Source organism: Lithobates pipiens, unplaced genomic scaffold (assembly GCF_037356315.1).
Source record: "Lithobates pipiens isolate NorthernLeopardFrog02 unplaced genomic scaffold, aLitPip1_a1.2 Scaffold_18, whole genome shotgun sequence".
In the NCBI taxonomy this organism is placed as follows: Eukaryota; Metazoa; Chordata; class Amphibia; order Anura; family Ranidae; genus Lithobates; species Lithobates pipiens.
Genome location: NW_027507758.1, coordinates 45,572,368 through 45,860,725, shown reverse-complemented (window position 1 = coordinate 45,860,725; position 288,358 = coordinate 45,572,368). Strand labels below are relative to the sequence as shown.

At 43.9% G+C, this 288,358-nt stretch overlaps 1 protein-coding gene across 1 annotated transcript; it reads left to right on the top strand.

Annotated features, from left to right (window-relative positions):
* The first annotated feature begins 54,349 nt into the window (after positions 1-54,349).
* EPAS1 (endothelial PAS domain protein 1) lies at positions 54,350-234,116 on the top strand. The gene is made up of 16 exons (XM_077485078.1): positions 54,350-54,447; positions 139,802-139,992; positions 175,172-175,323; positions 182,313-182,397; positions 187,771-187,889; positions 192,347-192,549; positions 207,727-207,833; positions 212,242-212,389; positions 213,152-213,357; positions 213,834-214,024; positions 214,184-214,297; positions 214,707-215,191; positions 215,686-215,809; positions 217,456-217,573; positions 220,920-221,093; positions 225,007-234,116. The coding sequence occupies exons 1-16, from the start codon at positions 54,350-54,352 to the stop codon at positions 225,156-225,158; spliced, it is 2,667 nt and encodes an 888-aa protein (XP_077341204.1). The 3' UTR covers positions 225,159-234,116.
* Positions 234,117-288,358: the final 54,242 nt, after the last annotated feature.

The following is a 288,358-nucleotide window of genomic DNA, read 5'->3' as shown; positions in this document are numbered from 1 at the left end:
AATTGAAAACCATTTATCATTTTCCTTCCACTTCACAATTATGTGCCACTTTGTGTTGGTCTATTACATAAAATCCCAATAAAATACATTTGCGTTTTTGGTTGTAACATGACAAAATGTGGAAAATTTTAAGCGGTATGAATTATTTTCCAAGGCACTGTACATTCAGACTTGGACACCTGTCTCTAACTGGCTTGGTGTGAGTGTACACATGAACAGTGACGACTGCTGTCAGTCTGTCAATATTATACACAGGCTGAGCAGCCACCGCTATTTGCATGCAACTGTCATTCCAGCCACATGAATCCACTAATTCTTGCCGCTGGAATCTGGTGGATGCAGCCAAACAGCCATGTGAAGGAGGCCTTAAAAACCCTACACTAGCAGTAAAATGGGTAGCGTTTGGCGGGCAATACTGCCTATGGAACATGACAGTGGGGATAATTTTTTTCCGCACAAAAAGCATTGATGCCATAGCATAGGTACCCCCCTCTGTTGCCTTTGCACCATAAGGGAGAGTGCTTGAGGGGGGTAAAACATATGGCACTCCTACATGTACAGGCCCATTACATAATCAGAATTTTGGACACACTATGTAGGACTTTCAAGGTATCAAAAGATCTCTTAATACTTATTTATGAAATTAAAAATCTTTATAAATTACATACAAATGTACTCCTTTAATAAATCAAAAAAACTTTGGTTAACAACCCCCCTGCTCATGTCTTCTTCAACATCATGATGCAATAGGGAGTTAACTTTCAATTATTATTTCACAGTACCATTACAAGGTACATTTCTATTACAGTGGTGGAAGACCAGCTAAGTAAAGAACTCTACATGTTTCGTTCAGAAGATGTCAACTTCTTCGGGAGTAAGGGTGGTCAGTCTATAGCCTAGTACGCAAGTACGCATGATCAGAAAATCATATGAAAAATACCACTTCCTGAGCGATCATAAAATAATCCGATTGTTAGTCTAGAGCATTTGAGAACCAATCCCGACTGTTCATGCAAAATCATCTGAAGGGACGAACACGAAAAATTTTCTCGTACAATACCAGAACATGTGATTTTCATTTATCCAGTACAGTATTCATCCGGAAAAAAAAATTTGAAAGACGACACATGCTAGGAAATTAAATAATACATTACAATACGCTACAGCACATTACACCACTTCTGAATTTTCGTAACTTTAGTAACCTCTTCATTTTCAATGTCTTGATGAAACTAGCATGCAAGAAAAAAAGGGGGGACCGGGGCTCCAGGTGCAGGGAGAGGCACAGCTACCACCATGCCACAACCTCTTTCTGCAGCCAGTGACCGCCAACACGAGAAAGAGTCAGCACCCCCCAGCATCCCTCAGCCACAGACTGGCTTTATATCCACCCCCTGTCCCATCCCATCCATTCCACTCCCTTCCACCTGATCATCAGTGTCACAAACAGTAAGGACAGCTCAGTCCCAGTGTGCCCATATGTGATTGGCAGCCCTCCGCCCTGCCCTTACCCCCACCTATGTGGGACTCCACTGCGGTGGGGGGGGGGGGGGGTTGGGAGTTCTGCATCCTGCGCTAGTGAACAGTTAAGCATCCTCTCAAGAGACCGACTTGCGATGTGTTGGGTGAGAGCACCAAAGAAGTTATCCTCACCCCTCAAGGAACTCTTGTAGAGCCTGACCTTCTCACCACAGATTTGGTGAAAGCCAACCTTAACTCACTCCCTGGCACATCTAGCTAGGCCATTCGAATTAAGGTGACCTGTAGGTATGACAACCTTCCTACCTATGCTCATTGGTGGAAGGTTCCTCTGCCAGGTTCTTATGCAAATGCAACAGTTTGGTTTTCCTTTGTACACTAACCTGCTTTTCCTCCGTGTGTATATACAAAGCATGCAATAGGTCACAGACTCATTACCTCCTTTGGAGGACCAAATGTTCTTTGATAGGGGGAGTGTGTAGCGGGTGCCTCACTCTGTCAACCCCGACCCCGCCAACCTGGCCGCAGCGATGTAGACAGGCTTTCCAGCCTGAAAGAGGGAGAGAACTGTCTGTCAGTCCCTGCATGGGCTTTTTACTCCTTCCCTTCTCCTCACTGACTCACACAGAGCTGTTCACTCTGCAGCCTCCCCTGTGCTCCTATTGGCAGGAAAGGAGCCAATTAAAGACAAAATTACAATAGACAATCAATGGGACTGTACTAAGCTTCAGGAAGCAGCTGCAAAGGACTCTGGAATATGAAGTCTCAGCACAGTGTGGCCTTACTGACTTTTAAAGAGGCTGGACAACAAATCCCAGCATGCTCTGCTGGCAGGAAAGTAGAGACTCCATTTTGATTCCTAGAGGAGAATTCAGTCAGCACCAGGCAGAGGAGGAGATCAGACCTGAGGATAGATGCTGTCTCGCAGGTGATTTCACTACACAATTCAGGCCTCTGCCACCAGTCTCGACACCCAGCCTGAGAGAGGGGGATCTCAGGTGCACATCCAGGTGCATCTGCACCGACGGTGAAGCGTTCCAGTGTGAGGTGACCAGTCAGGTCGCCAGGAGAGCCTGCCTATTCCAGGACGTTTGCTTGGGTCTTGACCGCAGGATCTGGGTGAGAGAGCTTTTGCCCATTTGCAGGAAACAGGGACACTGCACCACAGAAGGAGTTAATTTAACACTGTATACAGACATCATTGCTGGTAGTCATCTTGATGATACTTGTAATGCCACGGGGATAAAGGATATGGCCATCCATTTCTGGGGACACTGTATACAGACATCATTGTCCTTTCACCTTGCTGAGAAAGATCCTGCCTGCTTCACTTGATAATCTGAACCTGTTGTTTGGCCCTGCTATCCAGGAGTTTAGGGGCACCAACAAAAGTGGCTAGCTGAAGACACAAAGATGTATCTTTAGCTTCAAAAGGACTGAAGCTACTAGTGTCATACGGATCCACACACACATATTCAGGGCTCTGTATATGCAGTGGGTGTGTTTTACAGCTTACATAGGAGGTTAAGCCATTGCATGTAGATTTGAATAAAGTGTTTAAAGTTGGGCATGTGGTGTCAGGGGACAGGAGAGAGAGGCCTGACACAAAGGGAGTCATTCCTCTGCTTTCCTACTACCTGGACTCATAGAGCCAACATGTTGTGCTTTATTTTCCATTTAAGTGTGCCTCTGCTCTTGGGGACATTCTTGGGTTTGGAATCCCCTGAAAACAGCTTAGATATAGGATTGAGAGCTATGTTGCTCTTAAATCTCAGTTGTTGCTCGCTAATTGATTACTTGAATATATAGTTACTGTCTGTTATTCGTCCACAGAAATATTGCAGTAAAGACAATTTCTGTGTTTTATCATAACTTGTGTGTTTTTCATTGGTCATTGCACTTACACTATTGCCAGGTGTGTCAGAGGGGGCTGAGGCTGTTATTAGGGTTGAGAGGCAGAGTAACACACTGAACAAATAAAAGCATCTCCTACAGGGGCATTGCTACTCATGTTATACTTACCCGCTCTGTGCAGTGGTTTTGCACAGAGCAGCCCAGATCCTCCTCTTTTTGGGTCCCTATCTGGAGCTCCTTACGCCTCCCTCCTGTTGGGTGCCCCCACATCAAGCATCTTGCTATGGGGGCACCCGAGTTGAGCTGCAGCTCCGTGTGTCCATTCAGACACAGAGTCGTGGTTCATCCCTGCCCTCTCTCTCTCCTGATTGGCTAACAGAGTTTGATTGACACCAGTGGTGAGCCACTGGCTCTAGTGGACAATGCTGGATAGAGATAGGGCTCAAGTAAGTATTAGGGGGGCTGTTGCACACAGAAGGCTTTTTTTTTCTTAATGCATTAACCACTTGCTTACTGGGCACCTAAACCTCCTTCCTGCCCAGGCCAATTTTCAGCTTTTAGTGCTGTCACTCTTTGGCACTGATGGGCACCGATGAGGCGGTGTTGTAACATTTTCTGCGACCCATGCAGAAAGCAAACCCCGTCACTTCCGGTGCGGCTCCGTCACTGAAACAGCTGGCGGTGGGGCTTTACCGCGCATGCTGGAGTCAATAGCACTACACAAGCTGACGGCGGGGCTTTACTGCGCATGCGCGATGGCGGGAGCTGGTCGAGAAATATTATGCTCTCACGCTGCGAATCGCACATGCGCGAATCTTATGCACGTCCAGGGTCAAGAAAAATTATGGACTCAAGGGGGCAGGCGGAGGCGGAGAGTTGGTGGGAGGGGGAGATAGAGCAGAGCTTGGAGAGGGGGGCGGTACAGTACATTGTTCTAAATACGCCTCACTGTGCCCAGAAAACGCCTCACTGTGCCCAGAAAATGCCTCACTGCGCTCAAAAAATGCCGCCTGACTGTGCCCAGCAAACACCTCACTGTGCCCAGCAAACGCCACACTGTGCCCAGCAAACGCCGCCTCACTGTGCCCAGCAACACCTCACTGTGCCCAGCAAACGCCTCACTGTGCCCAGAAATCGCTGCCTCATTGTGCCCAGCAAATGCCTCACTGCGCCCAGAAAACGCCTCACTGCGCCCGGAAAACACCACCTCACCGTGCCCAGCAAACGTCTCACTGTGCCCAGCAAATGCCTCACTGCGCCCAGAAAACTCTGCCTCACTGTACCCAGAAAATGCCTCACTGTGCCCAGCAAACGCCGCCTCACTGTGTCCAGCAAACGCCTCACTGTGTCCAGAAATTGCCGCCTCCCTGCACCCAGAAAACGCCACCTCACTGTGCCCAGCAAACGCCTCACTGTGCCCATAAAATGCCTCACTTTGCCCAGAAAATGCTGCCTAACTGTGCCCAGCAAACGCCTCACTGCTCTCAGCAAATGCCACCTCACCGTGCCAAGCAAAAGTCTCACTGCGCCCAGCAAACCTCGCCTCACCGTGCCCAGCAAACGTCTCACTGTGCCCAGCAAACGCCTCACTGCGCCCAGAAAATGCCGCCTCACTGTGCCCAGAAAACGCCTCACTGTGCCCAGCAAACGCCGCCTCACTGTGCCTAGCAAACCTCGCCTCACTGTGCCCAGCAAACGCCTCAGTGTGCCCAGAAAACGCCGCCTCACTGTGCCCAGCAAACGCCCCACTGCGCCCAGCAAACTCCACCTCACTGTGCCCAGCAAATGCCGCCTCACTGTGTCCAGCAAACGCCTCACTGTGCCCAGCAAACTCCGCCTCACTGTGCCCAGAAAATGCCTCACTGTGCCCAGCAAACGCCACCTCACTGTGTCCAGCAATCACCTCACTGTGCCCAGCAAACGCCTCGCTGTGCCCAGCAAACGCCTCGCTGTGCCCAGCAAATGCCGCCTTACTGTGCCCGGAAAACGCCTCACTGTGCCCAGAAAATGCCGCCTCACTGTGCCCAGAAAATTCCTCACTGTGCCCAGAAAATGCCACCTCACTGTATCCAGCAAACGCCTCACTGTGCCCAGAAAACGCCGCCTCACTGTGCCCAGCAAACGCCGACTCACTGTGCCCAGCAAACGCTGCCTCTCTGTGCCCAGCAAACTACATCTCACTGTGTCCAGCAATCGCCTCACTGTGCCCAGCAAACGCCTCCTTGTGCCCAGCAAATGCCACCTCACTGTGCCCAGCAAATGCTGCCTCACTGTGCCCAGCAATCGCCTCACTGTGCCCAGCAAACGTCTCGCTGTGCCCAGCAAATGCCGCCTCACTGTGCCCAGCAAACGCCTCACTGTGCCCAGCAAACGCCGCCTCACTGTGCCCAGCAAACGCTTCCTCAATGTGCCCAGCAAACACCTCACTGTGCCCAGCAAACGCCGCCTCACTGTGCCCAGCAAACGCCACCTCACTGTGCCCAGCAAATGCTGCCTCTCTGTGCCCAGCAAACTACACCTCACTGTGTCCAGCAATCGCCTCACTGTGCCCAGCAAACGCCTCCTTGTGCCCATAAAATGCCTCACTTTGCCCAGAAAATGCTGCCTAACTGTGCCCAGCAAACGCCTCACTGCTCTCAGCAAATGCCACCTCACCGTGCCAAGCAAAAGTCTCACTGCGCCCAGCAAACCTCGCCTCACCGTGCCCAGCAAACGTCTCACTGTGCCCAGCAAACGCCTCACTGCGCCCAGAAAATGCCGCCTCACTGTGCCCAGAAAACGCCTCACTGTGCCCAGCAAACGCCGCCTCACTGTGCCTAGCAAACCTCGCCTCACTGTGCCCAGCAAACGCCTCAGTGTGCCCAGAAAACGCCGCCTCACTGTGCCCAGCAAACGCCCCACTGCGCCCAGCAAACGCCACCTCACTGTGCCCAGCAAATGCCGCCTCACTGTGTCCAGCAAACGCCTCACTGTGCCCAGCAAACTCCGCCTCACTGTGCCCAGAAAATGCCTCACTGTGCCCAGCAAACGCCGCCTCACTGTGCCCAGAAAATGCCTCACTGTGCCCAGCAAATGCCGCTTCACTGTGTCCAGCAAACGCCTCACTGTGCCCAGCAAACCCCGCCTCACTGTGCCCAGCAAATGCCTCACTGTGCCCAGAAAATGCCTCACTGTGCCCAGAAAACGTCTCACTGTGCCCAGAAAAAGCCGCCTCACTGTGCCCAGAAAATGCTGCCTCACTGTATCCAGCAAACGCCTCACTGTACCCAGCAAACGTCATACTGTGCCCAGCAAATGCCTCACTGTGCCCAGAAAACGCCGCCTCACTGTGCCCAGCAAACACCGCCTCACTGTGCCCAGCAAACACCCCCTCACTGTGTCCAGCAATCGCCTCACTGTGCCCAGCAAATGCCGCCTCACTGTGCCCAGCAAATGCCTCACTGTGCCCAGCAAACGCCACCTCACTGTGTCCAGCAATCACCTCACTGTGCCCAGCAAACGCCTCGCTGTGCCCAGCAAACGCCTCGCTGTGCCCAGCAAATGCCGCCTTACTGTGCCCGGAAAACGCCTCACTGTGCCCAGAAAATGCCGCCTCACTGTGCCCAGAAAATTCCTCACTGTGCCCAGAAAATGCCACCTCACTGTATCCAGCAAACGCCTCACTGTGCCCAGAAAACGCCGCCTCACTGTGCCCAGCAAACGCCGACTCACTGTGCCCAGCAAACGCTGCCTCTCTGTGCCCAGCAAACTACATCTCACTGTGTCCAGCAATCGCCTCACTGTGCCCAGCAAACGCCTCCTTGTGCCCAGCAAATGCCACCTCACTGTGCCCAGCAAATGCTGCCTCACTGTGCCCAGCAATCGCCTCACTGTGCCCAGCAAACGTCTCGCTGTGCCCAGCAAATGCCGCCTCACTGTGCCCAGCAAACGCCTCACTGTGCCCAGCAAACGCCGCCTCACTGTGCCCAGCAAACGCTTCCTCAATGTGCCCAGCAAACGGATCACTGTGCCCAGCAAACGCCGCCTCACTGTGCCCAGCAAACGCCACCTCACTGTGCCCAGCAAATGCTGCCTCTCTGTGCCCAGCAAACTACACCTCACTGTGTCCAGCAATCGCCTCACTGTGCCCAGCAAACGCCTCCTTGTGCCCAGCAAACGCTGCCTCTCTGTGCCCAGCAAACTACACCTCACTGTGTCCAGCAATCGCCTCACTGTGCCCAGCAATCGCCTCACTGTGCCCAGCAAACGCCTCCTTGTGCCCAGCAAATGCCGCCTCACTGTGCCCAGCAAACGCTGCCTCACTGTGTTCAGCAATCGCCTCACTGTGCCCAGCAAACGCCGCCTCACTGTGCCCAGCAAACGCCGCCTCACTGTGCCCAGCAAATGCCGCCTCACTATGTCCAGAAATCGGCGTCTCACTGCACCCAGAAAACGCTGCCTCACTGCGCCCATAAAGCGCCTCACTGCGCCCATAAAGCGCCTCACTGCGCCCAGAAAATGCTGCCTAACTGTGCCCAGCAAACGCCTCACTGTGCCCAGCAAGCGCCTCACTGTGCCCAGCAAACGCCGCCTCACTGTGCCCAGAAAATGCCTCACTGTGCCCAGCAAACCCCGCCTCACTGTGCCTAGAAAATGCCTCACTGTGCCCAGCAAACACCTCACTGTGCCCACCAAACGCTACCTCACTGTGCCCAGCTAACGCCTCACTGTGCCCAGAAAACACCTCACTGTGCCCAAAAAACGCCACCTCACTGTGCCCAGAAAATTCCTCACTGTGCCCAGCAAATGCTACCTTACTGTATCCAGCAAACGCCTCACTGTGCCCAGCAAACGTCATACTGTGCCCAGTAAACACCTCACTGTGCCCAGAAAATGCCGCCTTACTGTGCCCAGCAAACACCGCCTCACTGTGCCCAGCAAACGACGCCTCACTGTGTCCAGCAATTGCCTCACTGTGCCCAGCAAACGCCTCACTGTGCCCAGCAAACGCCGCCTCACTGTGCCCAGCAAACGCTGCCTCATTGTGAATGAAATACTTGTATAGCGCACAATGCGAACTGAATCGCCTCTAGGCGCTGTGGCGAGCTTTGATCATCTGCTAAAAGAGGAAGGTCTTGAGTTTTTTCCTAAAAGCCAGGTGATTTTCTTCCAGGCGGATGTTGATTGGTAGAGCATTCCATAGCCGAGGCCCTTGGACAGCGAATCTCCGATCACCCTTGGATTTATACCGGGCTTTGGGCACGAGGAGGAGGTTTTTGTTTGTGCCCGGAAAACGCCGCCTCACTGTGCCCAGAAAATTCCTCACTGTGCCCAGAAAATGCCGCCTCACTGTATTCAGCAAACGCCTCACTATGCCCAGCAAACGCCATACTGTGCCCAGCAAATGCCTCACTGTGCCCAGCAAACGCCGCCTCACTGTGCCCTGCAAATGTTGCCTCTCTGTGCCCAGCAAACTACGCCTCACTGTGTCCAGCAATCGCCTCACTGTGCCCAGCAAACACCTCACTGTGCCCAGCAAACGCCGCCTCACTGTGTCCAGCAATCGCCTCACTGTGCCCAGCAAACGCCTCGTTGTGCCCAGCAAATGCCGCCTCACTGTGCCCAGCAAATGCCACCTCACTGTGCCCAGAAATTTGCGCCTCACTGCACCCAGAAAACGCTGCCTCACTGTGCCCAGCAAACGCCTCACTGCGCCCAGAAAACACCTCACTGCGCCCAGAAAACGCTGCCTAACTGTGCCCAGCAAACGCCTCACTGCTCCCAGCAAACGCCTCCTCACCGTGCCCAGCAAACGTCTCACTGTGCCCAGAAAACGCCTCACTGCGCGCAGAAAACGCCACCTCACTGTGCCCAGAAAACGCCTCACTGTGCCCAGCAAACGCCGCCTCACTGTGCCCAGCAAACGCCGCCTCACTGTGTCCAGCAAACGCCTCACTGTGCCCAGCAAACGCCGCCTCACTGTGCCCAGCAAACGCCGCCTCACTGTGCCCATAAATTGCCTCCACTGTGCCATCAAACGCAGCCACTGTACCCATCAATTGCTGCCAGTGTGCCCATAAATTGCTGCCAGATTGTCAAGCCGTAGCTGTGCTCCCTGGGGATATGCTGATCACCCATCTGTGCTGCTGGAGGGAGCCCAGACGGCCATAAATGAGGGACCTGCATGTCATGGTAAGTGTGACCATCCCATATCCCACTCCATCTTCCCCGAGAACAGGGACCCCCTCCCATAGGACAGGGATCCCCTTCCCCCCCTCTGAGGACAGGGACCCCCCCAAGACAGAGACCCCCTTCTCCCCCCTGAGGACAGGAGAGAAGGGAGTCCGTGTCCCCAGAAGAGAAGGGGGATCCTGTCCCCAAGGGAGAAGGGGGTCCCTGTCCCCAGGGGGAGAAGGTTTCCCTGTCCTCAGGGGGGAGAAGGTCCCTCAGAGGGGGGGAGGGGGGTCCCTGTCCTGGGGGGGGTCCCTGTTCCCTGGGAAGATGGAGTGGGATATGGGATGGTCTCACTTACCATGACATGCAGGTCCCTCATTTATGGCCATCTGGGCTCCCTCCAGCAGCACAGATGGGTGATCAGCATATCCCCAGGGAGCACAGCTACGGCTTGACAATCTGGCAGCAATTTATGGGCACACTGGCAGCAATTGATGGGTACAGTGGCTGTGTTTGATGGCACAGTGGCGCCAATTTATGGGCACAGTGGTTGTGTTTGCTGGGCGCAGTGAGGCGTTTGCTGGGCACAGTGAGGCGTTTGCTGGGCACAGTGAGGCGACGTTTGCTGGGCACAGTGAGGCATTTTCTGGGCACAGTGAGGCGTTTGCTGGGCACAGTGAGGCGGCATTTTTTGGGCGCAGTGAGGCGTTTGCTGGGCGCAGTGAGGCATTTTCTGGGCACAGTGAGGCGTTTGCTGGGCACAGTGAGGCATTTTCTGGGCACAGTGAGGCGTTTGCTGGGCACAGTGAGGTGGCATTTTTTGGGCGCAGTGAGGTGTTTGCTGGGCGCAGTGAGGCATTTTCTGGGCACAGTGAGGCGTTTGCTGGGCACAGTGAGGCGGCATTTTTTGGGCGCAGTGAGGCGTTTGCTGGGCGCAGTGAGGAGTTTTCTGGGCACAGTGAGGCGGCATTTTTTGGGCGCAGTGAGGCGTTTTCTGGGTGCAGTGAGGCGTTTTCTGGGCACAGTGAGGCGTACCTCTTGGCAGAACAATGTACTGTACATGTACTCAGTGCTATGCACGGGGCCCTGTCCCCCTCTCCAAGCTCCGCTCTACCTCCCCCTCCCACCAGCTCTCTGCCTCCGCCCGCCCCCTCGAGTCCATAATTTTTCTTGACCCTGGACGTGCATAAGATTCGCGCATGCGCGATTCGCAGCATGAGAGCATAATATTTCTCGACCAGCTCCCGCCATCGCGCATGCGCAGTAAAGCCCCGCCGTCAGCTTGTGTAGTGCTATTAACTCCCATGCATGCGCTGTTAATAGCAGTGAAGTGGTGCATGCACGGTAAAGCCCCGCCGTCAGCTGTTTCAGTGACGAAGCCACACCAGAAGTGACGGGGTTTGCTTTCTGCATGGGTCGCAGAAAATTTTACAACAGCGGCAGTGGTGGGCACTGATCAGGAGGCACTGATGAGGCTGCACAGATAGGTGGCACCGATGGTCACCGATAGTTGGCACTGATGGGCACTGATAGGTGGCACTGATAGGTGACACTGATGGGCACTGATAGGTGCATCTTGGGAGATGAGAACAGACATGACAGTACATCTCAGGAGGTGAGGACAGATATGACAGTACATTTCAGGAGGAGAGGACAGACATGACAGTACATTTCAGGAGGAGAGGACAGACATGACAGTACATTTCAGGAGGTGAGGACAGACATGACGGTACATTTCAGGGGGAGAGGACAGACATGACGATACATCTCAGGAGGTGAGGACAGACAATACGGTACATCTCAGGAGATTAGGACAGACAAGACGGTACATCTCAGGAGATGAGGACAGACATGATGGTACATGTCAGGAGGTGAAGACAGACATGACGGTACATCTCAGGAGATGAGGACAGACATGATGGTACATGTCAGGAGGTGAAGACAGACATGACGGTACATGCCAGGAGGTGAGGACAGACATGACGGTACATCTCAGAAGATGAGGACAGACATGATGGTACATCTCAGGAGGTGAGGACAGACATGACGGTACATCTCAGAAGACGAGGACAGACATGACGGTACATCTCAGGTGGAGAGGACAGACATGACTGTACATCTCAGGAGAAGAGGACAGACATGACGGTACATCTCAGAAGGTGAGGACAGACATGACGGTACATCTCAGAAGGTGAGGACAGACATGACGGTACATCTCAGGAGGTGAGGACAGACATGACGGTACATCTCAGAAGACGAGGACAGACATGACAGTACATCTCAGGTGGAGAGGACAGACATGACTGTACATCTCAGGAGAAGAGGACAGACATGACGGGACATCTCAGGAGGAGAGGACAGACATGACGGGACATCTCAGGAGGAGAGGACAGACATGACAGTATATCTCGCTAGGTGAGGACAGACATGATGGGACATCTTAGGAGGAGAGGACAGACATGACGGTACATCTCGGGAGGAGAGGACAGTACATCTCAGGAGGTGAGGACAGACATGACGGTGCATCTCAGGAGGTGAGGACAGACATGACGGTACATCTCGGGAGGTGAGGACAGACATGACTGTACATCTCGGGAGGTGAGGACAGACATGACTGTACATCTCAGGAGGTGAGGACAGACATGGCGGTACATCTCAGAAGGAGAGGACAGACATGACGGTACATTTCAGGAGGTTAGGACAGACATGACGATACATCTCAGGAGGAGAGGACAGACATGAAGGTACATTTTGGGAGGAGAGGACAGACATGACAGTACATCTCAGGAGGTGAGGACAGACATGGCGGTACATCTCAGAAGGAGAGGACAGACATGACGGTACATTTCAGGAGGTTAGGACAGACATGACGATACATCTCAGGAGGAGAGGACAGACATGAAGGTACATTTTGGGAGGAGAGGACAGACATGACAGTACATCTCAGGAGGAGAGGACAGACATGACGGTAAATCTCAGGAGGTGATGACAGACATGATGGTACATCTTGGGAGGAGAGGACAGACATGACGGTACATCTCGGGAGGAGAGGACAGACATGACGGTACATCTCGGGAGGAGAGGACAGACATGACGGTACATCTCAGGAGGAGAGGACAGACATGATGGTACATCTCAGGAGGAGAGGACAGACATGACGGTACATCTCGCTAGGTGATGACAGACATGACGGTACATCTCGGGAGGAGAGGACAGTACATCTCAGGAGGTGAGGACAGATATGATGATACATCTCAGGAGGTGAGGACAGACCTGACTGTACATCTCAGGAGGTGAGGACAGACATGTCGGTACATCTCGCTAGGTGATGACAGACATGATGGTACATCTTGGGAGGAGAGGACAGACATGACGGTACATCTCGGGAGGAGAGGACAGTACATCTCAGGAGGTGAGGACAGATATGATGATACATCTCAGGAGGTGAGGACAGACCTGACTGTACATCTCAGGAGGTGAGGACAGACATGTCGGTACATCTCAGGAGGAGAGGACAGACATGGCGGTACATATCAGGAGGAGAGGACAGACATGACGGTACATTTCAGGAGGTGAGGACAGACATGACGATACATCTCAGGAGGAGAGGACAGACATGACGGTACATCTCAGGAGGAGAGGGCAGACATGAGGGTACATCTCAGGAGGAGAGGACAGACATGACGGTACATCTCAGGAGGAGAGGACAGACATGACGGTACATCTCAGGAGGAGAGGACAGACATGACGGTACATCTCAGGAGGAGAGGACAGATATGACTGTACATCTCAGGAGGAGAGGACAGACATGACGGTACATCTCAGGAGGAGAGGACAGACATGACTGTACATCTCAGGAGGAGAGGACAGACATGACGGTACATCTCAGGAGGAGAGGACAGACATGACTGTACATCTCAGGAGGAGAGGACAGACATGACGGTACATCTCAGGAGGAGAGGACAGACATGACGGTACATCTCAGGAGGAGAGGACAGACATGACGGTAAATCTCAGGAGGTGAGGACAGACACGACGGTACATCTCGGGAGGAGAGGACAGACATGACAGTACATCTTGGGAGGAGAGGACAGACATGACGGTACATCTTGGGAGGAGAGGACAGACATGACGGTACATCTCGGGAGGAGAGGACAGACATGACGGTACATCTCAGGCGGAGAGGACAGACATGACGGTACATCTCGCTAGGTGATGACAGACATGATGGTACATCTCAGGAGGAGAGGACATACATGACGGTACATCTCAGGAGGAGAGGACAGACATGACGGTACATCTCAGGAGCAGGCATGTACTGGCCATCGGGACTACTGGGAGTTTCCCGGTGGGCCGATGGCTCAGTGGGCCACTCTGATGTAAGGGGGCTGGTGATGGGACACTCTGATGTAAGGGGGGGGGGGCTGATGGGACATTCTGATGCAAGGGGGTGCTGATGGGACACTCTGATGTAAAGGGGCTGGTAATGGGACACTCTGATGTAAGGGGGGGGGGCTGATGGGACACTCTGATGTAATGGGGTGCTAATGGGACACTCTGATGTAATGGGGTGCTGATGGGACACTCTGATGTAAGGGGGCTGGTAATGGGACACTCTGATGTAAGGGGGCTGGTAATGGGACAGTCTGATGTAAGGGGGTGCTGATGGGACACTCTGATGTAAGGGGGCTGGTAATGGGAGACTCTGATGTAAGGGGGTGCTGATGGGACACTCTGATGTAAGGGGGCTGGTGATGGGACACTCTGATGTAAGGGGGTGCTGATGGGACACTCTGATGTAAGGGGGCTGGTGATGGGACACTCTGATGTAAGGGGGGTGGTAATGGGACAGTCTGATGTAAGGGGGCTGGTGATGGGACACTCTGATGTAAGGGGGCTGGTAATGGGACAGTCTGATGTAAGGAGGTGCTGATGGGACACTCTGATGTAAGGGGGCTGGTGATGGGACACTCTGATGTAAGGGGGCTGGTAATGGGACAGTCTGATGTAAGGAGGTGCTGATGGGACACTCTGATGTAAGGGGGCTGGTGATGGGACACTCTGATGTAAGGGGGCTGGTAATGGGACAGTCTGATGTAAGGGGGTGCTGATGGGACACTCTGATGTAAGGGGGCTGGTAATGGGAGACTCTGATGTAAGGGGGTGCTGATGGGACACTCTGATGTAAGAGGGTGCTGATGGGACACTCTGATGTAAGGGGGCTGGTGATGGGACACTCTGATTTTAGGTGGTGCTGATGGGACACTCTGTTGTAAGGGCGCTGGTGATGGAACACTGTAATGTAAGGGGGTGCTGATGGGACACTCAAAATGTAAGTGGGCCGGTCTGAATGAAGCCCAGGGCCAAATTTCTGTCCCAGTCCAGCCCTGCTCAGGAGGAAAGAACAACAATGACGATCTCGAAGTCTTACAGTCCATCAGCGTCCGCTATCAACTTGCTTGACCCCGTGGGCGTGCCGGAGGGGCGGTGACTGCAGGCGGGGGCGTGCACGCCCAGCGCCAATCGGCTGGTAGCTGGGCGAATCCTCTCGCGCAGTGACAGGGCGAGCAGCAGAGAGCCCGGGATGCCCCGCCCCCTCAGTGAAGCAGGGGGAGCTGGCAGAGCTGTGCATAGCGCTGAGCGGAGTGTCCGGAGCGGCTCAGGATCCGCCGCACATCGGTCCCAGCACAAGTCTGTTCCTCCCTGCCCCCTCCTGTGTGCTCCGCTCCCCCCTCCTCCTCCCTGGGCGGCTGTACAATCCTCAGCAGTGACCTGAGACTGTATAGCCGGCCGATCTCAGGACTTCTACCTGCTCAGGACTAGTTTGTCTTTTTATTTTTGTTGCATTTTTTTTGCTGTCTGTGTGATCAACCTGCTGCAGGACGACGAGATCGCCCAGGGAGCGGCTATTGTGACTATCTGATCGGTGACATGACTGCGGAGAAGAAAAGGTAAGATCGGCCGATTACCGGACTGTGCATGCAGTGTGTGATCGCACCGATATCTGTCTGCTTGGGTCACTTTAATTTTTGAAAATGTAACGGCAAAACCAGATCTTTCCTGGAATGGACAGGATTGGTGATCTTCGTGCGATTTTTTATCTTATGGCCGGTAATTACAGGCAAAGGAAGTCTGCAGACCCCATTATGAGCGATCTGTGCGATCTGCGACTTTATCTGGATCAGAAGTTGGCAGTGATATCCTGTGCAAGTGCTACAAAGTGTCCAGGAAATTGAAGACCGTGCAATTGTTACCTGTTGTTGTTGTTGTTGTTGTTATTGAGGTTGCAGAGGATTGTTACATATTACTGAAATTGCAGTATAAAGCTACCCATACGGTATACAATCTGATTGTATAGGCTTTGTTATGGTGGCCATATAAGCTTTGATAAACATGCAATATTCTTTTCTGATCGATCTCTTATGGTGGGAATAATAGATCAACAATAATAGTTCATTATATCAATACAATATCAATAATCGTTGATAACTCTGTCAAGCGATAGGCCACTTCAGTGAAGTCTGCAGACACAAACCTGTGCGATCTGTACAATCTCCGATATTGGGAATGATATCCCGTGCAATTGTTATATATGATTAGGATTATTGAGGTTGCTGCACATGATTATGATTGCAGACAGTGCTGTGTGCAATTGTTTATTATTATTATTATTATTATTATTAATAATAATAAAGTTGAAGAGAATTGTTATATATTATTGGGGTTGTTGCCCATACACTATACTATCTGATTGTTCAGTTAAATGTATGGTGACCATACACATTTCAATAAATGATCACTATTATATCTGATTGATCTCCTCCTCTGATGGGAATAAATGATCAACAATAATATCTATAATATATCAATTCTGATCTCAATAATAATTGACAACTCAGTCAAGCGAGGGGCCACTCAAAGGAAGTCTGCAGAGCGATCTGTACAATTTTTGACTTTTATTTGGATCAGATATTGGCATTGTTTGACTGCAAGTGTTACAATGTATCCAGGCAGTTGTTACTTATTATTAATAATAATAATAATGATATTATTATTATTATTGAGGTTGCTGCCCATACACTATACAACCTGGTTGTACAATCTTCTTCATAGTGGCCGTGCATGCTTCAATAAACAATCATTCTTTTCTAATCGATCGCTTCTGAAATTATTGATCAATAATATACCAGTTATTATATCCATAATAGTTGATAACTCAATCAAGCGATAGGCCACTCCAAAGGAAGTCTGCAGACACAATCATGAGCGATCTGTACAATCTTCGACTTTTATTTGGATCAGATCAGACGTTGGTAATGAGCTCCTGTGCAAAGTGTTACGAAGTATCCAGACAATTGTTCCATGTGATTAGGATTGCAGGCTGTGCTGTGTGATATTGTTACTATTAAGGCTGATGAAAATTATTACATAATACAGAGTTTCCCAACTCCAGTCCTCAAGGCGCCCCAGCAGGTCATGTTTTCAGGCTTCCCATTATTTTACATTGGAGATTTGATCAGTTTCACTGCCTTAGTAATTACCGCAGCTTTTTCACCGGAGGGAAATCCTGAAAACATGACCTGTTGGGGGCGCCTTGAGGACTAGAGTTGAGAAACGCTTGTATAGTGTATGGGCAGCAACCCCAATAATATCTGATTGTACCATCTTATTTATGGTTGGCCGTTCAATAAATGATCATTGTTCTTGTCCTATCAATCTCTTCTGATGGGACTGATTGACCAACAATAATATATTAGTTATGATATCTGTAATAGTTGACAACCCAATCAAGCGATGGGCCACTTAAACGAAATCTGCAGAAGCAAACGTGAGCGATCTGTACAATCTTTGACTTTAAATCTGGATTGGTTTAGAAATTGGCAATGATAGGCTGTGCAAATTTTACAACGTATCCAGGCAATTGTTACTTATTATTATTATTATTATTATTATTATTATTATTATGGTTGCTGCCCATACACTATAGTAAAAAAAAACAGATTGTACAATCTTCTATTTTATGGTAGCCGCACACGCTTTAATAAACGATCGTTAATCTTTTCTGATCTATTCAGATGAAAATAATCGATCAATAATGATATCAATAATCGTTAATAGCCCAGTCAAGCAATAGGTCACTCAAAGGATGTGTGCAAACACAAACATCAGTAATATGTACAATCTTCGACTTTATTTGGATCAGATCAGATGTTGGCAGTGATAGACAAGTGTGCAAGTGTTACAATGTATCCAGACAGTTGTGATATATTATTAGGATTGCTGGTTGTGCTGTGTGCAGTTGTTGTTTATTATTAATCATAATAATAATATTATTGAGGTTTCTGCCCATTCACTATACAGTGTGATTGTACAATCTTCTTTATGGTGACCATACACACTTCAGTAAACAATTCATTATTCTTTTCTGATCTGCTCTTCTGATGGGGAAAAATGTACCAACAATAATATATCAATAGTGGTTGATAACCCAATCAAGCGATATGCCACACAAAGGAAGCCTGCAGACGCAAACATGATCGATCTGTACAATCTTTGGACTTTATCTGGATCAGATCAGAAGCTGGCAGTGATAGACTGCAAGTGTTACAAAGTATCCAGGAGATTGTTATGCCCCATATACACAGTCAGAAATTCAGACGGAAAAAGTCAGTTCGGATTATGTTGTCGGAAAAAATCCGATCGTGTGTGGGCTCTATTGGACTTTTTTCCGTCTGAATTTCTGATGGAAAAAGTTTGAGAGCAGGATTTAAAATTTTCCAACAACAAAATCCGATCGGACCTTTTCCGATCGTGTGTAGAGAATTCCGACGCACAAAGTGCCACGCATGCTCAGAAAAAATTTGGGGACGAAAGCTATTGGCCTCTATGTAGTCCCGTTGTACGCGTATAACGTCACCTCGTTTGTGCGACGGTGTGTATGCAAGACAAGTTTCGGCCAAAATCCGTCTGAAAAAATAACATGCATTTTGTGGTCTGAATGTCCGACCGTGTGTATGGGGCATTACATATTATTAGATTGCAGGCTGTGCTGTGTTCAATCGTTTCCTATAATTATTAATAATAGTAAATATTTATTATTGAGCTTGCTGCCCATACACTAGTATACAATCTGGGCAATCTTCTTTATGCTGGCCACTTCAATAAACAATCATTATTCTTTTTCGATCTCTTCTGAATTTGATGGGAATAATTGACCAATAATAATATGTGATATCCTAATAGTTGACACCCAATCAAGCGATGGGCCACTTAAAGCAAGTCTGCAGAAGCAAACATGAGCGATCTGTACAATCTTTGACTTTAAATCTGGATTGGTTTAGAAATTGGCAATGATAGGCTGTGCAAATGTTAGTGTATCCAGGCAATTGTTATATATTATTATTATTTTATTGTCATTATTATACAGGATTTATATAGCACCAACAGTTTGCGCGGTGCTTTACAACATGAGGGCAGACAGTACACTTACAATACAAATCAATACAGGAGGGATCAGTGGACCCTGCTCATTAGAGCTTACAATCTATGGTTGCTGCCCATACGCTATAGTAAAAAAAACAGATTGTACAATCTTCTTTATGGTGGCTGCACTCACTTAAACGATCTTTAATCTTTTTTCCGGTCAGATGGAAATATTTGATCAATAATGATATCAATAATCGATAGCTCAGTCAATCGATGGGTTACTCAAAGGATGTGTGCAGAGACAAACATCAGTAATATGTACAATCTTCGACTTTATTTGGATCGGATCAGATGTTGGCAGTGATAGACAAGTGTGCAAGTGTTACAATGTATCCAGACAGTTGTTATATATTATTCGGATTGCTGGTTGTGCTGTGTGCAGTTATTATTATTTATTATTATTATTATTATTATTAAGGTTTCTGCCCATTCACTATACAGTGTGATTGTACAATCTTCTTCTTTATGGTGGCCATACACACTTCAATAAACAATCTATTATTCTTTTCCTATCAATCTTTTCTGATGGGAGTAAATGATCAACAATAATAGTTGGCAACACAATCAAGCGATATGCCACTCAAAGGAAGCCTGCAGACGCAAACATGATCGATCTGTACAATCTTGGACGTGATCTGGATTAGATGGACTTGGTAATGATATGAAGTTGGTAATGATATCCTATGAAAGTGTTACAAAGTATCCAGACATTTGTTACATATGGTTAGGATTGCAGGCTGTGCTGTGTGCAATTGTTAATAATAATTATTATGGTTGCAGACAATTGTTACATATTATTGAAATTGCAGTATAAAGCTGGTCATACAGTATACAATCTGATTGTACAATCTTCTTTTATGGTGGCTGTGCACGCTTCAATAAACAATCAATATTCTTCTCCTATCGATCTCTTCTTATGGGAATAATTGATCAACAATAATAAGATCAATAATAGTTGACAACCCAATCAAGCGATAGGCCACTCAAAGGAAGTCTGTGGACGCAAACATGAGCGGTCTGTACAATCTTCGACTTTATCTGGATCAGACATTGGCAATGATAGACTGTGTAAGTGTTGCGAAGTATCCAGCCTGCGGACAACCCTTACATGTTATTAGGCCGCCCGTAGATGAGACGAAAACCGAACGAAAATTCTTGGTCATTTGTTTAGCATCATTAGGGTGCCAGCTGCGGTACGTGATTTTCATTACGCAAACGCCAGCCTTAGATTGCAGACTGTGCTGTGAGCAATTTTTTTTTTTTTTTTTTTTTAAGCAGAAACCCTAGAGCAGTGATGGTGAACCTTGGCACCCCCTGTTGTTTTTCCCATGATGCTCCTGCACTCAGTGCACTGTAGGTGAGCATCATGGGAAATGTAGTTCCAAAACATCTGGGGTGCCAAGGTTCGCCATCACTGCTCTAGAGAATAAAATGGCGATCATTGCAATATTTTATGTCGCACTGTATTTGCGCAGCCATCTTTCAGGCGCACTTTTTTGGGAAAAAAAAAGATACTTTCATGAATTAAAAATCTAAACAGTAAAGTTAGCCCAATTTTTTTGTATAATATGAAAGATGATGCTACACTGAGTAAATAGATACCTAACATGTCATGCATTTAATTTGCGCACGCTTGTGGAATGGCAACAAATTACGGTACCTAAAAAATCTCGATAGGCGATGCTTTAAAAATAAACGTTTACAAGGTTAGAATTACAGAAGAGCTCTTTTGCTAGGATCATTTCTCTCGCTCTAATGATTGTGGCAATATCTCACATGTGTGATTTGAACACAGTTTACATTTGCGGGCGTGACTTACGTTTGGGGTTTCTTTGATGCGTGAGCTCACGAGGACGGGGGGTGCTTGAATTTTATTTTTTTCTAAAATGTATTTTATTTTTTATTTTTCATTGTCGCTTTAAAAAAAATAAAAATACTGATCACTTTTATTGCTGTCATAAGAAATGTAAACATCCATTGTGACAGCAATACGTGGTGACCGGTACTCTTTTATGGAGGGATCGGGGGTCTAAAAGAGACCAAATCCCTCCTTTGCACTTCAAAGTATTTAGATTGGCAAAAACGGTGATTCTGAATACTGTCCCCTTTTTTTTATATATTTCTTTTTTATTTATTTTTTTTGCTGAGTGTGTATTTCTGTCATTTTGGTGTTTTTCTTTTATGTTACTATTATTAAGCCCTGAGAATGCTGATGATGGTTTTTATGAAACATAATCCTAATAATATTTCTCTGATTGGGATACAATATCTCTCCTTGTATTTATTGTATCTCTGATACTGTATGTGAGTTGTTGGCAACTATTAAAAACAATTGATTCAGAGATAAATAAATGAGCACATTGTAGTTTTATGGCATCATAAGAGCATTTGATTTACACCTGCCTTGTTTCACTGATTGGGATTGGTCATTTGTTGGTTTGCTTTGCAAAATTTCCCCGGACTTCCTTAGCTCTCCCCCTCCTCCCCCTCCTGTGTCTTTTAGGAAGGTACAGAAAAAGATTTGCATGTTTAATATTTGCAGATGACTCCAATTCTCCCGCGTTGCTGGTCCTGGTGGTGTATTTCTGGAATAATGCATTGGAATGGGGTATCTAGGGTCGGCCTTTGGGTAGGTGACACCTTGTATGGATTGATAGTGTTGTCCCCCCCCAGTGAAAATGGATCTTGTTCAGGGTGGCAAGTTGGCAGCGGGGAAAAAAAACTGTATTTTCATGGCTTGCAGCAATATTCCAGGTTTATACATTGGACTCATTATGCACAGGAGAGTAGCCTGTGATTGTTACTACATTAGGAGGATGAAGGGTGCGCGGACCCCCTGGATAGATGGGATGAAGGGTGCGCGGACCACAGATAGCATATGAAGGGCGTGTGGACCCCCGAATAGAGGGTATGGAGGGTGCAAGGACCTATGGACCCCGGATAGAGAGGATGATGGGTGGATGGACCCTGGATAGAGGGAGTGAAGGGTGCGTGGATCCCAGTTCGAGGGGAATGGACACTACTCATGTGGTGTGGTGTAATGAATTTTAATGATTAAGGTAGACAAAAGGCATGATATAGGGGGAATAATCTTAAATCCTTTTGCATCATATGTGCACATATACAGTGTGTATAATATATATAATATGGAAGCCCGTTTTAAGTGCCTGCCTACTACCGGTCTACCTGCTGTATATCTACAGTGTGTGTGTGTGTGTAATAAAAAAAAAAAAAATGTGTGTGTGTGTGTATATGTAGAGGCGCCTCCTGAAGAGCACGCACTATGTGTTTTTTAAAGTTATGCCTGAACTGCACTTTGGTTTGGGTACAATTGTCTGAATTTAGACTTCAGCATCAATCTGACTGGACTGTGAGATGTTCAGCCTGGCCACAGGGGGCACTGTCTCTTCTGGCAGGCATGGAACTATGGTCTGGTTAGGTGCTTAAGTTACTCTCTCTCGGAGCCCGCACAGTGGGAGTGGTGCTCTCGCTGTGCTTTTTGGGAGAGGGTATTTAAGATGCAGACGTCACGTGGTTCGGGGTTCCGGTCCAGAATGATGTACTGACTTCATGGTCCTGGTCCTCCTGACCAGCCCCCAGGAAGGCTATGCCCTGGGGTGCAGATCTACCTGATTTTGATGTCTTGGGGCTGGCTAGCTCGAGGCAAGGAAACTAAAGGAGGATCCTGAGGTGGTTGGGTGCCGTCTTCGGTTTGGGAGAGACCCAGTGACTTCAAGCATTCCAGGGGAGGACTCTTCAGAAGAAGACCACGTACGGGTTGGCTTCTTAGTAAGAGCCTGGAAGGGCTGAAGTACCCAAGAGAATCCGGTCTCGTGGATATCGCCAAGCTGGCTGAAAGATCCAGGTATCACACGAGTGTTCTTCAAGTTTAGATTTCCTACGTGTTCTATAACACAGTCTGTGGCAGAGACGTATTCCTGTATGTTCTACAACAACGTCTGTGGCAGAGACTTGTTCCTGAGTAAGCACCTTGTTGGCTGCTAGGCCTTGTGAGAGAGGGACTGTCCAACTTGAGTCAACATCCAGTTGCGAATGGCTATTCTCTGGATACAGTCAAAGTGAGCAAGTTCTTCAACATTTTGACTTTGACACTAATGCCACGTACACACAACCGGACTTTTTGACAGCAAAGGTCCGACAGAACGAGTCCGTCAGACAATTTGATCATGTGTGGGCTGCATCAGACCTTTTGCTTGCCAAAAATCTGGCGGACTTTAGAAATAGAACATGTTTTAAATTTTCCCGCCGGACCGAGAAATCTGTTCGTGTGTGTGCTAGTCCGACGGACAAAAAACGATGCTAGGGCAGCTATTGGCTACTGGCTATGAACTTCCTTATTCTAGTCCGGTTGTACATCATCGCGTTCAAATCCGTCAGACTTTGGTGTGATTGTGTGTGGCCAAGTCCGTTCATTCGGAAAGTCCGTCGGAACTCTGCCAAAAGTCTGTTGGAAAGAAAGACCATCGGACCTAGTCCCTCAAAGTCCGGTCGTGTGTATGCGGCATTAGAGTGCCTGAACTTCCTTTCCAATCCTCTGATCCCAATTTAAGAGACTGTTCGTTTGTCTACATTTTGCAAATAAAACCCATTTCAAGTGGATCTATTGTCAGTCTCTCGAGTTACTGGGCCATTTACCACGGGACACCCCTAGACGTGAAGGTAGGAGAACAGAAGGTAACGGTAAGCCCAAATCTAACCAGCAGCTCCTTCGGGGGTAGTGAGATATATATATATATATATATATATATATATATATCTATCTATCTCTATTACACAATCTGTAAATGATACACAAAACCAGTAATAAATAACTACACTCCAGAAGTCTTGGCATACTTTCTATGGACTGTACTCAGGCTGTCACCCTTCTTCTAATTTGTGGTGACCACCAGTGCCAGCTGGTACTCAGTTTTCTTGATCGATCATTTGCCAATTCCCCTCGCCCGCCAGCCCCGCACTTACCCCATCCAGGTTGCGGCTTCCCCCTTGCGCCTCCTCCCGAGTCCCGATGGTCGCTTCTCCTCTCAGCCAATCGGGTCTCAGGACCCGCTTCCTGCTCTCCCTCTCCCTCTTCCTCTCCCTCATTCATATATCCATATCTATCATATTCCCATTGATTTCATGCAGTGAGGTTTGGGAAATGGCCATATGTTCTTATATTTAATTGTTTTTACTTGGTTGTGTATTGGGTTCTAGCTGCTGGTGACTAAAACAGGTGAGCAATTCAGAGAAAAAGCTGCCAGCTTGCGTTATTGACTGGTGATGGTGATATCTATCATGCCTTTAGAACCCATAGATGTTTCATAAGCAGAGCTGTTGCTGCAAGGATAGGTGTCTGTAAATGGAGCTCTTTTTGTCTATTACATTTGGATGCTATGACCACAGACCATTTGTTCCTGTCAGAAATGTGATTGTTATCTCTTTGGACGAGTTCTTTCTTGAAGAGGTTGAATCCCTTTTTGACAAAAGCTTTAAATAGCTTGTGTAAGACGGCGGCTCCAGAATATGTGGGAGATACTTGTGTCATGAGGGCGAGATGAGAGCTTTGGGGTAGAAAATAATAACACTGGTTATGGGTTGGGTGACGTGCTGGTTAAAGTGTTTTGTGAATAGGAAAGCTAAAAATTGCTTAGACCAGGGCTGGCCAATTCCTAGTAACCAGGTAGTCAATGTTCCCTTAAAATGACAGATGGCGTCTAACTTTTTAAGGGCTTCTTCTAGTTGTCCATGGAGCGCCTACAGATAAATTCTGCTGGCTCCTGGATTGGACTGACTGGCTCATGAATTCTGTATTAACATGTCCACCGCTGTCTTCAGGGGCTCGATCAGATGTGTGGCCAGGTGGTTGTAGAAGCAAGCGCAGTTATTCCACCCTCCAACTGTCTAAACAAGGGCAGGCAGACTGTTGGGGCTGTACAGATGCCATGGCAAAAACTGGCAGTACCTCCACCGAACACAATCCATTCAAATGCGCTGCAGTGCCCATGGTTGTGGAGTAGTGGGTTGGCACTTTAAAGGTTAACACAGGCAGTGAGGAGGAGACATTGCTTAATCCACCTCAGATCACTTTTCAAAGGGTAAATGGTTGGACCATAGGTGTATGCCTGAGCACACCCTAATCGCCCTGTGCAATGCAGATTTCTCCTGCTGTCTGGTGCTGATATTTCATCAAAGCCCCCAAAAATATGGTAAAAAAATAATATATAGACATGTGTTTGAGCCTTGGGGTGCACACCCTAATGCAATAGGCTGTGCACACCTATGGGCTGGACATGCATACCTGTCCTAATTCTCCTGTATATGGAAGATCTCCAATGGCACACATGTTCCTGCTTAGGGCTGTGGGCACTCACAGTCCCAGTATGGGGAATAAATTGTGGTCAGGAAAAGTCTTCTATCTTGGCCAATCATTTTGTTCTCCAAAAATGCTTGCATGTGACTTCTGCTGCCCCATAGATATTGGATCATCGAATCTGCTTTGGAAAGGTCAAATCAGAAGACTCATGGTTTATATATGGGCATTTTGATGGGTTTATTTTATGTCACATAGCAGATTGTATTGGTATTAATACTCAACGTCTACTTAACTGCAGACTTTAAAGAGCGTGGTTTAACCCAGGGGACCACTTTTAGTTTAGGGGTACTACTGCCTGGTAGAGGAAGCCGAGAATAACAGATTCAGGCTTTTATAATAAATTTTTATTTTAGAATAGTTCTGATTAGGCTCAGTTCAACTGGGGCGACCTGTCAGGCGACTTAGTCGCACCCCATTCAGTGCTATGGAACCGTTCTAATTAGAAAAAGGTTCTTGCACTACTTGTGGGCGACTTCAGAGCTACTTGCATTGACTTCTATTAAAGCGGGAGTCCGCCATTTTTTTTATTTTTTTTTTTTAAAGCCAGCAGCTACAAATACAGCAGCTGCTGACTTTTTTAAAATAAGGACACTTACCCGCCCAGCGCGCCCGCGATGTCGGCCCCCGAAGCCGATCTCTCGATCGTCACTCGGGTGCTGCCGCCGCCATCTTGGGTATGGGAATCAGGAAGTGGAGCCTTTAGGCTTCATTTCCCGGTTCCCTACTGCGCATGCGCGAATCGCGCTGCGCAATAAGGATGGACCCGCTGGGATCTGTGTGTTTCCCAGCAGGCAGCGGGGGACTTTCGGAAAGGGGCGTAGATCTACGCCCCTTTCCGCAGAGAGCTATCCCGGAAGTGGGTGCAGTTACCTGGATTATCCAGGTAACTGCACCCCCCTCCCCCCTGAAAGGTGCTGATCGTGGCGCCGGAGGGGGGGGGAGGATTCCAATGAGCGGAAGGTCCACTTTAGGGTGGACCTCCGCTTTAAAGAAGTCGTTTGTAAGCCATGATGAAGTCCTGTTGTGTGGTGCGCTTTCAAAGTCGGGCGACTTTTGAAGCCATGCTAGTGTGAAACGAGACTTAATTACTACTTTATACTGGTTATTAAAAAAAAAAAGTGTGTGTGTGTGTGTGTGTGTGTGTGTGTGTGTGTATGTGTGTGTATATAACGCAATGGTATGAATAGGTTCTAAAATGTGTAGGAAGTCGTCCATAAACCATAGCAGTCAGATTCTAGTTTTATAGTAACAGACCTGATTGAATGCCATGGGTTATGGCATTTTTTTTTTTTTTACATCCTCATTGCATTCTGCATTACGTTATTATAGCATTTATTACCCTTTATTAGTTATTTGTTAAAAAATAAATCCTGTTCCCTTAAAGCATGTTATACGGCACAGTGCTTGTGCTGTGTCTCATTTGCCCCTCTGTAACACTTGAAATACCTGGCTGTACCACCCCTCCCCCCTTGTAAACTGACCACAGTTTAGCATGGCTGCTGAGCCCAGACACCGTGGTCAGTTTACTTGCCTCCATCATCCGCAGCTCTCCTGTCTTCTCTCCCCCCTCCCTCCCTGCCTGTCAGCTCTGTGTCAAGTGCCTGCCCCCTTCCCTTCTGCTGCTTTAAATAACATTAAAAACATATAGAATCCTGTGTTTGCTAATACTGTCCGCTAATACTGTCCGCTCCTGTCTGTGATTTATAAAATAAAATACAGTATATACCGTATTTCAGAGCGCTGTTTGGCTCACACATGACCATCCAGCTCTCTTCTCCTATCCTCCTCCCGTATCGATTGACATCAGCAGGGGAATCGGGGACCCTCCCGCTGCAGCTGTCAGGAGAGATCTGGCCTGTCACACGAGTGCCAAATGGCGCTCTGAGACAGGAGCACACAGCATTAGCAAATACACAGCATCTATAAAGTTAAAGGAGTGGGTTAACAACCACTTTAAGCTGAGCTGTCTAAATCCATTCATCATGTGTATTCTTCTTGAATCTTGGTGTGCTTTTGTGTATTTCTTCCAGATCTGTGCAGTTATCCAGTGTAAAACATTACCTCTGTGCAGGAACTTCCTGTAATAAAGACCACTCATTGCTGCTCTCTCTTCTTGTGCAGGGTGACTGGTCTTGTCTCCGCCCCCTCCTGTCGTTTTTGGCCAGGCAGACTGTAGTGGGTGGGGCCTTCTGGGTCCCTCCCACAGCTCTGCTCTCTGCACAGGATATATACAGCACAATGATGATGTTACTGCTACTTTCACGCGGTGTTATCTGGGTTTGTAAAAGTATTTGGTGCTCACAAAGTGGATTTATATCCTTTGAAGTAGTCGAGGAAAATATTTAAGGCCCTGTTAGGCAACTTAGAATCGCCCACAATTCCAAATCATGGCAAAACGTGCAATGCCCGTTTGGGGAAACACCCAACCCAACACAATCATTCCTTGATGCGTTTCACTACTCCTGACTTGCTCACAGGGATAGGGGAAGTCTATGGGTGTGTGTGTGTGTGTGTGTGTGTGTGTGTGTGTTTCTATGCATGTTTCGGTGCCCTCATTCTTAATGACCCTTAAACGCAGTTTAATCCTAAAACGATTGTGGCGCAACAATCAGGTGGCAAAATGCGTGTTTAAAAATTGCGTTAAGCTTGTCACTTGGAAAGGGGCAGGCACTTGTTTTAGGTGACAAATGTACATTGAAGTAAATGAGCTTCCCTATGTGTGACACATCGAAACACGTATAAATCATGCTTTAGAAATCGCAAGCGAGAACGCTCGTTCCAGCAACACAATATCTGAATGGGGCCTAAGGCTCGATTCACATCTATGCATAACTGGTCGCTAAGAAGTAGGTCGGGAAACTGGCTGCCGCATCCTTAGCAACGGATGAGTCATCAGCTTTCAGCGGGCTTCCCTGCTGACAGCTGAAAAAAATTGCCGTCTAAAAAAAAAAAAAAAAAAAAATGGCATGGGGTCGCCCCCCAAATCTATAAAAGGCCCGTCATTCTGTCATGGATTTGGAGAGGACACCCCACGCCAATTTAAAAAAAAATTTAATAAAAAAAAAAGAGGTGTGGGGGTCCCCCCCAAAAATCCATACCAGACCCTTATCCGAGCATGCAGCCTGGCAGGTCAGGAAAGGGAGGGGGAGAGCCCCCCCCTGCTCCTGATCCATACCAGACTGCATGCCCTCAACATTGGAGGTGTAGGTTCTTTGGGTGATGTCACAGGGGGCGGGCTCTTGGGGTGATGTCATCGGATGGCCATGCCCCATGTCTACATAAGATGATGTCACCTGGAGAGCCCGCCCCTTTGTGACGTCACCCAAAGCACCTACACCCCCCATGTTGAGGCTCGCTCGTCCCCTGCCTTTTCTGACATGCCGGGCTGCTTGCTCTGATAGGGTCTAGTATGCATTTTGGGACCCTACGCCATTTTTTTTTTTTTTTTTTGGCAAATCCATACCATCACCATTTTTCTTTAGCCAGAATTTTTTATTTTTTTTATACATTCAGCTGTCAGCTGGGAAGCCCACTGAGGAAGCCGCAGCCACATTCCCGACCTGCTCCTTAGCAACCAGATATATACAGGGAATGTAAAAAAATAACAATAAAACAATCGCAAATCGCGTTAAAAATGCAGTACTTGCATTTGGGATGTGGGTCCATTGAAGTCTACTACATGCAAAATGCTGCATTTTGCAGGGAAAAAAGTCCATGACCCTTTCCAAAAGCGCAGAGGCACAAAAATGCATTGATGTGAACGTGTTCCATAGGAACCCATGTTAAAATAATTCCCTGCGTTAATGCAAAAAGCATAAAAAACGCATTATTGTGAATCAAGCCTAAAGAATATATTCTGAAATGCTTTTGTCTATGTAGATAATTTTAAATAATTAACAGAAATTTGGTTACTGATTTTCTGGGCTGTGCCTGCTGGGAGTTTATTCCAAGTGCGCATTGTTAATATATCTATTGAGAACTTTTTTCTTTCACCTAAACACCTGCAGCAAAATCACCGCACTTTACAACATTCCATTAAATCCATTTATTACACAATGCGGCCGCTCTCCATATTCTTTGCCCTCATCCACCAGTCCGGCTCCCATGATTGATGTCAGCTCTGCGGTAAAAGTTGTCAGTGAATAAGCTGAACTATTATAAGCATTCTGTTACCTGCAGCTCGGCAGAACCGGGACATTTTCATCTACATCTAAGTAATCCTGAAAGAATTTAGTGATAAATATCTTAAAAAACAAGCGTGGGGCGAACCCACTCACCCCACACCCACCGCCCCTGTAGTCATAATAAAGGAAGCCTGCCATTGGGAGTTTTTCCTTTGGGGTAGTTTCTTTCACAGAGACTTTAGTCTGTAGCAGGAAGACTTTACTAAATAGCCGAATAGCTTATTTCCTTCTATTGAGACATTCCAAACCTAGTAAAAGTGGCAAGGACTGCGTCCAGAGATGGCCGGATCCGTCTCTGAACGCCCCGGGATCACATTTATATGATGCCGCAGAAGGCTGCAATTGTGGAATAAAACCAGGAAAATGTAAATTTTCTAAGCCCCCGTTCACATCGGGGAGATTTGACATGTTAAATCACAGCCTATTGCCGGCAACGGCACCATCCAAATCGGTGTGACTCTGACTTTGCGGCGCCGCAACGATTTCCAAAAGTAGTTCCTGCGCTACTTTTGGTGCTTTCAGGGGAAATTTTAATAGATATCTGTGCATGAACCCACACAGATGTCTTTCAAATTGCCCGTGACCTCACAATGAAATGCGGGTTTGAAATCGTGTGAGTTCATCTGAACGTAGACTAACTTCAGCTTGTTCAATTGGGCTCCGTTCACACCTATGAATGTTGCTTTTGAGCTTTTATACAGTGCTTTTTGATGCACTTTATGATGTGTGTTTTTTTTTTTTTTATTTGGACAATTTGTTGTTTGGTAGATTAAATAATGTAAAAACACGCAAAAAAAAGCACTACATGTTTTTATGTAGCGTCTCCATTGAAGACTATTGAACCAAAAAAAGCTACTTTTTGTTTTTTAAAAATGTCCCTGATCCTTTTCCAAAAAGGTACAAAAAAAAAAAAAAAGTACAGGTGCTTTTTTGGCGGGTCAGTGCAATTTTATTTTTTTTGGCCCCATAGACTTTATTCTGAGTGCATTATGCATGCATCCAGAGCCAGTACAAGAGGGGGGCAGAAGGGGAAGATGCCCTGGGCGGTACAATTTATTGGGGGTGGGGGGGCGCAGTGAAGTGTCCTTCTATAACTAGTTTGCTGGGACCGCGGGTTTCCCCAGCAACCAGTGACTCTGCGTGCGTGTGCCCGCTCCCCGCTCCTCACCGCAGGTCTTGGAGTTGACAGAAGACCAGCTCGCACTCACAGGCCGCGAGTAGGAGCGTGACATCACGTGCGCGCTCCGCACTTCTCCCCCCTGCTACTCGCAGTTCCCGGGTCTTGGCTCTCCTTATCTCGCAGCTTCCGCCCCTTTGCTATTTCAGTTGTGCCCTCCTGTATTCAAGGTATGTGGGCCACATGTTCTCTAATGGGCATATTTTTATTGTGCACACTGCTAGGCATATTTTTTTTAAAGGTCACGCTGATGGGCACCTTTTTTTATGTTAAGGGGCATTCTGATGGACACATTTTATTTTTATGGGCATATTTTCTTAAGGGGCACACTGATGGACACATTTTGGTGTGCCCATCAGAGTGCCCCTTAACATAAAATGTGCCCATCAGCACGCACATTAAAAATATACCCATCAGCGTGCCCCTTAAAATGTGCCCATCAGAGTGTCCCTTAACATAAAAGGTGCCCATCAGCATGACCTTTTATGTTAAGGGGCACGCTGATGGGCATATTTTGTATTAAGGGGCACTCTCTGCAGATTTTACGTTAAAGGGGCACATTTTGTTGTGTCCATCAGAGTACCCCTTAATATAAAATGTGCCCATCAGGGTGCCCCTTAACATACAATTTTCCCATCAGAGTGTCCCTTAATATAATAATAAGTATATTCTTGTCTTGAAATGACATTGATTCTTTCTTTAAAAAGGGGGGGGGGGGGGGGTGCAGCTTGCCATCTTCGCCCTGGGCACCAAATGGCCTTGTCCCAGCACTACATGCATCAGATTGCATAGTGTATGGCCATCCTGCAATTTGCGTTACCTTACATTCCCGAGATGTGGAAGTGCTTGGAGAAACCAGCATGACCTGTCAGCCATTGACTGGCCTGCTGGTACTTTGAGCTAGATAATTAGCTGGAGAACCATTATGTACAGTATCTAAAGCTGCATACAGTCATTAGACCCGGCAACTGAACGATCCTTTTAGCGATAGCATTTAAGTTTGCATTGGGTGAACTTTCATGTTTGTGTCTATGAATGAGGGAGTGCTGTGGGAACCCTACTGATCAGCACTCCCCTAAGTAGGCTCTGCAAGGGAGCATCAGTTGTGTTTGCTGAGCTATATACCAACATGTGAACAAGTTCTCCCTGAAGAAAAGCCCTGGAAAGGGGTCTTTTCTGGGGACAACCCAATTGGGGATTTTCTTTTACTTTCACTATCAATGATAATGATAACCAGGATAAATAGAGAGGGTGAGTCTGCCTAATGGGGGCACAGACAGCCCTGCGTGGCTCTGAAACGTTGCTGTATATTTACCATGTGACCACGGAATAAAGCTTTGGACCCTTTTGAGGAATCCTTGGTGTGCTGATGAAATTTTTACACCCAACGCAGAACAAAAAAATGTACTTGTATTTTCCAAAATGCACTGCAGTTATGAGATGGGAATAAAAGCTATTTTAAAGCGGTAGTAAACCCGCTAATGTTTTTTTTTTTCACCTGCAAAGTAAAAGGCATAATGAGCTAGTATGCACCGCATACTAGCTCATTATGAAATACCTTAGAACGAGGCCCCGACATCTGGCCCGATCCACGTCGAGGGAGCCGACATGCTCCCTCTGCGTTTCTTCCGGGTCACTCACAGCGCCGGAGCCGCGATTTCATCCCGGCCGGTCGGCCACTGCCGGACTTTCAGCCGAGAATCCCCTTGTGCGCATGCGCCGCTGCAGTCAGCGGTGCATACCGAGGGGAATATCTCCTAAACTGTACAGGTTTAGGAGATTTTTTTTACCTACAGGTACGCCTTATTATAGGCTTTCCTGTAGGTAAAAGTAAAAACCACTTTAATTATGGGGATAATGAAGATATTACTATAGGAAAGTTGGACACATGCATTTTATAGCGTAATGCCCTTAAAGAGCTGTCATTCGGCGAAGCCGCGATGACATCACTCTCGCGCATGTGCACGGGAGCCGCCATTCGCAGCATATCGCCGCTGACAGCTGTCATAAAAATAGCGTCGCTTTACCGCCGACACCTGCACCGCACCGCCCTAGTGTGAAAGGGGCCTAAGCAGAGCTTTTCAGCTGCTTTTAACCGCAAAGAAGGGGTTAAAAACTCCTGTGTTGCAGCACTTCGGAAATGCTACCCATTCATTCAAATGGGCGGAGGTGTTTTGGGAGCGCTAAATGCAGCACTCCCAACCTGCCCCAAAGATGCTGCTTGCAGGACTTTTCGGAACGCTGTGCAAGAACACCGACCGAGTGTGAAAAGTCACACTTGAATGAATGAGAGGCGGTTTTCAGGTGCCTAGCAGAGATTATTTCCAGTGCTAAAGCACCTGAAAATCTACCCCTGTGTGAAAGGGGTCTTATACATTAAGCTTTGATAATAAATCCTGGAAGCTGATTGGTTTCTATGCGGAGCTACCCAAGATTTTCCACTCTCCAGTTTTAGTAAATCAACCCCCTTTGCTTCTTTCAAACAATATTGACCTGCTTTTGATTACACAAATGACGAAACGAATCAAAGAAACCTTATTAAATGCATTGAATAAAGGAAAATTCAGGTGGTGACTTCCTTTGACATGTTCTATGGGTTTGGCGATTTGAAGGCGGTTGCACGCGATTGAAATTCTGAAAATTGTCAGGTGCAGGGACAGTTTTATAGTGCCCTAATGAGCCACAAAGTTACCTTGTCAGTCAATCTCTCTGAAAATGTTCATATTGGGTGACACGTTTCTGTTCCATAGTTGGTAGGGTTGAATAAAGACACCAGTCCATCCAGTTCAACCAGTGTTAACTATGTGTACATGTCAACCCCCCCCCAGACATGGCTGGAAAAGACTTGTAGTTAAGGTGTTTGGAAAAGTTAGGAAAGCTGTCATTGAATGAAGGTGCCTGCAGAAATTCGAGTTAGCAATCGGCCATGCATGGACAATCCATTTGCTGAACATACAGATGTTTAGAGGAGGTAGGTGCATTTGAAACTTGGATTATTTCTGGGGAAAACAGTTGCCCGAGATATGTCATCCTAATTGATCACTATAGGAAATAGACTGAGATGTCGGAGTGGGGTAACAGAACTTTCTGTAATTTGGAAATCACAATGGGCACCTGTGCCTAGACTACGAATGTTCAAGTACTTGCATATCTTTAGCAAATGGTAAAACAGATTTCAAACAAGTCCTTAACTGACCTTTGTAGGTGTAGGTACTATGAAGAAATTAGGCTTCAAAGTTCCTCTTCTCTATTTTCTCTCACAGCAGAGACTTGGTAGCCTACTAGCTTTTTATTGCAAACTGTAAGGTCTCTAGGATTTACATATCCTTAGCAAATAGTGAACAAGCTTTCAAACAAGCTCTTAACTGAGCTTTGTAGCTGCAGACACTGTTAAAGCGGAGCTCCATCCGATTTTAACATAATATCTCAAGCTGATTTAATACATGTCATCGTTCAAAAACTGAAGGTTTTTTTGTTTCTTTTTCTACAGTACCTTTTTTTTTTTTTTTTTTCGTGATGTTGTCTATTTCCTGTCTATGGTGATCTCGGATATGGGCGGGGATAGTGCGGATATTTCGCAATATCCTCTATCTGCACTGTCTCCTGGGAGCTTGTGTCATAGTTCCCAGGAGTCAGTGGGGCGGCCTGTTGATAGATATCTTTTTTTGTTTCTTTTGTTACTTGCACAGCTCCGTTGCCATCACAACGGGGCGGGACTTCCGATGACGCCGCCCGTTGCGATGGCAGCCTGAGCTGTTGACGCCGCTCCTATTTTAATGTTACTGCGCATGCGCAAGAGTTCGGGGATACAGCGCGCAGTGCATGCTGGTCGATCAGAGGCACTGTATCCCGGAAGAGGACGCCTGTGGGCTTCACATGCCCACAGGCAAGATGAGACCCGGCTACAACAACAATTAAAACTTGATATTAGGATAGAAAACGGACATCTTTAACCCTGAAAACATGCAACAAGTGTTATAAGTTTTAAGGACATAATCATTGATGTACCAAAAAAAAAAAAAACTTTTAGGGCAGTGGAACCCCGCTTTAAATAATAAAGCTTCAAAGCCTTTTCCCTATTATCTCTGGCAGCAGAAACTTGGCAGCCTGCCAGCCTTTTAATGAGAACAGTAAGGCCCCTTTAACACACGCGCCCCCGCAAAGCTGAATCCGCTTGCTCAGTGTGGGGATCTCTCCTCTGATCCCCACTGAGCCGGCAGATGACTGGTCCCCGCTCTCATCTATGAGATAATCAAATATAAACGGACCGCCAGTTTGTTTCCATTTGTTGCCATCCTTTCTAATCCACCAGACATATGGGGAATAGGTCCCCCATCCGTCTGTTTTTGGTGGATCGGATGGCGGCGGGTGTCAGTGGACATGTGTCCACTGACATCCGCTGCTCCATAGAAGAGACTGGAGGGTCCAATCAGGTTTGCCTGAAAAACTGACCGGGAGACCTGAACGGATCTCCTGTGTGAAAGGGGCCTTAGGACTTGTTCCCAGGTTCTGTAGGGCCTCGTGGCCAGGTTCTGTAGGGCCTCGTGGCCAGGTTCTGTAGGGCCTCGTGGCCAGGTTCTGTAGGGCCTCGTGGCCAGGTTCTGTAGGGCCTCGTGGCCAGGTTCTGTAGGGCCTCGTGGCCAGGTTCTGTAGGGCCTCGTGGCCAGGTTCTGTAGGGCCTCGTGGCCAGGTTCTGTAGGGCCTCGTGGCCAGGTTCTGCAGGCCCTCGTGGCCAGGTTCTGCAGGCCCTCGTGGCCAGGTTCTGCAGGCCCTCGTGGCCAGGTTCTGTAGGGCCTCGTGCACCATTGCTCCAGGCCGTACAGAGCCAATGTATTCACTTTCAAAAAGCAGCCCTATTTGGTTATGTGCCAGGGGTTGCATAAAGCACCTGCACACACATGGATGTATGCTTCAAATGTGCATCTTAATTTAGAGCAGACACCCATGTGTGTACATGTCTGCAATTTTCCACACTACATTGCGTATCTCACCAGTGTTGTGGTGTAAATGGTGCACAGAGAAACAGTTGTTTTCTCTGTGCCCTTGCAGTGACTGGCTTTGATCTGGTGACAATCACTATACATAATGTATGTGAAGCCTTTAGAAACGGACTGTGTTTCTGTTGTGACTTTGGAAGATGAATTGCTGCACAGTGCCTGAAGCTATAAACATCAATTGGGGCATTTTTTTTATTTTTATTTTTTTAAAGCACTCTAAAGCTGGCCATACACCTATAGATTATCTGCAGATTTTCTATGGTTAGATGGAAAAAGTGCCACAGATTTCTCCATGTTCACTAAACTGTGTGGATGGAGTAATCTCCCACTTTTTCCATCTAACCATATAAAATATGCAGATAATCTATAGGTGTATGGCCAGCTTTAGGCTCCATTTACACCTGAGCATTGTGTAGCTTGAAGCCTGAAGCTCCAAATCGCTGGAGGGGAAAAAAATAATCAATTATTCTCTATGGAGATGGATCGCATCTCCACTCCAAAACGCCTGAAGCCAGAAGCTCCAAAACGTCTGAAGCTCAAACAAGTTCTGGATCTTTTTTTTTTTTTTTTTTTTTTTTTTAGACAGATTTGGGTGTTTTCTGCTTTAAAAAAAAAAAAAAATTGTGCAACTTTCTGCCTGAAAACGCTACGCTCAGGTGTGAATGGGGCCTTGCTGCTTGTTAGGAATATGTATAGCCAGGTGGTTCCCAGGTTACAAACAAGATAGGATCTGTAGGTCTGTTCTTAAGTTGGATTTGTATGTAAGTTGGAACAGGTACATTTTTTTTTTTTTACATGTATCTCCAGCCAAAAAAGTATAGCACAGGGAAGACTTAACCCTGTAACATTTGTTTTGCTGTCTGTGCCCCTGTTTGGAAGATTTCACCTCACTTTCTGTCCCTGTGAAAATTGAATTTTGAAAATTTGGGTTGTGAAAACAAGGATTGGTGATAAAGCTTCAGTGGAGACAACTTTCCCCCCCTAAAAACTCTTACAGGAGTGGATTTCTCTTCTAGGGGTAGATTTCGTCTCACTTCCTGTTGTCTCCCTCCGTTTGCAAGTAGGAGTAAGGTATTTGTAACTCGGGGACCAACTGAACCCTACTGTGTATAGGGCACAGGTGCAATTTCAGTGTATTTGCGCCTTAACTGTATTCTTCTAATTACGTTGGGTGCATTGCTTGTACACAGAATCTTATTCATACGTTTTCAGGTGCCCAATCCATCTGTGACTAAATCCACAATTTTTGCTTGGATTATTTTGGAACATAGTTGTAAAACGAAATCACAGTAATATGAAAATAGTTAATCCGCCCCCCCCCCCCCCCCCTACAGTGTCCACAGCTTATAAATCATCTTTTTACATTAAAATGCTGCCACTATATATCTTTCTGGATGATCTGCTTACATGATAAACTGCACAGTTTCTCCAGTGCTGAGAGTTCAGATGGGAGGAGATTTCCACTACAGTCTGTATACACGCCCACATATGTGATGTCAATATCATGTGACCTGGCTAGCTCTGAGAACAAGTAAATGTTCTCTGCAGCATAAGACACAACTGAGCATGTGCAGGTCGGCTACCCTGCCTGTGTTAGTGGGCTTCCCCAGATGGACAGTGCAGGAGGGGAAGGATCTGTCCATACAGGATAAAACAGCTTTTTTACACAATGCAGAGGATTAACCCCTTAAAGTGGTTGTATACTCCTTTTTTTTTTTTTTTTTACTTTTACCTACAGGAAAGCCTATAATAAGGCTTACCTGTAGGTAAAAAAAATATCTCCTAAACCTGTACGGTTTAGGAGATATTCCCCTCGGTATGCGCCGCATGCGCACAAGGGGATTCTCGGCTGAAAATCCGGCAGTGGCTAACCGGCCGAGATGAAATCTCCCGCGCGCATGCACGGGAGTGACGATATCGCGGCTCCGGCCACTCACAGCGCTGGAGCCGCGATACCCAGAAGAAACGCAGAGGGAGCATGTCAGCTCCCTTGGCGTGGATCGGGCCAGATGTCGGGGCCTCGTTCTAAGGTAAGTATTTCATAATGAGCTAGTATGCGGTGCATACTAGCTCATTATGCCTTTTGCTTTGCAGGCGGTAAAAAATAAAAATAAAAAAATTAGCGGGTTTACTACCACTTTAAGTTCCACAGTGAGTATAACAAGCATGCTATGCTGCATATACAGACTGACTTTACTGTTGTGGGTTTAGTAACACTGTAAACCCTAAAAATGTCTTCGTCCAACACGATCACACATTCAGCTGCAGATAAAAATGTCTTCTGGCTTGTAAGAAGTCAATTTCTAAGTTTTACACAATAGAGTAAAGCTTCAAGGCAAAGTGTCTCTCTTTGGCTTGTTTTTTATGCAGAAGACGCAATCTAATTATGTGCTGCTGTTATTTATGAGGCTAATGCTAAAGGAAAGATGCAGCTTTATTGTTTTTCAATGTGTGAAAATTGTAGAAAAAAAATTGAAGAAAATGCTGAGAATGGATTACACATTATTTTCTTACACTTTTGGCTATAATGCATTTATAATAGTTTTTGGAAGCAAATCAGACAGCTGCACTTTTGTCACTGTGGTTGTCATTGTCTTTCGCATGCTAATTGGATAATCACACCTAATTACTTATGAAAGTCTACTCATTGTTTTATTAGCTCAGAAGGATTGGCTATTGACCTGCTTCTACCAATAGGAGGTCATAATATTATGATGTGTCTTCTCTAGAGAATAAGGAGAGTTTAATTGTGCAACTAATTATTATTGTTATATGCCAAGAATAGACCTAATTTATATATGCTTTATGAATGCAACTTTAATTAGAACTACCTGTATTACCCATAGGAACAAATTGCGTTAAATCGGAGTTTCGCCGAAAAAAAAAAAAAAAATAATTAAGTCAGCAGCTACAAAAAGTGTAGCTGCTGACTTCTAATAATCAGACACTTACCTGTCCCACGGTCCAGCGATGTGGGTGTACGAAGCCTCGCTCCTCTCTACCTTCTGTCCATCATGCCAGCATTCTTACTGTGAGTGGGCGCCTGGCTGTGAATGGCCGGTCAATCTTCTGGGACCGTTGACATGTCCCAGATGATTGCAGGGAGGGGGGAGAAATTTACTTCCTATCCGGTGCCGTGAAACCCTGGGAGGAAGTGGGAGCTGGATGCCTCTAAAAAGAGGGTATCCACCCCCCCCCCCCCCCAAAAAAGTGTCAGGTTCTTGTATTTGCCTCTTTTTTTAATCTGAAAAGTTTCTGTGCTGTTGTTGCAACCCCTGGCAAACCATGACATTTTTTATTTTTTTTTTGCAACGAGGTATAGAGCATAAAGAAGAACAGTTGGTTGCTTTGAACAAAAGAAATGTCCTTGTTTTGAGACATATAGTTTTTTTAAAAAAAGGCAATTTTTGCTAACACTGGGTTGTCAGATCAATAGGCAGGCAATGGTTCTGCACATTTTCAGTAGCTAAAAGGCAAAGCCTTGTCCCGTTCACTGCCCTCACCCTCATAGTTTTTTTTTTTTTTTTTTTTTTTGTTGATTGTTATTTTGATACTACATGCCTTAGACCCCTTTCACACTGGGGCGTTTTTCAGGCGTTTTTCAGGCGCTTTAGCGTTAAAAAAAGCGCCTGTAAAGCGCTTGAAAGAAGCCTCATCTGCAGTCCCAATGTGAAAGCCCAAGTGCTTTGAGAACCCTTTCACAATGTCTGTCAGTGCCCGAAAAATGCTCGTAAAGCGCCGCTTAAACTAGCAGCGCTTTACCAGCGTTTTTCAAGCGTTATCGGGGAGCTTTTAACCCCTGCTAGTGGCCAAATAAAGGGTTAAAAGCGCCCACAAAACGCTGCTGCCAATACCGTTTTTCAGGCGTTTTTCTGGCGTTTTACAGGCGCTTCCCATTGATTTCAATGGGAAGGGGCGCTTTATGAGCGTTGTATTCACCGCTCCAAAAGCGCTGCAAAGAAGCTGCTTGCAGTACTTTTTTTGACGCCCTGCCAGCGCAGCGCCTTGGTGTGAAAGCACTCGGGCTTTTACACTGGGATTGCAGTTGCAGCTTCTTTCAGGCGCTTTTTTAACGCTGAAGCGCCTGAAAAAATGCCCCAGTATGAAAGGGATCTTGGTGTGAAAGCACTCGGCTTTTACATTGGGATTGCAGTTGCGGCTTCTTTTAGGCGTATTTTTTAACGCTAAAGCGCAAGAAAAACGCCTGAAAAACGCCCCAGTGTGAAAGGGGTCTTAGATCAGTGGTCATCAACCCTGTCCTCGGGGCCCACTAACAGGCTAGTTTTTATGTATTACCTAGGGGAGATGCAGACTAGAATACTACAATCACTGAGCAGCTAATGATATCACCTGTGATGTATTTCAGTTATCTTGCAAACCTGGCCTGTTTGTCTGCCCTGAGGACAGGGTTGATGACCACTCCCTTAGATGAAGGCTCTAGAACAGTCATCCTCAACCTGGGTTCCGTGGAAACCTAGGATTACTTGAGAGGTTGCCAGAGGTTCCTTGAGCTCTGTCTAATAGACTTCCCCATCTGATGGTGCCTTCATAGATCCAGTCCATCACCACTTGGCAGACCCAGTAGCATGACACCAACGATCTTTAAAACTGACTACCACTGTAAGGGGGGAATTCTTCCCACTGACCACCAATGTAAGGGCCATCTTCCTAATCTTAGCAGTTAATCCCTGAGACATGACCGCTATTTCAAGTGTTCCTCTGGGGTAAAATGTTTGAGAAAGGGGGCTCTAGAACAAAGCACCCATCATCTTCTGCCCTGAAAATGAGCAGACTAGAACATGAGTTAGTATTTTATTCTTACTTGAGACATCCCCTTCGTATTTGTCTGATTACAACACCCACACAAGTACTTTTTGCATTCCAGATTATTAATTATGGGCTAGTTACTAGGTCACAGTAGCTGTAATGTTATTAGTCTCAACAGACACCGCCTCTGTGCCACTCATTGCCTGTTTCCTCCAGTTTTCCCATTAGGACAAACAGTACATATAATTATTATTACAGGATTATTAATTTTTTTCTAGAAAGAGTGTGTCCCCCATGTGACGTGTCCGCCCTAAGTGACTGATGGTTACGCAGATAAAAACAAGTGTACCTATAATCCGGCAGCCATCTCTAAAACAAATGTAATCTCTAGCCTGGCTTTTCACTAGGAGCTTACAATATCTTTGCAAAAAGAGGCACTTGTAGGCTTATTCACTACAATAACGCATGGATCAATGCATTGTAAGGCTCATGCATCAATGTGTTCTCAATAAGCATTGGAGTTACCTCTCCAAATGGCATTAGACCTGCCCTGAAATATGAGTATGAACACATAGGGATTTATTGCAAATTTCTTGTTGCCTGTGATTAGTTCATATGGGTAACAATACATTCTCTTGAATTTACACGAGGCCCAAAAATCTAACTTCTGCTTTTTGGTTTGCGGAGTCCGGCTCTGTGACTGGCCAGAGCCACGATGGCATCACTCTCACGCGTGCGCGTTGGACCCGCCGGTCACAGCACAGGGCTCCGAAGAAATGGGGTGGCCGTTCCTTCAGAGCGCATGCACTAGTGATTGTCACTAGCTGCATGTAATGTGAATATCTCCTAAACGGTGCACGTTTAGGCTTGCCTATAGGTAAGGTCGTGTATGGAAGTTCACTTCCTCTTTAACATTTATTATTGAAAGTGAAATTAAAAGAAAATTCCAAAATGAGGTTGTCCCCAGAAAAGTAATAGAGGGGGATATCTTTGAATGGAGACACTACTTCTTGTGACCTGGAAGTCCCCAAGAAATTCCTTTTACTTTGCATGGGACACAGATGGCAAAAAAAAATACTGTATTTATTGGCGTATAACACGCACAGGTGTATAACACGCACATTCATTTTAAGAGCGAAGCTTCAGGAAAAAAACTAAAATTTTAAATAAGGCAGATAAAATTTAAGTATTGGCGTATAACACGCATACACTATTTGCACCTGATTTTCATGGTATTCCACCAGTATTTGCCTAAGAGATACCACTGCTGAAGAAACTTCAGTATTCTCTGGGAGGGTCAGATGGTTGGTCTACCCTTTGATCTGTGGTTCCATACCGCTCTGTGTTCTGTAATGAAGTAGTGGCCGGTGGGGTAGAAAAAAAGCGTACAGTGGGGGATCAGCCATTCAAAATACCTAGATGTGTGTCCAAAGCAGAATAAAGTCAATAGCGGTACCCCTCCCCCCCTCCCAATCACTTTCTTATAGCAGGTTTCCAAAGGGTTCCTTTCTTATTTCCAATAAATATAATACTATAGCTAAAATACGGACGAGCCTATTATCTAAAAAGATTGAAATCTTTGGAACATCTATAAAAACTGGCCAAGATAGCGGTTGGAAACGCAGTAGGGGACAAGCCATATAACACACCCAGATGTTAGCCCAAAGCAGAAGGAAGTCTACAGTGGCAATTCTTTCCTGACAGGTTTCCTTTAGGGGGTTCCTTAAGTGGATCCTTGCATGTTTCCAATAAATACAACACTATAGGCAAACCATTAACTCAGAGTCTGTTATTCCAAAACATCTACATCTTTGGAAATTCTGCAAAAAATGGCCAAGACAGCAATTTGCTATTTAATTTGATTGTTCTACAGTATCACATCTTTGAATAAACCTTCATAAACACATCAATGATTTGCCAAAGTTTTTTGAAAACGTTTCAGAGACCTATGTTGCGTAACATCTTTCATGATCGTTCCTCACTGCGGCATAAGTATTTGGAAAAGTTGCCTAGAGTCAGAACCTTTGGATACTGTTGTGCACACTGCAGATAATTATTTTAATGGCAACACCCATGTTATGTTTTGTATTTTCATTTTAAAGCGATAGAACTGTTTCATAAATTATTATTTTGTATAAAATTGGGCATGTTGACCTGTGTTTTTTTTTTTATATCCTGTTAGCAATTGCCTGTTACAGAATATTTGCAAATTTGCCAGAAGAAGAAATGCATGTTGTAATGCTATGTACACAAAAAAGTGACTATGTACACCCTGGGATGAGATTTGTAAGAAAAATAAATCCATGAGAAGGAATTTTGGTGCCACTAACCTATTAAGCACTACCACAGTGGTATGTAAATGTTTTCTGTTGGTTGGGACCAGACACCTGGTGGAGATTTCAGAGGTCTGATGTCATTTTATAAAATCATTAATTAGCATTTCAATCAGTGTTTTCCTCTGGGAATTGGGGACTCATTGGTTGCAGATAATAGTCACTGTGAGTGGTGGAACCAGTTTGTCTGGAGAAGCAGCTAGCTCCAAGTTGAAGGAGGGTGCCTTGGAATATGTCATTATCAAACAGTTTTTTGATGTAACTTCATGCTGTGAACTTGTTACGGCTTTACGTTTTTTGGGATACTTTTGGATTTGTTAAATACTTGAAATGTTTATTAAACTTAGAAGATGATGAGGAGGTTTCTTATCTTGTGAGGTTAATAAACCTAAACACAATTAGCAAAAAGCCAATTATATCTGAAAATGGTCCTGTCACTCTGCGGAAGTTAAGATATCTAACATTATAGGCCAATCTGCTGTATGCTTAGAGGTGCCATTTTCAACCCTCTTAATATGGAGGAACCCTTGAAATAATTAATACATACTGTACAGGAGAGCCCCCTGATAAATTATTACATCTCTAACCCATGGCAAGTTTGAGTGGTCCAGTAAGTAGTAAATATAATAATGCATAAGAAAATAACACAGACAGTAAAAACTGTAGTGTCCCTTAAGTTGGTGGTCAGTGGAAAAGTGTTTTATTTCGTGTGATGTTCCATACATTGGTGACCAATTGGAAAAATACCCCTTTATAGTAATGGTCAATGAGAGAAGGACACATTTACATTGTTGTTAAGTGGGTCAGCGATAGCAATGGACCAGACTTTCTCAACCTTTCCAACACAGAAGAACCATTGAAATAACTTTCTGGTCTCAGAGAACCCCTGTTAAAAATGACTATATCTCTGACTCATGATACATTAGTGTGAAGGTCAGTGGGAAGAATGCTCTTTAGATTTGTGGTTGTTGGGAATAATTATCCTCTTTAAAAATGGCTAAAAAGATCAATGGTGTCAGTGGAAACTTATCTGAAAGGCAGAAATTGCTCATTACTCAAGGAACCCCTAGAAACTTCTGGAGGAACCCTCGTTGAGAAACCCTGCACTGGACCAATAGAAATGAGGCTTAATTTTGATGAATATATATATAGTGGAGTGCCATCTTTCTGATATGTAATGAAGGCATAGTGCAGGTTGTTGGCAGTTTATAGTTTTGTTAGCCTTTTATCAAGTCGTAACACAGGTCTCTAGTTGCATGATTCTAATAACAACCACTGCTCAAGCCCTGAGGAAGGGGAAGGCCTTTCCCCCGAAATGCTTTTTTCTGTATTTGTTGCTCTTAGGCAGTGGTCTCCAAACTGTAGCTTGGGGAATGGATGTGGCCCTTTGCCTTTATCTGGCCCTTGAGGCACATTTTTTCCTACTGACTCCAACAATAGGCTCACAGTTCTTGCCATTGGCACCAACAATGGAGCACTATTCCTCCCATTAATACCAACAATAGGGCACCCTTCCGCCCACTGGCACCAATGATGGGGCACCCTTCCATATACTGACACCAATGATGGGGCGTTATTCCTCCCACTAAAGATGGAACATTGTTTACTCCAACTGACACCAGGACATTTTCTACTCTCACTGGCCATAGTCTGGACCCCTAAAGTACAGGACAGTAAAGTAGACCCCTGCTCTTAGCCAATAAACCATATGGAAAAATACCTCTCATATGAACTAGGTGCTCTTCAATACTCACTCCAAACTTTTACAGTATTGACCACTGAGAAAACTACCCCTTTACGGACAGTATAAAAAACTAATGGATATCAGTTGTCGGTGAGAGTTGGAAATCATTTGTCGCAGACAGAACCCCTAGCAACCTCTGGAGGAACCCCAGGGTTCTACACAAACCTTGTTGAGAAACACTGGCTTAGAATGCCAGCCCTTGTTTAATGTTTTTAGCCAGTTCAAGCCTGGAAGAGACTGAGAGGTGGATTGAAACAGCCTGTAAAAATTCATAAAGGGTGTTGTAGATGCTCATTAGCAATTTGTCTCACAATAAAATGCCGCAACATGTGTGAGCTGGTAAGGTGTACATGAATCCATTGCAGAATTAACTCAAAAATGTGACACCATTTATACATGCAACACACTTTACTCCAACATGGAGAGGTCTCATTTACCTCCTGTTTCCTTATAGACACAGCAGTATTTCTTTATGAATTTGTCCCAATAGCTTTAGGCAGTAAAAATGTCGTAAATAAGAACTACTTAAATTTGCCGCACACGTCAGTACAAACAATAAAATGTCACAAGGGGTTCCGTGAATTAAGAAGAAGGCTTCCAACTATACACACAGGGCCAGGAATGTGTCACAAATTCTTTATTATATCGCCTTCAGTGTTGTTTAATGATATTACAGAAGAAGGTGGAACTGTGTATTGGGAAAACGTAGCTACCCTCCATGTAAAAACACGGGGTGACCTTTTTATCTGTCGCAGCTTTCACATGTATCTCTGAAGATGAAATTCATCTCTATTAAAGTGAATGATGCAAGGAGAATTTAATGGTTTGCTAGGACAGAACAGCAAATAAATTATTGAAAATTAAAGTGGTTGTAAACCTCTGAAATAAAAAATGAACAAAGCATATCCTTTTATAGTGTGTACTGCCGCCAAACCTAGTTTGGTTCCTATCTGCTCTATTTTAAATCTGTTATCTGCATGAGTCACTTATGACAGTTTCTGCAGACACCAGAGAATGCAAAGAGATTGCGCCCTCCGCACACAGAATGTGGTTGACAGCCTCAGCTGTGCATGTTTCCCTATGAGACTGTGTAGATCTGCATTGCATCTCCATCAAGATGGTTTTACTGATATGCTGTGAATAGCAGAAGAGGCCTGTGTTAATTTATCTCCTGATATTTAAAGGAGAAGTACAGCCAAAGCTTGTTTGGCTGTACTACTCCTGTGGATCATAGGAGTATAGTTCGTTCTGCACTCCTGTAACCCCTTTTCAGCAGACAGCAGGCTGAAGTCCGCTGTCAACTGATGTCACAGAGGCAGTCCAGGCTTGGGAAACATTGCAGCCATGTGGTCGAGATCCACCCACATGCTTGGACCGGCACCCAGCTCAGCCTCTTAGAGAGCCACTGAGATCCTGAGCCGGGTGCTCTCGCCCCCTTCAAAACCCAGCAGGGGGGCAGAGCAAAGAGCCAGTGACTGATAGTTAGCAGCTCTCTGTTCACAGAGCTCTGTGAACCAAGCGATCAATGGTGTTAGATCGCTCGGTTCTCAGTCTTCAAGCCCGTGGGGGACAGATGCAGCAGTGGACCAATGCTACATGCACCTAATTAGGTATTGTTAAAAAGGTATTCCCATACTTCTCTTTTAACTCTGTTTACAGCAGAAATATAGCTAAATGAGTTGAAGGGTCCCTTCTGCATTCTCATACATATGCATGGATATTCATATAGGGAAATTGATAAGTGAGTAGACCGTGCTGGGTTTTCACATAAAAAAATAAAAATAAAAAAAAAGTGTTCTGCATGTCATGGAAGGACCGTGTATTTGTATTATGCAAGTAGAAAAAAAATGGAATTAAAGTCCTGTTAACTATTTGACTGGGTGACTGCTGTTACCTAACATTTTTCACCTTTCTGCTGTAGAGTTTTCTTGATGTACAAGGCTGGGTAAAACTACAAAAAAAAAAAAAAAAAAAAAATGTAATGTTAAAAGGACACAAAAATATCAGTTTAGATTGAAAAAAAAAACAATAAATGTTAAAATTATCAATTACATTTTATAAAAATGTAACTTAAATAAAATTGACCAAAAGCTTATAGTTTTCTTTTAGGTGGATGATACATATTTAAGGACAATGTTTTGTACCACTTCTTCTTTTTTTTTTTTTTTTTTTTAACCGGATAAAGTATAAAAAAAGCATTCAATGCAATCAGTACTGTTGATTCCAAAAATATGACATGCCAATAAATAATATATTCTGCATAATATTTTACATCTAAGTAACTTTTTATAACGGCTTCAAAGTTGCATTTGGTTGACCCATTTAAAATGTTTTTTGCCGTGTCAAGGTAAAGGTCAGTAGGGCGTGCATTGCTGAATGCGCAATTCATGCTGTCATTTGTTCAGCGCACAGATCTGCTTGGCAAAGCAATTGTGAGATATTCGGTTCTGGGTGACAGAGTATTTGAGGATTCTCATATAATGAGCACTCGATTGAGCACTGATGCCTGTTTATAGGGCCTCGTTCACACGGGCATAATTATAATTACACTAATGGGCTTTTGAAAATTATACTTCCTGTCATACATTATTTTTTACAGATGCAAATTTTAGGAAGGAAAAAAAAAACGTATTGAATGATATGTAAATGAAGGCACTTTACAAATTTGATCATTGTCCATGCTCAGATAACTTGGGCACAAAAAAGGTCAATCATATATGAGATCAGAAGACCTCAGACTTTGCAGGACTGTGATACAAGGAGAAAAGCTTGCACTCGGAATCTAATTGGAATACAAGAAAATTAGAAAACAAGCCATAAAAAAAAAGTAATTTATAAAAAAACAACAAACAAAACCTAATATGTTTTTAAATAATACCTTTAAATAATATGATTTATAATAACCCAAATATAATAAAATCACAAATGATAAATTAATATTATTATTAATAGTAACACTGCTATTAATACAGTGTAATAATAATATAATGAATAATTAAATAATAAAATTCCAGAAATGTAATCTGCACACCCTAACAATGTCTTGAGTTAAGTGATTTCTTGCATCATTATTACTACTACTTAAAGGCACTGAGCGGTTTGTGAAATGTATAGGTCTTAATGTTAAAAAAAAAAAAAAAAAAATTAGGGGTGCAACGGATCAGAAAACTATCGGATCGTTTTTCGGATCAGCAAATAATAATAGAATTTGCAAAAACCTGTGAAAATTCCACCACCATATAGTCCCCGCTATAATATCCACGTCATCTCCCCCACTGTAATATTGTCTGAGCATGGTTGGGTATGGCTGGGTGTTACTGAGTATTGCAGAGTATTGGCTGGGTATGGCAAGGTATTGGCAGAGTATGGAGGGATGGCTGAGCATGTGACTGCAATTGTCAAAGAGCAGCGCTGTGAGCACTACAGATCCAGCCCACAGCGCTGCTGCCATCCGATGGCTCCCTTCCACTGTACTGATCAGTACATCGAGGGGAGAGAGGAACCGGCGTCATGACATGATGCCGGTTTGTTTACAAGTGATCGATCCATCATTTGACAGAGCGATCACGTGGTAAACGGCCGCCGCGTGTACCAAGATGGCCACCACTCCGGAGCTAGGCCGAAGCTGCGGCCTTTCATAAGGCCGAGGCAGCGGAGTGCTCCGCGGATCGCGTGGCGTGCTGATCCGAACAGGTTGACCCATTTGGATCACGGATCGATGACGATCCGTTGCAACACTAATAAATATATATATCTCTATCTCTATATATCTATCTATCTCAGAACTCCATCCAAAAATAACAAGATAAAAAGGAATAGCTCATTTAAAAGATAAAATAACAAAACCAGCTTTTGCTGAAATATTCACATGTAAACCAGAGATTTCTCCTGCAGTACTTTTTTTTTTTTTTTTTCTGCCAGTAGATGTCCAGAATCTTCTGGCCAACTTAATTTAACCTACTTCCTCTGAACCCAAGTTATCCTAGACCTGACTGTGAGTGGACAGTGAAAGGAGAAGCAGCACAGTGATGAGCTGATCTTTCTTTCTGTCAGATGTCTCCTATCAGCATACTATTTATCAGAATTTGAACTAATCGACTCCTTGTACTACTTCTTTCATTCACACTCCAGCTTTGTTGTACAGGGGCTACAAGAGCATAATACCAGGTCAAATGCAGGTAGTTGGTGTGTGTGTGTGTGTGTGTGTGTGTGTGTGTGTGTGTGTGTGTGTGTGTGTGTGTGTGTGTGTGTGTGTGTGTGTGTATGTGTATATATAATTTGATTATGTAGCTGCATTAATTTTTATCTTTTATATCTATCTAGAGCTCAGCTCTTAAGTGTATGCCACCTGTATGTTCTAGAATGTAATAATAAAGGGGAACTCTATCTTCTTAATCCAATTATTTTGCCAGTTTATTGGTGGAATAAAATATAAGCTGGTATTTGAAATGTTTGCCTTGAGGAAGCTTATCCAGTTTTCAGTGAATAATAGAGGTATATAATGGTGTTTTTTAGGGGCTTGATCATTCTGACATAAGTGATCAGAGGCCTTTATATAATCAGCATTACCTCATCTACTCCACCATGCCCTGGGATGCCCAGCAGGCACTTAATTCCCATTTTCATATATTAAGTCTCTCTATCCTTTTAACTATTACCACTATCTGTAGTTCTTAAATCCCACTAAGCATATTAGACCTGGCATCACCTTGCAGATGGCTTGGAAAGGAAAAAATGAAAATTACTTTGTTGGGGCTCGTAAGAACGTGTCCAGCATTGCCTGAAAGTATAAAGAGACTTCTTCATATAGATTCAGCTGATTTTAAAAGTTCACATGACAAAAAAAAGGAGGAAAATATTAATCCTATAGTCAATGGTCACTAGATCCCAGGGTTTTTTTTTTTTTTTTTTTTTTTTTTTATTTTGACGTAACTCAGCCTAGCTGGAAAACCTTTAAGCACTTGCCTACCGAGCACTTAAACCCCCTTTTCGCCCCTTCGTGGGCACGAAGGGGGTCAAAGCGTAATATCTGGTATGGACACTTTGACACAGTTACATTGGTCCATTTTGGCTGGAATGTTCAATGTGAACCTTCAAAAGTTGCAGGAAAGTCCTACCTAAATGTTTTACATGATTTAGGAAAAATGTGTTGCTAGCGAAAGAAGTGGGTGTCCCACATCTCCAATCTAGAAACCCAGAACGCCAACCCCTCTAAGTGGGACTTTTATGGGCAACCACATCTTTTCAAGTTGTGATTGCTCTTAAAAGTCCCATTTAGAGGGGTTAGCATTCTGAATGTTTTACATGCGACAGTGGTGCAACAGTGGAGACCCAACTTTGCAGAGTGACAAGTCATATTCAAGTTGCACCCATCCAAAGTTGCACTCCAAAGTCGCACTACTTTGGAGCTGTACAAGTGTAAATGGTGCAGTGCAAGTAGCAATGATAATCTGCAAAGTGCACTTCATACAGTAGTATCCATTAAGACTTAAAGTGGAAGTAAACTCCTCTATCGTTTTCAGCCAAGGAAACAGCCATCTTTGCCTCTGTTTAATCTTCAACTGCTATGGTGCTGCACATGTGATTCGTTATGACACCAGCCATTGGATGGTTTGATAGTTTGGCTGAGAGCACAGCCAATGTGCAGTTAGCATTCCCGGCATGCCTTCTTTTTTTTTTTTTTTTTTGACTGTTTTGATCAATGGGTTTACTTCCACTTTAATAACTGTAATAGACAGCAATAGGATGTAGCCAAAGATGGATTCTGATTGGTTGCTTTATATTACCGCACATTGTGGTTTGTCATTTTCAGTTATCTTGTAAGTGGTTTATATAAATATTATTTCGTGGTCAACCTATTCCATTCATTTGTTTTATGACTTAGGGACAGTTTTATTCTTTATTTACTTTAATTATCAGCCTTTATTTGTTGAGCATCATTTTGCATTTTGCAAACTGGGTGACCTGTGATCATGTCATTAACAAGAACCGCGGTGACTTTTGAAGCGCCGGTTAATGGCTCTGGGAAGCTAATTGACGCAAAACTGCCTTGATTCATGACGGGGAGCTGCTTAGTGTTTAATTTACATTTGCAGAAAAGTGGAGGCAGCGTGTTTCCCAGGACACATATTTAATTAAATCTGTTTGATTTTAAAATGATCCTTTAATGGAGTCGTCAGATTGATAGAGCGCAGGTGCCCCTGGCCTTTGACACTCGCCTGTGACATAACCCAGCTGGTAGGGAAGCTGCGATTATTTATTGCTATAGGACATTAGTTATAATCATACATGCAATAGGAAAAAAAAAGTCACTAAGCATATCCAGGCACCAGGGCGAAGCTCTCATGATTGCGTGTATCATTCGCTGTCCTTTCCAGTTTGCTTTACTTCTGCACTTATAGACTCATAGGGGGAGATTTACTAAAACTGGCACACACGGAATCTGGTGCAGCTGTCGATTAGTAACCAATCGGCTTCCAGGTTTTATTGAAAAAGTTTAGTTAGAAGCTGATTGGTCACTATGTACAGCTTGTAGGTGTGTGGGGGTGCAGCATGGTGCGGCGGTAATAACTTACACAGCCAGTTGCAATAGAAAACTTATATTGAAGTAAGGCAGCAACAGTTCACAATAACCTGGTGGGACAGCTACCCAGCCACGCACATTCACAGTTCCAGGAGGGTGAAGAAATAGGTTCCAGCCGAACTGACAGCGTCTGTCGAGAGGGGACAGAATTCGGCTTGGCCATCTCATGCCCAATCAGGAAGGTATTCGGAGAGATGCGACCCTACGCTTTCTCTCCCTATCAGGAACCTTTCCCTACCGCTAGTACCATCCCAAACAGACGGGGTATCTTTCCCTACTCTACCCACTCGCATAGAGTGTGCCAAACCCAGGGGCCAGGCTCTTATATAGACTCTGCCACGCCCAATATGGCCTCCAGAGTCATATGGGCGGCCGGCATACAATCTGATCACTACCCCAGTGACTCAGGAGACTATAGAGGAACCCTGTTCCTCATGACTTTTCTCCCTACATTGCCGCTACTGTTGAGTGCCACCTGAGACAGGAGCCTGAACCTACTACCAACCACCAGAGTCTGTGTGCTCCAGTTTTAGTAAATCCCCCCCTTACTGTTTGTAGGAAATGTTTATCTTTATGAAAGAAATATCTTTTTGTGTGGCTTAATTGGGAATTGGGGAAAAAGTAGAAAACCTGTTGGTGTTTTTTAATGGCAGAGGTACCCGTTGGAATGTGTATTATGGAGTGAATGATAAGCAAATAAAATTACTGTATTTATTGGCGTATAACACTCACTTTTTCACCATGAAACTCGGGTGAAAATAGCGTGTGCGTGTTATACACCAATACTTACATTTTAGCTACCTCGTAGGGGACAGGGAGGGGGGCGGGACAAGCCATCAGATTACATACAGTGAGAATCTCCTGTTTACTTGGCCTCCTCTGTAATAGGAAGTCCCTTCTCCTGTGCTGCCATTGTACCACTGTTCTGTCTATCATAGGACATTCTCACTGTATGAAATCTGTTGGCATTCATCCCACCCCCACCCTGCCCCCTCTAGGCTGCAAATGGGCATCGATCAGGCTGCATTGAAGGCAATGGTGAGGCTGCTGCATTTATGGCAATGGTGAGGCTGCTGTATTTATGGCAATGGTGAGGCTGCTGCATTGATGGCAATGGTGAGGCTGCTGCATTTATGGCAATGGTGAGGCTGCTGCATTTATGGCAATGGTGAGGCTGCTGCATTTATGGCAATGGTGAGGCTGCTGCATTGATGGCAATGGTGAGGCTGCTGCATTTATGGCAATGGTGAAGCTGCAGATGGACATTTATCAGGCTGCATTGATGGCACTTGTGAGGTTGCTGCATTGATGACAATGATGAGGCGACAGATGGGCACTGATCCTTATTTTGCTTCAAAGTTCCTTATTTAAAAGTTTATTTTTTTTCTGAAACGTCCCTCTTAAAATATATGTGAGTGTTATACCGATAAATACAGTAATTTACTTGTTTGTAAAGTAGGATGACTGATTTGTCCATAGACACACCATAATAATGAAATACTTTAACTTAATGCTAGTAAAATGTGACGACTTTGATTCATTCCTAGACACGTCATAATACACATTCCAGTGGGCGCCTCTGCCGTTCCCGAACCACTGATGGGTTTTCTGCTTTCTCTTTAACAACAAGTTATCCCCTGAAGCCACTTCTGAGGATCTAGGACTGAGACCCCCAAGGCATTGAGATTTGACCAGCTCTTTCCTGCCTAGAGACAGGTATTCTCCGCTTGTGCCCACCAACCAAGGTTGAATGTTCTACCAGGTTGGGTTACTGCAACCTTGCCAAATGGAGTAACAATGTGCCTTTTTCATATCTGAAGCCTCTTTGCTTATTTTTTCCAGTGGGCACCCTAGGCTTTTTTTTTTTTTCGGGCCCCCACTTTTCTCTTTTGATTTCACCCTGCAGACCACCACCACAGAAATGCCTCTGGAGAGTTGTTTGCACCACCAAGGGTGGTGATTGTTGAAACGGGAGCAACAGTGGAGGTGTTGCCCATATCAGTTTATCATGTTTCATTATTAAAGTGGTTGTAAAAGTCGTGTTTTTTTTTTTTTTTATTACTTTTACCTATAATAAGGCTTACCTGTAGGTAAAAAAAATCTCCTAAACCTGTACGGTTTAGGAGATATTGCCCTTTGCAATAAGCCGCTGACTGCAGTGGCGCATGCACACAGGGGATTCTCGGCTGAAAGCCCGGCAGACGCTGCACCCTGCCGGAAAGAAATCTCCTGCGCGCATGCTGTGAGTGGCCGGAGCCGCGATACCCGGAAGACACGCCAAGGGAACATGTCAGCTCCCTCGGCGTGTATAGGGTGAGATGTCAGGGCCTCGTACTAAGGTAAGTATTTCATAATGAGCTAGTATGCGGTGCATACTAGCTCATTATGCCTTTTTACGTTGCAGGTCTGAAAAAACAAAAAACGTCAGCGGGTTTACTCTGGATTGGGTACCAAAGCAATTATCTGATTATATAAATGATCTAAATACCCCTGCAGTACAGCAGACATCCTACTCTGCCTTCCCTGAATTTATCTGGCATCTTAATCCCTCCTGCAACCTCTGGGAGGATTCTAAGCAAGTACTGAGTTTATTATGACAGTTGCTATCTGCACACCATTGGGGAATAAGTTAGAGTGCTCCAGGGCTTGTTCACACTTATTTAATTATTACTACATTTCTAATGCTTAACAAATGCTCCTATAGCTTTAGTATGGGCGTTAGGCTCGCTTTAATGAGCTTTAGTATGGGCTTTAGACAGACTTTTCACAAGCATTAATGGGGAGTTAAAAATGCTCCCCAAACGCCCTATGGGCAGTTTTGAAACATTTGACAAGCGTTAAAACTGCTCCACAAAGGCTTATTCCATTACAGTAAATTAACTAATATTAACGCCCCGCAACTGCCTGCCAGAGCTTTTGGGAGGCATTACTATAGACTTGCATGGACATGAGGCTTTAATTTTGAAGCGACACAACGCTAACGCTTAGTGTGAACAGCACTATGTGCTGTCTATTGTATCTTATGCATAGGCATTTGATACGCATTTCAAAGGCCTGCTTTTAATGCCAGTGTGAACTTAGCCTTGTGGTTTTAAAGAGGACCTAAGCTGTAGAAGCTGTGCCAAAAAAAACAGAAGGCAAAACACTAGTCACTATTGCCTGTAGTTGTTCTGTAGGGTCCTTTTCAGATGCTATTTTCCCCATAAGTGGCTTACTATGTCTTGTTTCACATTGTGTTTCTGTGTGGAGGCAGCCATCTTGGTAGAGGAGCAAGACTTTGCTTTCTCGTGTCAGAAATTTTCCCACGATGACTGGTGAGGTAATGATCAAGAAGCAGGAGAAGTGAAAAAAGGCACAGATCTCTAGAATGAGTGGTGCAAAAGCAGCGCTATCTTTGTACTGCAGGTCCTCAGGTACAGTTTGCTCTCCAGGAAGAACAGTGAACAGCATAGCAGTGACCTCACAAAATCTCACTCCTACCTTGTGAGACTAGCAATCAAAGGCAGCACTATCTTAAAGAGGAACTGCAGTCTTCTCACATCTGTAATAAAAACATGTTTGCCATTCTGAAGCTTCCCTCCAACCACTTTGTATATTATTTTACATATACTGTGATTCTGTACTTGCCAAATATGCTGAAGAAATCTCACTCCACTGAGTCTGGCTGCATCCATTTTAACTGTGGGCAGCCGAGGCTGCTGCCTGTTTACTTCCTGGATTTACACAGACACACACATACAGTATCTCACAAAAGTGAGTACACCCCTCACATTTTTGTAAATCTGTTATTATTATATCTTTTCATGTGACAACTCTGAAGAAATGACACTTTCCTACAATGTAAAGTAGTGAGTGTACAGCTTGTATAACAGTGTAAATTTGCTGTCCCCTAAAAATAACTTAACACACAACCATTAATGTCTAAACCGCTGGCAACAAAAGTGAGTACACCCCTAAGTGAAAATGTCGGAATTGGGCCTGTTTAGCCATTTTCCCTCCCCGGTGTCATGTTACAAGGTCTCAGATGTGAACGGGGAAAAGTTGTGTTAAATTTGGTGGTATCGATGGCAAAGAACTCTCTGAGGATCTGAAAAAAAAGAATGGTTGCTCTACATAAAGATGGACTAGCCAGTGATGGCACCCCAGATGTTTTGGAACTACATTTCCCATGATGCTCATGCCCTCTGCAGTGTAGTTGAGCATCATGGGAAATGTAGTTCCAAAACATCTGGAGTGCCAAGGTTCGCCATCACTCCTGCTTATACAGATACCCTGTGCAAATCCAACTGTGCTAGAACCCACCTCCTCAAGAGTGGGCCATACCACGATACCCTTAACTGTGTCAGAGCACAGTACAGAGCAATCGCACTGGTCAAACGAACTGGACTTTGAGGGTCAAACATGCTTGGTCATGTAAGGATCGCCTAGTGGGAGTTACTCCCTTACAACGATCTTACACTGCAGATGTACAGCCTGAAGGCTACAGAGGACACGTCAGGAAATGCTTGGCTATTTTTCTGAAGGAATTCTAGACCAAAGTCAGTTTTGTTTAGGTACTGCTGGTCGGAACTGAAATTTCAAGATGTTACAATAGTAAGCATGCACTTTTTGATTTTAAATGTAACATTGGTTGTAATTTTCTGTTTCTAAAGAAATTATGACAACATTATGCACTTGAGTAAAGCGTGAATTTTGTGGTCACATGAATGGCCAGGGGGTGGTAAGAACATGCAGTTTATCTTAATTTTCACTGCCCACGGACCACCTTCCTACAGACGGATGTTTACATTGCTGTGACTGTGTTGCAATTTTAACTCGACATGTTGAGTTTGACAGGCGACACCACCCCTCAAACTGTCAAACTCATCTACTGAAGTCAATGGCCTGTGCCACAAAAACATGCCAAACGTGGCTATGCTGGTTGTAGAGGCAGTATCTCCTCCTGAATGCCTGTGATCGGCTTTAAACACTATGAAACTATTTTTCAGAGGGGCGAATGAGCCCTTTTTTTTGACATATTAATTTGTAACTCTTTAGCAAATGAATCTAATTAACTGATTTGAAATATAAAGGTAACATTTGATTATTACATTTGGAAACATTCACTAACATTTAGAGCAATGGTCTCCAAACGTATGGCCTGGGGCCTGGATGTGACCCTTCGCTTGCTTTTACCTGGCCCTTGGGGCATTATTCCCCCCACTGACCACAACAGTGGGGCATAGTTCCTGCCAATGACACCGGCAATGGTGCTCTATTCCTCTCACTGACACCAGTGATGGGACATTATTACTTCCACTGACACCCATGATGTCGAACTATTCCTCCCATTGTTGCCAATGATGGTGCACGATTTCTCACATCGACTCCAATAATGGGGCACTATTCCTTCCACTGACAACAATGGGGCATTAATTCTTGCCCTGATACCAGCAATGAAGCACTATTCCTTCCACTGACACCAACAATGGGACACTATTCCTACCCTTAAATACCAATGATCAGGCATTGTTTACTCTTATGGGCCACAGTCTGGCCCTTGTAAAGCACTAAGGACAGTAAACTGGCCCTTTGCTTAGAAAGTTTGGAGACTCCTGATTTAGAACATAGCCAACAGTATGTGATCTGTTGTATTTGCTAAACCAGGGGTCTCCAAGTTTTCTAATCGAAGGGCCAGTTTATTGTCCTTTAGAATTATACCCCAGCATTGGTGTCAGTGCATGGAATAGTCCCCAGTTGTTGGTGTCAGTTGGAGGAATAGTGCCCCACTGTTGGTGTCGGTGGAAGGAATAGTACCCCATTGTTGGTGCCAGTGAAAGGAATAGTGCCCCATTCTTGGTGTCAGTGGAAGGAATTGCGCCACATTGTTGGTGTCAGTGGAAGGAATAGTGCTTCATTGCTGGTGTCAGGGCAAGAAATAATGCCCCATTGTTGTCAGTGGAAGGAATAGTGCCCCATTGTTGGTATCAGTGCAAGACATGGTGCCCCATTTTTGGTCAGTGGCAGGAATAGTGTTACGTTGTTGACAGTGGAAGGAATAGTGCCCCATTGTTGGTGTCAGTGGAAGGAATTGTGCCACATTGTTGGTATCAGTGGAAGGACTAGCTCTTCATTGTTGGTGTCAATGCACCAACATGCGCAAAGCAAGCTGCACTCTCCTACTAGCCCGACAGTAAGGGGAGGAGGAGGGGGCCGGACTTCTGACAGTGTATCTGTCAAAAACAGGTACTCGCTCCCCCTCTCTGGTGCCACATTTGAGATCTTTCAGGGGGGAGGGGGGAGCGGGTATCTGTTTTTGACAGGTACCCTGTATCCGCTTGTATCAGGCCTCGCCGTGGCGAGGTACATCAGAAGTCTGGCCCCCTCCTCCTCCCCTTACTGTCGGGCCAGTAGGAGAACGCAGCGTGCTTTGCGCATGTTGGTGCATTGAGACCAACAATGAATCCCTATTCCTTCCACTGAGACAGGTAACTTTTGGGTAGAACTCCGCTTTAACTGGGGAGAAAAAAACAAACGAGAATGCTAATCAGTGTTTTTCTTAAAAAGCTAATTTTTTATGATAGTTGATATATTTTTTGACTTCTTGGAAATAGAGAGGAAATTCTCTAACGTGCTAAATTAACACTTGTGCTTTTTTTTTTTTAATCTTCGTAGACTCCCATAAACTTTATTACTGCTTATGGTTTTATGGTATAATAGACGAGAGCGCGTTTCTTTTTTCTCTGACTTATTATTTCATTTTTTTTTTTTGCTGCACTGTCCAGCCACCGTCGTCTAATTCTTGGCTTGGGCTGTAAGAGTTTTAGGGATTCTTGGGTATATAAAGCTGATCATGTGATTTTTATTTCATTGTGCTGGCTCATTACATGACATGACACAGCAAAATGTGCAATTCTGCTTTCTATAGAGTCCGATCAGACGGCTTGTCTGACAAGAAGCAAAGTTGCTTTAGTTGAATTTTTCTGTCTGAACTTCTGTCAAAGAGGTGCCCCAGTCTTGACCCTTCCTGCATCGGTGAATGTGTAAAGTCAGCATTTTGAATCACTGAATGTTTTGGGAGTCCCCTGTGTAGCGTCTAGAAACAGTCGAGTGTTTTAATTGCGTGTGTAACTTTCGGGATTAAATCGGAGCGAGTTAATGCATTGTGTCAAATGCAGCGCATCAGGGTTTCTCTGTAGCAGCATGTTAGTGAATGCAGAGGCTATTAGAGATCTTAATGTAAAGAGTGCCGACCTCATCAAAATTCCCCATGTGAAGCAAAGAGCAATGTGCAAAGTCAGATAACACGTAGCAGCCAATCCTAATTCAGTTTTTGTTAAACTGCTTTATTAAACTAAAAAAGGATTGGTTGGCACAGTGTGCTGTACTCATTTATTGAGTATGATTGATTGATTGATTTACTCGTTCACAACCCATGCAGTCCAGTGCGTTGTTTTATTTTCTGCATCAAAATTGCATGGAAAGTAGATTATATGGTATTTAATGACCTAGTTCACACCAGTGCTTGCAATTCCAGTGCGTTCCAGAAAAAAAGTAGAACATGCTCAATTTTTCCTGCACTGGACTGTATTGGAACGCTGTAAAAAGCATCAAATACGCACTGGAATGTACCGGAATGCACCTAAAGGCACTAGAACACACGTCCTTATTTAAGGTTAAGAAAGAGGGAGAATAAATGCACTGGACTGCATCAAAAACACACCAAAAATGCATTAAAAACACGTCAAAACGCGCATGCAGAAAAGCATCTGGAACTCATACAGACTGCATTTCTATGGGGTGAACTGGCCTTAAAAGAGTTGAGGATTTTCAATAAATTGTGTAAATCTTCACATGAATTATCCAATCGTTCAAAAAGCAAATTCCTGTGTATTTATTTGATCTGCACATGATTGTGCATTTAAAGTGAACAAGAAATTTCTTTCCATATTGTTCCCTAGGTCTTGTTCTACCTTCCATGGGTCACAATTGTATTTCTTTTGGGCCTAGCTATTAAATTGAAGGTGCACATCTCTCCTGGCAAAAATAGAAACATTAAAGTGGAACTAAACCTTCCTGTCCTTTTCAGCCAAGGAAGCTGCCATCTTGGTCTCTGATCTGCAGCTGCCATGTGCCCTGCACATGTGATCAGTTATGGCACCATCCATCTGTGGATTCTTGCTGCTGGAATGACCAGGTTGTAAGATCAGCAGCGGACGCTTGCAGGCAGGTGTAGCCTACTTTCTCCACTGCTGATGGCACTATCCTGCAGCGACACTGCAGTTGGGGAGAAATTTAGGAGGAACATGGTTCCTCTATAGTTTCCTCTATAGTTATTCCATTAAGTGCTGCCCACCTCATGTGACTCTGGTGGCCATCTTAGGTCAGGCAGAGCCGTTTTAAAGCCCTGCCTTGCAGGTTTGGTGCATATTTGCGAGTTGGTAGAGTAGGGAAAGAAATAGCAACAGGGAAATGTTCCTGACAAGGATGGAAAGTGTAGGGCTTGCAATTTCTCTGGAAACCTACCTGTTCGGGCACAAGATGGCCAGGCTGCATTCTTTCCCTCTCTACAAACACCGGTAGTTTGACTGCATTCTGCTCTCTATACACTGTTCAAACTGTGAGTCCTCCCAGTTGGGCTTCCCACCAGGTTATTTGTGAACTGTTTTTGCATTATTTTAATACAATTATTTCAAATAGTTCTTTCTTTGCACTGGGACTAAGTGGGTTGTTCTCATAGCACCCCGCTGAACTGGTGTGCTGAGAGCATCCACTGCTGTTCACGTGTAGCTGCGCACCGCTTGGTTAGCTTTGGTTAGGGACAGATGTCCAATCCGGGATGCAGCTGACTGTGTCACTAGTGTACTGCAACTGTGTGCGCTGAACGCAGCGGGGTTTAATTCCTGCCGTGGCATGTGCACACCCCCATGGCCACTGCCACTTCGGCTAAAGGTGGTAGCAGTTGGGGGGGGGGGGGGTGCTAACAGTATGCCTCAACTGCCACTAGTGTGAATGGGCCCTACAAAACTTAGAAATGTATCTAATGCTCAGATATGATGGTGGTAGAGGCCTGGCAGTGGAGGCGCTGAGGCCTATACATCTTCACTGACCACCAACGCCACTCGCTTTGAGATTGGCCTGTTTTCCTATAGTAGAACTCTTAACCTGGCCATAGATGGGTATTTTCTTTTTTTTTTTTTTTTTTTCAGCCTAAACACAAATGAAGTGGATGGAGGCCTCCAATAGGATTGCTTGTCCTTTAAGCCAATCAGATCAGGACCCGCTTCCTAATTGGCCAGGAGGAGGATCAGTGTAACAAGCCCATCCTTTTTTGAAGCCTATTAGAGCCTCTGACTCTAATAACGTGCTTCAAAAAAGAAAACCCCACCGGGGGGTGGCATCCGTGTGCCCCTAATGGATGGGTCGCCACTGCTCACATGGAGAGCTGGGATTTTTAAGGTGCCAGTAACTGAAATGTGCTACTGCATATTCTTAATTGTGAAAGAACACTTATGCAGCATACACATGATCGGAATTATGGTCAGAAAAAGCTCTGATGGTTTTCCTCCGGAATTCCTATCAAGCTTGTGTTGACACACGATCACACCAAATTCCGACCATCAAGAACGCGGTGACGTACAACACTACAACGTGCCGCAAAAATTAAGTTCAATGCTTCCGAGCTTGCGTCAAATTGTTTCCGAGCATGCGTCGGAATTTTGCACATTGGAATTGCCACAGACGATCGGAATTTCCGATAGAAAGTATTTCCATCTGAAAAATTCAGAACATGCTCTCAAATTTTTGCTGGAGGGAATTCGGCCAGCAAAATTCCGATGGAGCATACACACGGTCACATTTTCTGCTAAAAAGCTCTCATCGTTTTTTTGCTGGCCGAATTTCCGATTGTGTGTACGCGGCATAAGGCTACTTAAACTCTAAAGCACCATACACACTATCAGATTTTCTGCTGATTTTTTTCCTTCAGATTTACCAAAACCATATAATATGAGGCCAAACCTTAGGAGTTTCAGTGTGTATGCAATCAGGCCAGGCCCTTACATGGTTTTGGTAAATCTGAAGGCATTTTTTTCACACAACACTGTGCTGCGTTGTGGTGTGCGCTGGGCATTTAGATTTGTGTTGTCTGAGTTGTGGTGTGAACACAAGGCACATAGAAAACAATTGTGCCTGCTCACACCTGTTTTCCATAGGCTTAAAATAATAATATTAAAAATTGTTTTTTTACAGACACAGCCTGACTGGAATACTCCCAGGACATTGCCAAGCGAGGCCTAGTCATCACTGCTCACCTCGACCATAATAGGAGTCGGCTATCAAATGCTGAGTTCCGAGCTACTGCATCGGGGGAGAGTAAAGCATGTGAGGGGTTTTAATCAGAGAAAGAGCTCACTCCTGTGATGATGGAGGTGAGCAGTGATGACTAGGCCTCACTTGACAACATCCTGGGAGTACAGTCAGGCTTCATAAGGTATGTAAATGGCCTACATCAGTGATGGCGAACCTTGGCACCCCAGATGTTTTGGAACTACATTTCTACATTTGGAACTACATGATGCTCATTCTCTCTGCAGTGTAGTTGAGCATCGTGGGAAATGTAGTTCCAAAACATCTGGGGTGCCAAGGTTCGCCATCACTGGTCTACATCTATAGCAAGGGCTTAATTCAAATTTAGTCAGAGCTGCACAGTTTTTTTATCTACAGATGCCTCTTATCTACATAGGCAGTTTTGGGTAAAGGTGAACTATCCCTTTAAGGAGATTTAGCCATCACTTCCCGTCCTGGTTTTACAAAATAAAGAAGAAATCTGTTCTAAGGGAGGGAAAATCTTTTCTCTAAGGCTGGGTTCAAGCTATCTACCTGTTTGAATGGGGCCTAAAATGTTGGATTTGCCTTTACTTTTTCTAGGAAAAATGGAGAGGATGAAGCTGCCAAGCTGGGACATAGCAAAAAAAAAAAAAAAAATATATATATATATATATATATATATATATATATATATATATATATATATATATATATATATATATATATATATATATATATATATATATATATATATATATATATAATTTTAATACTTCCGCTATTAGCTATTCATAGCTAAAAAAAACTGTTCTCGCCTTCAGTACTTAAAACCAGCGTGCTGTGCCACGTGAACCATAGTGCCAGTCTCTCCTCTTCACAGAGGCCTAAGGCCTACTGGCTCCTTCTCATTGTTTGCAGTTCTGTTCCATCAAGAAAAAACTTGCTCTGAAATATCTACCGGAGCAGGAAACTTAGAAAAAAAAGACATTGCCCCACCGAAGCCTATAAAGTTTAAAAAACAGCATCTTGACAACAAGAGCGGGCACGCTTGTTTTGGCTACATTCACTCAGGTCTGTGGAATTTTCACATTCACCTCGGTCCCAGATAAGACCGGCTTGTTTACCGATGTACGGCCTTAGAATTTACACTGGAAACCTTCTGGTTACAGTTTGGGGGGTGTTTGTTATAAGACTTTACAGGGCCGTGCATGGAAACAAGATGGGTTTTCTATGTCTCTGTGTGAGAACTCAGTCTTGGTTAGAGTATGTAGTTGCTGGTCACGGTACAGGAAGTGATGTCATCTGAATGGTGGGATTTTAGGTAAACGTACTTCAGGTCTCTTGTAGGCCTCTTATACTCCGACTTAATGATTTACTGATGTTTATACGTAGGATGTTGCTGGCAGAAAGATTGAGAGTAAACCCTCGTGTTTTTTCACCTTAATGCATCCTATTCATTAACCACTTGACCACTGGGCACTTAAACCCCCTTCCTAACCAGACCAATTTTTAGCTTTTGGTGCTCTCACACTTTGAATGACAATTACTCAGTCATGCAAAACTGTACCCATATGAAATTTTTGTCCTTTTTTTTTTCCACACAAATGAAGCTTTGGGGTTTTTATTTTTTGCGCTATAAATCAAAAAAGACATTTTTTTTTTAACCAAATTTTCTTTCTGTTAAAATTTGACAAGAGTATTGGCAGAGTATGGGTACTGAGAAGCGCTGTGGGCTGGATCTGTAGTGCCCACAGCGCTGCAAACGATCTCTCCCCTCTCCTCTCAGACTGTACTGATCGGTACAGAGAGGGGAGGGAGGAACCGGCGTCATGACATGACGCCGGTTTGGTTTGTTTACATGTGATGCTCCGTCATTTGATGGAGAGATCACATGGCAAATGGCCGATATCAGCAGCCATTTACTGTGATCCGTGATGCAGAGCTTAGTAAATGAGGTAAAACTTCACTTTAGAATGACATGTTGGGATGATGGAAGTCAGTGGAGCTTCCCCTCATTTACTAAGCTCTGAAGCAACTGCCCTTGCAGAGAGCACAGTGTGTTTGCCTTTAGTAAATCAACCCCAATGTGTTTGATATTTTTTTTTTTTACGGTTCCGAACACATTGCGGAATCATGGATCACCCGTGTCCAGATCCATAAAAAAATTTAAAAAAAAGTTACAATGCTAGAAATGCAGGTCTTTTATTTATTTATTTTTGCTATAGGCAGCTGTATGCTACATAGGTGTTTCATCATAGCTCCCAACTGTCCCTGATTTTGAGGGACTGTCCCTGATTTGGAGCAATGTCCCTCATTTGTCCTTTATTTTGGTCTGATCTATATCGTTGTAAATAAAATGCACTTTTTATCTTTCAAAAAGTGTTTCCCAGTGCTAAAATTTCATCCGATTTTCTAAATCGCTCCATTTGTTTTTTGTTTTTTTTGGTTAATTCTCCTTTAGGAGGGTGTGGCAGGGGGACGTGTCCTAAGCCTACATACGTTTGTTAGTAGATGTCCCTCATTCCCATCTCAAAATGTTGGGAGGTCTGGTTTTATAGGTATGGAGATATGCCCATACATTATGTTGTATGGCCTATTGCCCTCGTGTGCACAGTCTCAAAGCTGCTTCAGCCTTCCAAATCTTTTGCTAGCACTTGTTGATCACAGAGAGAGGCCCGGAGTAGAACCCCAAGGCAATAAATGGAGGGCTGGGCATTTTCAGGTGCATTATATAGGGCTGTTCAAAATATGATATGAGGGCTGGGTGGAGCTTTGGGGGACATGATTAGGGGATGGAAAAGGTGATGGTCTCCAGTGGGTAGGAAGAAGAATGTGAAACAACTGCCCACCCTCTCACACTGCATTTGGTGGGCCGGTTGTGGCACTAGGTGGGCAGCAAGGTCCTTTTTAGGTGATATGGGCACAAAAAAGGTATGGTGTAAGGACCCGTCTGAGGTATGGCTCCCAGTCGGTGTATGTGTACCTGCATGTCGTCTCTGAATTGGTGGTTTTGCAGCTGGAGGCCTTAGAAGTGACTATCAGGTACGGTTTTGTTTTTTTGCTATTGGGACCATGGGTTTCTTTCTTTAATAAACTGTATGTTTATGTTTTGATGTTAATTATTGGATTATTTTTTTTTTTGGTTAATAAAATGACTGCCATGGCCAATTTAACTCCAATTCTGCATAGTGTAGTCATTAGCTGGAAGGGTAGGATTATTGGTATAGCGCGGAACAAGCCATATTTAACCTCCCTAGCGGTGATCCCGAGTCTGGCTCGGGTTGGGATTTTAGTTCCACGAGCGGTAACGCCGTGCCAGACTCAGGATCGCATCGCTGGATACAGGGAGGACACGGAGAAGTTACTTGCCTTGTCCCCTGGATCCAGCGATGTCCTCCGCGCTGTGTGATCGAGCTGTCCTTCGCTCGATTCACACAGTGCCCGAATTCCCTCAAACTCCGTTCCCTGCGACGTTACGGCGCACGGGAGCGGAGATCAGTGCCAAATTCAAAAAAGTAAAAACACACACAGTACTGTAATCTTACAAATTACAGTACTGTAAAAAAAATTCCCCCCTTTGTCCCTAGTGGTCTGTGCAGTGCCCTGCATGCACTTTTATATTATAAATACTGTTTTTTCTGCCTGGAATTTGGAGATTGTCCATAGCAACCAAAAAGTGTCCCTTTTTCAGTGTTTTTGGATTTGATTACATTATTGAATAATTTTTATTATTATTTCTTATATTATAAACTTTATCATACCCGGGATGTCTGCTAGACTCTGGTTTGAACAGATTTAAGAGAGTTATTCCTAAGAATTACAGGACTACAATATAAAATGCCAAATTTCCATGCAAAATAATTGTACCGCTTTCAGCACCTAAAACCAGAATGAATCATACCACCAGGGAGGTTAATATCATAGTCATACTCTCATGTAAGCTGAAGCCCATGTGAACAAGGCCCACGTCCTGGCTTTATAGCATGTCTTCAAACCAGGCTGGATAAGTAACAATGACCCTGTAATCGATTCTATACATTTTAAGGTCCAAATCACACTTTTCTCCTATGGTGTGTTGCAGTAACGTGCGTGACTAATGTGTGACGCAATGTGCATTAACGTACGTGTCTTAATACAATTCACAGAAACGGTAAACTATAATTTGCCCTATAGGCCTCATGTACACTGAGTGTTAAAAATGCTGCTTTTAGGAGCATCTGGAGTTTTTTTTTGGGGGGGGGGGGGTTTAGACTCTAAATGCCCCTGCATGTTGACCTATATATCCATGCACACATAGGTGTTTAGAGGCAGAAAAAAATGCTTGACGTGTATAAACACATGTTAACGCTAGGCATGTTTTATTACTTGAGTGTTAATTTCAGTGGCCAGAATAAATTATTATTCTGGCCAATGGACTGAATTAACGCTTAAGTTGGATCTTCATTGTATCTTAGCACCACAAACCAAAAACACAATTGAATTCATTTTTAATATGCAAAGCAAACTTGCCCATCCATCCATGTCTCCATGTTTTATTTTGTTGAGAAATCAACTTCTTTTTTTAGCTGTGGCCATCTTGAGTGAGGGAAAATGATTCATGTAGCATTTACTTTCTGGAACCCATCTGCCTTTAGCTCAAGCATGCAGGCAGGAGGGTGTGGTTAGCTGGGAAAACCCCTCCTGAAGACATCCTGGGATGTATGACATCATTTGCCTAGGCAGGAAACCCAGGAAGTAACTGAAGAAATGTAAAAAAAAGTTTAATATGATATACTTTCCTATCTATTTACAAATGCTAGCAGCAGGAGGATCAACAATAATCAATGTTGATTGGGAGAGTGAAGTTCCATGTTAAGCATTTCATGTGCCTAAATGCTTTAACATGTTTTAAAGAGAAGTATGTTTTTTTTTTTTTTTTTTCCCCCCCCCCAATCATACTTATCTAAGTGGATGCAGCATCAGTCCCCTGACGGCTCTAATGCTGAGAACCGAGCGATCTAACACTGCCGATCACTCGGCTCTCAAGGCTCCCTGGGCAGAGAGCTAGTGTCTGTCTGTCACCGGCTCTCTGCTCTCTCCTCCCCACACTCACTAGAGCGCTAGGCTGCAGAGGGGGCGAGAGCAGCTGGCTCAGGCTCTTAGTGGCTCACTGAGCCACGTACCAGTCCAGGCATGTGGGCGGATCCCGTCTTCATTGTCACAATGATGCCTGAGCCTGGACAGGCTCTGATGTCAGCCGACAGTGGACTTCAGTCCACTATCTACTGAAAATGGGTCACATGAGTGCATCCACGGGAGAAGTACAGCCAAATGGACTCTGGCTGTACTTCTCCTTTTTAAGTGTTTTTTTCTGCCAAGCTTATAGTTGCCATAAGAAGCCATGTAAGGCATCCTGATGGTAGGATCACCAGTTTATGCACAGAGCATACCTGTGCAGTGTTTACATGACTTATAGTCTCCACCAGACCCAGGGTGACAACGGAGGGGAGCAATTGAGAAAGAGGGACAGAGTGTTGTCCCCCTATTACTGGAAGTGTCTAAACAAGGACCTTCATGGTAGGATCACCAGGTGATGCACAGGTGCCCCAGGACAACGTCAGATTAATGACGAAGCACGTAGGGAGGAGCAATGTGCTGACATCGCCATGCCGTTTTTATGTCCCGTTTGCATGGGCGTTTTTGTACTATTGCTTGCCAGCCGGCATTCACACATTTCACACATGTAAGCGTATTTTTATCCAAATAAAATAGCACCTGGTTTTACCAATGGCGGTTCCATTCTATTTTTTTTTTTTTTTAACACTTGCATCGAGCTGTCTCTGGTGGCTAGCCGCTGACCGTTGGACATATCCAAAGTATCCGGTAACGACCGTTTAGTCGGCCATTGGAGGCACAGGGAGGATTAAAGGCCCTGGCTGGGTATTGGCCACAACCTCGAACAGCTTGTGCAGCTGGTGAGCTTGCACTTTATTTGGTGGCGGATTCACATTGTTGTTCAAAAGCCAGAGAGGATTTCACCTGATTGTGTTGCTACAATCGCCTATCTCTTTATTGAAGACTCTAGAATGTGTTTTTTTGTTCCTATAATTTTTTTCTCGCATACCATTGAACTTTTTACAGAATTAGTCCAACATTGGAGGACTTCATATACGTCACACGATTTATTGTTTTTTTTTGGATTTATCATCGGTCAATTTTTTTTCAGTCATTCATTTACCGGTATATTTGTTTATCACATTTCGTTTCACATTTCGTTTGAGAGCCCAGCTCCTTTTTTACTTGTGTGTATTTCACTTTGAGTTGCAGCTTGGGCTATTGAGTTTGTACACAGCGCAGTTTTTCTACAGGACATGCCTGTACAGTGTTGACATGGCCTTGAAGCCCCCAGATAACTCCAATAGTCAGGAAAATTGAATTTTTAGGAGATCAGCCTCATATTTATCTCCTAATGAGCTTAAGCCACGAACACACGATCGGATTTTCGGCAGACAAAGCGCCAGACTTTTGTCCGAAGCAACGCTGTATCATGGCCTAGGCCGCCCAGGCCAGCACTTTGCAGGGTGGCAGCACGGAAAGAGTCCCCGCCTGGTTTGCTCTACACTGTTAGTGTAGTGCCAGTCTTATGGGGTGGACTGGGCTGCGCCGTTTCTAATTTTGACTGTCCTATCATCCTGGACAACAAACCTTCCTCACTGTGCTATATTGGCATGGTTATATCTTCTTAGTCCTCTCCATAAAATTTTCATACAGCTGTGCTTAAAGAAGAACTATAGGCAACACCTTTTTTTTTTTTTTTTTTTTGCTAGAATAAGGGAGGGTTATAGCCCCTGTTAGTTTATTTTTTACCATCCCTGTCCCAATGCAGAGACTTCCCTTCACTTCCTGCCCCATAGCCAAACAGGAACTGAGAGGAAATCTATGCAAATTAAGGGAATCCATTCCCCCCAGGCCTCAGAACTAGTGTCTCAACTCGAAAATTTCAGGGCGGGTCTTAAACTGCAATGGGTGTGGCCTTGACAGGAAGGGGTGGGTCATATTTAAATTAGGGGTGCACGAGTTTAGTCACGCCTGGGGCAGCACAAAACCTAAACACACTACTGGTCCGAAGGACCTGTGCCAGGAACTTGTCTTGCATACAAACGGTACACAATTGTCGGGCCAACAAACAGGAATGTAGTGACGTACTAGGTGGAATTTCAGCTCTTGAGCGCCACCCTTTGGGTATCTTCTGCTAATTTCATGTTTGGTGAGCATTGATCCTGAGCATGTGTGTTTGTACTTTTGTGTGACGGACTTGTATACACACGAGATGAAAATCTAACAGACCGTTGCCTGACGAAAATTTACTAGCCTGCCATCCAACATTTGTTGGCGGAAAGTTGGACAACAGTTGTTTGATGGAGCGTACTAATGGTCGGATTTTAGGCAAACGGTCTGTCATCACACAATTCCCAGGCGAAGATCCGATCGTGTGTACGAGGCTTAACTATAAATGGATCGGGTTGCATTTGCTCCAGGGCTCTGGGGATTTTTGCCATTAGACACCTTCCCCAAGTAACTGTTTTTGTTGCTCCTTTAACTTGTTTGCTTCGGGAAGGAACTGGTGTGACTTGTTTGTTTAGCACACAGTAGCAGCGTGAAGATATTAAAGCAGCAGGTTGTGCAACCCTGACATCTGTCATTAGTATAGGAAGGTTAATTAGGGTGTGTGACACTGACTCTATAGAGTGTTACCAGTTATTTCATGGACATAGTTGGGTGACAGATGATGGATGCTGTTCTGCCGAAAGTACAAGGCAGGCCACTGGAGGCTACTGTATAAATCCTCTGTCTTATGTCCTCATTACCTAATCGAGGATTCACAGGCTGAAAAAAAACAACAATTTTTTATAAATGAATGAATACATTTTTGATATGATTACAGATAACAGATGATAGTAGGAAAAAAAAAAAACTTCAGTACAGCCGACCATAGATGGTTTGAATTTCGGCCAGTTCAGCAGGGACTGGCCAAGATTGGAACCATGTATGGGTAGGCTGAATGTACCTAAGTTGATCGATTTGATCAACTTGGGTACAACCAGCCTGTGGGATTTTTCAATGCTCTGTGAAACCCTAGGACCCGTCCAGAGATTACTAGGAGTAGGCACCTACAAAGTACTAGAACCAGCAACCGTCTGCCAGATCTAGTTACATATGAAATGAAAGGTGGTGGGTTCTCGAATTTCCAGAAAGTAAAACCAGAGAAGCAGAATGAGAACCCATGGTATGGTTCCAAGTGCCCATCGGAAAAATAAGAGGAGTGGCAGGAGATGAGAGCCCTCATAGTGTAAGGCTTATCTATGATATAGTTGTATGTTCAGAAAAAAGTTAATCAGTGGAACCTTGGTTAACGAGTAACGTGGTTAAGAGTGTTCTGAAAGATGAGCAACTTTTTTAAATTCTGACTCAGTTTGTGAGTATTGTCTCGCAACACGAGCAGAATTCACGATAATGGGGTGTGCAGTACAGCATTTGGCCAGAGGTGCGGACACTCAGACCGGTTCGGAGCCGTTCAGAAATACTCAAAATCACTCAGAAATACTCAATTCCCGAGAGTTCAGCCGAGCTGTCCTGGAGTATTTCCGAGGCTCTCCGGCACCCCCCCCCCATCTCTGGTCACATGCGGCATTGCATGCAATAGAAGCACTTTAAAAGATTAAAAGAATGTACCCCCAAAATCTTTTCAGCTTTAATGATGGTGTCCCTGACCCAGGGCTGCTGCAGGGTAATCCATTTTATCAAAATTTCTTTGACTGGCCTGAAGCACGAGGACAGAGGGGGAGAGGTGTATCTGCTCCTGGCTGTGTCCACGGTTATTGAAGATGTCACATGCTGATATTACGTGGTCTCCACAGTTACTCCCCTCTTGGCTTGTGCTCTATGTACCCTACAAATCCCATAGTCCATCTTGGGAGTCAGCAAGAGAGGGTGGCTAGGTTCCCACATACAGTGGGACCAAGGCAAGGGTGGTTACGTTCCTACATACAGTGGAACCAAAAGAGGGTGGCTACGTTTTTACATACAGTCGGACCAAGAGAGGTTAACTACGTTCCAACGTACAGTGGGATCAAGGCAGGGTGGCTAAGTTCCTATATACTGTGGGACCAAGAAAGGGTGGCTACGTTCCTACATCTAGTGGGACCAAGGCAGAGTGGCTATGTTCCTAGATACAGTGGGAACGAGAGAGGGTGGCTATGTTCCTACATACAGTGGAGTGAAGAAAGGGTGGGAACGTTCCAACATGCAATGCAACTAAGGCAGGGTGGCTACATTCCTACACACAATGGGACCAAAGCAGGGTGGCTATGTTCCTACACGCAGTGGGACCCAAGGCAGGGCGGCTACGTTCCTACACACAGTGGGACCAAGGCAGAGAGACTACGTTCCTACATACAATGGGACCCAAGGCAGGGTGGCTATGTTCCTACACACAGTGGGACCAAAGCAGGGTGGCTATGTTCCTACACACAGCGGGACCATGGAGAATGAATGTAGCCACCCTCTAATAGGAAGTCGGATCACAGCAGCAAAAGGAGATTTGGGGGAGGCCGAATACAATAGAAGGGACATTCTTGAGTCATTGGAAAATTATTTTTATTTTTTAAAACCAAAGTTTTAAGTGCCACCTTTTAAAATTATTTTGAATTTATGTGTGTGTAAGATTGGCCGTGGTAGATTGTAAGCTGCTATTGGATGGAGGGGCTTATTTAAAGAATTTTATACAGTCCTTCTAATGTTGGCATAAAAAAAAAGCCTTTCGTAAATCCTACGTTTTTACTTTTTCAGTTTATTATAAGCATCGCACTTTATTTTGTGTACGGCCAATAAACCGGTTTTCTTCTACTGCTTTGGAAAATATTCTGCGATGGAATGCATCGGCAGATCGCAGTGGATAAAACATGCACAGATTTGAAAGCGAAGTCAGGAAACCAACCTTTTGTTTTCCATGTTTGACTTAACGAGGCCCTGTTTTTCGAAGGCTTGTACTTTGAATTGTCCACATAGGCACGTGCTGGAGAGCTGCTGATCCCCTGTAATTGCAATTGGGTCACTAGCAGGAAAAAAAATACTTCTTCCAATTGTTTGGAGACCTCTCTAGTGCTTTTATTAGAAGATATACATGAGCGTGAAACAATTTCCTGCTAGCTAGTGACCCTGTAAGCAAAGGTTTGCTGAGCTGCACAGATTTGGGAAAACTTTTAACGACAAAGTTGCAGCTTATTGTACAGTCATAACAAAGTGCAACTCTCTATACAGTATTAATTGCCAACGTTTTGTCTGACGGTCGGAGGTTGCAACAAAAGGACTTGCAAATTAATGAGGTCCATACTGAAAGTAAGTAAAGTGGTCATAACTTCATAACTTTTATTGTTTATTTTTATTTTTTTATTGGGTTATTCAAATTTAACAATGGTAGAGTAACTCTTCCTCTTTAGTAACTCTTCTTCCTCTTCCTTTTAATTGCAGGTAAATAGTGGATTCCAAGCAGACGCAATATGGCATCATTGAGTTCTTGATGAAGGAGGGATGCAGGCCCTCAACATCCACAGAAAGCTACAGAACGTTAAGGGAGATGATGATATATTAAGTTACCAAGACATTGACAATACAAAGCTAATAGAGGTAACCAGAGAATCCCCAGTATCCTACTATGACGGAGTATATCGGCCACAAAGAGGAGACATATTAATTAAAACATCATATTTTTTTTTTTTATAAAACAGTTAAAATCTTAGAGAAGTATTTGGTGATAGCCCAACAGGGGAAAGGAGTACATAAAATAGATGCATAATGAAATAAACATAAAAAGATAAGATGAACATGGTCCATACAGTGGTGATATGAAATGTCTGTGGGGTCAACATTTCGCCATTAAATTGCAAAACGACAGCACAGACCACATCATATCATACTACTGTATGGACCATGTTCATTTAATCTGTATATGTTTATTTTATTATACATCTATTTTATGTACTCATTTCCCATGTTGGGGTATCATTAAAATCTTCTCTTTTAACATTTTAGCCGTTTTCTAGATAAAATACAATGTTTTTATGTAATATGTCTCCTCTTTGTGGCCATTATAGTCCGTCATTGTAGGATACTGGGGGTTCTTTAATTATCTATCTCTGTTAGCTTTGTATGTATCATTTGGATGAGACCCAAGTCTATTTTCAAAGACATTGCCAATGCTAAGACATTGCTCTAGTCATTGGTGTCATCTCAGTAAACATTCTGCTGGTCATTAGGGGAGGGCTTCGCCAGGCTAGGAGTCAGGGAGTGGTCCTTCTTCTTCGGGAGTTGGACCAGAGACACACCCTAAGTGCACTTTTTGTTCACGTATTGGTGGTTAGTTTTTGCGCACCCACTAAGGGCTTAAAAAAAACAAAAACTTTGTGTAGCCTTCTGTGGGTGTCGGACAGCCTGCACCCCTCCTTTATCAAGAAATCAATGACGGCACATTGGCTCTGCTTGGAATCCATTATTTACCTGCAATGAAAAAGAAGCAGAGGAGTTACTATAGTGGAAGAGTTATTCTACCAATATGTGAAATTTGAACGACCTATGTGAGTGAATAAAAAAATCTATGCCCTGTTTAAAAAAATAAATAAAAATTTATACCTACTTTTGCAATATTTTTATACAGCCCTTGTGCCAATCAAAATAGAATTTTAGGCAGATTTAGACATCGCCTCTTCTCTTCTGAGAAGTGTTGATTTCCGGCCCATCAGCTCAGCCAGAGGCATATCCAGAACTGCTGGTGTATAGTGATCTTTGGACTAGAAGCCATTAAAAAAAATAGATGTCAAAGTGCCATATACAGTTTTATTATAATGCTGGTAATATGGACAAGCATTTTTTTAATTTTAATTTGTAAATGTTAAAAATGTTTTCTAGAAACTATCACCTGAATATGCATGAGTTGCGCTGTAAACTTTAAATCCACAACAATCCCTAGGAAAATAAGGAAAAGGAATCGTGTAAATATTCGCATCCCCACCATTTCTGTTAAAATGACCATTCTAATGGTGCTACATATGCAACACAGCTCCTTCTAGTGGCTGAAGGGATAGTTACAGTCTGTTTAGATGTAGGGAAGGACGTAGGGGAAGCCGGCAGTAAGGAGAAGCCACACAAATACCTTTTTATTTTTTTTAATTCTGTGTCCCAGTGATCATCAGAGCCATTGAGACACCAGAAAGAATACATTTTTTTCACATAGAAAAATTTGAAATATGGTGACGAGGAAATTTAGCTGTACCCAAAAATAATATAAATATATATATATAATTTAATCCTTTTTTTTTTTTTTGTGGGATAGAGCTTTCTTTTGTTGGTATTTAACCACTTACAGACCGGAAGATTTTTCCCCTTAATGACCAGACCATTTTTTGTGATACGGCACTGTGTCGCTTTAAATGCCAATTGCGTGGTCGTGCGACATTATACCCAAACAAAATTGACATCCTGCGATTTTTAGCAGGACTGACATTGCAGCGGTCAGATTGGACACTTTTGACACTTTTTTGGGACCATTGACATTTATACAGCTATCAGTGCTATAAAAATGTGAAGTTGTCCTGTCCCCTTAGCAAAAAAAACACCCCTAAAGCATGATGCTTCCACCTCCATGTTTAATGGTGGGGATGGTGTTCTTGGGTCATAGGCAGCATTCCTCCTCTTCCAAACATGGTGAGTTGCCTTGATGCCAAACACTTTCACCCAGTTCTCATCTGAATCATTCAGACGTTCATTAGCAAACTTCAGACGGGCCTGTACATGTGCTTTCTTGAGCAGAGGGACCTTGCGGGCACTGCAGAATTTCCGTCCTTCACGGTGTAGTGTGTTACCAATGGTTTTCTTCGTGACTATGGTCCCAGCTGCCTTAAGATCATTGACCAGATTCTTCCCGGTAGTTCTGGGCTGATTCCTCACCTTTCTCATGATCGTGGAAACTCCACGAGGTGAGATCTTGCATGGAGCCCCAGATCGAGGGAGATTGACAGTTATTTTGTGTTTTCTTCTATTTGGGAATAATCACATTAACTTTTGTCACCATCTCACCAAGCTGCTTGGTGATGGCCTTGTAGCCCATTCCAGACTCGTGTAGGTCTAAAATCTTGTCCCTGACATCCTAGGAGAGCTCTTTGGTCTTGGCCATGGTGGCGAGATTGGAAACTGATTGATCGCTTCTGTGGACTGGTGTCTTTTATACAGGTAACAAGCTGAGATTATGAACACTCCTTTTAGGATAGTGCTCCTAATCTCAGCTTGTTACCTGTATAGAAGACACCTGGGAGCCAGAAATCATGCTGATACTTATTTCACTCATTAAAATGCAAATCAATGTATTACTTTTTTGTAATGTGTTTTTCTGGATATTTTTGTTAATCTGTCTCTCACTGTTAAAATAAACCTACCATTAAAATTATAGATGGATCATTTCTTTGTCAGTGGGCAAACACACAACATCATTCGGGGATCGAATACTTTTTTCCCATACTGTATCATGTATTTTATCTGGATATTTGGTTGATATTCTGTCTCTATCATTTAACATACACCTATGATAAAAATTCTAGATCCTTCATTTCTTTGCAAGTGGGCAAACTTATAAAATCTGCAGGGGATCAAATAAATATTTTCCCCACTGTACTTAAATGCATTATTTTTAAACCAGAGGTTATTGTCACTTTAACCAGCAAGGCAGCCAGGTGCACAAGATGAATTCCTAGATGAGCATTAATGTCTCCCTCAGGTCCGTTTTAAATATTCAGTGCCGATGCTTCATTGAAGTGTACCTTTAAATAGAGCCGGCAGTGTACTTAGCGGGGTATTGATGTGGACTGTAGTAGCCCGTGGCTGGTTATACAGAGTACATTGTGTGCAGGTGTCTTGGATTGAAATTACATTGTGAGTGACAGGTAAGAGGCAGGTGTGTGTGTCTGAGCCATTAACCTGTACCTACTTACTGGATCACACTGGTCCCAGCTGGATCCCAGCTTCATCCTCATCAGCCGTTGGAGTGCAGTGGTTGGGTGGAAATGTCAGGGATTAACAGATTAACTTTGTTTGTGGTACTTATGATAACAAAGAACTCTTAGACTTGACTTCCTTACATATTTACGGACGTCCGAGGAAACTTTTTTTCGGGGGGGGGGGGGGGGCGCGTGCGCATCATTTTAAGGTCACCCGTGCTCTGCCCCTTTTCGGCAATGTCATTCTCACATTATAACGGTTACAGACTGCAGACCTGTTACAGGAGACGATCAGAGACTGCAGACCTGTTACAGGAGACAATCGGAGACTGCAGACATGGTACAGGAGACGGTCAGAGACTGCAGACATGGTACAGGAGACGGTCAGAGACTGCAGACATGGTACAGGAGACGGTCAGAGACTGCAGACATGGTACAGGAGACGGTCAGTGACTGCAGACATGGTACAGGAGACGGTTAGTGACTGCAGACATGGTACAGGAGACGGTCAGAGACTGCAGACATGGTACAGGAGACGGTCAGAGACTGCAGACATGGTACAGGAGACAGTCAGAGACTGTGGACATGGTACAGGAGATGGTCAGAGACTGTGGACATGGTACAGGAGATGGTCAGAGACTGTGGACATGGTACAGGAGACAGTCAGAGACTGTGGACATGGTACAGGAGACGGTCAGAGACTGCAGACATGGTACAGGAGACGGTCAGAGACTGTGGACATGGTACAGGAGACGGTCAGAGACTGTGGACATGGTACAGGAGATGGTCACAAGTTTTTGTGTTATCATTCATTATCTCTGAAAAATGGCCAAGAAATCATAAATTCTGTCAGGGTATGTAAACTTATGAGCACAACTGTATGTGTTTACAACTACTTTATTGCAACTCTGCAACAAAAATTCCTAATAAATATTCTACTCCTTCGATCTTCTTCTGTCTGTTGCAGAGCTATGCTATCTGAAGTCTCTTTACGTTCTGACACTTCTGGGACTGCCGGATTCCCGGTCCCCCCCCCCCCCCCCCAGGTTCTGTGGTTCTATCTCCAACCTTTATGTCACTGCTGTGTCCTGTAGTGATGTAGAGGCCGGCGGATGGAATCAAAGGTAAGTATATCTCATTGTTTGCAGAGATGTGTTATTTTTGCAATAAAAGTCACTTTAACTGCATTTTTTGTGTGTGTGTGTCTAAGTCCCGTCTTCGTTTTCATTGCCTTATTACACTTGTAAAACAAAGTGTTTCTGAATAGAGGACAGATTACTCAGCTCTCCAATGAGCAATTTATATAAACTTTCATTTTTCCCTTTCCTTATTGATTTTATGTATCTACAGTAGTATGTGTTTGACTTGCTATTTTTATCAGGCGGGAGGTAAACAAAGTAACGCGGCTGCAGAATATTCAGAAGAATGACATGCAAATACAGTCCACGCTTGGTCAATCATTAAAAGAGAAGTGCGGGAATGGAGAATAACAAATATTTATACTTGTCTAGATGTCTGCTGCATCGATCCACCGCAGACTTTACACCGAGAACTGAGTTCTCAGGTTCACTCTGAGCACAGAGTCGCCGCTCTCTGCTCTGCCCCTCCAGCGCTCACTGGAGCGCCAGGCTGTGCGCTTGGCTTAGGCTCTCATCGACATGCTAAGAGGCTGAGCCATCTGCCGGTCAGGCATCTGGGCGGATCCTGACATTATTGTCTAGCTCCCTGCAGAGCTTGCACTTGCTTTGCGATGTCAGCAGACTTGTCAGCCTAGTAAAAAACAGCAACATATTATTATTATAGGTTATTTTAGTTTATGCACTGTATACCATTGCGCAGGATCACTGTCTATTTATAGACTTGTCAGCCTGCTGTCGACTGAATATGGATTACCAGAGTGCAGAATTAATGCCGCGTACACACGAGCAGAATGTCCGACAGAAAAAGTCGGATGGAAGCTTTTCATTGTATATTCCGATCGTGTGTGGGCCCCATCTGGCCTTTTTTTTTTTTTTTTTTTTTTTTTTTTTTTTTAAATTCTGATGGACCTAGAAATAGAACATGTTTTAAATATTTCCGACTGACAATTCCTATCGAGAAAACCACTCGTCTGTATGCTGTTCCAATGGACCAAAAACGACGCATGCTGCGAAGCATGTATGAGACGGAAGCTATTGGTAACTGGCTATTGAACTTCCTTTTTCTAGTCCTGTCATACGTGTTGTACGTCACCACGTTCTTGGCGATCGGACTTTGGTGTGATCGTGTGTACACACGACAGTTTCAGCAGAACTCCGTTGGAATAACCTTCAGAGTCTATTCCGACGGGAAAACCGGTCGTGTGTATGTGGCATAAGTGTACTCTTGTGACCCACAAGTATAGCCAGAAGAGCTTTGCCCATATTTATCCTATGAAGTAAAATGGCAAGCTACTGCTATCAGTAAAAGGCGAAAGTATAAAGCAAGCTAAAAAAGATTGAATAATGCTGTTTGAGCACTATGGGGTTGATTTACTAAAATTGGAGAGTGCCAAATTTGGTACAGCTTTGCATCGTAGCCAATCAGCTTCTAACTTCAGCTTGTTCTATTAACCTGTTGTAGACTGCCCCACATATATGTACTGCAGGGCGGCGGCTTCTACAGGCAAAACTACATAACTGTACGTGATCGCCTCTTCTGGGTTTGCGGTGAGCAGGCGATGTGATTGAACACATCAGAAGCCAATCAGCTGGTCCAGCAGACCTGATGTCTGCCAGGACCCGCTGAACATTCACGAAAGAGGCAGAACAGCCGTCTGCCTATGTAAACAAGGCAGATCGCCGTTCTGCTAGTAGGGAAGACAGAGATCCGTGTTCCTGCTTAGCAGAAACAAAGGATCTCTGTCTTCTCACAGCCAAAGCGCACCCTAGCCTAGGGGCACGTTTAACCCTTTGAGTGGCCCTAATAACTCCTTCCCTGCCAGTGTCATTAGTACAGTGACCGTGCATTTTTTTTGTATTGGTGTCACTGGTCGCCATAAAAGTGTCACTTAGTGTCAGATTTGTCCGCCGCAATGTCGCAATCCCACTAAAAATCCATGATCGCTGCCATTACTAATTAAAGATTAAAAAAAATATATAATTCCATAAATCTATCCCGCAGTTTGTAGACACGATAACGCTTATTGGGATTTTTTTTAACCAGAAACATATAGCAGAATACATATTGGCCTAAATTGATGCAGAATTTATTTATTTTTTTTTTTTTTTTAAACATTCTTTTTATTCAATATGTTTTATATCAAAAAGTAAAAAATAGTTGTTGTTTTTTACAAAATTGTCGGTGTCTTGTTTATAGTGCAAAAAATAAAAACTGCAGGGGTGATCAAATAGCACCAAAAGAAAGCTCTATTTGTGGGGAAAAAAGGACATAAATTTTACTTGGGTACAGCGCCGCATGACCGCGCAATTATCAGTTAAAATAACGCACCGTATCGTAAAAAATGGCCTGGTCATGGGGGGGGGGGAGTAAATCTTCCGGAGCTGAAATGCCTAAGCGTTGACAAAAAAAAAACTGGAAGCTGATTGGTTTCTATGCAGAGCTGCACCACATTTTACCGCATAAGAAAGATGCCTTTAACTGTAAGTACATATAGAAAACAGCTGTTTTCTATGTGTCCTGTGCACACCACAATGCTGGTGTCATGTGCAGTGTGTTGTGTTCAAATACTACATGTATACAAGTTAACACAACACAATAACTGTAAATGCAAGTAAATTCACATCAATTTGATGCAAAGCAAAAAAAAAAACCCTTTTTATTATTTTGTCCCTTACGAGGACCTATAGCAATTTAACGCGTTTAAAAATGTGTCAAAGTACGTTAAAATGCGAATCAATGCAATTAAAGATGACCGCCAATGGAAGACGATAGACATCCATTTTTCAGGTATTTTAGTGCACATTTATGTATGAACAGGTGCCTGAAGGAAGATGTTTATTTCCCTGTGTTGGACTCGGGTAAATGTCATTTGTTTTCATCAGAATTGCGATTTGTATTGTGAATGCAAAATACCCGGAAAGCAACTCAGCAGCCAATCAAAAGCAGCTCAGAAGTAGGTCAAACCAACTCAAAAGCAACCTGAATTTACTAACTTGGTGGTCTGAAGCCCATGTTGAACACAAAAAAGCTCTGCAATTTTTAATTTTTTTGTCTTGTTGGAGTCTTTTACACCAGACATAATATACACTCACCGGCCACTTTATTAGGTACACCTTGCTAGTACCGGGTTGGACCCCCTTCAGAACGGCCTTCATTCTTCATGGCATAGATTCAGCAAGGAGATGAGAAACATTCCTCAGAAATTTTGCTCCATAGTGACATGATGGCATCACAAAGTTGCTGCAGATTTGTCAGATCCATAATGTCAATCTACCATTCCACCACATCCCAAAGGTGCTCTGTGGTGAGTGTGGAGGCCATTGGAGGACAGGGACCTCATTGTCCAGTGGTGAATGAATGAGTGACTTGTATAGCGCTACCTATGCAAACCAAATCGCCTCAGGGCACTTACTGCCGGTGTCCGTCTGGGTGCAGCACGGTGGTAGTGAGATGATTGGAGCTTTGTGACATGGTGCCTTATCCTGCTGGAAGGAGCCATCAGAAGATGGGGACACTGTAGTCATAAAGGGATGGAGATGGTCAGCAACAATACTCAGGTAGGCCGTGGCATTTAAACAATGCTCAATTGGTACTAAGAGGCCCAAAGAGTGCCAAGAAAATATCTCCCCACAACATTACACCACCAGCAGCCTGAACCATTGATACAAGGCAGGATATGGATCCATGCTTTCATGTTATTTACACCAAATTCTGACCCGACCATCTGAATATCGCAGCTGAAATCAAGACTCATCAGACCAGGCAATGTTTTTCCAATCTTCTGTTCAATTTTGGTGATCCTGTGCGAATTGTAGTCTGTTTCCTGTTCTTAGCTGACAGGAGTGGCACCGGTATGGTCTTCTGCTGCTGTAGCCCATCTACTTCAAGGTTCGATGTGTTGTGCATTCAGAGATGGTATTCTGCATACCTTGGTTGTAACGAGTGTTTATTTGAGTTACTGTTGCCTTTCTATCATCTCCAACCAGTCTGCCCATTCCCCTCTGACATCAGCAAGGCATTTTCCTCCACACAACTTCCGCTCACTGGATATTTTCTCTTTTTTGTAAACCCGAGAGATGGCTGTGTGTGAAAATCCCAGTAGATCAGCAGTTTTTGAAATGCTCAGACCAGTTCGGATTGAACGTCAGCAAGTCACATTCACCACGTCTAGATGCCTAAATGTGTTGAGTTGCTGCCATGTGATTGGCTGATTAGCAAATTGTGTTACCAAGCGATTGAACAGGTATACCTAAAGTGGTCGGCGAGTGTACATTAGGGTGTGTTGATATTTGTGAATTCCCCAAATGTTTATGAACATTTCCCAAACATTTTATGCATTTTTTTTTTTTTTTTGAAGAATAATCAGTTTTTTAAGGGCATATAAAAATTCCCGTGTTCCTAAGGCCTCATGCACACGGACGTTTTTACAGCCGCTTTTTTGAGCATTTGTTGCAGCTTAAAAATGCCTGTCCATGTTAGTCTATGGCTTCATGCCCACCTAGGCGTTTTTGAGCTGCAAATGGTATGGGCGTTTTTAAGCTGTAAAAAAAACCCAGGACCAGTGCGTTCCGTGGCGCGGAGCTACAGCTGTAAAAACGCTAAACGCGTAATATGATTTCTTTGTTTTCTGTGGCATTGTGCGAAATTTGGGAGTGCTATAGCAAAGAGATGTTTCTTTAAAAAACACTACTTAACGCTAAAAAACATGCAAAAACGCCAATGTAAAATGCCGTAAAATTGCGTTTTTAACGCCGATTTTTCCAGGCGTTGGAGCTAGCTTTAAAACGTCCGTGTGGATGAGCACTAATATGTCTTTTTGGAGAGTTTCCTGAGTACTTCTCAAGTATTTTATTATTGGTGAATTCTATAAGCAGATTTTCTTCCCTAAGCACAATGCTCTATTGTAAACAAACCCAGGTGAATATTGGAAAAAAGCACAAGGTTCTCTTGTCTAAGCTTTTTGCCTGCGTTTGAGGATAGGAAACAAAAGCAATAATAAAAATATAAAATGTGTCTATTTTAAGGCCCCTTTCACGCTGGGGTGGGAGTGGCGTCGGTGGTAAAGCGGCTCTATTTTTAGCACCACTTTACCGTCGTTTTAGCATCAGTATTCGGCCGCTAGTGGGGCAGTTTTAACCCCCGCTTGCAGCCGAAAAAGGGTTAAAACCGCTCGCAAAGTGCCGCTGCAGCGCCGCTTTGCCCGCGGTATAGCCATGCTGCCCCATTGATTTCAATGAGTAGGAGTGGTTTAGGAGCGGTGAATACACCGCTCCTTCACCGCTCCAAAGATGCGGCTAGCAGGACTTTTTTCACTGTCCTTCTAGCGCACCGCTTAAGTGTGAAAGCCCTCCGACTTTCACACTGGAGTGAAAGGGGCCTGTTTTTTCAGGTGCTATACAGGCGCGATTTTTAGTGCTGTAGCGCCTGAAAATCGCCTCAGTGTGAAAGGGGCCTTAGAGTCTAGTGTTTATATACAATGGCAGAAAAAACACTGCCAGCGCCTCCAGGGGCAGAAGCATTTTGGCAGAAAAAACGCTTGACGTGTGTACACCCCTCTAAAGTCATGTTAATGTTAGGCACGTTTAACACTTGAGCGTTATTTCATTTCAATGGCCAGAATAAATTATTATTAATCTTATTTTATTAGCGCACAAACGTTTGTGTCTAAACGTGTATATGAGCGTCAAGCATTTTTTCTGTGGCTGTCAGGAGGAGAAGCATCTAGGAGAGCGAGGAAAACATCCAGTGTGTATGAGGCCTAAGAAGCTTCTTCTTCTTTCTTCATTTTTTTAATTTTTTTTTATTTATGACTCTGAACACAGCTCTATATTTAGGTAATATTTCCATACATATTGTGACCTTTTTTAGATTTGTATCTTAACAACTTTCTAACCGCTGCACGCCAATATACATCGTCGGCACAATGGCAGCGGTGGGCAAATGGGCGTACAGGTACGTTCCCTTTAAGTGCCGGGGATAGCAGGCACGTGTGCCTGCCGTGTACAGCACGATAATGCCCGCGGGACCAGTGGACTCGGAGTCCGCCGGTCTCCCGGCGATCGTGTCACGGAGCCTCAGAACGGGGGAAGTGCCTATGTAAACAAGGCATTTCCCCATTCTGGCTTGTGTCATGTTAGAGATCACAGCTCCCTGTCATCGGGAGCAGTGATCGCTGTCATGTGACTTGGAGCCCATCCCCTCCACAGTTAGAATCACTCCCTAAGACACACCTAACCCCTTCATCGTCCCCTAGTGGTTAACCCCTTCACTGCCGGTGTCATTTACACAGTAATCAGTGCACTTTTATACCACTGATTGCTGTATAAATGACAATGGTCCCAAAATAGTGTCAAAAGTGTCCGATGTGTCTGCCATAATGTCACAGTCCCGATAAAAATCGCAGATCGCCGCCATTACTAATAAACAAATAAATAAAAATAAAAATGCCATAAAACTATCCCCTATTTTGTAGAGGCTATAACTTTTGTGCAAACCAATCAATATACCTTTATTGCGATTTCTACCAAAAATATGTAGAAGAATACATATCGGTCTAAACTGAGGAAAAATATATTTTTTTATATATTTTTGGGGGATATTTATAGCAAAAAGTAAAAAATAATGCGGTTTTTATTTTTCAAAATTGTTGCTCTTTTTTTGTTTATAGCACAAAAAATAAAAACACGCAGAGGTGATCAAATACCACCAAACGAAAGCTCTATTTGTGGGGAAAAAAGGACATCAATTTTGTTTGGGTGCAGTGTTGCACGACCGTGCAATTGTCAGTTAAAGTGATGCAGTGCCGAATAGGAACGGGGTAAAATCTTCAGGCGCTGAAGCAGTTAAAACAGCATTTAGGGGCATAAAAAATGCGTCAAACCTGCATTCAGTGAAAAGCGTACTGGCATAATTTACGTATATGCATGCATAAACACACACATTTGTTGAGGTCAGTCAAGTTCCTCCACCCCAAATTCACCCATCCATGTCTTTATGGACCTTGCTTTGTGCACTGGTGCATAGTCATGTTGGAACAGAAAGGGGCCATCCCCAAACTGTTCCCACAAAGTTGGGAGCATGAAATTGTCCAAAACGCATGAATTGCTCCCTTCACTGGAACTAAGGGGCCAAGCCCAACCCCTAAAAAAGCAACCCCACACCATAATCCCCCCTTTACCAAATGATTTGGACCAGTGTACAAAGCAAGGTCCATAAAGAATTGGATGAATGAGTTTGGGGTGGAGAAACTTGACTGGCCTGCACATAGTCCTAACCTCAACCTGACAGAACACCTTTGAGATGAATTAGAGCGGAGACTGCGAGCCAGGCCTTCTTGTCCACATCAGTGCCCGACCTCACAAATGCACTTCTGGAAGAATGGTCAAACATTCCCATAGACGCACTCCTAAACCTTGTGGACGGCCTTCCCAGAAGAGTTGAAGCTGTTATAGCTGCAAAAGGTGTGCCAACTCAATATTGAACCCTATGGACTAAGACTGGGGTGCCATTAAGGTTCATGTGTGCATAAAGGCAGGCGTCCCAATACTTTTGAAAATAGTATATGTCCTGTATAATAATAATAATAATGACAGTGTACATACATTTAATAGAGTAACTGGTCCTTTTTAAAAGCAAAGTCAGATTTTGGACATAATGTGTGTGTAAAGGCAGGCGTCACAATACTTTTGACAATATAGTGTAAGTATACTTGAAGACTGTCAAACTGTAGACCTAATAAAGGAAATGAGGGTCAGAATGTGTGGACAGGATACGTTTTTGGCTGGGGATATGCTGCAGCAAAATACATGTTACATGAAGCTAGTAGAGATGAATGCTATTGCCCTAATCAGTGTTCCTACGACAAACTGCTGAAGTCCACACACCGTATACCAAAGGGCTACAGTTTGGGCACCATGGCCAATTGTATCTGTAAAAAAACTTTCTGATAAAAATTGCTTAAAAAATTGAACCAAAAAGCTCTATTGGTTTCAAAAAATGATATAAAATGTATTTGGGTGCAGGGTTTCATAACTGAGTAGTTGTCAGTCAAACTATTACCAAGAACTGTTAATGCCCTATAGGTTACAATGTGGTAGCTTAGAGAACTCTTATAGTCCCCCATTAAAATGGCGTACACACACTGTGACCTCCCTTGCCCTCATTAGTCAGTTCCTCCTGCCCACCAGCTATCTTGGCACTAGGAAGTATTGTTTCTGTTTTTCGATGGTGTTTACAGATTCATTTCCACCCAGCTTTTTGTATTCTCAACTTTTTAGAAACATGAAGAGAGTTGATGAAACGTCGGGGGGTCGGTTTCCTAGAATTGGAGATTCTATACAGGATGGTTCAGGGTTTTCCTAGTTCAGGCATTCAGCTGGTGACATAAAAAAGATGCCAATCTTATCTGCCTCTCGCATGAGCTGCGTGTTTACTGTACAGGGACAATATTTATGATGGGCAGTGCCACACATCTTACGGCATTTGGAGCAGAAGTAGGAAATGTAATGACTAAACTCGTATTCCAAATAACCTTTTGTTAGGACTGGCTTCCCCTCTGCCAAGATGGGATTGGTCCATTTAATGTCAACAGTTCGTCCAAACCGGATTGTACCCTAATTACAGCCCAGATGTTTACAGATGTTAAAAGGTGGTGCCAACCAATGGAGGATGCGAGGGACATTTCCTCTTCTAGACAGACATCCAGCCTTGCAGTCCCCGAGGCCCGAACGCTGTAGAAGACTTAAAAGACCGGGCACTGATTTGCTTTGCCTTTGTGTTTTAAATAATCTTTAAAGCTTTCTTGCGACCTCTTTACCCTTTACCCTTTCCCTAATACTAATCCTTTCCACCCTTATTCAGGCAATCTCTTGTAAAAATAATTAATACATTTTTCTTATGGTACAGACCTCTCACTTCTAGGTTTCTCACCTAGGCTAAAATCATAAATGATGTACCTCCAAAGCACCCGCAGCCTTCATATCACGCATACCCATTTCAACATACTTGCCCAGCTAATCCAGTTAGTAATCTGCACCAGGGGCATTGCTAGGTCTACAAAAGATCCAGGGCTAGAGCCCATAGCAGCGTAGAAAATAGTCATACGCTTGGGTGGGCATACACATGTATATACAGTAATATACGTGTGTGTGTGTATATATATGTCCAGAGAGCACCCCCCCCCACTTACATGAGGATCCCCAGAGAGCACCTCCTTACATGAGGGTCCCCAGAAAGCACCTCTTTACATGAGGGTCCCCAGAAAGCACCTCTTTACATGAGGGTCCTTAGAGAGCCTCCTCTTTACATCAGGGTCCCCAGAGAGCCTCCTCCTTACATCAGGGTCCCCAGAGAGCCTCCTCCTTACATCAGGATCCCCAGAGAGTCTCCTTCTTGCATCAAGGTCCCCAGAGAGCCAACCCTCTCCTTGGGGTCCCCTGCAGAGACTCGGGGGCTATAGCCCCAAAAGCTACCCCCTTGCAACGCCACTGATCTGCACTGCCATCTATTTTATTTTCTGGCATCCTTCTTCAAGAACCAGCAAAAGACAGCTGGCTCCCCACATTGGCGGAAGATGGTGGACATGAAAGCTGATTTACAGTGGCAGATTACGACAAAATACTGTTTAATTCAATGGGGGGTTGGGGCGGGTATGTTATTGCCACAGTTTTTACATAGGGGTTGGCACTTAGGTCGTAGTGTCCATACTGGGCAGCCCAGGGGAACTTTCATCCCCCAGGCTGCACAGCTTCATTACTTGTGGTGCTGGTAGCCACCCGTCCTAAATCAAACCTAGGCACTGCACTGCCCTGCTTTCAGCTGCTTAGCAGCTGATAACGCTGTGTGGCTCTGCCACCAGCATCCTTTCAACCAAATATTGGGGGTAGCGTGGCAAAAATGCCCTCCTCATCTGCCTCCTGGCATGGCCCTCGCTAGAGTCCACCACTTGTGGCTCCTGGACCTGCCTATTGGTCCTTTTTAAGCTGGGGTGTGGCTACAGGGACCAATAAAACATGGGAATCAGGAGATGGCAGGGTTAAGCTGTTGAGATTTGCCCATAGATCCAACAACTTATATCTCTGGATCTGCTGTTGGTGTTGCAAAGTATTGTTCGCTTGAAGGCAATCTCTAATTATGTATGTTTTTCATTCTAAAGCCGCGTACACACGGGCGGACTGTCTGGCCAACTTAGTCCGTCAGACAATCCGACGGACAGTCCATCATACTTTCGAATGAACGGACTTGACCACACACAGATAGCCAAACAGTCCGAAAGCTTGCACGATGACGTGTACAGCACGTACGACGGGACTAGAAATAGGAAGTCCAATGCACAGCAATGCAACCTTTCGCCGTGTAAATCCTTTCTGAGCATGCGCCATACTTAGTCCGTCGAACTAGCCTACTGACGAGCGGATTGTCCGCTGAAACCAAAGTATGACGGACAGTATTACGGAAATTCCGAAATACTTAGTCCACCATACTGCACGCTGAAAAAGTCCGCTGAAGCCCACACACGAGCGGACTGTCCGCTGAAATGTGTTTCGGCGGACTAAGTTGGCCAGACAGTCCGCCCGTGTGTACGCGGCCTTAGTTGCCCAGAATTTTCACATTTATTTAAATGATGTCTTATGAAGTAGAAACCATTAAAATGTACTTCTTTAAAATGTAAAAGCTGACGTCTTCAGATAATAAAGTTTTTTTTATAGGTAAAAGAATGGCATTTCATACCAAGAGCGGGCATGAAGTCTGGGCTGACATAATTCTGGTTTTAGTAAAAAAAAAAAAAAAAAAAAAAAAAACGTTAAAGTGCGTCTAAACCCACAAAGACCTTGGGTTTGGAGGCTGAATTTGTTTCCTGTTTTGGTTTTTATTTTTATTTTTATTTTTTCCACCTGTTGATCCAGCCAGTAACACTTCCTGTATTAAGGTGGCCCCTCTGACAATGGAGGAGCAATGGAGACACCCTTGGACAGCAGCATTGTCTGGAGAGGGTGGTGTTAGATGGGCAAGTAGATTTAGATGGACTTTCAGCTTCAAATTGAAACTGAACTCCAGCTAACACTTTATAGGCAGTTCCAGCAACCGTCTCATTGTTGATTCCGGCTTTGTGTACTTGACCCAAGAAGTAGAGCACAGAGATGCACAACAAAATATCACAGATTGTAGATTATGTTCTTGGCATTTGAAATGTTCCAAAAATGTAGATTCCTCTTGGATAGTGATCTATTTTAAATTATTTATTTGTATTTTTTGTCTCATCGTTGCAGCTGAAAATAAGATTTAGAATTGGGTCCATATCACGAGGTTCCCTACCCCTTATTGTGTTCCTGGTGACATCTTACAGTGATAGGAACCGCTCATCAGAGACTCCCTCACCAGGACGAGGGTCATTTTTAGCAATCACAATGTTGCCACCAGGGACAAGATTGCTAGTCTGACTGAAGGCCCGTACAGACGATCAGAAAATGGTATGAAAAATACCGCTTTCCAATCGCTCGTACGATAATCTGATCGTTGGTACACAGCTTTCGAGAGCCAATCACGACAGTTTATGGGGAATTATCCAATAGGACAAGCATGAATATTTTCCTCTTTGATACCAGATGATACGATTTTCGTTTAATCAGTACAGTATTTGTCTGAAAATACAATACAATTACATGACATCACTTCCAAATTTTTATTCTGTCTTACGAGAGTTTCCGTAACTATAGTAACTCCCTTCATTTTGGATATGGAGACTAGCATGCAAAAAAACTAAATGGATGATCCTCTTATCATGTGTACCAGACATTAGGTCTGAGAGTGGGCAGCTTACAATGGGTAAGATTTCATGTTGGGGGAGCCAACTTGGCAGCACAGTGGTGTAGTGGTTAGCACTCTCACCTAGCAGCAATAAGGTTGCTGGGTAAAATCCCAACCATGACGCCATCTGCCTGGAGTTTGCATGTTCTCCCTGTGCCTGCGTGGGTTTCCTCCGGGTACTCCGGTTTCCTCCCACACTCCAAAGACATGCTGGTAGGTTAATCAGATCCTGTCTATAAATTGGCCCTAGTATTTTTGTGTATGTGTTTTGTAAGCGTGTCGGGATCCAACGTGGTAAGACCGCGCTATATCAAGATGTAACTCAACTCAGACTTGAGAACCCAATTCAGTAGATCTTCCACCTTGAAATTCAAGTCCTGCCCAACGACTACAGCTATTATGGGGGAATCTCATGCTAGCTGTACATTTTGGGATTTCTCTCGTTCACCCCTTCAGGGGAAGGGAGAATTATAGTGCTGCTGGTATAAAGTGCAGGTACTCAGAAGTACTTATTCCTGCAGTGGTCTACCAAACCTTTCTACTACAGCTGCATATTGGACCATTCTGACAGGGAAGGTTTTAACACTTTCTGATAGTGCTAAAACTTGACCAGCCATTTCAACTTCCTGCACATTTCTATTGGCCAGTGACAGTGCTTTTCATAGTGGTGGGCCAGTAGGAATATGTGAGGACCAGGCTTAGTAGCAAGCTCTGTCCCTATCAGGAAGTGTCAGAGCTTTACCTGTCAGTATTGGCCCAGCATTGGGCCATGACAAGAAGGTTTGGGAGGCCCAATAACAGAGTACCTTTTTAAAGCTCAAAACCCCCCCACATTGCTAGCGTTAATTGCTCGTTAAGGTAGGGGTAGCCGAAAGGGCTGTAATGTTTACCTTTCTTGCTTCCCTGACCACCAGGTCTCTTCTGTTCCCTTTTTTTTTTTTCTTACCATCCCCTCTCTCTTCTCTCCTTTTTTTTTCTCTTCTCCTCCTCTTTTCTCTTCTCCTCTTTTCGCTTCTTGCTCCGGGTAGTGGACAGGCTCTTCACATCCTCCTGTACAATGCAAGACTACTGGTCCTGCATTGCACTAGATGCAATTGCTGGATGGAATACCTTAGGTAGAAGGCTTCCAGGGTACGGGTGACACAGATGATAGCAGTCTGCCAAAGCAAGAAGTAGGGTATTACACCTTACTCCTGTACCCCTTAAGCCCCATACGCACTATCAGTTTTTCTGCTGAGTTTTTTTCCTTCAGATTTACCAAAAACATGAAGTGCAAGGGCCTGCCTGATTGCATACACATTGAACCTCCTAAGGTTTGACCTCATATTATATGGTTTTGGTAAATCTGAAGGAAAAATTCATCAGAAAAACTGATAGTGTGTATGGGGCTTTAGACTTATTGAGAATTTAAGCCATGCATTGTGGGAGTGGCGATGGAGTGGCGGTTTATACTACTGGAGTCCTTTTTTTTTTTTTTCCTGCCTGGGATATGACTTGATGGGTTTACTTCCTCTTTGATTCCCTGCAAAGGTAAAGCATAATGGACTACTATGCATCGCATAGTAGTCCATTATGTGTCACTTACCTGACACAGGAGCCAGCGAAGTCACCGATGTCCCCTGTAGTCCGGAGCCTCCATCTTCTTGGTGAGTCTCGCTGCTCCGGTGCTGGCATTCGGCGGAGCCATGATAACGTCACTCCCGTGCATGCGCACAGGAGCCGCCACTCACGGCATATCGTCGTTAACTGTAGCGGTGCTTGTCTTTTGGTAAATATCTCCTAAACCGTGTAGGTTTAGGAGATATTTCTTGAACCTATGGGTAAGCCTTAATCTAGGCTTACCTGTAGGTCAAAGTGGTTTGTAAGGGTTTACAACCACTTTAAGGAGCCAGATGTTCCTCCGTTAACAGCAAGAGAAAAGGCTAAAGAGAGCTGCTATCTTAAGACACGTTGGCTGCCCATCTCTTGCATCCAACCATGCTATTACAATATCCATGCTTTGGGATTTGCATTTTTTATACCCTAAGGCCCCAGTAGTATTGATAGTCTTGATGGTCCTATTGCTAGTGAACTTTTTTTTTATATTTTTAAAATGCCCCTGATGGTTACCAGCACTTTCAGGTCTCCAAGTGATGGGAACTGAACTTTGGCACGTGTATGGGCACTCCTAATGTAAATCAGGTTGTAGGTGACAGTAAACAGCAGCCCTTTCCATTGTGTTCTGTCATAATAAGAGGTTAGCATAATGAGCCTGGCTTATTTGATGTCAGATGGAGGCTATCAAAAAACAGCAAATGCAGAAGTGAAATAAATAGACTTGATCTGGAATTATCTGTTGGCCATCAGGTACACAGCGTTCTAGAGGAAAGAATACAAACAACAAAAACATGTGCTGTGTTCTCCTCGGCAGCAGTGAGAAAGTTCTGTAATGAATTTGGCCTCGGTGACCGCACAGTGCTTGCTAGATGCAGTTCACACAGACTGCTTGCCAGGCCTGCCCAGAACACTGTCTCCGCTCACTTCCTGTGGTCTTGGATAATATTTCCTTGCTGCTTGAATGATTGTGTACTTAGCCTGGTCACTACCCAGTTCTGACTGAAGGAGGAAAAAAGAATGGCTTGGCTACAGACTGGTTTAATGCAGAATTTTTTATTTTTTTTGTCGCACGCAGTGGGCCTAATGCACGTAGGATGCTTTAGAGGAAAGATCCTGTTATCTAGTGACGACTTTATTAGCAGGTGGCTGGCACTGGATGGAGCAAGGAGCATCTGTTTCTTCAGGAAAGAAAAGTATTTCACAACGTAAAATTGCTAAAGGGCGTAAGGATAGGTTAAAAAAAAAAAAAAAAGTTAAATTTAATTTAAGGTTCCTTTTACAAAGGTGTTCTGACGGTCTGGTTTTGACCTGTGGGCCTTTGAGCTCAAGTCTTGTCAGTTTGCCTAGTCTGAGATGATAGAAACATAGAAGAGTGATGGCAGAAAAAAGCCAAGTGGTCCATCAATTCTGCCCTATTTTTAAAAAAAATGTGTATATGTAATCTTTCATTTTATTTCTATTTATAAGCACTTATGCTGTGTGCACACAAGCGTTTTTTTTCCCGTCAGAATAAACTCTGAAGGTTTCTCTGAAGGAATTCCGCTCAAGCTGTCTTGCATACACACGGTCACACCAAAGTCTGACCATCAAGAACGCGGCGACGTACAATGCGTAGGACGGGACTAGAAAAAGGAAGTTCAATACCCAGTAGCTTCTGTCTTCTACTTGCTTCAGAGCATGCGTCGTTGATGGTTCTTCGGAACAGCATACAGACGAGCGGTTTTCCCGATAGGAATTGGTTCCATCAGAAAAATTTAGAACATGTTCTCTTTCCAGGTCTGTCAGAATTTTCGACGTAAAAAGTCCAATGGGGCATACATACGATCAGAATATACAATGAAAAGCTCCCGTCTGACTTTTTCTGTGTACGGGGCATTACTATTGATTGACTCGATAGCTATGCTGGAAGTTTGTTTTGGTGAAATAATACTTTCTAAGATTTATTTGGAACGCTCTTCCTGGTAGTTTGAGGTCATGTACCCATGTTCTTGATCTTGGCTTTATATTGAATATACTGCCCTCCTGAACCTCTTTCACTCCCTTAATCATGTCTCCCCTTACTCTTCTTTCCTCAAGACTGGACATATTATGTTCCTGAAGTCTCTCCTGATATGTTTTATCCTTCAGACCTCCTTCAATTTTTGTCTGCCATCCCTGAACTCATTTTTACTTATTATATTTTTGTAAATGAGGTCTCCAGAACTGAACTTAATATTCTAAATGAAGTCTCACTAAAGATCTATATGGAGGAAATCGGGCCCTCCTTCCACTTGCTGCTGATCTCTCCAGTGATATAAATATCTATATAGGGTAATCAGGAGGTCCGTCTTCTTGCTGGTGATCTCTCTAGTGATATGTAAACATCTATATAGAGAAATCAGGACCTGCTTCCTCCTTTTGGGGATCCCTCTAATCAGGGGAGTTGCTAGGTGGCAAAAAGACCAGGGGCCTCAGCCCGAAGTCCAAGGCCGGCACCTGGTCTGGGGCACAGCGTTTTTTGGCTGTTCGGTGGGGTTGTGTGGTGGGGTAGGGGGAGGTAAACTCACTTGCTGCCTGGCCTACCGGTGCTCATCAATGCTGACCTGGCTGACACAATGACCTACCTGCCTGACTCACTGGCATACATACACTGACTTACCTACGTGACATACACACACTGACCTACCTGACGCACACTGACCTACCTGACGCACACTGACCTACGTGACGCATACTGACCTACCTGACCAGGAGACTTCATGTGTCCTGCAACATAGCCGTGGTGTGCGGTGCGAGCCCATCATCGCGGCGATCTCATGCGGTGGCCGCGTTGTAATTCCCGCCTTCTGGAGCCTGCAGTTCCTATGATGGACGCCACATGTCCCGCGGTCCCACCATTGGATCAGTGGGACGTCCATCAGCGCTGCAGGCTCCAGAAGGCAGGACCAGCTATGTGACTCGGTGGCGCTTGGGATAAGAACGGTTCCGGCTCGGCGGCGCTATGGGTTATTAATAGAACAGTGCCCACTCGAGAGGCGTGACTTTTTGGGGAACCACTCCGGGCTTCAGCCACAGTGAGCCCCCCCCCCCCCCCCGCCGACACCACTGCTTCTAGTGATAACTACAGATCCATGAAGTAAATAGGGCCTTCTTCTCCTTGCAGAGGATCACTTTAGTATGAAATACAGATTTTTAAAGCATTTAGGACCCCCTTCTCCCTGCTGGGTATCCCTCTAGTGATAACTACAGATCCATTAAGCAATCGGGACCCCCTTCTCACTAGTGATAACTACAGCTCTATGTCAAAGAATCAGAACCTCAGAATCAGCAAACTGTCGCCTGTACCGGCCCAATCATCCACTTTAAACTATCAGATGTAGGTAAAAGATTACAAAGAACCATTTTTTCGCCCTCTGGCTCCTATTGTGTAATATTTCCCTGACAACGTGATATGAAATGTCACAAGCATACATTATTTATCCTAAAGAACAGTTTTTCTATTGGACAGATTTACATTGAATTTGTTAGGGCTATTGTAATTTTTTTTTCTCTTTCAGGGAAAAGTTAAAATTGGTAAATATAATTATTTTAATGGTTCTATCTTATGAATGTATCAGTCTTGGTCTAGTGGAAGTGTATCTCAGACGTGATGGGGAACAATGCTAAGTAACATACCTGAAACGTGAAAAATTGTTGTCGGGTTACATTTCCGTCGTATTCATGAGCAACATTGTGTCAGGTATTATCGTAGAAGAAAAAATTGCGCTACTAATAAGAACGAGCTGCCAGCACCAGGAATAAGACTAATTGCATATAAAACATAAAATAAAAGGGGGAAGAGGCAGTGCTAAGAAATGAATAAATGTCTAAAAAAATATGCAAACTTGAAGTGCAAAACCCAATATAAAAAGGTAGATCGAAAAATGAGTGCATATACACAGGGAATCATTTAGATAATGATTCTAAACGTGTGTCGCAAAGTGAGAGAACATATTCACATTAGTGCAACAACAAGGTGGACTTATAATAACCTATAGCAGGTGCAAGGTTTACATATGTTCACCCCTAATGCCCCGTACACACGATTGGACATTCCGACAACAAAATCCATGGGATTTTTTTCCCGACGGATGTTGGCTCAAACTTGTCTTGCATACACACGGTCACACAATGTTGTCGGAAATTCCGAATGTCAAGAACGCGGTGACGTACGACGAGCCGAGAAAATTAAAGTTCAATAGCCAGTGCGGCTCTTCTGCTTGATTCCGAGCATGCGTAGAACTTTGTGCGCCGGAATTGCGTACACACAATTGGAATTTCCGACAACGGATTTTGTTGTCAGAAAATTTGAGATCCAGATCTCAGATTTTGTGTGTCGGAAATTCTGATGGAAAATGTCCGATGGAGCCCACTACACGGTCAGAATTTCCGACCAAAAAGCTCCCATCAAACATTTTCTGTCGGAACATCCGACCGTGTGTACGCGGCATAACAGGTGGAAAACCTTTAATAGTTAGGGAGGGTACCCCTTAGCGTATAAACTTAAAAGTCAGTAAAATGACATAAAGTCCATCGTAATATGGATGACGTGATGCATCCCTCTGATGAGTTCTAAAAATGGCGTCGATCACACTGTCGGCGTTGCCAACCATCAGTATTTTTACTGGCAGTCAGTAAAAAACAGGCAATTTTCTCCTGCCAGTAAATGCTAGTAAAAGGTTGCCAGTAAAATATATGGCTGTGACACTCAGCTTGGTCCGGAGCCGGCTGAGACCATCCGAGTGCCAGTGTGATCGGGCGGCTCTGGCAAAGGCGGTACCTGAGCATGTTGTGTGATGTCATAGTGCAATAGAGCCAAGCAGAGAGGACAGAGCCTCGTGTGTGAGTCTGCGGTATAGGAGCAAGGCAGGCTGGGACAGGGACCATCGGTGCTGTTTAGACTGGAGGGACCACTTGGTTTGGAGAGAGATCTGTGATTCAGGAGGGGGACGTGTCGGTGAGGTCTCATCATCATCTGTGCTGCTGCACACCGCTGTCAGTGTCACTGTGAGAGTCAGTTTTATGTGTGTGCGCCGCCCATTCTAATCTCTTGCCCTCCTGAGTCCTGTCCCTGAGCTACTTACTTACTATATCAAAAATAAAATAAGAAATATATTTTTTACCTTATTATCCACCTTAAATCATATTGCTGATTGCATATTGTAATTGTTTGTAGCCTGAATACTCTAATTTGCACTTAAAACTATCATTTTGTAACTTTTGGAAATGCCAGTAAAAATGTGGTTGTGCAAGTAAATTTTGGGTGGTGTCAGTAAATTTCAATCTGGTAGATTGGCAGCACTGCACACGTTGTGTAAGAGCTTCTAAACCATATGGGGTGATATTCTTCGCACACGGCAATAAGGGGGGGGGGGATTTATCATTCTTACCCCAAGATGTGGGCACACGCCAGCGGCGGTGGGTCAAATGAGCATGAATAACAGTCAGGATCACAAACATGAACGTCACACAACTGGTCTGGTATGAGCACACACCCACATCGATCGAAGCAGGCGACAATCCAAGATACCGGATTTTGACTGCAATATTTCTGGTACATGTGAGAAGTACTACATCAGGAAGCAGTGTGGATCATAAAAAGAAAGAAGGAAGGCCTCTCTCATTGTTGAGAATTCCCATAAAGTCCCTTAGAGTTTCATTAAGAAGAATATGGGTACCTAGTTTTGATAGGCGGCGCCTCCTCTCCCCCCTCCCTCCCTGCAATCATCTGGGACAGGTCACAGGTCCCATAAGATTGCCTCGACCATTGAGGACAGTGTGACTCGTGCATGCGCAGTGCGCACCCAGCTGTAAAGCCGCAAGTGGTCACAGCTGTGTGCCCATGCTAGTGATGCCGGCGCAGACGAGATGGAAGAGAACCAATGCTTCGGTCGGCCGCATCGCTGGACCACGAGGACAGGTGAGTGTGTGTTAAAAATCGGCAGCTACACTTTTTATAGCTGCTGACGTTTAATAAACTGAAAAAACTAGTGGAACGCCGCTTTAAGTCGCATCAGTATGAAATATCAGATTTCAATATTTCATTATTTTCCACCTGCAACCAACAGGGGATGAATGCAGGTTTTCTGCAGTGATTCACTACTATGCTGTGAATAGCCTGCATAACCTCATGTAATTGAAACACACACAGCTAAAAGTGTCAGAAGAGGGACCCCCCCCCCCCCCTTCTTCTGGCTCATACAGAATGTTTTAGGACTAGTTGTGGATTTCTAGTTGTATAGATAGAGGCAGACCAAAAGCAATAGGGGTAGTGCTGGGCTTTTTTTTTTTTTGAAAAGCCCAGCATGTTCAGCCATGATCAATGAACCCTTATCTGTGGATTACTATGTTCCTGCTTATCTACTAAAAAATGTGAACAAGCTGCAAAGTGAGAAGTGAACTTTTAATAAATGACATGATAATTTTATCTAGAGTACAGCTCTAAAGTGGTTGTAAAGGTACTTTTTTAAATATATTTTTTAATGCGTGTTTTCACCCACGTTTTTATCTTTCCACCATCCGGTTCATTGCAGCATGTTTTTCAGCCTGAGTTACCTTTTTTCTAATGACAGCAAAGGTCTGACGGAACGAATCCGTCTGACAATTCGATCGTGTGTGGGCTCCATCGGACCTTTGCTGTCCAAAAATCTGACGGACTTTAGAAATAGAACATGTTTCAAATGTTTCTGCCGGTCCCAGTTCCTATGGAGAAATCCGCTCGTCTGTATGCTAGTCCAATGGATGAAAACCGACGCTAGGGCAGCTATTGGCTACTGGCTATGAACTTCCTTATTCTAGTCCGGTCGTACTTCATCACAGTCTAATCCGTCGGACTTTGGTGTTATTGTGTGTAGACAAGTCCGTTCATTCGGAAAGTCTGCCGAAAGTCTGTCGGGAAGACCGTCGGACCTAGTCTACCGGAAAGTCCAGTCGTGTGTACGCGGCATAAGAGCTAATCGTTCTTCTTTCGGTTTACCACGCTGCGGCGAGGTACGTCCTTTCCAGCGGCGCATTGGCTCCTGGGAGATGAGTGTCGTCAATCTCAGGAGTCACTGGGCCCCGGGCAACTGGTAGCATGGTGTTATTTACAAACGGGTAATGACGCGATGCAAAGCGGAAAGCAGCACCTTTGCCAGGAAGAAGATGCTAGTAGGCTTCACAGGCCCACAATTAAGATGGGAGCACGCTCGCAAAGGAAGATAAAGGTTAGTTTACCCCCCCAAAACAACAAACAAATGGAACGGTGGCATTGCATATATTACCATTTTAATATTGATTTAAAGTGGAGTTCCACCCATTTAAAAGTCAACAACTACAAAAAGTGTAGCTATTGACTTTTAATAATCGGACACTCACCTGTCCCACGGTCCAGAGATGCGGTCGCACAAAGCCCCACTCCTACTCCCTTCCTCTCCGCTGCACCGGCATTCTAATTGTGAGCCGCACTGTGCACTGTGAATGGCTGGGCAATCTTCTGCGACCTGTGACGTGTCCCAGAAGATTGCAGGGAGGGAGGAAGGGGGAGAGGTGACCTTCCTTCCAGCATCACGGAGCCAGGGGAGGGTGTGGGAGCTGGGTGCCCATAAAAACTGGGTATCCGCTCCCCCCCACCAAAAAAAGACATGCCAAATGTGGCATGTCGGGGTCACCTGCACTTCAAGCGGAAGTTCCATTTTTGGGTGGCCTTCCGCTTTAAAGAGGCACTGCAGTCTGCTCACATAATTTGTAATAAAACATTTTTTTGCCATTCTGAAGCTTCCCTCCAACCTCTTTGCATATTATTTTATATATACTGTGATTCTGTACTTGCCAAATATGCTGCAGAAATCTCCCTTCACTGAGTCTGGCTGCATCCATTTTAACTGTGGGCAGCTGAAGCTGCTGCCTGTTCACGTCCTGGATTTACACAGACACACACCTCCTGCTCTGCAGCTCTCATTGGCCCTCTCATGACTCCCCCCTCCCTTCCTGGCAAACTTTCATGAGAGTGAGAGAAAGCTGTGCATGATGTCATAAGCCTAGGCTTTTTACCAGGCAAGAAACAGGAAGTGGGCTGTATAAGGTATTTCCTGGCAGAAAATGTTTTACTATCCAAAGTTAAAACAACAAGGGCAGAAGATTTAATGGATGGAAAGATGAAAAAATGACTGAAGTTCCACTTTAAGTAATAACACCACGGGTTTAAAAAAAATTAAAAATAAAATGAGGCTGGAACTCCGCTTTAAATATCAAACCTGGTATAACCTGCTCTGTGAGGCGGAGTCAGTAGAGGAATCACTGCTTGCAGGCAGCAATGCACCATGGGATATGTAGTCCATAGATTGAGGAGAAGCTGTAAAGCATGCAGGGAATCCAGGAAGTTGTAGAAAGAGACGGCCAGCAGACAGGCAGCACTCACAACACAAAAGGAGATTTTTCAAGTAAGCTTATATTGGATTGTCAATGAGAAATATTGTTTATTACTTATTACCATGCTGATACTATAAAATGAAAGTGTAGGCTGTGACCAGAGAATATATGCAATATTGGGTGTAAAAACCACGCAAGAACAAGATATTAGTGGGCTGAGTGACCAGCACACACATTCTCGCCACTGGAAATCATTTTTTTTTTCTAATATAAACATGCATGGTGACATTGCCCAATCATCTATGTCAGAGATATGCAATTAGCGAACCTCCAGCTGTTGCAAAACTACAAGTCCCATGAGGCATTGCAAGACTTTAAGAGCCACAACCATGACACCCAGAGGCAGATCCCTGTCCATGCCTGCCAACCATTACCAAGGGAATCTGATGCCAAAAAAAATTAAAAATAAATTGAATCCCGGTAGTCCGCGTTCATAACTTGAGTGATTTTTAGCACTTGCACTTGCACTTGCACAAATCGGAATGTTCAGGTGAATTGAAAGTTTACAGGTTACTAAAAATGTTGGGTGCACCAGACTCGCCAAACAAATCACTGGTCTCCGATATCAGGTTACAAGATGTCAGACTTGCTATAATTGCTCCCATTACTTGCTCTCGCTTTTCCTACTTTATGCTTGTAAAAGTCATAAAACATTTCAGTAATATCAGCAAACAGATCAGACCAAGCGATTAGCGAGCTTCTCGCTGTTAACACTGCCTTGAGGATAAAAGAAAAGTACTTTACTGGAGTTTACGATGATGAAACCTAATCTGTGGCTCAAAAGTAAAGCAACTCGTCTGTTGAGCATGGAGTAGGCTAAATAAAGTTTAAAGCGGACCTTCAGTCGTTTTTTCTTCTTTCCATCTATTAAAGAGGAAGTAAACCCCTTTAAACCACTTTGACCTACAGGTAAGCCTAGATTAAGGCTTACCTGTAGGTCCAAGCAATATCTCCTAAACCTATATGGTTTAGGAGATATTTGCCCGAAAATGGGCACCGCTGTCTACGGCGCATGCGCCGTAGACAGCGGCGCGCAGGCGCACTAAATGCGGCAAATCCAAGAATGGATTTGCCTAATTTGTCGACTCCCGTGCGCATGCGCGGGAGTGACGTCATCGCGGCTTCGCCGAATGGCAGAGGCGGAGCTGCGAAACGCGACTCCCGTGCGCATGCGCGGGAGTGACGTCATCGCGGCTTCGCCGCTGTCATTGGTCGGAGCTGCGAGACGCCACCAGCAAGATGGATGCGGCGGACTACAGGGATCAGCGGCGACTTCGCTGGCTCCTGTGTCAGGTAAGTGACACATAATGAGCTACTATGCGATGCATAGTAGTCCATTATGCTTTACCTTTGCAGGGAAAAAAAAGAGGAAGTAAACCCATCAGGGTTTACTTCCTCTTTAAATCTTCTGCCCTTGTTGTTTTAACTTTGGATAGTAAAACATTTTTTTTTCTGCCAGTAAATACCTTATACAGCCCACTTCATGTTTCTTGTCTGGTAACCTGCCTAGGCTTCTGATATGCACATCTCTCTCTCTCACTCTGGTGAGAGTTTGCCTGGAAGGGGGGGGGGTGAGTCATAAGAGGGCCAATGAGGGCTGCAGAGCTGGAGGTGTGTCTGTGTAAATCCAGGAAGTGAACAGGCAGAAGCTTCAGCTGCCTACAGTTAAAATGGATGCAGCCAGACTCAGTGGAGGGAGATTTCTACTGCAAATTTGGCAAGTACAGAATCGCAGTATATATAAAATAGTATTTTTAAACCTTATACTGCTAGCATTAGTAAATAGATGGGAAAGTATATCATGTTTAATTGTTTTCACTGTTTTTAGTTTTTTTTACCTCTTTTGGTCTAATGAGAACTTCCAGGGCCAAAGATAGCTGACACATTTCAACATGTGGTGGGTTGTGAGGCATAGTGGGTGCAAAGATGGTAAAAGTCATTGGTTGCCAGACACTTCTTGGATTTAAAAGGTTTTATTTCTTTTGACAGTCCTTTTTATATATTTTTGGGGAGGGGAAAGGGGTTAGGGCTAGGACACCCTTAGTTGCAAACTCAATTGCAATAGGAGAACAGCCGTACAAGAAAAAGGCCCCAGCAAGGCGCCACTTCTGCATGTGCAGGATTGCACTCTTATATGGTAACAGTCCTTTAACAGTTCCTAACAACGTATCAGTTCTTTCAGCTCCACTGCAACTACTCCCTTGTAGTTCTTCAATACCGAGCTCCAGGTCTCTCACTAGACCCTCTGATTCACTGACTTTGAATCCCTTGTGCTCCAGCAAGGTTTGCGGTGGTATCCCCCTAAACGTCTCACCCTTTCCTCTGCTGGGTCCATAGCTTGGCACTCCAGCTCGGTCCCTGGCTTGACACACAAGGCTGCTCTGCAAGGGTCTCCTCCACTGGTTGGGTCCCTGACTTGATCACCTCCTGAATTTTCCCACGTCTCCACCATGCCCTTTGGTGAGAATATGATTCCAGTACTTTCTTCTGTTACTGTGGTCCCTGGTAAAGGCGATTGGTCCCTTAGTGGCGACAGCTTCCCTTCTACCTCTGACCACCGACCGGTTCTCCGGCCAGCAGAATCGTCACTTTTGGTTGGACTGCAAGCCGCAGTCCCAACCCTGCGTGTTGTCCTCTTGCTTCTGGATAGACCCTCACACAGCCTGGCAGTCAGATTCCCCCAGGATAGGCCCAATCTCCAGCCTAGCATCCCAGGGCAGACAACACGTCCACCCAGACGGCAGTCCGAGTAGCACAGATCATCTGACCTCACCTGAATACATAGGCTATCCCAGAAGGCCAAGGGATTAGAGCAAACCCCTTGGCTGGGACACCCACATACCCATAACTGGACCTTGGGTTGCCCTTCTTAAAGGGCAACGTACAGGTACGTGATTCTGCATGTACGTGCCCTATTGCCGTCGTATATCGGCGTGAGGTGGTCGGGAAGCGGTTAACTTTGGATAGTAAAACATTTTTTTTCTGCCAGTTAACCCCTTGCCGCCGAGCGTACCCGGCTTTCGGGGGTTATAACGGGATGATGTCAGCAGGTGATAGGTCAGGGTTACAGGAGAGATCCCTTCCAGGCTGCTACTGTGTATGCCCATAGCCCAGAGTGGTGACACGTCCAGATCCATGAGATTTATAGATTGGACTCAGCACCACAAAGGCCAGTGTGCATAAAGCATCAGTTTTTCTTTTTTCTTTATTTTAGTTTTGGATAGAGGGGAATGGGATTAGAAACCCTGTCTGTTTTCATTGCAATCTGTGCCATCGTTAAGGAGATTCACCCTCTCTCTGTTTGTCCTGTTTACCAATATCATTAAAAGTGAAAGTAAAAGAAAATCCCAAATTTTGGGTTGTCCCCATTAAAGTAATGGGGGGGGGGGGGTCTTCTAATGGGAACACTAGTTCTGGTGACCTGGGGTCCCCAAGGAATTCCCTTAATTTGTAGAGATTTCTTTGGCTATGGGACAGGAAGTGAACGAAAGTCTCTGCAATGTGACACAGATGGTCTAAAAAAAAAAAAAAAAAAAAAAGACAGGGATAACCTTCCCTTGCTCTCCAAAATTGAAAAAAAAAAAAATTTGCCCATAGTTCTACCTATAATTAGGCTTGCCTGTAGCCACTGGATATCTCCTAAACCTGCATGGTTTAGGAGATATCCCTGTATTTGCATGCACTGACGTCATGCGGCACATGCGCACTCAAGCCAACTGAAGCAATGGCAGTATGTGCCGTTGCTTCAGTTGTGCTGTGCCGTTCGCGGCAGCTCCTGCGCACACGTGGGAGTGACATCATCGTGGCTGCGGCCAGTCACAGCGCCGGAGCCGTGATACCCGGAAGCAAGCCCCGGGCGACATGTCGGCGGCCTGAGGGGGAGATGAGAATGGCTGCGGGGGATTCCTTCTCAGGTAAGTAATTCATAATGAGCTAGTATGCATACTAGCTCATTATGCCGTTATCATGCAGGGTGTTTTTATTTATTTTTTTGCAGGAGGGTTTACTTCCTCTTAAAGGAATGGGACCCAACATACAATCTTGCACACCCCTGATTTATGGCACTTTGCACTCTCTGCCATATCATCCATTTCTCAGTAAACTGTTGTTATATAAGGAACATTTATTGTTGTGAGTCAGACTTATTGAGGAACTGTTCTTCAAATATATAGTTTGGGCAGACTATAAAGTATGTGGATTCTCAGCCCCCATTCTGCTTATTGGACATTAAAAACCTATTAATGTCGTTTAGTTTTCCTGTCATGATTCATAATTTCTTTTTTTTATTCCCAATGTTCTAAAATATGAAAGAAAGCAGATTCTCTTGTGAAGGGTTTTAACTCCTAAAAACATATTTTACACATAAGTGAACTTGTGCCATGCTTTGTATAAATAGGTGGAACAGTACCTAATGGACAGTCTATCAAGCAGAAAATCTCAATTTGGCGTTCCTAGAGAGTGTCGTTTTTAGTCAGTAATAATGTGACTATGACTCTGCCGGACTCCCAAAAGAGACTGAACCTCAATAGGGGAATAAAATTATGTTCAAATTACAGTTCATTCTGCAGACAAAAAAACCAAACCCAATCCTCAAGAAGGTAAATGGAAATCAGCGCAAACAGCTTCAGTCCCCCCACAAACTTAAGATTGGCCAACATTGAGAACCCTTATGGGTTCACCCATTCATTTATTTGGTCCCAATTAGGACTATTAAGACCAGTGGGTAGGGTATCCATCGCACTGGACAATTGTGTGTTTGTATATGTGTGTGTGTGTGTGTACAGTGCCTTGCGAAAGTATTCGGCCCCCTTGAACTTTTCAACCTTTTGCCACATTTTAGGCTTCAAACATAAAGATATACAATTGTAATTTTTTGTGAAGAATCACCAACAAGTGGGACACAATTGTGAAGTGGAACGAAATCTATTGGATAATTTAAACTTTTTTAGCAAATAAAAAACTGAAAAGTGGTGCGTACAAAATTATTCGGCCCCTTTACTTTCAGTGCAGCAAACTCACTCCAGAAGTTCAGCGAGGATCTCTGAATGATCCAATGTTGTCCTAAACGACTGATGGTGATGAATAGAATCCACCTGCGTGTAATCAAGTCTCTGTATAAATGCACCTGCTCTGTGATAGTCTCAGGGTTCTGTTGAAAGCGCAGAGAGCGTCATGAAGACCAAGGAACACACCAGGCAGGTCCGTAATACTGTTGAGGAGAAGTTTAAAGCCAGATTTGGATACAAAAAGATTTCCCAAGCTTTAAACATCCCAAGGAGCACTGTGCAAGCGATCATTTTGAAATGGAAGAAGTATCAGACCACTGCAAATCTACCAAGACCTGGCCGTCCCTCTAAACTTTCAGCTCAGACAAGGAGAAGACTGATCAGAGATGCAGCCAAGAGGCCCATGATCACTCTGGATGAACTGCAGAGAACTACAGCTGAGGTGGGAGAGTCTGTCCATAGGACAACAATCAGTCGTACACTGCACAAATCTGGCCTTTATGGAAGAGTGGCAAGAAGAAAGCCATTTCTCAAAGATATCCATAAAAAGTCTCGTGTAAAGTTTGCCACAAGCCACCTGGGAGACACACCAATCATGTGGAAGAAGGTGCTCTGGTCAGATGAAACCAAAATCGAACTTTTTGCCCACAATGCAAAACGATATGTTTGGCGTAAAAGCAACACAGCTCATCACCCTCAACACACCATCCCCACTGTCAAACATGGTGGTGGCAGCATCATGGTTTGGGCCTGCTTTTCTTCTGCAGGGACAGGAAAGATGGTTAAAATTGAGGGGAAGATGGATGCAGCCAAATACAAGACCATTCTGGATGAAAACCTGTTGGAGTCTGCAAAAGACCTGAAACTGGGACAGAGATTTATCTTCCAACAAGACAATGATCCCAAACATACAGCAAAATCTACAAAGGAATGGTTCACAAATAAACATATCCAGGTGTTAGAATGGCCAAGTCAAAGTCCAGACCTGAATCCAATCGAGAATCTGTGGAAAGAGCTGAAAACTGCTGTTCACAAACACTCTCCATCCAACCTCACTGAGCTCGAGCTGTTTTGCAAGGAAGAATGGGCAAGGATTTCAGTCTCTCGATGTGCAAAATTGATAGAGACATACCCCAAGCGACTTGCAGCTGTAATCGCAGTAAAAGGTGGCTCTACAAAGTATTAACGCAAGGGGGCCGAATAATTTTGCACGCCCCACTTTTCATTTTTTTATTAGTTAAAAAAGTTTCAAAAATCCAATAGATTTCGTTCCACTTCACAATTGTGTCCCACTTGTTGGTGATTCTTCACAAAAAATAAAAATTTTATATCTTTATGTTTGAAGCCTGAAATGTGGCAAAAGGTTGAAAAGTTCAAGGGGGCCGAATACTTTCGCAAGGCACTGTGTATATGTGTATAATATATATATATATATATATATATATATCAGTGTATTTTCAGCTCTGTAGATAGTAGCTTCTCCTCTGGACCTGGACCAGCCCACACACTTCGTAAAGGAATACATCAGACAAAAAGTAAGTAAAAGTAAAATGTTAAATAAAAGAAAGGTTAAAACAAGTGAATATAATATACCTTTCTATCTACACTATATTGTCAAAAGTATTGTGGCACCTGCCTTTACACGCACATGATCTTTTAATGGCATCCCAAGTCTTAGTCTGTAGGGTTCATTTATTGAGTTGGCCCACCCTTTGGACAAGAAGGCTTGGCTTGCAGTCTCCGCTCTAATTCATCGAAAAGGTGTTCTATCGGGTTGAGGTCAGGACTCTGGAGGCCAGTCAAGTTCCTCCACCCCAAACTCGCTCATTTGTGTCTTTATGGACCTTGCTGTGTGCACTGATGCGTAGTCATGTTGGAACAAGAATGGGCCATCCCCAAACTGTTCCCACAAAGTTGGGAGCATGAAATTGTCCAAAATGTCTTGTATGTCTATAAAGTGTGGCAAAAGCTGGAGTTCAGCTTTAAACATGAGGGAACTTAATTTGAGAGAAATCCTAACGTGTATAGTAACTTTACCTCCACCAAATGATTTGGACCATTGCACAAAGCAAGGCCTAGAAAGACATGGAGGAGGGAGATTGGGGTGGCGGAACATGACTTGCCTGCATCTCGACTCGATAGAACACTTTTGTGATGAATTGGAGTGGAGACTATGAGCCAGGCCTTTTTGTCCAACTTCAGTGCCTAACCTCACAAATGCGCTTCTGGAAGAATGGTCAAACATTCCCATAGACACACGCCTAAACCTTGTGGAGCTGTTATAACTGCAAAGGGTGGGCCAGCCAAGTTCTTCCACCCCAAACTTGCTCATCCATGCCCTTATGGACCTTGCTTTGGTCCAGATCATTTGGTGGAGGAGGGATTATAGTGTGGGGTTGTTTTTCAGGGGCTGGGCTTGACCCCTTAGTTCCAGTGAGGGGAACTCTTAAGGCATCAGCATACAAAGACATATTAGACAGTTTCATACTCCCAACTTTGTGGGAACAGTTAAGGGATGGCCCCTTCCTGTTCCAATGTGACTGTGCAATTGTGCCCAAAACAGGGTCCATAAAGACATGGATGAGCGAGTTTGGGGTGGAGGAACTTGACTGGCCTGCACCGAGTCATGACCTCATACCGATATAACGCCTTTGGGATGAATTAGAGCAGAGACTGCAAGCTAGGCCTTCTCATTCAACATCCGTGCCTGACCTCACAAGAGTTGAAGCTGTTATAGCTGCAACGGGTGGGCCAACTCAATAATGAACCTTATGGACTAAGAATGGGATGCCATTAAAGTTCACGTAAGGGCAGGTGTCCCAATACTTTTGACAATATCGTGTGTTTACTAATGCTAGCAACAAAAGGTTATGAAATATTTCATGTTGATAGAGTTGTTAGTTCTACTTTTAGGTCTATTTGAATAAGACTTGACACTTCCCAAGCTTGCTCCCATATTTGTCGTATTATATTGACTGTAGAGGTTTGTAGATTGGCCACTAGTCAGGTTAGATTACAGTGGCCCTATCACTACTACCTTTTAGTGGCTGTGTATTGAAGAGCTGCTGCTTCCCTTTGCTGCAAGTGTTCAATAGTTTGAATGAATTGAATACTTGTTCCTCCCACCAGCTACTGTGTTTCCTTCCACCAACTGATATATCTTTTGGTGGTATACAAGTCGGGGGGGGGGGGGGGGCGAAACCATGGCCCGGGAGGGGGTTCGGTCTCCCAGAAAAGTAAAATAGTTGCATCGACTGGGGAGCGGTGAAGAGGTGGCTTTTTAATAATGAGCTGCAGTTTCTCTATAACTGCACCAAGACCTTAATTCGGAAATTACACGGGGAGAGGAGTCACCTTCGAGTGGAATAAAACCTTTTCAGTTGTGTAGTGTCGTGTCCATTGCAGGAACCTTTGCATGCATGTAGTTAATAAACCGGTCCAACCCCCTTGTGCCACAAGATTCGATGTGAAAGCATTTCGTAATGGAATGCAAAACAGTAATTGAAGGCAAAATAAACCTGTGCATGTGGGTTACCTTACATAAAAAGAAAACAACCTAACTTGTCATCGCTTGTCTGTGGTTGTTGTAGGTGTTGCAGAAAACATGAAGTTCCGTTGTAATTTTAAAGTACATGTCAACCCTAACCATAAACTTCTCTTATTTTCTCCCTTTTGCGCTGCTAAATATACCATTGAAAGTGCTTTGTTATACCCATTCGATAATGTGCAGAGAGTACCTGTTTATTTAGCCAGAATTTGTGTGAGCTGATAACTTCCCGTGTTCTCTACCTGGCCACAAGTAGTGGTTATGGAGGTGAGGAGGTGGGGTTATGGAGGCGAGGAAGGGGTGAGATGAGGAAGAGGCATTATGTTGATGAGGAGAGGTTATGGAGATTAGGAGGTGGGGTTATGGAAATGAGGAAGCGGGTAGATAAGGAGGAGGAGTTATATTGATGAGGGGTTATGGAGATGAGGAGGTGGGGTTATGGATATGAGGAACCGGGAAATGAGGAGGAGGAGGGGTTATGGATCTGAAGAATTGGGGTTATGAAGAAGAGGAATAGAGGAGATGAGGAATTGGGGTTATGAAGATGAGGATTAGGGAATATGGAGAGGAGGAGGGGTTATGGAGATGAGGGGTTATGTTGAAGATGGGGGTTGTGGAGACGAGGAGGTGTTTTGGAGATGAGGATTAGTGGTTGTGGGGATGAGGAAGAGGGGGTGAGGGGGAGTTAAAGTGGTTATGGAGATGAGATGAGGAGTTATAAGGGTTATGGAAATGAGGAGGAGTTATAGGGGTTATAGAGCTGAGGAGGAGTTATAGGGTTATGGAAATGAGGTGTAGGGGCTATAGAGATGGGAAAGAGAAGGTGTGTTGATGAGGAGGGGTTATGGGGGTTTATGGAGAGGAGGAAGGAGGGAGATGAGGAGGAGGAGGGGTGATGGAGATGAGGATGAGGCATTATGTTGATGAGGAGGGGTTATGAGATGTGTAAAGGTCTGTGTTCTTTGTAACGTGTGTAAAGCCTCGTAATACACGCTTAGATTTTCGGACGATCTAACATCCAACAACATTTTGTGGCATGCTAGTCTCATGTCAGAAGTGAAGAGGTTACTCGCATTACAAAAATTTTCGTACAACATCAGAAGTGACGTAATGTGTTGAATCATTTTGCATGCATGCTTTCGTTTCTGAGCATGCGTAGTCTTGCTCTTCCGATTTTTTTTATTTTTTATTTTTTCGTACGAAAACCGTAGTATTGAAATGAAATTCGGACGTTGCGTTCACATACGACAAAAATTTTATAGTCTGCACATCCAGACGAAAAAGTGAAACCGGCTGTTGAAAAGCACCGTACTAACGATCCAAAAATCGACAGCTCGTTGTAACAAATTTTTTCCATCGTGTGCAGGTCTTTAGTCTCATTATTCAGGCACCGTTGTCTATTGAGGCCAAAATGTTTTTTTTTTTTGTTTTTTTTTGTTTTTTTACCACTTTAATCTAGCCATACACAACCCAGAATTTCGACCAGTTTAGGAAGAATCTATAATTTGGGATGTGGGTGACGAAACAAAATTTTAAAATTTGAGTTGGGTGGAAAATTTTAGGCCGGAAAGGGACTGCATCCTATCAATTGCAGTCCCTGTTCAGGTATTCATGCAGTTGCGGGTGCCGTGGTTATCAGACTACAATATCCCGTATTATGGATTCCTACCACTAATGCTCTTTAGCATGGATGGGGGAATGGAGGGGTTTCTTTTGTTAAGCTGTGTGTTCCTTTCCTAAGAGAAACATAACTAGAAAGCATGTGAAACAAAAAGTAACGACTGTACTCAATGCTGTCATATAATGTAATCACAGTAATTGACTATAGTGGACCTTTAAAGAGCATATTGTTCTTCTCTTTGTGTAGAAATCAGGCTTGACCTGGTTTTCCTGTTTTATTGTCCCCTGCCAGAAACCTCTCGCTCATCTCAGTTGGTGGTAGTTAGAAAAACTTGGGCTATTTATGTGTGCATACCTCACTGTGTTCTATTTAATTTCAACATATTTTTGAGTTAATACGTCATAATCTTCAAATATTTTTTATTTTGTTGCCTAAAGGCAAAGCAGTTCTTGGAAATTGAGCTGCCATAGGCACATGTCAATGATGACGGTGCTGGCAAGCTTCACCAGCCTTGTTATCTGATTGGTATTTGGAAAATATACAGTGCCTTGCAAAAGTATTCACCCCCTTGGCTTTATACCTGTTTTGTTACATTGCAGCCTTTAGTTCAATGTTTTCTTAATCTGAATTATATGTGATGGATCAGAACACAATAGTGTAAATTGGTGAAGTAAAATTAGAAAAATATATAGAAAAAACAATTTTTCAGAAATAAAAAACTGATAATTGGCATGTACGTATGTGTTCACCCCCTTTGTTATGAAGCCCATAAAAAGCTCTGGTGCAACCAATTACCTTCAGAAGTCACATAATTAGTGAAATGATGTCCACCTGTGTGCAATCTACGTGTCACATAATCTTTCATTACATATACACACCTTTTTGAAAGGCCCCAGAGGCTGCAACACCTAAGCAAGAGGCACCACTAACCAAACACTGCCATGAAGACCAAGGAACTCTCCAAACAAGTAAGGGACAATGTTGTTGAGAAGTACAAGTCAGGGTTAGGGTATAAAAAAAATCCCTAGGAGCACCATCAAATCTATCATAACCAAATGGAAAGAACATGGCACAACAGCAAAGCTGCCAAGAGACTGCCGCACACCAAAACTCACAGACCGGGCAAGGAGGGCATTAATCAGAGAGGCAGCACAGAGACCTAAGGTAACCCTGGAGGAGCTGCAGAGTTCCACAGCAGAGACTGGAGTATCTGTACATAGGACGGCAATAAGCCGTACGCTCCATAGAGTTGAGCTTTATGGCAGAGTGGTCAGAAGAAAGCCATTAATTTCAGCAAAAAATAAAATGTCACTTTTGAGTTTGCGAAAAGGAATGTGGGAGACTCCCAAAATGTATGCATGAAAGAAAAGGCTATGTCTGGCACAAACCCGTCACATCCCATCACATCACATCACATCACCCAAAGAACACCAGTTCAGCAGTCAGGGCGGGGAAAGTGGTCAGAGTTGAGGGAAAGATGGATGGTGCTAAATATAGGAATATTCTTGAGCAAAACCTGTACCACTCTGTGTGTGATTTGAGGCTAGGACGGAGGTTCACCTTCCAGCATAGCAATGACCCCAAACACACTTCTAAAGCAACACTTGAGTGGTTTAAAGGGAAACATGTAAGTGTGCTAGAATGGCCTAGTCAAAGGCCAGACCTCAATCCAATAGAAAATCTGTGGTCAGACTTAAAGATTGCTGTTCGCAAGTGCAAACCATCCAACTTGAAGGAATGGGCAAAAATCCCAGTGGTAAGATGAAGCACTTGGAGCTGTGATGATCACACATGGTGTCTCTACAAAGTATTGACTTTAGGGGGGTGAATAGTTATGCACAGGGCTGGACTTACCATTGGGCTTGACTGGGCTCAAGCCCATGGGCCCCGCCCAATAGGGGGCCCGCGGGCCCCACAGAGATACATAGCTGAGTGTACTCGGCTCGGCTCCGCTCACAGTCACGCCCAGTCCCACCCTATGATGGACATAACACAGGGACTGGGCGTGACTGTGAGCCGGGCCGAGGACCCGAGAGCCATTTTTAAATTTCAAGACTGCAATAACAAGGCTGCAAATGACACTGGGGCAGGGCTGCAAATGACAAGGCTACACTGACAAGGCTACAATGACACTGGACAAGGCTGCAGATGGATGGGCAAGGCTGCAGATGGACACTGATAAGGCTGCATCGATGGGCATTTAAATGTAATTTTTTTCCTTACACTTCCCTCCTAAACTTGGGGTGCGTGTTATACGCCAATAAGGTAGGGCCTGAAAGTGATTCAAGCCCAGGGGCCCCCACCACCCTAAGTCCTGCCCTGGTTATGCACATTGACCTTTTCTGTTATTTTGTCCTATTTGTTGTTTGTTTCACAATAAAAAATCATCTTCAAAGTTATGGGCATGTTCTGTAAATTTAAATAATGCAAATCATCGAACAATCCATGTTAATTCCAGGCTGTGAGGCAACAAAACACGAAAAATGCCAAGGAGGGTGAATAATTTTTCAAGGCACTGTATATGGGCAAAACTCTTTATAAAAAGTTTTGGATAGCGTGAGAAAGGGTTGAAACCTCTGTCCAGGTTTAGATGCGGTCTGTGCCTCCTCTTGGACGGGTCGCCCTCTCTATTTTTGCTGGTGAGCAAGAACGCTGTTGCCAGAACAAGATGTGCTTGTTAAAGTAAAAAATCCATATAAAGACTTTTAAAGTGGAACTTCAGTCAACCTCTCATGGTGACTCCACCTTCTCCCGTCGGGTACCACCATTATGGTGTACTTGCTAATGTTGCCATGGGCTCTGCCCAGCCTTCGAGTCCTGGCAGATATGCGAACATGCAGGGGATTTTCCATGCACGTGGAATGATAGGGAAAAATTCACGTTTTCCTGCTAGCAGTCTTTGCATGTGGGGAAAACCCTAAACGTGCACAGATGGTGGGGAAACAAGCACATGCACAGATGTGTCACAGGACTCGCTCGGGACCTGAACCCTGCAGTACATCTGTGTACATGGGGAGGTTACATAGGTTGAAAAAAGACACAAGTCCATCCAGTTTAACCAATATGGCCGGATCGGCGCTCCCTTAAATTAGCTAAGTACATCTTTCCTTTAAAGGGTAGTTAGTAGAGGGCTTAGAATGGAGGTAGGAACAGGTTTAAGCTTAGCTAGCTTTTGACCAGGCTTTTACTTTAAAGTATAACTAAAAGCAAATATTTAATTTAATTTTTTTGGATAGCGTAGAGATGAATTAGAACACCTGTCAATTTTTATTGCTTTCTGTGCCTCCGTTATGGAGATTCACCCTCTATTTGTCCTGTTCACCATTATCATTAAACGTAAAAGAAAATCCCATATTTTGTGTTGTCCCTGGAAAAATAATAGAGGGGAAATCTTCAAAAAGGGATGCTAGTTCTGGTGACCTGGGGGGCCCCAAGAAACTCCCTTAATTTGCAGAGATTTCCTCTCACTTCCTGCTTGGCTGTGGGACAGGAAGTGAAGGAAAATCTTCGCAATGGGACACAGATGGCAGAAAAAATCTAATGGGGGTTATGCCCTTTCCTTGTCCTATCCAGGAGGGGGGAAAAAACTTTTTTTTGCCTATAGTTCTACTTTAAGGATACTTACTTAGATTTTGTTTTCTATTTAAACCAGTTTATCACTTTAATTGTGTCATTCACAAAGCATTAAAATTATTTTTTTATTCCATAAAAAGACAGATGTGTGTTTGCACATTGTGTCTTTTTCCAGGAGAACTATATCACCACTTCAGTCCGGTGCTGTTCACACCTCTGGGGTGTGAGATGATTGCCGAGGATTTTTGTGTGAAGTGATAGAGGGGTGAAGCCAATTAGATTGAAGAAAACAGTGAGATGAATTAGAGTGGTGACACTATCTGTAGGAGTTATTCATTTCAGGACCCTTTTGAAATAAGTTTGAATATGATATTTTTAAGCACTGTCAAATGAAATACATCCATACTGGACCACCAGTGAGTACTGGGGGATTGAAAGCAACTCTCCTAAACAAAGGTGGGATTGCTTTGACCTGCCTATAATTTGGGGGTCAGTAAATTCAGGGAGTCTCTTTCTCGTTGGTAGAAAGTCCACATTGCAGCTATTTGGAGGTGGAAATAATCCCAAAATGAAGTGTCCTTTATTAAGCATTTGGGATTCTTAACAAAAGTTACACTTTATGTTCAAAGGGCCTTTTGGTACATATGATGTAAGTTTTGCCTATTTTTTTTTTTCCAAAAAATTTTTATTCAAGTTTTACCAAGTATCTACAAACATTGGTTACACGGTATATAAACAATTCTTGTATGTAGTACAGAAATATAATTGACCGTTAGACTTACAATGCATATGAAAAACTGATTAAACATAGTGTAGAGATAGAGAAGTAAATGAAATAAGACAAAATAAAATAGAATAAAATAAAATAAAATAAAATAGATGCTGTAGCAATTTAATATAGGCCAATTAAAAGAACAAATGGCTATAAGTTTTGCCTATTTTATTGGGTTTTAATAAATTTTAAGTGCAGCAATCTTGGTTTGTAATTTTTTTAATCCAATGTGCTGCTCACTGCACCTGCTCGGAAAAAAAGTGATTATATATCTCTATATCTCTATCTATAGAATATATATAATATACATATCTCTCTATAGAATAAATATATATATATATATTGTAGACATGTCACTGGAGAAGTGATCGAGGGGGTGTACATCTCACCTAGGTTGCGACATAGTGTGAGATGGTAAATCCAGGATGGATCAGTTTCTCAGCAGCGATATGCTGTTGAGTGGTTAAGTAATTTTGCCGGGCCTGGGTTTATATGGAATGGCAGGTAGGTTTGGTAGAGGGACCTGTCATTCCACATCCCCCGATCCAGTTCTGGGTTTGGGATCAGGTGAGCTTTGATCCTAATTAGCCTGGGAAGGTAAAGGCTCTGCAAGGCCTGCAGGTGATTGCTCCCAGCCAGGGAATGAACAGCCTGTATGTTGAAGGAAGCTGCAAGCACAGACACTGCTGGAGCTAAAACCCACCCTGCGATATCCAGACGAAAAGACGCTGTCTTTATAAATGTCAGATAGGTGAGAAGAACCTGTTAGTAAGCGCCCAGCCGGGCTAGGTCTTTTGTTTATTTTGTTGTACTTAGAAAGCACGGTGTTGCTGTATGTTTTGTTTGCTGGACTGTTTGTACCACGAATAAACGCCAAGATCTGCTTCATATATTCCAAGTCTGCTGTGAACTGTGTCCAAACACACCCTACCCCGGGAAGATCCCTTACAATTGGTGTTCGAATGCGGGCAACAGACGGTTGCTAGGGGCAACGGTGTGGACAGACTTGGCTACAGCTGCTTATGTCCTGGGTGAAAGCTGCATCTAAACTCCAAGAACAGTCCAGCAACATGGAGGAGATGCTGAAGCAGTTTATGCAAGTGAGTTTGCAACAACAGCAGGCTCAGACAGAGGCCAATAAACGACATGAACAGTCCATGGCTGCACAACAGCAGATGATGGCTGCACAACAACAACTTCTCGAGCACCTGATAGCAAATCGAGAGGCGCCTGTGGTTGCTAATCCACCCACAGTGGAGGGAGCCGCTCCAGAAAATTTTTTTGGGAGAAGGACTGTGCAGAAAGCGCTGCAAAAGATGACTGCTGAGGACAATGTTGAGGCCTTTCTAACAATATTTGAGCGCGTGGCTGAGCGAGAGAAGTTACCAGCCGCTGAATGGGCAGAGGTAATTGCGCCCTATTTAACAGGTGAACCTCAAAAGGCCTACTATGACCTCAGTGAGCAAGAGGTCAAGGACTATACTCGGCTAAAAGCGGAGATACTTGCCCGACTAGGAGTTACTACTGCGGTCCGTGCCCGGAGGGTACGCAACTGGAGCTACAGTCTGGACCAATCAGCGAGGTCCCAGATGTATGACCTAATCCATTTGGCAAGAAAGTGGTTGGAGCCAGACACTTCTACTCCTGCACAAATCCTAGAGAAGATCGTGATGGATCGCTACCTCCGAGCACTTCCTACTGACCTGCAACGCTGGGTGGGACAAGGTGATCCTAAGGATGCAAACGAACTTGTCAACCTTGTGGAGAGGTTCCAGGCGACTGAGGACTACCTCCGTGATGTTCCTGCAGCATCTTCACCTCCCCGGAGCGCCAGACCTGTGCCGTCAGCTGGTAAGAGACTTCCATCTATTGGGGGAGTGTGGAGGGCTGCTGATGGAGGGATAAGGGCTCAAGTGGTGTCTCAGGGACAAAAGACTGGTGATGGTCCCGGGTGGCTAAGGGGCTCTAAAAAGGACTCCTTGCCAAGGAGACCAGCCCCTATCCAGTGTTGGAGATGCCATGAGGCGGGACACGTGTCTGCCCATTGCCCTCTTACCTCTGAACCCATGGAATGTGACGCTAGCCGGCGCCAGTCGCTATTTGCGGAACCATCTTGTGCTGCAGTTCCTGGACTAGAGACTGAACCGCAAATCTGCAACATCACAATCAATGACTTTCCTGTTAAAGCGTTAATGGACTCAGGAAGCCTCGTAACCTTGGTGCATGCTAGCCTGGTGGCTGGGGACTTAGAGCCTAACAAGCATATGAGTGTTGTGTGCATACATGGTGATACAAAAGTGTACCCTATAGTGCGGGCTAAAGTCGGGACTAAACAAGGCACCGTACAATATGAAGTGGGTGTGGTTAAAAACCTCATGCATGATGTAATATTGGGCCGCGATTTTCCGTTATTCTGGGCTCTCTGGGAAAAAAGAGAAATCCCCAAAAGGAGTGAGGATACCTCTAAGAAGGTTGCCTTGTCCGCTGTGAATGATAAAAGTATGCAGGATGAAAATGATTGTTTTCCTTTGCAGGTCCTGGTTGGGGAGGAGGATCCTCCCACTGAGCAAAATATACTAGACTTAGAGGTGTCTAGGGATAATTTTGGGGCTGCACAATTACAGGACCCCACTCTCAAAAATGCGAGAGAGCAGGTTACTGTTATGAATGGGGTACCTCAGGAACCAGATGCTGAAAAAAGATTTCCACATTTTTCGGTGACTAATGATCTTTTCTATAGAGTCAATAAGATTAAGGATGAGATTGTGGAACAGCTTCTGGTACCTAAGCCGTACCGGCGTCAGGTGCTTGACATGGCTCATAACCATGTTCTTGGGGGACACTTGGGGACTGACAAAACGAGAGAGAGGGTTCTCCAGAGATTTTTTTGGCCGGCCATATATGATGACATTAAAAAATACTGTGAGTCGTGCCCCACATGTCAGGTTAATGCCCCAGTGTCTCATTTTCGCAGTCCTTTGGTTTCGCTCCCTATTATAGAGGTGCCTTTTGAGCGTATTGCCATGGATTTAGTGGGTCCCATTGTAAAGTCAGCTAGAGGACACCAGTATATTTTGGTAGTCATGGATTATGCGACCCGCTATCCTGAGGCTGTACCCTTAAGAAACACTGCATCTAAAACAATTGCACGTGAGTTGTTTTATATGTTCTCTAGGACTGGGATCCCCAAAGAAATCCTAACTGACCAAGGTACGCCATTTATGTCGAAAGTAATGAAGGAGTTATGCAAACTATTTAAAATCTCACACATCCGTACCTCTGTATACCACCCCCAGACGGACGGATTGGTGGAGAGATTTAATAAAACTTTGAAACATATGTTGAAGAAAGTGGTGGAAAAAGATGGTCGTGACTGGGATCATTTATTACCCTACCTCATGTTTGCTATTAGGGAAGTGCCCCAAGCGTCCACCGGGTTCTCACCATTCGAGTTGGTCTATGGTCGTCACCCTAGGGGTCTACTGGACATCGCAAAAGAGACATGGGAGAATGAGTCCACCCCATACAAGAGTGTTATTGAACATGTAGCACAAATGCAGGACCGTATAGCCACTGTAATGCCCCTCGTAAGGGAACACCTCCAGAGGGCTCAAGAGGCCCAAAGTAGGATTTACAACCGGTCCGCAAGAATCAGGACATTCAACCCAGGCGATAGGGTCCTTATACTAGTCCCCACTGTTGAGAGTAAATTCTTGGCGAAGTGGCAAGGTCCTTATGAAATTGTTGAAAAGATCAGTGAGGTGAACTACAAGGTGCACCAACCAGGTAGAAGGAAGCCTTTCCAAGTTTATCACATAAACTTGATCAAGCCCTGGAAAGACAGGGAATCCTTGGTGGCGACAAATACTGTTAATAATTTGTCACAACCAATCCCTCCAGTCAAGGTAGGTGATACTCTATCAGTGTCACAGAAACAGGAGGCTCAGGAATTTCTACAGAAAAACAAAAACAAGTTCTCTGACCTCCCAGGGCGTACACACCTCATCCATCATCACATTGAAACTGAGCCTAGAAGCAGAGTAAACCTTAAGCCCTATAGGATACCGGAGGCACGTAGGGAAGCCGTATCTGCCGAGGTAAAACGTATGCTTGCTCTGGGGGTAATTGAGGTGTCCCAGAGTGAATGGTCCAGCCCAATTGTGCTAATCCCAAAGCCCAATGGAACTTGGAGGTTCTGTAACGATTTCAGAAAGTTGAATGAGATCTCCAAGTTCGATGCGTATCCTATGCCCAGGGTAGATGAGTTAATTGAGAAGTTGGGTAACGCCAGGTACATAACCACCCTCGATCTCACAAAGGGCTACTGGCAGATTCCACTGTCTGCTGAGGCTAAAGAGAAAACGGCATTCTCTACCCCTGATGGACTATTCCAGTATGTAGTGATGCCATTCGGGTTACATGGAGCGCCTGCAACCTTCCAGAGGTTGATGGACTTAATTCTGCGACCACATCGTGATTACTCAGCTGCCTACCTCGATGATGTGGTCATTTTTAGCCCTGATTGGGAAAGTCACCTCTGTAAGGTACAGGCCGTGTTGGATGCCATAAGTGATGCGGGGTTGACCATAAATGCCGAGAAGTGTGCTCTAGCCCTAGAAGAGGCCAAATATCTAGGCTACATTATTGGGAGAGGGTTGATTAAGCCACAGCTAAATAAAATTGAGGCAATACAGAATTGGCCTAGACCCCTGACAAGGAAACAGGTTAGAGCTTTCCTGGGTATTACGGGGTATTACCGTAGATTTGTGCCGAACTTTGCCTCAGTTGCTGCTCCACTAACTGACTTGACAAAGGGCGGAAAGACAGCAATGGTCACGTGGACCCCAGAGGCCGAGAAGGCTTTCCAAAGCCTTAAGTCTGCCTTGTGCCAACCACCTGTGTTAATCACCCCCGATTTCAGGCGAGAATTTCTGGTCCAGACAGATGCCTCTAACACAGGCTTAGGTGCAGTACTCTCACAAGTAGTGAATGGTGAGGAGCATCCAGTGACGTACTTGAGTAGGAAACTAACCCCGGCCGAGAAAAATTATGCCATTGTGGAGCGAGAATGTTTGGCAGTAAAGTGGGCTCTAGAAGCTTTAAAGTATTACTTGCTAGGCAGGAAATTCAAGTTGGTGACAGACCATGCCCCCCTAACATGGATGAAGTTAAACAAGGAGAGAAATGCAAGAGTGACTAGATGGTTTCTGTCCCTACAAAACTTTAATTTCACTGTGGAACACAGGCCAGGGAAACTACAGGCAAATGCTGATGCATTGTCGAGGGTAAGTTGTCTGTGGGGACAAAAGGCTCAGCCCTCCGGTCTGAAAAAGAGGGGGGGGATATGTAGACATGTCACTGGAGAAGTGATCGAGGGGGTGTACATCTCACCTAGGTTGCGACATAGTGTGAGATGGTAAATCCAGGATGGATCAGTTTCTCAGCAGCGATATGCTGTTGAGTGGTTAAGTAATTTTGCCGGGCCTGGGTTTATATGGAATGGCAGGTAGGTTTGGTAGAGGGACCTGTCATTCCACATCCCCCGATCCAGTTCTGGGTTTGGGATCAGGTGAGCTTTGATCCTAATTAGCCTGGGAAGGTAAAGGCTCTGCAAGGCCTGCAGGTGATTGCTCCCAGCCAGGGAATGAACAGCCTGTATGTTGAAGGAAGCTGCAAGCACAGACACTGCTGGAGCTAAAACCCACCCTGCGATATCCAGACGAAAAGACGCTGTCTTTATAAATGTCAGATAGGTGAGAAGAACCTGTTAGTAAGCGCCCAGCCGGGCTAGGTCTTTTGTTTATTTTGTTGTACTTAGAAAGCACGGTGTTGCTGTATGTTTTGTTTGCTGGACTGTTTGTACCACGAATAAACGCCAAGATCTGCTTCATATATTCCAAGTCTGCTGTGAACTGTGTCCAAACACACCCTACCCCGGGAAGATCCCTTACAATATATATATATATATATATATATATATATATATAAAAAATCTATTACATACATACATACATACATACATACATACATACATACATACATACATACATTTCTTGCTCAGTGTTGGGACTGTTATATTTGCTCAGTTTAATAGAGCATATAACCCTTCCTCAATCTACCTTAAAACATTTTGGCAAGAATTCTACTTGAAATGATAGAGTTTGGTTGATCTAGATCAGTGGTTCTCAACCTGTAGATCACAACCACCTCGGGGGTCGAATGCCAATTTTGCCAGTGGTTGCCGAATCTTGATCCGATCCGTCTGATCCACAGACCTGACTCCCAAAAGTGACATCAGCGGCCCGGCGAGACGTCACTTCCGGGAGAGGAGACACTGCAGCGGACTAACTACTTGTAAGGTAAGTAGGCTTTTATGATTTGCATATAAACAGCTTATTGATCATACTCGCTCTGTCTGGAAACTTGGTCGGCTAGTAAAATGTTTTTACTGAGCTAAGTGGCTGCTTGTGATCAGCTGCCAATCAGTACTGTCCAGATAGAGGGTCAGGGGTCTTGCAGCCTCATAGGTCAGTCAGAAAACTTCTCCTACATGTTTTGACCAGTGCTTGGCTGGACACTGATAGAAGTCACAAGACTGCTATATACTGCTGATGAGAAAAGGTATTTAGCAGTTTATATTTACTAAAATAATTGCATCTCCATGTTCTGTGTACTGTGGAAGACCGGATATAGCGAATGCAGGGTGCTGGGTTTAGTAACACTTTGATCACTACGCTTTAGTTGTGTTAAATTTGTAAGAAAGAAAATACACCCTGCATATCGGTTATTTATATTTCGATTCATAACAGTAGCAAAATTATAGCAAAGGAGGAGCAACAAAAATAATTTTACTGTTAGGGGTCCCTACAAATTTTATCAAAGGGTCACGGCACTAGTGAGGTTGAGAATCACTGATCTAGATGGATGTGCCTTGTGTTTTTTTTTTTTTTTTATTAAACCTAACGGTAACTGTGTATCTATGTATGTGGCTGACGTTGCTTGCCATGTAACTTCTCACACAACTTTTTGTTCCATTGATACAATTACAATGTTATACGGGTACCACTTTGTTTGGTCCCTTTGGTGTACATTACACTTCCCTTGGCCTAGTTTTTTCCAGGGCAGGTTTTCCATTGCAGCTCCAGCTTATGTGTCGAGGTAAATGATTGAGCCGCGGGAGATAATGTGATCCCTGGGAGTACAGTAGCTGGGTTTATGGAGTAGGAGTGCTTTCTGTTCTGGCTGCAGGATGACATCTTCAGTAAACTGTTGCTGGAATGCATTTGCATTTTTCACAGGGAGTTTGATAAGGCCTTGGAAGCGCTTCAAGAACCAGCGAAGAAGTTACTAGATCTGCTGAATAGCAGCTGTTGCATTTCTATGCAGTAAAATAAGGTTATGGTATTCCATATGTCCTCCAAACCCTTAAAGCAGTATTAAACCTAATAGCAAACATTTATTATTATTGCAGCTTACCAATTCTTAAATGTGATGACTGCATTGGTTTTTATTTTATTTTTTAGGCCTTTTTTCCTCTACTTTCATCTGGTGATAACGCCAGCAAGTCTGTTGTTCTTCACAAGCTCAAGCTCTCTAGCAGAATGTATCAGTTTTACATGGATGAGACAAACCGCTTAACACTAGCGAGGGGATCAAAATGATTAGCTTTAATTTATTTATGTAAAACCTTTATCCGAAAAAAAAAAAAAAAGTTTGCTGTGACTGATTAGAAAGTTGGAGTTTAGCTAAAATTTGTTAGTGTAATTAAATCTGCTAATACATTTAAACCACTCCAGGCTGACAGTGCTGCTGCCTGCTGTACATTGTGAGTTTTGTCTCGCTCATATAGAAGGTGTGTTATCGGCTAGAGGGAAAAAAAGCCTAAGAAAACTGATGCAGCCCTCATATCTTGAAAGAGTTGTAAAGTCTCAAGGTTTTTCACCTTTAAGTGATTGTAAAGGTTCGTGTTTTTATTTTTTTTAAAACCACAAACATGTTATACTTCCCTGCCCTGTACAAGGGTTTTGCTGCCCCAATCCTTCTTTTCTGGCGCTCTGTCAAGCTGGCACTTACCGAACCGATGAGTCCGCTTGGGCAGAGGGTGGTCTCCCGTACGTGTCCGACTTACAACCCTTGATAGAGCAGACAGGTGGCTGAGAGTGCGGAGTGGTAAGAGAGCCTGTGATATGGCTCCAGGAGCAGGAACTTGCAGGAAGCTTCCGGCAGCAGGTGTGTAGATAGGACACAGGCAAGCTGGGTACAGAACAGGAGCAGAGCAGGCAAGTCCGGGTGCAGGCAGGGTACGGCAACAGGCGGGCAGCAGAGGCACAGAAGGAGCAGGCAGAAGAGAGGTCAAACAGGCCGAGGTCAGATGCAGGCAGAGGTCAGCGGTGTCAAAGGAAAGCCGGGTTGTCAGGAGATAGGCAACAGGAACACAGGATACGAACAACGGGACAGGAACCGAGAAGCTGTTGATCAGGCAGCACCTGGGAGATGTCAGTGGCAGACCTAAATAGGCCGTTTGGCGCCAAGCACCGCGCACTCGCGCGCGCCGACGCGCGCGGGCGCGCGCCCCCGAACGCCGGCAGACACACCAGCGGTACCCGAAGTGCCCACCACAGCGCGCTGACGCGCACCAGCGCCAGCAGGGGCACGTGAGGGCACACACCGACGCGCACCAGCGCCCACAGGGGCGCGCAACACCGCACGCACAGGAACACGCACCCCAGCACGCACCGCAGGACATCGGCGCGCACCAACACGGGCAGCACCGCGACCAACCAGGTAACGACCCTGACACGCTCCTGGTTCCTCTTCATCAGGTGCCCCCACAGAGAGCCACTTTCCATGGAGGCACTTGTGCTGGCGCGCTCCTGAGTCCTGCTGCAGCATCCATTTGCACAGACAGCAGGACTCGGCCCCGCCCCCTGTGTCACTGGATTTGATTGACAGCAGCAGGAGCCATGCTGCTAACAATCTATCCATTGAGGACCAGATACAGTGAGAGTCTGAGCCGGCCGCTCCTGTCCTCTCCACAGTCCAGCACTCCTGTGAGCGCAGCGAGGGGCAGACAGACGTTGACTGACAGTCACCATCTCTCTGCTCAGGGAGCTCTGAGAACTGAGCGATCAGCAGTGTTTGATCACCCGGTTTTTAGCCTTACAGCCGACAGGGGACCGATGCTCCATCCACCTATTTAAGTTTGATTCTAAAATAAAATAAATTCCCATACTTCACTTTTAAGTGAAACTGCTATTGTGCTTTGCAGGCTTTAAGCACAGGTTTACTATACACACACTAATTACTTTGTCCATCCAGGGTCTATGGGGGTTATTTAGGAAAGTTAAATCCACTTTGCACTGCAAGTGCACTTGGAAGTGCAGTCGCTCTAAATCTAAGGGGTAGATCTGAAATGAGGGGAAGCTCTGCTGATTTTATCATCCAATCATGTGCAAGCTAAAATACTGTTTTTTATTTTCCTTGCATGTCCCTCTTGGATCTACAGCAACTGCACTTCCAAGTGCACTTTCAGTGCAAAGTGGATTTACCTTTGGTAAATAACCCCCTATATTTTATGTCTATGGTTTTTAATTGGTGTAGGATTGGAAATGTACAGGATGTACTAGAAAATCCGATTTCGGGTGACAAAAAAAAAAAAAACTTGATTTGTTGCTTTAACGACACATTGGGGGTTATTTACGAAAGCCAAATTCACTTTGCACTACAAGTGCAAAGTGCACTTTAAATTGCACTGAAAGTGCACTTGGAAGTGCAGTTACTGTAAATCTGAGGGGTAGATCTGAAATGAGGGGAAGTTCTGCTGATGTATTATCCAATCATGTGCAAGCTAAAATGCTGTTTTTTATTTTCCTTGCATGTCCCCTTAGGATCTACAGCGACTTTACTTCCAAGTGCAATTTCAAGTGCACTTTGCACTTGTAGTGCAAAGTGAATTTGCCTTTAGGAAATAACCCCCCATACAGTACTTTGATTATCTATATCTTTAGCTTTTAGATGTTGCGATAAGTAAGTCTGTTTGTGTACCTACGTGATACTTTTATAAGTCCAGAAGTCTTTTACTTTTGTTATAATTTTTTTATATTTTACTAGTCCTATTTACTATATGGCAGTATTGGTTTCTTCCACGTGTTATTTGAGTTTGGTTTTATGTTTTTACTCATTTTGTTAGGGTGTACTATATACCTATGGTATGATGTCATTATAGTGCTAAAGTGAGATTTTATAACACGTCTTTTGTTTTTATAGTACGGTGTGTAGTTGTTCAGCTCTTCTTTAGCAACTTTGGAAGTGCGGTTTCTGCAGAGCTTAGTAAATGGGGGTGTGGGGAGAGCTCTGCTGACTTTCATCATCCAATCATGTGCAAGTAAAAATGTTTTCTTCATTTTATTTTCCTTGCACGTGATTAGGTATTCTTTGCAGAGTGAAGCTTTACCTCCTTTATTATGCTCTGGAGCAACTGCTCTGAAGTGCACAGCCTATTTGCCTTTAGTAAAGCAACCCCTATATCTACTTGTGGTGTTTGCATTCTTTTTTTTACTTGTATTATACTGTTGGATGGAAGAAGTGTCTTTATAGGTTATGTAATTTAAAAAAAAAATACTGGATTATCTTCTCCCAAGTAATGGGTGTGCTGTTTTATGTTGTACTGGAGTTGGTCCTGTCTATATTTTGGTAATTTGCATTCAGGTCCAGCTTTTGGCAAAACAATAGTATGTTCTAGTGGTAAATTTACATGATGTCATCCAGGATAGTAGGACATTTATAAACTGTAAGAACATGAACCTAATCCCACCATAGACATAAGAAGTTTTTTTAAAAAAAAAAGACAGTACAAGGAGCAGTTGTGCTGCCAAAAGTCCAGGAACAGCTGGCAACTGATCAACGCCTTGTAAAGCTGAATTTTGGACAATTATTTAAAAAAAATTGAATTAGGGTTCACCCTCTTATATTTATGAATTATAGCTTAGTCTAAGGGGATGTAATGCAGAGAACTGCTCACCTTCTCACTCCCACAGGCTTCTTACCAACCAATTTCAAGAGAGATGACCAGTCCCATGTCTTTGGTCCCCTTCACCAATATCATCATGTCCACATGCAAAGCAGGACCAGAGGTGGCCTCTGGTCCTGTATTACATGTGATGACTAGACATATGCAATTTGTTTTTTTTTTTACAAATTGAAATTTGGATGAAATTTTCATAATTCGGAGCTTCAGATGTGTCTGAATTTCCAAAATCACAGTAGTTACGAATTTTAACGAATCGGAAATGATAAAACGAAATAACACATTGAAAATAATTGCGCATTCCCAGGATTCGAAAATGTATTTGAATTCCAAAAATTTTAAAATCTATTGGAAAAAAAAATAGAAAAAATCTAATTCAAATTTGAACATGAATTTATATTTGAAATGGAAACATATTGAAATAAATATAGTATGGTATAAAGGTGAAGTACGATGATAAGGATAGAATAGAATAGAAAAAATAGAATAGAATATACAAATGTCGCCGTCTTATGAAATTCAAATCAATTTGAAAATAACAAATTTACTAACCAATTATGAATATACAAAACAAATTCTGAAAACAAATCATTCTAACATAGCAAATATGACGAAACAAAATTATTAACTTGACAAACGAATCAAACAAACCAGATTTTTCCATCTTGCACATCTCTGGTGATGACATCAAGGGCCTGCCCATATTTCAAGGCTGGAATGGGAAGAATCACCAGTTGGTGCAGGAACAAGAAATAAATATTTTTGAAAACTGTCGACAGTTCAGCTTTAAAGTTGTTGCAAACCCTGTACTACCACTTTTACCTACAAGTAAACCCATAATGAGACTTGCCTGTAGGTACCGTGAATATCTCCTAAACTTGCACCGTTCAGGAGATATTCACCGTATCTGCATGTGCCAACGTCTTAGGCACATGCGCACTGACGAAACGGTTCGCTCGTGCCATTTCTTCAGTAGCTGTGCTGTGAGTGGCGGCTCCCATGTGCATGCACGGGAGTGATGACATCGCAGCTCTGGCCAATCAAATTGCTGGAGCCCCCGAACCCGGAAATAACTCCGGGAGACATGTCGCCTGTCACAGCGGTGTACGGGGATCGCTGAAACAGCGTTGATCTAAGGTAAGTATTTCATAATGAGCTAGTATGAGATGCTCATTATTCCTTTTGTCTTTGCAGGGTTTTTTTTTTGGGGGGGGGGGGGTTCTGAGAGTTTACAACCACTTTAAGAGACCCTGTTGCCAGACCTTTCGTTTTACTGACAATTTTCTTATAAGATTTTATGGTAACTTTTGTGTAATTCCTAGGATTAAAGGGGAAAGGAAATCTGCGCTACAGTGTATAGCAAAAAGAATATTGTTGATGCAGCAATTCTAGTACATACCAAAAGTGATATACGTGTAGAAAAAGAGAAAAAGAGAGAACTGCGCAATCCCTAATATTTAAATTAGGATATGAGCCACCCCAAAAAGATGTGCTTCTTATGGCTTTAAAAATTCAAAAACCAAATCTAATAACTAAATGTGACATGAAATAATACCTACAACTTGTAAAGTAAACATATATAGTGACCCTCGTTTACCATAAACCCTGAAATAAGTAATGCTGGGTCTGTGGTACCAAGAATTCAAAAAAGAAAACATGTGAAGTTGAGTCCAAAAAGACTATACATTGTGAAAAAGTGAAACAATATAAATGTGACAAATATTATAAAGTCCTTTTTATGAGTCCAACTGAAAACGCCACGTGTTGAATGAAGATGATCCAATCCAAAAACCCTTAAGGATTAACGTGAACCGAAACCAGGTATACCTCCACCAAACAGATAGCCCTAGCCCCTTACCAGATGCCCCAGTAAGGAGCGCTTTCTCACAAGTCAGGTCAGAAGATAGGTCAATCTTGAACCATCCCAATGGAACTTTCTATCGTAAACCAGGTTAAGGGATACGTCAGCCTTGAACCATCCAAACCAGGGGAAAACACTTTATGGAGCAGGACTCATATGTATTTCATTGGAGAATCAAAAAGGTCCGCCTTTAAAATAAAAATATAAAAATAAAAAGAAATACACTTACAAACGTAAGGAAACACAGGGCATATCATCAAAATGGGCAGGCGTCGGCCGATCGCGAACTCCAAACGATATCCCTTCCGGTACCAGTTCAATTGGGGCAAAAGAGCGTGTCACACCACCCAAAATTCCTAGGATTGTCTGTCCCAGGATTATACATGTAATGGCATATCTAGTAGTAGTTGGGTACATTTAGACTTGTTCTGCAAAGTTGAAGACATCTCGTAGTTTCTCCAATTCACGTCTTCAGTATTATTGAGTGTCAGGAACAGGCAGAAGTCATTATCTAAGGACAGAATGGGAGGTGTGAAATTGCCAAAATTGGACAGTTCCACAATTTTCATACCTCCCATCCTGTCCTATGATAATAACATCTGCCTTTCCATGGTAATTGGATCAAGGCGTTGGTGCTACCTTGTAGGCAGGGTCAAGTGGAAGGTGGCATAACGCTTCATTCCTGGGTACCACTAAGTTGCCTCTTGTCTTAGCTTCTGTGACAGAGTGAGTCCCCACACTGAGTGAGCATATAATATGTACAGTTCAATGTCACGTGTACATTACAATGCCAAACACTTCCAGATTCCAGGTTCTAGATCAGAATAGGCCAAAAACTAGGAAGACACCAGTCCAGTAAATTTTCAATGCTTTACTTAAGAATTGGTATGGCAGGCATGCCCCCCTCAGTGCTGGCAGTGGTTGGCAGTACCTTCCACAGGGCAGACATACAACTAGGGTTCCAGGACCTCTTCAGGTATTCCCCAGCTGGGGAATACCTCACACTTCCAGAATTACATGGCTGCAAATAGGGCTCCAATCAGTGCCATGGGGGCCAACTCTCGCAACTACTCCTTTCCTGTTTTGTCTCCGCCCGGACTCTAAACCACTCTGCATAGAAAAGATAACCTTATATGAGGACACCACCTGGTGGACAAACTACGGGGTTCATCTACTAAAGGCAGATAGACTGTGCACTTTGCAAAGTGCAGTTGCACGCTGCAAGTGCATTTGTTCTAGATCTTAGAAAATAAGGTGAAGCGTCACTTTAAGAATAGCCAATCAAATTCATGTAAATGTTTTTTTTAAATGCATTTTTGCTTGCACGTGATTGCATGATGGAAGTCAGCAGAGCTTCACTTAATTTACTAAGTTCTGGAGCAGTTGCACTTGCAGAGTGCACAGTATTTTCCTTTAGTAACTCAATCAAGACGTGGGTTGGACAAGGTATGAAATGTCTTTAGCGTAGCAGAACAGGTCCAGTTGAATGTGTCTTAATACTACTACTACTACATAATTCCCAGAGTTGGGATTTATTTGTTTGTAAAATTGAAAAAAGACCGTTCTTGCTTCAAATCATCTGGATTCATTGAGCTGAACCCCATAGGCTGGCTTAGCTGGACATATATTCAAGCTGTGATTATGACCAGGGGCATTGCTAGGAGGTGGCTATTGGGGCTATAGCCCCGAATCTCTGGCCCATAGCCCCGAGTCTCTTGCTGCAAGGTCCCTTTCTAGCCAGCGGGTTGCGGCTGCTGCAGTGGGTGGGCTGGCTGCATGAGAGAGGCGGAGGAGAAGAGAGAAGTGAGTGGGTGGAGGAGCAGAGATGATATCTCTCTCCACCCACTCCATGTCGGTGGTCTTTGCGGCCTCTTCAATTTGGGAGTGAGGCGCGGCGAGCAGCAGAGAGATGACATCATCTCTCGCTGCCCACCACATATCAGCGCTCTTCCGCCCTCACAGCACAGTGGAGTGGAGGTCACGTGCTTCCTGTCATCGTGGAGCTCCACTTTGCATCCAAACCCCCTTGCCTCAATGTTGGAGGTGCGGTGGGAAGCAGCGAGATGACATCATCTCTCACTGCCCGCCCCGCATCACCGCTCTCCTGCTCTTACTAAATGGACCAGTGCTGTCAGCCTGCCACCAATGCAGCATCAATTCACATTTGGTGGCACTGACTGGCATGGCACTTGACAATCCACATCAGTTGGCAAGTGACAACCCACATCTGGTGGCAAGTGACAATCTGCAAAAGGTGGCAGTTGACGCGGCAAGTGACAGTCTGCAAATGGTGGCAGCAGACATGGCAAGTGACAGTCCACATCTAGGGGCAGGTGACGATGGCAAGTGACACGCTGCATCTGGTGACAGATGAGGGTGGCAAGTGACACGCTGCATCTGGTGACAGGAGATGTGGCAAGTGACACGCCCAGGGCTCTCACTGATTCTGCAGTATGGTGAGTTGAACCATTTCGTTTTATATTACAATGTAGCAATAAAAATAATACACTTCAATCACCCTGACACCGTATCAACCGTGCCATGATGATTGAAGTGCCAACACCAACCATCGCCCGTGAAAATTTGCTTACCACTGGTCTCTCCAGCCCGTGGGCATGCAAAAAGGTTGGCGACTGTTGCTATGGGCTCTAGCCCCAGATCTTTTGCAGACCTAGCAACGCCCCTGATTATGACCCTGAAAAGTGACCCGACAACTGTTTAGGAGCCCTTCTGTGACTGTTTTGGAACATTTCCTGCACAATACAAGAAAAGTCTCTAATACAAACATTCCTCAGAGATTTACTCAAAGTGTTTAAACCATTTACTTGGGTCTTGTGATTAAGCTCTCTTGGAAATATTAGCCTTGAAGCTAGTCCCTGTAATAGGAGGCACATGAGGCACATTGGTGTTTTATTTTCTGCCTGCCTGAAATTAAATTGGCTTGATTTTCTAAAGGCAAATAGGCTGTGCACTCGGCAGTTGCTCCACAGCTTAGTAAATGAGATAAAGCTTCGCTTTATCAAAGAATACCCAATCACATTCACAGAAATAATATAAAAAAACATTTTTGCTTGCACATGATTGGATGATGGAAGTCAACAGAGCTTCCTCTCGTTTATTATTAGAATTAGATCATTAAAATTATTTATTTTCAGTTATTAAATTTGAATTTATTATAATGAATTTTTGCTGGCCTGGGCACCCCCCCCCCCCCCCCCACACACACACACACACACACACACACACACACACACACACACACACACACACACCGCGGTTTACTTATTTTTTCTGATTAGTTTGATCTGACATGAGTATCAGAAATACGCTTGGCTGTACCTCCTATGTAGGAACAGAGGGTACGAGTGGCACTGAGCTGTGTAGTAAGTCCGCACACAATATTTATTTATTCCACATTTTTTTGGTAGAACAAGAGGTCATGTTTTTTTAGAACAAGGGGTCACCGTGCAACAAAGTTTGGAAGGGAGATGCAAGACGAATCAAATTATACGCCGTCCATCTGGCTCAGAGGTCATTTCACCGAACACGTTCTACCCATGGTTGTCTGTTGTCAAACACATAGTGACAAAGTCTAGTCCTGTCCCTGCAGCCAGTCCCTGAAAATAGTGTCTAAATACAAGAGTTGTGTATTATTCTTCTTTGTATGTTTGCATGCTTTGTGTACTTCCTCCACACTTGTGAGACTTTCCCTCTGTGGAGGAGCTTCCTGTAATAAAGACCACTCACTGCTGCTCTCTCTCCTTGTGCAGGGAGACTGGTCTGGTTTCCGCCCCCTCCTGTAGTTTTCTGCAGACAGCCTGTAGTGGGTGGGGCTTGCTTGGCCCCTCCCACAGCTCTGCTTTCTGCTCAGGTTAAGTACAGCCCAGTGATGATCTCATTGCTACTTTTACAAAGTAATGTCTAAGTTTGCAAAGATATTTGGTGTATATAAAGTGAATTTATATCCTTTGTGGCTATTGAGGAGTATGTTTAAATGAATTTTTATTTTTTGCGTGGAGTTCAGCTTTTAAAGTGGTTGTAAACCTCAGACATGAAATGTGAACAAAACACATCCCTCTATAGAGTGTGTACTTGTCTCAGTCCAGAGCATTAAGGCCTCATTCACACTCGTGCGACTTTTCATGCAACTTTGGACACACAAGTTGCACGACAAGTCACAGCCCATGTATTTCAAGGGAAGCCATTCAAATCTATGCGACTTAAAGTTGCTGTGACTTCAAAAGGTTCCTGCGCTACTCTGATGCGACTTAAAGAGGAAGTCTTCCTCTTTAATTGTACCTATAGTAAGGCTTACCTGTAGGTACAGTAAATATCTCCTAAACTTGCACCGTTTAGGAGATATTTACTATATACGCTGACGCTGGCGTCATTCGTACATGCGCACTGAAGGAACAGCCCGTTTGTGCTGTTTCTTTAGGGCCCATGCCGTGATCGGCGGAACACACACATGCATGCGCGGGAGTGACGCGATTGCGGCCCGGGAACCCAAAAACTCCAGGAAACATGTCGGCCGTGTAAGCGGTGTGCCGGTGCCGATCCAGGGCATTGTTTTAAAGTAGAGTTCCACCAAATTTTAATTTAAAAAATAATAATAATTTTTTTTTAATTTGAACACTTACCTGTCCAGGGCGCTCGCGATGTCCTCACCCGAAGGCGATCTGTCCCTCGGCTCTCGGGTGGAGGCACCGCCATCTTCAGTAAGGGAATCGGGAAGTGAAGCCTTGCGGCCTCACAGCCTGGTTCCCTAAAGCACATGTACAAGTTGCACAATCTCACTGGTCCCTGCTGTCTTCTGGGACCTGTGTGTCTCCCAGAAGACAGCGGGGGGGAGGAGGGGCCGGACATGGTGTAGGTATTCACGGATACTGCGGCAATCAATGCACGGAAGTGGGAGCAAATACCTGGATTAGATGGGTATCTGTTCCCCTCTCCCCCCTGAAAGGTGTCAAATGTGGCACCGGAGGGGGAGGATTCCCAAAAGCGGAAGTTCCATTTTTGGGTGGAACTCTGCTTTAAAGTGGTGTTTTTCAAACCGCTGTAGACCATAGCAGCCAATCGGAAACCATGTCCTCAGTAGCTGTGTTGCAATTTACAGTCCTAATCGTGTAGAAGGCTCCTCTGTTTTGGACCCCTTCAGACCCACGTGACAATGTAATGCACCAGGGCTTGAGAGGGGTACAGGGCAGGATGCTGTGATGTTGTTTTCAGGAAGTGATGTACACCATCAGATATCCCCTCCCACCAACCATGATCTGCCTGCATTGCAGAGGAAATGACAGAGACCCTGTGATGAGGTCACAGTGTCTAAAATTAGGTGTGTATTAAAAACAGATTTTAGCATGTGGATAAGGGATGGAAATATAGTAACCGGGGAGGGCAAAATATGGGTCCACCCAATAGCCGTTATACTGCTACAGGGCGGCACCTGTGCGCCGGATCACATATGTGTGTGTTTATTTATATATATATATATATATATATATATATATATATATATATATATAGTGTGATCTGGCTCTTCTGTGTTGGGCCCAAGCATGCGCGGCACCAGTGGTTCACATCCACTGTGATCACACATAGCAGGAGCCCAGCAGCGGGAACCATGGGCTCAATGTCCGCCAGCACCCACCGCTGATTCAGTAGAGGCAGAACGCTTCTGCCTATGTAAACAAGGCAGATCGCCGTTCTGTCAGTACAGAAGGCATGGCTCCTCCGTCTCTGCAAAGCAGGAACACAAATCCATGCCTTCTCCTAGTAAAAGCACCTCCCTCCACAGTTTAGTAAAACACTGGCTAGGCACACAGTTAACTCTTTGATTGCTCCTGATAACCCTTTCCCAGCCAGTGTCATTAGTACAGTGACTGCATATTTTTTTAGCACCACTGCATTGGTGTCACTGGTTCCCACAAAGTGTCAGTTTGTGTCCAAATTAGCTGCCGCAATATCACAGTCCTGATATAAGTTGCTGATCGCCGCCATTACTAGTAATAAAAAATCAAATAAAATAAAAATATCCGATAGTTTGTAGACAGTATAACTATTGCACAAACCAATCAATATATGAATACATATTGGCCCAAGAAATTAGATTTTTTTTTTGTTTGTTTTTGTTGGATATTTTTTATAGCATACAGTATAAAATGCTTTATTTTTTTTTTTTTTCATTGTTGGTCTTTTTTTGTTCATAGCGGAAAAAAAAAGGGGTGATCAAATGCCACCAAAAGAAAGCTCTATTTGTTGGAAAAAAAAGTACATCAATTTTATTCATGTAAAGTGTTGCACGATTGCGCAATTGTCAGTTAAAGTAATGCAATGCCGTATCGCAAAAAATAGCCCAGTCATTAAGGGGGTAAATCTTTCGGAGGTCAAGTGGAAAGACTTCAGCTTTAATTATCAATCGGAAAACTTTTTTTTTTTTGGTTTTCTAATATTGGAAGGTAAAGACAAACACGAGCAGAGGATTCTTCAGACAATAGACGGAATGTACCAATCTCTTGTATCTTCTTCAAAACAACATCTGGAATGTGAAGAGAACATTTTCACAACACGCAGAGCATTGCTGAAATGTGCGGAGCTTCTAGAGCCCGGAGTACTGACTGCCCTGTGCTGTCTAAGAACAGGAACCATGGGGAGCCAATAGGAAGCAATGGAGCCCCAAAATGAGTGATGGGCCACTCCCCCTGCTTATAATTTATATAGCATTACCAGTTATTTCCTCTATAGAATTCTATAATTACCAGTATGTAGTCCTCCCCCCAGATTGCAGTCCACTGGGACACTGAAGAATGTGTGCAGGCAGCTAGAGGTATCTGTTATCTGAATCAACATCCAGCTCATCATTGTTTGCTGTGCTAAAGAGAAAAACCGAAATAGGCCGCCTTTTCTTTTGACGTTATATAATATATAATATATATATATACTGTGTATGCATGTATTAGTGGTGCACTGCAATAATAATTTCAGTACCAAAAATTCAGGATACACTTGGCTGAAACCAAAATTGACGGTTTAAATAAAAAAAAAACGCTGGATTCGTTTGTGATTATCGCTAGCAGCTACTATAGCCGCTAGCGATAATCACTGTCTTCTCCAACCCGCCCCCCAGCCGGGGGAAGACAATTTAGCACTTTTTGTGTTAATGGGGGGAATCGTGGTTGCAGGAAAGAAATTTGCACCGTGTATGGTCGGCCTAACTGCCACTGACAGAGCTCCCAACTGTCCCTGATTTCGAGGGACTGTCCCTGATTTGGAACAAAGTCCCTCTGTCCCTCTTTCCTCCTCATTTGCCCCTCATTTTGGTCTGATCCATACAGTTATATATAAAATGCACTTTTTATCTATCACAAAGTGTTTCCCAGTGCTAAACCTTTCATCCATATAAAGGAATAATAGTGTTAAAAAGAGCACTTGTGGCTTTAACAAATTTTTTTTGTATAAGTTACCTTTAAGGGGGTGTGGCGGGGGGGTGTCCTATGCCCACATACGGTTGCTAATAGGTGTCCCTCTGTCCCATCTCAAAAAGTTGGGGGGGGGGGGGGAGGGAATGGCCACTGACATCTCCAGTGACACGAATACAGTTATCAATGCTAATACTATACACTGTCACTGTACTAATGACACTGGCTGGGAAGGGGTTAACATCTAGGAGCAATCAATAGGTTAATTGTATGCCTAACAATGTGTAATCTGTGCTGATTTTTACTACAGATTGGTTTATTTTTCCTGCTTTAGAGGGAAAAGAAAGCGAGTGTTCCCTCTGTACAGAACCCTGTGTTGATTATCTGCACAGGGCTCTGGGCTGTGATTGGACACAGCTGATCAGCAGGTCCTGGCCATGAATCATTGGCTGGGAACTGCTGATAATCTCCCGCTGTGTGCAATCACAGGGGAGTAGGCGGATGGGAGTGCCAGAGAAACCTGGAAATGGGCAGCGACATACGGGTACATGGCTGTGCCTGTAGGAGCCGCCCTATCGCAGTATATGTACTGCAGTCGGTCGGCAAGCGGTTAAGCTGGAGCGCCGGCAGTACCATCTGTCAACTTTGCCGATTGAGTCCAATAGGGCCGATTGCAGCATGGCATTGCAGGGTTAAATCAGATTTATAACGTGTCTTCTGAAAAATTATCCAAATGCGGATTGATCTTCAGAGGGGATCACACTTTACCGTGAGTGTGAAAGAGCACTTACCTGATTCTCCCGACCCCCCCCCCCCCCCTTCAGACTCCTCCGTGCTGCCAGACCAGTTTCCACAGCTTCTTCTACCCTTTGCCGTGGCGGTTGGGCGCCCTGTGATGTCATCAAGATCAGTACATCGGCCCCTGTAGTGGGAGCAGTACTGTAGTGTGCCTCTTCCACCACTTGGACCTTTTACCTTCAGTTGGGGCCCCCCAGGTCATCACTATAGGTGAGGATAGGGCCCGTGCTGAACTTTCATAGGGTTCCTGTATAAGATTTTTAACAATGGAGATACAATTAGGGGAAATGCAGAGTAAGAAGACATTGGTTGAATCTCAGGACCGGCCAGCGGTATCTCTGGGGCATGTTCCCATGACATGTGCTGTTATTTTTGGCCTTGGTATTGCTCCCTTGGTAGTACAATATTGTACTGCGGACCAGCCGTGCTGATGCCTTCATAAGAACGCAGATCAATGAGTCGCAGGCTTTTCCTGTTGTGCATCCCTTAAGAAACATCGGCTTCCTCCTGCAGAATAAAGTAAACATGTTTATATTTGGAGCAGGGAGCTTTAATTAAAAAAACTCTTGTGCTGCGGAGAAGAATTCTGTCATCTGTCAAGCAAGATCACAGTGTTATGGAGCAGATTGCATTTAATTTTAATTATTTCAATTTAATTTAATTATTTTTCATATTAATATTAGTGTGAGTGTGTGCGTGTATGATTATTTATATATAAATATATATATATTTTTTTTTTATTAGTATACATTCTTTTTTATTTATTCTTTATTATTATTTTTATTATTTACTTGAATTGACTGTTTGCAAAGTCAGTCGCTTTTTTCCTTTTTATTTAAGGCCGTATTAAACCCAGAAGCAAAATGTTTTATATTGCAGTTTACCAATTTTTCAATGTGATGGCTGCTTTTGTTTACATCTTAGGCTTTCTTTCTTCTGTTTTCATCCTGATAGATGATGGTTATGTTCATTCTCCATGGTCCCATTGTAGGTAGAAGCATAACCGCCCTCTCTTGCTTGAAATGTACTGCAGTAGAACCTTGGATTACGAGCATAATCCATTCCAGGAGAATGCTTGTAATACAAAACACTTGCATATCAAAGCGAGTTTCCCCATAAAAGTCAATGGAAACAAAGATAATTTGTTCCGCATTCTGCATGCAATACCACATGTGGCCAGAGGTGGGGGGGCACCGGAGAGCCTCAGAAATACTCAGAGACAGCTCGGCTGAACTCGGAAACCCTCGGAAAGGCTCAGAAACACTAGAGAGCGGAGTTTTTTCGAGTGATTCTGAGTATTTCCAAACAGCTCCGAACCATTCCGAGTGTCACCGGCGCCCCCGCACCTCTGGCCGAATGCGGTACTGCACACAACATTGGCTTGAATTCTGACAACACTCGCAAACCAAGTCAAGATTTAAAAAAAAGTTGCTCATCTTTCAAAATGCTCGTTAACTGCGTTACTCGTTAACAAAGGTTCCACTGTATAGGGATTTGTAGATTGCATAGAGCAGTATGCATGGCCGCATCTAACATGCACTGCTTGTTCCAAACACTCTGATACCAAGTATTCCTGGGAGACAGCCACTCCCCTCAGCACAAAGCAGGTGATTTACAGCCTCAGCTGTGCATGTTTCCCTATGAGACTGTGTAGAGGGGGGTGGGTCCATTCCTTCCACTCGGGTCTCAGATTACACCCAGCTTTTTGCACTCTGTTGTGCAGTGTGTGATCCATGCCTTTTGGAGCTCAGAAATTTAAAGAGGAACTGCAATCTGCTCACATAATTTGTAATAAAAACAGCTTTGCCATTCTGAAGCTTCCCTCCAACCACTTTTCATATTTATTTTTATATATAGTGTGGTTCTGTACTTGCTAAATATGCTGCAGAAATCTCCTTCCACTGAGTCTGGCTGCAATCATTTTTACTGTAGGCAGCAGAAGCTGCTGCCTGTTCTCTTCCTGGATTTACACAGAGGCACGCCTCCAGCTCTGCAGCTCTCATTGGCCCTCTTATGACTCACCCCCCCCCCCCCCGCCCCCCTCTCTCTTCCTCGCAAAGTCTCAGAGTGAGAGAGGGAGCTGTGCATAATGTCATAAGCCTAGGCTTTTTACCAAACAGGAAGTGGGCTGTATAAGGTATTTACTGGCAGAAAAAAAAATGTTTTACTATCCAACGCTAAAACAATAAGGGCATAAGATTTAATACATGGAAAAATTAAAAGACGACTAAAGTTCTGCTTTAAACTGTGTGCTTTGGGAGGCTTTAAAGAAGAGTGGGCTTCAGATAAACGGGTACAAATTATGTAGAAGGATTTGTGTTGGCGGCATTTATGCGTACAGCCAGTGATAGGAGGTTAACCTACCCTTTTAAAGTGGTTGTAGACCTCTGAAATGGAAAAAAGGAACATAGCCTATTCTTCTATAGTGTATACATGCCTCAATCCAAATAACCTAGTCTGATTTCTGTCTCCTGCTATCTACATCAGTCACGGACATTACCAAAGCCTGGGTTCCCTCCTTTCTAATGCTTTGCCAGGCTCTAACTGCAGCTGTATTCAGTTGTTCTTTGTGGGTCTTTCAGCCTTTGGTTTTGCCTTCAGCAAGTGAAAAGCATGTTCAATTTGGTTAAGATCAGGTGATTGACTCGGCCATTGCAGAATACTCCACTACTTTTCCTTCAAAAACTTCTGGGTTGCTTTTGCAGTGTGTTTTGGATCGTTGTCCATCTGTACTGTGAAGTGCCGTTCAATCAACTTTACTGCATTTGCCTGACAGTATATCTCTAAACAATGCAGAATTCAAGCAGCAGCTTGTGTCTTCTGTCACATCATCAATAAACACCAATGACCCAGTGCCACTGGAAGCCATGCATGCCCATGCCATCACACGTCCTCCACCATGTGAACACAGATGACTTTGTGTGCTTTGGATCAAAAGTTGTTCCAAGCCTTATCCACACTTTTTTTTTCCTGTCATTCTTGTACAGGTTATCTCAACACTACAGAATTCCAAAGACAGACCCCCTCCCCCACCGGACCCACAGCACACAGAAGGTGATTGATGGCCTCAACTGTGCATGTTTTCCTATGAGACTCAGAGGGTGGTGTGTACATTTCCCCCACTCAGGTCTCAGATTACACTTACAGCTCCTTGCTGTGTAGTGTGTGACATCAGATCCCCACCCCCTGCCTTCTGAAGCTCCGGAAAGCTGTGTAAATTCTGCTCTTTGAATGGATGTAGAGAAGATATGGATGTAGATAGACAGGTACAACTTATATAGGGAGATTTGTTGCATTTCTGCGTTTATCACCTGAAGCCAGTCACTTCACTGGGCATATGGAAGGATTGCAACCACTTTAATCCTTCATACTTACATACTTTTGCTAATAGGTGTCCCTAATTCCCAACTTTTTTAGATGGGAATGAGGGACGCCTATCGGCAAAAGTATGCAGGCATAGGACACACCCCTTGCCACGCCCCCTTAAAGGAAAATTGTACAAAAAAAACAAGATTGGTTAAACCCACAAGTGCTTTTTTTTACCACTACAATTCCTTCATAATAGCTTTTAGAATTTACAAATGCAGCAATTTACAAATCAGATGAAAGGTTTGGCACTGGGAAACACTTTTTTTGATAGATAAAACGTGCATTTTATATACATCTATATAGATCAGACCGGAATGAGGGACCTTGCTCCAAATCAGGGTCAGTCCTTCTAAATCAGGGACAGTTAGGGGGCTATGCTTTAATCCTAGTAAGCCATATGCCTTTAACTAGCAGGTCATACCATGGCATATATTGGGAGATTTTTGTACCATTGGCTCCATGTAGCCCACTGGGAAGTCTGTATGTGTCCCTGTCCACATGCCATTCGGTAATGGTTGGGCTCCTCTCTAGGTGCACAGTGGGCACACACCAGACACTTTTTATTTCTATCTGATGAGCAATGGAGATACTTTTTCTTTCCTAAAGTGGCCTCCTCGGGATGATGGAAATCATTGCATACTTATTCCAGATGCATTAGGAGAATTCCATAAATCAGAGCCGGCATTGAGAAGTGAGGAGTGCTTTCACCCAGAGTACCGGGGGGTTTAATCTGCTCCAACAAAACACACAAACTGAAGGCACGCTTACATAATCGGCAAAGGGGAGGACGTGCGCCTCGGCTCATAGAGTCCAAGTCAGATAAACACAAAGTAGTGACACATTGTAGAAGGGGCTGTCAACACAATACAATGGGAGAAATAACGTGTATACTGGGAGATATATATTCAATGTTTTCAGTGCCATTCTTCAATACTTAGGGCTCGTTTATGCCATAAGATGTGTCCCAGCAAGCACAGTTTGTTCATTTATTTGTGCAGCCCATTAATTCTTGAGCTCTGGAAGATTTTGCCCCTCTTCATGACTATTTTTTGCTATTGGGCACTGCGCTACTTTAACTAGCGATTGCGCAGTCATGCAACGCTGTACCCAAACAATATTTCTATTGTTTTTTTTTACACAAATAGAGCATTCTTTTGGTGGTATTCGATTGCCACTTTTTTTTTTTTTGTGTTCTAAACAAACATTTGGGCAAAAAAAAAAAAAAGAAGTTTTTACTTTCTGCTATAAAACATCCAATACATTTTTAAACAAAAAATCGAATTTCTTCTAAAATTTTAGCCAGGATGTATTCTGCTACATATCTTTGGTAAATAAAAAATCCCAATAAGTGTATATTGATTGGTTTGCATGAAAGCTATAGCACCTACAAACTAGGGTATTGTATATATTGGAATATTTATTTTGTTTACTAGAAATGGTGAGGATCACGGTCTTATAATGAGACTGTGATAGTGCGGCAGACAATCTGAAACTAACTGATGTTGGGGCGGGGGGGAGGGGACTGACTAACTGCTACTGACATCATCAATGACACTAATACAATGATCAATGCTAATACCTTACACTGTCACTGTACTAATGACACTGGCTGGGGAGGGCTTAAAGAGATCGTAAACCCTCATTTTTCAATTTGTATCTATAGGTAAGCCTATAATAAGGCTTACCTATAGGTACAGTTAATATCTTGCACCGTTTAGTAGATATTTACTTTGTACTGATGTTATTGGCACATGTGCTGTGACGAAATGGCCCTCCGTGCTGTTTCTTCACTAGCGAGTGCCGTGACTGACGACGCTCGTGTGAGTGACGCCACGCGACTCCAGCCAGTTGCAGAGCCAGAGTCCGCAGCCCTGGAAGGAAGAGGGGCAAACATGGATGCAGCCTCCAGCTCAGGCTCGGGTAAGTATAAGGGTAGATGAGGCTTGGGGGGGGGGGAAACTGCACTCTGAAGGTCTTTACCTTAATTCAGAGAATGTATTGCATTAAAAAAAAAAAAAACCTTCAGCCTTTAGAACCGCTTTAATGTATTTGTAATCTACTGGATCAAGAGTTAGAGGATATAGAATATAGAAGAACTGCATATAGAAGAATAAATGAATGAGTATGAATCAGTCTGCTTGGTTCTTCACTTATAATTCAGTATTTGTTATTGCTCCAGCCCTCAGATCTGCCCTTGTTCTGTTCTACCCCCCCCCCCCCCGCAACCCCCCCCAATAAATGAAATTCTCATTGCCGTGCATAGGAATTCAGCTTGCTGATTGTTTTTAATGTATATCTGTATTGTTGTCCTATGGAGAAGTGACATCCCATTATGATATTGTCTATTCTAATTTGCATTTAATATGTTCTTTTGTAGGAGCAGTTCAGAGAGGAGAAAGGAAAAGTCTCGAGATGCCGCAAGGTGTCGGAGAAGTAAGGAGACGGAGGTCTTCTATGAGTTGGCACACCAACTTCCTTTGCCCCAGAACATCAGCACTCATCTGGACAAGGCTTCCATCATGCGTCTGACCATCAGTTTCCTCCGCACACAGAAAGTTTTATCTGCAGGTAAGACCATACCTGTATATACCTCGTAACTTTCTGGGATAGGAAAGGACACGTTTTTTTGCCTGGAAAGTATGTTGGCCTTGTGGTGCGTAGGGAAGCGCACCCTCGTCTAGTTCTAGTTCATTTTTGCACAGTTAAGGCTGCATTCACACCTGAGCGTAGCGGTTTCAAGCAGAAAATCGCGCAATTTTGCGCCATTTTTTGCGCCGTTTTTTACCGCGATTCGCTTCGTTTTTTACTGTGATTTGCAGCAATTTTGTGCAGGGCAAAAGGTCACCAATGTTAAAAGAAGAAAAACGCCCAAATCTGCTCAATTCGAGCGACAAAAAAGGGTCCGGAACTTGTTTGAGCTTCAGGCGTTCGGCTTCAGGCGACATGGAGTGGAGATGTGAACCATCTCCATTGAGAATAATAAATTTTTTCCCCTCCAGCGTTTCGTAGCTTCAGGCTTCAAGCTACAAAACGCTCAGGTGTGAACGGGGTCTAAGTGTTCTCAATATCACAGGCTTTTGTATCTACATAAAGTATTTTGGCAGAGGACAAACGCCCTAGTTATGTGGACCGTTGTACACTACAAACTCTATCCAAAATGAAAAAAAAAAAAAGTTTTGCATTTAGTTATAATTAAAGTATGCCCTTTGAAGGGAAACAATAAGATATTATGGTTACCTTTCCCCAGATTCCATAGTGTATTGGTCGACGTCATCATCCTGCTGAAATCTTGTGAAAAGACAATGCAGCACATGTCAGGATTGGCGTCTTTGGGGAAAATTGTGGCTACTTTAGGTAGACAGAACTGCTGTAAGGTTTTTATTACTTTCCATGTCCCCATTATAGATACACACGCTCTTGTTTTGTCCTGGTGACCACTATGACTAGTGCGGGAGAGACCAAAATGTTGACTTGCCCCAGAACACGATTAGAAGGGAACTCATCCGATAGGGACACTTATTCTGGTGACAACAGTTGAAGAGGGCATTTCTCTCACTTTGGAGAGATTTCCTCTTACTTCCTGTTGTGTCTACAGAAAAGGAAGTGAAGGGAAATTTCCCCAATGGAGCACTGGTGGAAAGAAAACTGACATGGTTTTTCACCCTACATCCTTATTTTAACAGCAAATCTTACAAAATAGGTGTATTTAGTATATGTCAAGTACATGTACAATAAAATGGCATTTAAACTCACCTGTTTGATCAGCAGCATGAATGCCAATTAATGGTGATGAAATTGATGGGATCACATTTCTTGTAATCAGTATTGGAATACTAGCTGTTATCTCTACTGTTTTTACAGTAGAAGTTTTTATCTATAGCCATGGAGGCCACCTATTCAAAGTAACTTCATTACCACCTCATTGATGCTGGTGTACCTTCCCTTGCACACGTAGAGCAGGTTAAGAGCCGTCTTCCTTTCCGGTTATCCTCCGAGCACCATGTAAGTCTTTAGCATCCTGTCTGCAACAGCTGAAGGATAATCTGATTATGTTTAGTTGTTGTCATTTACATCTTTGCTGAGATTTGTAAGGTCACCTCATTTTAGAAAGACATTCCCATCCTCCACTGATCCTTATCATATGGTTGTGTCAAGAACTGGGCTACCTTAATGCATACAGTCATTCTGAAATGTGAGAATTGGAAAATGAATGGGGAAGTTTGGTTGCTGTGAAAAAAAAAATCTAATTTATAGCAGGGCTAGAATAATCCCTGGATCCAGGTAATCAATGTTTCTTAATGTTTAGAGGTGGTACCGAACTTCTGAGGTTTTCTCAAAATTATGTAAATAGAGCTGGCTCCTAAAAAAAAAAATCGTGCTGACTTTTGGCTTGGACAGACTGGCTTCTGAATTCCATAATAACTTCCCAATATTTCATTACGATCATTACTTTGATGGGTCTAACTATATGAAAGGTAATTTCAATTTCATATAAACTGCTATGGGATATTGTATTTGAAACATTGTAAATACCCCTCATTATGGAATAACAGGGTGACTTTAGAAGTGTGACAGATCTGAGCATATGGGGTTAAAGATAAACTGTGGTCTTCTTATTTAATGCAAATAATCCTCTTCAAGGAAGAAAGCGCTTCTGGGTAAGGCTACTTTTAATAAATCATGAAGGGTATAGTGCTGGCCCAACAATACCAGATGTGGGTCAGGTACTGATATTAGACCAGAGTACCTGGGTCGCAATCGGCATTCAGATTTATCCTATAGGTGTTTGTTAGGGCTGAGGTCAGGGCTTTGTGAAGGTCAATCAAGTTCCTCCACATCAAATTCAATAAACCATGGCATTTTCTTTATAGGGCAAAGTTATGCTGGAACAGAAAGGGCCCTTTCCCAAGGCATTCCACAAGATTTTGGAGTGTATGGGAAAAATTTGGCCCATTCAGCCAAAAGAACATTTCTGAGGTCAGACATTCATGTTGGATAAGAAGACCTGGTTCACAATCGGCATTGGGATTCAACCAATAGTTCCTAAACGAAACTATTAAACTGATCAAACCATATTTTTGTGGAGCTGGTTTTGTGCACTGTGGCACAGTTATTCTGCAATAGAAAGGGCCTTGCCTAAAGCTTTTCACAATATTTTGGAGGGCATCTGTGTGTATTTGTGCTCATGCAGCCAAAAAGCATTTGTGAGATCAGATACTGATGTTGGATGAGAATACCTGGTTGAAAATTTGAGTTTCAATTTAACTCAGAGGTGTTCTGTAGGGTTAACGTCAGGGCTCTGTGCAGGTCCCTCAAGTTCCTCTACACCAAACTCACATTAAACGTATCAACCCATGTCTTTCCAAAGCTGATTGACAATCAGAGCTCTAATTTAACCAAAAGGTGTTCTGTAGGGTTGAGGTCAGGGCTCTGTGCATGATGCTCAAATTCCAATACCGAACTCATCAACCCTTGTCAACCCATGACCAAATTCATCAACCCATGACTTTACAGAACTGGCTTTGTACACAGAAACATGCTAGAGCTAGAGTAAAAAAAGGGCCTTTGCCAAACGGTTGCAATAAGGTTGGAAGTACACAATTGTCTAAAACGTATGTGTATGCTGTAGCAATAACAGCATTGCCAGTCACTAAAAACCCAATAATTTGGACAGATTTTCCACAAAGCTTTTGGCCTTATAGTGTATGTCTGCAACAACCTGTATTTTATGTGGCATTGTGAAACCACAGAGCTTTCTTTGGTAAAACCAAATCTCACTTTGGGAAGTCATTGAACGGTCTGTTGTATTGGTGTTCTTCACAGCTGCCTCTTCAGAGTTTTTTTTTATCTGAAAGTGAAAGATCCATTTAATTCAGGATTTCCCAACAAAGGTTCCGTAGAACCCTTGGGTTACTCCAGAGGTTGCTAGGGGTTCCATGAGCAATGGGCAATTTATGCCTCAGGTAAATTTGGCTATTTGTAAGAGGGGAAGTTATCCCAATGACCACAATTGTAAGGACCATTCTTCCAATGACCATCACACTAATCTATCATGAGTTGTAGATATAATCATATTTAGCAAGGGGTTCCCGGACACTGGAAAGTCATATTTCAAGGGTTCCACTATGTTGAAAAAGTCTAGAAAGGTTGCATTAGATCATGACACAGTTTTTTGTTATCTTACTACAGTTGTTATTCTGCATGGGAGAATTCAGTGTGCAAAATCCAGCACAAATTACCTGTAGCAACTTCTTTCATTGCTAAAAAGAGAGAGTTGTTAAGCCCTGTACATAGCCTTGAAACCAGATTAACTGCCCTAAAGCACATACTTTTCATAGTCTGTTCTATTCAAGAATTGTGCATGCCTCAGCAGATACCTTGAATTGTGCCTTCGAATAAACAATAAATTCTTAGAAATCTTTCTTTATTCTTAGATATTCTGCTGTTGTTATTTGTTGTGCTAGATTACCAGTGCTTCAATGTAAATTAAAGGAACCTCACAATTTATTTTTGTAACCTTCATTTTCTGTGGCATTGTGAGAGTGAGGGGCCTAAAAAGGGCCTCTACAGCAGCCTTTCTCAACCTTTGTTGAACCCTTGAAATAACTTCAAGCTCAGGGAGCCTCTGCCAATAATTACTATATCTACAGCTAATAGTACAGTAGTGTGATGATCACTGGTGATCCCAATATTGGCATTCTAATGAATAGAAGAACCTCGCTTTACAGGTACCTAAGAATGTCATTGTCAGTGGTTACCCATCTCAGAGGCAGAAGTTGCTCATTGCTCAAGGAACCCCTGGCAGTTTATGGAGCAACCCTAGGGTTCCACAGAACCCGAAAGACCGACCTAAGGTAACAACAGTGGTCATCAAGGCTCTGGTACCTCACAGCTGAAATACAGGGGTTGTGGATTAACAGCTGTAGAGGCACGGCTTAAGCCCGACTTGGAGAGAAGTCATGTAGTTGGGGTCCTAAAGATCCAAATATACTACATAATACACAGGACAGTACACGGGTACTTACAAGCACTACTGCCTTTTAGTGCAATGCTTAGGCACTTTAATATTGTGGTTCTAAAAGACTATTTTTTTTTTTACTTTAATTCAGTCTCTGCATTAAGGTAAAACATGCCCCCGTACTTGTCCTACACACCTCTATCCCTAAAACGTACCCTACTCCTGTCACCGCAACTTATTTTGTACATGAGTGCCAAGTATCTATTAAAAAGTAATTGGCAGGCTGGCCCAATTGTTTTACGGCAGCCGTATGTTGTGATCTAGGTGAGAAAAGTGGTGGAACCCCCAAGAGTAGATGGTTAGCCGGTATTGTGTGCTAGCACAGCAGTAAAGCCCAACTCTAGCTGCATTGTATGGTTTTGGACAGTGAGGAAGGGATATAACCCCTGTTAAGTTGTAACTACATTCTATGACCCAAATGGTGAGATCTCCCCACCCCACTTCATACAGGAATGCAGACTTCTACAGAACACTTCATTTTCAGTTTTTGGGTTGAACATCTGTAAATGTATTTGTTTCTGGCTCTTCCTGTCCCAGTGACAACTACTCATTTTTCCACTTTCCCAGCTGACACAGAGACGGGAAATGAGGGAAAATCTCTCTAGCGATACATTACATTTATACATTTACTCTTTCCAAGTCTTCCAAAACTAAAAACCAAAAGATTTTGGATAAAGGTGGCTTTTGTTATCAATGATAAAGGTATTGTTATGTACAGATTTTTATTATTATGAATATGCAGACCTGTTAAAATCCAATCCTTTTTTTTATTACATGAATTATTTAATATAATAATTAATATATAAAAAAAAAAACTAGCTAGTACATAGTAAGTAAATACATTTTAGATTAAAATATCTTAAATTATTTTAATGATTTTAATATATAAAATTAATTGTTGGGAGTACCTGGGCAAGCCACAGCCTACTATTTAAGTGTCGTATGATATTAATTTAGGTAATGGTGTGTTCTTCAATTTTTTATGCTCATACGTTATATTGCGTGCACTATATTTTTTGTCCTTTTTGTGATGTTTTTTTTTTTCTCACAAAGGTCAGATAAAACGAGGTTTGTTTTTCTGATTACGAATCCCTCTATTAACATGTCCCGAGCATATGAAATAATCGGAAGCGAGACAGGCTTTGCTGACGTGAATCTGGTTAGTCGAGCACTCAGGCTGCATGTGAACCTTATGAAATGAATGTTTTCTCAAAGTATTATCATGATTGGGCCTTTGTGGCTAAGCATCTGTCCCAGACTTTTCCAAGTCGCAGATTTGCAGAAGATTAATTGCATTTGGTTAGTAAATATAATGGATTCAAATTATAAGCACACAATTTAGATCAGAGATAGCCAGTAGCTATTTATCTCTGATGCTTCCCAGAGCCTTGCTGTCAGATAAGACCAAAATATGGTTCAAATCAAAGACAGCTAAACATTTGGGTCTCTCTGAGGGAGGCATAGGGCGGCCACTCTCCCAGGTCCTGGAAGTCGGAAGCACATGTGCCCTGGGCGGAGGGGCCAGATTGCAGCAGAAGTCAAGGTTATTGCAGGATAGTTTTTGGTTGAGAGATGTATGGAGCTGCTACAAAAGAAAGCATTTTTCTAAATTGGTTTTGCCCAAGGCTAGGAGTCTTAATTTGTGGTGTTGCATGGGAGGGACCTACAGGGTCATGTAATAATTTAGCTACGTTGCTGAAGCCATGATAAGGTCAAGATATTAAAGGATCTAAAAGACTTTTAAAGGGAATTTAAAGCTCAACTCAAAGTCCTAAATTGTAAAAAAAAAAATTCCCAGCAAGTGTAAAAAAATTAAAATAATGAAAGTGGTTGTAAATCCTTACAGTCCACTTTTTGCTATAGGTAAGCCTATAATAAGGCTTACCTGTAGCTACCCCGGATATCTCCTAAACTGTCATTGTGGCTCCGGCCAATCACAGCGAGGGAGCCACGATACCCGGAAGTAACTCCGGGGAGAACTGTCGCTGGCTGTTGCTGTGTATGAGCACTGCCGCAGGGTCTGCGATCTCAGGTGAGTATTACATAATAAGCTAGTATGCTATGCATATTAGTTCATTATGCCTTTTGTTATGCAGGCCTTTTTTATTTATTTTTTTATTTTTTTTCAAGTGGGTTTACAACCACTCCTCCTGGGTAGTGTAGGTTGCTAGGTGAATTTAGTTTAGTTTCTCTGTTATCAGTGGAGTGGGGGTTGATTGTTTTAGCCTGCTCAGTGTTTCACAAGCTGCTAGTCTGATTACTTCCCCCTGCATTCTAAATAATTCTGGAATCGGGGGTGGGAGGGGGGTGTCAGAGTAGAGAGGCAGCTTGAATAAGACCCAGCCTATTCCCGGGGAGGAAGGTCCATTAGGTGGATGGCGCGGCCATAAAGAGGCTGAATCATAGAGCAGAATGTGTGTTGGATCATGGTCAGCCCTGCCAGAGGAGTCTCCTGTCTGAGGAAACACTGCTTGGTGGTCATAGTCTAAGCTGGGGGGCCTATTTTCTAAAGTCTGAGATTTCTCTGTTACGGACTGGAGGATAGAGATAAAGCCCTGTGGTTCTCTGTTCTCGTGAGTCTGTGCCTCCCTCTCTAAAGAGTGCCTGGTGGATATCAGAATGAGGCAACTGATGATCCTGTGGCATTGTGAGAACTGACCTATTCCTGTGCCCTAGGGACTGTGTGCCATTCTCAGTTCTACAAAGAAGCAAGCCTTAGCAAGTAGTAAACTTTGTGGAGGGCCTCTGTCAGTATAGTTAGAAGAGAAGTGTCCTCAGCAATTTCATTTCTTTCGGGGTATCCCAGGTGTTTCCCCATACCCATCCAAGTTCTACTCTGCAATAAAAATAGAAAATACACCGCTAGACTGTTGGAGGGGGAATTTGGGGGATCTGGTCCTTCATAAGTGTGCAACATAAACAATATTTACCTTCAGTGTTTCCCCATGAATACACCACGTTCCAGTTGAATGACATCCAGAATAGCTTAATTAATTCATTACCACACCATAGCCAAAAAACTGTTACAGCGCAGCTCTGTTGTTCTGGAAAGGCACCCATGGATGTCCTCCCAGAACATGCCTCTCTGAGGTGCGCATTGTGGGTGTGTTCTGTGATCACTGTGTCCTTTGTCAATCACAGTGGCTCTGTACCAAGTGATCAGCTGTGTTCAGTCACTGCTGATCATATGTAAACAAACTTGCCAGTTATCGCCATTCCTTTCCTCATTTACACTGATTGCCCTGATTATCAATGCAGCCCCAATAGTGCCAATCAGTGCCCATCAGCGCAGCTCATCAGTGCAGCCTCGTCGGTGCCCATTAGTGAAGAAGAAAAATAACTTATTTGAAAAACGTTATAACGGAAAAAGAAAAACTTTTTTTTTTTCCTGAATGTTGTCTTTTTTTGTTTGGCAAAAAATAAAAAACCCAAAATACCTCCAAAAGAAAGCTCTATCTGTGTGAAAAGAAAATTATAAAAAATGTCATATGGGTACAGCGTTGCATGGCTGTGCACTTGTCATTCAAAACTGCGACATCACTGAAAACTGGACTGGGCAGGAAGGGGATGAAGGTGCCCGGTATTGAAATGGTTAACCCACTTCCTATTAGACCATCACAGACACACCCCAAGTATGTGCAACACCAAGCTGCTCACAATTCAGGTGCTGCATGTGCGTTTGTACAGTAACACCACTCTTGTGCTCCAGTGCTGGTGCCCTTTATAATGGATCACTCACCAGGAAATGTTGACCTCTTAATATTAAGAGAATGAAAATGCACTTCGGAATACAAGCTCCTCTCTCCCCTTCTAGTTAGATCACTCCTCTCCGGTCTCTACACATGGGGATTAATCTCATCTCAGAGTGAGAATTATGTCCCCAGCACACCAAGAATCTCCAGAAGAGGTACAAAACGTTATTAAGTGATCACACCGTAGTTACAAAAGTGAAATTTCGAAGCCTCGCTGGACGCCTTCATCGGGCATGTGTTCATCACATGCTTGATGAAGGGGTCATGGGAGACTCCGAAACTTTGTTTTTGTAACTATGTACTATGATGTGATCCCTTAACAAAGCACCTGTTCTGGAGATTCTTGATGTGCTGGTTTTATACTTCTCGCTCTGAATGTGTTTGGTTACCAGCCAGTGGTTACTGCACCAGCCACTTTCAAGAGTGTGTGTGCATTGGGAATTTTTGTACTTACTTTCACCTCCGGGTATCTTCGCTTTTATATCAGGCAGTGGCAAAGACTCCCAAATTTGATGATTCCAATGCCTCTATACCACTCTGTTAGTCCTATGAAAAACGGAAACTGGGAGAAGACTTCATCACTTACTAACAGAATGCGATCTACCTGAAACCCGGGCTGACTAGCCGGAAACTAACTGTGGGGGGGGGGGGGGGGGGCAGTTACTCCACAATGCTTTCAAAGTAGGCATGCATCTCACAGTGAGCGGAAATGACGTCACAACCAGTAGCCTTTCTCCAATGCGTTTCGTCACAACCAGACATCTTCAGGAAGCGGTCAACATGTACATATATGTATTTTCTTGAGCAGACGTTTATTTCAATTTGTGGACTTATAGCGAAATTGTCACACTATATGAATTTAATATTTTTAGCACATGCACAGTGTGGCATGCTTTGCATTTAATGCTTTTTTTTTTTACATTCTTTAAGACTTTTTGCACAGGTATATTTATGATCATATTTTTTAAGTTTCATTTATTGCACTTAAGAATGTTTCAGAGTACATGCTGTTTTTTAAGTAATTTATACCACATATTATTTGACACTTTTTGTTAGTATTTTTTTTTTCGTATTTTTTGCATTTTTTTTTTTTTGGGGGGAAAATAATTTTTATTGCAGGTTTTGAAGTTAACAGTACATAATAGAGCCTATTGGGCATACCCAGGCTCAATTGCATAGCAAAAACCAGAAACAAAAGCACATTAAAATCACAATAACACAACCTAGCTAAAATCAAGGCCTTCTAAACTATCGAAAAATGGGTTTGCTCTAACCACCCACGCAGGCTGAAATAATAGGATTTTTATTGGCCACACTCCCTCTCAAACATCTATTTTTTGCTTTCTGAGTCCCATGGGGGAGATTTCCCTTTACTTCCTCTTCTCAAAAAAAATAAAATAAAACTCGTGCTGCCTACACTTGGCCCATTGTGTGCTGTGGTGGACATGCATGCGGACCGGCGGTGGGGCTGGCTCTCATGGCCTGAAGTAGCGATTTTTTCATCATAAACACTAACAGAATCTTCTGCCAAAATGTAGACGCTCACTCAAAGCTTTCCTCTGCCAATATTTTTCACTTCGACCTACAACATCTTTCATTCCTTGCCATTTTAATTAGTATAGTTTCCTCCACTACTTCAGATTATTTGTCAAACATAACAGATAAAAATCATTGAACCTCTTGACTTGTTTACTGTACTCTAAGGAACAAAAAAGGAGACTTCATAGCATTGTCTTTTCCTTTTCCACAGACAATATTGGAGAGATCAGGACCCATAAAGTGGGGAAAATAATTATTTGGCCCCCTGCATATTTTGCAGGTTTGCCCAATAACAAATGAAGGGTCTATAATTTTTATCATAGGTGTATTTTAAATCAAAGAGACAGAATTTCAACCAGAAATACACAAAAAACAAATGATACAAATTATGTAAATTGAGTTGCAGTTCAGTGAGTAAAATAAGTATTTGATCCCCAAGCAAATAACGAAGGAAGAAAAATACTTACTATGACCCTAAGAACACCACCCCTATAGTCAAGCATGGAGGTGGAAACATTATGCTTTGGGGCTGTTTCTCTTCTAAAGCTGCTTTCACACTGGGGCAGGGGGGCCTTGATGGTAAAACGGCGCTACCATTATTTTAGCGGCGCTATTCGGCCGCAAGTGGGGCGCTTTTAACCCCCCGCTAGCAGACGAATAAAGGGTTAAGTGTGCCAGTGTAGCGACCGAAAGATGCTGCTTGCACCCCACCCCAGTGTGAAAGCACTCGGGCTTTCACACTGGGGATGCAGGGTAGGCATTTTTTTTTTTTTTTTTTTTTTAAGCCCAAAAGCACCTGAAAAATGCCCCAATGTGAAAGAGGGGTCTCAAGATACAGACCGATTTTTCTGCATTGAGGGGACAATGAATGGGGCCATGTATTGTAAAATCTTGGATGAGAACTTTCTTCCTTCAGCTAGAACACTCAAGATGGGTTATGGATGGGGCTTCCAGCATGACAATGATCCTAAAAATAACGCCAGGACAACAAAAGAGTGGCTCGAGAAGAAGCACATTAAGGTCGTGAAGTGGCCTAGCCAATCTCCAAACCTTAATCCCATAGAAAATTTATGGTGGGAGCTGAAACTTTGAGTTGCCAAGAGATAGCCAAGAAACCATAAGGACTTAGAGAAGATCTGTAAAGAAGAGTGGACCAAAATCCCTCCTGAGATATGTGAAAATCTGGTCACCAACTACAAGAAATGTCTGACTTCTGTGCTTGCCAACAAGGGTTTCTACAAGTACTAATGCCCCTTGCACACGACCGGAAATTCCACCAGCAAAAGTCGATGAGAGCTTTTGTTCGGAAAATGCGATCGTGTGTACACTCCATCAGACTTTTGCTGGCAGAATTTCGGCCAGCAAAAGATTGAGAGCAGGTTCTCAATGTTTCGGTTGGAAAAAGTTCAGATCATCTGTACAAATTACTATGCATGCTCGTAAACAATTTGACGCATGCTTGGAAGCATTGAACTTCATTTTCTCGGCTCGTCGTAGTGTTGTACGTCACCGCGTTCTTGATGGTTGAAATTTCAGAGAACTTTTGTGTGACCGTGTATATGCAAGACAGCTTGAGCAGAATCCCGTTGGAATTCCGTTGGAAAAACCATCAGAGCTTTTTCCGACCAAAATTCAGATTAGTCATGTTTTGCTTGGGGATCAAATACTTATTTTACGCACTGAACTGCAACTCAATTTATATAATTTGTATCATGTATTTTTTCTGTATTTTTGGTTGATATTCAGTCTCTATCATTTAAAATACACCTGTGATAAAAATGATAGACACTTCGTTTTTTGGAAGAGGGCAAACTTACAAAATCTGCAGGGGATCAAATAATTATATCCCCCCCACTGTATGTGAGGGCCAGCTGCAACCGACCAGATTTGTTCATGTGTAGGGCTGCAACTAACGATTATTTCCATAATCGATTAGTTGGCAGATTATTGTTTAGATTAATGGATTATATGGTTAATAACTTTAAAAAAAAGTGTGGTGTATAAATTTAGTTAATTTGTAAAGTTAAAAAAAAAAAAAGACTTTATTCTTAAATATCTCTATGCAGTGGTAAATATAATCAACCAATAACAGACAGAAGAGATATACTTTATATACTATTAAAGAATTAATCTGGTAAATCTCATCAGACTCAGAGATCTTTTTTTTTATTTTTTATTTAAAAACAAAACAATATCTTGTCTCTTCTTCAAAAAAAAATGTAATTTTAAGAACGTTCGTTCGATTTTCTAATCGTTAGTGGGGTCAAATCGACTTTCATTTTTAACCACAGTGACGGGAAAATTTGGAAATTGGTCAAAGGAATTTTCAGACAGTGTATGTGGTTTTCGTTCAGAAATTACATTAATTTTAAAAACAAGAGAAGGCAGGGGAAAATAAGTGTGTATTTAAGGTGAGGTTCCACTTGAAGTGCTCTGAGTCCCTGTTTGGAAGATCTTCCTCCACTTCCAATCCATTTGACAGGTGTCAGAACAGGAAGTAAGGTGAAATCCTCCATACCTCCCAACTGCCCCTGATTTCGAGGGACTGTCCCTGATTTGGAGCAGTGTCCCTCTGTCCCTCATTCCTCCTCATTTGTCCCTCATTTTGGTCTGATCTATAAAGATGTATATAATATGCACTTTTTATCTTTCAAAAAGTTTCCCAGCGCTAAACCTTTCATCCGATTTCTAAATTGCTGCATTTGTACACTTTTTAACCAGTTGAGGCCTGGGCCATAGCTGAATGACGGCTACAGCGCAGACTTCAATTTCCGGGAGGCCGTCATAGGACATCCTCCCGTGTGCACACGCCCCGCACGAGCTGTGATCACCGAGTCATGGAGACTTGGCTGATCACCGATCCTCGTAAGGGGAGATCCCGGCCCCTTACCATGTGATCAGCTGTCAGCCAATGACAGCTGATCACATGATGTAAACAAAAGCTTGGTGATCGAAAATAAAAAGTCGATCACTGGCTTATGTTAAAGGGACATCGGTCCGGAACAGGAAGGAGGTAAAGATGCCTCTTCTGTGCCATTCAGTACCCCCTGCCAGTGCCACCTGTCATTGTCACCTGCCAGTGCCCATGAGTGCCACCTATCAATGCCCACGAGTGCCGCCTATCAATGTCCACTAGTGGTGCCAATCAGTGCCACCTAGCAGTGCTGCCTGTCAGTGTAAGCAATCAGTGCCCATCACTACCACCCATCAATGCCATTACTGCCACCTATCGGTGCCCATCACTGCTGCCTCATCAGCGTCAATGAAGGAGAAAAATGACCTGTTTACACAATTTTTCTCAAGTCGTCTTCCAGGACGGCACCCTGAGAGATGACTGGTCCACCTGACAGGAAACACAATCAATCAAAGAGGTTAAAAGCCCCCGCCCCTCCCCGTGCTCCTCAGTTTTTGATTGTGTTTCCCCACAGCGAAACCGTTTGTTATTTTTTCCTAGACCCGAAGCCTGGGGCTGGTGGTCTCCCCCTGGGAGCCGGGCCAAATACCTGGGAAGCCTCTGGGTCCGGCAGGATGTTCTCATCCTTCCTGGGGGGTTCCCCTATATTTTCCTCAGGGGGGGCAGCAGAAACTGGAAGAGCCCCCCTGAGCGCTGAAGGACCCTGGGTACAGTGGTGTACCCAGAACTTCAGGGGCCAATTTTCCTCTCCTCTCCTTACCTGTGCGGTGGTCGTGCAGAAAAGGAGCCTGGTGTCCCTTTTGGGCTCAAGGTATCTCTCTGAAGACTCCAGGTCCAGCAATCCAGAGGGTCCTGGGTGCAGCTGGAGGCAGTATCTCCCCTTTGCAGCAGAGGTGCTCAGCATTCTGGGGAGGTTTGGCACCATCTTCCTGGAGCTTGGTGGAGGAATGACATCACTTCCTCCACAGAACAGGAAGTGAGCTCAGAGTTCGGGTCATTTCCTGTCTACAGCAAAATGGTGGCAATACCAGCATGGAGGTAACCACAGCCTCAGCCTCACAGCTGATTTGCCAAATCAGAGACATAAATCCAGTAGGAGCAGGCGCCCACTTCTCCCACAGACCGGCTGCCTTCGCCTGTGTTAGCTGTCCGAAGAAGCTCACTGGCGCCAGCAGCATGAAACGTGAGGAGAGACCCGCAGGGTCCATGGCCATGGAGGAGACCACAGGGGGTGAATCTGACCAGCCGCCGGAGGTTTAGATGGGGGAGGGTACCCCAACTCTTCTCCTCTGGGTGGTACAGTGCTGTATTGTAATGCCTGTATGTTTTTGTTTCAGGGGACGATGCCACTGCCCTTGGGGTTGCCAGCCGTCCCGTGAAATCTTCCACCCGCTCTAAGCGTTGTGGAAACTGTAATGCTAGATTACCCCCAGATCATCCTAAACCCTTCTGCTTTAAATGTATACAGAAGCTGACAGGGAAGGAAACCTCTCAGATAATGGAGAAGTTTCTCACAGTACAAACTGAGATGCTGTCCACTCTGAAAGCCTTTCAGTCCTCCCTTAAGTCTAGAGATTCAGAGGCTCACACCAGCAAGGACGCCTCCTCCCAGGAGGGCTCCGCTTCCTCTAGGGGGTCTAGACGGTGGGCAGACAACCCAAGGTATCTCCGGTCTCAGGATTCAGAGGAGGAGGATGAGTCCGAATCCCATGGGCAGGGATTCTCGGACGAGGGTGTGTTGGACAGCCAGGAGGAGGATGAGGGGGAGGACTCCAGGTCTAGCAGGCATATCTTTTCAGCCGATGACATGGAGGGATTACTGAGGGCGGTTTACGCTTCTGAAGGGATTCAGGAGCCCACGGCACAGGTCTCTGCCCAAGACAAAATGTATAGGGGCTTAATTAAACCACAGACCAGGGTTCTTCCGGTACATCCTGCACTCAAAGATATTATCTTAAGGGAGTGGAAGGATCCGGAGAAGAGGCTCCTAAAGTACAAAACATGGAAGCGTAGATGCCCCTTTACTGAGGAGGATGAGGAGAAGTTTTTCAAGACTCCTAGGCTAGACGCCTCCCTGGCACAAGTTTCTAAACAATCCGATCTTTCCTTTGAAGACACTGGGAGCATCAAGGATCAGATGGATCGGAGGGCAGAAACTATTTTGTGCAGGGCCTGGGAGGCCAACGCGGCGGCTATAAGCCCCGCGTTGGCCTCAGCCTGCATCGCTAGAAATGCGGACATGTGGATCTCTAAGCTGATAGACCACATCTCCCAGACTTCCAAGTCTAAGGAGGTCTTAGATTCATTGGAGGTCGTAGGCAGCGCTGTTGCATACCTAGCGGATGCAGCCGTGGAGACGGTGCGCACAACCGCCAAGTCCGGTGCCTTACTAAACTCGGCTCGGCGAGCCCTATGGGTTAAAACTTGGGACGGGGATGGCTCATCTAAGACCCGTCTATGTGGCCTCCCTTTTGAGGGTTCCCTCCTTTTTGGTGCTGGCCTAGACCAAGCCCTTGCTAGGTCGACCGAAAAGGGGAAGAAATTCCCTACTAAACCGAGGAGGGATAGGAAGAGGTTTTTTCGTGGCCCCCAGGCAAAGAACCGCTTCTCGGAGAAAAAGGTCTCCCCTAATAGACGTTGGGGGGCTGGGAAGGACAAGCAGAAGTCAGGCATTCTCTTTTCCAGCCAGAAGTCAGACGACAAGACCTCCAAATGACATTCCAGTGGGGGGAAGACTTTCCCACTTTGTCCCTCAGTGGGAAAGGGTCACTCAGAGCCCCCATATTCTACAGATCATAAAAGAGGGTTACAGATTAGAATTTCTTTCCCCTCCTCCCACCAAATTTCTCTTGACCCACCTTCCCAGGGATCCCGGCAAGGCAGCAGGAGTCCTACAGAATATAGAAGAACTGGCCAGGCAGGAGGTCATAGTGCCTGTTCCAGAGGGCCAGCAGGGTCAGGGGTTCTACTCCCACATATTTGGGGTACCAAAGCCCTCAGGAAGATATCGCCTCATCATAAATCTAAGGCACCTCAATGTCTTCCTGCGGTACAAGAAGTTCCGCATGGATAGTGTTTATTCTCTCAGGAGTCACCTTCTCAGGGACGTGTTCATGGTAACCTTGGATTTAAAGGACGCCTACCTTCACGTCCGTATATTTCAGAACCATCAGGTCTTCCTAAGATTTGCAATTGCCTCTCCAGAGGGAGTTCAGCATTGGCAGTTTGCGGCTCTCCCCTTCGGGCTGGCATCCAGTCCAAGGGTTTTTACAAAGATCCTGGCAGAAGTAGTGGCCTTCCTGCATCTCCAGGAAGTAGCGCTGATTCCCTATTTGGACTACATTCTGATTTACAATCAGAATTGGGGTTGAGCTCCTTTTGGATCTAGCCAGGGTAGTGGAGACCTTAGAATCCCTGGGATGGATCATCAGCAAGGAAAAATCCTCACTGATTCCGGCCCAGACGAAAATGTATCTGGGATTCCTGGTGAATTCCGCGCAACAGAAGTTAGTTCTACCCCAGAGCAAGGTAGAGGGTATAATTTCTGCGGTCCTTTCTCTGTTAGAGGCAAAGACATCTCCATACAGAGGGATTATGAGGGTGCTGGGCCTGATGACGGCAGCTATCCCAGCAGTTCCTTGGGCACAGCTGCACTCCAGGACCCTCCAGCACTTCCTCCTTTCCTCTTGGGACAGGAAGAGAGTTTCTCTAGAAGTAGAGGTGGCCATTCCGATCAAGGTAAAGGATTCTCTTCACTGGTGGCTTCGCCCTCAGAGGCTTCAGGGGGGTCTCCTTTGGAGTCAGCTTCAGCCGCTCAGGATAACAACAGACGCAAGTTCCTGGGGGTGGGGGGCCCACCTGGAGGATCTAACAGCCCAGGGTTCCTGGGACATGAGTCAGAGAAGGACATCCTCAAATTTTCGAGAACTTTTGGCCATCGGAGAGGCATTAAAGGCTTTCGAAAGGAGGATCAAGGACCAGGAAGTTCAGGTCCTATCAGACAACGCCACGGCAGTGGCATTTGTCAATCATCAGGGGGGCACCAGATCTCCAACTCTACTAGCTCTATCTTTAGAGATCATGGGCTGGGCAGAGCATCGGATTATCTCCATTTCCGCAGTCCACATAAAGGGGTCCCTCAATGTAGAGGCAGACTATCTCAGTCGTCAGCCGATTCTTCAGGGAGAATGGGAGTTGAATTCAGAGGTATTCTCCCTGGTATGTCGGCAGTTCGGCGATCCAGAGATAGATCTGTTCGCCCGCAGAAAGAACAGAAGGGTAAAGAGATTCTTTTCCCTTGCCCGAGAGGGGGGCTCAGAGGGGATAGACGCCTTGGCCCAGGTTTGGGACTTCCGGTTGGCCTATGCCTTCCCCCCCCCTGGGGCTAATTCCGAGGGTTCTTCAAAAGCTGTTTCTCTCGGAAGGCGCCCTGATTCTGATAGCCCCTTGGTGGCCCAAGAGAGCTTGGTTTCCGACCCTGCAGGGTTGGTCCATAGCCCCGCCTCTACACCTTCCTGTTCGGCGCGACCTTCTCCTTCAGGGTCCAGTTTGCCATCCAGACCCCAGCTTCTTCAGGCTGACGGCCTGGCTCTTGAAAGGCAGAACCTGCGGGAGAAGGGCCTGTCGGACAGAGTAGTGAATACTCTCCTCCTTAGTAGAAAGCCGGTCACAAGGCGTATTTACGCTAAGACCTGGGGGATTTTTTCTCGCTGGTGTCAGGTGAGAGGGACTTCACAGCAAGAGATCCCGGCCATTCTGGAGTTTCTCCAGGATGGAGCAGAGCAGGGGTTGGCAACCAAGACACTTAAGGCACAGGTCGCAGCCTTATCCTGTTTTTTGGAGAGACGCTTGGCACTAGACCCTCTGATCAAGAGGTTCCTTTTGGTCAGAGAGAGGTTGTCCCCTGTCCAGGTGTCTAGGTTCCCACCATGGGATCTTACCTTGGTCTTAGAGGGCTTAACAAAGCCCCCCTTTAAACCAATAGACCAGATCCCCCTCAGGATTCTCACCTTTAAGTTGGCCTTTCTGCTTGCTATTACATCAGCCAGGAGAGTAGGCGATATTCAGGCCTTTTCAGTCAAGGAACCATACTTTCGTTTATTTGAGGACAGGGTTATACTTAGGCAGGACCCCCTGTACCTCCCTAAGGTAGCATCCAGGTTCCATAGGACTCAAGAAGTAGTGCTACCTTCCTTTTGTAATAATCCCCAAAATGAGAGGGAAATTTCTTTTCACTGTCTGGACGTCAGACGTTGTTTATTATCCTACTTAGAAAAAGTTAAGGAGTTTCGAAGGTCCAGCCATCTTTTAGTTCATTTTTCTGGCCAAAAGAAGGGCCAACAAGCCTCCAAAGCATCCATAGCTAGATGGATTAAGCATGCCATTGCTTTAGCCTATGAGCAGTCAGGTAATGCAGTTCCTAGGGACCTGAAAGCTCATTCCACGCGATCTCTGGCAACCTCTTGGGCAGAAAGGGCTGGAGCTTCAGTGGAGCAGATATGTAGAGCCGCTACATGGACAAGCCAGAACACCTTCCTGAGGCATTACAGGGTGGAGTTGCTGTCCCCTCAGGATCTGGCATTTGGCAGGAAGGTCCTGCAAGCGGTTGTCCCGCCCTAAGGTAGGCCTGAGCTACTTGCTCCTCTCCCAGGGTGCCGTCCTGGAAGACGACTTGAGAAAATGACCAGTTACACTTACCGGTAACTGTGTTTCTGGGAAGTCTTCCAGGATGGCAAGCCTACTTCCCACCCGTTCTCTTTAGGTACAATTTAAGGTATAGAGTGTGGTGGTGTGGTTTTCTTCACTCTCGTGCACTGGTGTGTGTCAATACTTTGTCACAACTGAGGAGCACGGGGAGGGGCGGGGGCTTTTAACCTCTTTGATTGATTGTGTTTCCTGTCAGGTGGACCAGTCATCTCTCAGGGTGCCGTCCTGGAAGACTTCCCAGAAACACAGTTACCGGTAAGTGTAACTGGTCATTTTTAACAAAAAATAAAAACCGCAGAGGTGTTCAAGTACCACCAAAAGAAAGCTCTATTTGTGGGAAAAAATTATAAAAATTTCATTTGGGTACAATGTTGTATGATCGCGCAATTGTCATTCAAAGTGCGTCAGCGCTGAAAGCTGATAAATTGGTCTGGACAAGAGGGGGGTTTAAATGCCCAGTAAGCAAGTGGTTAAAGCCAATATAAAGGAATAGTAGTGGTTAAAAAAAGCACTTGTGGGTTTAATTAATCTTTTTTTGGGTTAATTCTCCTTTAAGGGGGTGTGGAAGAGGGTGTGTCCTATGCCTACATACCTTTGCTAGTAGGTGTCCCTCATTCCCATCTCAAAATGTTGGGAGGTATGGAAATCTCCCCAAGGGAGACACAGGCAGCAAGAAAAACAATTGTATAGAGCGAGGGAGGGTTAGAACCTCTGTCAGGTTGCTATTGATCTCTTGACCTGTGCGTTGTATATCACCCGACACTTGAACAGGCACTTTGCACGGAGTTGGTGGAGAGGAGTTGAGTATTGTGCACCTTGTAGAGTGGGGGACACAAGGGAGGATCTGCCCCGGGCATTACACAGAGAGTAAACATGACAGCTTCTATAGTTGTCGGAATTATGATGGGTTTTTCTATATCCTAACTCAGCGGGTTCAACGATCCATAACACAAAGTCATAAAGGAGAAGCTATGTATGTGAAAAGTCATGGCTCCAGCGATATGCAGGGCAGACAGCTCCTATGCATGTTGTAAAGCACTAAACTGGTCACGGTAGCAGAAGGATTGAGCAATAATGCATTTTCTTCCTCATTATGCACTGCTGACCCTGTGATATCACTGCAGCTCGCCAGCAGAAGTTAAGTAAACAGCGAGTCTTTTCCCATGAAGACTTTTAAAGGGAAACAACATTTTTAGTGGCTCCTTTTAGAAACTCCTTTAAAAAACAAAAAACAAAAACATAATATCCCTAGATGCCCCACCCTCTACCTATACATTTTATTTTACATACTGTATGTAATTCTTTATCACAAGCACACACCTCCCAACTGTCCCTGATTTGGAGCAATGTCCTTCATTCCTCCTCATTCCTCCTCATTCGTCCCTCATTTTGGTCTGTTCTATATAGCTGTATATAAAATGCACTTTTTGTCTATCTATATATCTACACACCGCTCCTAAAGCACCCCCTGCCCGTTGAAATCAATGGGCAGCGGCACTTTGCGAGTGCTATTAACCCCTTCGTCAGCTGCTAGTAGGAGTTAAAAGCGGTTGTATACCCGCTGATGGTTTTTTTTGTTTGTTTTGTTTTTACTCACCTGCAAAGGAAAAGGCATAATGAGCTAGTATGCACCGCAACGAGGCCCCGACATCTGGCCTGATCCACGCCGAGGGAGCTGAAATGTTCCCTTGGCGTTTTTTCAGGGTATCGCGGCTCCGGCGCTGTGAGTGGCCGGAGCGGCGATATCGTCACTCCCGCACATGCGCGCAGTAGATTTCGTCCCCGCAGGGTCTGGCGTCTGCCGGACTTTCAGCCGAGAATCCCCTGTGCGCACGTTCACCCGCTGCAGTCAGCGGCCCATTGCAAAGGGAATATCTCCTAAACCGCCTTATTATAGGCTTTCCTGTAGGTAAAAGTCCAAAAAATGACTATACCACCACTTTAAAAGCTCCCTGCTAGTGGCCGAAAAGCGCCACTAAAACGACAGTAAAGCGCCCCTAAAAAAGCGGTGCTTTACCTACAACCTCCCCCCCCCACAGCAGTGTGAAAGTACCCTAAGGAAGGGTAATAACAACCTCTTTCAGATTTTTTTTTTTTTTTACCATCTGTGTCCCATTGGGGAAATTTTACCTTCACTTCCTGTCCCATAACCGAAACAGGAAGTGAGAGGAAATCTCTGCAAATTAAGGGAATTCCTTGGGGCCCCCGAGGTCACCAGAACTAGATTTCCCCTCTATTACTTTTCTGGGGACAACCCAAAATTTGTGACTTTCTTTTAATTTCACTTTCAATGATAATGATAAACAAGACAAATCGAGAGGAGGGATCTCCATAATGGGGGTACACAGACAGCAATAAAAAAATGTGGTGTTCTAATCCCTCCCCCACTCTATCCAAAATTAAAAACCGTTTTTGCCTTTAGTTCTCCTTTAAAGGGACACAGGACTTATTTTCATAGCATTGGGTTATACTGCCACCTACAGGACGATTTGGTCCCTTGTGTCCTGTGTCCCTTAATAAACAACAAAAAAAGGATTTTACAGTATGTACAAACATCCTGTTTTTTTTTTGTTTTTTTTTATGAATTTAGGCATTTTTATACTCTATATTTTCAATTTTACTTGATTGTCACATTAGTTGGACAGGACATGAAGCACCAAGCAAACGTTACAATCTGATTGTAGAACTTCCAATGTAGTACAAGGGCCTGCCCTATTGTATGAAGATTAAATGGTTTAAGTAGGTCCTTAAAATATATTGTTTTTTTGTAAATTCAAAGTTGACTGTACAGAGATTGCATTGTTATATTGTAACCGGTGTGTGTTGAGCCTTAATGAGCCTTAATGCCCAGGCAGACTGAAAAAGAGGAAAAAAAATCTAATGATTTATTCAGTGTTTTTTTTTATTGCAGCTAAATTTACATTGATATCAGCCACTTGTGATCCCCCTGTACAGCAGAGCTCAAAGTAGGAGAAGGAAAAGTAGCAGCACAAGGACCCCATTAGTTGTTCTGCAGTGATCTTAGGCTAACAATGAGCATGCTGATATGAGGAGAGAGCAGAGTGGTGGAGGGATGAGCTCATCGGTTTACTGCTTCTCCTTTCACTGGCCAGTCACAGGCTGGGGGAGGGACTGAATCTGTACGTTTTAGTTAACTGAAGCAGAGAAAACTCAGCTCTAATGACCTTCCAGACAGAGCTGTGCTCTATTTGCTCCTATCTGCACAGCAGTAGCTGTTGGACCAAAATACCCTTTGAGGGGACAGAAGGTTGCAGTAAAAAGTAAAATATCGAACATAACAGAAAATTGAGAAAAGATGATTTCAATGAAAAAAATGGAAATTCCCTGTTTGTACTTCCCTCCTCAGCAGCCAAATGTTATGGGACAGGTAACTGTAATTACAGGGCATGTGTACAGTGCCATCTGCAGGTGATATCTGGTATTTCCCCACAAACTAGAAGATACAGTAGATCTTTATGGGTAACCATTGAATCCTGGTCAAGCGCCAGGCCACCATCTATCGTAAGCAACAGTGAGAGCTGGGGACCCTTTGCTGTAATACATTGAGGTTTTTTAATCCAGAAAAAGGATTTATTCTGTGGCATAACAGGCAAAAATATACATATAGCTTTTTGAGTAATTACACAGAGCTTCATGTATACAAGGAATTAAAGGGAAAGATCTGAATTGTGTTAACTGACCAGCCAGAGTCTCACTTTTTACTGCATGCAAGGAAGAATCGTTTAGGGACTAACCACACGTGTCTGGATGCACTAAAATGCAATGTAATGGTTGCCCATAATGCCCATATTTATGGTTGCCCATAATAAAAATTTGAGTTTGTTCCCATCTTAGCATGTTTTAAAAAAAAAAAGCAACATGTCCATTTTGTCCAAACTTTAGTCATTGGGAGGCCCATAGAAGTCAATGGCAATGCAATGTGTGTTTCTTTTTTACTCAAGATGGTAGGATCTTCAGGACAACCCAGAAATCTAGGGCAAGGGGTCTCCAAACTTTCTAAACAAAGGCTAAGTTTATTATTCTTCAGACTTTAGAGGGGCCGGATTATTGCCGGTAGGAATAGAAAATGTCATGGTGTCAGTAACAATGCCCCATCATTGGTGTCCTTGAGAGGTATAGTGCCCCTTTATTGGTGTCAGTTGGAGGATCAGTGTCCCATCATTGGTGTCAGTGGGAGGAATAGTGCCCATCATTGGTATCAGGGAGAGGAATAGTACCTCATCATTGGTGTCAGTGGGAGTAATAGTGTCCCATCTTTGGTATCAGTGGGATGAATAGTGCCCCATCATTAGTGTCCATGAGAGGAGTAGTGCCCCATTATTGGTGTCAATGAGGAGTAGTGCTCCATTATTGGTGTCAGTGGAAAGAATAGTTTGCCATTATTGGTGTCAGTGAGAGGACTAGTACCCCATTATTGGTATCAGTGAGAGGACTAGTACCCCATTATTGGTGTCAGTGGGAGGAAAAGTTCACCATCGCTGGTATCAGTGGGAGGAATAGTGAGTGCCCCATTGTTGGTGTCAATGGGAGGAATAGTGCGCCAGCATTGGTGTCAGTGGAAGGAATAGTGTCTCATAATTGGTGTTGGTGAGAGGAATCGTGCCCCATCATTGGTGTCAGTGGCAGGAATTATGCCCCATTCTTTGTCAGTGGGGGGGTTTGCGCCCAAGCAAGCAAATGGTGGCAGTTTGGAGACCATTGGTCTTAGGGGGAGAATATGTGGACACTGCGTTCTTTCCTCCCCTGCCTCTCTTCAGGAGAGCCCACCAACCAGTACCTCGTTAGTTGGCTTTGGCCGAACATGAGGACAAGGGTCCACCAGGCCCTTTGGCTAGGTGGACCTGGGTGTGCCTTACCCCCATCAGGAATCTTTTGCCCGGGGGGGGGGGTCAGGAAAGGATCCTTTTTCTTCGGGAGGGGACTATATGGCACAGCCCAAGTGCGCTTATTTGTGTTCACATGCATTTTTTTTTCCCTCTCTTTTTAGTGTTTAGTTTTTGCGCACCGCACAGCAGGCTTGGAGAAAAACAAATAGAACTCAATGGCATTTCGTATCATGCATTTAGATGCATTGGCAACCGGTATTAAAAGAAAACCTTGATCAATGGCTGCTAACTCTATCCACTCTGAACACCAATTTTAGAACCCAATAAAAACACACTTGCCTAACACTACAAGAAAATGCTTTTACCCACACCCATAGATTTGAATAGGCCTTATAAATTGACCAGAAAATGCCTTTTTTATTATATAAACGAGTTAGAGATTGCTATGTGATAGTCATTTATGGGTATTTTTTTACATAATTATGCATGCAAGGACACATGACAGGCTCATATAATAGATATCTGTAATCATCAAAGCATCAGAGGATGTAGGTCATGGCACGGTGGAATTAGAGTTCATTTCAGGCCTCAAATCCAATATAAAATAGCATCACAAGATTGATGAATGGAAAGTGAGGATTCCACTTGAGTTTCTTATTCTCAGTCTTCACGCCCTCTACAGAGAGAACAGAATAGTACAGGAATGGCTACAGAATATTGGGTGGCTTTAGGGATGGTTCTGATTGTATGTAAAAAATTAAATAAAATAAAAAACTATCTAGACTCAACCAGCCTATGTATGTTAGCACAACAATAGCTATATTTCGTTTTTTTTTAAATCATTTTTATTAAGTTTTAGACCGCAAAAGGCAGACTTCTTTAAAAAGCTTCATTAAAAAAAAGTTTTGCCCAAAAAGTAGAAAACCGGTTCCATATTTCACTGTATTGCCCTGGTACTGATACCCCTCTAGTCATGGCCTGTTTATACCTATGCAAGATAATAGGACATTGGTTCTCCTGACCACATTTGCTTATTCTATCTTATACATTGTATAACACAATAGAAAATGTATTGGATAGAAATAGTTTTGCCAAGATTTATAAAATGGGTACATTACAAGATACAAAGTACATGGAAAGCAATATGCTACGAAGTTGACTGATTACAGTAATGAAGCTGAAAGTCATGATCCTACATGGAATTTTGGAGACGGCCATCTCAGCCACTGAGCCTAGACAGTGGGGTAGGGACCAGACAGGAGGAGAGGGGATGAGGGAGTCCATTCAGGTAAGTCCTGTAGTTCTAACAGCAGTATCATGACACCAAGAATTCGGGTCAAAGGAAGGATTAAAGATAAAAAGAGAATTTGATTTAGGTGCCTCATGTTGGTATCTATGGTGTAGGTATAGAACGATAATCCCTCTCCTGTCATGATATGATTTGAGGTAATTGACCCACTCTCTGACATGTCATCCATGCATCATGGAGTCACCGATTCCTAGTGTCTGATCAGTGCCTTACCTGCAGAAAGGAAGAGTTGAAGAAGACCTTTCTTTACTAGTTTAAGGGAGCCTGGGGTTATGGAGAGGTATCTCTGGAGTCTCCGGCCATGTCATACAATATAACTCGGTTACATAGACTGAAAATGTCCTGTGATTTAGATTTTTGACCCACTCCCTGACAATCGAAACTGTCATTGATCTCCAGTGTTTGGGCAACAGTGGCCTCTCTACCTGCAGAGAGGAGATACCATAGTCCTTTCTTCACTACTTTAAGGGAACCTCGAAATGTGCAGGGTGAGTAGAGCCATGTCTGGAGTCTCTGGCCATGTCATACCTGTAATTTGGTTAGATAGACTGGAAATGTATCCTATGATTTAGTTAATTGACCTAGTTACTGACATGTGGAATAGTCACGGGTCTACAGTGTCTATGGAACAGTGTCCTAGCTAAACAGAAGATGAATCATAGAAGACCTATCTCCCCAACTTTAAGGGATTCTAGAGAGTAGCGTTATCTCTGGAGTCTCCGACCATGTCATACCCATAATTCAGTTATGTATACTAAAAATACCCCGTGATTTAGATTGTTGACACACTCCCTGACATGTGGAATCATTATTGATCTCCAGGGTCTGGGGAACAATGCCCTCTGTTCCTGCAGAGAGGAGAAATCTAGAGGAACCTTGAGATGAGAGTAGAGTTGTCTCTGAAGTCTCTGGCAATGTCATACCTGTAATTGGGTTACATAGACTGGAAATATCCTATGATTTAATTAATTGACCCACCCCCTGACATGTGAAATAGTCATTGATCTCCAGTGTCTGGGGAACAGTGCCCTACCTGCAAAGAGGAGAACTCATAGAAGACCTTTTTTCACTATTATAAGGGGTTCTGGAGAGTAGAGCTATCTCTGGAGTTTACGGCCATGTAATACCTGTAGTTCATTTACACAGACCAAAAATATCATTCAAGTAGAGATGGATATACCTACAAGTTCACCAGCTACTGTATATTTATGTGTCTAAAGAAAATTTAAGTAAATTAGCTATTCGGAAGTTATGCCTGACCTTTGGGTACATGTGCGTAGTGTGGTTCCTTATCTAATGAGTACCAACATTTGGCAACCTAGATCAAAGAACAAACTGAACAGAGTTTAGCTAGAGCAGCCTTTCTCAATCTCTTTACCCCAAAGGCTCCCTTGATACAATTTTCAGGTCCCAGGGAAACCCTACTAAAATTTAATAATTGGGGTCAGAGGATTAAAAATCCCTTCCATTGGTGGTCATTGGGAAGAATGCTCCCCTACAGTGGTGATCAAAATGCCTCCCTTAAAGACAGCTGAAAAGGATCAGTGGTGCCATTCTGCTGGCACTGCCAAGTGGCATTGGACCAAGTGGCAGATGCCATCAGGTGAGAGGTCAGTCAGCCACAGCTCAAGGAACCCTAAAAACCCATGGAGAAACCCTGGTTGAGTAGGGCTGATCTAGAGGTTAACCCTGTTGTCAGATGTTTTTTGTTCCCCGACAGTAGTGCTGCTTTTCCTGTAACGGAGTTTATCTCAGCAGTTACTATGAAATGACATTAGAACCAGCTATTAAAAGGAGATTCTAACAAATGTTGTATGAACCAATGAGCTATTAAAAGAGTGAAAGTCGCATCAAAAAAAATAACCATTATATCTAGCAATAAATATACTTGCCTCGAAATATATTGTAGTTCCCCTTTTAACAGTAGCGAGCACACATATTTGGAAAGTTGGCAAAGCGGCGTGGAGTGTACATCCTGACACTGAAGATTAATGAAAGCTTGTTTGTTGGATTTATTTTTAGCTTAAAAGACATTTATTTAAGTCTAAGTGTTGCGTAGAATAGAGATACTTAAACTGCTCCCGTATACTGTTAGAATTCTAATTTGGGAATTTGCATTCCATGTTTTTTATTTTTATTTCTAGAAGGCCTTATATATCAAACTTCCTGACATAAACTGCTGTTGCTAGGAAAGATACACAGTAGATGGAGATGTATTTGTTTTAGCGCAGTTGGATTAAATCCACCGTTAAATCTTTCCTGCTCTCCAAGACCTCTGTAAGGAATGTTCTCCCAACATCGGCATAGATGGACGAATGTTTTTAGAGGGGATGGCCTGGGGGGGTCATTATATCGGTATTGTGTGTAATGGCTAGTTTTTATGTAGTAGTGATTTGTATTCTATACAATTTTTATCAGTATTTTAATAACAAGATAGAATAATAGAGAAACATAGAAAACAACCAGTAATAATATCACTAGGAAGCTTGGCATGCCACCTAGTAAGGTATGAACAGATATGATTTTGTTTGTACATAATGTTAAACTTCAAAAGTAACAGATAAAAGAATACGATAGATAAAGACAGAGAGACAAAAGAATAAAGTAGATATATAGAGGGAGAAACAAATAGAATAGATAAGATAGAGAGAAAGAAAATAATAAAATAGGACAGATAAAAGAGGGATAAAAGATTAAAATAGATAAGTAGGTAGGTAGGTGGGTAGATAGCGAGAGATCATAAGAAATGGAGAGAGAAAGATAATAGAATAAACTAGATAAAAATAGAATATAGATGGATAAAGAGAGAGAGAGATAACATAATAAAGTAGATTGTATAGATAGATACAGTGGATATAAAAAGTCTACACACTCCTGTTAAAATGTCAGGTTTCTGTGATGTTAAAAACATGAGACAACGATAAATAGTTTTAGAACTTTTTCCACCTTTTAATGTGGCCTTAAATAATCATAAATAAAAATAAATAATATGGTTGCATAAGTGTGCACACCCTTAAACTAATACTTTTGTTGAAGCGCCTTTCGATTTTTATTACAGCACTCAGTTTTTCGGGTATGAGTCTATCAATATTTGCCCACTCTTCTTTGCAAAAACACTCCAAATCTGTTAGTTTGCAAGTGCATCTTCTGTACACAGCCCTCTTCAGATCACACCGCAGATTTTTAATGGGATTCAGGTCTGGGCTTTGGCTGGGCCATTCCAAAACTTTAAGCTTCTTCTGGTGAAGCCATTCCTTTGTTGATTCGGATGTATGCTTTGGGTCGTTGTCATGCTGAAAGATGAAGTTCCTCTTCATGTTCAGCTTTCTATCAGAAGCCTGAAGGTTTTGTGCCGATATTGGCTGGTATTTGGAACTGTTCATAATTCCCTCTAGCTTGAATAAGGCCCCTGTTCCAACAGAAGAAAAACAGCCCCAAAGCATGATGCTGCCACCATCATGCTTCACGGTGGGTATGGTGTTCTTTTGATGATGTGCAGTTTTGTTTTTGCTACAAACATATCTTTTGGAATTTATGGCCAAAAAGTTCAACCTCGATTTTTTTCTTTTTTTTTTTCTTTTTTTTTTTCAGACCATAACAGATTTTGCCACATGCTTTTGGGAGACCTTAGATGTGTTTTTGCAAAATTTAGTCGGGCTTGGATGTTTTTCTTTGTAAGAAAAGGCTTCCATCTTGCCACTCTACCCCATAGCCCAGACATATGAAGAATACAGGAGATTGTTGTCACATGTACCACACAGCCAGTACCTGCCAGATATTCCTGCAGCTGTTTTAATGTTGCTGTAGGCCTCTTGACAGCCTCCCTGACCAGTTCTCTTCTCGTCTTTTTATCAATTTTGGAGGGATGTTCAGTTCTTGGTAATGTCACTGTTGTACCCTAATTTCTCCACTTGATGATGACAGTCTTCACTGTGCTCCATGATATATCTAATGCCTTGGAAATTCTTTTGTACCCTTCTGCTGACTGATCCCTTTTAACAATGAGATCCTTGTGATGCTTTGAAAGCTCTCTGCGGACCATGGCTTTTGCTGTAGGATGCGACTAAGAAAATGTCAGGAAAGACCTACTATAACAGCTGAACTTTATTTGGGGTTGATCAGAGGCACTTTAAATTATGGCAGGTGCATACTGACTCCTATTTAACATAAGTTTAAATGGGATTGCTTAATTCTGAACACAGCTTCATCCCCAGTATAAGAGGGTGTGCATACTTATGCAACCACATTATTTTATTTTTTTATTTTTAGTTCCTCCTCCTAAAAGATTTCAGTTTGTTTTTCAACTGAGTTGTACAGTTTATAGGTCACATTAAAGGTGGAAAAAGTTCAGAAATTATTTTTCTTTGTCTTATTTTTTTACATCACAGAAACCTGACATTTTAACAGGGGTGTGTAGACTTTTTATATCCACTGTAGATGAGGAGAGATGAATAGATAAGGATTGATAGATAAGAAAAAAATAGATAAGGATAGATGGATAGATAAGGAGAGATTTTTAGATTGTAAGCTCTAACGAGCAGGGCCCTCTGATTCCTCTTGTACCAAATTGTAATGTAACTGTAATGTCTGCCCTCATGTTGTAAAGCGCTGAGTAAACTGTTGGCGCTATATAAAACCTGTATAATAATAATAATAATAATAATAGATGGGTGGATAAGGAGAGATACATATATAGAGAGATAAGAAGAGAGAGATGGATGGATGGATAAGGAGGGAGGGATGGATGGATAAGGAGAGATGGATGGATGGATAAGGAGAGAGAGGGATGTATAGATGGAAAGGAGATAGATGGATAAAGAGAGATGAGATTAAAATAGGTAGGTAGGCAGGTAAGTAGATATCTATAGAAAGAGCGATGAAAGAATAAAGTACATAGGATAGATAAAGAGAGAGAGAGATAAAAGATTTAGGGTCCTTTCACACGGGGCGGATCCGTTCTGATCCGCCCCGTGGATATCCGTTTGCTCAGCGGGGATCACTCCGCCGATCCCCGCTGAGCAGGGAGATGACAGCTCCTTCTCTGCACACTGCGCAGGGACGGACCTGTCACAGCGCCGCTCTCCCCTATGGGAGATCGGATGACGACGGACCGCAGTGCCCGTCGTCATCCGATCCGATCCGCAGACGGATGGAAAAATAGCTTTTTCCTCCGTTACACTTTTTCGGATCGGAGCGGGTCGGATGTCAGCGGACATGTCACCGCTGACATCCGACGCTCCATAGAGCTCTATGGAGCACCCGTTCAGGTCCGCCTGAAAAACTGACAGGCGGGCCTGAACGGGACGTCAGTGTGAAAGAGGCCTAAAGTAGGTAGGCAGGTGAGTAGTTAGGTAGAAGATAGATATAGAGAGAGATAATAGAATAAAGTACTGACAGATAAGTTTTCATAATAACTCGCCCAGTAAAAGTGTACATTTGTTTTGTGCAATAGGGGCAAAAAATGTTATTAGGCCACTTCCCAAGCTGGATGAATGTTTTTATCTAATTTAAAAATGCTGCATTTTGCCCTCACTCTGGTTGAAGGAGCACAGAGACACCTTTGGACAACAGCATTATTAATCTGGTGGAAAGGGAATGTTAGATGGACTAGCAGATTTGAATACACCAACTAACTGAAGCCAAACTCCAGCTAACACTTTATAATCATTTACACGAAACTGTTTTTTTTTTTTTTTTTTTTTCCTTTTAGGACGTTTTTTCATAGATAAATAAAAGCTGATCATTGTAAGCAGCCCTGTCCGTGTTAAAAGGTTCGATTCATTCCTCTAACCAGGGTTTCCAGCTGCCAGTACATTTACTGACAATTTATAAAAATCTGTGATTTTATTTTTTTATTTTTACAACGGTCAGTAAATATCATGGGATGATCATTTCATGCTGTGTTGACCTTTTAAGTGTAAATCAAGCAAATTATTTTGTTATGGGTATTGTCAGTGTTTCCATATCATGTTTATACTGTGCAAATATTCACTGTTTGTTAGTTTTCTATAGGAGTTCTGTAATTTCTCAGGTTGTCAGTAAAAAAATGTGTTCCGCCAATAAACTTCCCATGTTTTATCAGTAAAAAATGTTGCTGAAGGCTGGCAACCCTGCCTCTAAGTGCTAAATCTTCAGGAAAGCGTGTTTATTTGAAAAATGACAGAGTTACTGGACTGATGGCCAGATGAAAAAAAAAAAAAACCTGAAACAGAAAACGAATGCAGCCCCCACATGTAAGAATTAATAAGTTGCAGTATTATAAGCTTTTGAGTTTAATACCGATTTAAAAACACCACATTTGGCCACTAGATAGCATTAAGTACCAAATGATTTTCCTACAATACGTAGCACCATCTAGTGGTCCAATGCAGTATTTTTTGTTTTAAAAGGAAGAACATTTGACCAGCACAGGAAATGGCTTAAAGCGGTGTTCCGTTAAAAAAACAAAAAGTCAGCAGCTACAAATACTGCAGCTGCTGACTTTTAATAATCGGACACTTGCCTATCCAGGGTCCAGAGGCGAGTAAAAAAAAAAAAAAAATGTCTCCAATTTTTTTAGGGTGGAACTCCATTTTAACAACATTTGTTTTTTAGACCAATTTACACAGAACGAATGTACATGTACTTCACTGGGTGAATTTCTATGCATTATATATTTCTATGCATTATATATATATATATATATATATATATATATATATATATATATATATATATATATATATATATATATATATATATATATTCACTTGTAAGTTACCATCCTCTGTGTTATCCTGGGCTGTCCATACTGTTTGTTCAATACAGCACAACCCTGCTCTTTGTGTTATGGGAAGCAGGATGCAGAAGTTGAGGTTGTGGGTCACAGCAATGACCCCAGCTGGCTAACATTGTCATCTTCTTCTGGAAACTGTACATGTCCTTGAAGTTTGGTAACAGCAATTAATGAAAAGCACAGCGGGAGGGGAAAGGTCACATTCATAAGCAGCTCTGGGTAAGTAGTGGATTTGGTAGGAGGCAGAGTCCAGCCACGGGCTGCAAACATTCACATGGAGCTGAAATCTGTCCTCTGCCCACGTCTCGTCTTCTACAGCAGAATTGAGCAATATCACATGGGGGAGATTTAATAGAACTTGAGCACTCGGAATCTGGTGCAGCTGCGCATAGTAACCAATCAGCTTCTAACTTCAGCTTGTTCAATTAAGCTTTGACAATAAAACCTGGAAGCTGATTGGTTACTATGCACAGCTGCACCAGATTCTGTGTGCACTAGGTTGAGTAAGGCTGGATTCACACCTATGCATTTTTAGTGCTTTTTGCATTTTGCAGATTTGCACTACAGAACAAGATCCATAGGAAACCATGTTACATTGACTGTAGTGCAAATCTGCAAAATGCAAAAAGCACCAAAAATGCATAGGTGTGAATCAAGCCTTAATCTCCCCTTTAGTATAGCAAATAGTTGTTTATACATTTGGTCTGATAAGTATGATTAGACCCTACTGTTCTTCATTTAGAGGGACTGTTCCTCTTTTAGAAGCTCTGGCCCCTATTTCTCCTTTTTTACTCAGCTGTAAAGATATGCAATAGGGCCCTTTCATACTGCTCTGTAGAAAATCGCGGTAGAATGGCATATGCGTTTTTACGGTTATTTTGCATTTCCTGTGCGTTTTTGGGTTGGCTGCACCTGTGAAAAATGAACATGTGACTTAAAAATGGACCGCAATTTTACGGCGATTTCCGTTTATTTCAACAGGAAGCTGCGTTTTTGCTGCGGTTTTCAAAACGGCACCAAAGGCGCAGCATGCAGGACTTTTCAAAATGCACTGCACCTGTAAGGCAGTGGTGTAAAGAGTCCCATAGGATTTAAGGCCTGGTTCACACCTATGCTTTCTTAGTGCTTTTTGCATTTTGCAGATTTTCACTACAGAACGTGACCCATAGGAAACCATGTTAGACCCTTTTCACACTGAGGCATTTTTCAAGCGCTAAAGGGCTACAAATAGCGCCTGAAAAATGCCTCCCCTGCCACCCCAATGTGAAAGCCAGAATGCTGGCAGGACATATGAAAACAAGTCCACCGCTCCTCCACCAACCCTGCCCATTGAAATTAATGGGCACCACTGTAGAAGCTCCCTCAAAGCAGTGGCAGTGGAGCTACACAGACACATTTAACCCTTTCTTCGGCTGTTTGCGGGGGTTAAAAGCTCCCCACTAGAGGCTGAATAGCGCCGCTAAAACAACGCTAAAGCGCGGCTAAAACTAGTGGCGATTTACCGCTAACGCCGCCCGTGGCTCAATGTGAAAGGGCTCTTAACTGGACTGTAGTGCAAATCTGCAAAATACGAAAAGCACAAAAATGCATAGGTGTGAACCAAGCCTTAAAGGAAACTTTTTCTTTCTTTTTTTTTTTTTGTTTTTTGCATTTTTCTTGCAAGGAAAAACGTATAAATGTAAAAGTGCCCGGAGGCTCGGTTCACACCTATGCAGTTTGATTTGATTTTGATCCATTTCTACAGTGCTTTTTTCTGTGCATTTTGCGTTTTTGCACACGCGATTGTGCTGCAATTTGAATTTTTTTATGTTTTTGCCAGTTTGTTGTTGGGCAGATTAAAAAAACGCAAATCGCGGCAAAATCAATGTAAAATAAAGGTAAAATTGTGGCAAAAAATGCAATATGTGCTTTTCTGCAGCCTCTCCATTGAAGTCTATTGAACTAAAAAATAAAAATGAAAAAGCACCGTTTTGCATTTAAAAAAGTCCCTGGCCCTTTTCAAAAATGCAGCGGCTGAAAAAAGAGATGTGAACGTGTCTCATAGGAAACCGTGTTACATGAACTGTAGTGCGTTTCTGCAAAAAGCACCAAAAAACGCAGAGGTGTGAAGCAGGTCTAAGTTTACAACTTAACTCTCAAAAACGAAAGTTTTCGTCCATTCTCCGGATTATTACTTTGGTTATTTTAATTCTAATATAAGAGCTCTTTCAGACAGGCATTAACACCTCTCCTGCATGCTGAACCTGTGTTCAATGCATCTGCATTCTTCTCAGAGTTGTATGCAGGTATAAAGAAGTGGCTGCAGGCTCAGCGTCTGCACGGACACAGCCGCATTTCAAAATCTGACCTGCATGCAGATGGACAGATCTAAACGCAGATACTGTGCCTGTAGGTGTGTCCTTAACGCCACTGCACCTGAATCTACCTCTGTGGGCAACTAAGAGATAGATGGGGAAAACGGGCTCAGCATGCAGGAGGACAATACCCTTCAGAATGAGCCCTTAAAGAGGAAGTAAATTCAGTTTTTTTTTCGTTCCCTGCAAAGGCATAATTTGCTAGTATGCATTGCATACTAGCACATTATGTGACACATGCCTGCAAACAAAGCCCGCGTCGTCCTGGCTGCAGGCTGGATCCATCTTCGCCCTTCTTCCTTCCAGGGCCCCGGACTCCAGCTGTGTGAGGTGCGTGACGTCACTCCTGTGCATGCATGACGTCACTCACGGTACTGACTTCTGAAGAAATGGCACCGGTGGCCGTTCCTTCAGAGCGAATGCGCCGATTAAATCATCAGTGCAGTATACAGTAAAAATCTAAACATCGCACGTTTAAGAGATATTTACAGTACCTATAGGTATGCCTTATTCCAGGCTTACCTCTAGGTACAAATAATACAGGAAGGTTTACGATCACTTTAAGGAAAAGCAGTGAAATTGCCCCAGTGATTTTAAAGTAAAGTACAGGCACGTGAGAATGAAGAAACTACAAGTCCCATCACACACAGACAGAATGTAGTTCCAATGAACTGGGAGGGCACTGATGAGCACCCTCGTAGTTCATTGACACTCCCACAAGCATTCAAACTGGCAGCCCGTATGGAGGTACGGGCAAGAAAGCTGGAGGCAGTGTCTGCAGGAGCATTCACAATTTATTGATCACGGGTGCAGTGCTCTGCAGGCTCCTCTGGGGGAAAAAAAAGTGCATTTTTAACTGCCAAAATACCTGCATTTATATTTTTTTTCAAAAAGGTTAACTTGGCTAAACTCCAGGTATGGTCTGTATTGCATAGTTACAATGGTCCACCCTGACACAATGCAAGTATACTATACATACCTATGCGGTTACTGGGGAAGCTGGCAGACACTGTAGTAGTAGGAGCTACTACAGTGAGAGCCGCAGTCTTCTTGGTTCTGCTCAGGTTCTGTGCGAGTAGTTCCCATTCTGCATACTGAACACGGGGGCACTCACTGCCGCCATTCATACGACTACAAGCCATTCTCCGATTGGATGAGGTGGGGGGGGGTGTGATGTCACAATGGCTGTACATGGATATATAGGCCTTCACTTGCATAAATATGTGCATGTGTGAAAAGGTACAACCCTGACTAGACGCATCCAGGGGTGTATGGCCATATGCATGTACACATTAGTATGGGTGTATATCTGTATGCAGCCATTAGTTTCTATAGGTGGCAGCATGCAGCACTTGTGGCTCCCGAGAAGGGTATTATGCCTGAATTTTATGTTATGCAGCCCTAGGTGCCCAGGTGCATGAGGCCTGATTAGTATGTTTAACAGAGCAAAAAGAAGCAAATAAGTTCATAGTTATGTTTTAAATACAGTTTAAGGGTGCACCCCTTCATTAATGTTTCTTTTCTATCTTGCAGTTTGTCCAGAAGGGGACCTAGACATAGACTCCGAAAAACAGATTGACAGTTTGTATCTTAAAGCTCTGGAGGGCTTCGTAATAGTTATCACTCAGGATGGTGACATGATCTTCATCTCTGAGAACATCAACAAGCACATGGGTTTAACACAGGTAAGCAGCCAACTGACATTTATGGAGGTTTTAGAGTTCTTAAAGTGGAACTTCACCAAAACGGCGAAGTTCCACTCTTCCTCCAACTCCCCCTCTCCTCCTTTACATTTGACACATTATTTTAAATTTTTTTTGGTGGGGGGGTGGGGGAGCAGGTACCTGATTTCGACAGGTACCCACTCCTCCACTTCTGGTCCGATCACTGCGCCGATCTCAACAGATGTTCGCCTTCCCCCGCAGCCTTCTGGGACACATTACAGGTCCCAGAAAACTGCAGGACCAATCACAGAATGAATGCACAGTTGGGAGTCGGCTGTGAGGCCAGAAGGCTTCACTGCTGGTTTCCCGTAGTGGAGATGCCTACACTCAAGGCCGATTGAAGACCCGGCTCAGGTGAGGACATGGCTGTATCCAGGGGGCAAGTATTAAAAGTCAGCAGCTACAGTATTTGTAAGGGAGGCTGGAACTCCTCTTCAAGATTACATTGTATTTTACCTCTGCAATTGTACAATACACATTAATTTTATACAGTATAATGTCATCTGTTACATCAGTTGTTTTAGATTCCTTTTCCTAAAATGTGTACACTAAACTGCAGTCTTACAGATATGCAGATCTGGACTTTTGTCCAAATGTCAAAAGTAGATCATAGGTCAATGACATTGAACTAATATACTTTATTTTGGGTTCAGCCCATGAACGTATGCAAGGTGTGCCTAATCACTCTGTGTGGTGCCAATTCCCCCTACTGCCCAGGCTTCCCCCATTTTGCGAACCCCCCCCCCCCCACTACCATCACAGTGCTGCTGGCTTCCACCCTCTCCCCTCCTCCCGGATGCTGCGGGGCATGTTTCAGGATGGGGGGCGGGGGAAGGGGCTAATAAATATGTTATTTACTGGCCCCTTCCTTTTCTGAATGAACACAGAGAACACACTGTGTTCATTTATTACTGAAGCATAGCAAACCGTGTTTACTATGCTTCAGTTTGTGAATGAACAGGAAGTCGCTCAGCAAAGAGCGCTTCCCATTCAATCACTGTCCAGTGCAGCTGAATCTGCAGGGAAAGGCATGTGTGTTTGAGTTGAGCTTTGTGGTGCACACCCTAAAGCAATAGGCTGTGCACCCCTATGTTTCAGCCTAACATGGGTTCAAACCAAACCCAAGCTCATCATTACCCTTGACCAGGGATAAGCTCAGGAGGGTTCGGACCCAAGTCCTGAGCTATCCCACTAAGAGGCTCTCAAAGCAGACAGCCAATCATAGGGAGTAGAGGCATGCCCTGTCCTGAAGCCGCTTGTACATGGGTTGTGTATACGTGCAATTGCGGGGTGGGCAATGCCTCTACCGCCTATGATTGACTGTCCGGTTTGACAGCTTCCTGGTGGGATAGCTCAGTTGGGTTCTGTCTGAACATGCCTTCCCTGGTCAAGAGTAAGGTTGAGCTTGGGTTTGGTCTGAACCAAGAAGGAAGCTTATTAGGTCAATGATCAGTGTCATTGACCTTAAATGGGCATGTGGCCACATTAGGTCAGTGTGGTTTGGAGCGTCCCTGCCCCTTTGTGTACATGTAGGTGCGAGGTAGGGAATGCTTGGGCCACACCTAATTTGCCCGGCGCTAAAAGCTTCCTTCTGGGTTCGGCCAAACGTGACTTCAGACCGAACCCAAGCTCTTCTCTAGTCATGAGCGAAGTCCTCATCTCCATTTGTATCCTCTTTCCCCTGGCCACTTACTAATGCAATGAGCCATGGCACATGACTTTTACATCAAGATGTGCCATTGATGCGATGGACAACCTGGCTTAACCTTCTCTATAAGATGTAAAATGGTGGCAGCTAGAAGTGGGAATAGCTGGATTTTTTAGGGCAGATTTGAACAGAGGGTTTTTTTTTTTTTTGTGTACCAATGAGTTATTTACAAGCTAGATATTTAAAGTAGAAGTATGACCAATTCTTGTTTGGCCCTACTTCTATGAAACTTAAAATATGTTGGTATTGCGCTGCCCCTATATTAAATAACCCTCCGAGGGTGATAAGTATAATGCCTAGTTACATAAATCAATAGTGTAATGTAACTAGGCATTATACTTATCACCCTCGGAGGGTTATTTAATATAGGGGCAGCGCAATACCAACATATCTTAAGTTTCATATTAAGTGGATACGGTGTGATCCATTCCGGTAGTGGCAGCAGCCCTTGACATTTGATAGATCACCAGTGGTAGCGCAGGAATAAAACACTATCATTTTATACATCTCCTATGGATTACAGGAATGCAATTAGTTCTGCACTACTGTGACCCGTTTTCAGCTGACAGAAGGCTAGAGTCTGCCATCAGCTGACATCAATCAGCCAGTCCAGGTGCTGGAGTGATCTCGACTTTACCGTTGGGGTCCACCCAGATGCCTGGACCAGCAGTGGGCTCACCCTCACAGCGAGCCGCTTGGAGAGTAAGCCAGCCCCTCCCGCCACTGCTCAAGTGGGTGCTGGAAGAGCAGAGAGCTGATGACTGACAGTCCCGACTCTGCTCAGAGTGGAGGGGAGAACTGCGCAATCAGCGGTGATTGATCACTAGAGTGTTGAGCCAATGAAAGGACAGATGCACCAGCGGATCGATGCTGCTTCCACCTACGTGAGTATTAATGCCCCCCCCCGACCAACATCATACTTTCCTTTAAATTCTAAAGGCAAAGGAAAGGATTGCCTTGATTGCTCAAGTATTTTTTTGGAATGCATCTCTGTTTGTCATGTTAGTGTGACGGTCAGAGAGTAACACACAGAAAATAGAAAATCTATCTATACATCAGTCTGAGTTAAAAGCACCTACAATCAGGGCCGGCGCTACCACTAGGCGGACTAGGCAATCGCCTAGGGCGCACTGCCGCCTAGGGCGCCCGGCCGCTGGTTAGTTTATTCCTGGCTGCCTGCACAATGTCCTCCTTGCTGTCCGTGCCATGTCAACTTGTCAAGCAGCGGCGCCATCCGCCCTCCCCCTCGCCGCGCTCTGGCTTTCCAAAGTAATCCTCCTCACTGTTCAGACCTCTATAGGGCACCGCACCGCCTCTCAGTGTCTCAGGCAAGCCGCCCCCCTCCTCCCCTCCTCCCCTCCGCTCTCTGTCAGACGCTGTCAGCCTCAGTTATGCCACACTCACTCACACACAGGCAGGCACACTGCAGCCGCTCCCCCTCCCGCCCCCCACCCCCACCTGTCAGTCCGACGGTCTGGGAGAGGGACATGGACATTAGCAATGATGATCAGTCTGTCTGTGTGACTCACACACAGGCACAGTAGCAGCCGCTCCGCCCCTCCGCTCTCTGTAAGTCCTCTGTGAAGGCTTTGATAGCATGGAGGCGGAGCCCCTGGCCCCGCCCCCACGCTCTCCTGGAAGTTCCTGGAACGAAGGATGGATCATGGATGGATGCAGGCAGAGGCAGCATGCATGCATCATGGGATACAGCATCAGCTACGTGCAGCCTGGAACAGGAAGAGAAGAGGCACCGCACCACACGAGGCAGGTACACAAGCTAGCAATTACTATTACTAATTAGCAATTAGTAGCAAATACAGTGGAGTTGGTGCCAGCAACAGGTGTTAGGCTGCTTTCACACTGGGGCGGTATTCAGGCGTTACAGCGCTAAAAATAGCGCCTGTGTAGCGCCTGAAAAAAACCGGCCCCTTTAACTCCAGTGTGAAAGCCGGAGGGCTTTCACACTGGAGCGATGCGCTGGCAGGACGGTGAAAAAAGTCCTGCTAGCCGCATCTTTGGAGCGGTGAAGGAGCGGTGTATTCACCGCTCCTAAACCGCTCCTACCCATTGAGATCAATGGGACACCGCGGCAATACCGCCGGCAAAGCGCCGCTGCAGCGGCGCTTTGTGGGCGGGTTTAACCCTTTTTCGGCCGCTAGCGGGGGTTAAAACCACCCCGCTAGCGCCCGCAGACCGCTGCTAAAACGACGGTAAAGCGCCGTTAAAAATAGTGGCGCTTTACCGCCGACGCCGCTCCCGCCCCAGTGTGAAAGCAGCCTTACTGGTGTGACCGTGAGGTAAGTAAAAAACTGTTGCTTTCTCTCTGTTACACCCCTTTCACACTGGGGCGTTTTTCAGGCGCTAGAGCGCTAAAAATAGCGCCTGAAAAAAAACGCCCCTTTCACTCCATCTAAATCAATGTGGCAGCGTGGCTATACCACCGGCAAAGCGCCACTGCAGCAGCGCTTTGCGGGCGGTTTTAACACTTTTTCGGCCGCTAGCGGGGCAGTTTTAACCCCCGCATACGCCGCTAAAACAACAGTAAAGCTCCGCTAAAAATAGCGGCGCTTTGCTGCTGAAGCCCGCACTACCCCAGTGTGAAAGGGGCCTTAATGTGAATGACATTATGTGAATGTGATGACCATGAAATGTAATTTTAAAATGTGAGTGTATATATATCTATTATATTGACTGTTGACTGATCTGCCAAATGTTCCCCCAAGTCTGTAATTTATGCACGCTGGTGAAGTGGCTTTGATGCGCTCTGGTGTGGCGGAATTGTTGAGCGCTGGTGAAGCAGTATTCATGGGCATTGGTGGGCGCTGGTGAGGCGGCATTGTTGAGCGCTGGTGAAGAGGTATTGATGGGCGCTGGTGAGGAGGTATTGATGGGCGCTGGTGAGGAGGTATTGATGGGCGCTGGTGAGGAGGTATTGATGGACGCTGGTGAGGAGGTATTGATGGACGCTGGTGAGGAGGTATTGATGGGCGCTGGTGAAACGATATTGATGGGCGCTGGTGAAACGATATTGATGGGCGCTGGTGAAACGATATTGATGGGCGCTGGTGAAGCGATATTGATGGGCGCTGGTGAAGCAGTATTGATGGGCGCTGGTGAAGCGATATTGATGGGCGCTGGTGAAGCAGTATTGATGGGCGCTGGTGAAGCAGTATTGATGGGCGCTGGTGAAGCAGTATTGATGGGCGCTGGTGAAGCAGTATTGATGGGCACTGGTGAAGCAGTATTGATGGGCGCTGGTGAAGCAGTATTGATGGGCGCTGGTGAAGCAGTATTGATGGGCGCTGGTGAAGCAGTATTGATGGGCGCTGGTGAAGCAGTATTGATGGGCACTGGGGAAGCGGCATTGATGGGCACTGGTGAAGCAACATTGATGGGCGCTGGTGAAGCAGTATTGCTGGGCCCTGGTGAAGCAGTATTGATGGGCGCTGGTGAAGCAGTATTGATGGGCGCTGGTGAAGCAGTATTGATGGGCGCTGGTGAAGCAGTATTGATGGGCACTGGGGAAGCGGCATTGATGGGCACTGGTGAAGCAACATTGATGGGCGCTGGTGAAGCAGTATTGCTGGGCCCTGGTGAGGCTGCATTGAAGGGCGCTGGTGGCAGGGGAGGGCTGGTAGCCTTAGGCCTGGGGGGCAAGTCCAGTCAAGTAGCCCATTTAACCACCAAATTAGCTCCACGTTGCCTGCACAGAGAGAGAAATAGCTCCACGTTGCCTGCACAGAGAGAGAAATAGCTCCACGTTGCCCGCACAGAGAGAGAAATCGCTTCACATTGCCCACACAGAGAGAGAAATCGCTTTACATTGCCCATACAGAGAGAGAAATCGCTTCACATTTCCCGCACAGAGAGAGAAATCGCTCCACATTGCAAGCACATCGAAAGAGAGAAATCGCTTTACATTGCCCACACAGAGAGAGAAATCGCTCCATATTGCATTTTCTCTGTGGAAGCAATGTTGAGAAGTCTCTCTCTCTCTGTAAAGGCCAGTGCACCAGTCCCCAGGGTCAGATTAAGGGCACTGTGGGCCTGGTGCAGCAGTGAAGCAGGTTTAGGAGTGGCAGGGATACGATGTAAATAACGTCATATCCCAGCTCTCCTGTTACTAGGCACCATGCTGCATCTCTAGGAGCCTGTGCTGGCTTGTGCCCAGACTTAGTCGCAGCTGCACAGGTGTAATGCTAGGGAAGCCTGGCATTTGATTTATCAAGCTTCCGTAAGAGCCGTGTGTGGGTGTGTGCTCTTAGGTGAAGGTTTCCGAGCCATCAGAATACAGTGATCACTGCTGGCAGCTATAGCAGCCAGCAGTGATCGTCAAAAAAAAAAAAAAAGACACGCTGGTTGTACTGAAGTCAGTTGATCTTTCAAATTCTGTACAACCAGTCTGCCCATCAGGGCCAGTGCTACCACTAGGCAAACTAGGAAGCCGCCTAGTGCGCACTGCTGCCTAGGGGCGCCTGGCCACTGGTGTTACTACTCTGTTCTCTTTGCAACAAGCAACTAAGTCTCAGCATCAGCAGGCAGCCACCGCTCAGTTCGTACATAGCGTTGGAGGCGCAGTGGCGGCGGAGGACTGTGTCTGTGTCCCAACTCCTGAATGAATGGAAGCAAGCAAACATTCATTGATGGGCACAAGTAGGCTGCATTGATGTGCATTGGTGAGGCTACATTGATGGGCGCTGGTGAGGCTGCATTGATTGGTGCTGGTGAGGCTGCATTGATGGGCGCTGGTGAGGCTGCTTTGATGAGCGCTGGTGAGGCTGCTTTGATGGGCGCTGGCGAGGCTGCATTGATGGGCGCTGGCGAGGCTGCATTGATGGGCGCTGGCGAGGCTGCATTGATGGGCGCTGGCGAGGCTGCATTGATGGGCGCTGGCGAGGTTGCATTGATGGGTGCTGGCGAGGCTGCATTGATGGGCACTGGTGAGGCTGCTTTGATGAGCGCTGGTGAGGCTGCATTGATGGGCGCTGGTGAGGTGGCATTGATGGGCGCTGCTGAGGCTGCATTTGATGGGCACTGGTGGGCTGCATTTGATGGGTGCTTCATTAAAAAGGTGGGGTATACATGGGCAGGACAAAGGGGTGAAGTCAGGGGTGGAGCGGGGGGGGGGGGGGCGGCAAAATGAGGTTTCGCCTAGGGTGTCAAAAATCCTTGCACCAGCCCTGCCTACAATGATATGATTTGATGATAGATATTTAAAGAGAATAATCATTTTCTCTTGTAGGTCGAATTAACAGGACATAGCATCTTCGACTTCACCCATCCCTGCGATCACGATGAGATTAGAGAGAATCTCAGTTTGAAATGCGGTATGTTGATTTTCATTTGCATTTTGCACATTTTCAGAATCCCAGGCAAGGCAAAGCCAAACATATGATGAAACAATAATTAAAGCAGTTTAGCCACAAAAAAAAAAGTTTCTCTACAGCTTTACTTACTATGCTTACCTGTAATGAAGCATGTCTATGATGTGCAGCCTGCTGGATGCTGCAGAAATCTTCACTGCAGGGCTGCCCTGTCCTCTTCCTGCTTCTGAACTTTTGGCACTGTGGGAATTACCAGCTTTGGGTCTCCAGGTTCCAGCTACATTAAAGATGATCTGATGGGGAAATGCCCCTTCCTGCCCTCTCCTCCACTGATAAGTTCTTAAAACTCTTCTGTGAAAGGGGTAGAGAATCATGTGACTTAGACTCTGCTCCATTCTCCGTTTTACAAGCAGTGTAATCGTGAAACTTCATTGATTGGAGGAGTGGGCATGAGGGGATCATCTTTATTGTAGCTGAGCTTGGAGACCTGAAAATGTTAACCCCAAGAGCGCCAGAAGATCAGCAGCAGGAAGAGAACAGGGCAGCCCTGCAGGAAAGATTTCTACAGAATCCAGCACCAGTGGCGGCTGGTGGTTTTTCCTTTTCAGGGCGTCACCAGTGGCAAAACCGCCCCCCCGAGGACAGTCGGGACATCAAAGGCCCAAACTTACCCCATCTAGGAAGCAAACAGCTTATCCGGCAGATTTCATCCTCCTCCCGTTGTGTAGATCACGGCGGCATCCTCCTCCTCTTACACCTACAATAGGATTGCCTGACCTTTCGGCCAATTGGGAAACGGGTAGAATAATAATTTGCTTTTCTAACACACCTGGGTGGGCTCCGAGCACAATGCTCTGCGCCACGAGTCCACCCTATTTTGAAGACTATTAGAGTCTCTGGCTCTAATCGGGTGCTTCAAAAGAACACCCACACTGCTGTAATTCGTGCACCCAGGGTCCAGAAAGGGGTTGGACGCATAAATAGGGGGTGGCCATGGATAGATTCATGCTATGCATGAATCTATCTACTAATCATACAGGCAGTGGCGTGGATAGAGGGTGCGGCACCCGTGCGCCCTTAATGAACGGGCCGCTCCTATCCAGCACCCTGCATGTGCTGGAGCATACTTCATTATAGGTAAGTAATGTAACTAAAGCAAAGAAAACAATGTTTTTTTAGTAAACTTTACCTTTAAAGCGACACTGTCTTCTTGCATATTTAGACATGAATCATAAGAATCTCAAACTAATGTCAAAAGCACGCTCCATTGGCACATCGTTACAGGCTTAAAGCGCATCGACATAGGCACTAAAAGTGGCTACCCTAGAATTTTTGGATTTCTTCCACTTTTTTTCTTACCAGTAATGAAGGATGTCCCACGATGTGCAGGCTGTTGGATTCTGTAGAAATCTTTATTGCAGGGCTGCCCTGTCCTCTTCCTGCTGCCAAACTTCCAGCGCTCTGGAGGTTAAAGTGGAAGTCCACCCTAACTCTAAAATCTCTAAATCTTCAGGCATCTACGATCTAAGATTACTCTATCTAGCCCTGTAAAGAAGAAATCATTATACATACCTTTTTTGAAGCTGGTCCAGTCCAGTCTCCAGCGACGGAAGCTCTGTGCAGAGGAGACAGCCAACAACGGCTGGGAAATGAATGGGGAGTGACGTCACCCATAGAGTTACTATGGGGCTTCTGTTGTCGGATGTGTCCTCTGTATGCACCTCCACAGCGAATCCACCACTGACAGCTCAGCGCGGGACCGGAGCGGCTTCAGCAAAGGTATGTATATCGATTACTTTTTTACAGAGCTCTAGATAGGTTAGTCTTAGATCGTGGGTGCCAGTAGATTTAGATTTTAGTGCTAGGGTGGACTTTTTTTTTTTTTTTTTAACAGCTTTGGTCTCTGGATCTAGCGTAAATCACAGTCAGGCTTCCTATGACAAGTCAATACATCAGGGTATGGCTGTGCTTTAATAAGGAAAAATCTTCTTTGTCATTTTTTTGTAATTTATGCATAATCGGCTAAAGCTGTGACACAAAAACAGCCCAAGTTGGCAAGAGGTGGTGATAGTTAAAATTCTATCCTCATTGAACCAATTTAGTTGCTTTTGACCTAATAGACCAATCATTGCCAAATTTGGGCTGTGAAATTATCTGATTTGTCTTATCATAGACGGATCTGGAATTCCTATGATCAAACCTTTTGTGTCCTGGGCCATGGCAGACCCGAGACTGAACAGCAGCCAGGCTAAATCGGTGTATGTCTTCTCCGCCCAGTCAGAACGCTGCTGCCAACCAAGTACAATTATGAGGACCAGGTGCAGGATGGATATATATAGAATGCTGGGAGTAGTACTGTTTGCTTTTCTTCTGGATTTGGCTGGTGTTGAGGTGCTCTTTCCATCCCCTTTGCTAATTGCTTGATATGCCAAAATGCCAGTCTGGGCAGCAATCCTAATTGGAACCAAGCACAAATATAATAATGTGCAAGCTCTAAGGCCTCCCTCACACGGCCATTTGGCCACATACAATGGATTCCAATGGCAAGAATCTGCAAATTCTTGCAGCTGGAATGAAAGATGCATGCGAATTGTGGCAGCTGCATACCCTATATAAACTGACTGCATTCAGGATCAGACATCCATCCCTAACTGCAGGTAATCCCATGGTGTGTGTCTACATGTCTACCGCCATGGCCGCTGTCGGCCCATCATTAGTTTATATACAGTGATGAAATTTATTATTTGATCCCCCGAAGATTTTGTAAGTTTGTCCACTTGCAAAGAAATGAAGAGGCTATACTTTTTATCATAGATGTATTTTAAATGATAGAGACATAATATCAACCAAAACTCCAGAAAAAACACATGATACAAATGTTACAAATTGAGTTGCAGTTCAGTGAGTAAAATAAGTATTTGATCTCCTACCAACCAACAATAATTCTGTCTCCCACAGACTGGCTACAGTATGTGCTCATGTGGTACACAGATTAGTCTTGTCAATTTTAAGAAGGTGCTTCTAATAACAACTCGTTAGGTGTATAAAAGAGACCTGTCAACAGAATCTTTCTTTCATTTAAACCTCACCATCATGGGCAAGACCAAGGAGCCATCAAAGGACATCAGGGACAAGATTGTAGACCTGCAGAAGGCTGGAATGGGCTACAAGACCATCAGCAAGAAGCTTGGTAAGAAGGCGACAACTTTTGAAGTGATTTTTCCCAAATGGAAGAAATACAAAATAACCATCAATCGTCCTCGGTCTGGAGCTCCATGCAAGATTTTGCCTCACGTGTTAAGGATGATCATAGGAAAAGTGAGGGATCTGCCCAGAACGACACGGGAGGAGCTTGTGCATATTATCAAGGCAGTTGGGACCACAGTCACCAAACAAACCATTGGCAACACAATACACCGCCATGTGTTGAAATCCTGCAGCACCCGCAAGGTCCCCCCTCCTCGAAAAGGTACATGTACAGGCCCATCTGAAGTTTGCTAATAAGTCTCTAAATGATTCAGAGAAGAATTGGGAGAAAGTACTGTGGTCAGATGAGACCAAAATTTAGGTTTTTGGCATTGACTCAACTGGCAGTGTTTGGAGGAAGAAAAATTATGACTATGACCCTAAGTACACCAGCCCTACAGTGAAGCACGTAGATGGAAACATTATGCTTTGGGGCTGTTTCTCTGCCAAAGGTACAGGCCTACTTTGCCGCATTGAGGGGCCAATGGACGGGGACCATGTATTGTATAATCTTGGATGAGAACCTTCTTCCCTCAGCCAGAACACTGAAGATGGGTCGTGGATGGGTCTTCCAGCATGACAATGACCCAAAACATACCACCAAGTCAGCAAAGGAGTGGCTCAAGAAGAAGCGCATTAAGGTCATGTAGTGGCCTAGCCAGTCTCCAGACCCTAATCCCTATAGAAAATGTATAAATACAAAAATACCGCGTATGTGAAAAGATAATTCAGTGTGGAAAAAAAGCAGCACCACTAATGTGAGGTATTACCACAATAAACAAGAACCAAAATAAAGGTGTTTACGCTACAGTGATTGATATTAAAAATGCTGAAAAATAATTATAAACAGTCCAGAAAAATCAGTCTCTCAAATGGACCATAATGGTCAAATGGAAAATGTATGAAGGGAGCTGAAACTACGAGTCGCCAAGCGGCAGACAAGAAACCTTAAAGATTTAGAAAAGATCTGTAAAGAGTGGACCAAAATCCCTCCTGAGATGTGTGCAAACCTGATCACCAACTACAAGAAACGTCTTACCTCTGTGCTTGCCACAGTTGGCTCCAAGTACTAAGTCATGTTTTTCTCAGGGATCAAATACTTATTTTACTCACTGAACTGCAACTTCATTTATAACATTCGTATCGTCTTTTTTTTTCTGGATTTTTGGTTGATATTCTGTCTCTCTCATTTCAAATACACCTATGATAAAAATATTAGACCCGTAAAGAGGAAGGAAAGCCTCTTAAGAAAAAAAAAATGACACCCTGCAAGGCAAAGGTATAATGAGCTAGTATGCATAGGATACTAGCTCATTATGAATTACCTGAGATCGAAGCCCCCGCTGCAGTCCTCCTCGGTTACCACCTCCGTCGCCGCCATGATACTCTGAGTGACTTCCGGGTATCGCGGCTCCGGAGCTGTGACTGCCTGGAGCCGTGATGACGTCACTAGCATGCATGGGCGCTGGTGCCGCCACTAACGGCATAATCGCCGTTAAAAACAGCACGCTCAGTGCGCTTGTCCCCGATGTCTATGGCACATTAGCCGTAGACATCTGTGCCGCTGTTCTTGCACACATCTCCTAAACCTTTTAGGTTTGGGAGATATTGCTTGCACCTACAGGTAAGCCTTAATCTAGGCTTACCTGTAGGGTAAAGTGGTTGTAAGGGGTTTACAACCACTTTAATTTCTGTGTAAGTGGGCAAATTTACAAAATCTGCAGGTGATCAAATACTTTTTTCCCCCCCACCGTAGACACTGCTATTTGCATTCACCTGAATGAGCTTGGGATTGGTCTGAACCCATGTTCGCTGAACCCAGAAGGAAGCTAATTAGGTCAACGGTCAATGTCATTGTCCTCATATGGCCATGTGTCCAGGAACATCCCTGCCCTTTTGTTTACATGGAGGTGCAGGGTAGGGAATGCCAGGGCTGCAGCTGATTGGCTCAGGACTAAAAGCTTCCTTCTGGGTTCGGCCGAACCCAGGCTCATCCCTAATCAAGAGCTCATCTCCACCACTTTCCAAGATTAAATTCCAATTTTCACTTTACTGCGCAAACTATTTGTGCGATAGAAATCCTGTATTATAATAATAATTTGATATGGCCTGTTTTCATTTAACATGAAGGTGCAGGACTAAACAAGAAGAACAAAGATGCAAGTACAGAACGGGATTTTTTCATGAGGATGAAATGCACTGTCACCAACAGAGGCCGAACCGTGAACCTCAAATCTGCTACCTGGAAGGTAAACCGATGGTTTTTATTTCACCTAGAACTCCCTCTGGAAGAAAATATCAGTAAACCTTTATCATGTCAGGCTATTTTTCTTTTTGAGTAAGAACTGCAAGTGTCACTCTTCATTTAGAGACTCGCTCCTCGCAGCTAATTTTTTTAATTATAGAAGGAGCTGCGGGGGGATTGCAGTGTGTGTCATAGCTAGTTGGTTTGTAGATGTTGCTTTAGGCAAACTTCATTTTCTGCTAAAGGCTCAACCTATTTTGGAACATTATTTCCTCTTTAATTAAACAGCAAGCAGGTTGTAAATGGTGTTTCATTATTTGCGACGGAATCTTTTTTTTTTTTTTTATTTCTTTTTTTTTTTAGTCCAATCGGTAGCATTTTCTATGTTCCTCTTATTGCAGATAAATTATATTACCAAAAGTATTGTGACGCCTGCCTTTACATGCACAATAGCGTCTTAGTCCGTAGGGTTCAATATTGAGTTGGCCCACCCTTTGCAGCTATAACAGCTTCAACTCTTCTGGGAAGGCTGTCCACAAGGTTTAGGAGTGTGTCTATGGGAATGTTTGACCATTCTTCCAGAAGAGCATTTGTAAGGTCAGACGAGAAGGTCTGGCTCGCAGTCTCCACTCTAATTCATCCCAAAGGAGTTCTGTCAGGTTAAGGTCAGGACTCTGTGCTGGCCAGTCAAGTTCCTCCACCCCAAACTCGGTCATCTGTCTTTATGGACATAGCTTTGCTTTGTGTTCTGGTGCGTAGTCATGTTGGAAAAGGAAGGGGCCATCCCCAAACTGTTCCCACAAAGTTGGGGCCATGAAATGGTCCAAAATGTATTGGTATGCTGACGCCTTAAGAGTTCCCTTCGCTGGAACTAAGGGGCCAAGCCCAACCCCTAAAGAGCAACCCCACACCATAATCCCCCCTCCACCAAATGATTTGAACTAGTGCACAAAGCAAGATCCATAAAGACATGGATGAGTGAGTTTGGGGTGAAGGAACTTGACTGGCCTGCACAGAGTTCTGACCACAACCTGATAGAACACCTCAATGATACAACCAACCAAACATACAAATGCAAAGACGTACTGGAGATGTTGAGACCAGCCCATTCATTTTGCATTGGTTGTGAATGCATCTAAATGCATAAAAAACATGTGTGCGCTACTTAACACACTTGAGCTGCAGCTCCCCACAACACACAAGCAATTAACCCTAACTGACTATAAGTATAAGTTTACTATTTTGCAGGTAAAAAAAAAAATGTACATTTTTTTTTTATATAGTGCAGCCTTTAAAGCATTACACCGACGATCAGCAGATCGTTGGTTCAATGCAATGATACTGCCGTCTGCCTGTACCTCCTATAGGAGCAGGCAGTTACTGATTTTCATTTATATTACAGAATAGACTTTGACTCTTTAGTGGTAGGCATGCCTATTTTTGACAGCCATCTGATTGAATATGTGTAATTGAGCCAATAGGAGCACCAAACAAACAGCCTAGGAGTCCAAAGTGTTTTATTGATTTCACAAAAAAGCAACGCATTTCGGTGACTTAAGTCCCCCTTTACCAGGCCAAGAAATCTAGAAATTGAAATAACAAATTTAAGAAGCATTGATGGGCAAAAAACAATATTAAAGCGGAACAAAACCCCTCCTATTGTTTCCAGCCATGGAAGTTGCCATCCTGGCCTTTGATCTTCAACTGCCATGATGCCGCACATGTGATCAGTTATGACTCCAGCCATTGGATAGTTTGACAGTTTGGTTGAGAGCACAGCCAATGTGACATTTACATTCCCAGAATGTACCAGGAATTTAAATGATTTAACAAATTTTTGAAACTGTTAAATTAACTGGTTTAGTTCCGCTTTATCCACCCAAAAGTTAATTGTCCATGAAGAATGGCAAAATAACCACTTTAATTAATGGACTTATTTAACCCCAAAAATACATCAAAACCTAATGATGAAATAAAATGTGCCATGGTAGAAGGTAGAATAATAAGGCCATTGAATTCAGTTAAAAAAAAAAAAACATACAAACTATACTAAACCATAACATTTAATCTCATGAATAGATTTTAGACTTTGGTGTATATTTGGGGTTAAAACTATTTTCAGTGGTTATTTTCCCACTTTTGACACATATTGACCTTTTGGGTGATTATTATTGTCCTTTGCTTATTGATGTTTCTCGTATTTTTTATTCCAGAGTTTATATTTCTTTTAGACCTGGTGAAGGGAGATTTTTAGCCCCTTGAAACATCTTGACTACCTGGGGAGAAGAAGTATTTTGCTTATCAACTAATACAAAAACTGCACTGCATCCCTTGATAGATGAATAGAAAATTGAAAGGTGTTTATTGGAATTTATAGGGTGCACAAATGTAACAAAATTATTTATAAGAAATCTAAATTTATTGGAACATTATTAAAAATAAACGTCCAAAAAGGTAAGTATTGATATTACAGTACTAATACAAGTGCAGACTGATCTCATCTCTACATGTTTCGCCTTGGTAATTGGCTTCTTCAGGAAAATTTATTGATATCAGGCACAATAAGCACTACAAATAAAGACTTTTTTAGAGAAATAAAACAAAACATTAAACAATTTGTGATTGTTTATTTTTTGTCTGATTTCTCTAAAAAAAAAAAAAATCTTTATTTGTAGTGCTTATTGTGCCTGATATCAATAAATTCTCCTGAAGAAGCCAATTACAAAGGTGAAACATGTAGAGATGAGATCAGTCTACACTTGTATTAGTACTGTAATATCAATACGGTACTTACCCTTTTGGATGTTTGTTTTTAATAATGTTCCAATAAATTTAGATTTTTTTTAAATAATTTTGTTATATTTGTGCACCCCAAAAATCCCAAAATACACCTTTCAATTTTCTATGTTGGCTACCTGGTTGCTTTCTTGTGGAAACAATGAAATACTTTGGACTTCTAACATGTTTTTGTAGCTGAATTACATGTGGATTACTTAAAGCGGTAGTAAACCGCATAAAAAAAACATAAGCACCGGGCAGTTTAGGTCATAATGTTCTAGTAAGCATTGCATACTAACACAATATGAGAGACCTACCTGAAAACGAAGACCTCTAGCAGCACGCTGTCACAGCTGGAGGTGCTTCCATCTTCATCCTGTCTTCTTTCCGGGTTTGTGGGCTTTGGCGAAATGAATGGCCGAGCCGGGGTTGACATCACTCCCACGCATGTGTGCGGGAGTTGCTGTTTATGGCATGGCTCTGAAGGAATGGCACGGGTGGCGGTTCCTTCAGAGCACATGCCCCAGTGACGTCACCGGCTGCATCTAAAGTAAGTATCTCCTAAACGGTGCACGTTTAGGAGATATTTACTGTACCAGGGTGGATTTGATGTAAACCAAGCTAATTTTAAATCCTAATTTTTAAAGAGCAAGTGTCATCTCTGTCCCGCAGCGGCTCCTCCTCTGACCCGCTGTTGACTCACCGACAGTCCCATTCACTTTAATGGGACGGCTGGTGATGCGGCAGTGACCCTACAAGGTGAGAGAGGTGGTGGCAGCAGGTGAGTAGATGCCCGCTAACAAGCGCTGCCATGATGGATCTGAAATGACAGGTGCTCTTTAAATGTAAGGACTCATTCTTGCTGGTAGTTGGGGAAACCTTTAATTTTGTTTGCAAATATAAAATATTCTATTTAGAATAATAAGCTGTCGGGATAGTAAAACAGCGATATCAGACCCGATTCAATCGTACAGTTTGTAGTGTACATAGATTTGCAAAACAATGGGATAAAGGAATATTCCTCAACTTTGTTTTATCTCATGGTTCCTGTGAAATTGTGTGAATACATCAATGCAGTGCATGTGATCTCAGCTTGCAGAGCTTGAATTCATTGAATGAGTTTACCAAAAATGTAAATATTGCAGAATATGCAGCCTCATGCTACATAACGAAGCTCCAATTCATGCTGAATAAACGAAATGATCAATGTATCCTAAATGGAAAACGATATTTACATTTTTACTCCAAAAGCATTTTTATTAAAATTTTATAAAAATCGATTCAAATCAAAAAAAAATCTGATTTAAAAAAAAAAAAAAAAAGCCTATAATCATGCTTACCTATAGGTAAACATCATGCATGGGAGTTTACTCCTACTTTATTTTTTTGGTAAACCCCACATCTAAGGGGCCCCTGTTTTGTGGTGAGCTGCAGAACCTAATCTATCAGGCTCAAACAATGACTTTTCTAGACTGTATGTTCTAACGAGCAGGGCTTCCGGATCCCTACTGTATTGTATTGTATTGTACTGTCTGCCTTCATGTTGTAAAGCGCTGCGCAAACTGTTGGCACTATATAAATCCTGTATTATAATAATAATTAACAGAAGCTTTGTGTCCAGTGCATCATTTCTCCCCTTTCTTGGATCTCGTTGATTGTGACAACTTTGCTTCCCGTTGTCAGGTACTTCACTGCACTGGCCACGTGAAGGTGTACAACGCCTACAATCCGCATGCACTCTGCGGCTACAAAGAACCTCTGCTGAATTGCCTGGTGATGATGTGTCAGCCAATCCAGCACCCCTCCAACATCGACATCCCACTGGACAGCAAGACCTTCCTGAGCCGACACAGCATGGACATGAAATTCACATACTGTGATGACAGGTGAGCCCGACCGAAACTCTGAATTCCCTTACTATGGATTCTGTAGAGAGGGCAGAGAAGCCGTTGGTCCTTGAAAACGTGTTTTTATGTGATGTCATCTAGGCATGCTCATTTTGCTAATAAAGGGGATCTCTTCTCTGCCTCTAAATGTATCCAACTCAAACCACAGAAATACAACAAGAGTGCAAAGCCAAGGGCCAAGAGTCTAAAAGGCTTTAATAGTTCTTTAGAGACAAAAAAATGCATTTCGGGAGCCACATGCTTCCCTTTCTCAAGGTCTAAAGCAGGGATATGCAATTAGCGGACCTCCAGCTGTTGCTGAACTACAAATCCCATGAGGCATAGCAAGACTCTGACAGCCACAAGCATGACACCCAGAGGCAGAGGCATGATGGGACTTCTTTTTATTAAAACTTCTTTTAGTAGTTTTGCAACAGCTGGAGGTCCGCTAATTGCATATCCCTGATCTAAAGATTTAAATAGTGTATATGAGCTCAAAGCAAACAAATTCTGTTTCAGGCAGCTTCAGCATACAGCTGTTAACAATGGCAAGACCTCAGACTGCTTTGAGCATTCAGTATACAGCTGAATACCTATTTTATTTGCTAAATAGTTTCCTCTTAGTTTATATAAGCTTTTTAAATCTTTACGTTTTGATAAACTGTGTCTCCTAAAACTCACTAAAGAACTAGTAAAGCATTTCAGATTTTTAACCTTTGGCTCTGCACTCCTGTTGTTTTCTCATACTTTGAGTTGTTTCCTTGGAGCACGTGCCAAATACAAGGGCGGCAAAATGCATGCGGCCCATCAAGCCCTTTCATATAGCTCTCACACCTCTCCTGCAGCTGCGGTACATCCCTCACCCCCCCAGCACTTCTCAGCAGTCGGCAGCAGATAGGAGGACGAAACTCCTACAGATCCTGCACCTCTCTGTGCAGCCACATTGATTCTCATATCTGTCACCCCTCCCGTCTCAGTCGGCAGTAGAAAGGGGGATGGAGCTCCTCTTACAGATCCTGCGCCTCTCTGTGCCGCACGCCGCACCCCCATGTCTCTGCCTCCCCTTGGCTCATCACGGTCCTCCTCCAGACCCTGCACTTTTTGCTTCCCTTCTCCGCCCCAGCTTCTTCCCAGCAGAAGGGGATTGGGGGTGCACTGTAATGCAAGGAAGGATGGGGGACTCTTGAATCCTGATGGTGGGAGAAACTCGACACTATTGTAAGAGAGGTGGTGGTGGTGGTGGGGGGGGATACTGCCCACCATAATGAAGAAGCTGCAATGAAATTGAGTTTGACAACCCTGCATTAGAGGGAATAGACAAGCTGGAGCCAGTGAGCTCATGGAATTATTGCATTTCCTTCACTCCTAAAAGAGAAATATCTGAAGTCTCAGAATCACCTGGATGAGTTTTCTTTGGAGTACAAATGTATCCAGTCCTCTTTTATGCCACTTGAGAAGGATGCAGGTTTTCATTCTATCACTCACTGTAACAGAAGTCACATCCCTTCCATGCTGTTAAATCATTAATATTGCTTTTTAAAGCAACATGGTATTGGGTAAAATTAAAGAGAGTTATGGTATTTTTAATGTATTTAAGACACTAATGAGATGGCCCACTGTCGATAATATCAATAAACGGCTATACCTTGTTTAAGCTGTTTTGATCCTGTTATTTATCTTGGATCTGCTTAATGCTTAGTAATGCTGAACAATGCTTGGGTCTTTCTGATCCCCTCACTGCATGCATTAAAAAAATAGATAACATTTTGGCCAAGTCTTGCTGAATCACTTCAAAATTTGGGATGTTGGTGGCCCCGTATGCACCACTTTGTTGGCAAAAGTCCATTTAAATATCAACTTAGCCTGGTGGAAAATATAACCTGAACCATGACTGCGTCCTATCAGATACAACCACTGTTCAGGTATTCAGACAACTGTGGGTGCCTGAATACACAATAGCCATCAGTGGATGTCCTCCATCCATGCTGTTATCTTAGTTGGGGGAATCAGTTGATTTAATTGAGCCTTCTTTGGGGGTCTTTAGACATTAAAGCCTAGTACACGCTTGTTTTTTTCATTCAACCTGAAAAAAAAACAGCTTAGGAGGAGCCACTGTACTAACTACCCGGCAAACTTAGGGTGCTTATTTTACTCATTGCCATGAGTGTTATTTTTTATACTTCATAAACTCACCAAGGACTTTACATTATGTGGAGCCTTTGACCTCTTTTTGGTGCCTAACTATTATCCAACTTACTGAGTGATATCGGAAGTGTAGAGAAGCCTGGAGATGAGGAGAAAGGCCCCGGCTGGATTTTAAGCCATAGGCGTACATCGACCCTCTAGAATAAGGGGTCTACAGGAGCTGGTAAGCAGTCTCTACAGCTGGGGGTGGTGGACTCACTGCAGTTTTTGGTGATGGATGATGGACACTGTCATTTTGGAGATTGATGCATTATCGGATTGCTTGTGGATAACTTCACACAGATGAACATAATTCATATGGATTCATTTATGGACTTTACATCCATAATATACTTGCTAGCCAGAGACCATATGATATTTGGCTGCCTAGGCATTATGTCAAATGAGCAATCCCGGGTGCAAAGATTTTTTAGATTTTTATTTGGCATAAAAAGAGCTAATCTTTTACTGTATATAATATAATTTGATAATGTTCCATGCATCCTACTGATTTATGTGAAATGTGATTTTTTTTTTTTTTTCCTTTTTTATTTATTTTTTTTATCATAGGTCCACTTTAATGTTGTTACTACAGTAGCAAAACCTTTTGTGTGGCCAGATATTATGAGATTATCTATTGTATCTTTACAATGTGTATCATAAAAGCCTACGTTTTTTACTGACTGTATTATACATTTTCTATAAAGATATATCATATAGACGGGCAACTTAGCCAACGGTTGATACAAGGTAGTAAAAAACTCAATTGTCTCTGCTTTACGATGTAAAACAAAGGTTTACCTTTTATTGAGTAATTTGCTTACGTTTGACACACTGACGGTCACAGATTGCGTGTAAGCACCGAAGACTGACGGACGCCAGGTTTTGGCGTGAGAACTGTTAGGTGACGGTTTGCTTTCACTTTGCCTTCTATGGGTTGTGCCTTTGAACAAAGTACGTTTTGTCTACAATGACATTGGCCACTGACTGCTCTCCAGGATTAGGAGAGAAATAAGCCACCATATATTCAAACCTGAACAACACTCAGTTCTAAAAAAAATGTCTAACAAAGCAAAAGAACCATTTGCCCATGGGACTTTGGTGGAGTGGTAGTCATTAACAACAAGGTTACTCTCCGATTGTGTGAAGAGCCAAGCAAGTAAGGTCTCTGGCAAGTGCCAAGTTAATGTGCCAGTGTGTGGCAATGTGTTTAAACTGAGTCATAAAAACATAGAAGAATGAGGGCCAAAAAAAAGACCAACTGGTCCATCAAGTCTGCCCCTTTTATTTACGTGTCAGGAGTTGATGTGTGTTGCATGTTAGGGCATCCCATTAAAAAAGAATAGGTTGCCAATGCATCCTTATGTAGCACCCTCTAGTGCAGAGGTAGGCAACCTGGGGCCCTCCAGCTGTTGCACAACTACAAGTCCCATCATGCCTCTGGGAGTAATTGTAACTGCCAGCCTTGCAATGCCTCATAGGAAATGTAGTTCCACAACAGCTGGAGGGCCCCAGGTTGCCTACCCCCCTGCTCTAGTGTGTGCTACTAGAGTGAGAGTAGGAAAAATATACTCTAACTCATGTCTAGTCTGTGAGTCTGTAATTGGGTCAGAGTTACTATAGGTTAGGCAGGCATGACTCCTACAGACCGCTCATATGGTGCCTCCCTCTGGATCTGGAAAGTTGGAGAACGTTCTAGATCCTCTTGGGAGGGGAAGCAAGGAGGTGGTCTGCATATTTATGCGCCCTTAGCCAATGCCTAGGAGAGAGTCTGATAGGGAACTGAGGAACCCATAATAGGAATGATGCATGCAGGGAAGGGTGTCGGGTGGAAGATGGAGAAGTGGGCTGAGGACAGGCTGTCTGTGGCCCTTAAGGGGCCCCTGCCAGGAAGGAGTTTTATCTCTGGCTGGAGCTTGGGAGGCTGGCCTGGAAGAATCCCACCATAGGAGGCAGTTGGAGGGACCTTAACCGGAAAGGCAGCTGGGTCAAGGAGAGACAGTGAGTAGATCAGCACGGTGCAAGGACAGACAAAGGGAGAGACTGCAGCTGTAGCGGTTCTCTCTTGAAGACAGCCATGTGCCAAGTCTTCATTCTACCTTACCTGGGAGTTCTGTGTGTGTGTGTCAGTCGGGAGGGGTGGGAAGAGGAAGCAGCCAGGTGGGCTGGTGGCAGCAAGGTGGACTAGCATTTCTGCAAACAGTAAAGCTGGGATCAGTGTCTACTTTACCAAGGACCTGCAAGATCCTAGCCTGTAATGGGATGTTGCTAAACAAGTGACTGTTCTCCAGGAATGATCCAGTAGGAGCTGTACAAAAAGGAACCAAGTTTGTGCAGGAGGAAGGAAGAAGAGGAATCTGTAAATAAGGGAGGAAGTTGTCCCTGGTTTGTTTTTTGAACATTTTCAAGTTGGGCATCCCATAATCCCTTACCGCATCCAAGTTATCGCCTAATAAAAATAAGCCAAAGGATTGTTTTCTGTGTCTGGATGCAAGAAAGAAATGATCTGTGACTGGCTGTGCAGCAGTGGGAACCCTGATATCAGCAACTCCTTTGGGGGTAGTGCTACACTTACATGCTGAAAAATGTTCCTGGACCAATTTTTTTTTAACTCACGTCAGCTGTAAAACATGTCAGAACACGGCTGCTGATCGCTCAGCTCTCGTTCTGCTCACAGTGAAGAATGTTAACTGTCACTCACCGCTCTCCGCTCTGCTCCTCCAGTGCTAAATGAAGACTGAGAACCGAGAGATCAAAGACCGCTGATCGCTCAGTTCTCTTCCTTCATTGGGTAGAGAGTGGTGACTGTCAGTCATTGTCTCTCTGCTCTGCCCCTCCAGCTCACTGGAGTGCCTGGCCATGGAGGGGGTAGGAGCTGCTGGCTCAGGCTCCCTGCAGTGAACTCAGTGGCAGAGCCAGCTGCCGCTTAGGCATCAGGGTGGATCCGACATTAAGGTCGGCATTCCCCCAGAGCTTGGAACTGGCTGACTTCAGCTGATGGCAGACTTTAGACTACTGTCAGCTGAATCTGGGTCACGGGAGTGCAGAACTAAGTTCCCTGCTGTGACCCACAGGCAACGTAGGGCCAAAATGTCCTTGGTCCCACGTCTCCTTATGAGTTTTACAGCCTTGAAGCTAGCATATGGCAACTACCATTTTTGGTCTGCCACAAAGGTATTTGACTTGACATGTTCCCTTTAAGGGCTGGTAATATAATGTGGTCTGTAGCCACAGATGGCTCACATTTTGGCTGATTTCTGCTGAATTTACTAAAATGGCTTGCATTGCGATGAAAGTATTCTACAAATATATCAAATCACCAGAGCTTACAATCTAATGTGGCCACAATACACACTCACCGGCTACTTTATGAGGTACACCCTGCTAGTACCGGGTTGGACCCCCTTTTGCCTTCAGAACTGCCTTCATTCTTCATGGCATAGATTGAACAAGGTGTTGGAAATATTCCTCAGAGATTTTGATCCATAGTGACATGATAGCATCATGCAGTTGCCGCAGATTTTTCGGCTGCACATCCATGATGCAAACCTCCCAAGCAGAATGGATCCATGCTTTCATGTAGTTTACTCCAGATTCTGACCCCACCATCTGAATGTTGCAGCTGAAATTGAAACTCATCAGACCAGGCAATGTTTTACAATCTTCTATTGTCCAATGTTGGTGATCCTGTGCAAATTGTAGCCTCGGTTTCCTGTTCTTAGCTGACAGGAGTGGCACCCGGAGTGGTGGTCTGCTGCTGTAACCCATCTACTTCAAGGTTTGATGTGTTGTGCATTCATGGATGGTATTCTGCATACCTTGGTTGTAACGAGTTACTGTTGTCTATCATCTCGAACCGTTGTCTGCCATTTCTCCTCTGACCTCAACAAGGCATTTTGCTCCACAAAACTGCCACTGACTGGATATTTTCTCTTTTTCGCGCCATTCTCTGTAAACCAAAGAGATGGTTATGTATGAAAATCCCAGTAGATTTGAAATATTCAGACCAGCCTATCTGGCCCCAACAACCACGCTATGTTCAAAGTCACTTAAATCCCCTTTCTTCCCCATTCAGATGCTCGGTTTGAACTTCAGCAAGTCGTCTTCACCATGTCTAGATGCCTAATGCATTGAGGTCCTGCCATGTGATTGGCTGATTAGCAATTTGTGTTACAAAGCAATTGAACAGGTGTACCTAATAAAATGGCTGGTGAGTGTATATAGACCTACTTAAAACTTAACCCAAAAAAACAGAGCTGCAGTCGCCACCATGCTGCCCATGGCACTTTATTTGTTAAAGGGGAGAGCCAGCCGGGAAAAAAAATATAAACGTCAGCAGCTACAAACACTGTAGCTGCTGACTTTTAATAAACACACTTACCTGTCCTGGGTGCCCGCGATGTCGGCCGCCCGAGGCCAACCATCCCTCGGCTCACGGGTCCCGGCGCTGAACCATTCCAACTAAGGGAAACAGGCAGTGGAGCCTTGTGGCTTCACTGCCCATTTCCTACTGCGCATGCGTGAGTCACGCAGCACTTTGTGAATGGGGCGCGCTGTGTTCTGGGACACACACAGTTCCCAGAACACACTGTGCTCCATTCACTCAAGATGACGCGAGGAGGAGAAGACCGAAGATCACTGCGGAATAGGAAGAGCGACATGCATTTCTGGTAAGTAAAAAAAAAATAAAAAATTTCCTCCAATTTTTTTGGATTCTTTTTAGCCATTTTTTTTTTTTTTGAGTGGCCCTCCACTTTAACCACATTGGATGAGCTGGAAGCCCCCTTTACTGCCTCTTGTATATAAGTGTGCTCCAGATGGCCATGGCTATTAGGATCAGAGTTTCTGTGTATGTACCCAGTAGAGCTAATTTTATCTTCGAGGGAACACCATAACTCTTGGGCTTGCTCTTATGTTTCTAATAAGATAAAGGAACATTGGAATGAATCATGTGCCGAAGGCATTGCTCTATGAGAATATAGAATGGAGAGGCTCCCGCTGGAATGTCTTGTATATACAACACTTAACATACTAAAGTCATGTGTCTAATTTATGTGCTGCTACCAAGGATAAAACTCAAGAAGGCCAAATGTTTACTTCTCAAGCATTTCTGGTTCATATAATCCTTGCAAAATCTATGAGCTGTAATGCCTGAAATGCATTATTATTACCGTGACCCATTTAATATCACAATTTCACTTCTATTACTGCGTTTAGTCATTTAAAGGGTATGGATAGCCCAAACTATTTTTTTTTTTTTAGTTTGGGATCGAATGGTTAGAAATGGAAGAAAGGTTAAAGCCCCCGTTCGTTTATTTTTTGCTGTGTATTCTGTGTCTTGTTGGGGAGAGTTCCACAATACGGAGTGAGAGGAAATCTCTATAAAGGAATGGGATTTATTCTTCTTATAGGCAGCTTTCACTGTAATAGGTGTACCCATGGGGAGATTTCCTCTCTATTCCTGTTGCAAAATTTTTGATTTCCCCGTCATTCTGCCTCGGTGACAATGATCACCTGGACAAATGGAGAGAGTGGATTTTGTTGGAATAAAGAATTGTATTTTTGTGCAACAACTACTGTACATCTGTATTCAGTAGAGATATGCTGTTTAACCAGTAGATGGCAGCGTTTAGAAGTTTTTAGCTGCATCTAGGGCAGAGATATGCAATTAGCGGACCTCCAGCTGTTGCAGAACTGCAAGTCCCATGAGGCATAGCAAGACTCTGACAGCCACAAGCATGACACCCAGAGGCAGAGGCATGATGGGACTTGTAGTTTTGCAACAGCTGGAGGTCCACTAATTGCATATCCCTGATCTAGGGTATGCTCTATGTCAGGTGTCACTAAATGGCGGAACGTGGCCCAGACACAGACCGAGTGACAGTCTTGTCCGGACCGTGGCCACTTGGCAGCCTGAGTGGGAGGCCTCTCCTCCTGCCACTGCAGCTGGTAAAAAATCACAGCATTGTAGAGGGAGGGAGGAATGGCAGGATGGACTCTTCTGAATGTACTCGCCTGCCGCCGCTGAACTCTCAGCAGAGAGTAGGGCAGGAGGCAAGGAAAGGTCTACAGGGGAAGTGGTAGCTGCCCAATATTTCATATTAACAAGTTTTTTTTTAACAAGAAGAGTTTGGCAGCTCCCATCCTCAGTGCAGACCTTTCATAATTGACTACCATGAAGAGCTGCACCTGATTGTACACTCTTCGGTTTTAGTTAACTCCTAAGTGCACCCTAATGATCTGTGAACTACATCAATAGCATAGGTTGCCACTCCTACCTTTTTTTTTTTTGCCCCTCTCTTGCTAGAGCACCCAAGGCGACCGTCCCTTCTGCCCACCCCTCAACCTATCCCTGCTGTCGCAGAGCTACTTTAGTGTACTAGAGGGAGAGTTTATGACGCAAGTTGTAGCCTTGTAGTAAATCTGTCTTATAAAGCATGTTATTGCTTCTGTTTTAGCTTTTCCCTGCTGAGCCACAAAATGTATAAATGTCCCCCAGTGTGTGACATGCAAACAATAAAGATAATATATAATTCAATTTGCTGCTTTGAAGCTGAAGAGTGGGAACTTTGAGTGGAGAGTGAAAACCAGTTTTGCTTTTGACTGCTAGTTATTGCTGGGTTTGCATTTTTAGGTTCTTTTTGGGTTCTTTCCTTGCAACTTTTTAACACCTTTTCTGTAACTTTTTAAACAGCCTTTTTTTTTTTCTTTCCTTCCTTCAGACTATTAATTAGGGGGAGTGGTTAATTGGTCACAGCTGCTTGAGGTCCTATATAACTTTCTGTAGAATTAATTTCTGAGCCTGCTCATTCTTGAGCTTGCCACCTTTTTTGATTGCTGGAACTCTGATCAAGTGGAACTTCTAAAGCCGCGTACACACGGGCGGACTGTCTGGCCAACTTAGTCCGTCGAAACACATTTCAGCGGACAGTCCGCTCGTGTGTGGGCTTCAGCGGACTTTTTCAGCGTGCAGTCTGGCGGACTAAGTATTTCGGAATTTCCGTAATATTGTCCGTCATACTTTGGTTTCAGCGGACAATCTGCTCGTGAGTAGGCTAGTTCGACGGACTAAGTATGGTGCATGCTCAGAAAGGATTTACACGGCGAAAGGTTGCATTGCTGTGTATTGGACTTCCTATTTCTAGTCCCGTCGTACGTGCTGTACACGTCATTGCGCAAGCTTTCAAAGGACTGTTTGTGCATCCGTGTGTGGTCAAGTCCGTTCATTCGAAAGTATGACGGACTGTCCGTCGGATTGTCTGACGGACTAAGTTGGCCAGACAGTCCGCTCGTGTGTACGCGGCTTAAGTGGTGAGTTAAAAACCAGAGGTTATAACAGGAGTCCTCAAACCTGTAAGTAACATCTGACGTTTCCTGTTAGTAGTATTATTGTAACTGGGAAAATGGGGGTTAGCAAGATTGAAGGTTTTGTGCAGTACGCAGTGTGCCACATGTATGCAACAATGGAGCAACAGCTCCAGGATGAATACCGCTGTGACAGATGTGAGCAGGTTGCCCTTCTGGAGGAGCAAGGTGCAACACTGGGCAGAACTGACGACCTTGAAAGGGGTCCTGGCTAGTGGGGTTAATGGGGAGGGTGGAGAGGAAGTCAGGATTATCGGGTAGGAAGATTAATTAATACAGTTAGAGGGAGTGATAGGGGCTCACAGAAAAGGAAGGCAGGCCCTGGGTTTGAGCACCCTAACAGATTTGCCAAGTTGGGTGAAGATGTGGGGGTGTCAAGCTCAGAGGTGGCAGCCCTAGATGTCACTGCTCCCCCTAACAGTCGGGAGAGCAGCCCATCTAGTAGGGGTGGTGAGGGGAGATCAGGTAGGCCTAGACAGTTGGTGGTAATAGGGGATTCTATAATCAGAAGGACTGATAGAATAATTTGTCGCCAGGATCACCTCAACAGAATGGTTTGCTGTGTCCCTGGTGCCAGGGTTTGGCATGTGGTAAGCTGGGTTGATAAATTACTGGGAGGGGCTGGGCATGACCCAGCTGTCTTAGTCCACATTGGAACCAATGACAGACTATATGGAAGGTGGAGGCTCCTTAAGAACCAATTTAAAGAACTAGGCTGCAAGTTGAAGGGAAGGACCTCCAAGGTGATATTCTCTGAAATATTGGCTGTGCCATGCACCACACAGTAAAGGCAGGGGGTGATAAGAGAGCTGAATGCATGGCTAAAGACCTGGTGTAAGGAAGAGGCAAATGGGTTTTTAGAGCACTGGGCTGACTTTTCATTGGGGTGCAACCCATATGCTAAAGATGGTTTGCACCTAAATGGAAGGGAGTCTACTATGCTGGGGGAGAGTTTTATGTGAAGGCTGGAGGAATATTTAAACTAGGATTGTGGGGGGGGGGGTGAATTTGATTATAATGGGGCAGACAGGTCAGACGGGTCAGCCCCTATTGGTGGCTGGAATGGGGAAAGATGAGGAGAGGACTATGGCAGATGATATGAAGGTTCCTATGTTACAATCAAGCATTGGAAATGGTAATATTTGTATTAGAAAAAAAAATGCAACATACGTTTGCAAAATGTGACAGTGAATTAAGGTGTTCACCAATGCCAGAAGTCTGCCAAGCAAAATAGGTGAGTTGGATGCTCTGGTGCACGAGGAGAACTATGATCTAATTCGTATTGCTGAATCTTGGCTTCATTCTTCTCATGAATGAGCTATTAATATTCCTGGCTATGCTCTCTTTCAGAAAGACAGGGAAAACGGAGGGGTGGTGGTATCTGTCTCTATGTGAGAAATGATCTCAATGCAAGTGTGAAAGAGGACCTAGTTGATGGAGAGTGTGAGGAGTCTGAAGCATTGTGGGTGGAACTGTACATGTGTGTGCATACTACAAAGGTTGACATTGGAGTTTGTTATACACCTCCCAGTGTTAGTGAGGAGGTGGAGATTCAGCATCTTCCACAGATGGAAAGGGCTGGGACAGTGATAATAATGGGGTGGATTTTAACTGCCCGGAAATTGACTTGAGTAATGGCACTGCTGGTAGAGCTAGAGTAAAAATGTATAATCTTTCTACAAGACCATCTTCTGATCCAGTTTATTGAGGCCCCCGACTAGGAATGATGCTCTGCTGGACCTAGTAATCTCAAACAATGCAGAGCCTATTACCTTATTACCAATATTCATATAAAAGATCATCTGGGTAGCAGTGACCAGAACATGATTTCATTTAATGTTAGCTGTAAGCAACCAACACGTATGGGGTAAGATAAAAACACTTAACTTTAAGTTTGCTTTCACACTGGGGCGTTGGGGGTGTCAGCGGTAAAGAGCCGCTATTTTTAGTGGCGCTATTCGCCCACTAGCGAGGTGCTTTTAACCCCCGCTAGCGGCTGAAAAAAGGTTTAAACCCACCCGCAAAGCAGTTTGGCAGCGCCGCCCATTGATTTCAATGGACAGGGACACCTTAGAAGCAGTGTATACACCACTCCTACAGCACTGCAAAGATGCTGCTTGCAGGATTTTTTTTACCATCCTGCAAGCGCACCGCTCCAATGTGAAAGCACTCGGGCTTTCACACTGGAGTGAGAGAAGAGGCTCTTTACAGGCGCTGTGCAGATGCTATTTTTAGCGCTGTAGCACCTGTAAAGCGCCTTGGTGTGAAAGCAGTCTAAGAGAGAACATTTTCCAAGGATGAGGGCTGCTCTCCAGGTCTTAGACTGGAAGGGAATATTGACATCAATGGGAATTCTTCAAAGTGACTCTGTGAACTCACTGCATATAGTATAGTAAGTATATTCCCATGGGCAATAAGTTTAAAAGGCTAAAAATAAAACCTATGTAGCTCACGGATAAAGTTAAAATGGCTATAAATAATAAAGAAAGAGCTTTTAAAAAATATAAAAATGAAGGAATGCTATCGTTTAAATGTTACAAAGAATATGTAAAAAGGAAATCAAAATTAAAAAATAATGACAGATTGCAAAAGATAGCAGGACAAACCTGCAAAAAAATCTTCAAATATATTAATAGTAAAAGGTCAGGTCTGAGCATGTAGGCCCTTTACAAAATATTCTAGAGTGGGTGACTGGGGACAAAGAGAAGGCAAATGTATTAAATACGTTCTTCAGTTATGTGTATACAAAGGAGCATGGGGGAGCTCATGTCTGTAATGGGGATGGTATTGACACAGCCCCAAATGATCCCCAGTGGCTCAAAAGTGATATGTTCCAAAAATATTTAGACAGAATAAAGGTGGATAAAGCACCTGGACCAGATGGCATCCACCCACGAATCCTAAAATAATTGAGCTTGGTCATTTCAAAGCCATTGTTTCTAATATTTAGGGACTCGTTAATGACTGGAATGGTACCACTGGATTGGTGCAGGGCCAATGTGGTGTCCATATTTAAAAAGGGATCAAAGTCTTTACTGAGTAAATATAGGCTTGTTAGTTTAAGGCCTGATTCACACCTATGCAGTTTTAGTGCTTTTTGCATTTTGCAGATTTGCACTACAGTCCATTTAACATGGTTTCCTATGGAACACGTTCTGTAGAGCAAATCTGCAAAATGCAAAAAGCACCAAAAATGCATAGGTGGGAATCAGGCCTAACTTCTATAGTCGGAAAGCTACTGGAGAGTTAAATAAAAGGCCACATAGATGGGTTCTTGCTGGAAAAAAATATTAGCAACAGACAGCATGGATTCATGAAAGACAGAAGTTGTCAAACAAACCTGATTTCTTTTTATGAGGAGGTAAGTAAAATCTTGGACAGAGGGGTGACTCTGGACGTGGTATACCTGGATTTTGCAAAAGTGTTTGGCACAGTTCCCCCCACATGGCTAATGGGTAAGGTAAAGTCTATAGTCTTGGAAATATCAATTTGTAAATGGATAGAAAACTGTCTAAGGCTGGGTTCACACTGCTGCGGGGGGAGATCCGGATGTGATTCGCACCGCAAATCACATCCGATCTCCGTAGCGATGCGAGTTCAGCCATACAGATAGTATGGCTGAATTCGCATCGCTCCCGCAGCAAACTCGCACGGGACCCTTTTTTTGGTCCGCAACAGAATCGGATCGCATGGGGGTTCACACCATGCGATCCGATTCCTGTGCGAGTCGGCAGATCGCACTGCGATATGCGGACGGATCTGGGGGTGTCATTAACATATCATTGACGCTCCCAGCCGTCCGCATAGGGCAGTGTGAACTGCCGGCGGGAGTAATGCGATGCGGGAAAACGCCGCGGATTCGCGGCGTTCCCGCATCGCAGCGGTGTGAACCCGGCCTAAAAGACAGAATTCAGAGAGTAGTGGTTAATGACTCTTACTCTGAATGGTCTAAGGTTATCAGTGGTGTACCCCAAGGTTCAGTGCCGGGACCCTTACTTTTTAATATCTTTATAAATGATATTGGGTCTGGGATTAAAAGTACCATTTCTGTCTTTGCAGATGGCACTAAGCTATGAGGTGGAATAACGTCCTTACAGGATGTCTCCAACTTACAAGCCAACCTCAATGCTCTGTCTGATTGGGCAACTAGGTGGCAAATGAGGTTTAATGTTGATAAATGTAAAGTCATGCACTTGGGGGCTAAGAATTTGCATGCATCATACATACTAGGGGGAGTACAACTGGGGGGATCTGTAGTGGAGAAGGATCTGGGAGTTTTGGTAGATCATAAGCTCAATAATAGCGTTCAAGCTGCGGTTTCCAAAGCGAGCAAAGTCCTTTCTTATATTAAGAGAGTTATGGACTCCAGCGAGTGAGATATAATTTTGCCCCTGTACAAATCATTAGTAAGACCTCATCTGGAATATGCAGTCCAGTTTTGGGCACTAGTTCACAAAAAGGATATCGGGGAACTTGAGAGAGTGCAAAGCGCAACCAAACTGATAAGAGGCATGGAGGAGCTCGGCTAGGAGTAAAGATTAGAGGAACTGATCAACGTGTACAAATACATAAGTGGTCCATATAGTGAACTTGGTCTTTAGTTATTCACTTTAAGGTCATCATAGAGGACAAGAGGGCATGCTTGTCCTCTATGTCTAGAGGTAAAAAAGATTTAATTTGCAAATACGGAAATGCTTTTGTGTATATGGGATTGTATTTTATTTATTTTTTGATTGAACTAGATGGACTTGTGTCTTCAACCTAACTATGTAACTATGTAAATTGAATTATTCCCACAACAGAAGCAGTGTTTGTTGTGTTTGCTTGTTTTTGTCCTTGGTGAGGTGTTTACTTTGCCGCAGGGCCTCTTAATGGGAAAAAGATATTTTAATGAGTTTTATAATTGACGTGGTTTCCAGGTTGTTTGTGCTGTGGCTTGGCACCACGCAGACGGCCGCTTTCTTCTGACCTAAAAGCACAGCATAACTATTTTATAGTCTGAGAGTGGAAGTTCCTCTTCAAGGTGTGGAACATGGCTGGAGTGTCACTGTCTTCCCTATGGAGTCTAGAACAAAAACAAAAAAAGGGAAAGTTGCGTTCAGTGATCTCACTGTTTTTAGTTATTATTGCAGTGTCTACCTTAAAGTGACTCTGTGATAAGAAAAACATGGGGCTGCCATTGCTGATCATCTCTTGAAAGTGCTGCTTTACGTTTGAAATAGTTGTTTACAACAAACTTTTTCCAGCAGTTTTTTTAAGTCATTATTCAAGGGCTATACAAAAATGAAGGCAAAGTGGACATAACTATTCTTATCAACCCCCTCCTGCCACCGCCATCGGTAACCGCAGGAGAATCCGGCAGGCCGGTTGTACCTAGCTTCCACTTGGTATATCAGCCTGCCCATTAACGAGTCAAACCATGTATGGCCGGCCTTACTACCAACATGTGAAATTTGAATGACCTATGTAAAACTTTTGCATTACTTTTGGTACAGCCTTTGTATGTGGCTCATGGAGTTTTGCTTTAGTATGGGAGTGTGTCCATAATGAGAAGGGCAATGACAAACTTTTAATCTTTTATCGTAACTTGTGAACTAAAAATGAATTCTGTTTTTTTTTTATTTGAAGGATAACTGAACTGATTGGATACCATCCAGAGGAGCTGCTTGGCCGCTCAGCTTATGAGTTCTATCATGCTTTGGATTCTGAAAGCATGACCAAGAGTCACCAGAATTGTAAGTATTAAACAGAATGTTCTTCATAATCTCATCTTCGGTGACCGTTTTGAGTTTATTGAAACAGTTAATGGGTTCTCTGCCTGTACTGTAGATATAGGTAAGATTACATCTTAACAACAATGACTAAGCCACCCCAGCTACAATGATGACCCATTTAGGGACATCATAACACCCAGGGTTAGGTTTCCTAGGGCAACCAAAGACCATGCTTCTTATACTGTTTTGATGACACCTTCTAGAGAAGCCTGCTAGATTCCATTTGTAGTTTTCTTTATCCCCCCAAAAATTGCATTTATATAATATGGGGCTTTCCCTTGGACAAATCTATTATTACAGCAAACATCTATATTTGTCCCATGGTTGCAGTAACTGGGTAACGAACTGCAAGCTCACAACACTGGCTTGGGGTAAGAAAAATCCAAGTTTTGAAACTACATTCAAGAAGCATATGTGGTAGGTTCGTGATGACACCATATCAGACATTGCTTTATGATGTCTCACACTGTGCTTGTGTCCACCAGAAGCTTCCACACCTTTCCTGAGTTTGGTTAGACTTCTGACAGCCAAAGCTTTGATCAGCAGAAGCCTTTTCTCTAGGTTGACTAAATGATTGCATTGAGAGTGGCAACTTGGGTTCCATACCTTTCCCGTCACCTGGAAACCCTGTACTACTTAGCCTAGGGTAGTTACACCATTTCTCTTCCCTGGCAGTTAGCTTAGCAATGTTCAACACCATTCATATACTGCTTTGATGACATACTTTCAGGAGTAGCCTGCTGAATTCCAATGAATGATTTTTAGTTTTCTCTGTCCAAAACTGTATTTATGTATTATAGGGCTTCCTCTTGGGTAGCATTAGTATTAAAGCCACTGTTAAAAAAAAAAAAAAAAAAAAATTAAAGAAAACATCTACCGTTACCCAATGGTGCAATCACTGGTTAATTACCTGCAAACTTACAAAACTTTGGTAAATCCTCTCTCTAGGTTGACTACCATATTTGCAGTGAGGATGGCAACTTGGATGCCATACCCCTTCCATCATCTGGAAGCTTTGCACTATTTGGCCCTGCAGTAGTTACACTATTTTCCCCTCTTGAAAGTTGGCTCAGCAGTGTTCACTTCTTGATTGAATGCAATAGGTTAACTACTGCATTAAAGAGCTTAAAGCCATGGCACTAAACCAAAAAAAAAAAAAAAGAAACATCCTCCTTATTAACCGGCAATATTTACCGCATTCCAAACTCCCAATGTGCAAAGCCTTAATGTGCTTAGGGTGTGGCCTGACAAGCGCTATATATAAACAAGAGGAGTATTAATATCGATTGCCTCTGCTCCGGCCACAGTCATTAAGCAATGCAGACTGAAGTCATCACACTTCATTTCATTTACACAATGCTGTAATGTTTCATATCAAGGTGAGGTTTATTGTCCTGAAGAGTCCTAGTTATTTGTTATTCAAGTGTAGAGTTCTAGCGTCTAAATACTTAATTGGGCTTGGATCATTTGGAAGTTAAGTAGTAGATTTGGCAGCCACTGTAGTACATGGTGTTTCTCCTCGTGTGCAGGAGACAGTGTTTAATTTATAACTCCCTATCTGAATAGTATGCGCACTGCTAAACATTTACTATGTTAAACGATTGGGAATTACTCCTGACAAAGGTCCTATTTATGGTTTTACACATAACGTCTTTTATTGTTTTCCTTTGTTTTATAATGGCATGAAAGTATTGGCAGGTGAGGCAGGGTAAATGGATCCATTAAACATGTCAGGTGTTGCTCAGGTGTTTTGCAAAAAAATAAAACATTGTTAATGGAAGTCTCTTAGTACAATGTTTCTCAATGCCAGTCATCAAGTACCCCCAACAGGTTGTGTTTTCAGGCTTTCCATTATTTTGCACAGGTGATTTGATCAGTTTTTCTGCCTTAGTAATTACCACAGCCTGAGAGAAATCCTGAAAACATGACCTGTTGGGGATACTTAAGGACAAGAGTTGAGAAACATTGTCATAGTATAATGCAATAGAAAAGGAATTTTGCAAGCAGTTGTGAAGAGGAGAGGAGATTAAGGGGCATATCATCACCATGTATAAATATATAAGGGGTCCATGTAGTGTAGGGGTCCATGAGTTATTCACTTTACGGTCAACACTGAGGACAAGGGGGCACTCTTTATTTCATCTCCAAATAAGGAAAGGACAGTAAGAGCTGTGGAAATGTGGAATAGACTCCCTCCAGAGGTGGTTTTGGCCAGCTCAGTAGATTGCTTTAAGAAAGGCCTGGATTCTTTCCTAAATGTACATAATATACCTGGGTACTAACATTTATAGGTAAAGTTGATCCAGGGAAAATCCGATTGCCTCTTGGATAAGGAAGGAATTTTTTCCCCTGCTGTAGAAAATTGGATCCTGCTTTTCTGGAGTTTTTTTTTCACCTTCCTCTGGATCAACAGTGGGTATATGATTAGGTATATGGGATTGTATGCTATTTTTTTTTTTTTCCATGGTTGAACTAGGTGGACTTGTGTCTTTTTTCAACCTATCAATGTAACAATGTAGCATTCTTACAGATACATAGGTTGAAAAAAGACGCAAGTCCATCTAGTTCAACCAATAGAAATCAATGAATGAATAATTTATTAACCTCCATATACCCTATAACTACAGCTTAGGGAAGCGAAAAACCCTTCCAATTACCCGTTTCCAGGTTTAGATCAGTGGTTCTCAATATTTGCGGAAAAAAAATTAAGAATATGGAACCCATCACATAAAACCATTCCTGGTGCCATGATTGATGCCATATCCTCAAATTTATTTTCAGGGTGTGTTCCTGGTAATTAATAAACACATTTTTACTCAGAAGTGCGGACTTTGTATTTACTTTGCACTTCCTAATATTTGATATGATTTCCAGTTATTGTATTTCTATGCATGACAAAGTTAGTACTTGAAAGTGTAGTAAATCACTTACCTCTATGCTGCGCAACCCCATAAGGATCTTTCTATTGCACAGTGATATCTTTGCAAGTGACCTATGATAACTTCCGCTCCACTTGTCTGTGTACACTGATACCATTGTCTACGAGAGCCCACATATCGCTGTAGGCTCTATAATGTACTGCACCGCTGGGATTCAGTCCTTTTATTGTTAAAGCATTCAATGAAAATGACTGAAACCAAGAAAGTTTAGTAAATGTTAGATGTTACGTACCACAAACTTTACTTTGTAAAAATATTTTTAGATAAAGGAGTCACTGAGTGCTGGTTCATACTGGGACGACTTGTCAGGTGACTTAGCCGCCTGACAAGTCGCGTTCTGTTCTGTACAATGGAACCATTCTAATCGGAGTGACACAAGTCGCTCCGACGTAGAAAAAGGTTCCTGTATGACTTTGGGGGCGACTTGAGGCAACTTGCATTGACTTCCGTAGAGAAGTCGTTTTGTAAGTTGCCGCAGCTGTCGTGTCCAGGTCACCTGAGGCAGTCGCGCTGCAAGTCGTGCTGCCTCAGTGTGAACCGACACAGAGAGCACCACTAGTTTTTTTTTTTTTCTATTGAACCGGCCAACGCCAGCCAACATTCAGCCCTTGTGCACTACGCTTTAGAGAGCAATTACACAAATCAACATATTCAGTGTTTGTCAATAATTGGTATTATTAGGGAGTTAATAAAAAAAAATGAAAACCGAAACACTTGTCTTGATCAGCCTTTCTCAAGCAGAGGTCAGTGGAAATTTAGGGCTCCTCCGAAAGTTACTAGGGGTTCCTTGAGCAATAAGCAATTTCTACCTCTCATAAGTAACCACTGACAACCAATGACATTTACGCTATTTGTAAGCGGGGGAGTCTTCCTACTGACCACAAATGTAAGGAGCATGCTTCCCAATGACCATCACACTAACGTACCATGAGTTGTGGATATGTTATTTATTAGCAAGGGTTCCTTGAGATCAGAAAGTTATTTCAAGTGTTTCACCATGTTAAAAAGGTTGAGAAGGGCTGATCTAAAAGATCTGCAATGGAGGTGAAAGGTAATGCTTCATCATAGCAAACTGGTACCCTATGAGGCTTACTCTGTGCTCCCCTTTAGAACCCTTGTCCTTCAAAGCCTCATGCTTTAGCAATGATTGCAGAGACAATATACCTGCTTTTCAAAATGCAATCATAGAATCTTAATTCATATTACAGCTATCCTGTACATTTTGAACCACAACAGACCGTAACCATGTACAGGCAAGCTGCATCTCGTGTGTAATACGTAGGTGCCACAGTTGGGGGTCCATCATACATGGTAGCATTCTTGTTTCTACCTTTTTTTGGCTTGCTATATTAAATTTGTCGTTATTCTGTGTCGGACGTGTTTGAATAAAATGTTGCTTATGTTACTCACTTTTTTTTGTGGATAACCAGTGTGCACAAAGGGCCAAGTAGTCAGTGGCCAGTATCGGATGCTCGCAAAGCATGGTGGTTACGTCTGGGTGGAAAGTCATGGCACTGTCATCTACAACACACGCAATTCCCAGCCACAATGCATCGTCTGTGTGAACTACGTCCTGAGGTAAGGAGAACAAATTCTGGTACCACGCTAGACCATGTTGGAACAAAGCAGTCAATACATCTAGAGCAACCCCTTCTATATATGCATTTCACTCTTTTAGGTATGGCAAGGATCAATATTGAGTGTTTATTGTTATCTGAAATTGTAGAGAAGGTTCTGCCCTCACTGCCCTTTAGTTGAAAGCAAGAAATACTGAAAATATGGGATAAAGGAAAATCACTGCCAATTCAGGGCAAGGTGACAGGTTTTATGGAGGAAGAGTCCCCCACTTGCTGATGCTCAAATTTACCATGGTCTCTCAACCCTCTATTGATCTTTTGGAGCCCTCTGTAAAAACCAAGTCCAAGAGGAGCATGTGAACTCTTCTCAGGATACACTGCTTAGGGCTGAGCAACCAATAAATCCGGTCCCAGCACTGTCAGGTGAGGAGGAGGCGAAGGAAGTTAACCCTGTCTAAACTCCAACAAACACCTTCCAACATGGAACCTACTCAAGCTTAGACTTGGCGTTCCAATGAAGTGATGGATGGGGGTGCACCTAAGATAAGATAAGTATCGGCTGGTAGAGGGTTGTTTTTATGGGAGAACCTGATGACTTGCCCCAAATGACCAAAGTGATGGAGATTCGTTACGTTTTTTGACATTACAGGAACATGGATATCAACAGATTAGGTTTATATACTTAGGTTTAGATGCATTTTAATTGTCATCATCTAGCAAATAAATATTATTGACTATGATTCTGTTCATTTTTTTTCTGCAGTGACATAGAAAAGACCGATATTGTGTTCTCTATGGACCAGACAGAGTCTCTCTTCAAGCCTCACCAGGTGACCATGAGCTCTATCTTCAGCAATGCTGTTTCTGACAAGACCAGTGACTTCTTGTATACCAAGCTGAAGGAAGAACCAGATGAGTTGGCACAGCTGGCCCCCACTCCAGGGGATGAAATTATTTCCTTGGATTTTGGTAAGTAGATTTCATTTTTGGGCTATATACCTAATCCATACTGTAAGGCAGTGATATCAAACTCTGATAACACATCCTACCAGGTTATATAGAATAACCCTTAAAACGGCCAGGTTATTCTACATAAAGGCCATTCTGACCTAATTCATATTACTTAAAAGAAAAAAAAAAATATGGCATACTGATGAATAATATATATAAGAATTATAACCTAAGCTTAAGCCCTAATGCTAACTTAAGTTCATACTTAAATTGTCATCACCTGAACTATCAAGGCATTGTGAACCAGAATTGGTGCCAAAAGCTCCCTTTCTCTGAGCCAAACAGATGTACCATAATCAATTTATTTGACTTCTCTTGGAACCTTTGTAAATTCTTAAAACAGCTTAAGGAAAGATACCCACAAAGAGAAGATTAAACATTTAGTTCAATAGTTGGTGGTGTTTGAACTATGTGGATTGACTTTTGTTTTGTAGGTTCTCAGACTTATGAAGAGCCATCGACTTACAGCAGCAGTGCGCAACCAAGTCCAAACAAACAGTGGCCACTGGAAGTCAAGAATCATGGTTCCCAGCCTGATATTGTGAACCATCCGTCCTTTACAGCGCCTCAGGTGGCTCCTGGGAGTACTACACCCAGTGCTAGCAGCAACAGCAGCTGCTCTACGGTAAGACGTGGCTTTCCAGTGATGTTTTTTTTTAATCTCTTAACCAAAAGCAACAATAACAGGGGTGTTTGAACAGCTGCAGCAATAGTCGAAAAAAATGTAATCAATGTAAATTCTTTATTTATGTAGTAATTACTTCATATGTCCCTTTAATTTCAGCCAAGCAGCCCAGGAGAGTACTATACGACTTTGGAAGAAGATCTCAAGATTGAACTGATTGAGAAGCTCTTTGCAATGGATACAGAAGCAAAGAATAATTGTAACACTACTAAGGTAGGTGGGGAAGAGATGTATCCCACAAAAATCAATCAGCTTCTGCTTGACATATTGTTAGTAAATATTAGGAAATTATATCAAGGCTGACAGCTGTTTTTTTTATTTCCCCCCACTTTATTATAAGGAGGTGGTAATCTACATGACAGCTGGTGTAGCATCAGGGTAATTGGCTACAAGACAGGTTTATTTGTTTTTATAATAATTTTAGTGGCCTAGTATATACTTCTTATTTATTCTAAGTAGTTACATAGTTTGTATGGCTGAATAAAGACACCAGCCCATCCAATCTTATATAGCAGCATAGCAAAGTACATCTGTTAAACATTTAGAGAGATGCTATACTTTCTATTGATGATGCATTATATGTGTATACCTTCATAAAATCATGCATTTCTTTTCCTCATAGAATGATTTTAATGAGCTGGATCTTGAAACACTCGCCCCATACATTCCAATGGATGGTGAAGATTTCCAGTTGAACCCTATTTGCCAGGAAGAGACTCCCCTCAGTGATAGCACACAAAAGCCTACCCAGCAGAACATAAGTAGCATGAATACACTCTACCAACCCAGTGCCCTTCCTCCTCAGCGCCAGTACCTGCATCAGACTTATGCTCAACCAATGGCAGCTAAAGGCAGTAATCATAGCCAGGATTCTCTGCCCACTGGCCTCTATAATGGTGAAAGAAAGTCGCCGGCCTTATTGGCCTATCATACCGGAGCAAGTACACCACTGTCTTCAATGGGAGGCAGGCCTAATGTACAATGGCCACCAGACCCTCCTGTCAATTACATGTCCCCAAAGTGGAGACTGATGGAGCAATACCAAGAATCCAGCTCAGCTACTGGACACCCAATGCATCAACAAAGCATGCCATTATATAAGCAAAGGTAGGAGGAATAAAGATAAAGTATCTATCCTTTTATTTTTTTCTTACATTCCCTTCCTTGATAATACTATAAATTAATCTACCCAAATCCCCTATTTCAATTTTTGGTAGTAGCCACCTGGTAAACCATCTAACAATTTCTTATACCTGTTGGGGGTTCATTGAGTTCTTTGCACCGAGTCCATGTGCTTCCACACCTGCTATATCCATTACGAGGGGTTCACATTGTGCCTGTTGGATTAAGAATGTACCTGGAGGAGCTGACACGCACAAAGGTGGATAAGAACACCCAAGACTCCGCATTAGTAGTACTCCAGCAATAACATCCCCATCTTGTTGCTGGAGTATCCAAGTCTTAAAAAAAAGTAAGGAGCTAACTTAAATGATCAGATCTCCCTTATAAGGAAAATGTCACCTTTGCCTGTACTGACTCTTTAATATTTGTTAAACACAATGGAGATGGAAACTTACTTCTGTTGGAAATCTTATTATCAGGTCGCTTGAGAGCTTTGGGCAACGTGGTAAGGATTTACATACCACTGAGATGACATTCTGCAACAGTATGAAGAGGAAGCGGCAGCTTGATTATGGTGCTCAGGGGTTCTCGCAACTCAATGTGGTAAGCGGAAAGATATCTGCACTGACTGTTGTTTGTAATCGGGCTGCTTTGATACACTGTATAGACAAGGGTTTCTCAACCAGGGCTTCATGGATCCCTAGGGTTCCACCAGAGGTTGCTAGGGGTCCATGAGCAATTTCTGACACCATTAGTCTTTTTTGCTATCTGTATGTCAACAAGTGTAAGCAGCATTCTTCCCACTGACCATCACACTAATGTATCATGAATTGTGCAAATTTTTAGTAGGGGTTTCCTGAGACCGGAAAGTTATTTCAAGGGTTCCTCTGTGTTGAAAAGGTTGTGAAAGGCTGGTATAGATCATATCGGGGTCTCTGACACTCATCCAAGGACTGGACTCTTTGGCTACCTTGGAAGAGCCACTTATTTCTCACTCAGATATTTCACCTTATTGGGCAACCTAGCCAATCCTTCCTTATTCTCAGTGGGAAGTAGAAAAGATGGGGGTAACTGTGCAGATGCTTTCCTGTCCACCACTTCCATGTGATCTGCTTGTCAATAGCTATCATTTTTCTGGCCATGGGTGGGCGGATTTTTTCACAGTTTTGACAAGGATGGTAAGGTCTGCTTCTGTCCTGGAATCATTGCACAGAGAAGAGGGAGAACAGTGGGGATTTCAGATCCCCAGGCCGCTGGACTGTCTGTGGGGCCACTGACAGTTTAGCATCCCCAGAGGTAAGTACAGCAGGAATTGGGAGGGGGGGTAAGAAAGTGTATAGTGTTCTGTAAGGGTGCACTAACATTTTTGAATTAAATGTAATCATTGCCACCTGTAGATATTTTCCAACTGGATGGAAGACCTGATCCGCCTATTCAGGACTGTTCTTTTCTTTTTTTTTAACTCTTTTTATTGAAAAAGGTACATGACAATGACCGTTATCAAATGCGCTCAACACGAGCATACAAAACAGTACGGTACATCTTATATTGCAAAATTTTCTATGTCTTTACCATTACACTGCATTTCACAGCATATTGATCCCGACCGATGCACATGTTATAGAAAACGCCAAAGAAACACAAAAGTATTAATGGCTATTTCTCAAATCTTTTAGGGCTAGTTTACACTTGCTTCAAAACAAGGCTTTGGACACCCTTTGTTAAAGCTCTCTGGACGCCAGTCAAAGCTCCTGTCATTAAATATAATGGTTAGCATACAGTCCTGTTTACACCTGCTTTTGCTTGGGGCTTTGATGGGGCTTTGATGAGTCTTTGTGGGGCTGCAAGCGAGTTTTGCCATAGACTTCTATGGAGGCTTTGAAGACGCTTTGAAGCACCACTGAAGCTACATGGAGTATAATCTTTGAAGCAAAGGCAGAGCAAAGTGTAAACAGGACTATAAGCTAACCATTTTATTTAGTGACAGAGGCTTTGACTAGAATTCAGAGAGCTTTAACAAAGCATGTCCGAAGCCTGGTTGAACCCGAAGCAAGTGTAAATCAACCCTTAGTGATATTGTTATGTGTTGGTTACAGTAAGGGCAGAAGAACATGCTCTTTTCTAAACAAAACACTTGAAATTTGTCTAAGTCAGAGATAGAATTGACCCCATGCAGAGATTATGTTATTAGTAATACTATTATCTGCTTCTAGTATGCATCTAATGCATTGGTTTTTTTTTTTTTGTAGGGGGAGTTACCCGATAACACCATACAATCACTTATGTGGAAAAGGATGAAATCCTTAAAACCAGAAATGTGCCCACTTGTTTCAGAAAAGAAATCCCTGAGCACAAGTGTCCTGAATGGTGAGTAGAGGACTTTAGTGATGGCTCTCATAGGCTTGTTGTTGCCCTTTATATGCTGATAAATGTCCCAAAGACACTTTGAACTTTAATCTGAAATTGAAGCTCTGTTAGATGATTTCAGGCTGGTCATTTTTGCAGGTATAGATATGAATAACATTAAAAATAAGTGTTTATATCAAGGATATGCAAGCCCCACACTCCAGCTGTTGTAGAACTACAATTCCCAAGAGGCATTGGAAGACTCTGACTGCCACAGGCATGACCCCCCCCCCCCAGGAGAAAAGGGATGATTGGATTTGTAGTTTCAGCACAGCTTCAGTGCCAAGGTTGCCTACCCCTGGTCTATACTTTGTAAAACCCAGTAATACACAGTCTCACCCTGCTCTGCACATGCTTAGTCCCTCTATTTTAGGCATTGTGCCGAATTTGTAGAGGCCGATCTGCTGACAGTCTAAAGATTTATGGCTGTTCAAGGGCTCTGGGCTTCAGCAAAATGGCAGCCACCAGTAAGAAGAGACCAGAACAATGATGGAGGCAATTCACAGCACGCTAATTTTGGTGGCATAATTATTAATGTGGAATGGTATGTTCCTTGCTAAAAAATTATTTTTTTATTAACCACTTAAGGACCAGCCTTGTTTTGAGATTTTGGGGTTTACATGTTTAAAACAGTTTTTTTGCTAGAAAATTACATAGAACCCCCAAACATTATAATTTTCTAATACCCTAGAGAATAAAATAGCAGTCATTGCAATACTTTTTTTAACACCGTATTTGCGCAGCGGTCTTACAAGGGCAACTTTTTGGGAAAAAATTAACTTTAAAAAAAATAATAAAATAAGGTTGCTTGTTTTGCGTTACAGAGGAGGTCTAGGGCTAGAATTGTTGCTCTCGCTCTACCGATCGCAGCGATACTCCACGTGTGGTTTGAACACAGTTTTCATATGCGGCGCTACTCACGTTTGCGTTCGCTTCTCAGCGGGATGGGGCACGTTTAAAAAAATGTTTTATTATTATTCATTTACTTTACCTTTTATTTTTTTTTCACTGTTTAAAAAAATAAATAAATAATTGTCACTTTTATTCCTATTACAAGGAATGTAAACATCCCTTATAATAGAAAAAAGCATGACAGGACCTCTTAAATATGAGATCTGAGGTCAAAAAGTCCTCAGATCTCATATTTAGACTAAAATGCAATTTTAAAAAAATAAATAAATAAATTGTAATTTTAAAAAATCATTAAAAAAAATTGGCCCTTGAAGAGCTGTTGGCGGAAGTGACGTTTTGACGTCGCTTCCGCCCAGCAATTGTATGGAGACGGGTGGGGGCCTTCTTCCCCTCACTCATCTCCATACCAAGCAGGAGACAACACGCGATCGCCTCCACCGCTACCGACAGCTCCGGTAAGCAGCAGAGGGTTTTCCAGATTGTGGCAGGAGGGGGGGCCCCTCTCCCGCCACCGATAAAAGTGATCTTGCGGAGAATCCGCCGCAGAGACCATTTTTGTCTTGTAGTGGACCGCCCACTGAAGAAGGAGATACCGGGGTTATGGCAGCTAGCTGCTGCCTTAACGATATCCTCCTTCAAACATCCGCCATAAAACTGGGGCGGGCGTCCATAAGTGGTAAGCTGACATTGGTAAAGTTCCATTTTAAAATGGAGTTCCAATGAAAAAATAGGTAACCACTTAATCCTCGGACCATTTTGCTGGCCAAAGACCAGAGCACTTTTTGCGATTCGGCACTGCGTCGCTTTAACTGACAATTGCGCGGTCGTGCAACGTGGCCCCCAAACAAAATTGACGTCCTTTTTTCCCCGCAAATAGAGCTTTCTTTTGGTGGCATTTGATCACCTCTGCAGTTTTTATTTTTTGCGCTATAAACAAAAAAAAAGCATCAATTTTGAAAAAAAACGCATTATTTTTTACATTTTGCTATAATAAATATCCCCCAAAAAATATATAAAAAAATGTTTTTCCCTCAGTTTAGGCCGATAAGTATTCTTCTACATATTTTTGGTTAAAAAAAAAAAAAAAAAAATCGCAATAAGCATTTATTGATTGGTTTGCGCAAAAGTTTTAGTGTTTACAAAATAGGAGATAGTTTTATGGCATTTCTATTAATATTTTTTTTTTACTAGTAATGGCGGCGATCAGCGATTTTTATCATGACTGCGATATTATGGCAGACACATCGGACATTTTTGGGACCATTGTCATTTATACAGCGATCAGTGCTATATAAATGCACTGATTCCTGTGTAAATGACACTGGCAGTGAATGGGGTTAACCACTAGGGGGCAGTGTAGGGGTTAAGTATGTCCTGGGGAGTGATTCTAACTGTGGGGGTGAGCAGAGATCAGTGACACTGTAACTAGGCAGAACGGGGATATGCTTGTTTACATTAGCATCTCCCCATTCTTCCTCTGCCGTGAGATGATCGCAGGTATCCTCGCGGATATCGAGTCCGCGGGACCCGCGACCCGACTCATGGAGCTTGCTGCACGTGTTCGCAGGCCGCCTCTTAAAGGGCAACGTACAGGTATGTTAGTTTGCCCGTATGAGCCCTTCTGCCGACGTATATCGGTGTGAGGTGGTCGGCAATCAGTTAAAAGTCAGCAGCTACAAACACTAATAAAACAAATAAATAATAACAAATAAAATAAGGACATTTACCTGTCCAGGGGGGCGTTCAATGTCCTCATCCAAAGCCGACCTGTCCCTCCGCTCATAGATGGAAGCGCCGGCATCTTCAGTAAGGGAATCAGGAGATGAAGCCTTGCGGTTTCACAGCCTGGTTCCCTACTGCGCATGCGCGAGTCGGGCTGCTCGTTCTGAATGGTTCCTGCTGTCTTCTGGGACCTGTGTGTCTCCCAGAAGACAGTGAAGGGAGGGCGGCGGAGGAGGGGCCGGAGATGCCGTGGATTGCCGCGGATACTTCAGTGATCTTTTGTCGGGAGTGGGAGCAAATACCTAGATTAGACAGTTATCTGCTCCCCCCTGAAATGTACTAAATGTGACACTGGAGGGGGGAGGAATCCAGACGCGGAAGATCCATTTTTGGGTGGAACTCCGCTTTACCTCATCACCAGCAAATATTTGTGGCCACGTGTTTCTTGTAACAAGTTGATTATCACACATGTAATTATTGCTTAAAATATCATCACATTCGACCTCCATCATCGTGATCTGACCCTATGGTGGCCTCCTGTAGAATATGCATTTTATTTTCACTCGCCATTATGGTGACACTGGCTAAACAAAATGTCCAACCGCTTGCAGCCTGTACAGAAGAACAACTTGATCTGCAGTTAGTGACCTGGAGATTTGTATCTTCTTCCTAGATGAATTCATCTGTAACAGGCACCGAGGATTAAACCAGCAGATGACCCAACAGTCGCAGTCACATCCACATTGTGCACAAAGTTCCAGAGACGGCAGGAAAACTCCTTATCAGACCACGTTTTTCAGTTGTAATTACCATGATTACAATCTGCCACAATCACAGAAAATAAAAGGTTAGTAGAAACGGGATTCATTTATCACAGTTTTTTCATGTCTTGGTTAATAATTTCTCGCAGAGCCTGTCGTGCCTAATGGGAGCCAAATGGTCAAGGTAATAGATCTGCATTGATATCACAGTTATTGAAAGGCAGGAAAAAGCTCCCGTGGTATATACAGTGCCTTGAAAAAGTATTCATACCCTTTGAAATTTTCCACATTTTGTCATTTTATAACCAAAAAACGTAAATGTATTTTATCTGGATTTTATGTGATAGACCAACACAAATTGGCACATCATTTGTGATGTAAGAGGAAAATTATAAATAGTTTTCAACATTTTTTACAATATCTGAAACGTGGTGTGCATTTGTATTGCATTGAAAAATGATGAAAAAAATGAATGTGTGTGACTAAGAAATGATATGTGAATAGAAAATACACAGCTGCCAGCACCTTAAAGCGGGAGTCCGCCGTTTTTTTTTTTTTTTTTTTTTAAAGCCAGCAGCTACAAATACTGCAGCTGCTGACTTTTAAAATAATGACACTTACCCGCCCAGCGCGCCCGCGATGTCAGCACCCGAAGCCGATCTCTCGATCGTCTCTTGGGTGCTGCCGCCGCCATCTTGGGTATGGGAATCCGTCTCTGGGATCCGTGTGTTTCCCAGCAGGCAGCGGGGGACCTTCGGAAAGGGGCGTAGATTCTGCGGAAAGGGGCGTACCTTCTGCAGATTCTACGCCGGAAGTGGGTGCAGATACCTGTACTGTACAGGTACCTGCACCCCCCTCCCCCCTGAAAGGTGCCAATTGTGGCGCCGGAGGGGGGGAGGATTCCAATGAGCGGAAGGTCCACTTTAGGGTGGACCTCCGCTTTAAAGTCTTATACAAAAACTTCAAACAGATGAATATACAACATAAATGCAGCGCTAGTGAAATTAATGATCAATTAATCAAGTGATGAGAAAACTAAAGCACAGTCCCGTTGAAATTCAACTCCATAAATAAAGGGGTGAACACCCATCCATATAAATAAAGACAGGGCTTTTTTTCTTCCGGAACTTGGCGGAACTGCGTTCTGGCACCTCTGCCAGGGAGCAGGACGTTTTTGTTTTTTTTAACAGTTGGTTTACGCTGCTGACAGCTGCATAAGCCGAAACAGTTTCTATAGTTCCGGCTGCAGCCTTAAGAAAGGTGAGGGCAGGGTGATATCAGCTCCACTCCACCTCTCCCTGTAGCAGAGCGGATGTTCCTTTTGTGAGGTAGAGTTGCCATGTGGTGCCCTGTCCTCTGCCCTGTCCTCTGCCCTGTCCTCTGCCCTGTCCTCTGCCCTGTCCTCTGCCCTGTCCTCTGCCCTGTCCTCTGCCCTGTCCCCTGCCCTCTGCCCTGTCCTCTGCCCTGTCCTCTGCCCTGTCCTCTGCCCTGTCCTCTGCCCTGTCCTCTGTCCTCTGCTCTGTCCCTGTCCTCTGTCCTCTTCCTCTGTCCTCTTCCCTGTCCTCTGCCCTGTCCTCTGCCCTGTCCTCTGTCCTCTGCCCTGTCCCCTGTCCTCTGTCCTCTGCCCTGTCCTCTGCCCTGTCCTCTGCCCTGTCCTCTGCCCTGTCCTCTGACCTCTGCCCTGTCCTCTGCCCTGTCTTCTGACCTCTGCCCTGTCCTCTGCCCTGTCCTCTGCCCTGTCCTCTGCCCTGTCCTCTGTCCTCTGCCCTGTCCTCTGTCCTCTGCCCTGTCCTCTGCCCTGTCCTCTGTCCTCTGCCCTGTCCTCTGTCCTCTGCCCTGTCCTCTGCCCTGTCCTCTGCCCTGTCCTCTGCCCTGTCCTCTGCCCTGTCCTCTGCCCTGTCCTCTGCCCTGTCCTCTGCCCTGTCCTCTGCCCTGTCCTCTATCCTCTGTCCTCTGCCCTGTCCTCTATCCTCTGTCCTCTGCCCTGTCCTCTATCCTCTGTCCTCTGCCCTGTCCTCTATCCTCTGTCCTCTGCCCTGTCCTCTATCCTCTGTCCTCTGCCCTGTCCTCTATCCTCTGTCCTCTGCCCTGTCCTCTGCCCTGTCCTCTGCCCTGTCCTCTGCCCTGTCCTCTGCCCTGTCCTCTGCCCTCTGCCCTGTCCTCTGCCCTGTCCTCTGCCCTCTGCCCTGTCCTCTGCCCTGTCCTCTGCCCTGTCATCTGTCCTCTGCCCTGTCATCTGTCCTCTGCCCTGTCCTCTGTCCTCTGCCCTGTCGTCTGCCCTGTCGTCTGCCCTGTCGTCTGCCCTGTCGTCTGCCCTGTCGTCTGCCCTGTCGTCTGCCCTGTCGTCTGCCTTGTCCTTTGTCATCTTCCCTGTCCTCTGTCGTCTTCCCTGTCCTCTGTCGTCTTCCCTGTCCTCTGTCGTCTTCCCTGTCCTCTGTCGTCTTCCCTGTCCTCTGTCGTCTGCCCTGTCCTCTGTCGTCTGCCCTGTCCTCTGTCGTCTGCCCTGTCCTCTGTCGTCTGCCCTGTCCTCTGTCGTCTGCCCTGTCCTCTGTCGTCTGCCCTGTCCTCTGTCGTCTGCCCTGTCCTCTGTCGTCTGCCCTGTCCTCTGTCGTCTGCCCTGTCCTCTGTCGTCTGCCCTGTCCTGTCCTCTCCTCTCGTCTGTCCTCTTCTCTCCTCTCGTCTGTCCTCTTCTCTCCTCTCGTCTGTCCTCTTCTCTCCTCTCGTCTGTCCTCTTCTCTCCTCTCCTCTGTCCTCTTCTCTCCTCTCCTCTGTCCTCTTCTCTCCTCTCCTCTGTCCTCTTCTCTCCTCTCCTCTGTCCTCTTCTCTCCTCTCCTCTGTCCTCTTCTCTCCTCTCCTCTGTCCTCTTCTCTCCTCTCCTCTGTCCTCTTCTCTCCTCTCGTCTGTCCTCTTCTCTCCTCTCGTCTGTCCTCTTCTCTCCTCTCGTCTGTCCTCTTCTCTCCTCTCGTCTGTCCTCTTCTCCCCTCTCCTCTGTCCTCCCCTCTCCTCTGTCCTCCCCTCTCCTCTGTCCTCTCCTCTCCTCTGTCCTCTCCTCTCCTCTGTCCTCTCCTCTCCTCTGTCCTCTCCTCTCTCCTGTCCTGAGACTCCTGTCTGCCAGACCAAGACTGCTTTCGGTAATTGTTTAACGGTAATTTGGTAATTGTCATTGTTGTCTTGCTTTTTTAGAAATGTGTCTATTAATGCTGCTGCCAGGATATATACATGTGGGCTGTCTCTTGCTGGATGTATACATGTTGGCTATCTCTTGCTGTGTGTGTGTGTATATATGTGGGCTGCCTCTGTCCTCTCTGTGCCTCCTGTCCAGATCCTTCATGTGTTCTTGAAGGGATCCTTCCTTCACCCGAGTCCCAGGACCAAGGTCAACCTTCCTGGGGGCACCCTCAAAGGCCCAATAGCCTAGTACTCCACCCTTAGTTCTTCCACCCGATAACTCCTCCCCCAGCTGGGCCGACCCTGTATATATCAAGGAGGCTTGTCCCCTGCCAGTCCTAGTTGGGTATTGGTCAGAGCTCCCTGAGACACCTCAGACTGCTCCACCTCTCTTCTCCCCCTCTTCTTCTAGGAGCCAGAGGGAGGTATCCGAGAAGTGATGCTATCTGTGAGTCACCAGCCTACACTGAGCCACTCCCAGTCCACACAGATCAAAACACACAGCCCTAGCTTCCACAGCTAGGCCTGCCTAAATTTACCGGCACTATCCAAAAATCTCACCTCCAGCACCTACCTAGGTAGAGGGTGCTACATGTAGTTAGTAGTAATTATTAACATTCACCTTGTCTTGTTCTGAAGATGTTTCACCACTCATCCAGGTGGCTTCCTTAGTTCTAATAAAAAAATTAATGTAATAGAAACCATGGTTGTGGTTATTGGTGGCAGTAATTTGAGGAAGGAGCGTTCTTTCACAACCTATATGCCGACTAGCAAGCTTACCAACCACTGCTGACTCTTGTTTTTAATTGTCTTTTACTTTTTTCTTTATAGCCATGACCAACCGGCTCATCAGCCCAACATATGAATCCTATCTCTTGCCGGAACTCACAAGATACGACTGTGAGGTCAACGTGCCAGTACTGGGTAACTCCAACCTCTTGCAAGGCTGCGACCTTCTCCAAGCGCTGGACCAGACCACCTGAGAGGAGCGGTGACCCTCTCATCGACTTTCAACTCTTCATTTAAATAAACAAAACTGCTTCAGTTTCTAAATATATTTTTCCAGTAGACAGTTTCTATCACTGATAACAATCTTACAAGAATCATTCACACGTGGAACTTTGTGCACAGTACCAAATAGTGGCCTTACTGATATGATGTCAGATTAAAACAGAGAGAGAGAGAGATATACATATATGTTTTTACCTGCTGTATTTTTCTTTATTTTAATAAAAAAAAATAAGTGTATAGTATAGAAAATGTTTTACATGCCCTTATAGCCCTGTAAAAGTAATTTATATATATATTTTTTAATGGCCATAGTTGGTGAATATATCTACTTATCATGGAGGATGTTACTGATGCAGATCACTGGAATTCTGTATACTGTAATTCTATGGCGGTGCCTTGTATTTCATTGTTTTTCAGGTTGTAAATGTCTTGGATGGATTTCAAAAAATGGCATTCCCATATTGAATAAGACCAAAGATATTGCATTCCTTTAGACCAGGAAATTTTCTGAGCTCATGAAACACTTTAGTACTTATCAAATGCTCAAAGAGGAACATCAGTGGAGTAATAACCTAAAGCAACCAATCGGCAGTCATCTTTCAGTGTATTAAACTTCGGGAAGCTGAAATCTGATTGGTCTGATTGATCAGTGAGTTTGTGATGATGTGGTATATTTAGATCCTATTAGACATTAGAATCACTGGCATTGTATTGTCCATTTTCCAGTTCATGCCAAGATTCATCAACAGGACAGCACTATTTAAAATACTATTTCGATAGATGGACTGGATTCTGGACAACAGCCTAAGAACGTCTAAACAACAAGGCATCCAATACCTCACTTTTCCAAAGTTCAGTTTTTTTTTTGTTTGTTTTTTTCTTTCTTGATCTGCACATCTGTGATGGTTAGGAATGGAGTTTTTACTAGAGATTTGTCCAATCAAATTGTTGGACGCTACTAGGTTACTGTGAACCAAAAAAAACCTCACGTTGAAGCTTCTCAGGCTTGGAAAGGGGTGCTAGTCCTGGTCCGCTGCTGTGAGTGCAGGCTGGGGAGAGAGCTCTTCCCGACACCAAACGTCAATGTGTAGAAACGTAGATATCCCTAATAGCCGCACATCGAAGCAAACCCGCTGTTGGGGAGTGTAAGGCAACCTCAGCCTGGTCTCCCACCAGGCCACACCCCAACACATTTTGCTCCGCCCATCAGAGCTTAAAGCCTCGTTTTTTTTTTTTTTAAATAACAAACATGTTATACTTACCTCCTCTGCACAGTTGGTTTTGCACAGAGCAGGCCTGATCCTCCTCTTCTCGGATCCCTTTGCTGCTCCCGACCCCTCCCTCCTATAGAGTGCCCCCACAGTCAGCAGTCTCTTATGGGGGCACTGGAGCCGAGTCGCAGCTCCATGTGTCCATTTAGACACGGAGTCCCGACCCAGCCCTCGCCCCCTCTCATGCCTGATTGGCCAATTGACTGCCATGGGAGCCAATGATGGCGCTACTATGTCTCAGTCAATCAGGAGTGGTGTCCCGGATGGCCTAGACATTCGTTGACATCGCTGGAGAGAGATGGGACTCTAGTAAGTAATTAGGGGGTGCTGGGGAGGCTGCTACGCACAAAAGGTTTTTTATCTTAATGCATAGAATGCATTAAAATAAAAAACCTTCTGCCTTTACTACTCCTTTAATCACAAAGATGGGAAGGAGCACATCTTGGCTCCAAACAACTGTTGAGCAATGGATGGATCCCAGGAAGCCACACATCAATGCACACCTGCTTGAATTGGAATGAATGTCACTCTCAGCCTGGGCTTCCTCTAGGCCACACACCCAACATGCTTCACTAATCCCCTTCGGAGCTTAATCCCCATGAGCAAAACACATAGGGGCATGGGCCTGGCGGGAGCCCAGGCTGAGGTTGCCGTACAGCACCACGAGCGGGTTTGCTTTGATGTGTGAAGAATAGTGCTATTTAAATATCTACCCTACTAGCTTAAAACATTTTGTTTTAGAGTTCCAGATTGCCCCATTAATACATTTTCCATTTAGAATCTGAACCGAACATAGGCAAGTAAACAGTAATGCATGTCATCCAACCCAACTTCCATCTTATATGTTCTAGGCTTCATACAATAGTCTGGTGGCATCATCAGCACCGATTTAATGAATAAGCCTGTTGGGGTCCAAACTTAGGAATGAATGGCTGCAACTGGTCTACTGACTCCTCCTTCTCTTTGCAGCCTCTACATTCTTTAAATTCATAACACTAATGCAAGATTTTCTGCAAGCATTTCAGTAAAATGCTACAAAATATTTTAGATGGGAAATACCACTTCATGTGAAGGCTGACCGATGTAGGCTTAGGAAATAATTAGGTTACCTTTTATATGCTACACAGTCTAGAGCTGGTCGGATGCAATATATGGGAATGTTGGTGCATCAGTAGAACGATATGGTGGTACAAGATACAGAATTCTGGAACTCAGTGATGCAGCAAATGTTAGGTGGCATAATGTTTTCAGTGCAGTTCCCCTAATATCCCTTTTTACCAGGAGAGCCCAGATATTTAAACGGGATGGACCTGGCAAAGGTGGCTGTTTTGCTCAAATATGACTGAACTGGGCAAAATTAGTAGGAATCGGCAGAATTGCTTAGAACTGACCCACTCTTAAATGTCGAATGTTGGGAGGGCGCACTGCTAAGCATTATATCATCATCCTATGCACTATTCTTGTTGTAAGCAAGTCCAAATAAAAGCCTAACTGTTCTATTCTAAGATCAGGAGAAGTTGAGAAATCACATAACCAATTACTTTAATGTATTAGCTAAGCATTTCCTGTTTTTATTTTTGTTTTATAACATACAGATGCTATTATGTTACCTTTTTACTTTTTGTTACTAATCTACAAGGGTATAATCATACATACAAGGGGGTTGTCCCCTTAAATTTGCACAGTTTACCGTAACAAACCTTATAGGAACTCTGTATAGACAGTTAACACTTTGCGCTCTCTTTCAACCATTAATGCTTAAAGGTAAATGCTTCTTTTATTGGTACAGTACTTCTTTTTTTTTTTTTTTTTTTTTGTACATTTTTTGACTTTTGCTCCAATGTTTTTGTTTTTATTCTCTTCAGTGTAGCAACGGTGGTCATTGTTGGGGTGATACTACAGGCATTATATGATCTATCCAAAGGAGGTTAAGAATATTATTAATCATGCAAACTTAAATTTTACTGCAACTTTATTGTTCTTGTTTCCTGTACACAATGGAAGGAGGCCATTTTGTTGGAAGGGGCATTTATTCAGTTTACTGATATAGTACCTACCTGCCACAGAAAAGTGACTCTTAAGCTGGCCATATATGACTCTAGTTTGGGCCAATGCTAGCTTTATTGTCCAAAACTCGAGCTGTAGCTAGAACTGTCGGCACCACCCAGCTCAATAAAGTTTGATTGAAGAATTGAAGGAGCTGGGTGGAAAATTGTCAGTGGAACAGTGGCCATGAGATGCAGCCACTGCGGCTGTATGAACACAATAGCCGGCAGGGGCAATTCCTCCATCATGCAGGAAATCTATGCCTATATGGCTAGCATTAGAATGCTAATCGGCTGCTTGCTACTGAATAACCGTTTAGCCCTCAAAATGGCTGCATCCACCATTTAGGCAACAGGTACACTTATAAGGTCCAGTAAACCTAAAATACAATGAACCTGTGATATAAAGAGCTAGAAAAATACATATAACTGTCCCCATATCTGTAAGGAATGCAGATACTTGAGATAATACTATAATCAATTGTAAGCTAAATGGCTACAACTGTCCTCAGGACCTGAATTTATCTGTTATTTTCAGTACTAATAAGCTTCAGAAACTTTTACATGTGTATCTGTAATTGGTATTACTTACTCTATATGAACTCTTACATGTATATCTGTAGTTGTTATTGTGCTTCAGGTTTACTGGCTCTTTATATTGCAATATACAGAATATATTTTTCAACTGCATTATTTTATCAATCTTTTTTTTTTTTTATTATGCATATACCTATATACACACGTGATTCAGGGTCTCAGAACTGTTTTATAACCTAACTTGTGTCAGTTGATAGCTCTTCAAGTGCAAATATTTGGGTTGTACTGCAATATTTTATTAAGGGCATTGTATTCAGCTTTTACATATATATGAATATGTATACGTATAGATATAAGTTACAAAACCACTTCAGTGGTGAATTGCCACATATAAAACTTTGGCCTTTATCACACTCAGGAAGCGCTCCTAATGTGCCGATTTATGAATCAGTATCGATCCCAGCTCTTACCTTCTACCATCTAAATCAGGTTTATCCATGTTACTCCTCAGGGGTCTTAGCCGTTGCCTTATTGTGTGCTAAAGCTGATGTTCGTAACATTAAAAAAAACATGGGTTTTTATCTACTTGACTTTAGTACATAGGTCGATTTATATATTGAGCCCTTGGTTTTATACCAGCTTTTTGTAATGTGTGGCTCTCCAGTTCTTGTGAAACAGAAAATCCAAGTGTGCCAGGGTCATGAATTATGTAGACATAGGCAATAGAAGGACACTTTTTTTTTTTTTTTTTTTTTTTTTAGCGAGTACAAGATCTACCAAGCCATACCTAAAGCAGATACATTTCTTGAGCACCAAGTACGTTCTAAAAATAATATTCCCTGTGTTTTCGAATGTAGAATGGCATGAGGGCTGTTGCCTGAAAATTTACAAAACGGGGCTCCCTCTATGCCATCAGGAAGCTGATTTGTTTTCTATGCAGCGCTGCACCAGATTTTGCACTCTCCATTTTAGTAAATCAACCCCATTGGTTCAAATACCAAAATTGTTCATTCTCCATATATAAGTGACAGGTCCACTATAAGTACCAAGGTTACATATGTCACTTTGTACTATTCAAAAAATCCATGAGTGTATCAAGTGTAACCTTTTGATTTGGAAGGACGCTATCAAATCCATAGGATTTAACCACTTGGTTCCCACACTACGTCTATTGACATCATGGGCTTTCAGTGGTTATATCTAAATGATGCCTGAGGCCACAGACATCATTCAGATATTGCCGTTTTCAGCCGGCGATTCCCTGCACCATAAGAATGATCATAGCGGCTGTTCCGCCGCTTGATCGTTCTTACGGGCGGCGGGAGGGGACGCCCCCCCTCCCGCCGCCCTCCGGTGCTTCTACCAACTCACCGTTTCCATCGGTGAGTCGGTCACAGGATCCGCCGGCCCCAGCAAGTAATCATAGAGATTTCCGGTGGACTAGATTGTCCCCGGAGTCTCTATGATCGTTCAGAGGCCGGGTGCGATGTTATGACGTCACGCCTGGCCTCGGTATTCAAATTAACGGCGCCGATCTGGCTAGGAAGCCAGGATCGTTTATTTTTTTTGTTTTTTTTTTTTTTATTCTTCCCAGCCTAGAGGTGAGATGTGGGGTCTTATTGACCCCATATTTCACTGTAAATAGGTCCGATCGTGCCATATTCCTATTGCAAGGGATGTTTACATTCCTTGTAATAGGAATAAAAGTCATCAATTTTTGATGTATTTTTTTTTAAGTGTAAAACTAAAAAAATTTAAATAAAATTAACAATAAAAAAAATAAAAAAATTTAAAGCGCCCCTGTCCCCGTGAGCTCGCACACAGAAGCGAACGCATACGTAAGTCCCGCCCACTTATGAAAACGGTGTTCAAACCACACATGTGAGGTATCGCCACAAACATTAGAGCGAGAGCAATAATTCTAGCCCTAGACCTCCTCTGTAACCTAAAATATGTAACCAGTAAAAAAAATTAAAGCGTCGCCTATGGGGATTTTTAAATACCAAAATTTGGCGCCATTCCACGAGCGCGTGCCATTTTGAAGCGTGACATGTTGGGTATCTATTTACTCGGTGTATCCTCCTCTTTCACATTATGCAAAAAAATTGGGCTAACTTTACTGTTTTTTTTTAAGCATGAAACAGTTTTTTTTCTGAAAAAAATGTGTTCAAAAAATTTCTGTGCAAATACCGTGCGAGATAAAAAGTTGAAACGAGTGCCATTGTATTCTTTAGGGTCTTTGCTAAAAAAACATATATAATGTTTGGGGGTTCTATGTAATTTTCTAGCAAAAAAATTAGGAATTTTACATGTAGGAGAGAAATGTCAGAATTGGCCTGGGTGCGAAGTGGTTAAATAAAAATGTATTTGACCCAACAAGTAGGACCTAAAAAAAAATAAAAAAAATTCTGTGCCCAGCCCCTGCTATATCATGCTGATTGAACGTAGAACAGGGGAAATTCCTAGTCCATCATGAAAACCAAAGTCTTGGTATAAGAATAGCTTGGTTATGACATGCTGAGGAGTGGTGATCACACACAGGTCCTTATATTTAATGTTTTCACATGTATCTGACTGTTCTGAATTCTTTATCATAGGAAAAAAAAAATCCTTTAAGATTACACTATGGTTAAGTCTTGCAGCTGCCAGTTTGTACAAAAATGGTGCTTAGAGGTCGTCTTCTTAAATCTTTGCCAATCCTTGGTGTTTGTATCAATTCATGTAGACAGAAGGGTCATAAGGCATTCACCTTGATAACTCCTATTCACATATTTGACTTTGCTCCTATACTATATAATATCTTTCAACACTGGTCTTATCTGAAGAGATTAATGCTTCTTTTATTGAACCTACCTAGATAAAAATTATTAAATATATTTACCATGTTATACTAAGAAACCTTTTTTTTTTTATCTTTGTGTTTATTTTTTTTCTCCTTTTGCATAAGAATAAAGAAAAGGTGAGGTGGAGATTCTAGCAATATTTTTTATGCACTACCTGGCCACTGAGGAATTGTCTTTAATTATCCTCAATCCAGGCTCCAAATTTCAGGTCAGATATTAAGCTGTTTTCTACCAAGTTTTTGCATTTCCAAAGTTGTCACAGAAATCAATTGCAAATTGTCCCTTAACAACCACTGACAGAACTGCTCAGTATTTCTGATTTGTTGTTTAGACCAGGGGGTTCCATACTTTTCAATACAAGGGCCGTATATTTTACAAATATTTGGGGCCAACAAAAAATCCTTTATCCCTAATATCTGGGTCACCATCAGAGTCCTCTATATAATTAACAGTCTTCCCTTACATCAAATTCCCCATCAGAATCCGCTTTACATCAGGGTCCCCATAAGATTCCTCCCTTAAGTCAGGCTCTCCGTCAGATTCCCCCTTAGATCTGGGTCCCCATCAGATTCCCACCTGATATCAGGGTCTCCGTCAGATTCCCCCTTAGATCAGGGTCCCCATCAGATTCCCACCTTACATTGGGGTTTTTCAATCAGACACCCCCCGACATCGGGGTCCCCATTAATGCCCCCCCCCCTTACATTAGCGTCCCCATCAGAGTTCCCCCTTACATTAAACTTCACTGTTGCATAGGGGGCGGGGGGGGGGTGAAGCGGAGACCATAGGCAGCTTCTTTTGACTTTAATACTCAGTCTGTATGCATTAAGAACAAGTCCCTGACCATAGCTGTGGGCCGATAAAAATCTAGCGGGTCGGATGTGTGGCCCACAGGCTGTAGTTTGGAGACCCCTGGTTTAGACTGTCCATCAGCGCAAAAAAATCAATCATAAACTTACAAGGAACAGAGAAGTTCCCTACACCATACAAACAATAGTGAAGAGACAACTTGCACCTGAGTTCGGAAACAAGTAAGGCTGACCATGCACTGATTTTTTTTTTTTTTTTTTTTGAGCAGCCTACAGATTCCTCTATCCATACTATACCATATAGATGAAGGAATCTTCAGTGTCGGCTATTGAGCTTGCTTTCAATATATCCAAGCAGTGGCTGATTGGATGACAGCACTGTTTGGCCAATTGTTTTCCACCAGGAGCCTTTGATTTTTAAATTGAAGTAGGCCAGCTGAAAAGGTGCTAACGGGGCTTCACACAAAGCAAATTTCGGCAAGTTCATCGGAAACTGGCTAAAATCTACTCAGTGTATGGCCAGCTTTAACTGGAACCAAGAGGAACAGTCGGTGATATCATGAACTGCTCTTCTTCCAATTGACTTCTTGTCTACTTCTACTGGTGGCAGCTAATTTGAGGGCTAAACTAATATTCATGAGTACTTCTCTATTCACTAGGACCTAGAAAAATCAAGTCAGAATTAACCCACACAATGGCTGCCCTCAGTAATGTAATATTAACCTCCATTATTTATGTGTATTTTAATGTAAAAGCTTCTCACATGTAGGTAAACATGTGATTTAAAGTGGATCTCCACCACTATGGTAGATTCCATATTGTAAAGGAGGCCAATAAAATCAGCTTTGTATATAGTATTCATCATCCATCTTGCTCCACTATACAACTGAAAGTTTTTTTTTTTTTTTTATTTGTCCAGACAAAATGGAACAAGATGGTTCAGAAAAACTATACACATTAATGTCATGTGCTCATCCTACCTTACAATGTTCGATTTGCCGAAAATGTGGAGTTGCCCTTTAAAACCTGTTAATATCTTTTTTCCTTTTTTTTTTTTCTTCCAGCTAAAGGAATGACTTAATGATAAACCAAATGAATTATTTTCTGTGGTATACTAACGAGCATGTAGTGTCCTTGGCAGGTCTATGGGGTTATACTGACTTTAAGCACTTGAAGGGTTTATCACACTTGAACAATGTTGTTTTATGGTCTGTGTAGTTTGAGCATAAAGCGCCTTGATATCCTAATAGATTTACTAAGCTATTTTAGACAATCCAAGTACTGATATTAACCAAGCCTATCAGTATAGGAAAATGATTTCTTAAACACTATGTGGCTGAATTTGATATTATCACTGTATGGAAAATGATCCATAAACAGATGTATTTTGACACTGATACATTATTAAAGTATACTGATCTTTCATTACGACTTGTGAGTCTTTGATATGAGTTCAACAGCAGCTGTGCAGATGTCAGGTGTGTGCGTGCCAAATGTGCATGTGGGTGCATGGGTAATACCGGATTTGCAAGAAAAAAATATGCTATATTGTAAAAAAATAAGTGTTCCTTTAAGAAAACATAACCACCACCATTTAGTATTATTTGATTTAATAAAAACCAAATAGACTGTTCACTTTGCAAGGGAATTTGCCCCAGAACTTGAGTTGAAGCTCTGCTGACATCCATCAACCAATCATGCACAAGAAAAATCGTTTTTTTTAACCACTTAGCGACCCCCCCCCCCTGCCATAGATTTACTGCAGCAGGGCGGCCGCTCCGTGCCAGATCACGTACTTGGTACATCACCTAACTGTTCCGTGTCAGGAGCGTGCGCACCGCTGGAAACCCACTCCCGCTGTGATTGGACACAGTGGGACCCAATCAACGAGTCCGGTGGATCTGATATCTGCCGGAACCCGCCAACCATTCAGGAGAAAAGGTAGAGTGGTGGTCTGCCTATGTAAACAAAGCAGATTCCCATTCTGTGAGAGGGGAATGTGCTGATCCTGTGGAACACGGATCTTTATGTTCCCCCAATAAAAGCACTTCCCTCACAGTTAGAAAGCACTCCCAGGGAACACAATTCTCCCTTTGATCACCCCTGACAGTCTCTGCCAGTGTCATTAGTACAGTAACAGTGCAACATTTTTAGCACTGATCACCGTATTAGTGTCACTGGTCCCCAAAAAGTGTCAGTAAAGCCGCATACACATGTAGCGTTATGTCCGACGTACTTAGTCTGGCGGACTTCCCGCCAGACTGTCTGTCGGACTTTCCGAACGGGCTACTTGCCCACACACGGCACTTTTTGAGCGGACTAATACGGCGTACTATCCGCCCTACTTTTGAAATGAACGGACTCGCCCACACACGCGGAGGAAAGTCCGCTCATTTCAAGCGCGTCTCCAGGTAGGCGGGGCCCGCGAAGGAGACGTCGCTGGCCCCGCCACCTGGTATGGACTTAAAGGGGAACCCCCAACGCCGGAAAAAAATCGGCTTGAGGGTCCCCCCCCAAGTCCACAACAAACCCTTATCCGAGCACGCTACCCGGCCGGCCAGGAAAGGGGGGCGAGCGAGCGCCCCCCCCCTCCTGAGCCGTACCAGGCCGCGTGCCCTCAACATGGGGGGTACCCCCACCCATTCACCTGTAAAATAAAAGTACAAAAAAAAACACGACACACAAGATAAAATACTTTTATTTTACAGGTGAATGGGTAGGGGTACATTGTACCCCATACTCATTCACATAGGGTGGGGGGCCGGTATCTGGGGGCCCCCTTATTAAAGGGGGCTCCCGGATTCCGATAAGCCCCCCGCCCGCAGACCCCGACAACCAACGGCCAGGGTTGTCGGGAAGAGGCCCTTGTCCTCATCAACATGGGGACAAGGTGCTGTGGGGTGGGGGGGCCTTGCGGCCCCCCCTTCCCCAAGGCACCCCCCATGTTGAGGGCACGCGGCCTAGTACGGCTCAGGAGGGGGGGGGGCGCTCGCTCGCCCCCCCTTTCCTGGCCGGCCGGGTAGCGTGCTCGGACAAGGGTCTGTTGTGAACTTGGGGGGGACCCCCACGCCGAATTTTTTTCGGCGTTGGGGGTCCCCTTTAAGTCCATACCAGGCGGCGGGGCCAGCGACGTCTCCTTCGCGGGCCCCGCCTACCTGGAGACCCGCTCAAAATAAGCGGACTTTTCTCCGGGCGGGAAAAGTCCGCTCATTTCAAAAGTACGGCGGACTGGCATACACACGGCCGGATTGTCCGCCGAAATGCGAGTCCGGCGGGAAGATTGGTGTGCAACACGGCATTCTAAGTCCGCCGTACTTTCGGGTCAAAAAAGTATGCCGGAGGCTACACACGGGGGGATTGTTTGGCGGACTTGAGTTTGCCGGACTTTTCCACCGGATTGTTTGTGTGTACGCGGCATTAGGTGTCTGATTTGTCTGCTGCAATATCGCAGTCCCACTAAATTGCTGATCACTGCCATTACTAGTAAAAAATAAAAATATCCCATAGTTTGTAGACGCTATAACTTTTGCGCAAATCAATCAATATACGCGTATTGGGATTTTTTTTAACCAAAAATATGTAGCAGAATAAATACATATTGGCCTAAATTGGTGAAGAAATTAGATTTTTATTTTTTTTTTATATTTTTTATTGGATATGTTTTCTAGCACAAAGTAAAAATATATATGTTTTTTTCAAAATTGTCAGTCATTTTTTGTTTATAGCGCAAAAAATAAAAACCACAGAGGTGATCAAATACCATCAAATGACAGCTCTATTTGTGGGTAAAAAAATGGCATACAGTTTTTTGGGGTAGGGCATCGCACGACCGCTCAATTGTCAGTTAAAGTAGCACAGTGCCATATCGCAAAAAATGGCCTGGTCATGAAGGGGGGTAAACCTTCTGGAGCTGAAATGGTTATTGGTTTTCCTTATGTGTGGTTTTAGTATTCTTTGCAAAGTGAAACTTTGTCACATTCGCTAAGCTCTGGTTTAAATTCCCTTTGCACGATGCGACTTCACTTCTAAAGTGAACAGCCTTTTTGCCTTTAGTACATCATCCCCACAGTGTATGTTCTATATCAGGGGTGCCCAGCCTGCTGCCCAACACAAAATCATAAACTTGCTTAAAAATTTGAATTTTTAATGGGGAGGGGGTATTTTTTTGTATAAACACCTTTACACTTTCTGTCTTCCCAAAGAAAAATCTCCCACCCTTCACAATCATGCCTTATTCACCAGTTTTAGGCAGAACCTATATTTGTGAGCAATTATTTTCAAGGATTAAGCACACGAAGGGCAAAATTAGCACTGAAATATCTGATGAGCACCTTGAGAATTGCTACTCCAACCATCCAACCAAATATTGATGCGTTGGTTTATCAGAAACAATGTCAAATATCGTACTTTTACAATAAAAACTATTACAAAAAAAAATGAAGTTTATATACAATATCAATATCGGTGATCATCACATGCCTGACGAAGGGGTCCTGCGTGGCTCTGAAACGTTGCACTACACTGCTTTGTGATGTGATCTTTCTAGGGATAAAAAAAGGTTTGGATGAAATTGAGGATACTTGGTGTGCTGGCAAATATCTACATTTTAAACAAGGAATCCCTTGCTTTTTATTAGATGGGCTTTCTAGGCTAGCTCATAATTGGCTAGCAGGGATCTTATGGACCATGCATATCAGAAAGTGTGCTGGGGATGCCTTATTTCTTATAACATCACAATATACTGTTTTTCCTTGAGCACTTTTTAAATTGTACATACTTCCAAAAACGCTACAAAAACCATGTATTCACCATTGTGATTAAAGTGGAAGTAAACTCCCCTATCGTTTTCACCCAAGGAAGCTGCCATCTTTGCCTCTGTTTAATCTTCAACTGCTATGGTGCTGCACATGTGATTCGTTATGACACCAGCCATTGGATGGTTTGATAGTTTGGCTGAGAGCACAGCTTTAACTGTTTAAATCGATGGGTTTACTTCCCCTTGAATTTTTAGGTGCTGCCATTAAATCATCTTAGTAAGAGGTTGTGTCCCAGTAGTGCAGACTAAACAGGTCACAATTTTTATTAATCACACAAACGTCCTGCTCCAGCTTCTCATACTGTTGCTTAAAGCTGTCAAAGCAGAAATGCCATAGCATTTGCTTAAAATGGCAACACGCAGAACTTAAAAATACATAACATCCTCTCCCTCCCCCTTCTGTTACACTTCAAAGTTTTGGTGAGTTCTGAACTTCACCAAGTTCCGTTCTCCAGTTTATGAGAGCGGGAGCAGTTCGGGCTTCCAGATATTTGTGGCTATGTGGTAGGGCTAGACGCATCATTCCAAGTAAACCAGTTAGGAGTAGTGTCCTGCCCCACCAACGGATCTTGAACAGATATTAAGCTGCTGACGTGCCAAGTTGACCCATCCATCAGTTTAAAGTTTACTGGTCCCAATTGGCTGTGGATTCGCGAAAGATTAGATAGACTAGGGTTAAACTTTGGTTAGTGGCTTCCTCATCTTTACCCACTGGTCAGGAATAAGGGTAGTTGTTTTGGCGTTTCAGAGTAGAAACATATGTTGTATAAGTTAATGTTTTTTTTCTTTTTACCACAAAAGATGCATATGTCTATAAGACACTAGTAAATGCAACAATCTTGACATAGTGGATATACACCTGACCGTTTTGACCATAAAACTCTTCTGACCTTGGAGCCCTGAGCATAGTGATGGGATTGGTTAGCCTTGTACAGTATAAATGTCAACAAGTTGCATAAGGATTTTTGAAGGAAGAAACCACTTTGGGAAGAAAAGAGACCCTGGGCCTCAGAACATTGCTCATGTGTAGCAAAGAAAGGGTAGACAGAGGAAAATCCCTAATAATTTTCAGGACATTGGGACATCCAAAAGAAGTCCAACTAAGGGGTTGGCAACACAGCAAATGAAAGTCCGGCAGCTCACAAAATCAATAGGTTAACAAGGGTGGCTCCAAGAGCCTACAGAGCCATTTGGAGAAATTTATGATTGAAGCAGGAATCAATTGAGGCCTAAGTTCTTTATTCAATGTTCCTTAACGATTTTGTAAACATGACTTACCCCAAAATACTTTTCTTGGAGGAGTTTAAGGCAGGGGTCCCCAACCCCCAGGCTATAGACTGGCGCCATTCAATGACCTGTTGATGACCAGTCCGCACAGCAGGAGGTGAGTGGTGACCGCGGCCCGGACACTATTGCAGACCGCAGTCACCAGTTAACTCCTGCTTTGTAGCCATGCCATTTAGCCTGTTTGTCCTCTCCCAGGGCAGGGGCGGGAGGAGCTGGGAGTATTTTCATATTAACAAGCCAATAACTATCTGCTTGTTAACATAAGTTGGGTAGTTCCCGCCCTTCATCCAGATTTGCAGCTCTTCCCGCCCCCTGCCCTGCTGATATGATAAAACCGAGACCTGGGAAAGGAGACATGGGCCGAAAACAGCCTCTGCCCTGCCAAAGGTAAGACTATGCAGGGGAGCCAGAGATTGGAATGGGGCAGTGTGGTGTTAGAGAGGAAGGGGCACTGTGAATGAGGAGACTGTGATTGCAGTGCAGTCCCGTTTATATGACAGTACCCCCATTACATTAACGTAAAAGGGACTGCACTATAGAGGGGGGCTGTGATGTCAAAGGGGAACTGAGGACATTATGGGACTGTTTTAACCTTGGAACTTTGATGTAAAGGGGGATTGTGGACACTGAAATAAATGGGGGACTGTGTTGTAAAGGGGGTTTGTGGTGTGAAGGGGGGTTGAGGACAGACTCCATGAATAATCTGCCCCCCTTTCAGTCCCTGGGAAAATTGGCTGCCCTGAAACTAGTCCCTGGGGCAAAAAAGTCTGGGGACTGCTGCTTTTAGGGACGCAGGTCCCTTCTCTCTCTTCATATGATTCACTCCTAGGCATGCTGGGAGTGGGAGAGATTATACTGAGCTGTCCTTACAGCTTTGTTTTACCAGTGTCAAACTCCTGAAGGTTGCAGCATAATCCAATGCATCTGAATACTTCATTCCGTGTCCCTTAATGTACTCCATGAAAAATATTTTGCGGTAAGTAGAAAAAAAGCCATTTTATTCGGCTCTAGTTTGGTGACTGAAAGGACATACATGTTACAGTAGGATGTCACTGACATATGCCTATGACCAGATGCACTGTAAATACACCCAGCAATCTTTATAAAAAGAAAGAGACAGAAAAGAATATCTGGATGTACGTTTGGTAATTTCTGAACCCATAAAGTATCAGAGGCAAGAAAGGTCTGAAAGGGTCTCTCAATGATCACCGTTCTCATCACTGAGTAAAGAAAGCAGTGTTAATGCATACACTTATTCATTCACTTGACCATGGCCAACATCGTGCTTTGTATCTAAATTTACAGAGCTGGAAGTGGCCGGAGGAACACAGAAGCTATATTGTCTCTTTGCATAACCAAACTGCGCCTATGCTAATCAAGTACAATGAGTGCAGCAGAATGTATTCCCTGACGTTTTTAAAGAGACACCCCCCTTACGGGAAACAGTAAAGGGGGAATAAGAGTGGGTAAGAAGGACAGTACTCCATCAGGCACTTTTAAACATGAGCATATGAGATGTAGTGTTGATGTGAAAAACATACTCTTCTAAATACCTGGGAACTATCAATGGATAAAATTGCAAGTTCTCTTCATAGGGTAACCAACCCATTTATACCTACCTGAATCTAAACTCCCTGTGAGTTCTATGTTCCTCTGGGTCGGAGAACAGGATTAATGATCTGCCACCCTCCTTTTATGATTGGCTGCTTAGGCCTGGGCACTGCATCTTGGAAGGAAGGGAAGCAGATCACTTGACCCCCCATACATTGAAACTAAGAATATTTCTCAGTACTCCTACAAATGAACCGAGAGCCAAAAAAGAGGGTGGTCTCTGTCAAGAGAACTTGTCACTTTGCTTTGAATGGACAAAGTGTCAGGTTCTCTTAAAAATGTAAGCAAGGTACCATGCTACCCAACATCTACTCAGCACAAGGTGTTTTAGTAGTATTAGTTACTCACCTAACATCAGCCCTTGGCTCCAACTGCAGCTGAGTAGCTCATGTGGGAGATGTCCCCATCTAACAGGGGGTTCAGGTATAGCCACTGATTGGTTGGTTACTGGTGACTCTGCTTGAAGGCACCTCCTGGTGGTCACAACATTCACATGAACCTCCCAAACCCAGCTAGCATCAAGACCTGCAGCCAGATTAAAGCCTCGTACACATGATCGGATTTTTGGCCAACTGAGCGCCAGACTTTTGTTCCGAAGGGCGTGTGGCAGGAACTTGTCTTGCATATTAACAGCACACAATTGTCGACTAACAGACACGAACGTAGTGACTTACTATGTGGAATTTCAGCTTTTGGGCACCTTCTGCTAATGTCGTGTTTGGTGAGCATTGATTCCGAGCATGCATGTTTGTACAGTGGACTTTTGTGTGACGGACTTGTGTACAGATGATAGGAACATTTGACAAAAACCGTTGTCCACCGAAAATTTACTAGCCTGCCATCCAACATTTGTTGGGGGAAAGTTGGACAAATGTCTGATGGAGCGTACTAACAGTCGGATTTTAGGCCAACAGTCTGTCATCACACAATTCCCTGCCAAAAATTTGATCGTGTGTGCGAGGCTTAAGTCTTGTGTGGATGTAAGTTGAGTAAAGGATTGTTTTATTTTTAACACAGACCTATTCTTGGACTTTATTAAAGTTAAAGTTGGGTTTACTGGTACTGGGGGGTTAACAGCATAGCATACAGCATAATGCAAAAGACTTTCAAGTACTTTGCTGTAAAATGAGAGGTACACCAAAAATAATTTAAGTCAGCAGTTAAACATCTTGTAGATACTGGAGAGATAACATTTCCTATAGCTCTCTGAGAAATACTCTAGTCTACTGGTTAGATCTCTGTGTTTGAGTTCCAGGGTCAGCACACCTGCTGCTCTTCATGAGGGATCAACTGATAGATTGTTAGATAGGAGATTAAATGTTAAAGGGATTGTAAAGTACATTTTTTAATTTTTTTAAAATAACAAACATGTTATACTTACCTCCACTGTGCAGCTCGTTTTGCACAGAGTGGCCCCGAACCTGCTCTTCTGGGGTCCCTCGGCGGCTGTCTCTGCTTCCTCCCGCAGGTACTTCTCACGTTCATGCGAGCTCCCTCACATGGTGAGAAGCACCTGTGGGCGCGCTCCCGTGATACAGCCGGCGGGTATAGTTGTATCACACGGCCCCACCCCCTGGCGCGCTGCGTCATTGGATGTGATTGACAGCAGCGCGAGCCAATGGCTGCGCTGCTTTCAATCCATCCACTCTAGCCAATCAGCAGCCAGGCTGAGTGACAAAGAGGATGGCGGGGGCGAGCGCGGGACTTTCGAGGGGTCAGGTAAGTAAAACGGGGGGACAGGGGGCGCTGGCAGTGTGAGATGTTTTTTCACCTTAATGTATAGAATGCATTAAGGTGAAAAAACATTTACCTTTACAACCCCTTTAATTAAAAAAAAAAAAAAAATATATATATATATATAATATCATGGAGAATTGAACTGGAGGCAGCTGGAACACTGAAAGGTGTGTAAGCCCACGTACACACGGTCGGAGATTTTGCCAACCAAATCCGTCGGATTTTGCCCGTCGGATTTAGTCCGACGGATTGTGTCCGAAACTGTTGCATACACACGGTCGGGCCAAGTTGGCGAAAAATCCGATCTTTCAGAACGTGATGACGTAATTTCGTTATGATGGGACTACATTCAGGCTAGTAGCCAATAGCTTTGATGTAGGAATTTGATCTGAGCATGCTTGGCACTTGATCCAATGAAAATGCTCTACACATGATCGGATTAGGTCCGTCTGGCCCAGTTGGTCGGGAAATATTTCCAACATGTTGGAAAATTGGGTTGGACGGAGATTCGGACGGAATCAGTCCGATGCATACCACACACAGTCGGATTATCTGACGACACGGTCCAATAAGACTCATTCCGACAGATTCTCCGACCGTGTGTACAAGGGCTAAGACAACTTCAAATCAGGTTCCAGGTAGACAAGATCTAAGATTGAAGTGACACACCACAGATTACTATTCCAGATATATGTATTTATTCCATTGTAAAATCAAGTAGAAGATTGTATGAAACAGGAAATGTATTTTGGGGGGACAGAACTCACGCCCTTCACCAGGGCTTACAAATGGAAAGAAGATATATGGAGTGGACTAGATAAACATTAAAATATATGTGGTATTGGAACCAAATGAAGTAATAAAGCACAGCATTCATCAGCAGCTGCCTTGTTGTTCCAGGTAGAAAGGATTCAGTGATTATGAAAGTGAGATCTCTCCATTGGAATACCTAGGCCTGGACCTTGAAGAAGCCAGGAGCTGATTCAGTTGACTCGGCTACTCCTTTAACTTAAAGCTTAAAGTGGAAGTAAACCCTCCTATCATTCTCAGCCAAGGAAGCTGTCATCTTGGTCTCTGTTTAATCTTCAACTTCCATGATGCTGCACATGTGATCCGTTATGACACCAGTCATTCGATGGTTTTATAGTTTGGTTAAGAGCACAAGCAAATGTGACAGCTAGGGTAGCATTTCCGGCAAGCCAGGAATGTTATTTTTTTATTTTTTATTTTTTTAAACTAATGGATGGATTTACTTCTGTTTTAAATGCAGCCAAAATAAAAAACACAAAAATCAGCACAAGGGACACAAGGGGGGTGGACTTATTAATCATCCACCTGTCCCTAATTCATAGGCTCTGTTTCATTCATAGAAGCTGTAATACCAGCTTTGAGTAAACAGAGCATCGTTGGGCTCTCTTGATGATAGTCTGTGACAGCTCTCGCAGTTCTATTAACTCTCGCCTGCGGCGGTGTTGGGGGGACGTGAACAGAGGAGGCTATCATACAGTCAGTAGGATGTGTCCCTTCTGTTATAAGTTATGTCCCCTGTGCCAAGTTTTGTATTTTTTAATTTTGGCTACATTTAGGCTTTAAACATCTACAAGATTAGATAATAAACAAGAGAGCGTGAAGTGGAGTTCCACCCATAAAAAAAAAAAAAATCATTCCTGTGCAGGAAATAATATAAAAAAAAAAACATATGGAGAATTTTTTTTTTTTTTTACTTACCTTTACTTGCCTGTTGTTATGTGGTCCCTTGAAATCTGCTCCTTCCTCACCTCAACTCCTTACGGACTTCCCTCGGTGCCTCCGCTTGTTACTGCTCCTGGAAGATGCGTGTCATCATTTCACAGGAGTCCGGGGGCTGCGCCGAGGGCTAGGTACTAGCGGGGCGGGCACTTCTGACGACGCCGCCCATTGTTATGGCAACCTGTATACTTTACAGCGCCGCTACGGCGCTTTACTGCACATGCATGAGAATGGGGCGGTGCATGCTGGTCGCTCAGCTGCACTGTATCCCGGAAATAAATGTTTATGGGCTTCACATGCCCACAAGATATATGACAACGGCCAGCAAGCAGTTATATACGTTTTTATTTTCTATTAAGTGTGATATTGGGGGACAAATTTCTCAAAAAACGTGAGTGTTAAATGGCGATGTTATTAACTTATGAAACATTAAAAAAAAAAATGTACCGTGTTCTTAAAGCAGAACTACACTGCATCTGAGCACCATAAATCAAAAACACTATATTATTTATTTTTTTATATTTAAAGCAAATCCCCCCATCCATCCAGGTCTCCATGCTTTATTTTGCTGAGAAATCACTCTGAAAAACACTCTCCCCTAACATTTAGAGCTGCAGTCATTTTGACTAAAGGCAGATGATTCATGTATCTTTTACTTTCTGGAATCCATCTGCCCTTAGCTCAGACATGCAGGTAGGAGGGTGTGCTTAGCTGAGAAAACTCCTCCTCCCCTCCTGAAGACTTCTAGGATGTATGACATCATGTGTCCAGGCATGTAAACTAGGAAGTAACTGAATAAATGTAAACAGAAAGGTTGAAACAAGTAAATAGAATATAACTTTATAACTTTTTAGCTATTTACTAATGCTAGCAGCATAAAGCCCCGTACACGCGATCAGAAATCCCGCCAGCAAAAGTCCGATGAGAGCTTTTGGTCGGAAAATCCGACCGTGTGTATGCTCCTTTGGACTTGAGAGCAGGTTCTCTATTTTTCCGACGGAAAAAGTTTCGATTGGAAATTCCAATTGTCTGTAGCAATTCCGACGCGCAAAATTCCTACGCATGCTCAGAAACAATTCGAGGCATGCTCGGAAGCACTGAACTTCATTTTCTCGGCTCATCGTAGTGTTGCACGTCACCATATTCTCGACAGTCGAAAGTTCAGAGAACTTTTGTGTGACCGTGTGTATGCAAGCCAAGCTTGAGTGGAATTCCGTCGGAAAAACCATCCAAGATTTTTCAGACGAAAACTCAGATCGTGTGTATGGGGCATAAGGATTAAAAATAGTCAACGTTCTGCTTCATTTTCCAAATGTTATTTTCTATTTCATGGTTGAACCTGACTCGTTATGCTGCAGAAAAATTAACAGTCCTTATTTCAGGAATTTTCATAAATTGGGCCAAATATTATTAACAGTTTGGGTAATTTTCAGAGAAAAAAATTGAAACGTTTTATACAATGAAAATACTTTTTCCAAAACCACTAGTTGTGACAATAACCCAAGTCATATGAAAGATTTAAAACATTGTTAGGCTGAAAGCAATGTACGAAAATGCTGTTGGATAATCCGTTGATCAGCTTATATATTCACTCAGGAAAAATCTTCCATCTTCCTCATTGATGATAATTAGGTCTCTGCTGATTTCTGCCTGAACGCAGATTATCACCTGCTTATTCCTTTCACCTTTTTACCACACAGGAACCCCTAAAATAACGAAACCGTTACTGAAGCCAATTCATGGGTGGTCAATGGCAAACATCATCAGTAGGAAATATGCAACTCTTAGCCCATGTACACACGGTCGGAGAATCCGTTGGAATGTGTCCTATAGGACCGTGTTGTCGGATAATCTGACTGAGTGTGGTATGCATCGGACTGATTCCATCGGAATATCCGTCGTACCCAATTTTCCAACTTGTTGGAAATATTTTCCGACCAACTGGTTCGATCGGACATACTCAGATTATGTGTAGAGAATTTTGATCGGACCAAGTGCCACGCATGCTCAGATCAAATTCTTACATCAAAGCTATTGGCTACTAGCCTGAACGTAGTTCCATCGTAACGAAATTACGTCATCACGTTCTGAATGATCGGATTTTTCGACAACTTAGTCCGACCGTGTGTATGCAACAGTTTCGGACAAGATCCGATGGGCAAAATCCGACGGATTTGGTTGTCGAAATCTCCGACCGTGTGTACAGGGGCTTAGCCCTTTTACGCACGGTCGGAGAATCCGTCGGAATGTGTCCTATCGGACCGTGTCGTCGGATAATCCGACTGTGTGTGTGGTATGCATCGGACTGATTCCATCCGAATATCCGTCGGACCCAATTTTCCAACATGTTGGAAATATTTCCCGACCAACTGGGCCGGTCGGACATACTCCGATCATGTGTAGCGAATTTTGATCGGACCAAGTGCCACGCATTCTCAGATCAAATTCCTACATCAAAGCTATTGGCTACTAGCCTGAATGTAGTCCCATGGTAACGAAATTACGTCATCATGTTCTGAAAGATCGGATTTTTCGTCAACTTAGTCCGACCGTGTGTATGCAACAGTTTCGGACAAGATCCGACGGAGAAAATCGGACGGATTTGGTTGTCGAAATCTCCGACCGTGTGTACAGGGGCTTACAGTGGTGATCAGATTGAGACAGGTGAAATATAATTGGTGGCTGGTTATGCTGCTGGCTTTGCCAAGTGGCGTTAGTCCAAGAACTATGTACTCACCATCAGATGCTTTCAGGGAAATGGCTGTTTTTATTTTTTCTCACATACGTTTTTATTGGGGTTAAAGAAAGTGATACAAAGCCATAAAAAGCTACAAAATGAACAATAGCATCCAGGATGCAAACACGTATACAGATTGATGAGAATCAGTAACATCTGTAAATAAATTTCAAAGGTGGTGCTAAATACTGTCCTGGGCAGCAAATCACGGGCCGTAAAACTAGTGAGGAAAAACAAAAGCTTCAGATCTTAAAAGCATAATACATGGGGTAACAGATGAGTACACAGTTACTAAAGGAAAAAAAAAAGAAGATTGTTATTCCAATATGGTAATATACAGCAGCAGATGGCAACTCTGGGCACAGTATCAGTGGGTTCAGGTACAGAGGGTGAGGTCAGGGAAGACTGGAAGAATCATTGAAGGAAGATGCATCTAGGATCTAGAAGCCACAACTTCCATTGTTTAAGCCCTTGTACACACGGTAAGAGAATCCGTCGGAATGTGTCCTATTGGACCGTGTTGTCGGATAATCCGACTGTGTGTGGTATGCATCGGACTGATTCCGCCAGAATATCCGTCGGACCCAATTTTCCAACTTGTTGGAAATATTTTCCGACAAACTGGTCCGATCGGACATACTCCGATCATGTGTAGAGAATTCCGATTGGACAAAGTGCCACGCATGCTCAGATCAAATTCCTACACCAAAGCTATTGGCTACTAGCCTGAACGTAGTCCCATCATAACGAAATAACGTCATCATGTTCTGAACGATCGGATTTTCCGACAACTTGGTCCCACCGTGTGTATGCAACAGTTTCGGACACAATCCGTCGGACAAAATCCGTCGGACAAAATCCGTCGGACAAAATCCAACGGATTTGGTTGGCAGAATGTCCGACCGTGTGTACAGGGTCTAAGAAATTTGTGGACTGTCAGGTGAGCCTTGGCAAACGTGTTCCCATGTCGCAGTGTTCATTAAGGGCGTTGAGTACCAGTTGAAAGAAAAGGGGGTTGGGGTTCTTCCATAGGTAGGCTATTGACAGCCTGGTGGCAATTAAGAAGTGTGTGATCAATGGGTGCATTGATGTGGGCCAAGCTTTTAGTGGGAAAGTGTCTTTTGTTTGTGGTCAGATTGGGTGCCTTTAAGATGCATTCACATTAACTTGTATGGAAAGAAAAAAACAAATCAATGTGTGGCATGGGAAAAGTGGCAATTAAATGTACAGTATATATAATGCTCCATAGGATCCAACTCAAAGCTCACTTACATAGTTACATAGTTAATCTGGTTGGGGAAAAAATAGTCCATCCAGTTCACCCAAACAGAAGAAAAAAGAAACACACACACAAATAGAAAACCTTCATATACATTATCCTATACCCACAGTTGATCCAGAGGAAGGCAAAAAAACACCAATAAAGCATGATCCAATTTTCTGCAGCAGGAGAAATACTGAAAATTTTCTATAAAATACCGTAATTTTCATTTCCTGATGGACTCCATGGTAGCCTACGTGTGGGTTAACCCCACCTCTTTATTAATGGTATAGGACCCCATTCCCATAAGATTGAGCTCACAGCCAGAGACTGCATTCCGCAGCTAGCCAACTCTTGACCGATGGGTGGGGACTCTGTCTACCATGGAGTCCATCAGGAAAGGAAAATTACGGTAAATATTTGATAGGAAATTTTCAGGTTTCCTGACAGACTCTATGGCAGCCTACATGCGGGAAATAACTAGCCAGACCACACGGGTGGGTATGCTGCTCAAAAAAACAAAGCTTCAATTTGCCCCATCAACTGACTGGATTCTTAAGACAAAATTGTAAGAAGACAAGGATGCAGGTTCTATGCAATATGCAGGTTCTATGCAATAATGCAACATGAAAGTATTAATGGAGGCCCGCGAGGCCGCCCTGCAGATGACCCCTGGAGCCATGTGTTGGGCTGCCGCCCAGGAAGTGACCATGCCCCTGGTTGAATGTGCCAAGGCTGGCAGGGCCGAGACTGGAACCCTGATGGAGCTAATGGACAGAGGCAGATCTAGACCTGACTGTAAAAATTCCAGGATGTCTTGAGTTTTAGGATATCTGAATGATTTTCAGCAGAGGATGAAAATTGCACGAACTTGGCCCATATTCTTCCATACTTTGTGCTTTCTCTTCATGAGAGTGGAAATGACGATTGACGTGCAGCCAAGGGCTTCTGGCCCCTCCCTCTCAAGAACCAGACCGCCAATAGCGCTGGGCAAGGATGAAGGACTGCCCCCTGGGATAGGAGATCTGGTCTGAGGGGAAGGGGTACCGGGTCCCAAAAGCTGAGCTGGATAAGGAGGGGAAACCACAACCTGTTTGGCCAGTAAGGGGCTACTACCACCGTCTCAACAGCCTCCACTCGAAGTCTCTGCAGAAATATGAGAAGGACCGGGAATGGGGGAAATGCATATGCCCTGTTGAAGTTCCACTGATGCGTCAGGACAGCTACTCCAAAGGCCTGGCTGGACTGAATTTGAGTGTAATACTTCTTGATCTTAAAATTGCAGGGGGATGCAAACAGGTCTACTTCTGGATCGAATCCCAGAGACAAGATCCACTTGAACTTCTCCGTGTGGAGAGAATATTCGTTGTTGTCTAGCTGCACGGGGATAGGAAAATCCGCCTGGATATTCTGGGCTCCGGAAACGAAGACTGCCGAGATATTGGTCAGATTTTCCTGGGCCCATGACGTGATAGGCTCAACCTCTCGGAGCAGGGTGGAGCTCCAAGTCCCCCTTGTCTCTTCACGTAGGAGACTGCCGTGGTGTTGTCCATTCTCAATAAAATGAATTCCCCTTTAAGGAGATGAATGAAGGCCTGAAGGGTGCAGCAGGCTACCTGCAGTTCATGGATATTCAAGCCCAGGTTGTGGAGACAGGCATCCCATCTGCCTTGAGCAAGCTCCAACCCGCAATGGGCTCCCCAACTGGCACTGCTGTCATGGTTCGTGACTGTGACCCTCGAGACAGGGGCAATGGAGTGGCAGTTGAGCAGGTTCCTGAGTTGTAGCCACCAGAAGGGGCTGTTCCTCATAACTGTCCTTATGCAAATTAATTGGTTGCTGTTTACTGAGTCCCATTGCTGGAGAAACCTTGTTAGAAAAGGGCATAGTCTCCAAAGAGACCTTTTGACCATGGGGGTTATAGAGACCATCATGCTGATGATTTTGAGGCACTGCGAGGCCCTCAGGTGTGAGGAAGTTAGAGCCTGTGACACCCTTTCCCTGTTTGACCAGAATCTTCTCTGGCAGAGAGATAGTGTTTTTGATAGTGTCAGACTGGGCCCCTAGGTATACCAGGCGCTGTACTGGTTCCAGATGGCTTTTCTCTAGGTTTAGCAACCAACCAAACTCGAGCAGTGTGGAGATAATTTGAGCCCTGTGGAACATCAGGTATTTCTTGTCCTGGGCTAGCAACAGAAGGTCATCAAGATAATGGTATAGCTGAATTCCTCTTGTTCTTAAGAGAGCTACCACGGCCAGAAGAACTTTTGAGAAGGTGCAGGGTGAGGTTGAGAGCCCGAAGGGGAGGCAGGTGAACTGCAGATGTCTTTGCGTAACTCCTCCGCCACGGGCATGTGGAAGTAGGCATATTTTAGGTCTATGGTGAATAGCCAGTTGCCCGACTATGCTTGCTGAACTCTAGACAGGGTCTCCATCTTGAAGCTCTTGTACTTTATAAACTTGTTCAAAACGGTTAAGTCTATCACAGTCTGCCAAGCGCTGTTTTTCTTTAAAACTGGAAAGAGAGGGGAGTACACCCCCTGGAATTCTTCTTCTTCCGGGACCAGCACCACATGTAGGACAGTAGCACCTGCTTCTTTTCTTCTGACCACAGTAGCAGGGTAGGAATAAACCTGAGAGGAGGAGTACTGGTGAAGCAAAAGATTCACCGTAATGGGACTTTAAATTAAGTGGGCACCATTTGGCCAAAAAAGCATCATACCAGTAATTTAAGTATAAAGTATATGCGTTTATTCAGGTAATGCATATATTGGTATCATCAGCAATGGGCAGTTGTAAAACAACATCATGTAAAATAAACAATGGTACATAAATGGATGATAAGCATGTAAAACACGGGCATTGGTATACCCTAAGAGTGGAAAAACATGTGATGCCCAAGCATCTAGTGTACCCGACGCATTTTGCGAGATCAGCTCGCTCTTCAGGGATTGATGTGTGTACAGATGTACCTAAGATAAAAATATATAAATGGGTAGGTGGTATAGCATTGATGGAGTAATTGCAGAGCGTGGGAGCCATAATATGGGGTCCCATACTCCCCACTAAATGAGGCCAGGACAGCAGGTGTGTGGTTCCCAGAGGTAGCAGCAGGCGTCTCAACTGGGAACCATAGAGGCAGAGCTGAACTGGACCCCAGTGGGCAAACCAGAGAACAGGCATGGTGCGCATGTGAGAGTGTACCGCACTAGTCCCATCCTGGGCATACACAGGCATCCCCCCCACCACTGAGGAATTCATGAATGAAGCCACTTGCTCACCCATGGCTAGGCCCTGGGCTTACACCACTTGATTGGTATGCTCGACTCTGGCCCCCTCAGGGCATATTCATCTGGACTGGACACCATGAGAGCAAACATAAGTGCATACATTGTAGGTCCATATGAGGAGGACAAAAAAGGAATGCAGTCTCTGAGCTAACACTTATGGCAATGGGGTCCTATAGCATTGGAGAGGAGATGGGGTTAGCCACATGTAGACTGTCTTGGAGTCTGTCAGGAAAAAAATCCTTTCTGATTCCCCAAAAGAAAAACAACAGAGGCTACTGTGAAAAAAAAGTAACCAGGAGAATAGGACAGGGAAAGGTGAAAGACCAAGGGCGTAGGATATGTGTGAGAGGTAGGACGAGGAGAGGGGGGATTCCCTATGGATAGGGGTTAAAGCGGAATTTTACCTATTACAACTTGATAAAAAATAATGTTCTGTAGCAAGGAACATACATTCCACATTAATATTTATGCTACCATTGTGCTGTAAAATGCCTCCAGCATTGCTCCTGCTTCTTCTTGCCGGAGGCAGACATTTTTCTGAAGCCCAGAGCTCCTGAGCAGTAGTAAATCCTGAAGTGGAACTAAACCGATCTATTTGACCGATCTATTTGATGGTTTCATTCCTGGAATGCCGGATTTGCTAACGGTCACATATGCTTGTGTGCTCAACCAAACAATCAACCATCAAATGGCTGGTGTCATAACAGGTCACATGTGCAACTTTACTATTAAATGGGCTTTATGTAGACAGCAAACAAATCAAAGTCAATTTCAGCTAACACTTTTTAAGCAGTTACAGCAATGTCTTTTTTACTTTAAAAATAAAAGGTTTACATGAGAGGAATATTTATCTCTCTGGGAGCACATAAAAAACGCAGATTGAATGAAATGATTGATAATTTGTTTAAAGATATTAGGGAATTAGAAATAGTACATAAAAAATCACAAGCACAAGCAGTAGAACAGAAATCGGACAGGGAAACTGTTGGCAAATGCCTTGAGAGAAAGCACAACCAGGAATTCAATTACACAAATTAAAACACAGAGAGATGAAATGGTTAATACATCGCAGAAAATTGCTCAGGTATTTAAAGAATATTATGAGAGGCTATATCAGCTGGAAAAGAAACCTACCCTGGCAGAGGAGTTAAAAAAAGGAGAGATAGCTAGAGAATATATTGAAAGGACAGAAATGCCAAAAATAACAGAGGAAATGGCCAGAGAAATTGATGTACCAATCACTCTAGAGGAATTTGTAAAAGCATTAAAAATATTGAAATTAGGTAAGGCACCAGGTCCAGATGGATTTACTTTGTCATATTACAGAATGTTTGCGGAGAAATTGGCTCCGAGATTTCTGGAGGCCTACAATTCAATCCGTTAAGGGAAGCAAATTCCAACAGAAACGCTACTGGCGCATATAACAGTAATACCAAAAGAAGGAAAGGATCCCTCTCAGTGTCCCAGCTACCGACCTATTTCGCTGCTGAACGTGGACCTTAAATTGTTCACAAAGATACTAGCTATGAAATTGATAAATTTGATTCCGGAATTAATACACCCAGATCAAGTAGGGTTTATCCCAGGGAGAGAAGGAAGAGAAAATACACAACGAGTGGTGAACACAATCTACCTGGTACAAAAACTGCATAAGTCAATGGTAATAGTATCTGCGGATGCAGAAAAAGCGTTTGATCGGGTAGATTGGACATTCTTAAAAGTGGTACTACAGCATATAGGCCTGGGGGAGGGGATGCTGAAATGGATCCTTAACTTATATTTAAAACCAAGTGCTAGGGTGAAAGTGAATGATAGATTATCTGAGCCATTCTCTATCTTAAATGGAACACGCCAGGGATGTCCCCTCTCACCCCTGATATTCATTTTGACAATAGAACCTTTTTTAAGGAAAATACGTGCCAATGTGAATATCAAAGGGGTAAAAATAAAAAATGAAGATCAGAAGTTGGCAGTCTATGCAGATGATTTGATCTTTTTTGTAACTGCCCCAATTACATCTTTCCCGTCTTTATTAATGGAGCTACGAAAATATGGGAGAATATCTAACTTCAGAATAAATTATGGAAAATCAGAAGCAATGGGGGTAGAAATAGACTCATCTCATCTACAAGCGATATCCACACAATTTGATTTTAGATGGATGAATTCATATATAAGTTACCTAGGAACAAAAATGTCAAAAAATCTAAATGAACTGTTTGTCCCACTGGTAAGACAGATCAAAAGTGATCTTCAAAAATGGGACAAAGAGATTTTTACGTGGTTTGGGAGAACCAATATTATGTGATGCCAAGACTTTTATATTTAATACAAACTATACCAAATAAGATCCCCCCAAGCTTTTTTAAGGATCTTAGATCAAGATTTATGAAGTTCATTTGGGCTGGGAAACCAGCAAGAGTACGTCGAGATATCCTAGTACTCCCTAAAGGAAAAGGAGGGATAGGACTCCCAGATCCAATAAAATATCAGGAAGCTTCACATTTAGCTAGAGTAGTGGAATGGTGCAGGCTCAATTATGAAAAACCGTGGATACAGACAGAACAAGCAGTGATAGATATCTCATTGGAAGGACTAGTGTGGATCCCAGATACAGAAGTGCCAGAAGGAGTGAGAAAACATCCAATATTAGGCGAGACATTACGAACAACTAAAAGAGTATTTAGGAAAACATCTATCTCAAGAATTCCCAGTCCGCTCCTTCTCATCCTAGGTACCCCAGCATTTCCACCAGGAATAACGGATCCAAAATTCAAAACAATACGAGACAGAGGTATGAGCAGAATTTGTCATTTCTCGGTGGGAAATCGGCTAATGACAAAAAAAGATATTGAAAAAGAAATAACATCAGAGTTAGATCCCTTCAGAATGAGGCAATTAGAAGCCTTTATTAGATCTAAATCAAAAGTATATGTAGTAATAAGAGCACTGACTGAGTTTGAAGAGATCTATTTGAAAGGAGACGTATTGAGACATTTGATGTCTTATTTTTATAGTATGTTAATAAAACAGGAGACTCCACCAGAATTTCCTTTTCTTCAGGCCTGGGAAAGAGACTTAGGGACTACGTTTTCCCCAGAACAAAAGGATAAGATGTTGCTGTTTAATCAAAAGGCCTCGATGGCAAGCAGATATCAAGAAGGGGGATATAAGATCCTTAAAGTAGTTGTAAACCCTTACAAACCACTTTGACCTACAGGTAAGCCTAGATTACTATATGGTTTAGGAGATATTTGCCCGAAAACGGGCACCGCTGTCTACGGCGCATGCACTGAGCGCTGCATTTCCAAGAATGGAGCTGCCGCGCGTGTCGACTCCCGTGCGCATGCGCGGGAGTGACGTCATCGCGGCTTCGCCAAATGACAGCGGCAGAGCTGCGAGACCCCACCAACAAGATGGATGCTGCAGACTACAGGGGACAGCGGCGACTTCGCTGGCTCCTGTGTCAGGTAAGTGACACATAATGGGCTACTATGCGATGCATAGTAGTCCATTATGCTTTGCCTTTACAGGGAATGAAAGAGGAAGTAAACTCATCAGGGTTTATTTCCTCTTTAGTAGGTGGTATAGAACACCAAAAGTGCTACATCAAATTTACCCCCAGATATCGGAGACATGTTGGAGATGTCATGGAGCGGAGGGAACATTACTACATATTTTTTGGGAATGTCCGAAAATCAGAGTGTTCTGGGAGATGGTAGCTGATACTATTGTAATGATAACAGGAATTGACCTTGGAGATAAACCGGCAACTTTTTTGCTGTTGGATATTCCAATGGCAATAGAAAGATTAAAAAAATTCTTTGCTAAGACACTTATTGATAGCAGCAAGGGCATGTATTCCAGTTCTGTGGGAAAAAAAGCAGCCCTCCAGCTAGAGCACAGTGGTTTTTGAGAATTGCAGAAATTCAACAAATGGAAAATTTGACAATGACATTGAAAGATCAAGATGAGAAATAGACTCCATATCTAAATTATAGAGAAAGTATGATGTAAAACATTTGAAATATAGTAGAGCTGGTGGATCATGGGGGGGGGGGGGGGGGGGCGAAGAGGGGGATTATTATGAAAATTTCCTTTTTTTTTTTTTTTGGGAGGGAAGGATAAGGGATAAAGGAAAATGTTGTGGAATTAAAGTATAAATCAGAAATATTGTATGATATAGCTGTGAAAGAAGTTGTAGGTATATACACTGTAATATGAAATTTATGGAAAGAAAAGACGGAAAAAATAAAGAATTTATAAAAAAAAAAAAAAGGTTTAAAGATATGTCCATTCAAGACTACTCTGGTGTGACGAGTTCCATATGCTGGGCCTGGGAAAACCAAGTATTTTGTTTAAATCCCAGGACAGTCCCACAGGATTAGGGACAGTATGAGTGTATGTCATATGTGTCTTTTTTTTCTGGGGGGTTGCCCATAGAAATAAGGTTGAAATCTCGAAAGGTGTAGACTAGCATAAGGTATCCTTCATGATTGCTTAATCTCTGTACCTTACGTTTACATCTATGCGTTTTTGAGTGTGTTTTGCAGTTTACGGAAATGTATTACAATCCATTTAACAGTTTCCTATGGTACACCTTCACATCTATGTGTTTTTCTGCCCCCTCAAATCCAAAACACCTTGTCACCATATTGATGGTGGCAAGGCCTCTTCCCAACAACCCTGGGCTGTGGTTGGGGGGGGGGTCTGCGGGCAGGGGCTTATCAGAATCTGGAAATCCCTTTTAGCAAGGGCCTGGTATGGTTCTGGGGGGCACATTTTTTTCCCAATTTTTTTTTATGCCATTTTTTTATTACATTCAGCTTTCAGCGGGGAACCCTGCTGACAGCTAATGATTCATTGGTTGTTAGGGACCCGGCAGCCGACTTTCTGGCATCCAGCTATATACAGTGTTTTTAAAGAGAAAAAAATGTAAAATGCATGAAAACACACGGGTATAAAAAAAACAAAACGCACCGCAAAATGCACCTGAAAACCGCATCAACCGCAACCGCAAGGATATGAACCTAGACTTAGACTATGATACTCAAATGATGCCCTTACTCCCTTTATAAATGGAGTGAGAGGTAATGGGAGATGCATTCTGCAAGTTTTATTGTCCATCAGGCCTAAAACAAAGGGAGGGCTTGTTGCCCAACATCATTTGGATATTCCTTACCAGGAATGCAGTTAGGGCATCTTACAGGACGGCTCCTACTATTCCTCACCTCTGGGAGCAAGAAGGGCCTGGGTCTGAGTAATGGCAGGAGGGGAGCCCAACACTTACTGGACTGACTTCTAGGGAAAATGGACCTCTAAATACCAAAGGGCACAATTGGTATATCTGCCTTCAGAAGTAGGCTATACCTGACCCTCATTTCAACCCATTTTTACAGAGCAAAGGGAAAGAGCTTGTTCATTACATTTACTCGTTGGCCGAATTATAAAGGTGATTGGTGGATCCTGAAGGTTCAAGGCCCCGAGTTGTTCTCACTGAGATATCTGCATTTCTATGGCCTAGGGGAGCATCTGTGTTTTATTTTACTGGTTATACTGTTATAGCAGGAGTATTTATTACCGTCAGTTCATGTTATCATCAGCTTCATTTTTCCATGCTGGTAATTGGACTAATGAGGTTTACTGTTAACAAATCCCTTTGTGCTGTTTTGGCAACTTACTTAGCAACTCAGGCAGTGCATTCCAGGTCTCTCCGCTAATCTATCACCTTGAAGAGTCATCAGCCAAAATGATTCCCATATAACTCTTATGGGCTAATTGAAAAAGGCAGTGCAAAATGACACGACTGTATGTAAAGTGCAGGCAAAGTTCAGTAACACATAGTAACATAGTATGTCCAGTGCCTTGCAAAATATTCACCCCCCTCCCCCCCTTGGCGTTTTACCTATTTTGTTACATTACAGCCTGTAGTTCAATGTTTTTTTAATCTGAATTATATGTGATGGATCAGAACACAATAGTCTAAGCTGGTGAAGTAAAATTAGAAAAATATATACATAAAACTATTTTTCAGAAATAAAAAAATGATAATTGGCATGTGCGTATGTATTCACCCCCTTTATTATGAAGCCTATAAAAAGCTCTAGTGCAACCAATTACCTTCAGAAGTCACATAATTAGTGAAATGATGTCCACCTGTGTGCAATCTAAGTGTCACATGATCTGTCATTACATATAAACAACTTTTTGAAAGGCCCCAGAGGCTGCAACACCTAAGCAAGAGGCACCACTAACCAAACACTGCCATGAAGACCAAGGAACTCTCCAAACAAGTAAGGGACAATGTTGTTGAGAAGTACAAGTCAGGGTTAGGGTATAAAAAATATCCAAATCTTTGATGATCCCTAGGAGCACCATCAAATCTATCATAACCAAATGGAAAGAACATGGCACAACAGCAAACCTGCCAAGAGACGGCCGCACACCAAAACTCACAGACCTGGCAAGGAGGGCATTAATCAGAGAGGCGGCACAGAGACCTAAGGTAACCCTGGAGGAGCTGCAGAGTTCCACAGCAGAGACTGGTGTATCTGTACATAGGATGACAATAAGCCGTACGCTCCATAGAGTTGGGCTTTATGGCAGAGTGGCCAGAAGAAAGCCATTACTTTCAGCAAAAAACAAAATGGCACGTTCTGAGTTTGTAAAAATGCATGAGGGAAACTCCCAAAATGTATGGAGGAAGGTGCTCTGGTCTGAAGAGACTAAAATTTAACCTTTTGGCCATCAAAGAAAATGCTATGTCTACCGCAAACCCAACACATGACATAACCCAAAGAACACCATCCCCATGGTGAAACACGGTGGTGGTAGCTTCTTGCTGTGGGGATGTTTTTCAACAGTCGGGACTGGGAAACTGGTCAGAGTTGAGGGAAAGATGGATGGTGCTAAATACAGGGATATTCTTGAGAAAAAACCTGTACCACTCTGTGTGTGACTGGAGGCGAGGACAGAGGTTCACCTTCCAGCAGAACAATGACCCCAAAGATTGCTGATCACAAGCGCAAACCATCCAACTTGAAGGATCTGGAGCAGTTTTTTCAGGGAGCAATGGGCAAAATCCCAGTGGTAAGATGTGGCAAGCTCATAGAGATTTATCCAAAGTGACTTGGAGCTGTGATAGCCGCAAAAGGTGGCTCTACAAAGTATTGACTTTAGTGGGGTGAATAGTTATGCACATTGGCTTTTTCTGTTATTTTGTACTATTTGATGTTTGTTTCACAATGAAAAAAAAAAAAAACATTTTCAAAGTTGTGGGCATGTTCTGTAAATGAAAAGATGCAAATCCTCAAACAATCCATGTTAATTCCAGAAAAAACACAAAAATGTCAAGGGGGGTGAATACTTTTGCAAGGCACTGTATATACACTCACCGGCCGCTTTATTAGGTACACCTGTTTAATTGCTTGGTAACACAAATTGCTAATCAGCCAATTACATGGCAGCAACTCAAAGCATTTAGGCATCTAGACGTGGTGAACACGACTTGCTGAAGTTCAATCTGAGCATCAGAATGAGGAAGAAATGGGATTTAAGTGGCTTTACACGCTTTATAGTTGTTGGTGCCAAACGGGCTGGTCTGAGTATTTCAAAAACTGTTGATCTACTGGGATTTTCACTCACAGCCATCTCTGGGGTTTACAGAGAATTGTCCAAAAAAGAGAAAATATCCAGCGAGCGGCAATTGTGTGAAGGAAAATACCTTGTTGGTGTCAGAGGAGAATGGGCATACTGATTCAAGATCATAGGAAGGCAACAGTAATGCAAATAAGCACTTGTTACAACCAAGGTATGCAGAATACCATCTCTGAATGCCAACACATGCAACACAAAGCAGATGGACTACAGCAGCAGAAGACCACACCGGGTGGCACTCCTGTCAGCTAACAGGAAACTGAGGCTACAAATCACACTGGATCACCAAAATTGGACAATAGAAGATTGGAAAAATGTTGCCTGGTCTGATGAGTCTCAATTTTACCTGCGACATTCAAATGGTAGAGTCAGAATTTGGAGTAAACAACAAGAAACATGGATCCATCCTGTCTTTTATCAACAGTTCAGGATGGTGGTGGTGGTGGTGTAATGGTGTGGGGGGTATTTTCTTGGCACACTTTGGGCCCTTTAGTACCAACTGAGCATTTAACCCCAGAAGGATTTGCCCCCTTAATGACCAGGCCATTTTTTGCGATACGACACTGCATTATTTTAGCTGACAACTGCGTGGTTGTGCGACGCTGTACCCCATAAAAAAATTGATGTCCTTTTTTTCCCACAAATTGTTTTTTTTTAGTGGTATTTGATCACCTCGGCTGTTTTTAGTTTTTGTTCTATAAACAAAAAAAGCCAACAATTTTTTGAAAAAAATAAATTGTATTTTCTCACAAATTTTAAATTTAATTTCTTCATCAATTTAGGCTAATTTGTATTCTGCTACATGTTTTTGGTAAAAAAAATCCCAAAAAGCGTATATTGATTGTTTTATGCAAAAGTTATAACATCTACAAAATAGGAGACAGATTTCTGCCATTTTATTATTTTTATTTTTTTGTACTAGTAATGCGGTGATCAGCGATTTTTAGGAGGACTGTGACATTACGGTGGACGGATCGGGCACCTAACTGGCATGTTTGACACTTTTTTGAGAACCAGTGAAATTAGTACAGTGATCAGTGCAAAAAATATGCACTGACATTGTACTTTTGGCACTGGCAAGGAAGGGGTTAACATCAGGGGCAATCAAGGGGTTAACTGTTCCCTCGGTGCGTTTCTAACTGTGTGGGGGGATGAGCTGCCTGGGACAGCACACAGATCTGTCTTCCCACATAGGAGAAAGACAGGATCTGTGTGATCTCCCCTGTCAGAACGGAGATCTGCCTTGTTTACTATGGCAGATCCCTGTTCTGTCACTACGTCGAAACGATCGCTGGCGGCTGGCGGATATCGAGTCCGCCGGATGCGCTGATTGGCTCCCCCGCTAGCCAATGAACACACAGATCACCCTGTATGAGCCGACATACAGCTACGGCAATTTGTGCAGTCGAGCCAACTGCCGCAGGATAACTGCGGCGGCTGGTCGGCAAGCGGTTAAACGCAATAGAATATTATTGCTGACCATGTCCATCACTTTATGACTACAGTGTACCCATCTTCTGATGGCTCCTTCCAGCAGGATAATTCACCATGTCACAAAGCTCTAATCATCTCACCACTGGACAATGAGGTCCCTGTCCTCCAATGGCCTCCACAGTCACCAGATCTCATCCAATAGAGCACCTTTGGGATGTGGTGGAACAGAAGATTTGCATCATGGCTCCTTCCATAGATACAGTGGAGGTGTTAGTGTAGCCACACTGGGAAAGTAAGCTCATTAATCGCTGTATCACCAGGTGAACATAAAGGATAAAAAGCCTGGAAAAAAAATGCTGCCACCACATGGAAGGATTAGTGAATTTTTCTGTTTGGGTTTAGATACGCTTACATTTTGAAAATGTTGAGCAATCAAGTAGCATAGAATATATTCTGCCAACATCAAAGGGAGTCTCAACCTGTCTGTTCACAAAAACCGCAGCTAGGAAGCTGCCAGTATCTCTTAGTTTTGGGTGTGTGACTAAGCTGAACCTTGCCAGAATCGGTCATTAATTTCTAATTAAATATAAAATGAGATCACCCGACTGGCAGTTACTCCGAGGTAGTGGATGATTGCTGGTTCAACAACTTTCGATGGACGTTGTTGTCATATTTTCCAAAATAAGAACAGTTCACAGATCAGCCAAAATTAAAAAAGAAAAGTCTTGGTAGGGAGACTAAGCATCAGCATTGTCTATGGGCGAGCGTTCGGCCTTAATAGGTCATGTTATGCTTTAGGTGTATGGGACATTCACTTAACCACTTTAGCCCCGGACCATTTTGCTGGGCAAAAAAAACAGAGCACTTTTTGCTATTCGGCACTGCGTCGCTTTAACTGACAATTGCGTGGTCGTGTGACGTGGCTCCCAAACAAAATTAACGTCCTTTTTTTCCTACAAATAGAGATTTTCTTTTGGTGGTATTTGATCACCTCTGCAGTTTTTATGTTTTGCGCTATAAACAAAAAAATAGCGACAATTTGGGAAAAAAATTTTTTTTTTACATTTTGCTATAATAAATATCCCCCAAAAATATATAAAAAAAACATTTTTTTCCTCAGTTTAGGCCGATATGTATTCTTCTACATATTTTTGGTAATCGCAATAAGAGTTTTTTGATTGGTTTGCACAAAAGTTATAGCGTTTACAAAATAGGGGATAGTTTTATGGCATTTTTATTAATAATTTTTTTTACTAGTAATGGCGGCGATCAGTGATTTTTATCGTGACTGCGACATTATGGCAGACACATCGGACATTTTTGACACATTTTTGGGACCATTTTCATTTATACAGCAATCAGTGCTATGCAAATGCATTGATTCCTGTGTAAATGACACTGGCAGTGAAGGGGTTAACCACTAGGTGGCAGTGTACTGGTTAAGTGAGCCTTGGGGAGTGTTTCTAACTGTGTGGGGGGGAGGGGCTGTGTGTGACATGTTACTGATCTCTGCTCCAATCGCAGGGAGCAGAGATCAGTGGCACTGTCACTAGGCAGAACGGGGAGATGCTTGTTTACATTAGCATCTCCCCATTCTTCCTCCCCGTGAGACGATCGCGGGTATCCCAGCGGCGATCGAGTCAGCGGGACTCACGGAGGTCCCGGCCTGCGCGACGCAATGGCACAGCGGCAAATTTAAAGGGACGTACCTGTACGCCCATTTGCCTGTCCGTGCCATTCTGCCGACGTACATCGGTGTGTGCCGGTCGGTAAGGGGTTAAAGGCAATCAATAATGCTCATGGCTGAATACTATATACATTTTTATTTTAAAAAGTATAGATTTTAAACAGATTTTTTATATCAGTTCTTATTATTAGAGTAATTTAGTCATTTTTTTTGTAAAGTTTTGGATAGAACCTCTGTTGGGTTCTAATTGCTGTCTCTGTTCACATTGGGGAGGTTCGTCCTCTTTAGTTGCCCGAATGACCATTGTCTCCAGTATAGAAAGTGATGAAGAATCCAACATATTTCAGTTGTCACAGGAACAAGTGGTGATGAGAAATCTTCAAATAGGGAAACCTGTTCCAGTGAAATCCACAATATTGCCTTGCTTTAAAGAGGAAGTAAACCCCAATGGGTTTTACTTCTTCTTTTACTCCCCGCAAGGCCTGCAAATGAAAAGCATAACTGCTAGTATGCATCGCATACTAGCCCATGATATGACACTTACCTGCAAACGAAGCTCGCGATGTCTCCTGGGCAGGCCACGTCCATCTTCGCCCCTCTTCCTTCTGGGGCCACGGACTCCGGCTCTGTGACTGGCCGGAGTCGCGTGGCGTCACTCTCGCGCATGCGCGCGGGAGCCGTCAGTCACGTTACACGCCGGGAGAAGAAAGTACACGGTGGTCCGTTTCTTCACAGCGCATGCGCCGATGATGACATTGGTGCGCTACAAGTGAAGTATCTCAAAACGGCGCACATTTAGGAGATACTTCCACTACCTATAGGTAAGCCTTATTCTACCTATAGGTAAAAGTCACCAAAAAGACTTTACAACACTTTAAAGTATCATTAAACACACTCATTAAAAACTATCAATAAACGGTGTATTACATGCTGTCCAGGAGTCCCTATGGGATTCGTCTTCTGTATTGTGCAAAAAACTTGCTTAATCCTGCTGTTCCCTTTCTCCCCCTCCTGTTCATGTACCCACTGCAATTAGGGATTTTGCAGAGAAGTGTTTGCACATGCTCAGTTTTCTGTGTATTTTCTACCCTTAGCAATTTCTCCCCATCACATCTGAGCAGGCCATATGACTATAGAGTCACACATGTGGGAGTATACACAGTGGTAAATGACAGCCCACTTCTCCCCTCCTCCTCCACGCCCCCTAACCAGCTAAACACAATGGGAGGATGGATATTAAATGTAGATTGGTGAAGGCTTCACCTCCCTCTTAGTCTAAAACAGTGGGCTCCAAACTGTGCAATGTGGGCCACATGTGACCCTTTGCTTGCCTTTATCCGACCCTTGAGGCGCCATTCTATCCATTAACACCAGTGCAGGGGAACTATTCCCCCCCTAAATACCATCAATAGAGCAACATTTCCCCTGCTGATATCAACAATGGGACACTATTCCTCCCACTAAAACCAATCATGGGGCATTATTCCTACAATTAATACTAAGATGGGACACTATTCCTCCCACTGACACCAAGGACAGGCCACTAGCTCCATTAACACCAAGACGGGACACTATTCCTTCCATTGACACCAAAGATGGGGGTACTATTCATCCCACTAAAACCAATGAGGAGGCACTGTTTACCTTAGGGGTATTGGTCGATACCATCATACAGCAGCACTTCTTGGGTTTCTAGTTTGGGTGCATTAGCGGGGGCTCTTCCCGCTCATCATTTTCCAACAACGCTCAGCCCTCTTTTTTGGAGGACTGATATATCCTTAGATTTGCACCTATCGTGAGCCCCAGGTACCAGCCGTACGTATTTCCACTCTTGACCCTAAATCTGTCAGTTTCTATTTCCTTCTTGTATTTTGTCTACTTGACTGGTACGTTTGTTTTTACTCTGCCTCAACGATGCTCATTTCTGTATCCATGAATTTTATGTGTGATTTTGTCTCATTGTAAAATACCAATATAGCAGTACTACATCATACAACATGACCCTGAAGAAAGGACTCTCCACAGGTCCAGAAAACGCGTTGGGAATAGTATTGAAGGATCTGTCTTTAGATATTCATATCTGTCATATGATTTTGTTTATGCTGTATATGTAAATCCTCTTCTGGTGTTGTATGGACCTTATATTTTTATAACAATACATTTCTATGCTTTTTTCATAAATTTTTCATCAATTGTTGATCAGTTACCTTAAAAATCCCTTAGTATTCCTTGGGGGTACTTTCTTTATAATATTGTTCAATTTCTGATGTTGGCAACATATGCGCTTTCTTGTTGGATTACTATAAATTACACACATATGTGAACCTAGGCTTATGCCACGTACACACGATCAAACAAGCGGGTGGAAAAGTCCGGCAAACTCAAGTCCGCCAAACAATCCCCCCGTGTGTAGCCTCCGGCATACTTTTTTGACCCGAAAGTACGGCGGACTTAGAATGTAGTTTTACACTCCAATCTTCGGCGGACAATCCGGCCGTGTGTATGCCAGTCCGCCGTACTTTTAAAATGAACGGACTTTTCCCGCCCGGAGAAAAGTCCGCTCATTTCGAGCGGGTCTCCAGGTAGGCGGGGCCTGCGAAGGAGACGTCGCTGGCCCCGCCGCCTGGTATGGACTTAAAGGGGAACCCCAACGCCGAAAAAAAACGGCGTGGGGTTCCCCCCAAAGTCCACAACAGACCCTTGTCCGAGCACGCTACCCGGCTGGCCAGGAAAGGAGGGGCGAGCGAGCCCCCCCACCCCAAAGCACCTTGTCCCCATGTTGATGAGGACAAGGGCCTCTTCCCGACAACCCTGGCCGTTGGTTGTCGGGGTCTGCGGGCGGGGGGGCTTATCGGAATCCGGGAGCCCCCTTTAATAAGGGGGCCCCCGGATACCGGCCCCCCCACCCTATGTTAATGAGTTTTTGTACTTTATTTTACAGGTGAATGGGTAGGGGTACATTGTACCCCATACTCATTCACATAGGGTGGGGGGGCCGGTATCGGTTAAAGGGGGCTCCCGGATTCCGATTCCCCCCGCCCGCAGACCCCGACAACCAACGGCCAGGGTTGTCGGGAAGAGGCCCTTGTCCTCATCAACATGGGGACAAGGTGCTTTGGGGTGGGGGGGGCGCGCGGCCCCCCCTTCCCCAAGGCACCCCCCATGTTGAGGGCACGCGGCCTGGTACGGCTCAGGAGGGGGGGGGCGCTCGCTCGCCCCTCCTTTCCTGGCCGGCCAGGTAGCGTGCTCGGACAAGGGTCTGTTGTGGACTTTGGGGGGAACCCCACGCCGATTTTTTTCGGCGTTGGGGTTCCCCTTTAAGTCCATACCAGGCGGCGGGTCCAGCGACGTCTCCTTCGCGAGCCCCGCCTACCTGGAGACGCGCTTGAAATGAGCGGACTTTCCTCCGCGTGTGTGGGCGAGTCCGTTCATTTCAAAAGTAGGGCGGATAGTACGGCGGACTTAGTACGCCGTATTAGTCCGCTGAAAAAGTGCCGTGTGTGGGCAAGTAGCCCATTCGGAAAGTCCGACGGACAGTCTGGCGGGAAGTCCGCCAGACTAAGTACGTCGGACAAACGGCTACGTGTGTACGCGGCTTTAGAGAAACCTGTCACTTTTCCCATTCTGGTCCCTTAGCATTGCCATGGGATTGTGGAGTCTTTGCAGGCTAGACCCTTAGAGGAGGATGGGAGTGACCTCCTAGACTGAGCCTTGAGACTGAAGGTCAAAACCCGGGTCACTATGCAGATTAAATTAATTTTGGAGGCAATGAAGTTTTGGTACCCCCAATTAGAAAAAGCCCTTCAGTGCTGTATTTGAGTTTGGGCACACTGAGGTTGTGACGTCCTGAAGGTTCCTGGTGTAAAGTTAAAACAATTTTTTGTATATTTTTGAATAGAATGGGGAAGTTTTAAATGCTTGTTGAGTTCTGGGGGCCACGATGACATTTGTGTGGTTTCTCGTGGAAACAGAAGTAAAAAGGGTTATTTCCTAGTCTGTTCTGGGACAAATGTCTAAGTGCTAGTTCACACAAGGAATTGCACAGGAACGTGGAACGCGATTCAGTGCGATGCGATTTTCAGCCCATTAATTTGAATAGGCTAGAATCGCACTTAATCGCATCAAAAGTAGTGCATGCACTACTTTTAAAAATGTCTTACAACCTGTTTGCATGCTACCTCCGTGCAGGCAAATGTGTGTTTGGTGTGTCATTAGGAATCTATTGACACCCACAGCAAAACGCATACCCAGTGTGCTTGGAATGTAGTTCTGGAAACTTGCACAAAAAGTGCATTTTTTAGCACGAAGTTCCAACGCAAATTGGCATAAAGAGTAGCTATGCCCTTGCTCTTGAGAGATCCCCTCTGACATTCTGTTGCATCTTTGGAACAGGAAGTAAAGAAGGATCTTCCTGATGAGACACAGACAAAGAGAATAAAACCTGATAGGGTTATTAACCATCATCTACTTTCCTCAAAAGTAAAAAAAAAAAGAAAAAAAAAAAAAGGTTTGGCTTTATACACACTAAGCATTTTGACTCAGAAAAAGCAAGCCCTGTGACGATATCCCATATAAAGTAACCATACCTTCTGAACTGTGTTTTTGCAAAAAAAGGGGTTCCAATGGCTGAGTCTAAAAGCTGGGGACCAGGGATTATTTTGCATGTACAGGGTACTCCACCTTTGCTGAACACTGTACTGCTGATATGTCCCCTTCTTATTCTGGTACTATGGAGTCAGAAACAATGCATAATACACAGGGCCCAATGGTGCTCTTCAGACAAACCCAAACCCTTCCAGGTCACCCTGGATGCCTATTCTGTCACTAATAAAGAACTTTCTTTCTCTTCCCCAGGTCACTCCTGTAGACACAGGCACATATTGTCCCAAGCCACCCACAGTCTTTCAGTGAGGTTGCGACTCAACATTCGAGAGCTGTATCAATTAGACACCGAGAAGAGCCCGAGGCCGAACACTTCATCTCAGTCCCAACCCATACCTCTCAAAGCATATCAGCATCATATCTAGCAGGATGTACCAGATGTGTTAACTCTAAAAAAGTAAGAATAACAGCCAGTTGCCATGTTTTAACATGAACAGGGATGTTACATCCTTCTTTATCAGTAACAGTGCTTCATAGGAGAATGAATGAATGAAATACTTGTATAGCGCACAATGCGAACTGAATCACCTCTAGGTGCTGTGATGAGCTTTGATCATCTGCTAAAAGAGGAAGGTCTTGAGTTTTTTCCTAAGGTGGTTTTCTTCCAGGCGGATGTTGATTGGTAGAGCATTCCATAGCCAAGGCCCTTGGACAGCGAATCTCCGCTCCCCCTTGGTTTTTTCACGGCTTTGGGCACGAGGAGGAGGTTTTTGTTGGCTGATCGAAGACTGCGGTTTGGTGTGTAATGATTTATTTTCTCCATTAGGTATTGCGGAGCTTCTCTATGCACGCATTTGTGGGTGAGGCAAAGGGTCTTGAACGTGATCCGATTTTTAACGGTTAGCCAATGTAAGCTCCTCAGTGAAGGAGAGATGGATTCCCAGGGTTTTTTTCCTGTTATCAGCCTTGCCGCCGTGTTTTGGATCAGTTGTAATCGCTCAAGTTGATATTGTGGTAATCCTATGTAAAGCGAGTTTGCGTAATCCAGTCGTGAATTAATGATTGTTCCAACTACCACTGCTTTGTCATTCTTTGGGATATGTGCATCTAAAATAACCCCGAGACTATTGGCTTTGGTCTTTGGGGAGATAGTCTGCCCAAAGACGGTTGGTGGAGACCAGGAGGTTTTGGTTGCGGGCTTATGATTTGGGTGTAAGATAAGAAGCTTTGTCTTTGATTCGTTCAGCTGGAGGGAGTTAGTGGTCATCCAGCCCTCTATTGATTTGAGGCAGTTTTCAAGTTGTTGTTGGTGATCTTTTTTTCCATTGACCCGGAAATAAAGTTGCGTGTTGTCAGCGTAAGAGTGGAAGCAGAGATCTGAGCATCTGATGATTTGAAGGAGTGGCTGAATGTAAATGTTGAAGAGAACGGGTGACAAAGGAGAGCCTTGAGGGACTCCGCAGGTGACTGCCCGAGTTTCGGAGAGGAATTTTCCTAGTTTCACTGTCTGTGACCGATTTCCTAGGAAGGACGCGAACCATTGGAGATCTATGTCTTGGACTCCGGCTACTTCTGTGAGGAGGACGAGTAGAGTATTGTGATCTACTGTATCAAACGCTGCACTTAGGTCTAGCAGTACGAGGAGACACGGCTCTCCATCATCTGCTGCTTCGAGGGCGTCGTCCCAAATCTTGAGGAGAGCTGTTTCTGTTCCATAACCCGGGCGGAAGCCTGATTGCAGCGGGTCCAGGAGTTTGTGAGTATCCAGGTGGAGTTGTAGCTGATGAACTACAGCTTTCTCCATGATCTTAGAAATGGTGTTGAGGCTTGTAATCGGCCTACGGTTGTTTGGATCCTGAGGGTCCAGGTTTGGTTTCTTGAGTAGAGATTTGACGATGCCTTGTTTGAGGATGCTGGGAACAATCCCTTCGTTGAATGATCGGTTTATGAGGTGGGTTATGGTTGGAGCCACGATGTCGGAGCATTCTTTCAGTAGTTTTGTGGAGATAATGTCAATAGGTGAGGTACTGTCACGCAGTTTATTAATGATGTTTTTTGCCGTGTCTACGGTAATTGGGGATAGTGAAAATTTCGGTGGTTGCGGTATTTTGGTGCAGACATCCTCTTTATGTATTTGCTGGCTGAGGTTGGATGTTTTCTTCTGACAAATTGTTTCCCTGATGGTTTTGACTTTATCGATGAAAAAATCCGTCACATTTGTCACAGTAATCCTGGGATTCAATTTCTGGGGGTTCTAGGCACACCGGATTCATTGATTGATTGACCAGTTTAAACAGTTCCCGTGGTTGGTTTGCGGCCGTTGAGATTGTATATGAGAAGTGGTCCTTTTTGGCTTTGAAGATTGCTAGGAGGCAACAAATGCTCACACAGTTTCTAGTACAATCACTTTGCTCCAGAGTTTGGAGGAAAAACTCCTCACCCTCTGCCCCCAGCTGCTGTCGAAGACATGAACATTTTTGTTTTGGCTTCTCTTATTTAGCTTTTGGATTTTTTTAAGAATAAAGCTTTATTGAACATTTTTCACAGGATACATTTGGAGAGCAGCTTCTTAAATTTGTCACATTAGAAAAGGAATGTACATAAATGAGTGCAAAACTCTCTATATCATGAGCCTTAAGCTGTGTGTAAAGACATTAGCCTTGAAGAGGTAGGGTGGTGTGCCAGCCATAAATCAAGAGACAGTAGAGTCCTAGAGGAGAATAAAAAGCAAGAAAGAACAAAAAAGGGAAAAGTGCAGGAGCAAGAGAAGAAGAGAAGAAAAATTAGAAGAGCAGGAGACCCATCCCAGAAGAACATATCCATGCCAACACATAATGCTCAACTTTGAAGAAAAAAGAGGATTACAGATATGATCTCAGAGCATCCATGTGAAAGCTCGATCCAGGCATATCCGTAGGCTCAGAGTAGGCTTAGCACAATGATGAAGTTCCAATGTCTAGAGATGATAGCCGGATTTTTAGCTTTTCCTATTTAGAAGTATCATTCCTTCTCAACTCCTTCTCAATCAGAATCTTCTCTACACCTCCCACACATGCTATACAGTTGTGCTCATAAGTTTGCATACCCTGGCAGAATTTATGATTTTCTTGGTGATTTTTCAGAGAATATGAATGATAACACAAAAACATTTCTTTCTCTCATGGTTAGTGTTTGGCTGAAGCCATTTATTATCAGTCAACGGTGTTCACTCTTTTTAAATCATAATCACAACAGAAACTACCCAAATGACCCTGATCAAAAGTTTACATACCCTGGTGATTTTGGCCTGATAACATGCACACAAGTTGACACGATGTCCTCACCCAAAGCCGATCTGTCCCTCGGATGGAGTTGCCGCCATCTTTGGTAAGGGAATAAGGAAGTGAAGCCTTGCAGCTTCACAGCCTTATTCCCTGCTGCGCATGCATGAGTCACGCAACACATCCTCCCTGGTCCCTGCTGTCTTCTGAGACCTGTGTGTCTCCCAGAAGACAGCGGTGGGGGGGGCGGGCGGAGGAGGAGCTGGACATAGCGTAGATCACCGTGGAGCCTGTGGTGATCTATGCCCGGAAGTGGGAGCAAATACCTGGATTATACAGGTATATGCTCCCCCCTACTGGGAGGAATCCAATCAGTAGAAGTTCAATTTTTGGGTGGAGCTCCACTTTAAGTTGCACACAAGGGAGTCTATTAAAAAAAAAACATTTGGTTGATTGAACGTCACCATCATCACCCAGCTCTCAGGAATTCTGTGTTTTGCTTAAAATGTTGATTTTCTATGTTCATTAGTCACTACATGAAGCTAATGATCATAGGAAATCACTATATTAAGAAAAATAAGGTCGGAATTCTTAGGAACTAGGTTTTTTTTTTTAAATAGACCCCATGATGCCTTAGCTATGACTGTAAAAAGGGTTAAATGGCCTAAAACAGCTGTTTCATCTTCAGCCTTTTGTGTCCTATAATACTGTAGGGGGTGGTAGGAGTTACCACTGAGCATAGCAAGGAATGAAGGCGTCTGAGACACCCAAAATATTTTTCTGGCAAATTTGCAGCACAACAGAGCAAATATTTTAAGAATGGGCACCAAACCAGGGAAATTAAATCTCTTACGTTACAGGAGCTTTTTTGCTGGATTTTTCTTTTCAGCTGCAGGGTCGCTTTAAGCAAATCATTGGGCTCCAGGCAATGATAAAATTAATGGGCCCGCCTCTAATCTGGAGGAACATTTTAATCTCATAAATCTATCAACTTCCGCAAGAACATAGGACAAAAACTCTATTGTAAATGTGTTTTTGATATGCTTTATTCATTTTTTCTATCTTCCAATTTGGGAAGGGAAGATTTTAAAAAGACAGTAGATGACAGCAGCAGTTGGGTGCAAGCAGTTTTTGGCCCAGGGCATGTTTGGCTTTAAGTGTGGCTGCTCCCGAGACAGGATAAAATAATGTGTTGCAAAAGTTTTTCTTTAATTTAGTTTTTGATAGGTTAGGTAACAGTTAGAATCTTGACAAGTTTTCATTGCTTGTATTTAAATCTAAAAATCTAAGCGTGTTGTGGAAATTTTTATTAATGTATTTTGTCAGATGTCCCCCAGTGTCAGTTTTGCTGTAATACGCTCATGTGAGGGTATTCGCACATACAGATGTTGGTGGAAGACCAGTGGCTGCAGAAACCTTCCTGTAGGCAAGGCAGATCTGTTTGCTCTTTTAAGAATGTTTGTTTATGCCTCACCAAGGGACTGGCCACTCCATGGCGACTGCATTTAAACTCCTAAGTAAGCAGATCTGCGTACATGGGAACCATAGCATAACCATACAAAATTATGGCCCACTGAGCCATGATAGAGTATAGCTCACATCATTGGTAGCAGTGGGAATGTGCACACGATCGTGTTCAGAGCCACATGCTTGCCGCACGGCTCTGCACACCACCATCTGCACACGTCACTACTGTATTTCTATTTGAATATATACATATGTGTGATTGGCTCTTTTGAATGAATACAAATATCTGATTGGCTGATTCTGAAGCCACCACGTTTTTTTGACTATTCTCTGGAGGATTCTGCTAAGATCAAGGTGATACCAGCATCTGCGTCTGTGTTACTTGGAGAGAAAAAAAGGTACGCTTTGCCAGCATCATATAAGAAAGCTGTGTTTGTGCTTTTAAGCGCAAAGAAATTATTTGCTTATAGGGAAAAGCTTAAAATTTCCCTGACAAGCGCCACGCCAAAATATTGGGAGTCCAAAGTAAGGTCTTTGTTTTTGTTTTTTTCTTTTAAATAATGGATGTCCCAGCAAGAATCTCTTGAATCTATTAATTCCAACATTTTGACTATGTTTTTTTTTTCCCTATCTTTAATGGACATGAGGTGGTGTGTTGCCACTAGTAATTAACATCCACCATATCACCCTGCTGCCTGACCTTCATATATCCCCTCTGAGACAATGAACAGTCATTTTCTTTGTTTTTGTTTATTGGGGGGATATAACTTGGTTGGGGAAAGGGTATATGGGGTGCCCATAGATCAAATTACTTTGCCATCATATTTATAGATTAGAACTTTGTTTGAGCCTTGAAGAAATGATGCGCATGTATAACATCTACAGTCTCTTCCCTGCATCACCATGCAGATTATTGCTTCTCCTCTGCGTAACTCCTGCAGACTATTGCTCCCAGGAATCCTTCCCTCCTGTAGCACATGGGACAGTACAGAGTAGCTAATAATAAATAAACGAAACTGACACAAAGTATATTTTATTGGTCATAAATGGCCACGGTGTTTATTCAAGGGGTAACCCAAATTAGCTACATTCAAATTAACTAAAAAATCAGCTTTCAGCATAGAATTACATTTAAAATTAACAAAATGATCCAATACCAGATCTCAATCACCATGTCCTTCCAGACTTATACTGGAAGACGAACCCCCACTAAATAGCACCGTGACTAAACAATAATGAAAATAGGGAGGGAGGGTGGGAGCGCACACTGGTCCTCTTCAGGTGGCTGTGAAGCTGAGGTAGCATCCGGCTTTTATAAGCAGTCACAGGTGCAAAGAAACAGCCCGCCAAATTCCTCCAATGGCGGCTTGTTGCTAAGGGATAGTGCACCAATAGCCTTGCTGAGAGAAAGGAAAGAAAAGGCACAGGCAGAGCCCTCTGCCCTGTCCCATGCGGGCCCCCGGTTAATGCCAGGGACCGAACATTATGTTTCTTGTCACAGCCTCTTCTATATGCAAAAGATCCCGCTCTGAATAGTCTCTAATGCTGACTCTGATTAGTTGCTGTTACTAGGCCAGAGGTCTGCAGTACCTATCCCCGGAGGCCTAGTAGTTTAATAGCTTGTGCTGAACGGTGGACTACTGTTCCCAGCTAGTCTAGCTTGCAAATCCTGCGCCCTCGGGCAGCATCGATTTGACACTATTCCCCACAGTCTCTCCTCTGCTCCAGGACTCCTCATCAGTAATGATGAGGACTTCATTCATGACCGTGTATGGACAAAGTTTCCTCACAGACTCCTTAGCATGTCTCCACATCCAGCCCTCCACTGCGGTACACTCACGACCTTTCTCTGCCCAGAATCCATGATGGAAAACCTAACTGGACCATAAGTTTTGACAGCTTGTCCTGCCAATCTGCTCCAGGAACTCCTCATCAATGACTGTGTAATGATGAGGACTTCACCCATGACCGTGTAAGGGTGAAGCTCCCTCACAGCTCTCCCACCCCTCCTCCTGCAATCGGCGCACCCCCCCAAATGGGGGTGCCCACCTGCAGCTGTCTAATACTCCATTCCCCACTTCTCCGGCTGAAAACTGCTCCCAGTGGCCTGTTACCTCAGCTTATATGGGAGGCCTGCTCCCTGCCAATTCCAGTTGGGAATTGGTCAGGGCTCCTCACATGCCCCCAGATCAAAACAAACAGGCCTAGCTTGCAGCATAGGCCTGCTTAAATTTGCCTGTACTGACAGTTCCTTACCAAAAATCCTCACTATAGCACCTACCTATGGTAGAGGGTGCTACAGACATATAATTTCTATTTGCTTATTTTTATTTTATACTGTACATGTGTATTTTTAGTAGCAATTCAGCTTTATCACCATTTTTATGTGTGTGCCACAGTCTGGGATCAGGCTTGGAGGCCAGTGGCTGTAGCAGTATAGAGGCTCACGTAGTAGTCAGCTAGATGAATACACAAGCAGATCCCTTTTGCGGATGGCACAAGCTAACTCGAGGCACCAGTTCTAGGCACTAGCTGGTCTTCACCAGAGCTCCTGATGGCGGAGATGGGTTTCACTGAGTGCTATTGCAGGATTGTCCAGTCCTCTGGAATGGCCCAGCAGGAAGCGGGACTCAGGAAGTGGATGAAACAGATAGGAAACAAGCAGAAGTTTAATCAATTTTAACAAGGTAATATGTTAGTAGCTGGATGGGGTCAGGATCAAGCATAGTCAATGAACATGTCAAGGGCTGATAACAAGTGATAGCAAAGATAAGCACAGCAGCAGGTATGCAAATGAGCAAGATAGCTGGAGAGAGCTCAATAATCTGACAAACAGGAAATGCAGAAACATGGTTTATATATGAACTTCATAGGAGGAGCAAAGATTTGAAGGTGCCCCAGAAACAAGATACAAGTAATATCCAAGGAATGGCAGGGAGCTGTCCAGCATCTCAGGTGGCATGGAGAGCAATAGCCAGTCATTGCAGTGGTCCCAGGTTCTGATCTGAATCCTGACAGTGTTATTTTAAACTTTTTCTCTTTTCCAGCCCTGATGAAGAGGGATTGTGTGACCTTCAAAACCCATTGGCTGTCTTTTGCCTTGCTTGTTGTAACCAGCTGAACAATAAGGACTTTGGACTCCTAAGGATGTTTCATTTGGCACTCTGTTTGACCTATTGTACTTAGATGTGTCAACTAGGGTGAATGTCCACTCCTGGGGGGTCCCTGACTTTGTGGTGGCCTGCAGAATACAGTCCAAGTGGGTTCAAGTAATGACTCTGTACACATTTTGATAACAAAACCAAATTACACAAACAGGGAATGGCATTTCTTGTGGCATTTTTTTACAGGGTTTTTTTTAAAGGTCCATGTTTAATGACATTAAAAGTATAGTCCACCTTTTCCATTTAGTAAATGTACCCACATTAAAAAAATGAAAAATTTACATTTATTACATTTTCCCACAGGAGCCTGCAGAGCATTGCAATCAGGGGTCAAGTCCTGGGGAAAAAAGTTTGAGAACACCCACCCAAGATCCACTCCCCCACCAAAAAAAATAAAAAATTGATACGCTCATATGCACAAACGCTTCTAAAGTGGTATTTTTCATCCAATTTTCGTATTGTGTGTATGAAGCTTAACTGTTAGTACATAAAAAAAAACAATCCTCAATAAACATAAATACGGTAATTCTCTTAATAATCAGCATTCAATTGTGCTTCCATGCAAATGTGAACATCATGTTCTGATCTTTATTGGGGAATGTTATTTTGTATATAGAGTGTTTATGTGGTGAGTTTACACTTTTCATTGAACAGAGTTTGGATAACACAGGGTTAAACGGAAAGGTCATAAATGAACTGCACGTTATCTGGACAGAATGCTTGGGGAGATAGTGATGTGTTCCTGCTCAGGAGATGTATGTTAGCTCGGGGGGCTGCAAACTCTGCAGGGCTCCAACACACACTCGCTGCTATTCCAACCCTTCACATATTTCCACATAAACTTCCCTCCTGGCATTAAACTTTGCCAGGTATTGTGCTCAGCTCACCACCCCAAACTGATGTTCCTCCCTCAGCTCACCTCTCTCCCTGCATGTCCTGTGAGCAGAATAGCTGTGCTCCTCCTCTGGGTTCTGTCATCATATGGCACTGAAGATAGAGGAGGGGGGGATTCAGCGGGACACACAGAGCAAGTATGCAGGAGATTGGGGATGAGGAGACAGAAAATCAGGAGGGGCCGGCGGGGAGGAGCGCATCATGAGAGGTCTGACTAAATTCAATCTCTTAGCAGCAGGGACCTGATCTACCCGTCAGCTAGCTGTGATTGACAGGTAGATCAAAGCGGAAGCATTCATGGGCCCCCCTACTGGCAATGCCTGAATAGTCAGTCCACCCCTGGTGTGCGGCACTTACTATTGCGAGCTGTGTCAGCGGCTGCTGGTGTAGCACCTGCCACACAGCTCGCATATTTAAAAGTCTTGCAGGACACGCCTGCTAACGGGAACTGAGTTCCGCTTGTGGAAAAAGTACAGGAACTCCGTTCGCATGTGTTCCCGCAGGACTTGAGCCCTGATTGCAATGCAAACAGTGCATTGTGTGTACAATGCACAGGCTCCTGCAGACATTTCCTCAGCTTCAAGTCTGTATGGAGGAAGGGGCTGGAGGAGGTAAACAATTGATCATCAGTGTGGTGACATACACTGAGATCTCTAAGTCCCTCTGTTAATGGATGGCATGGCTCTGATCTCTGATGGTGGAGCCACGCACAGCCGCAAAAAGTTCAAAACAAAATCGGTCCATGTAGGAAGAAGCACCCTAAAATTCAGGGGTTGGGGAGGATGTAACCATGTTCTGTTCTTGTTTTGTTTTTTAAAGTTTTTATTGAAATACGATTAAAGCATTACAGTAACACAAATAATATTAATTGTATACTACGTAATGGTAGATATAACAATTCGCAAGAACACACCAGGGGTTTTTTACAAAACACAAATACACTTTGCACTAGAAGTGCACTTGGAAGTACAGTCACTGTAGAACCGAGGGGGACATGCAAGGAAAATAAAAAACATTTTAGCTTGCATATGATTGGATAATAAAATCAGCAATTTCAATGCACTTGTAGTGCAAAGTGAATTTGCCTTCCGTAAATAACCCCACCTGAAAGAGCCGCTTCTTCACTCCAATGTGAAAGCCCCGAGTGCTTTCACACTGGAGCGGTGCGCTGGCAGGGCGCTAAAAAAAGTCCTGCTAGCAGCATCTTTGCAGCGGTGAAGGAGTGGTGTATACACCGCTCCTGCCCATTGAAATCAATGGGGCAGCGCGGCTATACCGTCGGCATAGTGCTGCTGTAGCATCGCTTTTCGTGGCATTAACACCCTTTCTCAGCTGCTAGCGGAAGAGGTAAAAGTGCCCCACTAGCGGCCAAATTGCGTTGTGAAATTGACGGCAAAGCGCTGCTAAAAATAGCAGCGATTTACTGCCGATGCCGCCCCCGCCCCAGTGTGAAAGGGGCCTAACAGTATTAGAAGTTTTATTTTAAAGTGGAGTTCCAGTCAGCAGATACAAATACTGGCAGCTGCTGACTTTTATGAAATCGGACACTTACCTGTCCCAGGGTCCAGCTATGTGGGGGAACAAAGCCCCGCTTGTCTCCCCCTCCTCTCTGCGGCACCGGCATTGTCACTGTGGGCACCCGGCTGTAGCTTCACAGCCGGGCATGCACTGCACATGAGCGAGCCGCGCTGCACGATGTGACTGGCCAGGCAATCATCTAGGACCTGTGACTTGTCCCAGATGATTGCCGAGAGGGAGGTGGGGGGAGAGGAGATCTAAAAAGAGGGTTTACACTCACCCCCCCCCCCCCCAAAAAAAATGACATGCCAAATGTGGCATGTCAGGGGATCACCTTCCCTTAAAGCGGAAGTTTAATTTTTGTGTGGAACTCCGCTTTAAGTAACCTTACAAGGTTATGGGGATAGATATAGAAATAGAAATAGTACATTATAAGGTGAAAGGAAAGATAAGGAAAAGAAAGGAGAGGAGATTCAGATAAACCATGAGGTTGCTGGGTGTCTGCCTGCTCTTCATGCAGCCGTAACGGATTTAAATTCTTCAAAGTATTTGTACATAACCCATACTCTCCACAGAGTGTTACGTTTCTCTGTAGTTTTGTGAGCTATGGCCCTTGTTTCCTCCATGCCATACGTATTGTGTACATTAAAAAGCAATTCTTTAATAGTGGGTGTTTTTGTGGTTTTCCAGTATCTGGGAATTAGGGCTTTTGCAGTAAGACCATATTCTATGTTACATCCTAAATATAGGTGAAAGGTGGACTATGCTTTTAAATTACGGAATGGTTGTTTAATAACTAAAGATGTAGGAAGGTTGCTTGCAGTCTATTAGTGAGACAGTGGCTTACCCAGGCTGGGGAAGGGGTTAATATGCCTAACCTCAGTTGCCAGACATTTTGTACCCTGGCTATCTGTCCTGTTGTATAAATTAGGGGGAAGGCCGGGATCAGGGCCATTCTTTTTGCCTCACAAGCGGAGACCATGACTGTCATAGAGCACTAAGAGGGACTGCAGTCCACTAGAGGAGACTGGTGAGCTAGAGATCTGATAGTATTGGAGAAACACCAATCATGAACTACTACCTTGTTGAGGTATGCCTGGGCAGCCCAGTCAAGTTAGTCAGGGTATGTTCAACTGTTCTAAGCCTGGTCTGAAGTCATTTAGAGGGGTGTATAAAAGAACTAGGGGACAGTAAAGCACATGTGGGGGTTGTTAATGTTTACTCAGCAAGAAAAGCAGGAGGAGTCATACAGTTGCTATGGGTACCAAAGAACTAGTGCAAAGTACATTGCAATCAGTCATGAAGTGTGGTACCTGGTGTAGATGACATATCCTCTGGTAGCGAGGGGGTTGGTGATCTGGCCCTCTCTCCAGCAGTTGGTTTTGCAAAACAACAGTGACCAAAACCATGTTATTGAGACCCATAGCCTGGCAGAATGGTACAGGAGTGAAGGAGATAATAAATGCAAGCATGAGATCTGCTTTAAGTGGATTCCATTTTTTCACTGGTAGTAAAGTGGCAGAGGTGGGCTGGACTGGTGGAGAGGGCTCAGCAGTGTCCCTCCCAAGTGCAACATACAGTGGTGTGAAAAAGTGTTTGCCCCCTTCCTCATTTCCTGTTCCTTTGCATGTTTGTCACACTTAAGTGTTTCGGAACATCAAACCAATTTAAACAATAGTCAAGGACAACACAAGTAAACACAAAATGCAATTTGTAAATGAAGGTGTTTATTATTAAAGGTGAAAAAAAATCCAAACCATCATGGCCCTGTGTGAAAAAGTGTTTGCCCCCCTTGTTAAAACATACTATAACTGTGGTTGTCCACACCTGAGTTCAATTTCTCTAGCCACACCCAGGCCTGATTATTGCCACACCTGTTCACAATCAAGGCATCACTTAAATAGGAGCTGCTTGACACAGTAAGGTCCACCAGAAGATCTTTAAAAGCTACACATCATGCCGAGACCCAAAGAAATTCAGGAACAATTGAGAAAGAAAGTAATTGAGATCTATCAGTCTGGAAAGGGTTATAAAGCCATTTCCAAAGCTTTGGGAATCCAGCGAACCACAGTGAGAGCCATTATCCACAAATGGCGAAGACATGGAACAGTGGTGAACCTTCCCAGGAGTGGCCGGCTGCCCAAAATTACCCCAAGAGCGCAGCGACGACTCATTCAAGAGGTCACAAAAGACCCCACAACAACGTCCAAGGAACTGCAGGCCTCACTTGCCTCAGTTAAGGTCAGCGTTCATGCCTCCACCATCAGGAAAAGACTGGGCAAAAATGGCCTGCATGGCAGAGTTCCAAGGAGAAAACCACTGCTGAGCAAAAAGAACATCAAAGCTCGTCTCAATTTCTCCACAACACATCTTGATGATCCCCAAGACTTTTGGGACAACATTCTGTGGACTGATGAGACAAAAGTGGAACTCTTTGGAAGGTGTGTGTCCAAGTATATCTGGCGTAGAAGGAACACTGCATTTCATAAAAAGAACATTATACCAACAGTAAAATATGGTGGTGGTAGTGTGATGGTCTGGGGCTGTTTTGCTGCTTCAGGACCTGGAAGACTTGCCATGATAAAAGGAACTATGAATTCTGCTGTCTACCAAGAGATCCTGAAGGAGAATGTCCGACCATCTGTTCGTGTACTCAAGCTGAAACGAACTTGGGTTCTGCAGCAGGACAATGATCCTAAGCACACCAGCAAGTCCACCACCGAATGGCTGAAGAAAAACAAAATGAAGACTTTGGAGTGGCCTAGCCAAAGTCCTGACCTGAATCCTATTGAGATGTTGTGGTATGACCTTAAAAAGGCCGTTCATGCTCGAAAACCCTCTAATGTAACTGAATTAGGACAATTCTGCAAAGATGAGTGGGCCAAAATTCCACCAGGACGCTGTAAAAGCCTCATTGCACGTTATCGCAAACGCTTGGTTGCAGTTGTTGCTGCTAAGGGTGGCCCAACCAGTTATTAGGTTTAGGGGGCAATCACTTTTTCACACAGGGCCATGATGGTTTGGATTTTTTTTCACCTTTAATAATAAACACCTTCATTTACAAATTGCATTTTGTGTTTACTTGTGTTGTCCTTGACTATTGTTTAAATTGGTTTGATGTTCCGAAACACTTAAGTCTGACAAACATGCAAAGGAACAGGAAATGAGGAAGGGGGCAAACACCTTTTCACACCACTGTACATCGAGTTAAAGTTAAATTTGGGACTTTTTTTTCAGTGGAACTCTGTACATTTTTTCTACTGCACACTGTACAAGGCTCATCTCTAAGCGGAGGAACCACCATAATGTTTGATTCTTACAAGTGTGCGGTTCCAGCCTTGTGCCATGAGCACGCTCAGTGTGAAGGTGAGTGGCCCCGCCCACAAACCCCAGAGCTTTCATTACGTTTCTCAGCTGATAGCCTTGCATAATGAGGAGAGGTAAAGCATGACCATTGTGTAGCACTGCAAAACTGGAAGCAGAACCTGCATTTGTATTGAGCTCATAAGACCCCTTTCACAGTTTCACATCGGACGCTTTTCAGGCATTTTTGCGATAAAAATAGCGCCTGTAAATCGCCTCTCAAAATCCACCCCAGTGTGAAAGCCTGAGTGCTTTCACACTGGGGCAGTGCGCTTGCAGGACAGGAAAAAAAGTCCTCCAAGCAGCATCTTTTGGGCAGTGCGGGAGCGGTATATACACCGCTCCTCCACCGCCCCTGCCATTGAAATCAGTGGGCCCTGCTGCTGAAGCGCCTGCAAAGCAATTTGGCAGCGGCGCTGTGAAAACTTTATTCAGCCTCTAGCGGGGTTAAAAGTGCCCAGCCAACAGCTGAAACCGCTGCTATAACAGCTAACGCCCCAGTGTGAAAGTAGCCTAATATGTATATTAAATAACACATGTATAATCACGGTTTTTAATGACCACTTCCCAGGTTCGGCCCTCATTGCATTTTAGAAAAAATGGTATGGTTAGCTCTTTATTATGGGTCTTGGTTCTGGTCAAGTGGATCCACCATATTTCCACCTCCAGTGAGTGGTTGAATGATACTGGGCCTCATTCAACCCAGAAGAGGTCCATTGCTGGATAACAGAGCAGAGATTCTGTAGGGTTGAGTATTGCAACAAGAGATTCTTTTTTATTTTAAAAGATGCTGAGGGCTTTATTTTTCACCATTTTGATTAAAGTGCATCTAACCCAAGGACAAGAGCCCTAGTTGTGATGGAGTTCATTTTCTTTTTGATTTTTTCTTCACTTTCACCTGGTGATCCTGCCAGGAACCCACTTTCTGTCCATGCTGTATCTAAGAGGAGCATTGTCACCCTAGGAGAGAAGTATGTTAAGGCTATATCACCCCCACCTGAAGGTTTTTTGTAGTTAATGGAGATAGCTGGGAACAATGCTAAATGTTAACTGTCAAACAAAAAAAACCAATGCTAAATGATAACTGTCAAACAACAACGTAAGAGAGCAAAAAAGCTTTTTGGCTGGATGAACAGCTATTATTTTTTTGTACTTGTCAAACCAATATAGTATAACAAAATGCTTTTGTTTGGCTTTAAAAAAATGTATTGATAAAAACCAAATATTTCTAATTTCTGACTGTTAATCTCATACAATACCTTATTGCATCAGTATCAAATGCATGACCTCAAATAAGCTTTCATACCATCCCCAGACTAATCAAAATGGTATGTGCAAGATGCCAAAGAAGAATGTTGGAGCATTGTAGGGAAGTGAGATATTATCTTCTTCTAATAATGGGAAAGAGCCTGCAGGTTCATCTGCCACAATCCAAATGAGATTATCCTGCCACACAACCAACTGGCTCGCCCATTCATTTTGTGTGCCAGCTGTGAGTCACGGAGAGGTGCCCATGGGGTGTTTTTTTTACCCACTCTGCAGAAACATCTCCAGGACAAGTATCTTGAATTTTTTTCTCTTCACTCTTTGATGACTGATGTTTGCTACCAACACATTTATGTTCCGCCATAGTTTGACATTGTTTTTCACGCCGTGCCAAGATTGCGTCGCAAGCCATTAACTTGTTTCTTCTCTTGGGCGATAAGAGCATGTGCTTCATTTGTGAACACCTGCCTGGCAGTGGTGCCAAGTGAAATGAATGGAACTCTGTCCTCAGCGGCTCACGTACACATTCACTAATAACACTGTCATACATTAAGTTATGCTACGTTTATTCATGTTTCCATCCCCTGTAAATATTGCATTCTTAATCCCATTGATTTCTAACCCAGATGACTGTCTTTATCTGTGGTCTCACCTGCTGAGTTCTATTGAGACGACTTGGCGGCATCCTAAGGACTGTTGACAACAGTACGTGTCTTTAGCATACCGCTGTGATGTTGGGTAAATAATTCTGATGACTAACGTCTTGTTTACAGGTGAGGAGCTTTTGGCTTGTTAAGGCTGAACAAGGTACCCATTCCATCATATTCCCTGCAAAACTATCTACATCAACCTTTCTCAACCAGGGCTCCGTGGCACCATATGGTTCCTCTAAAAGTTGTTGAGCAATTTCTGACTCTTATGCCATGTACACACGATCGATTTGTCCGGCGGAATTGGTCCAGCAAACAATCCACCGGACTTTATAACGAACGACTTGGCCACACACGGACACTCCGAAAGTCCGGCGATTTCTAACGCGATGACGTACAGCACGTACGACGGGACTAGAAAAAGGAAGTTCAATAGCCAGTGGCCAATAGCTTCCTTCTAGTACTTGCTTCAGAGAATGCGTCATTCTTAGTCCGCCGGACTAGCACACTGACGAACGGATTGTCCACTGAAAGCCAAGTCCGGCGGACAAATTTTGAGTCAAAACTACCTTCTAAGTCTGCCAGACTTTATGATGAAAAAGTCAGCTGGAGCCCACACACGATCAAATTGTCCGGCGTACTGTGGTCCGGCGGACCGAGTCCTCCCGACAATTCGATCATGTGTACACGGCATTAGATAAGTAACCACTGACACCAATGATGTTTTCAGCTCTTTGTAAGGGGAGCCATTCTTCACCACTGATCACCAATGTACAGTATGTACAGTGGCTACGGTGACAGTGGTTAGCACTTCCACCTGGCAGCACTAGGGTCGTTGGTTCGAATCCCAACCACAGCAATACCTGCATTGAGTTTACCTGCCTGTCCCATCATGATTTTCCTCCCACACTCCAAAGACATGCTGGTAGGTTAAATAGTCTCCTGTCTAAATTGACCCTAGAATGTGTATGTATGAATGTGAGTTGTGCCTCCTACACACGATCAAACAATCTGGTGGAAAAGTGGAAAAGTCCGCGGACTCAAGGCCGCCAGACTAAAAAAAGTCAGCCGGACTAAGAAAGTATGGCAGGGACGCAGCGCGCGGCGACTTATATAGGGACATCACCGGATGATGTCCCCGCCCATTATGATGTCACAGTCCCAGAGGATGCTGGGACTGTCCCAGAGGATGCTGGGACTGTGACATCATAATGGGTGGGGACATCATCCGGTGATGTCCCTATATAAGTTGCTGAGCGGAGGCAGCGACGAGGCAACATCTGAAGAGAGGAAGAGAAGAACAGAAGACGGCGACAGCGGCGACAGAAGACCGGGCCACCGCCTGTAAAAGAGCTGGAAGAAGGCGCGGTGGCCCGGCAAGAAGAACCGAAGAACGGGACAAGAAACCCGAAGTCGGAAGAAGAGGGCGGCGGCGAAGAAGAAAGCCGAGCTCCTCCGCTAGCAAAAAAGCTAGCAGAAGATAGCGGAGGAGTCTGGCGAGAAGACCCCCAAAGACGGACAGAAGACCCCCGGAGCTGTGCAATAAACTATTTTAACCCTTGTGTGTTGTGTTTTTTTTTACTTTTTTTTACAGGTGAATGGGTAGGGGTACATTGTACCGCATACTCATTCACATAAGGTGGGGGGCCGGTATCCAGGGGCCCCCTTATTAAAGGGGGCTCCCGGATTCCGATAAGCCCCCCACCCGCAGACACCGACAACCAACGGCCAGGGTTGTCGGGAAGAGGCCCTTGTCCTCATCAACATGGGGACAAGGTGCTTTGGGGTGGGGGGGCCGCGCGGCCCCCCCTTCCCCAAGGCACCCCCCATGTTGAGGGCACGCGTCCTGGTACGGCTCAGGAGGGGGGGCGCTCACTAGTCCCCACCCCCTTTCCTGGCCGGCCGGGTAGTCTGCTCGGATAAGGTTCTGATATGGACCTAGGGGGGACCCCCACGCCGATTTTTCGGCATAGGGGTTCCCCTTTAAGTCCATACCAGGACGCCTCCTTCACTGGTCCCGGCTACCTGGAGACGCGCTCAAAATGAGCGGACTTTCCTCCGCGTGTGTGGGCGAGTCCGTTCATTTCAAAAGTACGGCGGATAGTCTGGCGGACTTAGTACGCCGTATTAGTCCGCTGAAAAAGTGCTGTGTGTGGGCAAGTAGCTAGTTCGGAAAGTCCGGTGGACAGTCCGGTGGACAGTCCGGTGGGAAGTCCGCCAGACTAAGTCCACCGGATAGTCTGCTACGTGTGTACGCGGCATTGGGGACCTTAGATTGTAAGCTCCTTAAGGGCAGGGATTAATGTGAATGTACCATATAGATCTAAAGCGCTGCGTAAATTGTCAGCGCTATATAAATACCTGTAAGAAATAAGACCAATTGTTTAAAATACATTTCTTAAAAGGCCTTTGAAGTGGTGAATTTTACCAATTGGCCTTATTTCTAATATTTTTTTAGGATGAATCATTAAAGTGATATTAAAGGTTGGATTTTTTAAATTAAAATAATAAACATGTTATACTTACCTGCTCTGTGTAATGGTTTTGCAAAGAGCAGCCCTGATCCTCTTCTTCTTGGGTTCCCCCACCGGCAATCATGACATCTTCTCTTCTTCAAGTGCCCCCATGGCACGCATGGGGGTCTGGGTACACTTGCATGTGCTCACTCCAGAGCTCCGCTCTTTGTGTCCATTGACTCAGCCCCGTCCCTGGCTTCCTTCGTACTGGCTGTGATTGCCACTGCTCTCTTGCACATCAATGGATTGAGATTGGGTAAAGGTAAGTATAAGGGGGAGAGCTGCATGCAGAAGATTTTTTACCTTAACCTCTTGTCAACCGCCCCACGTACATTTACTGTGGGGTGGCGGCTCCTCTGCGCAGAATCATGTACAGGTACGTGATTCTGCACTTCCGGGTCTGGGCTGCCGGCGACCTGCTCCCGCTGTGATTAGACACAGCAGGAGCCAATCAGTGGGTCTGGTCATGAAGTGGGGTAAACCTTCTGGAGCTAAAGTAATTTGGGCCTATTTACAACTCCAGTTGTGTTTTTATGTTTTGAGTTTTTTGCTGTCTGTGTCCCCGTTGGGTAGGTTCACCCTCTCTATTTGTCCTGGTGACTACTGTCACTGAAATAGAAAGTGATAGGAAACCCATAACATTAAGTTGTCACAGGAACAGAGGGTATATTAATACCAATGGAGGATCTAGAGTTCTTCAATTTGGATAGATTTCCCATCACTTTCTACTGCATCTACAGAATATGACATTTTCTCAGATGAACTCAGACAGAAAAAAAATAAACTGACAAGGGATTTAACCATTTGCTAGTCTAGCTAAAACATAAAAAAATGGCTATACTATACATTATCAGCTTTAAAATAAGAGCACTAGGACAGGCATGTATGTTTTGCAACCTAGTTCTGTTCCCTTAAAATCAAGACTAAATATGATCCCCTTCCTTCCCTCTCCCTCATCCCCCTCCAACCCATCTTGCTTATACTTTCCTTACCCGGTGAAGTCATACTTATTTACCTAAGACCCCAGTCCTGGTCCCTCTGTACTGCTGTTTCTGGGCATGGGAGACCACTGATCCAGCACAGTTATGGCACCCAAGGCCATCACTCCTCTCATAAGACAAGTATTTGGCGCAAATCAAAGATATTAGGTTCCCACTTGAAAAAAAGGAGTCTATAAGGTTACATATGGTGAATGCAGGGAATGCACTACTTTGTCCAGACCAAAAAAAGGAGGGAATAAATGTTCTTTAGTTCATGGAGAGGGGGAGGGGAAAAGGGATGGGGAGGGGGGGATGGATCCGCATGCAGGGCTGCCACCTTAAAAGAGCTGAAACTTGAGCTCCTGGATTGCTGTAGATAAAAGAGAAAAAGGAGAGAAAGGGGCGCCTCTGGGTGCAGATTTTTTTAAAAGGTTTTCAGTCTGCCTGATGAAAGAGCGCGGTCGTCCGACAATCTCGACCCGCACGCTCAAGAAACGTGTCGCATACCCGCTGACGTCACAGCCCCGCGCCCTGGTCGTCTCTGCCTCCCAAGCCTCGTTTTGAAGAACGCACATCTCGTGTCCACCACAAGCCGGCTGCTTCATACAAAACACCTGCAGTGGACAGCATGTGAGAGGAACAGGAACAACGCGATGAGATGACAGATGTGGACCGGACCACTGGCTGACGTCCCAAAAATCAGATATACCAGATGACCCCTGGTGTTTAATGCTTACTTTTTGCCTACTAAATGTGAGTGCAAAATTTTATGTTTTTTACACTGAAAATAAAACCTTTTAAAAAAATCTGCACCCAGAGGCGCCCCTTTCTCTCCTTTTTCTCCTTCATCACTCCTCTCCACTGATTTGAGTAAGTAAGTAAAAAAGGGCTTTTAGCTAAATGTTTTTTTTTTGTTTTGTTTTTTGTCTTTTTACTAAAGCGATTAGCTAGAGGGGGATGTGGGAAAGGGGCAACTTTATCCTGGACTCGAATTTAATATCCATGGCATTTGTTCATTGGACCAAGTGGGAACTTGTCTAGAGAGGGCACTAACCGAACTGAGACAAGATACCCACTCAAGAAGAGTATTAGCAATGTGTTTTAAAAAAGGCTTAGCCCTTGTACACAGGGTTGGACATTCTGACGAAAAATGTCCGATCGGACCGTGTTGTCGGAATATCCGACCGACAAAGTTTTAGAGTTGGGCTATAAAATTTTCCGACAACATGATCCGATCAGACTTGGTCCGATCGTTTGTAGAGAATTCCGATTGGACAAAGTGCTACGCATGCTCAGATCAAATTCCTAGACCAAAGCTATTGGCTACTAGCCTGAACGTAGTCCCGTCCTAACGAAAAAACATCATCACTTTCAGAACGATCGAATTTTCCGACAACTTTGTCCGACTGTGTGAATGCAACACTGGTTTGACGGATTTTGTTGTCGGAATGTCCGACCGTGTGTACAAGGGCTAAGGGGGTTTTTAATGAATACATTATGCCTTAAAGTCCAACATTGGGAAACTTGAACGTTACTAATTGAATGGGACTAGCAGACTTGTTTAAGAAGATTTATTTGCCCGATGCTCCGCACTGTTAGACCAGTTCCCGCTGTGTCTTGTCTGCTATGTTCCAGAGGTCTAAGGTCCTCATGTCATCAAGATCAATTCAGGGTCAACAGCCAAGACATGATCCACAACCAGAGGGTAGGGAAGCTCCGTCGGCCAGGTAAGTGGAGAATCGGGTAAGTAAAAGTGCTTCTCCTCCTCCCTAGACCAATCAAACAATTGACCCTTACAGTGTGGCGGCAGCCCTGCTGAAAGGTATAATTTTCAAGTTTGGCTTTAAGTGAAACTGTAGCTTGAGTCAGCGCCACTCCTTCCTACACATGGGAGTCTACTTATAATTGTTTTCATACAACATTCACACATTTGTCTAATTGAATTCAGTATAAAAATGTATGATTCTTGGGTGAAGGTTGTGTGAAAACATTTATAAATAGACCCTATGGTGTCCATACCTATTGACCAAGGAAAGGGCATGCTAAGGTCTTGGCTTCATAAACTGCAGTATACTGCTAACTGTAGCTGAATTGGAATATTGCACACTCCATACAATGTCACACAGCAGAGCCCAGGTTCATAGGGACTTGTCAGAGCCTCCATGAGGTTCACAGGAACATCAGGTGTGTTATTTAATGAGGTGTTCTGAGATCAGAAACTCGTGGGAACCTATTATACATTATGTAACTTCTGTCTGGGTATTTGGAAATCAGGGGTTTATTAATCCGCTTAAAAGGTTACTATTTAAAAAAGAAATTTGAACAGAAAATGCGGTAACATTTGAATGTACTTAAAGTGGAACTACACTTTATCTGAGCACCACAAACCAAAAATGCCATTTATTCATTTGTAATATTCAAAGCAAACCCCCCCATCCATCCATGTCTCCGTGCTTTATTTGGTTGAGAAATCACTTTGAAAAACAACCCCCTAGCATTTCTAGCCCTGGCCATCTTGAGTAAGGGCAGACGATACATGTAGCATTTACTTCCTGGAATCTACCTGCCCGTAGCTCAGGCATGCAAGCAGGGGAGGGTGTGCTTAGCTGAGAAAGCCCCTCCTCCCCTCTTCCCCAACTGAAGGCTCCTGGGATGTGTGACATAATTTGCCTAGGTATGGAAACCAGGAAGTAACTGATGAAATGTAAAAAAAAAAAGAAAA

Bases quoted from the DNA above. Each gene is read 5' to 3' on its own strand.
- EPAS1 (XM_077485078.1), top strand. From the start codon at position 54,350: ATGTCTTGTTTCACATTGTGTTTCTGTGTGGAGGCAGCCATCTTGGTA. The intron at 213,358-213,833 runs GTAAGTAGATTT...TTTGTTTTGTAG, and splicing joins AATTATTTCCTTGGATTTTG to GTTCTCAGACTTATGAAGAG. The intron at 217,574-220,919 runs GTGAGTAGAGGA...TCTTCTTCCTAG, and splicing joins GAGCACAAGTGTCCTGAATG to ATGAATTCATCTGTAACAGG.